Source organism: Apostichopus japonicus, chromosome 12, assembly GCF_037975245.1.
Source record: "Apostichopus japonicus isolate 1M-3 chromosome 12, ASM3797524v1, whole genome shotgun sequence".
NCBI lineage: Eukaryota > Metazoa > Echinodermata > Holothuroidea > Aspidochirotida > Stichopodidae > Apostichopus > Apostichopus japonicus.
In genome coordinates this window covers 27,691,758-27,980,115 of record NC_092572.1, presented here as the reverse complement: position 1 = coordinate 27,980,115, position 288,358 = coordinate 27,691,758, and the positions used below count along the sequence as shown (strand labels likewise).

The 288,358-nt window shown below is 36.5% G+C and overlaps 6 protein-coding genes and 2 long non-coding RNA genes across 20 annotated transcripts; 5 read left to right on the top strand and 3 right to left on the bottom strand.

Annotated features, from left to right (window-relative positions):
- Nucleotides 1-58,756: 58,756 nt before the first annotated feature.
- Nucleotides 58,757-66,996, top strand: LOC139977216 (uncharacterized). Its single transcript, XR_011796476.1, has 3 exons — nucleotides 58,757-58,869; nucleotides 60,074-60,188; nucleotides 61,393-66,996. It is a non-coding gene; the product is annotated as an uncharacterized lncRNA (long non-coding RNA).
- Nucleotides 66,997-78,611: 11,615 nt separating this feature from the next.
- On the top strand, nucleotides 78,612-122,581 carry LOC139977174 (uncharacterized). Of its 10 annotated transcripts, XR_011796451.1 has the most exons (23): nucleotides 78,612-78,658; nucleotides 88,773-89,583; nucleotides 98,693-98,963; nucleotides 99,332-99,631; nucleotides 100,635-102,430; nucleotides 102,759-102,961; nucleotides 103,399-103,475; nucleotides 106,307-106,368; nucleotides 106,559-106,619; nucleotides 107,683-108,006; nucleotides 108,659-108,882; nucleotides 109,773-109,898; nucleotides 110,809-110,952; nucleotides 111,923-112,033; nucleotides 112,548-112,659; nucleotides 113,321-113,442; nucleotides 114,067-114,183; nucleotides 117,021-117,258; nucleotides 117,349-117,476; nucleotides 117,756-117,981; nucleotides 118,324-118,411; nucleotides 119,878-120,042; nucleotides 121,222-122,581. XR_011796451.1 is itself a non-coding variant. In XM_071986405.1 (19 exons), exons 1-18 carry the CDS (start codon nucleotides 78,627-78,629, stop codon nucleotides 117,252-117,254), a joined length of 5,127 nt encoding a protein of 1,708 aa, XP_071842506.1. In that variant the 5' UTR covers nucleotides 78,612-78,626; the 3' UTR covers nucleotides 117,255-117,258; nucleotides 117,637-117,653. The 10 variants fall into 10 exon arrangements, 1 of the variants encoding a protein (XP_071842506.1); XR_011796455.1 differs by lacking the exon at nucleotides 117,349-117,476 and having other exon boundaries at nucleotides 107,689-108,006; XR_011796454.1 differs by lacking the exon at nucleotides 117,349-117,476 and having other exon boundaries at nucleotides 113,324-113,442.
- A 3,331-nt stretch (nucleotides 122,582-125,912) lies between these two features.
- LOC139977220 (uncharacterized) lies at nucleotides 125,913-138,083 on the bottom strand. Its single transcript, XR_011796481.1, has 2 exons — nucleotides 138,017-138,083; nucleotides 125,913-129,936 (listed from the first exon to the last, which is right to left on the bottom strand). It is a non-coding gene; the product is annotated as an uncharacterized lncRNA (long non-coding RNA).
- A 1,107-nt stretch (nucleotides 138,084-139,190) lies between these two features.
- LOC139977193 (uncharacterized) lies at nucleotides 139,191-144,858 on the top strand. Its single transcript, XM_071986437.1, has 4 exons — nucleotides 139,191-139,616; nucleotides 140,018-140,253; nucleotides 140,865-141,049; nucleotides 143,154-144,858. Exons 1-4 carry the CDS (start codon nucleotides 139,253-139,255, stop codon nucleotides 143,926-143,928), a joined length of 1,560 nt encoding a protein of 519 aa, XP_071842538.1. The 5' UTR covers nucleotides 139,191-139,252; the 3' UTR covers nucleotides 143,929-144,858.
- Nucleotides 144,859-146,391: 1,533 nt separating this feature from the next.
- On the bottom strand, nucleotides 146,392-165,207 carry LOC139977187 (uncharacterized). Its single transcript, XM_071986426.1, has 8 exons — nucleotides 163,968-165,207; nucleotides 156,673-156,798; nucleotides 155,739-155,977; nucleotides 155,024-155,105; nucleotides 152,460-152,606; nucleotides 151,213-151,269; nucleotides 149,458-149,523; nucleotides 146,392-148,079 (listed from the first exon to the last, which is right to left on the bottom strand). Exons 1-8 carry the CDS (start codon nucleotides 164,146-164,148, stop codon nucleotides 147,031-147,033), a joined length of 1,947 nt encoding a protein of 648 aa, XP_071842527.1. The 5' UTR covers nucleotides 164,149-165,207; the 3' UTR covers nucleotides 146,392-147,030.
- On the bottom strand, nucleotides 159,076-162,131 carry LOC139977207 (uncharacterized). The gene is made up of 3 exons (XM_071986451.1): nucleotides 162,019-162,131; nucleotides 161,085-161,323; nucleotides 159,076-160,451 (listed from the first exon to the last, which is right to left on the bottom strand). The coding sequence occupies exons 2-3, from the start codon at nucleotides 161,271-161,273 to the stop codon at nucleotides 160,332-160,334; spliced, it is 309 nt and encodes a 102-aa protein (XP_071842552.1). The 5' UTR covers nucleotides 161,274-161,323; nucleotides 162,019-162,131; the 3' UTR covers nucleotides 159,076-160,331.
- Nucleotides 165,208-177,845: 12,638 nt separating the features above from the next.
- LOC139977189 (uncharacterized) lies at nucleotides 177,846-208,827 on the top strand. Of its 2 annotated transcripts, none has more exons than XM_071986430.1 (11): nucleotides 177,846-177,894; nucleotides 188,305-188,461; nucleotides 188,611-188,816; nucleotides 189,396-189,511; nucleotides 192,671-193,151; nucleotides 194,089-194,246; nucleotides 196,000-196,228; nucleotides 197,119-197,543; nucleotides 198,388-198,475; nucleotides 198,878-198,952; nucleotides 200,054-208,827. In XM_071986430.1, the coding sequence occupies exons 3-11, from the start codon at nucleotides 188,804-188,806 to the stop codon at nucleotides 200,338-200,340; spliced, it is 1,872 nt and encodes a 623-aa protein (XP_071842531.1). In that variant the 5' UTR covers nucleotides 177,846-177,894; nucleotides 188,305-188,461; nucleotides 188,611-188,803; the 3' UTR covers nucleotides 200,341-208,827. The 2 variants fall into 2 exon arrangements, with proteins under 2 accessions (XP_071842531.1, XP_071842532.1); XM_071986431.1 differs by having other exon boundaries at nucleotides 188,611-188,825; nucleotides 189,398-189,511.
- A 751-nt stretch (nucleotides 208,828-209,578) lies between these two features.
- LOC139977172 (uncharacterized) lies at nucleotides 209,579-277,487 on the top strand. Of its 3 annotated transcripts, XM_071986400.1 has the most exons (28): nucleotides 209,579-209,993; nucleotides 211,552-211,624; nucleotides 216,240-217,041; nucleotides 226,684-226,954; nucleotides 227,382-227,681; nucleotides 232,056-233,839; nucleotides 234,446-234,648; nucleotides 235,501-235,577; nucleotides 236,299-236,360; nucleotides 238,554-238,614; nucleotides 239,135-239,199; nucleotides 244,053-244,163; nucleotides 245,834-246,092; nucleotides 247,557-247,880; nucleotides 251,459-251,691; nucleotides 252,415-252,552; nucleotides 255,454-255,591; nucleotides 256,651-256,764; nucleotides 259,495-259,644; nucleotides 262,847-262,966; nucleotides 263,520-263,630; nucleotides 265,294-265,552; nucleotides 267,567-267,642; nucleotides 268,171-268,338; nucleotides 268,715-268,866; nucleotides 269,948-270,079; nucleotides 271,442-271,552; nucleotides 272,534-277,487. In XM_071986400.1, the coding sequence occupies exons 2-23, from the start codon at nucleotides 211,593-211,595 to the stop codon at nucleotides 267,587-267,589; spliced, it is 5,637 nt and encodes a 1,878-aa protein (XP_071842501.1). In that variant the 5' UTR covers nucleotides 209,579-209,993; nucleotides 211,552-211,592; the 3' UTR covers nucleotides 267,590-267,642; nucleotides 268,171-268,338; nucleotides 268,715-268,866; nucleotides 269,948-270,079; nucleotides 271,442-271,552; nucleotides 272,534-277,487. The 3 variants fall into 3 exon arrangements, with proteins under 3 accessions (XP_071842501.1, XP_071842504.1, XP_071842502.1); XM_071986401.1 differs by lacking the exons at nucleotides 209,579-209,993; nucleotides 211,552-211,624; nucleotides 216,240-217,041 and adding an exon at nucleotides 222,059-222,399; XM_071986403.1 differs by lacking the exons at nucleotides 209,579-209,993; nucleotides 211,552-211,624; nucleotides 226,684-226,954; nucleotides 227,382-227,681 and having other exon boundaries at nucleotides 216,902-217,041.
- The last annotated feature ends 10,871 nt before the right edge of the window (nucleotides 277,488-288,358 follow it).

Here is a 288,358-nt window from a genome sequence, read left to right as displayed (position 1 = left end):
ACTTTGGGGGGAGGGTGCTTCAGCTTCCGTTATTTTCTTGCTTTTGTTATGAAAACGTACATTCTCCAGCGACCATATGCATAGTGTCTGACAACATTCTCCGTTACCATGGACACGGCCTTGTACACTTGACCTAATATTGTACTTTTTTTTGCCTTGTATATAATAGAGTTCATCGTACGCGGTTGCCCAGGTTTACCGGTGAAGGCGACTGGCAGCTGCGTGATATGACGTTGGATTCTACCAAAGTTGCTGTTAGCGGTAACAACGAAGACACAGGGACATCATTCATAGACCTGTTTGCATTAAATATTCCTGATTCTTCGTCGCCATTTATAACTCGGTTTTATTCTAAAGAATTTAAGAATCCTTCAAGATGGCGGCCTCGTTGTGTTTCATTCTTGGATGATTCTCGTATAGTCACTGTGTGTGGTGATCAGTTGGATGTCTTCAATATCAAGACAGACGACATACCCACACACAGTGATCAGTTACGCGATGGAGAAGCCAATTGTATGACTATCAGAGGGGGAGAGATATTTATTGGTTTGTATGAATCTAACGAGGTGATTGTGTTTGATTTTAGTTTACATAAAATCAAGACAATCACCTTGGAAGGATTAGTAAGAGATTATCCTCTAGATATAACAGTTTATGGAGATAATCTGTTTATATCTACAGTCATTGCTAGAGCCATTAGATACAACATGGAGGGAGTGATGTTACATGAATACAACACACCAGACTCCTCACATGCACCCAGTAGCACTGTAAGCAGTGAGTTTGGTCTGGTGTTTGTATCATGTTGGTCTCTCCCTGTTGGTGCTGTTGTTGTTGTTTTCTCTCTCTCTGAGAATCATACATTGTTTACTTTCCGAGTTATTGATAAGTTTGTGCGTAGAATCAGGATAAACGATGTAAACAGGTTTATGTTTACAACAACAAGAGAAGGAAGACTGAGTGTATACAGCACAGTAAGTACAGTAGGATAGTGTAAACAAGTAAACATAGGAATTTTATTTTACATCTAGAATAATGAAAATAGGCTAGAAAAACTACCAAGTTAGGTATCAGTGACTGCGAACACTTCTGTAGATTACGTTTATTTGTACTGCTTTTGCGAGTCTTGGAAATAATATGAAATTTGGGACTAAAATTTTTATAAGATTGAAGCAGCAAAACCTCTGATAGCAATTACATACATACAGCACAGGGTGAATAAATTCCAAAATCCTCTGAAATTACTTGCATTATAAAAATCTGTGTAGACCTCCAATAGAAACATATTTGGGTTCGGTGCATACGAACATCTCCTAAGAGCACACTTATTGCTATTTTGTGGCAATATGAATAAATTTAGAGAAAAAATGAGAAGAAAATTTTAATAGGATTGAAGCAGCAAAACCTGACATAGCAACACATACATACAGCACAGGGCGAATGAATTCCAAAATCCTCTGAAATTTCTTGCATTATAAAAAACTGTGTAGACCTCCAATAGAAACATATTTGGGTTCGGTGCATACGAACATCTCCTAAGAGCACACTTATTGCTATTTTGTGGCAATATGAATAAATTTAGAGAAAAAATGAGAAGAAAATTTTAATAGGACTGAAGTAGCAAAACCTCTCATAGGAACACATACCAGGTGCGTATCCAGGATTTTCAAACCCGGGGGGCGCGAATTACTATCTAAGCGGAGCGCCACCATCGGTTGGCGCGCAGCGTACAAGAAAATTTCTTATTTTGATACCCCCCAGATCACCGGAAACGGCACTTCTCGGGCTTGAAATGACCAACCAGATGTACACTTTTTGCCTGAGAACCAAGTATTTCCTAATAGTTTTTTTTTTCCATCCATAACCTTTTTGAAGATTGTCAACCCGGCACACATCATGTTCGACCTGATCGCATCTCTTGTGGGTCTTTGCTTTTGTAGGTGATTCTACGTCGCGGCCCACAATACCCGTCAGCCCCACTTTTCAAGGTTTTAAGCCCCATATTTGTTCAGAATTTGAAAATTCAGATTTCTCGTGAATAAACTCACTTGAAAACATACCCATAATGTTGTACAAAATTTCATCTATGGACAACCAATATAGAAGAACTTCCTTCAACCCCTAACAGACCGGTCAAAATTGCACGAGTAGAGGGAAGTGTGATGCAGAATGTTGGTCAGAAATTTTCGAAAATTCAGACACAGTTAATTTATTGGTGTAGAAATATTAAAACCTCTTATAACGGCTATTATAAAACTTGGTTGAAGGAAATGAAAAAATAGCAGATATTTCCGAAACCGAACACTATACACATAGGCGTAGGAGGCGCGGCGGAAGTGGCGGAGCTAGGGGTATTGGTCAGGAGGGGCGAGAATGGTCTGTAGAGGCGCTTTCAACACTATCTAAGCGGAGCGCCACCACTGGTTGGCGCGTAGCGTACAGAAAATTTTTGAGTAAAGATACTCCCTAGATCGCCGGAAATGACTCTTTCCGGGCCTGGCTAATTTGCAGATAAACGAAGAATAAATAGGTGTCATCTCCAAATTACACCAACAAAATGTGACAAATGTCAATAAGTAGATGAGAGCGCAATGAAAAAGTCAATAATCACGAATAAGTAAAAAGTGGTAAAGAGCTGAAAAAGGCGCCAGCAGTCCATTTGAGTCCGTCAGGGGGGGGGGGGGCATGCGCCCCCCTGACCGTATGGACGCTCCGCCACTGCGCGGCGGGGGTGCAGCCCCTAATTCGCCATTACTAATGTAAAAGAGAGTTTTGACATAATTGGACCTCCATGCTTTTTATACATCTACATGAGACATGTCGTTGTTTACATTAGCATCCCGCGGTATACTGCGCAATTTGAACGGACCGCACGGTACATGATGGCATGCGATGTAATAACCGATGCTTGCTTATATGATATCGACATTAACACGTTGAACGCGCGCGAAACGCGCGAAAATTTTTGTTTAATTTTTTCAGGCAAGTCGGACACTTTTGAGACTTTTCATCCTGGAACGCCATTTTCATGCTCACTGATATGATGTGATATCTGCTGTTTGCGTTACAAATTCGAACAGGCGCGTAGCGAGGAATTTGCCAAGGGAGGGGCGAAGCCTGTAGGCAAATTATCTCAGCGGCGCACCCAGGACCATTTGTTAGCGCGAAGCGTACAAGCAAATTTTGGCTGAAAATGCCTCCCAGATCGCTGGAAATGACACTTCCCAGGCCTTGTAAGTTGCATCTAAGCACTTTCTATTTTGAAATTACTTAGCGATATCATTTAAAACAATGCTGAATGGGGGGGGGGGCGGGCGGTCGCCCCCATCCCAAAAATCGTCATGTTCCCCGACGACACGGTCGAGTTCGAGACCAGCCACAGTTGGTTTCATAGCACAATTCTACACACGCGTTATGATAGACCATATATAGTATATATATAGATCATTAGTGAGAGAGGAAAATGGAAACGTCAAAAAATGGAGTTGTCGGTGTAAGGGGTAGGGTGAGTCACACTTTTACGAAATCATTGATCCGTCACTGGCTACCCTTCAGCGCTGTAATGATGTCACTGTTCCTCTTTCTCTTCCCGGTGTCTTCGCGTTTTTCTTTTACTCCCTCCTTTTCTCCTTTTTCTCTCTTTCTTCTTTTTCTTTTCTCTTCCTTCCTCTCCTCCTCTTCTTTTTTCCCCTCTTTTTTCCTTTTTTCTTCTCTTTTTTTTCTCTCCTCTTTTTCTTACCCGGGGGGCGCGCGCCCCCAACGCCCCCCCCCCTGGATACGCACCTGCATACATACAGTACAGGGCGAATAAATTCCAAAATCCTCTGAAATTTCTTGCATTATAAAAAACTGTGTAGACCTCCAATAGAAACATATTTGGGTTCGGTGCATACGAACATCTCCTAAGAGCACACTTATTGCTATTTTGTGGCAATATCAATAAATTTAGAGAAAAAATGAGAAGAAAATTTTAATAGGATTGAAGTAGCAAAACCTCTCATAGCAACACATACATACAGTACAGGGTGAATAAATTCCAAAATCCTCTGAAATTTCTTGCATTATAAAAAAGTGTGTAGACCTCCAATAGAAACATATTTGGGTTCGGTGCATACGAACATCTCCTAAGAGCACACTTATTGCTATTTTAAGGCAATATGAATGAATTAAGAGCAAAAATGAGAAGAAAATTTTAATAGGATTGAAGCAGCAAAACCTCTCATAGCAACACATACATACAGTACAGGGCGAAAAATTGTCGAAATCCTCTGAAATTTCTTGCATTATAAAAAACTGTGTAGACCTCCAATAGAAACATATTTGGGTTCGGTGCATACGAACATCTCCTAAGAGCACACTTATTGCTATTTTGTGGCAATATCAATAAATTTAGAGAAAAAATGCGAAGAAAATTTTAATAGGACTGAAGTAGCAAAGCCTCTCATAGGAACACATACATACAGTACAGGGCGAATAAATTCCAAAATCCTCTGAAATTTTTTGCATTATAAAAAACTGTGTAGACCTCCAATAGAAACATATTTGGGTTCGGTGCATACGAACATCTCCTAAGAGCACACTTATTGCTATTTTGTTATAATATGAATGAATTTAGAGAAAAAATGAGAAGAAAGTTTTAATAAGATTGAAGTAGCAAAGCCTCTCATAGCAACACATACATACAGTACAGGGCAAATAATTTTCAAAATCTGAAATTTCTTGCATTATAAAAAACTGTGTAGACCTCCAATAGAAACATATTTGGGTTTGGTGCATACGAACATCTCCTAAGAGCACACTTATTGCTATTTTAAGGCAATATGAATGAATTTAGAGAAAAAATGAGAAGAAATTTTTAATAGGATTGAAGTAGCAAAACCTCTCATAGCAACACATACATACATACAGTACAGGGCGAATAATATTCAAAATCCTCTGAAAATACTTGCATTATAAAAAACAATGTAGGCCTCCAATAGAAACATATTTAGTTCGGTGCATACCAACATCTCCTAAGAGCACACTTATTGCTGTTTTGTTGCAATATCAATAAATTTAGAGCAAAAATGCGAAGAAAGTGTTAATAGGATTGAAATAGCAAAGCCTCTCATATACATACAGTACAGGGCAAATAATTTTCAAAATCTGAAATTTCTTGCATTATAAAAAACAATGTAGACCTCCAATAGAAACATATTTTGGTTCGGTACATAGGAACATCTCCTTATATCACACTTATTGCTATTTTGTTATAATATGAATGAACTTAGAGAAAAAATGCGAAGAAAGTGTTAATAGGATTGAAGTAGCAAAGCCTCTCATAGCAACACATACATACAGTACAGGGCAAATAATTTTCAAAATCTGAAATTTCTTGCATTATAAAAAACAATGTAGACCTCCAATAGAAACATATTTTGGTTCGGTACATAGGAACATCTCCTTATATCACACTTATTGCTATTTTGTTATAATATGAATGAATTTAGAGAAAAAATGCGAAGAAAGTGTTAATAGGATTGAAGTAGCAAAGCCTCTCATAGCAACACATACATACAGTACCGGGCGAATAAATGCCAAAATCCTCTGAAATTTCTTTCATTATATAAACTGTGTAGACCCTTAATACAGTATTATTACTAGGATTTAAAAAGTCTTGAAAACTCGCTCAGAAAAACTTATTTCCCTGCAGTCCATGAAAACATGCCCTTTAAAATACCCGTACATGAACACACAATACTTAGCTATAATGACTCCTGACAAGATGTTGTGTGCCCAACAGAAGCCCATAGTTATAGGTCAAGAAAGAAAAATCAAATTTATGATGAATTTTGTAGCTAATTAACAGCAACAAATGACTGTCAAGTTCAGGAGCGGGAAATTTTTCAGTAAACTCTAACGGGGAAATCCCTCATCTAGTAATAGTAACAACAAGTAGCACTTTAACCACTTTGGCCCATTTGCAACTTCTGACTTAGACAACAGGTTGCCATGGCAGCAAACACCTTTGTTTAGGCTGCATGTACCTAGGCAACCCCTTGGACTAAAAGTAGGCTACAAAGCAGAGACTATATCACATAGAATATCAGCTTTATCTGGTCTGATGATTATCTGTACCAATTAGGAGTGACTATTAGGGCTGCTAATACTTGCTAACATTCTAACAAAACCTTAATATAGCCGCAGTCCTATCTACTAAAATATATTGCTACAAATCTTTCAACCCAGAAGTTGATGGAAAGTTCAGCAAATCCTGTCACCATGGCAACTAGTAAAAGTGTAGCATTGCATCATGGGATCTAAACATAGCTCGAATAGGCGACACTTATACCAACTGAAAAATAAATGTGAGTGCATTAGAGTGAAGGGTAAAGCTCGACATAATCACAGCAATACATAATAAAACTTATAAATATCCCAATGTTGTTTCTCAATGGACCAATAACCTGAAGCACTTTCAATTCTCTCACATTAATTCAATGTAGGTTAGGACTTAACCATACGCACATTATGGCTGAGGGAATATAAGTGCCATAATCAACCCTGTAAACAGCTATTAAACAATGTTCAGTTAAAATGATACAGAATTTACACACATTACAATTTAGTAATAACTGTACCTGTAGACTCACTATATAGCTGTTACAGTTATTAATTCCTAAATAATAAATTCATTCTTTGTGCATTCTGCCATAACAGGAGATCAATAAACTAATTAATTCAAATTACACTTAATAAGGGCTGCTACTCTGTGTGCACATTGTTATCACAGAACTAACCTGCATAGTGCATACATTCACAGGTAATATACAGAAGGTAGGCACAATTAAACTGACTAGGCTCCTTAGGGGTTTGGGGCAAAGTTAAAAGATGAACTCTTTACCTGTATTGAAATTAATGTAACTAATTTCTTACAGTTTTCTAGCTTGTCTCTACTGCACATGCATGACAGCTTGGAGTGTCTTGGTGAATGGTAGAGTTGCTTGCAAACTCGAGTGTTTTATAGAAATTTAAAGAAAAACAAAGAAGCTTTGAGAGAAATCATTTTCCCCACCCTAGAGACAAGATTTTACTTAAGCCTTGGTCACAAATTCTCCAGGAAGTAGGCAGACTGTCTTCCCATACCTTTAACTTATTCCTCCAGAGATTACACAGAACATGAAATAACTATAAAGACTTAATCAAGAACGAAACAAAGCCTGACCTATGAGTACTGGATTTGGAATTATCATCGCCACAGTCCTAGGGATGTTTGGGATGTTTTCATCCTATGATTCAGGAGAAGTGAATTTTTTAACCTTGCGCCAACTTAATATAATATGAATTGAACATTGGAGATTGCCGGTGACGTCATTGCTTCACTTCGTTGGGGTGGGGGGGGGGAAGGCTGCAGGGACGCTATCATTAGCAAGCTACACTGTAGCCAGGAAAGTTAAAATTGCTGAAGCAAAATAGGGTGTAGATGGAAATTTCCCTGTGATGTACACATTCCTGTGTAGTGAATCAAGGCCAAGCGTAGAGTGAGATCTTTTTCATTCACAGGCATATGCGAAGTCTATACACACTCCTGTGTAGCATATCAAGGCCAAGCCTAGAGTGAGATCTGATCGAGTGTGACCAATGTGATGCACTGACGTCACGTCTTGATGTAGGTCGGTCCTTAGTTTCAAATTTTCTGGCAGGAAGAGCCAATGTTTCAAGCACTCTATCACAGAAACTGCAATTCATCACATGGCAAGGCTTAATAGTGAAATACAAAGACAAAAGATGATATGACAGGAAGGACTGGCCCCCATTTTTTACTAGAAAATTCCTCTAACAAACAAGTCATAACAGAGCTTGTGGTAAAGCCTGCCAGAGACCACAAAGGGAACAGTGTGCTCCTCTTTAAAGCAAACAATGGGGCTAATGATCACAAGCAATGAATGTCTGCTTTATTGCCTGCCTAAATTTTGTTAAAACAAAATCAGTATGATCAGCACCATCACTTATGTTTAGCATTTGAGTTTGATCAGCTGCTGCAATGATCTACTCACATTTAACTGTACAGTTTACATGCAATGTGACCAAGGCTGCAGCATATTCCTTAGTAGCCCTACGGTATACAGTACATGATATCTCAAAATATGAAACATGGATGGATGGAATAATGGATGGATGGATTGTTTACTACTAGTATGTGGATAACTAATATTGAGTAGATGATTTCTCATATTTATAGTGGAGGGTCATTTGAGGTCAGCAGAAGTCACAATGTCAAGCCAATTAAAATATAGTAGCCCAACAAGGAAAATTGAATGGATGTCAAACTTAGCAGGTGGATGTCATGTAGATATGAATCACAGTGTTTTTGGTTCCTTGCTTTAGCAAAAGGAACCTATGTAGTCAGCTTGGCATATGTGTGTGTCTGTAACACTTGCTTGGGTGCACTGTAACTCAACAAGGAAAAGTTGAACTGATATCAAACTTGGTATTTAGATTCGCCATAGTGAGAAGGTGGGCCCTATTGTTTTCGCTGCTTGTAAAGGTCACCAAAGGTCAGTTAGGACCAAAAAGCCAAATAATAAACAAAGCAATAACTCCCATTGACAGGGTGTGACATGTTTGTGTTAGAACTAGTTGTAAATGGGGTAGGGGATCGTTTCAACCATAACAGTCGTGTGATCCAAGGTCATCAAAGGTCAATTAGGGGTCAAAAACTAGTATTTCTGCAATAGCTTGAGAACAAAATGTCTGAGTTACGCTATTGTAATCCATTAGTCATCTTTGTGACAGCTTCAACCTTCTGTTGACCTCTGGTGACCTGTGTTAGTTTCTTTGGTTATTTGAATTCTTGTGGCCATATTCAGATCTCAAATGGTCTTCCGATCAAAATTGTCCATGGGTTGACCTGTGTGCGACCTTCGGGTGTAAAGTTAATCAGAGGTTAAGGTTTTTATATAAAATATATGCTAATTTTTAATAGGAGATACAGGGCAAAGAAAAACAGTTTGTCAATATTTTATAGAGCTCTGTGTTCTATAGACGAAACGGTTCTTAAGTTATGAGGCCCCAAAGGTTGGATTTGATACCTTTTTAGCAATAACATTGTGTGTGTAGATTGGAGTGCATAACAATTATGCGAGAATGTGCACATCAATGAGGGGAACTTTTTAATAAAAACAGTCATGTCATCCAAGGTCGCTTATGGGCAAAAAATCTGCCCACTCATGCCAATTTTTGCAACAACTTCCAATTACGAAATATAAAATAGCAGTTATATTGGGACCAGTTGTGAATGAAGGGGCACATTTTCCAAAATAACCGTTATGTAATCCAAGGTCACCAAAGGTCAATTATGGGTTAAATATGTTTTTTTGGACTAGTTGCGTAAAGGGTAAGCGATCATTTCCAAACATAATGGTCATGTCATCCAAGGTCAACAAGGGTCAAAAACTCAATCTCAAAACTGATCAAAATTGTCTATGGTTGACCCCTGTGTGACCTTCATGCGGTTTTGTTTGGTTTTGAGAGGTGGACCTCTGTTGACCTCACATGACCTTGGAATAGTGCCTCCAGTGACCTGTATTAGTTTTTTTGTTGTTGAATTTTTGAATTTGTGTGGCCATATTTTAAATGTCCATGGGTTGACTCCTGTGCAACCAAAGTTATTAAGTAAAGTTAGGATGATTCTGCAAGTTTATATAAACAAATTTAACAAAAGTCAACTGATTCTCAAAAGGATCAATCATTGATTTGTGATATTTATGGCAATAATATCATGTGTGTACATTCATCCCTGAAATAACAATTTTAGGATAGTGCTTCTAAAGTCCTTATAAGCAAGGAACCATAGTGCCCTTGGGCTCTTGTTTAGTAATAAGATGAATCCTGCTTTCATGAAGGTCAAAGGTCAAAAATGGAAAATTCTTGTAAAAATGATACAGTATGAAAGAGAAACATAGATGGGTCTCACTGTAGTCTAGCACATGAATATCCCTCAATTGATGAGGTGAACTCTTTATCTTTTGATCGTGGTCATAGGTCATTTGAGGTCCGCAGGGACAAAATATGTGAAAGTCTTGTCATTTTAAGCAATGTCTCGGATTCCCAACCAGTTATTTCATCAAACCCTTAATGTAGTTTGCCATTTTGGTGTCTTCTTCAGTTCCTATGCTGAAAGCATCAGGAACCTATATTATCAAGTTTGCTTGTACTGTAGGTGTATTTGTGTGGGTGTATTACTGTGTCTGTATGTGATGCCTAGAAACACAAAAAATTTCAAGACTCCAACCAGTGGGATTGGTCGTATAACAAGCAGCAATGTTTCTTAAACTTTACACATGCAGTTTACAATGCCATCTAGCCAGAGTTTGAAGTGGGAGAGGGAGTCTGATGTCCCCCTGAAAGAGGGGTCTCAGACACAGTATTGTCCACCCCTTGGATAATTTATTTGGGTTATGGGTTAGATGCAAAATGTGTCTATCAATTCCCACATTCTAACTGCATTGTGCAGTATAAGATTTCATGTTTTTGAACAGACTGGTTACAGCCCTGCACATACACCAAAGCAACTTGGAGGACATTCTAGATTAATTTTGTTAGAAAATGACAGACAATGGCTACAGTACAGTCCCCTGTACACACATTAAAGCATGTTTACTGTATATGACATCCAACAGGACCAAAACCTTCATAAATATATAAAACATCACAAATGTGCAGTGTAGACTATGAACACTTAACAATTAAAGCCCTATACATCTCAATACCCCTATGTATTAAGATATATATTGTAATACTTGACAGCAGGATGGTGTTTTGCTTCTTCTGCCACATTGCTTGAGCAATGCTTTTGAAATATTTTCTCTTGGTTCTACATGGAATTGTTTAAAAAAGGTAATAATTTTTTTAGCCTTAAAGCATTTCAGCCACAAATTATGAGGCAATTATGGCTTAATTTGGTGCATTATTCATTCTGTGGTTACATTTCATTTGATACCTAGGTTACATCTAGGTGTTGACCACAGTTTTGCTGTAACCACCTGAACTACTGGTTCCAGAAATGCTTGCAAGCATAGGCAGTAAAGCAATAAACAAAGGATGTTAGGCATCTGAAGGTTAGAGAGCTCTGTGCAAACGTGACCAGTAATACCACTAGTAGCCCGGAAGTGTCTTACAGGTTCCTCCTGACCTGGCAGTAGAGCCTTGATTTGACAATGGAGTTCGAACAGTCTAAACATCTTAGATTGAACTGTATCAAAGATATTGTTTGCTTGAAAGTACTGTATATTATTTGTGGAATCATATCAAGTTTGAAAGGTCTTCTTTCAGTGAGCAGATAGCTAGTGCTCTTTTAACGATATTTTGTTTGTTGGAATTGGCTTTAAAGCACTGTACATAATGAAGGATATACATATTGTTTGTCCTTAAATCATTCTGTAAAGTAGAATAGATCAGTAATTACTTTTGCACATTACACTGTGTACATTGAAATGTCTGCTAACAAATATACCCTAAATAATGCACACCTACAATAACTTTCTTATCTGATTCACTGAGCATCAAAGTATGAGCACATCAGTAGTACTGAGTTTCTGCAGCCTTGCTCTAGAGGTCATCATTATTTAACATAAATAACAATAAGATTTTAGAAACAAAGCGAGCACACACAGGTAACTTTAGATGTGGTTTTGTAGATTTTCTTTCCTTCCTTACAAGAACTGTACTGTACTGTTTGATGTATATCCCATTAAGCTGACCAGAGGTCAATACTTACAGTAGGGCTCTGTTTTTACTTTACTTAGTGTGTGGATCTTCTGTGTGAGTTACTAGAATCTTGAAAACTCTCTTATGTGGAGTTCTAGAGAAGTTCAAGTCTCAGAGGAGCTGTTGGTTACATCTCAAACATTGTCACATCTCAGAAATCTTCTGACCAAGGCTAGTCTTAATTGAAAGTTATTGAAGTGATTAGTTGGCAAAGAATAACTTACTCATTGGATTGATTGTTGTTTCTCTCTTCCATAGGCATCCATCTTCACCTTCAGCCATCTCAAAGAAGAACTGTCTTCAAAGCTAACCCAAACTGACTGTGGGAATTTAGGCCGCTACTTTTCACTACCACCTGATCAAGTGCAGACCATTATTACAAGTCCCTTGTACTCAAAGAACTTTCTGCTTGCCCTTGAAGGGAGAGGATACATACACCCTACAAATGTGAATCGATTAACTGATGCACTCACTGAGCTGAAGATCAACCACACTCACTTATTAACAGAGACGTACATGAAGCTAAGAGGTAGGCCCCTTATCATTAGCTCTCTTTGTAATTTTGTATTTTGATTCACTTCTTGTACTTTCAAAATGCAATTAAGAGAGGACTTGATCTCCATAAAGTATAGCTCTACGATCTTTCATATTTTCCTTGAAGCAAAACCTTTTCATGGTGTTACGTTGGAAGGCGAGAGGTCCCGATAATTTTGAGGTGGGTAATTTTTAACGGGACACAAGCCTGGGTTTGTCTCTGGAAGGAACACAGACAAATTGACGAGCCTAGAGAATTAGAATGAGAACGTAAACTATATTGAACAACGGAGTTTGAACCAACAACAAGTGGAAATTACAAATATATAGTAAATTACTCACAAATTTAACAAGATAGGATACACTGTAAAACACGCTGGTCTCTTCCAACGGCGATATCCCTCAGCGGCCACGATCTTAATGACTCGACGACGATTCTCGGTCCGTTGTACCGCGAAATTCACTGGGCCTCGACAAAGTTTCTCGCGATCCCAGAAACAGCAGTCACCTTCTTTCCGACGATGCACCAAAATAGAAGACGGACTTCCAGCCACAATCGAGTGAAGCACTAATCGAACTTCTCGCCAACTTAATATCACCATCTGGAGTCAGTCCAAATCAGCTTTATAGCCACCAACTCCTGGCGTAACGAACATCCGCAACGGAGACAGAAATTCTTCACCTTCTCCGAAATAATGACTGGAAAACTGTAGTTTCACAGCAAAGTCCTCTTCGAACTTCTGAATGGAAGTGTAGAATCAATCTTGGTATCGATATCTCAATCCCTCAGAAACTACTGGCAGTTGAGCACTGACGATATATAGTAGAATTGATTGATAATATGTGTCGTCGGTTGTAATCATTCAGAAACTGAATCCTTTGCAATCTGGGGCCAGTTTTTTTACGATTCGCCATGTCAAGAATCTTCTGGATCTTTCTCGATACACCTGAGTAACAATTCGACCCAGTTTCTCCGTTCCGGGAAGTCCTTTAATAAATACAATAAGATTGTTTACAACATGACGTCATTCCAGTCATCAGAATATAGGTCACAGGTGCTATGGAATGTTCTAGCCTCCACAAGAATAGTTTATAGGCCGTCCGTGTGGCCGTCCAATGCATATCTCGCGGAACATTCCAGAGAAACCACGAAGATGCGAGCACAGTGTACAACAGGGTTTCAGGTAAACAGACGGGAAACCGAGACCAGCGTGTCACATAAGGAATATACCAGAACAATCAGGTATTGCTCATTACATAAATAACATTCTGACACGGTAACCTGACCTAATTTCTCAAATATTGATTCGTCACGTAGGCCATTTCAAATACTTCCTTTATTACAACATTAGGTTTCTCACTAACAGTGACTAGCGTTAGGCTACAATGGGCCCTCGTAACAATGGATAGTGATAGACTATCACCTGCCACCTACCCCCCCCCCCGAAAGATTCCACTTTATGCAATACACAACACAGGTGGTGATTTATTCTAGATGCTGGAAACCAAGATGTGTACAACAAAACATTGTATGTACAGTATGTACAAGTGGGCAAATATCACTTTGTGCCATGATGTGTATCATGCAATCAGCATGCCTGTACATCTCTGTGGATATTTAACAACACTGGAAACTTCAACTTGATGTTTACCTTAAACATTTCAGATCAAGAGACTGAATACGATAGATTCCTCGCCGGCCTCTCTGCTCATTTGACATTTTCCATAACAGAGAAACTGTGTGATAACTTTGAAGTTACAGATGAGAACAAGAACACAGTTATCTCCAGTCAGAATCCAGGACTTTCCTTCCTCCAGACAATTGATGAGATGGGTATCATTAATAATTCTGATGTCAGCAAATTAAAGTCACCTTTAGAGGAATATCGTCTTCTCCAGGCAGTAGCTAAGATACACGAATACCAGTCCTTGGTACTTTATGACGAAATCAAGGCACAAGATGAAGGTAGTGTAAATTCATGTGTATGTTACAAACTTTACACTCCATTGGTACAAGTTTCATGCCAGTTTTAAGGAACATTCCTGACTTAAGACTTCATAGCTCGAAAGCAGTTAAACACACAAAATGCACTCGTTTATTACAGCAATCATTGTATATAATGATATGAATGAAATATAATAACATCTGCGTTTCCAATTGTTTCAAGTCTGGATGTATGACACTGTTTGTTATGATTGCTGTTTGTATTACAGAGTAATTTTTAAACTGACTAGCATGTTTGAGCAATGACAGTGTCTTAGTTTGTGTTAGGAGTGAGTTTCCTTTATATTTGAAGATTACTCTACTGTAGTTGTTAATAAACGTTACCAAAGATAAGTGTTACGAGATTGCCCAAACTATTGATATCAAAGCACACTTGTTTTCAGTATGGTAAATAGTCTTTATATTCTGTCATAAATTGTGAAACATTTTAACTTTTTTTCAATAGAAATTGAACTGTGCTTTCTGTTTCCTTGTTTTAAAGACAAAGAGAGCTTATTCCTGAAATGCTTACAACAGAAGATGAAGAGTTGGTTTGAAACAATGACTCCTGTCCCCTGGATGAAGTCTTGTCAATGGAAATCTAATGATCTCTTTATTGCCAGCCGCTTAGTCTTAACAAATTCTGGTTCAAAAATATCTAGCAGAGAAGTTGACCGAAAATGTAAGCTGAACTACCTAGATATCTTTACTGATGAAAGACTAAAAGTAGAGACTCGAATCATTCTGGAAGGACAGCCAGGCTCCGGCAAGACAATGCTCTCCTCTCAGTTGGCCTATGACTGGTGTTGTGGGAAGCTTATGGATATCCCCATGGTCATCTATCTGCCCTTGAAAATTGTTGATGACATGACAATTATTCAAGCTATCAAGATGTTTTACATCCGTAAAGGCATTCCCATCACAGAAGAGGATATTGAGTCTATGCTTAACAGTGGTAAGAAGAAAGTCTACCTCATATTGGATGGGTTAGAAGAATACAATGGTGTAACCAAAGATGGAAGTCTCTCAGAGGTCATGAGAGTCATGACAAAGGAGAAACTGTCCAACTGCATTGTTATGATCACAGCTAGGACAGATTATACCAAGCATCTACCTCCAGGTCCAATGTTGAAGATAGGAAGCTTCGGTGAGGATGAAAGGAACGAATACATTAAAAAAGTCTTCTCTGATGATGTCAAAAAGCAAGAAGAAGTAAAGGAATTGATTAATAATGTTCCATTTATTCTTGATCTTTGTAATGTTCCGCTACTCTTTGTGCTGTTAGTACATAACATTGATAGATTAGGAAAGTTATGCGAGGGTCAGCTTGACAGGGTTACTCCTTTCGTGAAGGCCATTGTAGATATTCTGTGTTCTGTGCAGGATGAGGAAGACACCTCGGGACATCTGTCATACCAGCAGCAGGAATCAGTTCGTGAAGAGGATGAGAGCAGATTAGAGAGTGAAGTTTCAATAGAACCCCACATTACGTTGGAGGAACTTGCATTTAATGGCCTCTGTAAAGGAAATCAACAATTGTTTTGGCAGAAAGACTTTGTGGATAGAAGTGTCGCTAATAGCAAAGCATGGATAGATTCTGGGATACTTGTTGTTGAGGAAGGAACTCCATTTAATTCCACTGATAGGAATCTTCAGACTGACTCAGACAGTGGAACTCCCCAGACTGATTCCATCAGTGATGAGTCACTGAACACATCTAATGTTACTTCAGAGATGAAGAGAGGGGTATCCCCTGATCCTGATCTCTCAGCATCTGTCAATCAATCAGAGAGAAAACCAATATTGGAATCGCAAGAGAAGAAATCAAAACCTTTACAGAAAGGAAAAGCTGCAAAGTATGTCTCTTTACAGGTTAAATTCCTTCATAAGTTAATCCAAGAGTGGTTTGCAGCACAGTATTTAGCCCGCCTCTTCTGGGGACACAAATCAACTGAACAACATTACAAGTATCAATTGTTCAGAGAACACCTGGCTAACATAGACCCAGCTGATCTCCATTATGTCTTGCGCTTCACTTGTCACATCTGTCCTCCCAGCTTTCATTTCATTGCCAGTTTTCTAATGAGAGACTTTAAAACAGGAGATGGGGAGATTCCTGATTACATCATGAACTGCATCTGTCTTTGTTTTGCTGAGCATGATGAGTACAAAGGACACAAGTTCAAGGACATTGTCACCGAGATCTGTAGAAGAGAATCCGTCAACTTCAGCTCTGGAGATAGTCGACTGCTGCTGAGGTCAAAGGTTTCTATGGTGACCTTTGCTTCAAAATCAAAGGTACAGTCACTTTTTTTTTAACACTGTCCATTTCTAAAAGTAACTCCACATTCCTTAACATTTTGGTTGCATGAAGATGCTTGATAAACATTTCAGCCCGTCGAAAATTATGCTTGAGTGAATTCCCAGTAATATATACTTTATTATGTTTTATGATCAAGTCAGTGTTGAATTGGTTCTCTAATAGTGAGTACATTTTTTACCCCAGTCCTCTATTGCCATTGTACCTTCCCTTATTCCACAGGGCATTTAAATTTCTGAAATAGACCCTCTGTTATCTGTGAATACTGATGTCAGGTTTAAATGTGTGAAACACTCCGTTCCTTTTTAGGTTCCAATAAAGCGTCTGAAGTTTTCAGATGTGGTTGAAAAAGTTACAGACAAGGCCCTTGTCTTACAGGACGATGTATGGCTTGGTATATTAGAAACTCTTGAGGCTATTGAAATGGATCGATGGGACCAGAAACTAATTGACAAAGATTATGAAGACCTTCTAAAATTCATTTTAAATTGTAAACATGTTAATGCAGCATGGTAAGTAGAAATTTAATATTCTTTCGTTAATTGAAACAATGAAAACAGAACTGAGAATACATACCTACATGGAAATAGAGACAAAAATAGTTGAAGATGAATATAAGAAAATCCAACAGGAAAGAAAAAGTAACTGTTGGTATCTTTCTGTAGGTCACACAAAGTTCATTTGTTACTGTTTTGTTGTTTACATAATGGACCAATGTATGCATTCCTATTTAATCAAGATATAGAAAATATATGCACATTCAATATTACTTTTATGAAATATATACAATGCATGGAGAAAAAAAGGACACAATGCATTGTAAACACTCATTAAAACCTCAACAGTGAAATGAACAACTAAAACACATGGTTCAATATTTTAACCTTTGCTGCTAAGATTTTCTGTATATAAGAACATTGTCTGCACCAGCCATGTATTGATTCTTCACCTTCTTTAACTCTAGTTTACTCTTTCCAAGTCCACCGAAGGATGTGACAGATGACAAGATTCTGAAAGCCTTACAATCCCGAAATATTTCAGGTACAATGTCACTTAGTAATTAATGAATACCACTTTTGTTTGGTTATGTAAATTAAGTCCCATGGTAGCATGTTGTAGGTAAATACTTACCACGCAGTTAAAGGAAGTAATGTGTAGTCGACTTGACATTTAAAACAAGCAAAATTTACATTGGTCTAACATCTTTGTATAAAGCACTTTGTAATGTACTCAAAGTATAGATAAATAACTTGGATCAATTGAGTTTTGATTCCTTGTTAAAGGCAACACGAATCTGCATCATATTGATTGTGTATATATGGGTGAATTTAGAGCTATACTGAGTTTGTGAGAAGCAGTTCTCATTTGAGATAACATGAGTTACTGTAAAGTCTGAATACTTTGTAGAAATGACAAACTTCTCCAAAACTACAGCATCAATGAACTTAAGCATATATGACATGTGGATTCACTTTACATTGATGAGTGCAAGAACCCTTTTGCTTTCTTTGTGGAGGTCAAACGTCTAGAAACCTTGTCACAACAAAAACTCCCAAGTGTAAAGGGTGGCTGAATTTTTGCACTTCTATGTAGATCCAGTAGTAAGTTGGTATTCTGGTTGTTTAATGTACTTGATAGAAAGAAGATCATTAGAAAGATTAGACTGAGGCTATTCTTTGACTATCTTTTATCACTTACACTTAATTTCTGCAAGCATAACAGTATTTCTCACAAATTGTTGAAAAATCAGTTGTTACTTCACAAATTGTTAAACAATCAGTTGTTACTTTTCAATCAGATGTTTACCAAACACGTAGTTATTGCAGATCTAGTCTAGAACAAGATGTAACTGCAATTTCTTGGCAACAAATTGTCACCATTTAGTGAATAGTAAAATCATTAATTTAAGAGAATTGCAGTTCTATGTGCAATAACCGCAACAGTTATATGTGATCTAATATGCTCTTTGCAGTTGAATGGACCATTGGAGCCAATGTAATTCACACTTTAGATGTGCACACTGGAAAATGGCCGGTGAGATAAACATAATCTTTTCTTGTTTTTTCAAATGATAAAGTGTTATTTGTTAAAATGCAAGTTTGTAAGCATTTTTCCATCGTATATTTGCTTTGATTGTTGATATCGAGAAGTTCTGTCAGTTACCAGCAAATCTAACTTGATAATTGTTTCTATTGTATTTATCTGGAATTATTTCTTCATCCAGATGGAGTTTAGACTACACAGTAGGAACTCTAATGAACCAGCAACAACAAAAGCAGTTAAAGGTGTGTCTAGCTTAAACTTATTTATTTTAAACTTTATGATTCACAGTACCAAGGAGATAGTGGAATAACTCTTTGTTAGAAAAGGGATCATGATTGACTTATTGAAATTGAGTTAAGAAGAGTTTTACAAAGTAAACATTTTATAAAATATAATTGAAGATGTAATACTGTAGCAATGATGAATAATGGAATAATGTGAATAACAATGGCAGCACTAGCCTTTGACATAGTTTGTAGTTTAGTAGATAGGCTGAGATATGGCAATCTTCAAAGCCTGCAATCTTTAGGGATATAAACATAGTTCCTGACCTTAGTGTGGAACTATCCAGGATGAAAAATGAATTAGGTCTTAGGTAGCATTTTGACACCCACAGAGCCACATGTAGGGAACACGCTTGAGCTGGTAAAGTAAATCAGAACAGTGATAGTCTATGTGTGGTAACACCATAAACAGTGTACATCATTAGATTCAAGCAAACATGCAATGGCACATGCCAATCTAGTTGGATCGAAGTGGAAAGGGAAAGTGATATTGTCTGACCTTTCTCTGTTATATTTCACACTTCTATCATACTGTGATTTACCTAACATGAGCAGTTGAGATTGTTCATATTGCATAAGCTGGCTATTAACACATGTAGCACTGTATACTGACAGATATGATACCCTCTTTACCAGTTGTTAAACATTGTTTTATGATATCTTTCATGATGCCTGAACATACAATATCTGTGGGTCTCATACAGAACCATACAATAGGTTCACATATGGTAAAGCTATGTCTAACTGTAATACTCAGCAAGTTTATGGACTTGAATTTGCATAATTTATATGAAAGCTTATGCATTAAATAAATAATAAGGTCGATGGCTCAATAAGGAGTTGAACTGACCATGGAGCTATAATGACACACTTTAAAGAACAAATTAACATAGTTTATTGAGGCAACAGTGATACTAGAGTACACTGATTGATGTTAAAACTATATAATTGTCGATAACTGGCATGTTTGTTTTCTCACTAATTGTGGTGCTATTCATGATATTCTCTTTACACTCATCTAAAGATATTGACTTGGACACATCTCTTAGCATACAATCTTTGGTTAACAAGGAAGGAGGGATTCTAGAGATACCAGGGACTGGCGTTAGACTAGAGATTCCTTTTGGTGCTATTGAACAGGAATGCTTGATCCAGATGAGAATCATACCAGTCAGTTTCAGAAGTTTTCAAGAAGAGTCTAAATCATCATTTACCAGTAACTCAACAGTAGTAGTGGAACTTCTTCCTGATAATCTGAAGTTACATCAGTTAGCAAAACTCACCCTGCCTCACTGTCTGCAGTTGAAGAAAACTGGTGAACGTAAAGCCATGGTGTACAGCAGTCACCATGCTAAAGGTACTTTATATATGTAGTGTAGGAACTCTGACTAAGCAGACATGGAAGAGACACCACACCCACAGTATATGTATACTGGATGTATTGTTCATTCCTGGTATGCAGCATCTGGCACACCTACCAAGACTATATTGGTGTCTATGTTGCCTTTAGTGTTATCAACGCACAACAGATACTTGACAGTGTGTTAGGTTTCATACTCTTGATGCATGCAACAGTCTTCACATGAAGAAATATTTGCTTGCAAAATGATTGTACAAATTCCGTTCTTACAGTAAAGATATGCAGTTGATATTTTAATGTTGCTAGCTAATACAGCTGTCATTCCATACATGTTATAAAGTTGACTTTCAGAAATAATAGGAATATAACATTTCATCACAATATTACTCAGTATGTAAAGATGTTAATACAACCATCCTAATGAAACCTAACCATGTCTTCCATAGCATGAATATCTGTCCTCAGCAGCTACTTTTGTGCAATTTTAACTCACTACAAGTACCACTGGGTTGCAAGCAAAAATGATTCTTGGAAGTACTTTATGAACTTCTGCATTATCTGTAAAGTGTGTGCTTGAAAAGAAAGGGAAAATAAGAAATGGCAGTGTCAACTTTTCAGGCTTCTGCTATATTTTGTTTTGATACAGGTTCTAAGCCAATGTGGAGACCAAAACCTAATGTTTTGTATCAGCTGAATGATACAAACTGTGTAATCTGGATTGAAAGCTTTTCCTGGGAGACATGTGAGATTGATGGCACAATTGTTGAATTTAAGCAGATCCAAGTCTATGCTGCTGGTAACCTGAACCCACTTTCTAAAATAATACCCATACATGTTGGCTTCTACCCTAAACTGCCAGGTGAAAGACCGGTGAGTCAAAGTGAATGATTACCATTGTTGCAATACATTGTCAGCTACATCTGTTTGTAATGTAATTGTGTTAATTAGAAGCCACTAACATGAAGTTCAAGTTATTTGCAATGTTATTTATAATAAACACAAACCAACTTACAGTACATACCACACTTATAGTGCAAATATCAATTTGCATGAGTATGATTATGATGCCCAAGTGCAAGTATGAGTACAGGTAACATACATGAGTAGGTACTTTTGAGTAGGGGGGCTGAAGACTGATGACCGGCCTGGGGGAGGGGTCTAAGGGGAGGGGGTGTCCCCCTCCCCTTTGGAAATTTTTGCATTTCCAGGTCGCCTCATATGCAATTTGGTGCAATATAGCACACTTCAATACCCACTCCATTTTGTAAACTTAATTTTGTATTTTCACCTGGCCTTAGATGCAATTTGGTGCTCCGAATGAGATTATTTTTCTCATTTGGAAATGAAAAAGGGGTTTTCTGCCTTGCGAAGCGGGGGGGCGGAATGATACTTCCGCCCCTCCACATTTTTCACTGGGGGGCACCACCCCCAGCCCCCCCGGTTCCTATGCCCTTGAGAAAATGCAATTTAACAAGAAGCGAGTAACACAATGAAACAAACAAGTAATTGGAAAATTAGACAGCATCTTTAGTTAATGACAGCCCCCAGCCCCCCCGGTTCCTACGCCCTTGAGAAAATGCAATTTAACAAGAAGCGAGTAACACAATGAAACAAACAAGTAATTGGAAAATTAGACAGCATCTCTAGTTAATGACACCGAAAAGATTATAAAGACGCAAATAGTAAGCTAGTAGTAGTAGTACTAGTTTATTGCATCTCAAATCGTGGTCCAAAGGCCAAATTACATAAGAGTAACAGTGAAAAAAAAAAAAAAATACAGGAATGTAACAGTAACTCAATAACACTAAAGGTAGAAGAACAAAAGACACTCAAATAAATAATACATAAAGACAATCAAGGAAATTCAGAAGTAATACCACCCCCTCCCCCCTCCTCCCTCCTCCCTTGCTAAAAAGCAAAACAATACAACTAACCATGTAAAAACACACCAAAATCATTCGTTTATAAGTCTTCGCAAATATGGTATTGCACTATTTCCGTACCTGTTAGTCTTAACAATTCCTGGTAGGGTTTTGGGTTTCTTAAGAACATGCCAAGCGTGTTATGGGTAGCAGGGAACAGCTTGGCATATCTATCGGACTTAGTACATCCAATGGCGAAATTGGTACAAAGTTCAACTCGCCTATTTGTCAGCGACTTGAGATCAGTGAGTTCCAAGGCCTTGGTGTACGAGTTGTAGTTGTCACCTATACTGATATAGCACGCTCATGTCTGGATACGGCCCCAGAAGTTCAATTAAGTAATGAGTAGTAGAGGATCGATCGATCGATAGCTACACTACAGTACAGTTGGTATAAATATAGATATATGTTTGGGAAAGAGGGAGTAGATTTGATTAAATGGGTGTGTATGTGTGTGTGCTGGCTGGGGGGGGGAGCTCTTTTGATTACCCGAAAGAGAAACATTTTTAATGGTGAAATTAGCCACAGTATGTGCATGCAAAAACATCTCAATATTAGAGAACTTTCCTCCAGGTAGATAACAAGATTTCACACTTGAGCAGCATTTAAGGGATGTCATAGTGCATATTTTGACAAGATTTTGGATTTCACTTCATATTGTAATGATAATAATAATGATAATGATAACCATAATGATAATGATGATCCATAATGAAGTGTACAATCACTGTATGCAACATATTGTTAGTTGTTTGAAGTAAAATATATGCAGCAAATGTATTCATACAGGATCTGGGTAATAATTGCAGTCATAATCAATATGGAAATAGATATGTGTGTTTGACTAACAAAGCATGAGTACCAAGTTATTAGTACATGTAGTGAGAACAGTGAGGATTAGGAATATGGCAAAATGTACTCATCTATGAACACAAACTCCGGGAATACAAGTCTGTTACATAATGCTAATGTTAGACATCCGGCTTGTTGTCAAACATAATAGTCTGATACAATATAGAATACCTCTGCTCTATTTGCTTACCTATATAGTTAGGCCTCAGGGTATATGGGCAAATCTGTTTTTAACTCATAACATATAAAAACTTGTCAACCAGCATCAATGTCATAATAATATCAAGTAGGGATGACATTTAATAGAGATTGAATCACAAGTACTAGGTCTAAGCCTGTTAATTTCACATGGATGTATTGATGATATCTGTTTGTTTTATCAATACTTTGCTTGTTTTCCATGAAGAATAATTTACAAATTTTGGAAGAAATTACGTTCCTATTCCGGAAAGAGGGAAACTTGCCTTTGAAGATAATATTTAAAAAGGTACAGCCAAAGTCCTGGAATTATACAGAAGAGGAAAAAGTGAAGGTAATGGTCTTCGATTTCTTCCTTTTGAACAATTAACGCAGGTTTAAGATTCATGTGTGCTTCGGAATGCTTGCATATTAAGCACCATTCTGTGAAGATGTCCAAGTTGTTTCCCCTGCCAGGGGCTCCATAATCCTTACAACTAAAGTATAGTGTGTCAAAGGTCATTTGGGGTTAAGGCGGGTCCAAAGATAAAAACCTTCAAATGCTTCAGGATGAAAGTTTATGGAGTGGTCGGTTGATGAGTTGGCACAAAAGTTTTACAAGGGTAAGAGGTCAAAGGATGTTTCAGGGAATAATTAACTGAAAAGTGAAATATTTTTCAAATGAATCTTCTTCATTTGGCGTGAATATCATGAAGCCAAGTTGCAGTAATCAGTAATGTAAGGTCAAAGGTTTTATTGAAGCTCTTAGCAAACAAACGGAAGCATGCTTCAAACCTGAATATCTCCTAGATGCTTGTTCAGATTTTCAGCAACCTTGATTTAAACAGTTCAGTGACAGTGCGCCGAATTTGGAAGGTGGGGGGGGGGCAGACTTTACTGACTGATATTAGGAGGTGTCTCATGGGAGGGGTGTCCTTCCCCCTTTGGAAAGTTTTTGACTTGGAAAACTAGCTAGGCACATAATTTTGTTACCATTTACTACTTTCAAGCTTTTACAATTGTTGAGAAAAATTTTTTTTTTACAGATTATTCATAAGTTCATGAAGAAAAAACATGACTCACTTCGAGACATAGACTTAATTGCTTACATGGAATAAAGAAACAAGAAGGATGAGGCATGTTTGAGTTTCACCCTTGAAGGAGGGGAAGGGGGGGGGGGCATGAGTACAGTATGTGATACTGAATTAACACAGAAACGTAATGTGCGGTGTCCTAATTGAAATTACAGCTGATGTACATAAAGGGTAATTCACTGACTGAGTGATATCCCTGACAGTGATCTTCCCCAGACTATCATCATAGGTGGGGAACCCCCCCCCCCCCATTTGCATGCCACTGTAAGGTGGCACAATATTAAGTACAGCATAATATATCAGGGCCTATTTTGTGCATGTTACAGAAAGAAGACATGAAGTTGGTTACAGTATATAATTTCCCACAGGGTCAAAATTATTCACATTGTACCAAAGCATTTTTGGTAGATAAGTCAAGCCCAGTGGTCAAACTGTTCCCTGGTTTGATGTCTGTTAAATGGAAATTTGTTTCAAGGGATGGTAATTGTCAAAACTATTTCTTAAGAAAGGACTTGATTCAGTCAGTGACTAAGTTGATCTACATTAAGAGTTTATTGTAATGCAGTGGATAGTTTCTGTCAATCACAACAATTGTCTGCACATATTTGGAGTCTTTTGAGGTGGGGTTGGGACTAAGGTCATTTTTCTCAAATTAACCATTTCATCTCCAAAGTAAGTATTTACTTTGATAGTTTGCAGAAAGGCTCCCATAATCTGGAAGGGGACAAACAGTAGTATCTCAAATCAGTTTGTTATATTTTACACAAAGAGAATATGGTGTTTGAAACTTCATAGTTTTTAAAATTTAGTCACTTTGCCAAAGTCAAAAGGGGGATTGTTGGTTGAGGGCAACAGAGGCAAAACTGTCACTTTAGAATAATAAATGCTTGAGTATTGCACATTTCGAAAAAAAGGAAACCTGCCCTTCATCAGATGACTAACAGTTAATTTCACTTTGCTGCAGACAATACCTTATTTATACGTAGCAGCCCCTGTGGTCTGTCGGCGTTCATTTTTCTTCGAGAAGGTTGGAGAAGAAACTTGTTTTTTAGTCTTTGAAGCTGCTCAGGAAGATCCAGTAGAGTTGATTGTCGACTTCAAGGTTTTTGAACAGTTTATATTCATCTTGCCTTTAAGTTTATTATCACTTGACATCATTTATCAGCTGCCTATGTGAATTCGACTTTTTTGTTAAGATGAACTTGTACTTCAATATAAAACTATTGAATATGTTCTACTGTACCTCAGTGCTTGCACATACATTGAAAACAACATATATTTTCATTTATTAAGCCATTAAAGCTCTGATGTATTGTTCTAGTAATTATGCTATGATCTATGCATGCTTGAAATTAGGTCTTTAACTGACACATATTGATATCCTATACTGTACCTACACATAGTGTCCTGGCAATGAGATATTGTACCCTAAAACTGTTGTAGGTTCCTTGCTGGAAGCAAAAAAAACCTATTCTGTCAGGTTGGCATGTGCATGTGTAAGGGCCTGTTTGTATGTGACACCCTAGTTTGGAAACATGTCAAGGTAGGTAACTTCTGCAGTTCTCATATTATTCCCATGTCTTCCCCATAATTAGTGCAAGATCCGTAATGATTTTGAGGGAGGTGAAATGTCATTTGTTGTCAGCAAAGGGCAAATGTGAAAATCTCCAGAACCTGATCATCAAAGGAAGTTTAGTATACATGGTAGGATATCCGTTGTAGTGTAAAGTATTTAGAGAATTTGGAGTAGTCACAGTTCATATAAAGGTCACCAGGGTCAGAACTTGAAATCCTTGTAAACACGATATCTGCTGATAGGAAACTTTAGTAGCTCTCATATTTAACACTTCTCTTTCAAATACTGACTTCAAGAACCCTTCTATTTTGGGTGTAGGTCAAAGGTCATTTGGGGTCAGCTGAAGTGCCAAAGTTCTGTATCTTGAGAACTTTGCGTACAAAAGAGAACAAATATGCATGCTGCATTACCAAATGATAAATCAAATTGCTCCACAATGTGCTATAGGTGAAAGCTCATTTAAGGTTTACAGAAGTCAAACCTACCCTACAAATGTTCTAAAAGTCAAGTCTCAATGAAGATATGAATCCTGATTTGACTTCCCCATATGTAGTAGAATGTCTTTGCTGTTTTAGGTGGAGATCTAATGGTCAACTCAGGTACTTGCAAAATGAACTTCAGCCAGGATTATCTTGCCAACCCCCCTGTGCTGCATATGTAATGTATTTAAAGGCAAGTAACCACTGGGAGGGGTTTCCCTCTGGTTATATTTTTAGGAATTTTGTTCTAGTTATATATTTAATAGATCAGTTGAGGTCCCCATTTGTCAAATTATAAAAATATTTCAGCATGGTAACTCCAAAAGTGAAGCTCGGATAAAATTCATAATTGGAGTTAACAATAATAGTAATGATGATGACCTCTGGTTAACTCAAATGACCTTTCACCTCTATTCAAATGGATATGATTCTAAGGCAATAATTATGGGAAACTTCAGTAATATAGTTTGCATGACTTTTGTACCTGGAATGTGGATCTGCTTTAGTAAGTACACATATCCTTTCAGTTGAACTCCAAATGTAACGTTTGGTTGAGCTTCATACTTGCTATGTAATGTTGCTCGAGTATAGGAATTGAACGATGAAAGGTCTTTTAAGGTCACGAAAGTCAAAGTATGAACATTTTGTGAATTCACGTTTCAATCTTGTCTGCAGTGCTGCACTTAATATCCTCAATTGTGGAAAGTAAGGATTCACTTTTTAGCCCAATTATAGCTACCTGTTTACTAGTCAATATTATCATAATGTGTGTCTAACTCATTTCAACGTATTAAATTGCAGGACGTATCAGCATCCTCCCTCTCAAGCAGTCATGTGCCATCACAGTCAGCAGATGTCCCACGCTCAAAGAAGAGACGCTTTAATGAATCTACAGCTGCAGTGACGGTAAATTTCAGTATATTTGTCATCTCAGCATATCTTCCAAAGTAATGTTATTTTGACTGTAAAACTATATTAATAGCAAACAGAAAAGCAAGCCTGTAAAGGACGGATTACAAGTGACAGTGACAATGTTGGATGTTGGAGTTTAGATCATTTCAGAACATATATCTTATGTTGGAGCTTGAGGAATTGACAACATTGCATAATCTGCACGATGACTTAACAACATTGACATTTCCAGTTTTCCTCATAGAAAATGAAGAAAGTAAAGACATACTTTCCATATTGTTGCATTTCATCGACATGCAATACCAAATTGTATCATCTTTACCAATGTAATTCAGTTTATCATTATTGGTTTAAGTTACTCATATTAAGCTCTTGTCTATACTGAATGATTCATAAATAACTTTTTTAAGAGATAAAAATAAAAAATTAATCCATGTCAAGGCGTGAGTGTTAAAAACTAGTTTGAAGACATTGAACAAGTCTGATTGTATCTTTGTATTTCAGAGTCCTGATTCAATGCCAAGCTTTTCTCAAGAAGTCCCAACTGTTTCCAATGTACAGCATCAGAATACCATGATACCAGAATATCATAGTAACCCTTCAACGGTGCCACAAGGTAAATGTGGAATGTAACAGAGTGTATCACCTTACCATTTAAAAAATTACTTTATTTTAGTGAAAAATAGAAAATGTCATTCATAAAGAATTGAAATATTCCCAGTATGTAGCACTAATATGTTGAATTGAACGGTTACTATATTAAAATCGCCATCTTTTTTCAATGAATATTTACTGTTGATCATTTTGAAGACAGATACAGTACATTTGTACATTGAGAGAAGAGCTGCATTGTCAAATTTCTGTGTGGCATTGAGATTGAACATTCCTTGTGCACAACGATACACTACATATCACATTTTGATTATACTTTTGTTATTGTGCAAATAATTTTTAAAATGTGGTTACTCTGATTAGCTGAGGAATGCATTAAAAGTATAAGAAACTATGTCAAATATAAGAAATGGAGGATTTTTAATGTGCAATTGATCATATCCACTTGACCAACACTTACACTCAAAGACAGTTCGGCTGTTAGTAACTACCACGTGACAAGCAATTGTCTGAAGCATATTCTTTAATAATAGTTTAGCTACCAGTGTTTCCACAACCAGGGAGTTTCCAACCTCACGCCAGGAGATATCTGTGAGGAAAGAACAAACATGGCTAAATATGCAGCATATCTATTTGCTTACATTTAGGAGAAACCAGAGGTGACAATCAACTTGTAGCTGCACCAACTTGGCCTACAGAGCAAATAGCTCAAAGCATGCCAATCCACACACTTCCTATGGAAATAGAGGCAACGGGTGGAAGCAAGGTAATAACTTTTACATATTATTACACTAACATATTAACTTGAAAGACTTCTGAGCATGGTTTACTACTGTTCATAGCTAATGGTAATGAGTCGTATGATTGTTTGTAACTCTTAACTAGATCATGTTCGTGTAGTGTCCATTGTTTGTACACAATCATCAGTGATGTTAGGATGTAGACAAAAGTTCAAACTTCTTAAATGTATTAAGAGGTTTAAGAACAAATGGTAATATAGTATAACACACTGGTTATACAAATAAATATTATGTTTTGTCATTCCCTTCCTTTAGCTCATACTATTATGTCCATTGTTTATTGTTTGTAAAAACGACTATTGATGTGTGGAGGTGGATCAAAAGTTAAAAATTGTTGTTTTTGAAGTTTTGTATAACTTGTATTATTAATTCTGATCGCAGAAAGTACTGGCTACATCTCTCTCAGGGAGTTCTCAAGCATTACAGCCAAGAGATGTGAGACTTTCCCAACAGACAAGAGTTGATGCATCTTCACCAGTTGAAGATGCCACTTTGTGGGTAAAGTGTTAACAGCTAATAGCTTATTTTCCTTTTTGAGAAAAGCTTGGCAGATCCATCATTTAGTATCATGTTGTAGTACACAAGATACTCAGGAGTCTGGATATAAAGGAACTTCGTCATGCTTCAATGGATGTAAATAAACAATATATGGTATACATGATTTGTCATTCTGTAATCAATACATTAAATCCTGTGTCATACAATCTTTAAACTTGGGGACTAATAGAGAACTGGTATGGGTACACAAACTATTCTAGAACAGGGCTGAGTATGAGAACACATAGCTATGCTAGAACAGGGCTGAGTATGAGTACACATAACTATGCTAGAAGAGGGCTGAGTATGAGTACACATAACTATGCTAGAACAAGGCTGGGTATAAGTACACATACCTATGCTAGAACATGGCTGAGTATGAGAACACATAACTATGCTAGAACAGGGCTGAGTATGAGTACACATAACTATGCCATAACAGGGCTGAGTATGAGTACACATTACTATGCTAGAACAGGGCTGAGTATGAGAACACATAACTATGCTAGAACAGGACTGAGTAGGAGTACACATAACTATGCTAGAAGAGGGCTGAGTATGAGTACACATAACTATGCTAGAACAAGGCTGGGTATGAGTACACATACCTATGCTAGAACATGGCTGAGTATGAGAACACATAACTATGCTAGAACAGGGCTGAGTATGAGTACACATTACTATGCTAGAACAGGGCTGAGTATGAGAACACATAACTATGCTAGAACAGGACTGAGTAGGAGTACACATAACTATGCTAGAAGAGGGCTGAGTATGAGTACACATAACTATGCTAGAACAAGGCTGGGTATAAGTACACATACCTATGCTAGAACATGGCTGAGTATGAGAACACATAACTATGCTAGAACAGGGCTGAGTATGAGTACACATAACTATGCCATAACAGGGCTGAGTATGAGTACACATTACTATGCTAGAACAGGGCTGAGTATGAGAACACATAACTATGCTAGAACAGGACTGAGTAGGAGTACACAAACTATGCTAGAACAGGGCTGAGTATTAGAATACATAACTATGATTTCTATCCCTCCCATAAAGGTTCAGGCCCATACACAAACAGTGGGAAGAAATTTTGAATTTGTAATTTTTTGTTACCCCAACCTTCCATTTTGAGCTATTTATGAGGACTTAAGTTAAAGCCTGAGTATGCCTCTGAATGCACCATTTGACAATTGTTATTTTTTTTTTTTTTTGATTCCATGATTCCTTGCCAAAGTCAAAGTCCAAAAGCCTTGTAAACAACTCACAAAGTAGAAGTTGGATGAATCCATATGTAGCACAATGATGCATGTTATTGAGAGAGGACACATTTTGTTTTTTTAGTTCAAATGCCATTTGAGGTCAACAGAGGTTAAAGTCTGAAAACTTGTGTAAGCTCTCTACTCAAAATGGAATGCATAAATATACTTATTGAGTCCAAAACACTTTTTTTTGTTCAAAGTTCAAAGGTCATTTTAGGTAGATAGTAGTAAAAATATTACAGCTGTATATAGCTTGACCAATGACAGAATAGGTGAAAACTTGCAGTTAGATGATTGTTGCCCCATATTATGTGTACTACCTTCACTTATCCAAAACAAATAATTACAGATTTATACCACCCTTTCAGAAGGTTACACATTAATGTTGAGGAAGGGTGGAATTGCAGCATTCAAATGAAATTTTATTGTTAAATGGGTTAGGAATGGGGTCCATTTCATACTTAGGGCTTCACTGATAATTTTACCATAGTGGTCACCATTTCTGAAATCTACTATGAGGTCCCAGTTCTATATGTCAGAGAGACAAAACATTCAGCACTCATAATATCTGACATCCTGGTGACAGACAACGTTAAGTCTTAAATTGCCGAAATGAAATTAGGAGCAACAATATGACAGATCTACTACCTGCTTACAATATGACTCTCATATCATTTTTTAAATTTTTGACCACAATATCTTCGACGAGTGGCATTCCTATATGTCACTAACTGTAACAGGATTTGACCTTTACTCTTTTAAGTGACAGAGATTTTCCACTTATGACACTGCTGTTGTCAAGTTTCAAAAGATAATGACTTTGCATTGTCAGGTTCTTCTAGTGCTTGTTTCTAGGACATATTTTCCCAAGTTGCTCAATCAATCAGGTTATTCCATATAAATCTGTACTCCAGCACCCAAAGTAAGATGTCACAAGTCTTATTGTGCTTATATTGAATATGCTGTATGCCATTTGTATGTGTGACAGATGGGGATGTGCACCAAATTCCACACTACAAAGATATCTATAGGTGTAAACTCCATTAGTGGTCGCTTTGTCTGCAATCATGCAAGACGAAAACATGCGCCCAGAACGAGGAAATTGCAAACATTTTTAAACAAATCACATGAGCATTGTGCGTGGCACACTGCCATTCCTTGTAGTTATGTGCAAGGGCTACATGGTGCCATGTGCAACTAGGTCATGCATTGCGTATATATTGAGAGTGCTACACACGTCAGTTGGGTGGTGACTCACAACTTGTCACCAATTGTTTGTGTCAAAGTGTTTTTGATTTGCTTGTTCTGGGTCTGCACGCATGCAAAGGAGTTTCAAATTTGTACCTTGGAGAAGCGTTATTTATTATTTTCATCACATCTGAGAGACACCTAGCTAGTGACAACTATTGGAGTTTTTCTGATTTATTCTGCAGTGTGGTCATGGATTTTTTCATAGTCAAGTCATTGCCAGTGATTTTCCAAGTCACCATTATCTTAATTGGGGGGGGGGGGGTGGGGGTGGGGGACAGAGGAATCCACAAATTCCTTTGAGTGACTCCACTGTTGGAATTTAGTGTCTTATGAGCCGCTTGTTAAGTCTGCCATTCTGTATCATGCTCTAATGTAAGTGAATATATATATATATACATATATATATATATAAATGAAAATCGTAATGAGTTGGAAAATCAAGAACAGTGAAAAAACTTTCAGCCTCCACCGGGATTCGAACCACGGGCCTCCCGCTCTGTACGCGGACACCCTAACCACTAGGCTATGGACGCTGATTGTATGTCCAGAGGTTCGAAACCGGTAAGGAAGATCGTAATTCCACTGTAGGCGTTTGTCACCTATATCGAACAATACTAGTTCTGTTTTTGGTGACATATTTTGCCCATATATATATATATATATATATATATATATATATATATATATGTATATATATATATATATATATATGGGCAGGGTCAAGGGAAATGTAACAATTGGGTTGAAATTGGAAATGTACAGAACATGGTCAAATGTGGTATGGCTAGATAGGTAAAGAGTTATATTTTACCACTGTGCTTGCAGAACAAAAATATACTAATTTAATAAAAAGTTATAGACATATATAACACATGCCAATTTACACTTGTGTTATGCCAAAAATTATTGAATTTTGGGGATATTTTTAAAACCAATTTTTTCCTAGTACAAAGATGACTTAGAAAGATTACTTACACAGCCTAGTAGTCATGGTCAATATTATGCATATCACAGGAATAATTCCCCTTCAATGTCTATAAATTGTTAATTAGCAGTAATTGCTAATTACCTGATTTGTCCCTCCGTTACCTGTCCCTCCGTTACCAAAAAAATACATTTTTTTTAATTTCTCAGTCATTCAATGCTGGAAAAATTTCATAATTTGTATAAAACACTTTCATAGGGTTAACCACTAAAGAAAAGTTAAACCAAGGAGTTAGCTACTTTTATGCTAAAATGAAGAACAAGTGAAGTAGTGTCCCTCCGTTACTGGTAACAGAGGGACAATTGTTTAATGCAAGATTGTGCACAGATTCCTGCCAATGGGAGTTTACTTGCTAAGTAGTTGTGTTCTTAAAATGGAATTCTCGACTTCCTGTTTATGTGAGGAGAACAACAGCTTGACTAACATTAATAAATTCCTCAGAATGTGAAGTTATGGAAGTCAAGAAAAGCTACATTTGAGTTAGAAAAAAAAACACACCACAAACACTGGCTGGAAGGTACAGAATGGAAGTTTTCATTCATACACTGCTGATTGCCAACCAGTTCAAAACTGTGAGCAATATTTCAGCTGTGAGAATCAAGGACATTTTCTTCCATTTGCAAGAGCTTCCAAAGCCACTTTCCTTCAGCAAGAGCAAACTCAAAATTTGTTGATCAGGATTAAAAATAATAGAAAAGTTTGCAGACATCTTCAAAGCATAGTTGTGATTGGAATATTGTCTTTTATTTTTATGATATTGTTGTTTTGTTTTGAGTTTATAAAAAATCGCAGGAAGTTAATTCATCTATAGTTTCTAATCCACAAATATTACATTCAGGCATACTGAACCTCTGCAGTACACTAGCTACTGTAACTGTATCATGTTATGTCTCAAAATGTTTTTGTATTATTATTGTTGATAGTTGTTAAATTTTATAATACCACTGCATTATTACAGTATGGTGGTATCATTAAAGTTAGAAGTTACCTCAGCATTTCACTTTTAAGCCCAGTATCAATTATTGCACTAAGTGGTTTCTGCAAAGTACTAGTAGTATTTGGAAGACAAAATGTGACTGTCATACTACTGTAATGAAATTTCCTTTCTGCACATGGTCCAGTACAGTACCTGTGAACTGTCTATTGTAAATATGTGATTTACTGACTTGTTTTGAAGTGCACTAGCCACCAGCCCTCCTCCCCCCCCCCTCCCCAACAGTTGCTAATAATGCAGTTAGAGAGTGCTAAATGATGAAGAGTGGTCTGTTTAAACTTGTTCTTTTAATCAATTTCTTACTATTTTTTCTTACATATTTATTAACAACTAAAATTGCTAATGTTTTGGTGAACATAGCTGTTGGATTAATGTTCTTATCCTTGTTTCCCTAAGTAATATAACTTTTAGTCCAACAGCAATAAAAATATTGAATCTAAGCAGCAAAAACAGGCAAAAGGCAACACTAAACAACACTGAACATTTTGTGTCCCTCCGTTACCATCGGAATTGTCCCTCCGTTACTGTACGAAATCAGCTGTAGATTTGACAATTGATGCCTGTTCATCTCATTTTTCCATGGTGTATGTGAAGCAATGTACCAGCCAACACCTGATATAAGTTACATGGTCAGTGCAACCTAAGAACAGTGGATTTGACATCTTCCAAAAAACGTGTGAAAACACGTGTTAATTTGGTGTCCCTCCGTTACCATGATGTTTATCATGCCATATTTTCCCTACAGTAACAGCCACAAGAATTAAGTTTATGGGTATGAAGCAAGTAACTACCTGTCTAGATAACCACAAAAGAAATTGCAACATACTCCCTCAAACTTATGCAAAGAGAGACAAAATGTGTAAGGAAAACAGTCAAATGTCCCTCCGTTACCGCTTGACCCTGCCCATATATATATATATATATATATATATATATATATATATATATATATATATATATATATATATATATATATATATATATATATATATATATATATACTTAATATACAGAAGGTGTCAGCTATCGTATAATTTGTGAAAAATTATTGGAACATGATTGAGGTAACTTTTACTTCACTCTGTAATCAATGCATCAAAAATTATTAAATACTTTAGACAGTGGACCTGATAGAAAACTGATATAGTTTATGTATGTTCAACTCAGATAACACTCAATATACATTAACTCTGATCATATTACAGGATCTCTCAGAGGAAATTAAAAATGAATGGAAAGCTGTAGGTAGAAATCTTGGACTAGATGACTCAAAGCTTTATAACCTTGAGAGAGATTATACCAACCAGGGACACAAGGAAACTGTTTATCAGATGTTGTTGACTTGGAAACAGAGAAATGGAAGTCAAGCCACATTCAGAGTACTGGGAGAGGCTTTAATAGCAGCTGGCCGCAGAGACCTGCAAGAGAAGCTGTATTAGCAAGGTAAGTATATAATTTAATAATATAAATACCTCAAAGGAACTTAGAAATTAATTATATATCTGCTTCATGCATTATCACTTTCTATTAAAGATATCACATATTCAGTAAATTTGATTTCCTCCTGCAAAATTAAATCTTCAAATAAACTGTAGAATCTCACTTTCACAAATTTCCCATGAAATGAGGGGACAGATGGAATCAAATCAAATCAAATCTTATCATACATCTGTTCACTGTAAACTTACAAATCTGCTGCCTATGTAAGACACCTATTATCATCCTGAACAAAAAAATAAGATTCATTGTTGTGACTATCTTGTATTTTTCATGTCTGTGTAGGATATACTTTTTTTTGTTTAACTTTCAGTGCCGAAAAAGCTTCTTTTTATGGGTGTTTATGGGTGTTAAGAATTTTTTGGGCCATCTGCATATAGAACCTATTTGAGCATCAAATTTCATTTTACTAAACTCTTTTTCTTCCTTTTTAGCCACTTTCCAAAATGATAACTGATGATTGTTTAGATCCAGGCAAGTGCTTTGCCAACTGACAGAGGTAGAAATCTTCAGCCAAACTGTTCTGTTTGTCAGAAGATTCTCCAGTTTTCCTCTTTTCTTGGAGGAACGAATGTGACAGTGACTGTCAGTGAGGCAACTTGTAGTGTTCTTTTCAACACATTGACAGATTCTTGTGGAATGGAAAATATGTTATGTAGAAGTAAGTATATTTTAAACATTGTAACTGTACATAATAACTAATATATGAAGCTATATATGAGCTGATCATGGCTCCCTGCAATTGATATGAACATAAAATTATATTTGAATGAACTATATCAAGAAACAAGCAAAACTCAGAATTGTCTTAAAGCAATTAAATTAGTTTATAGTTGCAGATTTTCTTTATTCCTACTTGGATTTTTGTTAATTTCAGCTTTTAAACTAATATTAATAACACACATCAATTTAGAATGTGAGACTTGCATTTATAATCAACTACCATCTTAGCCAATGCTATTAGTGCTGCTTAACGGTTCTAATGTTAACAGAATATCCTTTCATAGTTGACAGTATGACCGAATGGTATGACAGTATGAACATCAGCATCTCGTATGGTATGTTATCTATTCATAGATTTGTCAGATATCCAGAACTATTATATTACACTAATTTACTTAGGTGAATTCCTTGCATGATATAATGAATGTGGTAATGTAACTTTGGTTACATGTAAACAGCTGTCATAATATATGCAGTACTATTTACTGCACTTCATGAAAACATTGTGCAGTAATTGAGTCACTAGTAATATCCGAGACCAAAAATATAAAAAAGAAGTATCATATGAAATGTATTTTTATGTATGTTTTACAGATACTGTTTTTGGCTCCTTGCTGAAATCAAGAACCTTTGTAGTCAGGTCGGCCTGTGTGTGTATGCGTGAGTGTGTATGTGTGTGACACTTAAGTTTGTATGCATGATAACTTCACTAGGGAATGATTGATGAATGCCTTACTTGATGGGTGAGTGGTCCACAGTGCTCATATCATGAATATTAATGAGGTCATAGGATGAAACGGCAAAATCTTCAAATTGTAATAACTTGACAATCATTAGTCTCAGTTTCTTCAAACATGAGTGTGTTATTGGTAGGTTGCCTACAAATGGCAATGTGGGTTCCAATATGATAACTGTATTTTTGAGGAAGTGTGGCTTTAAAATATTACGGTTACAAGTGTGTATGATTAATAACTTCACAAGGCAATTATTGACCATTACAATTTTTAGTGAATAGGTGAACCTAATTGTTTTTTGTGCTCATGACATGACTAATGATGAGTATCGGATGAGGGATTATTTATCAAATTGCAGTTACTTATGTAGAAATCATATGTTTGATCTTCAAAATTGGTTCAGTGATATTTGTAGATGGCAGACACATGCTGATGTGTGCTAATACAATGCATGGTTCATTCATATTTATAAAGAGCCCTGGCTAGCATTATTTTGGTAACAACAATTTGTACACATAACTTCAGGAGATGCTTCATTATTACATACTTGGAGTGTTCCCTGTTAATCAATGAGCAGCAGCAAGGAACCATGGAATGTTTTCATTCTGGTTCTATATATGCACTCAACCAAGTAAATGAAGCCTGCTGTGTTTTTATTTATATTTCTGTAATTCCCAACATGTATATTGACACCCCCCCCCCCACACCTAGTGACTCGTTACTGAGAATGATACAGTAGCTCATTAAGACACTGAACTGGTACCAATCAATTTCTGTACTAAGAAAATAAGACAACATGACAGAAATGCAATACATAGAACTAAAAGGAACTATGAAAGCAATATTTCAAGTTAATATACTCTAGTTGATATACGAATTTTCTGCATCTTTAGATTTATACAACATTCTTGTAGCTCTTTGTATAGCCAGAATTTGACATTTGGAAGGTATTTTTGTGTAAATACAGGCTGCTTACAGCTGAGTTTATGACGATGAAATTGAAATTTAGCTAGAAACTTCCTCTTTTCCCTGTTATACAATATTTAACTCCCTTTTTCTACGAGAAAAAATATTGTTTCTATCTAAAAATGGAGACATTCAGAAAATATATCAGATTTCAAAAGATAAATCTTTAAGAAGATTTTAACAAGGAGAGCTTTTGAAGAATATTTGACATCGCAGTGGTACCGCCACTCGAGGGAAGAATCAAGGGTTCAGCCAGTCAAAGTAGGTTACAATCAGTCAAGTGAATTAATCAGCCATATCTTGATTGAGGGACAAGACATTAAAATGATTTTTTGCAATTAACCAAATATGTAACAGTGGAGCATTTTTTTATTTTCATATAGGTTTTACATTGTTCTTGACCTCAATATCCATTTAAAATGTGGGAATAAGTTTATAATTTCGTTGTCTCTTGGACTTATTTTGCAACCTTTTTTTATTTACTCTGTATTAAGTTAGCAGTCTGGATTTGATTGGTGTTTTGATACCAGTTAGTATATCTGAAATCATTCTCAAGTCAGATAGTCAGAAATAGCAAGTAAACAGTAAAAATAGATTGATTGGGTGTGTAGGAATGTGATCCAGGTTGGCCTTCTGGTAGGTTAAACGTTTGTGGAAAAGTGATATCATTATGGAAATATAGATAAACTGGAATAAGGGTAGGCAAAACAGACAGTAACTTTTGACAGATAAATAACCAAAATTTGGAAAGTAAACAGGAGACCATGGCATTAAAAGCTTGAGCAGATTGGGTACCCAGATCTGGCACCACACTCCCCAGGGAACAGCCTTCCAAACTACAGCCCACCAGGTAACTGCAGTCTTCCACAAAGGGGTTAAACTCAAACACACTCCAGCCACCGAGGGACCCTAAACTAGTGGACCTCCCTCGATTTTATTGAGCATCTTCTTTATATCAGACAGTCTGCAATGACAAAATAAATATATAATTATAAAGTCAAGAATCAGGATATATAAACAGAATTGGTAATCTGTATCTACATGACATATAGGTCATTTGCTGAACTAACATCCTTTTCCAGGGCAGTTCGATAATTAAGTTGGAAATCCATCATTGAAATGATGGTGTCATACTTTCTATTCTTTCTTCAAATTTCAAATGCAATGTTGATATGGTTCAATATAATTGAATTTGGTTGCAATAGCTGTACTACATAACCAACCTCAGATAAAAAGGATCGTTTTCTCTGCAGTGAAGTTATGATGATGGACCAACCGTGATCATTGTTATTATAAATTTGTAGTTTAATCTTACAAATTAAATGTGCTTATATTAATTTATGTTGCACAAAGTAATAGATGTTTAATTCAACATAGAATTGAATAATCATTAAATGAAAACTTACACCAAACTGACAAACTGTGGAATTAATCGATTTGAAATGAATGATTTTTTTTAAAAGCTGGTTTCTTCTTTTTCATAGACAGCTCTTAATTCGATACAATCAGGAGAGCAACATGCCAACTTGAAGGCCAAACCATCCAACAGACCTATAATTTCTAAAGTTTTGTTCCAAGGATGATTGTTAAGGGATTGAGACAATTATGACATCAGAATTGTAAGTCATGGACTCGATGGTCTATCACAGTACTGAAAATTAACTGAGTATCCACAATTGTTGTAACTTTGAGATCAATAGACAAAGTGTGTATATACGGTTCACTTAACGCTATCTTTATACAAGCTATGAAAAAGAAGAAAAATATTGCAGCAAAGGTACAGACTTTGAATCGAAAGGAAAAGACTTCAAGTGGCCACCTTGTCACCAATTCATTTATGCCTGAGAATTAATCCAAGGGGCACAATGTGAACTGACTGGGCTGGGGGCACCAAATTTGATGCAACATCTGTGGCAATAGAGTATTTCTACTTTGAAGGAACCAGCTTCTGCCATTTTGACCAAAGGCTATTGTCAGGAAAACGCATCTACATTAAGCTGCTATCTGAATAGGGGATAAAGCGATGATAGTATGACCACAGTGCAACTCCCCAGGCTCTCATCTGAAGGAATTATCAGGAAGATTGACATCAGACTGGTCTAAAGACCTACTCTACCTGCAAGCTGCAAGTATGAAAAATGTTATCTATGTTGTAGAAACTGGTAGCGATTAAGCTACAATCTGAATAGGGGATAAAGCGATGTTAGTATGACCACAGGGTAACTCCCCAGGCTCTCATCTGAAGGAGATATCATGAAATTTGACATCAGACCAGTCTGAAGACCTACTCTACCTGCAAGCTGCAAGTATTACAAATGTAATGTATGTTATAGAAACTGGTAGAGATCACTGACTTCATTTACATCACCAGAAAATCACCAGCATTTGTAGCAAATATATACTGCCATACTACTGAATGTACAACAAAGTATATGCTACAGTTACAATGACTTAATAGGGGAGAAAAAGTTGGAGGACTTTAATACAGTATAATTACCACAATAGCAATCAGTTCAGCAAAGAATGTAATGAAGGCGCGTTGGTTATACGACAAGAAGACTGGGAATTTGGTTTTTGTCATATACACAATGCGATAAACTAGGAGTTTTATAACACATCATTTGTCCATGATAGAATTGCTCGGTTAAATCGGGTAATAGTTTATTGAAATATGTATTTTATTCAATGTTTCAATTTGCCAGTGTTGCCTCTTAAATACTATCAGAGTTTTCCCATTCCAGTTTATGTAATGTACGTAGCTCACAGTTGTCAGTATCATATAAACAAGTATGTGCAAGTGGTAATTGCAAGTTGGTAATGTGCTGCCCTCCTTTGCATAGTAAGTCTGATGAGAGAAAAGAACATTCAGAGTTCATGTTACCTGTTGTGTACTATATTAATGTTATCGTTGGTAACATGTTGTAAAGTAAAATTCAGTAGAACCATGAATTATCTAACATTTCACAGAATGCACTTCAAAGAACATTGCAAAGACCATTGATGGTTAGAGGATGTGTTCATTATCACTGTGAAACATATTTTAATACCTATGTTGTATAATATGGATTTTCCTTACACAGTTTCAATTTGCAAGCACATTCTAAAGTTAAATTCCATACCCCATATGAGGAACCCTCAGAATGGGTTCCAAACATTGTCTGTTGCTTATTTAGCATCATCAATGAAGCTTGTGTCATAACAATCGTGTCTTTCTTTCCGTCAATATCTGTTCTCATGTTATTTGCTGGAAATCTGTTTGCTCAATCCTAAAGAAGGTTCTCCAAGTTTTTGCACTCGTTAATGGCCTCATTAATCTATAAAAGATAAATGTAGGGTCATTGGTGTCCAAGGGTTTTAGTCTCTTCCAGGTTGACATTTCTGGCAATGGCTGATTGGAAAGGGCCACCAATGTACCATCTCTCCAAAAGCTTGTTCACATTGCTAGCAAACACGTTAGTAGAAGGCGCAAAAAAAGTACATAGTTCGTCGCAGGTAACCTTGAGTATGACGTTATGTAAAAACAAAGTTGATTAAGATACTACATGCCATTGGTTCGCTCAACCAGATCTTTCTTCCCGAGCTCCTTTTAACACCACTCAATGGTTATCACAGTTTTTATCATAATGATATACTCTGCCAATCACAATTGTTGGAAATGTTTTTTCCTGCTGGATTATATGGTCAAGGTTTATTTCAGTGTATGGTAATATTGTATATTTATATGGATGAAGTCTACTTGGATGTGTTACTCAATTGATAACTGTTTGGAGTTTACAACAAAAGCAATATTTAAGATGTAGTCTTCCAGTCACAATAGGTCTCGTATGATGGAGCGTTTGCCTTGTTTCAGTAATGAATGGGAAATGGGGCCAAAGGTCATTTCAGTTCAAAGCAGAGTTGTGTTTTTCTTCTAATGGTATGAATACGAAAGTTACTTACATATTTTGAAAATGGACATAAGTAGGACAATCAGCGATGTGTTAAGTTGGCTTATTCCTTGCTACACATTCAGCAACATTGAATGCTGTATTTCATTGTGTAGTAACTATGAACTATAATAGAAGGTGAAAGTAACTTTGCAAAAGTCAACTTAACTGCATTGCGATATCGCTGATGATATAGTAGAAATCAATGGTTCCTTGATGTCAATAAAACAGCACAATCTGGCGTGGTCTTGTAGGCATGCTATCTCTTGTCATGAACCTTTAGATATCAGATAAAAGATGTGTCTAATTGCCCCATCTAAGTCACTGAACTGCATGTTTGACATTACTGTGTAACGAGGTTTGCTAAGCTTTTCTAAATATTTCCCGAGAGTTTTATCTTGATAACAGCAATGCTACTTTCTGATTAAAATCTTGGCTGTAAGTTATGTAACTTTATAACTTTATATTTGCCCATGTAATCAGGTTAACAAATAAACAAATGGAATAGAGAGAAAAGCCTGTGAAATCATGTACAGTGGTTTGAGAACTACTTGTGGGTAAACCCACCCTAGTAAGAGCTCTCTTGCATATTATGAGGTTATAGGTCATTCAAGGTCAATGTAACTCAAGGCTTGAGTCCATTATGTAGTAAAGCGTGAATTAACTTCGTACATTGTATGTTGATCCACCTTAGTATGTGAAAACTCGTGCATTTTCTGGTAAAACCTCATTTGACACACATAGAAGTGAAAGTGTGAAATATCGTGTACATTGTTACATATTTAGTATATAGATCCACCTTAATGAATAAGAGGACTTTATTGCTTTGTGGATATGAATGGTCATTTTCAGTCGTCAGAGTTCAGTCTGAAAACCCTGCAAAGTTAATAACAACAGACGGTATCACTTGAATGACCATACGTATGACGGTACGTTGTAGATCCACCGTCTTGAGTTGTGTTGTAATTGCTGATCAATGATCATTTCAGTCAGCAGAGTTCAACAAGTGAAAGTCTTTTAATTAATAACTGATATCGTAAGGTATCCATGTCTACCATACGCTATATGTAGCGCCAATTTTAAGTACAATAAATCCCGAAGTGAAGGTGATATGTTGTCTTTAAATCCATCATCAACTCTACAAGATAGTTTCGATGTTTATTCTTAATTGTTTAAACCTCGTATGCATTACAGCCGTAATGGTTCAGTACAAGAACGGTTATCGTTTTTGCTTTTTGTTGGTTTGTTTGTGAGACATTTGATCTGAGAATGAAGATGACATTCTAACAAACGTTGGGATAGCTCCAAAGGTAAAAGTTGGATGAACGTCAATGCTTGAGATGTAATTTCACAAGAGCCTTAAGTGGAAAATACAACCTCCTGCAGATCGTGTTTGAATAAAATATAACTTAAAGAAATACAAACTCGGTTTTACTTTTTTGTTGCGTACTTAAGATTTATTGTATAATACAGTATTTGCCCCTCCCTTACAAACAATACTTAGTCTCATTTTGAGCAACAAGGACGGTGGTGGTGGGGGGTGGGGGGTGTATGTATCATTCAATTATAGAAGTACCAAAGGTGGAAAAGATAGGGGTGTGGTCAATGTTTGACCGTCTTCTTGCTTCAACGTCCGTCATCCCCTCCATAGCTCTCATCACGCCATCCATACTGGTCCCCTCCCTTCCGTATTATCGTCCCCATCAAATACAGGTTATCATGACTAGGTATAAGCTGCGCAACAAAACCCAAAATGGTAATATAATGGAGGCTATCTGAACACATAATGTTTCGTTAAACATATGAGAACGCTGAACTGACCTCACTGGAAAACGTCACACAATTTGATTAACGGGATAATGTACTACAACTTTGAAATATTCATTTGAATACAAACAAAATGGGAACATGAATAGATACATTCCCATTCCTCTTACTTGTATTTTGTTATCTATTGGAATCAAAAGGGCCTACCACGTATCCGTGCAAAGAAACCCACTGAAGTTTTTCATAATTATGCATATCACAAACGCAATTACCATAAACAGTTTATTAACGTATATGATCCGGGGGATAAAGGAATTAAAGGGATTTGTTCATGTTTATGAGAACTACATACTTTAGGGAGTAACCAGTGTGTGACCGTAATGTGGTATCCACGAGGTCACTGGTTTGAAATTCATTCTAGCCCAAATTTGAAAATCATACTCTTTAATTTCTGTTTAAGATTTGATACGGTTACATCTTGTCACATCTATATATCTATTAAGTGGATGTCAATTTAAACTGTCAAATGTAGCATTCAGATTGTCATAAAATTGACGTAGAACAAACTGCACACGTCTAAAATCTGGCAGTATACCATACACGGCCAATGAATCACACAGGAGGCATACACTTCGACGTTTTGAACTAACCTGACGCATCTTAAAAATCTTGCCGCATTTTGTAATAATGTCACGTAGTTTATATAATACAGTTTCTACGACCTTTTGGCTAAAAAGTGACACAGGAAATCTTTAAAACCCAATATTGTGGACTAAATTTTGACGATCCTTACCATGAAGAACACTATTTTCGCAGGCGCCCTACAAGCGATGTAGGGCGCCTGCTCCCTTACTTTGATATGGATTTCAACATTACCGACCCGAATATAACTATCGCACAGCGTAACGTTATACACTTGTGGATTGAAGTTTTCCCCAATAAGATAACATTTAAAAATAAATAATTCCCTTTATACAAGTTTACACATTTTGAATTTGTAACATTAAAATAACTCTATTAATACTTCTTAAGGTATTTGGTTTTCTTAAAAGCAGCTATGTACAGAATGTACAATAATCTATATACAAATAGCAGTTTTAATAAATATACTTCTTTCATTATATGGAAATCTCTCTTGATGCTATTAACCGCGAATCTGTTTTCCTGCCATCAAAACGCGAATCGATGTTGATGATATCAAACAACTCGATCATATGTTGATGATATCAAACTCGATTATATGTTGATGATATCAAACTCCATTCTATGTTGATGCTTTCAAATCCTCATCTGTGTCGATGTTATCAAACTCCAATATATATATTGTTGTTATTGTTCGTGAATCTCATTTTCTATCTAATGCGAGTCCTTGTTCATGCTATCATACGCGGATCTCTGTTGATGCTATCTAACGTAAACCTCTGTTGATGCTATCAAACGTAAACCTCCATTGTATCTTACAAGAACCTATGATGCTATTGAACACTAATATCGTAACACATCGTAACATTAATCTGTACCTATCCTATTGCACCAGGCGAATCTCTATGGTTCGAACAGTAAACGATAAAGCTTTGTTGATTCTATCGTTATTCGTTGATCCAATATTACGCTATTCTTTTTTAATCATATAGAGACGCGAATTTCCATTGATCTTAATGTACACAAATTTATGTTGAACCTTTCGCAATATTTCGTTGAAAACCAACTGTCAACAATGCCAGGTTCCACGGTTTCTGTTATATGAGTTAATGCATGTTGATTTCATTCCTATCTGGCAACGAGTAAACTGCTCAAGTTGCTCACATAGCGTGCCAGTAAATATTTACTGAAAAACAAATTTTAAGATCCGAATTTTCAAACCTAATTTAAATACTTGGCTCGACTGCACTCAATGCTTCATATACACTAGGAAAAGTACAACACTATAGAATATTTTTTTATATTGAAATTGTTTACCAACTATACAATAGTCCATGTACTAAATATTTGGTTAGTACCATTATTTGATAAGAGTCACATAAGTTGATCTGTTCAAAACAAAACGGAAAAGGATCTGTAACAAACACTACTGCTTGCACGGCAGAAGACGTATTAGAAACATACGCATTTGTTTATGTATTCTGATATGAAGTTCTCATTAGACTATTATAATAAATATTATATGCCAACCTAACGCATTACGAGTAGAACCCCTATTGCAAATATTACGTATGACGATTATTGTAAATGTAAGTGGGCCTGACGTTTCGATCCTAGCAGGATCTGCTCCCTCACCCCCCCCCCCTTCCCTGTCACCTGTCTTCTCGTAGCTCTCTTCCAATTCTTCCTCTACATTTTTCTGTCTTTGTCCTTCTCTTTTTAAGAGATACTTTGTCCCTCTACAGTTTATCTCCTATGTATACCTCTCCTCTTCCCCCGGCCTGTTGGTTTCTTTCTTCTCTCCATCCCTAGTCTACTAATCCTCTTACATCTGTCTTTTTGTGTTCACCCTACTCATTAACCTGCCTGTATTATGTGCATGTATTTGCCCATTCTGTTACCGTTACTTGTCATTCAGCCTCTGAAGAAGATCTTGCTAGGATCGAAACGTCAGGCCCACTTACTTGTACGCATTTTCTTACACAGGCTCTTTAGTTGATAAGCAGTTTGATAACAGTTTTGTGTTATTTTACGTTACGAAATTATCAGGTCACACATCCGGATTCTATGAATGCTAAGTTCCTCAATGCCGCCCTTATTTCGTTTCGGAAGACACATTTAATCCTATAGTTTTGATTTTGTTTGGACATTTTGTTTGGACATCTTGCTCGGATATTTGAACTACTGTACAGAATCATCTTCTACTGATTTGTCAGATCACATGGACATTACGATGTTGCCATGAAAGATATTACAGCAAACGAGATTTAAGATTCACCGGACCATATACTCTAGTCTTGTCGTAGAATTTAGAACTGCACTTTTTGTGTTACCTTCCTTGTGATAAGAACATTCAATTGTATCACATGCCCATTTCCATCTGCCTCCTAGGATTCTGGAAATCTGGATAAATTGGACATGCGCATACTCTCCGTGGATAGAGCGGCAGTGTTACTAGACGGGCGTGATTCCCGGCTTATCGTCCGCCTAGTCCGGCTGTTAAGTGTTGCTCTGGAATAGCCTCTTGTGCGTTGTTTGGCTTGTAGGAAAGGACAGAGGGCGGCCTGAAACTCTCGGCGGAACTTAGCTGTTGGAAACAAAATGGTATCAGTAGGGTAGCAGATAGGTATTCCCTGTTCGATATATGCTTCGAATTAATATGTTTTAGATCAAGACCGCATTCATCTGCATTTTCAGGTTAAGGCCGTGAATACCAGATTTTGTACAGCGTAACAACTTAAACGAAGTGCTTCGATTTTCACTGGAATGCGCCCTAATTTCAATTAAAGACATTGTCTAAGATCTTCATGCAATGGATTTTGCATAATCATTTTAGTATGGACTTCAACTGTGTCACCATCTCACCAGATGGGACAATTTTTGATCTATACTGTACTGTCATGTCTCGCTTCAGAGCTCTCGTACTAACAGTATGAGCAGTATGAATATCATGTGTCTATCAGATAAAGGCTATGAACTGTTTGTACAGTCATACGAGGGCTCTGAAGCACGATACGAAAGGACAATTTAGAGAGGTATTATCATTAGGGAACTGTCACAACTGGTTGAATCATTATTCGACAGTTATGTGTATTCAACTATTATGAATATCGAATTATTGCTGCATACCCTCCCATAGCGTATGAATAATGTATACGTTACACGAAAGACTAAATAGTTTAAGTAGGTTTACAATAAACATGTGACGACAAAGGCTAGGACGATACGTTTCTTACGGTGACGTACGTACCAGCCATGGTAGTTCATGAGACGTGACGTCATACCGCGGTGTCACTTCATTCTTGTGTAACTCCATATTATGTGTATTATGTTAACAAGTTATGTCATAAAAGCATGGCTACCACATTTATTATGTAACTAAGCGAACCACGAACTTTCGGGAATTGTTAAATTGCGAAAGGTTACGTTATCATGTTCAATTCCAAAGTTCCCGCCTTTTGAAACCATTGAATAACTGATACTGATCGTTCGTAGCTTTTAGGGTCGTACACATTACAAGTTGGTTCGAAGGGTATATGGAATTAGGAATATGTTCTTCATAAATCAGATTCTTATGTTGCTTTTAGATTGCTATTCACTGCATGATGTGTGTTAGAAACCTATGCATATGAATTTCTTTTGTCGCATTTCACATACAACAGTGTGCGCGTCCCCCGAACACGCAAATCCCGTTCCATGGAAAATTGTGCAGACATGAACTTTGGAGCGCTCGTGTGATGTCGTACATGACTGATATTATTTAATACATGGATTTCCTTGTACATCCAAATGTACACTACTGATTAAAGAGAAGAAATAATTTAACAATTAAAGTTGTACATAGGGACCTGGATGGATTTCCAGGTCATGTCTTTTGTACAGTGTGTCATGTAATAGTACGTCTGGCCCGCTCTTTTAATCTCCAGGTCCCTCGGAGTGCGCGTCGACGGCTTCTTTGAACTACTTGTTCACTTCTCAACTCTCTGAAAGGACTAGTGTTTTCTCACGCCAATTTCTAATGTATTATATTGTTTTTGCTCTCTGCATGTTACAAGGTTCCATTCATGTCAAACTAGGTCAAGTTTACAATGACGCGTGAAGTAATATTACTATCTTAGGACATTTGTATCATGACGTATGCTAAGCAGCTGACGTTTTAGATAATAGCTCCTATTGGTTAGTTTTAGCATTGAGTTCTACACCTTGCACGCACACGTTAATTATTCATTAGTTTACCTTTCCTGCTGACCAATCACACCCTTCCTTGATGACGTAGTGCATATTTATTTGGTTAGCTTTGTGTAGCACTGCGATACCTTACCTGTGGAGAAGCAGGTAGTTGTTCCATTACAACTACATGGTAGAAGCAATGTGAACACGTGCGCAGGCCTAGAACCGTCCGGCTTCTCTGCGCTAGCCGAGGACTTGCATATCTGTCTGCGAAGCATTCACTTCGAAGCACCAGTAATTTCAACGTAATATCACTATCACTCTCAACATCGAAACTCATTTTATTAATTGCAAGTCATTCAAATAAAGAATCATCAGAGGAATCAAGTATTGTCTTCTTCTTTAATTACGGGAACTTCTCTCTCTCTGATCTCAGCTGCCGAGGGCTCATTTTACTAAGTTCTGCTACGCTATAGCGTCTGACTATTTACCCAACGTGGATTCCTGACTGTGCTAGCCGGCCATACAACAAGTGAACAATAGGGTTGAACTTTTGACCGCGTCTTGTTTAATCAAAACTGTCTGGGTTGACATAATATATAGCTGAATGAATACGTCATGGTGTTAACTAGTCAATGATATCATTTTCTTTACATTTCTGACACTCCCACATGAAGACCTAACCTACCCATAGCAATCAAAACGCCCCCAATTGAATACCCGTGCACAGTAGATGTTTGTGTGTGTACGTAGGTGTGCACGCGGTTGATATCAATATCGCGTACGTACATGTATACACACTCAACCGTGCAAGCCCCGCCCATTCAACCAACCAAGATAAAAAATGAGGTAATAGATACAGCTGTGAAACTTCCATTGCAACTCTTCTATTTACGGAAGCTTAAAAGTGCCATCAACATAAGAAAGTTTGCCCCAATAAGTCAACATTTTCCAGTAAATTGTTTAGATAACAAGATAATATCTGTCAATTAAAATTTTTGCAGAAAATTGTTCAATTGCTCAGATGGAATGAAGTGGTCAATTCAACATTTTGCAGAAATTTGTTTAATTGCTCAGTTGAAATGAAATGAACAATGAAACATTTTGCAGAAAGAAAATGTTAAATTGACGAGATCGGATAAGCTGTCAATTAAACATTTTGCAGAAAATAATCAATTGCTCATTTAGAGCAACTGAGCAATCCAGCAATTTTCTGATTTTGGATAAGATATTATCTTGTTATCTAAAAATTTTCTTGAAAATGTTGACTTTCTTATGTTGATGGCACTTTTAAGCTTCCGTATCCATGGAACAAATTGATATGGACGTGCACATATTTCAAAGAGAGGGGGCTGCGAGGACTGGGACGGGGCAAATTTCAAATTCCACCTGACTTAATGAAAGGACTGTAGGCGGATCAATTCCCTACCCCAGCCGCCCCCCCCCTTACAAATAAAAATCAAAGTTTAGACCATAATTGGGACTTTAAGAGGCTTATGGGAGCTTTTACTATCAAACACTTTTGAATGTTGGAAACAACCCCCCCCCCCACCACTGAAAGTCTTCCATCGACTAATGATGGAGATGAGGGAGCCCCCTCCCCTTCCTCTTCTTGTACACGTCGCTGTCATAACTGAAAGTTTGGAACTGAAAATTCTTGAACGGAATAGTGACTATGAAAACAACTATGTATTTTACCTTCCTCCGTATGTGAACTTCTATATTTGATACTTATAATCAATAAATATTAACTCACCATTGAGGAAGTTATAGATGATACGATTGGCGGCGCTATTTACATATATGAGAAAATTGGAGAGTATGAACAGGTACTTCATAATCCGGGTTCGTTTGCCCTCACAGTCATGGTCTTCGTACTCAAGCACAAATCTGCGTCAAGAAGAAGATGCAGAAGAATGTCAAAAAGAGGGAAAACAAGACAGAAGACGCTACACGCACATACACAAACTCCACGTATTATAGTTTAGGTCTACATGATAGACACTGTAGCTGACCTGTTTTCAAAGTGAAATTGCTACCAGTTTTTTCGAGGGAAAATTTTAATCGACGAAGCCTCAACGGAAAGGGAGCAAATTTACATCATGAAAGCAGGAAGGTGTCATCAGGTTTGTATTCTGAGGAACTTTCACGAGTTATTACATCCATTAAGATTAACATTAAAATGTAACGTCTGCGCGAAGTTAGGAAATACTCTCATGGAATCGACCGTTTTGAGTCAAAACCTTTACAAGTATAAATCTACCTCGTTCTGGCAGAATTTGTTCAAGGATATCAGTGACGTCACGTAGTCATGGGGAAATACCATTATAGTCATTGTTCTTTAAGAAGAACAGTTGTTCCTTACAAAGGTGAAGTTATTGTTTACCATCCTATGATCCCAATTCCTCCACCGGGTCAACTGGTCCCACCGCACCCATTCCACTTAAAGGATCAATCTTCCCACAGTTACGCATATCATTCTTAATTGATTGTGGCATCATACAAAAGGACGGTTAGGGCAATAACTTTTCAGGAAAAAATGAAACAAACCTACCGAGTATCAAACTTTGTAATTATTGATCCAACTAAGAAATGAGGCCGCATTGTACCATACATACTAAAGAAGTTCGTTGTTTACTTCGGGTGTGTACTCAGTGAACACATGACACTTAACCTGTTTTATAGTAATAGGAGTGGGGTTTGAGGTTGATTAATCTATATGAATGTGTAATTAGTGCGTGTTGTTGTTGTGTGTTGATTTGAGATTGAGTTCCAGAGTGAGCATATTTATTTCGGTAATGCCTTGTCTTTTGCGCTTTACAAGGGGCATGCAACACGAGATAATTCTCTTTACATCGTGTACTCTCTGCATGTAGTCAGCTGTGGGCGGAAAGCCCGTCGAGTGAAACTTTCGTCAACGGTATGTCAGGAAAGGGGTCCTTAATTAGGCCCGGGATGTGCTTAAGAGTTGGATTACGTTTGGTAGGACAATACATTTTTATAGAGCGTGTTAATAATATCAATTATTCGGTGACACGGTCGACCGTAGTCTTTGTAATCATGTACTGTAGAGTGATAGACGTAGGCAACTTGAATGATAGTTATGTGTGTTAGGCTCTCTTAGTACCGTCTGGTTGTGCGCACTTCTCGAATTCAGTGGCGCTATATAAGTTTGTGTTAGACTGGTAGTGGTAGGATAGCTTAGACTCAACGCTCGGTTACTCATGCCCTGGTATAGGCTAATGTTAGATTGGTAACTGTGTATGTAACTAGTGAAGATGTAGTGGTTTCTTGTTATCATATCTGTATGACTGTCTCCTGTTTGTCAGATGAAGGAGCTATGGATATTCTCGTGGGTGCTTTTGCCTGGATTTTGCGATTTTTGCTTAAATTTCTCCATAATTATTTAATCTTTTTTAGTCTGAACAACGCTGCCAAAAGTTAAAGGAGTTTTATTATTTTGTATTATCTCAACTCATATATATTGTAGTCGTAATTCTTCTTTGAATTTGGCTCCTACTTGTAATGCTGGTGCTGTAGAAAGCGAGCCCAGTACACTTTACCAATAAACAGAGCCGATTATGTCATATTCATCATGGTATACTCTCATGAAGTGTAGTCAGACTTTTTAAAGTTCATTTGGGAAACCCCAAATCAACCGGGTCCATCTATCCCTTTGGGTATTGACGAAAGCAAGTAGCTTAATCAATTCAATATCTCGATTCGTCACAGTTTGAACCACGAACAGATTTCACATTAGTATTAATCACATGTAAAAGGACAATGAAAACCCATCTCTTTACCACTTCAAACTAAGAACACAGACACCGAAAATAACGTGTTTTCTTTACTTTATTTGGAATAGTAACACGTAGGTATTTTTATAATGTCTGGGATTCCCGGGAATGATGCCGAAACGAATGTAATTACCGGTTGTTTCCCACTCCCGGTAGTATTTACACATTGCATTGTGATCATCGCGACTAGTCAATACCGGGATCGGAATACCAGGATTCACTTGCCTACCGGGATCCCGCACAACGCTATCAGTTCAACACTTCTCTCAAAACCTCAAATAAAGTTATAGTAGCTTGTTGGTATAGCCCTCCTTTCATATTAGAAACAACGTAAGAAATAAATCATATTTTGGGACGTTCCATAAACAGGGGGAAAATCCTACACTTTAGCTGTATTCACACCCTTTTGCATCACATACTTGCAGTTAGCATGTTTCGTTATTAGTAAAGACAGAATGTGCACACTGTACATTTGCACTAATGGTTACGTAAAGTATCATATACTTCGTACTACAGAATCTGGTGGCTGCGACCGCGCTTGCTTTCTACCTCACGGACCAATGCACGTATGACAAGCTAGCTGGAGTAAAATGTGTATGCAGAACTAAACTGTGCATGTGGGCATACCGCATGCTCATTTATGTTGCTGCAATATACGTGCCGTATACATGGGCTTACCCTATGTCTCTTGAAATGATCGGAAACGATTACGGAAATCATTTTCTTCTACCAGAGAATTACCGCAACCAAACATGGACTAACAATCATGGACAGTGTCATAAACCATATAAAATGTCTATAACTCTACAGTTCTATCCAAGATGTATCGATCTCCAAAAGTCTAGTCACTAAGAGAAAACTTAAGCCTCAGGCCGATAGACTAGGCTCGCGTAGCCTTATGTTACGGTACTCATAAACAATACCAAATCGACAAATTGTAGTATTACTTACGCGCCATTTTAAAAACAACCCAAAAATCCTGCAGATGACCAATTATGTATGCAAGGTTTAAAAATAAAAATTGTTTTAATGATTTGAGTAAAAAGAAACCTATTGTTTTCTGCATAATTTGTAGGTCATTTGATGTCAGCAGAATTCAAAGTCTGAATATCTCATAAAATCTCTAACGTAAAAAAGGGAAACTTAGATTTACTTCATATTTAGTACGTTGATCAATGCACTTAATTGCAGGGCTTGAAATAACCGACGGCACCGACGGCAAACGTTGCCGTCATGCCTTTTAAGTTTTATCGACTGTGCCCTGTACATTGCGTCATAGCGTCATTACACTATAAAGCAACCCAAAAATCTTGTGGAGATTTTGTTTGATTTTATCCTTCGTAATGCAGTAGCCATTTTTTAAAAACTTTCTCATGAGTTTCGACGGCCACCTGCATCGTTCTTTGCTACCTTTGCAAGGACTTTACTATTCGACGTTCTTTTTACTTCCACAGTAAGTCAACGGGATTTCTCCAATGAGTTAACTGTGTGCGAGGGAAATCACACAGTAAAATCCCATTGACTTTGTCGCGAGAAATTTGACTTGCTTTAGTAGATTTAATATTTCAGCTATAAACTAGGCGGGAATGTTAAAAAGAGAACACTCATATGTTAATAGAAATAGTAACCTCCCGTTAGGAAACGATTTAAGTCGACAAGTAGTTATGTATCATGTAGAGCTGTGGCCGTGTAGCTATTAATCAGTTAACGGATTTGTTTGATGTTCATTAGTTGTCGCTGTGTGAAAGGTCATTGTACTTAACTCAAGAAGTTACAAAGTAGGATTAATATTCGGCAGAACTTTTTTGATAGTGGGGTTGTGAATGAGTGAAACGGTTTGCTTGAGATAATTGTAAAGTCTGATGTCTCTGTGTCTTCAGTTTTTTCCTCACTCCTATTGGGTGCTTGATGGGGACTTGAGTAACCCTCCTGATCGTTTGTTTCTACAAAACTAAACTAACTAATCTCTGAACTGTACTTTACTTTGGTAAATGATGCTATCGTCGACCATATGGTAGCCTGACACCACACTAAGTTAATGGGAAAATCTACTTTACGTAGGGTTTGTTTACAACTTTCAATTAGCTGTAAATCGGCAGTTGTTTGGTAGGTATGTGCAGTGGCGTAGGAAGGTACTTTTGAGTGGGGGGGGGGCTGAAGTCTGATGGCCGCCCTGGGGGAGGGGGCTAAGGTATCTCCCTCCCCTTTGGATTTTTTTTTTGCATTTCCAGGTGGCCTCAGATGCAATTTGGTGCAATATAGCACACTTCAACACCCACTCCATTTTGTAAATAATTTTGCATTTTCACCTGGACTTAGATGCAATTTGGTGCTCCAAATGAGATTGTTTCTCATTTGGAAATGAAAAACGGGTTTTCTGACTTGCGAAGCGGGGGGGGGGGCGGAATGATACTTCCGCCCCACCATATATTTCACTGGGGGGCTGGCGCCCCCAGCCCCCGGTTCCTACGCCCTTGGGTATGTGCTATGTTTTGAAGAGGGCTTGTAGTATTTTACATACACCATTGCTGTGGCGATGGATGGAAGGTTTTAACTTCAAGTACTTTTCACCGGTATATATTTTCGTTTTCGGTGATGAGTGATTTTATCCATACACGAAAATAGACATGATTAAACGAAAGGGCACCTTTATGAAAGAAAACCTGTGTTTTTCTTTTTCAATTGATGGGATCTGGGTATTTCGTCGTATATTCGGTGGCTTGGCATTAATTGCGATAAATAGCCTACAGATCGCAACTTTTTGTGATTAAACATTTAATGCATCGTTACACAGTGGCGGCCCTAGTATCATGTCATACGGCAAATACTTAATTGCATTGCGCTGCCTTTGTTTTACTAAATATCAACCACATGAAGATTAAAAGTTTTCGGAATTTCCGATTCACTATGCCATTAAGCGAACAAAACAAACGGAATTGGTTTGTAAATAAACTTTCGCTATGAAATGAAAAATAACAATTTGTAGTCTGATACTTGTTTATTTTAGTTATTCGAAATGAAATGGCCTGATTAGACACTTTAATGCTCATAAATGCCGTCGGCGCCATTACTCAAATTCATTTTTGCTGTCATGCCCTTCCCATTTGCCGTAATAATAACTGAAAGCCTGGGACGGACAAAATTAATTCTTAATTGCCAAAATAAATTAGGAGAAACAATATGTCAGATCTAATACCTTCCACCACAATGACCTTCTGATCATTGTTTACCCTCCATTACACGCACTGTTAAATATGATAGAAACAGCGCAATTATAATAATTTATGTGTATTATATAACACTTTACAAAGAATATCGCAAAGTACTTTAAATGGGACTATCGTAAACATTTTAAGAAGTACAAATTAAAGATATATACAGAGAAATAAAATGAATGAATTAGTCAAAGTGATATCAGAATAAAAACAAATAAGAAAAGCAACCAAGAAACCAATTAATCTATCAGTAAGTTAATGAAACTAAACTAAATAAGATTAAAACAAATAGAAACAAGATCATTCATTAAAGTACATAATAAAACGATGGGTTCTAAGTTTGGACATAAAGCATTCAAAGGTGGGTAAAAGACGAATTGACTGTGGCTGGGCGTTCCAGAGACATGGTGCACAAATAAGAATTGCCCTATCACCATAAACTGTAGATTTATTCAATGGTAGGTTAGGCCGGGGTTTTCGAGCAAAGAATCCGCCCATTACAACCCCATGTCAACAGTTCCACTCAAGTAGGTTGGCACCTTGTCTTTTAAATTTCAATCAAAGCATAACATTTTGAAAATGATTTGCTGCTTAATTGACAGCCAATGCAGTACTCTCAGTAACAGGGTCATCAGATCATGGTTCCTGGTTTTAGTGACTAAACGAGCATCAGAATTCTGAATGAGTAGGAGTTTCTTCACTGGGAATCCAAACATGTGCAATACCACCAGGTGGTATACTACTCCAATAAAAACCCAATGTACAGCCAAACCCAGCATCCAATGCAGTTTAGTTTAGTAGAAAAAAGTGATCAAGAGGGAACAAGTCCCAATCAAGGACCTTATGGGAGAGAAAAAAAAACTGAAGACACGAACACTCAAACCCGATAACAATGCTTAAAGTGCTTGTCCAAAGCATTCTTTAACCCTTTCATACTACTTGCAGGTACAACTTTCTCAGGCAAACCGTTGCACTCATTCACGACCCTGATATAAACAAAAAATATGCGGAATATTAATCCTTCTTTGCGACTTTTGGAGTTTAAGACAATGACCTCTGGTAAAACTACTATGATCGAACATGAAAAAGTAAGCGAAGGATAAATTGTCAATAAATTGTCAATAAATTGTCATAAGTTGTCAAAACCATACACAATCTTGAACACCCGAATCAAGTCACCACGTAACCTCCTAAGCTCCAGTGTGCCAACGCAGCTCATCAATGTATACATGGCAATTTATCTGATACCTTATTCTGATAAATTTAGAATGGGTTTTGAAACAGGATACTGGTTAGCATCCTGTTCCTGTGCCAATGTCTTTATTGCTTTTTCAATGTTGAATCACTTCCTATCCAGTTTTAATTTGTTGATATACAGACAATTGTTTATTTTGTTGTCTCTGGGATAAGAAATGAAACAATTGGTGCAGTAAATTTATTCCCAGAGCCCACGCTATTCATAATCTTGTCAGCAGTAAATTGCTTCTCTTCACACTATGACACAAGTAAGATATGTGTAAATCTACTGATTTTACCTAGTAAGCCATCTGTTGTGATATGAGTTCCCCTATTAAGATGTTAGTGTTCACAAAGGTGACTTATTCTCGTAGCCTTGTTTGCCTAAAGTCATTTAAGAGACAAATTATGAGGTACTTTTGCCCCATTTTAGTGCATGTCATTTACATTTAAATATCAATCACAGTCATACAGTAACCACCCTTCATTCTTAAATGCTAGTAAAGAGATAAACGGAGGATGTTGTGCATCTGAAGTTTAGAGAGCGGCTGACACAATTGAAGGAACAATTATGTAAAAGTAATGTTACTAGAGCAAAACAGTTTGTTTCCCAGGGACGCAAGTTCCCCCAATTTTTTTGCATCCCAATTGAACACCGATTGCTTTTCTTGAATTACCTAATTTTAATAGTGTAAGTGTAAAGATGCGATCGTATCACTGTCTATACTATATTGAATGTTCTATTGAATGTTTAAGGCATATGGCGAAGTGCCCTAGCTTCGCTGTTTTACAGGGGCAGCCCGCCCTGCCCCTCCTTTCGCCCACCCTGCCCTTTTAACAGATTTTCACCATCCAGCCACTCTTTCAACCACCCTTGTAATTCCTTACTCGCCAACTTGAGAAGCAGCTACATGCTTTTACCTTGCAGCGACAACTAACTCTTCAAAATACCTGTATATACAGTGTGCATATCTCTCTCGCTACATTATACAGTTCACTACTATATGTACAGAGGCCTGTTCGAACTTTGGAGTTTCAATTACTGTACTACACATGTGCAAATCCTCAAAAGCTGACCCTTGGCGATATGTAGTGTTTGCAAACAAAGCCCAGTGAAAATTACAGTAGGGTTACGAAAATCAGTTTTTACACAATGTTGATTAAAAAAGGAACTTCAATGGCTACTTTTCATGATGCATGAAGTACAATAGTTTACACATGAACGTTGCACCAAACAAGTTTGAAGCACGTATTCAAAGGGACAGCGAAAAAGTTTGCAGCAAAGAAACTACTGTGGTATGAACGTACATTTTACATTAGCAACTCACCTTACGGAGAGCACAAACATACTCTGAGATGAAAAAATATTCCTTTTCAGTATCAGAGATGCTAAGCACCCCACAAAATTGATAGATACTCAACTCATAACAATTGCTCATCAAAACAAAGTTTCAAATAGTTTTCAAGTTGGGCACTTCATATGCATGAATGTCTGCAGGCGATGTGTAAGGGACTATTAGCCAATCGCATCACGGGAAGAGCATCATGGACTATTTATAGCATGAACATCTCTGTAATGGAAATGTTTTTAACTCTGTACGTGGTTGATTGTTATGATTGCTTGTTTTCAATTAAATTCGATCATCTGTAGGATTGGAAGAAATTTTGGTTTATTTTAAAGAGAGACAGAAAGATGTTCATTGAAAAATGTTTTTGTTCTATTTTTCATTGGCCTAGTTGTGAGTGTGTGTACTTGGGGTTCGTTTCTCTAATACAAAAGTTTGCGTCTGTCCGGACGCAAGCAATTTATAGATTTTGCTTCCGTAGCTAAAACATTGCGTCCCGCAATTAGAATCCCGCGTCCGTAACAATGCTGATGTAACAGACTGTGCTGATGTGACAGTGATACCACTTAGCCTGCAAGTGACTGAGAGATTTCTTACCTGGCAGCAAAGCCATGGATATATCCACAGAGCTACTGTAGAACAGTTTAGACAACTTCCATTGTACTCTGGAAAAGAAATTTGTTGCTTGAAAGAGACATAGATCGAACAATATAATACAAGTGGCATATCATATGAATTTTTCAAATTTGTCCTGTCAGTGAGTAGTGGTCTTTAAAGAATGACTTTGTTTGTAGGGACTGACTTTAAGGTAAAATAAGATTTTATCTTGCTAATTTTATCCTTGTGTTTTGTAATCGCTTTTGTAACTTTATATTCTGCAGTGGAAAAGTCTGTTAGCAAACAGGCCTTAAATAACTTTGAAATACCTGTCTTAAAAAATGATAAGCATGTAAGTATAAGCACATCATTAGGATTGAGATTCTGCAGCATTGTTGCCCATTTTTAAAATCTTTACCTCTCTTTCATTATACCTGTTTATTCACAGAGCTCACACTTTTGTTCTGATCGTCCTGGCACTTCTCTTTGGTCTCTTTGTCTGTGCAATAGGCTGTGACCAGGTAAGACATATCATGAAAGCAAATCAAGATAATTATCTGGAATGAAAAATATATGAAACCGGTCACAAGATCATCACATATTAAACTCACAGTCCAAGTTGGTTATGAAAGTATGCTGTTCTTGTTCTTTTGGTTATTCTAAAGTTTCTTTAGAAAGAAATAGGAAGGGTGTGCTTTAGTGAAAGTGTGTGGTACTCATGACCATAAACTACCTACATTATATTTAACCTTACCCTCATACTAGCTGATCTGGTTCCATAAGGTGAGTTTTATATTTTTGTGGCTGCTAACAGTTCCTGTTTCCTGTCAGCTATGGGTCTGTCTAGTTGAGGTACATCGTGCCATGCGAACAGGGCAGTGATGGTAACATTTTATGAGGTAGGTCAAATCTTTTATGAGCTAGATTAAAATGTTTCAATTAAATACCTTCACAGCTGTAACATATTGTATCATTTATATGCCAAATCCAATAAAAGCCATGGCATATTCAACACATTTGAGACATGCAGAAACTCTGATTTCACAGTGTCCTTATATTATATCCCTCCCATCCCCCTTCCTTTTATGAGCCTTATCTTAGCACACAAATCAGTACCATATGCCCCTCCCTTCACCTGTTAGTATTATAAACTTGACCAACATGAATGTGTGGGACAGTTACGGTTACTGTAGAATCCTTAATGCGTACAAATTCTCCTATTTCTATATTTTTGATTATTATAAGAAGTAATTTCAGTTTAATGTTGAGTGAGATTAGAGGTAGCACTAATATATGTGACTTAAATCAACATGTTGTCTCCAAGAACGGCTAAGATTCATAAGTGAAGAACTCCACAAATTTGTTTGAGTCACTTCACTTTGGGAACTTACTGACTGGAGTTGTGACTTGGTACAACATATTTCCATTATAGCATATGTATGATAGTGAAAGCAAATATGTAGTGAGCATTGTCCATTAATATCACCACATTAAGAGAAAACCTTGATAATATATGTCACAGTTCAGAGAAAATGACTTTGTCTGCTACAACAATTTGGTAGCAGGTAAAAGAAGACCTTAACCACATTTGCTTTATACGAATCAGGGCAAACATTGTTTATATTTGATTGAAGGTTCAAACTAAGTGTGAGCTTATAACACCAGTTTGGAGAGTCAGTTTTTTCTTCATAATTGATTTATGCTGCTCTTCTTTTTATGCTTCAGATGTCGGCCATTTTTGATGATGAGACAGCAGTAGAGCAGGTGCAGCATAAAGGTGGTATCAAAGAAAAAACAGAGAAAACAACGATGCAACTACTGAGAGAAGTCTTTGGTAAAGGTAAGGCCTGTACCTGGACTTGCTTCAAGTAGTTAAATATGTGAGGATGCAGCAAGATTCTCTAATAATATTAGAAGATCAGTCATATCATATCATTAGGTCTCCAGGGAGAAACTCAAGACGATGTGATGTTTGATCTTAAACTAGTATGAATTACTCTATAAACCTTGTAGTTCTTAAGGTGCAAGTATGTCATTATTTATGAACTTGGAGTGTCAATGAAGTCCTACAATGTCCTTAAAGGGGACACAAACACAACCGTAATCTTTGGCTGATATGAAAGTCATCTTTGGGAAGAACATCTCAAACAGGAAATATCTGGGAGACATCATAGGTTTAAAGTCTTCTCCTTCAATGTCTGAAAGAGGACACAAAACCAACCATCATCTTTGGCTGACATGACAGTCATCCTTGGGAAGAACAACTCAAACAGGAAATATCTGTGAGACATCATAGGTTTAAAGTCTTCTCCTTCAATGTCTGGAAGGGGACACAAACACAATCATCATCTTGGGCTGGTATGAAAATCATCTTTGTAAAAAACAACTCAAACAGAAGATATTTGAGAGATATCCTACTTTATAGGTTGTGTCTGGGAGCTTTCACTTTGTAAATCTGTGATGTCATCATAATGCCACTAGGACCTGAAACCTTTTACTTTCTCTTTGGTTTCTTTTCCGTATTCCAAAGATTGTTAACAGTGTTTCACTGAAACCAGTTGCAACATTAGACCTTTTAAAGAGCTTCAGTATTTAAGAAATATTTTGGCATTTGAAAAACAAATGTACATTACAGACAGTAATCATTTTCAAAATAAAAGCAAACAACTACAATAAATATTTGAAAACGAGAACACTTCTTTCCCATTTTACATAATACATGTTTTGTCAGATGCCTACATATTTGTCCCCTTTCTCTCTCCACACCCCTGCCTTCATTGCATACTATTGTCACAGTAAGTCAATACGTCTAAATTATTGTTGTGTGTGGTTGGATTGGTGGATCAGGAGGAAACGATTTCATGTGAAGATTTTGCAAGTCTTTATGCTTTACTATAATCACAGCCTCTATTAGTCTTAGGGCTGACTACACTTTGGTGTTCAACCGGTTTGTCACCAACCTGTCTGATGCCTTTCTTGCCTTTCTACCCCGAGCTTGAAACTGTCATTCAGTTTATATGTTATGGTATCATGTTTTCTTTCAGGTCCTATTTACTGTTGGTTGTTACCTTGCCGTACCACCAGATACCCTTTACTGACACCACCTGGATATGATGTATGACATCTTATGTGGGTAATTGTTTGAACTTTGACATTTGATAATAGAGGATGACCTCAGGTGTAACAAATGAAGCCAACAGCCAACATGGATCTCTCTGGAGCTGAAAAACGTGGCACTGTTTGAAGCACTTAAAAATGCCGAAAGATGCACCTGTTTCAGCCAGTTTTTGCTTCTTTTTTAGAGGGAAGAGACTGAAGATGACGTCTTTCAAAGTGTAGTAAGATGGTATTTTTGAATGGATTTACTTTGGTTTATTTTGAAGCAGCTGATCATGTGATGATCATTCATGATCTTGTGATTATCTTGTAGTCAAGAGCAAGTTTCACATTTGTATGATGTCTTGCACTTAAAGCAGCTCTTTGCATACTTTTCTGTGATTTTCTCAACCTCATTGGCATAACGACATACATAACTACCTTATCTATTCAAATCTAACTTCAAATGTGGACTATAAGTCAAACAATTTCAAACTAGTGGATTTGGGGAACTGCGTCGATTCATTTTAAATGAGGAATTTGTCGGAGGATATTCCGTAATTACTTGCCAATGAATGCTCTTGGCAGGGGATTAAACTTGGCTAATATCTTAGTTTGCTGTTTTGTGATGAGTTCATGTAAAAAACTTGACGAACATCTCAAAAGGGTGGGAAAACAAAGACAAAATACAAAAATCTGCTTTAAGTGGACAGCAGGTTGCAATACTGTGTAGAGGTTGAGTGTATTTAATGTGGATCGTCAGCAATGTGGATTCGTCTTAATGAATGTTATCTTTAATGTTAATACACATCTTTGAAATCCTAAGCAATCTATTTATGCTGGATTTAACACTGGGTGATTGTCTTGTTAAGGTTTCACTTGGCCGAACAAAAAGTGCTTTAGTAAGAACAAGTTAATGTGTGTAAACAATTAAGTTTGACTTTAATACTTACAAAGCATGTTTCCAGATAACTCTTCTGTAATTAGTACAATCGAAATTGTGTATACTACTATGATTAAACTCACAGTACCGTTATGATCTGAGACAATCAAAGATCGTGCAGATTTTCACGTGAACTGGATTGAACTAGATAGGACCGATGTGTCAGTGCCCTCTGTTGGTTTTGGGTGTAGCTGAAGAGCCATTAACAATTTCTAAGGGGAATTCCTTAGTTATGAGGTGGATGATTTCATGAGGATATTGGGTCAGGAAGCTTTGCTGTCAGGTTATAAATGAGAATTAGTGTTCTTTATTGAGATTTAAGTGAAGTCAAGTGGTTAAATCTAAGCAAGATGCAGACTTGTCACTGGAGGTGACACAAATGAGAGAGAAACCCTCCAGGGCTTATGTATTACAACTTACACATCGGATGGCTTCAATTTAAACATTTTAACTCAAATTTCAGATGGGAAACTTTAGATTGCTCTTGGATGAAAAACCCATCTCACTATGACCCGGAAGGGTATCAATCCCGGAAGCTCCCTAATGCTCAAGCCTTTTTGCTTCAAATGCCACTTCCATTATCCACTCGGCAACAACACAGCACTTAGCCACAGTATACATGTTATGGTAAGGGCAGTTCGAGAATAAGGTTAATAGATTGCCTTACTTGGAGATAGAGATTATAAACTGTCTGTCAGCATTCCCAGAACATTCTATTCAAAATATCATGTTTGGCAAACCTCTGCAATATGAATCACTGTGCATTAAGCTTTGCTACCATGATGTGAAAGCAAGTAACTGTGTAGTAATGCTTGCCTGGAGGCTTTATAGTTTATACAGACAATGTCTATTATATACATATTTTGCACAGCATCTCGAAAACGGGAAAGTAGGCAAATGGAAGACCTCTTTTCTGGGACTTGAAAGTCCTTGAAGTTGAAGTCTCTCTTACCTTACCCCTCAAGCTCCTTGGTAAATTGTGTTTATTTCTGCTGCAGCTGCTTTATTAGCTAAGATAAGGAAGACAGCTTGGATACTTCGTAGATCATGTGATACCCGGAAAATCACCGTTTTTCCGGGTATAAATCAATCGAGGGCTAACCAGGTTGAACTCATAATGTTGCCAATTAAGATCTTTATAATAATTTATTTTTTACAATATTAAAGGGAGAAGCTTACATGAATTAATTAAAATTGGTTTTGTTTGAGGGCTAGAAAACTAACCATCATTAAATCATACACTCTTGACAAGGAAGAAGCACGATATAACAGTTGATCAGAAAGACTCTAGATCTATGTAACCAAGAATTGTCCTCTGCTTAAATAACAATGGAACAGACATTTTCAGAAATGTTATTTACTGTATAAGCCTTTCTCCATTCATTGTCTTTTACATTGTACCTTTTTAATCAGTAAGTTTCTCGTCAAAAAATCCAAGTACGTTGTTAAAGCAAGTTTTTCAACACCTTGAAGTGCAATGTATATTTTTATATGTATCTTTCATTTATAGGGTGGGGTTAGCGGTAGAGTCAAACTCTTTTGTTCTTTAACATATCCTATATGAAATATCTTTTTAGACCTTATGTTGACATTCATTTATGACATTATGGATCAAGGGCGTAGGAACCGGGGGCTGGGGGGGGGGCGCCAGCCCCCCAGTGAAAAATGTGGAGGGGCGGAAGTATCATTCCGCCCCCCTGCTTCGCAAGTCAGAAAACCCCTTTTGCATTTCCAAATGAGAAAAAAATCTCATTTGGAGCACCAAATTGCATCTAAGGCCAGGTGAAAATGCAAAATTATATACAAAATGGAGTGGGTGGGTTGAAGTGTGCTATATTGCACCAAATTGCATCTGAGGCCACCTGGAAATGCAAAAAATTCCAAAGGGGAGGGGGGCACCCCCTCCCCTTTGACCCCTCCCCAAGGCCGGCCATCAGTCTTCAGCCCCCCCCCCACTCAAAAGTACCTTCCTACGCCACTGTTATGGATTTTTTTAATAGGTCTTTATTTCAGAGTTCAGATCGATGCACGGTGACTGTATTGTGTAGTAAAGGATGTTTGTGGAATTGTTGTGTCCAACCAGGGAGTCGTTCCATAACGACTCCCTGGTGCAACTGACTTGAGATCATAGCTGTCATATGGCTGTTTATTTTGGCACGGTACTGTTTGGGAAAGCAGAATGTGAATACATATATTGCTACCTGTTTTTGGTTTGAGTGTGTTGAAATCAAATGTAATACTTCAAGACATTTTACAAACTTTTCATAAATCTTAGTTAAAGATCATCAGCATTGGCCCCAAATATGCAAGAAAGTGAAACAATGGTTACTCATGTACCAACTTCAACAATTATGTTTTCTCATTGAGACATTTGATTTTTGTATTTAATACCACTACTCAATGTCTGGGTATTGGAGATTCAGGAAATAAATGGAAAATTTCAAAAGTTATTACTAGCAAGTTTTAGGATGCTGAAAATTTGAAGAAAAAGGATTTAAGAAACATAATCAACTGCCTTGAATGGAAAGGTTGTAACAGATTTGCAGCGGTTGGTGGTTGGTGGACAGGCAGACAACCTGATTCTCCAACTCTCAAAGTCAATCACTCTCTTCTAAATTACTTATTGTTGCTAACATACGTGTATGTGGTATACCAGAATATTTTCCATGATCTTTTTAGATAAAGGTGAGCAATTTAGATATTTTATTTTGTATGATGTGATTATGCATGTTCGTATGGTTAGTTTAATTTTGAACTACATATATGCTTCATCTACTGTTTCAAGACAGTGGGATAACTTTCTTGTTCTGATACCATTCTATATTGTACACCGATGTGATACTTTAAAACACTTGTACTGACAGAATGAAAAGTTTGTAACCTATATTTGATTCTAATGCTAGTACCACTCTATACTGTCCTAACATATCATGCTTCAATGCGCTCGTACTGACAGTATAGACAGTTCCTAGCCTTTATCTGATTATAATGCTAGTACCACTCTATACTGTCCTACCATATCATGCCTCACCATATCATGCCTCAAAACACTCGTACTGACAGTATGAACAATTCGTCACCTTTTTCTGATAGAGACAGGATATAATCATACTGCTGTAACTGTAAAGCACTTTGAAGGACATTAGCAGGACAAGTATAAATTATGAAAACAATTGTAATTACTTGGTGATTGTTTGTTAAAGGCATGTATGAGTTTGGCATTTGTTCTGTGATAATTTGAAGAACAGGGTGTGGTGGAATAATTTGATGTTTTATGATTTGTTAAGTCTTGAGAGGTGCAAAACACATCTATGCAAGATGGTATATTCACAGAGCTTGCTTTAGTTTATAGGTGTAATGTATTCTTTAGGTACGGAATACAATTATAATATAATCTTGACAAATTTTTGAGTATGATGGGTAATTAGCACAAAGAGGTCAAAGGCATAAACGCACAGTTTATAATTATTTAAACATTATTCTGTGAGTATATAACTCAAAAAGTGTTTCCGCTACTGTATATTATGAGTCCTTGAAGCCCTGCATGAGGGCTGTTGGTATGAAACCCAACAATGAAGCTGGTGTTGTCGTAGCAGTCTCCCAATGATTGTACAGTTTGACAAATAGACAGTCGGGGGTTTGGGGGAAGAGCTTTAATATATGTAAACTGCCAAGAAATACAATTCTAAGTTTCCATTTAGTTGAACCGGCAAACGTGAGGAAACTATGGAAAGTTGCTGATTTTACTGATGGTTTAGAAATCTTTTTACTGCCATGTTGTTTGTGACACAACCCTGCGCAATATTTTTGGTTGTTACTTATCAGAGTTAATATCATGTAACAAACTTGCCAAGTTATGTTTTCTTATCTGAAGTAAAAGTTACTTACAGTATGCATTATCCAATACTTGTAATAGTGATTATTTCATACTAGTAATAAGAAAGTTTAATATGGTGCAACAGATATTTTTGAATTGGTCAGATACAAAAAAGGCAAGATTAACAAAAGACATTTTATCAAACTGATTCCCATTTTAACTCTACAAATACTCTTGCACCAGGACAGAGTATACCAATGTTATATGCAAAGTCTCCTACCAGGTATGTAAGCTACAATGTTTGCTACTGGTATTTGCTACCACTCATTTAAATAAACATTGTTCTTTGAAGGAACGCATAGGTACCAGAAAATGTAATATATGGAAATGTCAGGAGCAACGACATTAGATTTATGTTGCAAAATTATAACTCACTTGTTTTTTCAGATTTTGCACAAAATTTGTCAGGCTGTTACTTAAGTATTCAAACTTAATTTTAATATTTGGTATTTCTGGGTGTTTTAGCACTGACCACGCCTTGAAACCCTGCAGTCAGTGTCGTTTTTAATTCCATGTACAAGTGTATGGATACTTGACCTTAATCTATGATTATTGTTTATGTTAATAGCTCTTGGGTGTGTAGGTCTCGTTTGAGTCATGTTCTCATATTGTCATTACTTTGAATAGTGTTTAGTCCTCAAGACGATTACACAACACTATTGTATGTAATGAAAGAAGATAGATTGAATGGAGGATGGGAGATTAAAGATAAAAGAGAAAGAAAGGGTTTCTCTTTTCATCTTTTGAATAACTCGTCTAAAGTAACGTATTTATGCATTTTTATTAACAAGAGTTTCAAGGAATCCAATAAAAAATTATTCCAACGAAATGTTCGATTGAGCAAAGACAAGCCCTTATTGATTAACATTAACAGAGACGTTTTTAAATTATATTTGATCTTCATTATTTTCGTTGCTCGACATATTTTCCTAATAGAGACGAACTGTTGAAAACTACGTCCTGCCACTTTCAATAACAAATACTTTCCTTAGTAAATCATGCAGGTTCCAATGTATATCTTAGGGTTTTGCATATGTAACTAGATTTTGATTTCGTTCATTAGAAGACATGTAGTTATAGGACATGAGTGCATTTGATATTAATACTGCTATATTGCAACACAATCAAAGACCGCAGCCTGGGTAGAACCCCTAGGGAGTATTTGAGGAACATCGATAAACATGTATCGTCCAAATGTTACATAGCGGTACCTTGATAGGCGTATATACCAGGGCCTTTTGAAAGAAATGTTTAGTGGATGGGCCATTTCCCAAAAGGGACCATGATGGTCCGCTGAGAAAGTACTGTCATGCTGATCATGATACTATCGAAGCAGAGCGTCGCCATCGCTTGGCGCGTAGCGTAGCCCCAAAATTGTTTGCCAAAAATACCTCCTTAATTTCCGGAAATTGCACTTCTCAGATCGTGTAAGTTGCAGGCCTTCTCATGTTTTAATAATTCCCACCCCCCCCCCCCTCCAAGGAAAGAAGGTAAAATATAATTATTATTCAGTAAAATCACTTTGTAGGAGGAAAGAGAGGACCTGACGTTATTCTTTAAGCTTTGCTTTTTTTTCACTGTTTTACACAGGTAATGAGATATGCAGGCACGCTAGGACATTCTGCTGTGAGCCATAGCCGATGCATGCTGAGGGGACGCCATACGGGGGATTTAGGTGTAAATTAATTGTTAAGTTTTGAATTATCATTTTTTGTTTAACATGCCAAAATGGTACCTACTGGAGAGAGAGAGAGGTGGAGAGAGAGAGAGAGATGGGGGGGGGGGCATGAACTGAGTGATTGGACCGTGTAGGGGACTAGGGGCCGCGATTCCCCTAAAACAGGCCCTGGTATATATACGTAAGTTCACAGTGCCTCAATATTCTTAGATAAAACATGGGGTACTGATATAGGGGCTAACAATGAAATGCCAACATAAAATGCAGGATTTAATTACGTTATCTGGCAAGACCCCAGGCCTAACTTTAGGAAGCTGTTGGTTCTATAGTAAAAGTTAGATACAGGCCGCAGTCTTATTGCTAGATTATGGCTTGTCTTCATACAGAAATGCTGACTATAGCCAACAGTTCAATGGCTGAAGTTAGAGCTAGATTTCAGGTCACTTGTCCTAGGCTCCGCAAATTGTGGGACCTGAAAATGTCAACACTGTTTTTCTTGTAAATTTCCGTCTCATTTACGCAACCTTTAGATCCAGCAATATAATTAGGGTTAGGTCACTCAGGGTTATGTGCAAGACAGATACAGGAATCGCCTAGTGCCCTTAAACTAAGTAGGCTAAATCTGGCCTATGGGCTAGCTAGAGGCCCCTTCAATTCTTTCAAAACATTCGTGTTCTAGTTCAGAGCAATGTTTAGTATTCCTAGCTATACATATATAGTAGAATAAAAATGTTGACTAACTGAAGTGTTGTGACCTAGCTTAAGCTTGCTTTGAGTTCGCGCCATCCCCGGGTGTGGGACGGGTCCCAATACACCAACAACATACTTCTCTGAACCCTTCTCCTAATTTAAAATTTTCAGTTATAGGTGTAGATGGCCCTATAATTGGTAGGCAATTGTGGAATGCCACACGTTACAACTATACAGTTACAACGGTCTAGCGTGGTAACGTTAGGCGTTTAGGCCTAACCTGGCTAGCGACAGTCTTATTGAGATGACCCTGGCCTAAAATAGCAAATGAAGCCTGATTATAGGCCTTACTTTTATAACTTTATAGTATAGCCGAGGCTACATAGTCATGATCGATCAAGAAATGACCCTGGCCTTAAATATGCAAATGAAGCCTGGTTATACCCAGGAAAACATTTACCTCAAATATACCGCGGTAACATACCACACTTTGACTACGGTAAAACCGGGGTAAATCTGTTGTACATTACCGCGGTGTTTTGGCCCTATGGACACGGTTAACCGCGGTTTACCGCAGTAAATTATCGATATTTACCATGGTTTTACCTCGCTTTTACCCCAATTTACCACGGTGTTACCACACTTTTACCGCGCTTTTACTACACTTTTACCACGCTTTTACCCTAAATTTACCACAGTTTTACCGTTCTTTTACCCCAAATTTACCACGCTTTTTCCTTAGTTTATCTCACTTTACCATACTTTTACCACAGTTTACCGTTCTTTTACCCCAATTTTACCATGGTTTTACCACAGATTTACCACGCTTTTACCTTAGTTTTGCCTCAGTTTACCATGATTTTACACTAATTGTAGGACAGTTTTACCTCACATTGAGCATGATTTTGTCTTAATTTCAATCAGCATGTACACCATAAATTTGAATTTCACCCATCAGTGTACTGTATCATAATTTGGCTATAAGCCTTTACCCTTATTGTAATGGTTGTATGCCTGTAAGTCCACAGTTGTAGCATGCAACAGTTTTTAATTCAACAAATCCATCGAAGTTTCACACATAAGAAAGCTTTGTTGAATTTCAATTACCCTAGCTGGTATGATTCCTGACTCTCTTTTTTTGACTTAATTGGTAGTCCAGATTGGACTTTTGATCTCCTATTGTCCTTAAAGACTTGGTTTAAAAATGAAGAGCGTACTCTGATGATTGAGATGAACTTTAAAAGTAGTTGGTCACCCTGATACCTAGACTTGTCATGTCATTTAATGGACCTGACAGAGAATACCCAAATCTGAAGTCAATTTTCGTGTGCTACAGTGTTGAGGCACAGAAGCTATGCCTTATGTGTGCTAGTTTATATAGTTCTTTTTTTCTTCATTTTAAAGGCTTTTAGGTTCTCCCTCATGATGAAAAAAGAATTAATTGTTGTCTCCTCTCAAATATATCAGGGATTACATGAATGAATTCTCTATGTATCTATCCAATGCTTGTTTTTTCTTAGGAAAAGAGATGCATACTATAACATATAAGAATAGCAGTTTGTCTCTCTTCTTTATTCAACTCATATCCACAGGTAATTTATATTGCCAACATTAAGATATGAGTAGAACATAAGCTGGCAAAAGGTTTGTCATATCAGTATTGCAAAAATTTGGGACAATATCATGGAAAAATTGCTGTAAAGGTACCATCATGTTTCATAGTGTGACCCATATATGTTCTACTCTGGTAAAATCATGGCACAATTATGGTAAATTTACCATAGTATAATTGCACCGTATAGTTTTACCCTATTTTACTGTGGTTAATCATGGCACAATTGTAGGAATTTCACCTATGTAGTATATGTACCATATAAATTTATCCTACTTTTACTCCAGTACTATCATGGTAAAACTACGGTAAATTTACCATAGTAAATGTACCACACTTTTACCCTACTTTTACCGCGGTATAATACCATGGTAGAACTGTGGTAAATTTACCGTAGTAAATGTACCACACTTTCACCCTACTTTTACCGCGGTAATACCACGGTAAAACTGCGTTAAATTTACCGTAGTCAATGTACCGCACTTTTACCGCGGTAATACCATGGTAAAACTGTGGTAAATTTACCGTAGTAAATGTACCGCACTTTTACCCTACTTATACCGCGGTAATACCATGGTAAAACTGCGGTAAATTTACCGCAGTAAATGTACCGCACTTTTACCATACTTTTACCATGGTAATACCATGGTAAAACCGCGGTAAATGTACTGCGGTTGATTTTACCACAATTTTACCACACATTTACCCTATTTACTACACATTTCCCATAGTTTACCGCGGTAAAATAAGGGCACATTTTTTGCTGGTTATGTCCTACTTTTATAAAGTTTTGAATTGTTCTTGGATGAAAACCTGCCTTATTATGACATCGAACCCTGAACCTCCCGATTGCTAAGCCACATTGCTTCAAATGCCACCGCTTTTATCCACTCGACTCTCTCACAGCACCGGAATGCAGTATAGCCCTAAGTGAAACATATGACAGCACAGCACTTTTGCCATGCGCGCTAGTACATGAAATGTGGATGTATGTGTAAACACGTGCAAAAAGTAGAAACATAGAAACGAAAAAGTCAAGCATAGAAGTGTCCAGGGAGCACAAGTTGAGTCAATGTCATGCGTGGTAGGTAAATGTCCCTTGATGGGTAGATTTTCCCTATGGTTTGTGGTTACCATCTCGTGTATATTTATGAGTGCGTGTGGCTAAACGTAAAATTCTTATGATGTCAATATCTCTGCAACCGTATGTCCGATTCAGTTCATACTTGGTATGGTGATGTCAGTTGATGAAAGGTACATGGTCATATAATCAAGAAATTCATTCTTATCATTTTTCATAAATTGGCGTGTCTAGAGTGTTAGCACAGTGAAAAGTTTGTAAACACAATATATCCAGACTAACAATTTGAATCAGTCATACTGCTTCACTTGGTAGATGCTACATGATGTGCAAATGTTAAATGTGCCATGTTGTTTGTGGTTACCATCTCATGTTTATTAAGAGTGGGTAGGGGTTAACATATAATTCTTAAAATGTCAATATCTCTTCAACAGTATGTCCGATTTAGTTTATACTTGGTATGATGATAAGTATATGCTCTTTGCAAAACATATTTGACCTCGAGGGGAATGGTGAATGCACACCCGACGATGATCACACAGTCACAGTCCCGATGCAAGGGGACTGGGGCTGAGAGCGGATCAGTAGTTTGGTAGTTTGGTTTTCGTGCCTAGGTTTTTCCTGGGCGACTTTTTATTAAAAAGTATTTGACCTCATGAATATTCATGATTTGGTGGGCTTAATGGGAAATATTTAAAAAAAAACAGCTTTAAAAAAACGATAGCTCATCAACCACAGGCTGCAAGCTACAATAAATCTGTCCATTCTCCAATGGTATGGTCTTCTTTTGGTGAACATGATTTGGGCAAATTCAGTTCAGTTAAGTCTTTAAAAGAACATACACTCATCCAGAAATGTTCAAGGAAAGTTGATATGTAGTACTTTTTTAAGCACACTCAACTAGTCCCTTTTCCAGTTTCACCCTCTCAGCTTGAAGCGGTCAATAGGTTATCTCAAATGGTAGCAAGATTGGCTCAAGGGGTCAAAAAGTTACTCAATTGATCTCAGACTGGCAATTTGTGTTGTAATTTATACCAGATAACTTGTACCTTGTCAAAATATATCACAATCTCATGTAAAGCTCCCAGTCAATTAAAAATCAGAAAAGAATTTGCATTAGGGAATAGGCATTAAAATTACATACTGTAAAATCCTTACCAGAGAATTAATGTTTGATGGTCAACATGATAACGATTCCTGACACCTCTCTTTATACGTTGCAGCATTAGGCAATAGATAATCTTTATTTTGGTGTGCATAACTTCATGTATATTAACATGTATAGATTATCACACCATGAATAATATGATTAGGCATCGTAACCATGCCGGAATGGGCGTTTTCTGGTCTTATTCCTTGCCGAAGGCAGAAGAACCTATGCGATGGTGATGGAGTTTGTATGTGTATGTGAAACTTGTAAACGCTCTAACTACAGAAGCATAACTGGGTGCATTTCATATTTGGTATGCAGATTTTCCTGAGGCAAAACTGGTTTGCGATTGTTGTTGGTATTGGTCCGAGGTCATATGAAGTCACTCAATATGTCAAGGAGTGGAAGTTTCAGTAGCTTGCCGTTGGTGAGTAGACGTTCTGTACCGTGTTCTTCATGAATGTCAAAGGTCATTTGAGGTCAACAGAGGGAAATAGGGTGAAAATCTTGTAAACATAAAATCTCAAGGAAGGTAGCCTATGCAGGTCTTATATTCGACACGCGGATTTCCCGTAACTAGTTCAGCGAACCCTATATTTGTGGTGGAGGTCAAAGGTCATATCGGGTTAGCAGAGAGCTAAATGTGAATATATCAAAAGTACAATATCTCCAGAACCATAACAGGGAAGGAGCTCATATATGCATGATATGATAGCCTTGTGTATTGTATAGATTTGATGTAAGGCAGTGTTCATTTAAGATCAGCAGTTGTCAAACTTGAACACTATGATACGATATTTCCAGATAAAAAAATGCAGTAGCTGGTATGTATGGCTATATAGCTTCTCCATAATGTGAACAAGAACCATATTGTTTGTCATGGAGGGTACAGGTCATTTGGGTGATTATAAAGATAGGCCTATTTCATGTTGTTCATAGACGGACTGATGGGCAGGGGTGGAGAGGGAAGGCCGGGAATTTAGTGATGGGACTGGTCCCAAAAATCTGAACCTGGTTCGCGTCTCTGCGGTTCGGTCGGTCCAGCGGGTATGCGTTCATTACGTATTCAATCTAAAACCAAACTCGGCCAATACTATAACATGGGCCTAATATTACTACGTAATATAGGCTATAAGAGTCTCCTATGCGCATGCTCACAAATGCCGCAACCATTACAATAGATGTTCATACCCAGGAAAAAATTTACCTAAAATTTACCGCGGTAACATACCACAATTTTGCCACGGTAAAACCGGGGTAAAACCGCGGTAAATTTGTTGTACATTACCGCGGTATTTCGGCCCTATGGACGCGGTAAACCGCGGTTTACCGCAGTAAATTACCACAAATTTACCATAGTTTTACGTCGCTTTTACCCCAATTTTACCGCAATTTACCACGCTGTTACCATACTTTTACCGCACTTTTACTACACTTTTACCACGCTTTTACCCCAAATTTACCACAGTTTTACCGTTCTTTTACCCCAATTTTACCGCATATTTACCACGCTCTTCCTTAGTTTTACCTCAATTTACCATACTTTTACCATGCTTTTACCACAGTATACCATGGTTTTACCCCAAGGTTACCATGGTTTTACCGTAGATTTACCACAGTTTTACCGTTCTTTTACCCAATTTTACCGTTCTTTTACCCCAATTTTACCGTATATTTACCACGCTTTTTCCTTAGTTTTACCTCAATTTACCATACTTTTACCACGCTTCACCGTTCTTTTACCCCAATTTTACCATGGTTTTACCGTAGATTTACTACGCTTTTACTTTAGTTTTACCTCAGTTTTCCAGAATTTTACACTAATTGTAGGACAGTTTTACCTCACATTCAGCATAATTTTGTCCTAATTTCAATCAGCATGTACACCATAAATTTCTTTGAATTCCACCCATTAGTGTATTGTATCATAATTTAGCTACAGTATATGCCTTTACCCTTATTGTAATGGGTGTATGCCTGACATGTAAGTCCACAGTTGTAGCATGCAACAGTTTTTAATTCATCAAATCCATGGAGGTTTCACACATGAAAACTTTGTTGAATTTCAACAATCCTAGCAGGTATGATTCCTGACTATCTTCTTTAGACTTAACTGGTAGTACAGATTGGACTTTTGATCTCCAGTTGTCCTCAAAAACTTGGTTTAAATGAAGGGAGTACTCTGTAGATAGATACATAGACTTGTCATGTCATTTAATGGACCTGACAGAGAATACCCAAATCTGAGGACACTGATTGGTCAATTTTTGTGTGTTCAGTGTTGAGGCACAGAAGCTATGCCTTATGTGTGCTAGTTTATATAGTTCTTTTTTTTTTCATTTTAAAGGCTTTTAGGTTTTCCCTCATGATGAAAAAAGAATTAAATGTCGTCTCCTCTCAAATTTATCAGGGATTACATGAAGGAATTCTCTATGTATATATCTACTGCTTTTTTTTTAGGAAAATAGATGCATACTATAACATATAAGAATAGCAGTTGGTCTCTCTTCTTAATTCAACTCATATCCACAGGTAATTTATATTGCCAACATTAAGATATGAGTAGAACATAAGCTGGCAAAAGGTTTGTCTTATCAGTATTGCAAAAATATAGGACAAAATCATGCAAAAATTGCTGTAAATGTACCATCATGTTTCATAGTGTGACCCATATATGCTCTACTGTGGTAAAATCATGGTACAATTATGGTAAATTTACCATAGTATAATTGCACTGTATAGTTTTACCCTAATTTTACTGTGGTTAATCATGGCACAATTGTAGGAATTTCACCTATGTAGTTTATGTACCATATAAATTTACCCTACTTAATTACTCCGGTAATATCATGGTAAAGCTATGGTAAATTTACCGTAGTAAATGTACCACACTTTTCCCCTACTTTTACCGCGGTATACTACCATGGTAAAACTGCGGTAAATTTACCGTAGCAAATGTACCACACTTTTACCCTTCTTTTACCGCGGTAATACCATGGTAAAACTGTGGTAAATTTACCGTAGTAAATGTACCGCACTTTTACCGCGGTAATACCGTGGTAAAACTGTAGTAAATTTACCGTAGTAAATGTACCGCACTTTTACCGCGGTAATACCATAGAAAAAACTGTGGTAAATTTACCGCAGTAAATGTACCGCACTTTTTCCCTACTTTTACCGCGGTAATACCATGGTAAAATGCGGTAAATTTACCACAGTAAATGTACCGCACTTTTAACATACTTTTACCGCGGTAATACCATGGTAAAACTGCGGTAAATGTACCGCAGTTTATTTTACCACAATTTTACCACACATTTACCCCATTTACCACACATTTACCATAGTTTACCGAGGTAAAATTAGGGTACATTTTTGGCTGGGTGTGTAGACTTTTCGAGTAGTGACTAGATATATGGGAATTGTGTTCCCATTTAAGGCTGACCCTGTGGGACAAATATACCATATTATGTACCCGTATTAATTCGAATATATACACGAATATTTGATAAGCCCAATCAGATAGTCGATTTATATGGTTGCTTTAAATCACATATATGAACGTATTAATTCGAATATACACACGAAATAAATCAGATGATAATACGTGTATACATTTGAATTAATACGCGTATACATTCGAAATTATACGTGTATATATTCGATTTAATACAACCATATAAATCGACCTTCTGATTGGCTAATCAAGAATCCATGTATATATTCGATTTAATATGGGTACATAATATGGTATATTTGTCCCACAGAGTCAGCAATATGGCAAGCCATTTGGGACAAACACCGCATAATATATCCGAGTATTTATTAAAATACATACGCGTATATATTCGAACATATATGCATATTATTTGCCAATCATATATCCGTGTATTAATTCGAATACAAACACGTATTAATTCGAATACATATGAGGATTAATTGGAATATGTACACACACTAATTCCAGTAAATATGTGTATTCGCGTATATGCACGTATTAAATCATGCTGTTGTCTCTCATGTATTGCCCTGGAGAGGCTACAATGTGATATCACTCTAAACTCGTTTGTGAAAGCTATAGGACATGCCAATTGTCTGAAGTAATTCGCGTATATATTCGAATTAATACGCGTATATTCGTATTAATACGCGGACATATTATACGGTGTTTTTCCCATATAGCTTGCCATAGTCGTGTGGCTACACAATAAATATCATATATCCATTCTAATGTGAAACTGAATATTGAAAGGGGAAAAACAGGGAAGGAAAATCTACACTAGTTGACTTGAATATACATACCATAAATCTGCTGGTTTCCGTGTACGTGTACAAATGAACCTTTGAACCCAACTGTAGAGATCAAAGCACAGTCTCGTACGTGTACAGTGGGCGTTGTTTATCAGTCACGCGTTCAGTATTGATATGTACAGTGCTGTTCAGTGTAATAATCTGCTTTCACATTGCCACTCTCACAACTCATTTCTATTTATCGTATTTCCATAACGTCGTTCTTACTACATTGGGGTAACTTCTTCCTCTTCGGGTTACATCAAGGTACTATTCGTGATTATTTTCAGCTCGGGTGTGTTTTAAGTTGACGAAGAAGGATTCAAAGGATCCTTGGTTCACACGGCAACATCACACTAGTGAATTAGAGTGGCTTTCAATGTAAGTGTTACCCTCTCTGTGTGTATTACATCAGTACACAGTTATCAGTATTATAGGAAAAGCGTATTATATATGTCAATGGCTATGGTTTAGAAGGTAGCGTTATGGGGTACTCCGGTAACGGGTATACTGTGACACATAAGCTTAAAGAGAAAGATAGTCTATATTATTAATTAACTGAGACCATCATCTTAATATAATGTTTCTATCGTTAGATATGGTTATTTCAATGTATACCCTTTACCTATAAACCGTTTGTAATACAGGAAGTGTAGGTTTACAACTTCCTGATCATTCCAAGTAATAAGTGTTTCATCGTGGCAGATGATCTTGACAAGCTTTATATTCCTGATATGTAATGTTAACTAACATTATTAAATTTCATAAATTGTCTACTTATTTATTGTATTGTTTTCGTACGTTGTGCACGGAGAAACACAAACAATATAGAACTGTTGCCAGATACGTTCATCAAATTTTGTGATGAATTGAGATTTCCAGTTATTATTTTAGACAATGAACTTCAGTTCAGCTATGGGAATATTCTTTGACTGAATTGATATTAGTATATCAGGTTTAAGCGTGAAGTTATTATAGCGTTATTACTGTAGCTTACATATCACTCCATAATAAAAGCTTTCACTCTTAGTGAGTGGTCAACCTCAATTCAGATGAAAAACTGTAGACTCCTCTTGACTCTCTTGCAATGTAAGCCTATTGTCAACACGTAAAATACTTAGTTCATTATGGAAATCTTAATGAGAGAACTAACATGTTTGCATCAATATTTTTTACTGTTACACTTTTTTGGTTATGTATATCATAATAGTTATGTATCATACCATTTGAATCTGTATTTGAGGTACATTTACAAAAATGATATTTCTACTAAGTATAATCTAATTTGATTGTACTTAGTTCAACACATTAATTCTTCCAAAGATTCAATCACTTCTGGGACGCACTTATTTTATTCTGTATATTTCTCAACATCAGTGAAACCTTGTATCCAAATTGTGGGTTCCGAAAGTAGCCTTTTCAACATGTCTACATAGAACAACAACGCTGTGCGTATGTTAGACATATATATATATATATATATATATATATATATATATATATATATATGTTGATACTAGATGAGACTAGTGGAACACTAGTAGTTGTGAGGTGAACACTAGTAGCACAACTACTAGTGTTCCACTAGTCTCATCTAGTAGTCTCATCTAGTATCAACATATATTCCGCTCTGTCCAATGGACATAGAGCACACTGCGCCAAGATAGACGCCAACCTACTCTCTCTCTCTCTCTCTATATATATATATATATATATACAGTATACATAGTTTTTAAATCAGTATATGTTGAAGGTGCATGACTGCTTACTGATACGAAAGACAGAAACAATTTGCATTTGTTTTGAATGATTAATATTATTTCGGTTTAGTTGAGCAGGATCGTGCGAAATCAGTCAGAAGATGGACATTAGGAAGCCTCCCATGATCACACCGTAAGTAATACCCTCTTTAGTAACCCGCTTTATGTGACCCTCCTCCCACTTTACCGTCTTAAGTCCCTCATTTCCCGTTCTCTTTAGATTGAAGGTTACACCCATCTCCCACTTCACAATTGCTTCATTCTAATATGTCATAAATATATCACTGTGTTCCTTTCAGCGATGCTACGGTTAATTTCTTCCTCAGTTCTTTTTTTTTTTTGAAGTTGCCGGAGGCATAAGGAATTTGTTTGATGTTGTTGTCGTGTGTGGGTATTTGTGCCGGTGCGTCTGTGTGTATGCAACACTGTTTGTAAACACAATAACTCAAAAAGTATATGATGGCTGAAATTGATGCATTGTATATGGATTTGTCTTTCAGTTAGTAAAAGAACCCAATTGAAATTGGCGGATGCAAATGGACATACGCATGGGCGGCGATCCGTACTTGCGAGTGGGGGGGGGGGGGGTTAGACCTTGTTGACTATCAGAGCCGTATATAGAGAGAGTTTGGCCAACTGGCGATTTGTGACGTCACACGCAAACCATGGGCATCAAAATAGGTCCAGATGTCGTTACCAGTTGCGCGAAACACGAAACACATCACACACAATAGTATATCAGCTTTGCACACTGTGCTCGTTGCGAGCAAACGAAGCGACTCAGAATGTCAGATTTTGACAGGCATACGAGGAACAAAATGGATATCAGGTAATGAATTAGAGTATGCGTTAGTTAATGACATTTACGTTTATCTTCACACCTGAAATGCATAGAAAACTAGCTGAAAACCTGTCATTACACTTGTTTATTTTACGCCTCATACTAGTACTAGTCCTACTTTAGTCGTACAAACGAAAAGCACACATCACAGTCCTGGCTAGGCTAGATTACAGACGCACAACTAGAGCATCAGGCCTACATTAATAGATCCTTCAATTAAATAGAGTAGGCCTACACATAAAATTACAATTTATGCTTCACTGATCTTTTCAGGTTTGCCAAAAGTAGTTGTACCAGAGGTCATTGTCTTAAACTCCAGAAGTTACAAAGTAGGATTAATATTCGGCATAACTTTTTCTCTAAAGTCTAATACAAGGGTTGTGAATGGATGGAATGGTTTGCCTGAGAAGGTTGAATTGCAAGTAGTGTGAATGGGTTTAAGAATGCTTTGGATGAGTACATTAAGCATTGTAATTGGGTATGACATTTGATGTCCTCGGTTTTATTCCTCTCATATAGCCTTAGGGTCCTTAATGGGGACTTGAGTGTCTCTCCTGGTCTTTTTTTCTACTAAACTAAACTATATACTTGAGTGTAGGAGTTAGCAATAGTTGGGAGTCTGTGGGCAAACCTAAGACTGATATTGTGGTGTTAATTTCTCAGGAATGTAGTACTAGGCTATAGTAGGTGCAATAGATTGAATGGATCTGTCGAGAAAAAAAAAACCTGCAACAACTGAATACTGGTGTATGTTGTAGCTTATGTATTTGCCATTAACATATATATACTATACAGTCATGTCCTTAATAAGGTTTCATGGATCACACTGACATAGTGTGCCTACTTGTCAGTGCTGTCAACTGAGCACAGGGCTGATGACATCATTCAGTTTGTTATTATGCAGACAGCAAATGGCCATAATGATAATTATTAATTGTTACTTATTCTTCATACTGCCCTTACTGGCCTAACCTGAACAGTGATATATCAAAATGCAAGAAGTCGTTAAGCTTTTCATTTAAGAATCGTTTCAGCCTGTCCTACAGTATTTCAAACATATGATTGGCAGGTTTCCATGTTACATAGCTTATCAAAATGGAGCTGTTCTGTAAAGCAAGAAAATCACACATATGCATGCATACAAACACACTCATATAACAATTTCTGAATATCTTTTCAGCTGCCCAAAGGTACTGGAATGCAAGCTCTGTTGGGTGAATTAAACAACCCTCATTGTACTCTTTTATTATGGTCGGCTTAGCTGGAACCAGCAATGATGGTGATGTGGATTTGACAGTACCTAGACAAGAATTCAATAGCTGCTTTGTGTTGAAGTGGGTTCAACTTGCTCAAGGCCATGACAGGATGAGACTCGACATCAGGATGAATTATCTGTTGCAGAGCTCTATATACCAGGCAGTTGTTAAAACATCCATTGGGTGACCCTCACAGTCTACCAGGCACTGCATCGCAGAAGCAAAATGAAGTGTGTGTGATACCTTCATCTTATGAGAGTGGAATGGTATCAGTGTGGCCTCTGTCAATTTGGCTTCAAGTCTTTGTTTTCTTGAAAGCTGAGAAGATCTTTCAGTGGTTTCACACTGACCTCTGTGCTTGACAATTCATGTGTATTTGCCAGCTCAGGAGGAAGCCAGATTTTAATTACATTAACCAATGCTGACTTTTTTTGTACATGTGGTACATCTGCAAGGAGGTGAAGGAAGCAGTTGGAGTTGCATGGATGTGGAATCTTGTTGATAGTCTGGCAGTCTTATCCACAGATTATCCCAAAGCTTCTCCACATTGCCACATTCAGAACTTATTACATTGATAAACTTGAAACTTGCAGGAATCTAACCAAGCACCCATCAGGGGAATTTGTTTGTATAGTTATTGAAAGCTGTGACCTTCTGATGTGACAGATTAATGTGAAATATAGGGCAGTAGATTACCTTGTAAATGAACCTTGTCATTTGTTTGATTGTATCTAATGTTTGCAAAATTTAAAGTTGCATGCTACCAATTGAAACATAATTCTTTCTCTGTTAATGGGATATAAATACTTCTCCTTAAAGGGTGTGAAGACTCCCGCAAAAAGAAACGTCTCATGCCCGTTATCTGACCTAGTTTCTAATGTGGTGTAACAGAAGTGTTAGACACCACCATTGATCCCAGAAAATACACACACAGCTTGCTACCATCTGTAAATAGACATTAGTGTACATACAGTCAATACAAACATCACGGTCAATACCCACAACACAGTGCACATAGCAGCGTGGACATCTCAGGTCTAGATAAAAGATAACAAGGTATCAGGTTTCATTACTGTCTGCATTTTGTAGCGACACAAAAAAAACTTCACTTGCAAGCAACGGAAAGTAAACTTTTTCAGAGCGCGGCATGCGGTTTAGGGCGAGTCTTCAATACCTTTAAATATACTGCAACGGTTGCTGTCACTTGATCATTTGCTTGTGTGTGAGCTAAACAGCTTAAATAATATGTAAAAAAATAATACAAACTTTCAAATTGCCAGATATTTACTTGCTCAAAATCATTATCCAATCATGATTTGATGCTATCCTTGAGTCCATTATTCAGATGATGAGGCAGATTCCCTTCAACTCTCCATGATGAAGGTAAAACCTTATATCTTAACCAACTGCCATTGAGTGTCCATTTGAAAGTTTCAAACACACAAGTGCATTGATTAAAACAAAGACTTTATTGCTGTGGTTGCAGGAACTGGATTTCAGTCTAATAGTCACTCACCAGGTTCGTCTTAATCACAGTCTGCTAACTGTGGCTTTTTATGTTAGGAATTTTTCTTCAGAGCACATGTCACCTTTGATTTGTAAAAAAAGTCCTGAAATTCAGGGAGTTGTAATTTACTGTCTAAAGATAATTTTAAAAGATTTTTTTTAACTTCAATCGTCAATGTGGGTGTCAATTAGGGGAATAAGGAGTTACTGATGCAATGAGTTTCTGGCATAAGTGCATTTATAATGTGTTAAAACTTGAAAGGTGTATCATACTGCATCCCCCCCCCCCTCTTAATTTGCACTCCGTTGGAATGCACAGACAGTTTTGCTTTTTAATGAAATACCAGTTAACACTAAATTTTCAAATCAATTCAAGTCTTGCTTTAAAACAGTCAAACGAAACCGTGCATTGCCCAAGCTTAGGCCTATGCAATATTTTGAACATTTCTTTATCAACATGTGGTGACAGGGCTCTTAAGATAATTCAGTGACCAAGACAAGAGTGTAGGGTAGTCTTTGCAATAAGCATAACTAAGGCTAGGCTACCAGTACCAGTACCATAACGAGCCTTGGCCTAGTGGTCTTTGAAATGTAGCCTAGGCCCCTGCTACTTTGATAAGTGATAGTTGACTGCATCCAAATTAAACCAAGGCCTAGGCTATACTTTTGAAGAAGAAAAAATTAGGCTGAATTCATGTTAGCCTAAATAGGCTAGGCCAATGCTGACAATTAACACAAACCAAGATCATTTAACCATTTGGGCACTTGTTTATGGCATACTAAAAGGGTCTATATAATTCGGCCTGTATGTGTACACAACCCACAAGTTGCCAATGAGTATAGACCTAGCCTAACTAGTTTAGGCCTAGGCTACTTTGTTTTCCTTAGGCCTAGTTTAATTGGGCCTTATACTGTGCCATATTATGTAATGTGCTATAACAGTTGTAGTAATAGCAAGAATGGTCCAGGTCTAACTAAGCCCAGGCTTAACTTATGCTTCGGGCTTAACTTAGGATTAGGGCTTTACGTTATGCCTAGCCCACCCTTTTACATTAAACTAAAAGTTATACTTTTTTAGGCTAGGCATAGCCTATGCATACAATAACTAGGAATTAGGATAGCTATATGTGCGACTGAAACTGCCATGCCTATTATTAGGAGTGCTGGCATAATGAAATCGAATTTGTGGATCGTAAAACGAGAGAGAATAGCCATGAATGTAATTACAGAAACCAGTCTGAACGTAAAATTCTCGCATTGCTGGTACATTACTCGTATTACACTAGGGCCTATGGCTATGGGCCTAGGCTACACAGACTTTTTTCATTAGATCTCCATCTTGTTCTTTCTACTTCCAAAAAATTCCTCTTCTTTTATGGTCAGTCGGAAAATCAAACAACAATATCCATGTTCTGACCGATTGCAGTATCCCCAGCACCATTTCTTTCATAATTTCGTACTTTTTTCGTGTACACAAACGATAGTCTATACACTGTGAGTATGCGTGTCGCCTGCTATAAAGTTTTCAAGTGGACCTATTTTACCACCCTGTGTGGGCGTTGTCCCTCTCGACCAATCCAAATCGGTTACATGGTTGGCCAAACTCTCTCTATATACGGCTCTGTTGACTATCTAAGCGTAGCGCCACCATAGGTTGGCGCGAAGCGTACAAGAAAATGTTGGGATTTGCAAACCCTCTAGATGGCCGGAAACGGTACTTCCCGAGGTTTCCAAGCGACATATACCCAACTTTAAAATAGGGATATCATGTCCGAAATATCTCATAATCAGGATCTAAAATACCTTTTTTTTTAATTTCGGGTGTTTTTTCTGGGAAATTTGCCCCTGTCAATCTTGTTTCAGGCGCTACGTTAGAATGTTCGAGAGCTCTTTTATATTATTCGATGAAGAAAATAGCCTCATGCAGGCTTTTATAGGCCTATACACATGCAATACACAATTACACATAGTTAAATTCCGTTTGCTTTTTAGCTAGGGAAAACCTGATGAGTTGAACTTAGGGAATAACGCGACGACCTAGCAAATGTAGGCTAACTTGGCCGGGAATTACGATGGTAGAGTGCTCGCCTGCGGTGACAGTTGGAGGTCCCTGGTTCAAACTTCGGTATCAACATCTGATACCAAAACTTCCCTCCACTCCTTTCTCTATGAAAACTACTATAGGGCCTATATGAATACTATGAGGGTGCATATATGTACTATATCAATACCGTGGGCGCAATAATACCTTTTGTTTTTATAGGGCCAATGAAGCCTACAGTCAACTATTCTTGGATATATCCCCCACCCCCCCCCCCCAGGATCGCCGCCCATGGACATACGAGGTCAACAGATGTCAAAGTCTGAAAACCTTATAAACGAGATAACTCAAGAAGGTCAACGTCAAGCTCGGATGGACTTAATACTTGTTGTGTGTATTTACCTTACTAAGTACAATAATTTGTTGTTTTATATGGAGATTAAAGATCACTTGAGTTCAACACAGGTTACAGTCTGAAAACCTTGTCAACACTCTAAATTAAAGTTTAGATGAAATTCAGACGTCGTATGTGAATCCATCTTAACTAGTTCAAGAAACGTAATATGTACTTATGAGGTCCAAATATTGAAACCTTGTATTAATAATAATAATAATAACAACACATAATTTTTATATTTACATAACTCCAAAATTAAAACTTCATACGTTGTAAGTCACTTTACCTTAGTGGGTACAAAGAAAGCATTTTGTAATGTTGAGGTCAAAGCTCATGTGAGGTCAATAGTAGTCAAAGTCTGATAATGTTGTTGTGACAGTGCCACAAATATTGAAACTTGAATGGGCTGAATGTGTGGTATAGAGATTCATATTAGTAAGTCTACAAGAATCATTATGTATTTATAGTGGAGGTCAAAGATCGTTTAAGGTTAACAGCGATGGAAGTCTGAGAATCATGTAAACACCATAACTCCAGAGGTGCAACTTAAATGAACTTCATAATTTGTAAGTACATTCACCTGGGTCAGTACAAATATATTGCTTTTTATGAGGTCAAAGGTCATTCTATATAAGACGTCAACGTCACTGATACATTCAGGACTCACCCGTGTGTAGAAACAAACAGGTATACTTAGCACACAGACCAATAAATATAGTATTACTCACTGATGAAATTTCAGTATTCATTAATGCGGCCGTAAATCTAATTTGCGCTCTCGTATTTGAGGCTGTGTAATATGAATATTAGAAATAAGGAGGAAAAATGCGAAATTTATATTTTTTGAAATTCAAAGGTAAGTCTTATAGTTTGTGTGTGTGTGTGTGTGTGTTAGGTTGTTCTGTTGAGATACATTTCATAGTTACAAGCAGTGCATTTGCTAATAAATGTAAACAGCCGTTTTCACTCTCTTGTGAGTTATTCATGTGACATTGGCGGCAATAAGCTCGTTTTCAAAGCATCGTTTCCCGACAGCATATAGTCTTGAAGGAAACCTCACGATAGAGAAGAATATCAAACAAGACTTAGATACTGGCAGCTTTGTTTAACTTCACTAGCTAAGACATAGACATGACGGTAAATCACATGTTAATTTAACGTCCCCCGCTGTTTTTTTGCGAGCGATTTATCGGCGTCTGCAGAAAATATCTGAGCGGTCAAACAAACATCGGGATCTCGATAACTGGTTCATTGATTTACATTAAAAGAATCATCATGTTAACTGCTTAATCGTCAAATATATTAGAAAGAGGCCCGGCGCGGCTTAGAGGGCCAAGCCCTCAGACATTGAAGCGTTTTGAAATATTTAAGTGGCGTATAGCAAGGAGCAACAGCCCCCCCACAGCCCCTCCCCCTAAATCGCTTTACTTACCATTTTGGTGGGTGTACGAAGAGACGTAAGAAAGTGATTTTTTTTAAACGTTGTCTTTGGCGGATGGGCGCAAGGTTATTTTATTTTCGTTGGGATCCGCCTTACCAGAATATTTACGCCGCGGTGTTATTTCTTTTCAAGAGGACCATTCCTTGGGATGTGTTTTTAGCCCTGGTGTCCTGGATCTGTGTAGGTTTGGATATTCTTGTTCTCGAATAGCGCTTTGAAACACAAACACATATTACTTTTCAGAACGATTTTGTTTTATATCACTAGAATTTGTTTAAAGCCCTGGTGGGGGGGGGGTGACGAATTCACCGGAAGCTGTTAAAGTGTGAGAAATTCCTTCGCAGAGACTTGGAAGCATATTAATGTATCATTTTACTTTTATTATTGATCTTATTGAATAGATGTCATACGGATAAAAGCTAGGTTTATCTATGAATCATTAGCCAGGTTTATTATTAACGTACCATTAATATACTTTGTCGTATAAATGAGGTATTTGTATGATTTGATTTGATTAGTGAACAATGAAGAGCTGTAGATATTTTAAACGAAAGTATAATTTAGCTTTAGGCATTTCTCATGCCATATACAACCATTAAATGTTTTTGAAATATCCATATTATATTGAACCAGAGGAACTTTTCGCAAGACCCCTTCCATAAATCTATTTTTTGTGGTTCGCATTTCGGGTTTGGAGCTCAGAAAACAGATTAACGCCGTACACGGGCAATATCATAAATTTTGGTAATTCACTACAATACTGCATAATATTTGAAATTCCCTTCTGGATGTGCTTCTTTGTGAAGGATTTAAGCGTAGACAAGGGGTCCTGTTGTTCATGGAAATGCACTTTCTATATGATATATCCTTACAATTTAACCTATCTTTGATAAGAAGATGACGTCCCCTAATGCGAAAAGCACCTTGCGGTCCCTTTGTAGAGTGTAAAACTTGATTTGTTAATGAATTGTGGAAGCCCGCCATCTATTTTTACATTTCCGCTTTATTTACATTGGTATAGCGCCATCGATTTAAAAACTTTCGCCCGTTGTGTATGTTTGCAAAATTGTGCAGAGGTCCTGGATCAGTTCTTTTCTGTTAGGTGTTGTACTTCTGATAGTTGGCCAAGGGACAAGTATCTTCCCACCCGAAATTAATTAATTAAAGGACTCTCTCAACAGAGGAAGAATGATCAATAGGGCGATATTGCTATGCATGCTGCAGACAACTGCAAGCTTTTTGGAGAATTAAGGTCCGTAAAGGTCGGGACCGGTATAGTCAGTATATGCATGCCCCAAATTACAGCACGCTAAAATTGCTATAAGTATTCAAAGTATACTTTCCTTCAGGTTTTTACTCTCAAAATTGTTCTCATACATTTTTAAGTAACACACAAGATGACTGAAAATCCGAGTGAGGAAAACTTCCTTGGTTGCAATTAAAACTAAGAATTTTGACCAAAGGTGACCGGCATATTTGAATATATAACATATTTGGGGTCAACAGCTAGTATATAAATTAATTGTTTTACTTTTTTTACGTTCTTTTCTTAATTTGCACGGGGAGGGGTCAGCCAGTTGAGAATATATGCATAATCACCAGCGGCTATATATGCCTAGTTTCTGAGTAACCTATTTAAGCCCTCGCGCCTCATTGATCCACAATTATTTTTTACTTAATTTTAAACTAAGAAATCACAGCATATTGTTCACCCGTGATACGGGTGCTCAACGAAAGCCCGTTTTACGTGCCAGTCGCTTATTATACTGCATGTCCTATGAGTATGCATTGATACACTCAATCGTGTAAACAGCTATAGTATACTCCATATAGGGAACGGGCGGGTAAGAAAGATATTGTATTATATCATAAATATTTCATCGATCGTTTCCATGTGTTGTTACTTTTCAGCACAATGTACGCCCGTGATCTGGGCGCTCGACGACAGCCCGTCTTACGGGTCAATCGCCTATTATATACTGTCATATGAATTAATACACTCAATCGTGTAAACATGTATCTCCTTATCTTATAGCTCGTGTTTAGAGCGAAAATTCTCTCAACAAACTCGATCCGTTAGTGTAATTGTTTGCTTATTTATTGATAGTTGTTTACAATTTATTCTGAATTGGCGGGGGGGGGGGGGGGCTTCGATCAGGTTCTGTAAATTTTTCCTGTTAATTCTTTTTTACGTTCTTTCTTAATTTGCACGGGGAGAATTTCAGTCTGAGAATATAATACACATAATCACCAGCGGATATGCCAAGTTTCTGAGAAACCTTATTAAGCCCTCGCGTCTCATTGATCCACAATTATTTTATTGTTTGTTTGTTAATTTTAATAATTAATAAATCACAGCATAATGTTCACCCGTGATCCGGGTGCTCGACGAAACCCGTCTTACGGGCCAATCGCTTATACTGTATGTCATATGAATTGATACACTCAATCGTGTAAATAGCTATTTCCATATCCCAGAGCTCGTTTTAGGGCGAAATTCCCCTCAACATGTTCGCAAATATACGATCCGTGAGTTTGTTTAGTTGTTTGTTTATTTCTTTATTTTTGTTTATTATTTAGTATTGACACTTTGGGGGGACGGGAGGGTGCTTCAGCTTCCGTTATTTTCTTGCTTTTGTTATGAAAACGTACGTACATTCTCCAGCGACCATATGCATAGTGTCTCACAACATTCACCGTTACCATGGACACGGCCTTGTAAACTTGACCTAATATTGTACTTTTTTTTGCCTTGTATATAATAGAGTTCATCGTACGCAGTTGCCCAGGTTTACCGGTGAAGGCGACTGGCAGCTGCGTGATATGACGTTGGATTCTACCAAAGTTGCTGTTAGCGGTCACAACGAAGACACATCATTCATAGACCTGTTTGCATTAAACATTCCTGATTCTTCGTCGCCATTTATAACTCGGTTTTATTCTAAAGAATTTAAGAATCATTCAAGATGGCCGCCTCGTCGTTATGTTTCGTTCTTGGATGATTCTCGTATAGTCACTGTGTGTGGTGATCAGTTGGATGTCTTCAATATCAAGACAGACGACATACCCACACACAGTGATCAGTTACGCGATGGAGAAGCCAATTGTATGACTGTCAGAGAGGGAGAGATATGTATTGGTTTGAGGTCTAACGAGGTGATTGTGTTTGATTTTAGTTTACATAAAATCAAGACAATCACCTTGGAAGGATTAGAAGGTGATTATCCTGTAGATATAACAGTTTTTGGAGATAATCTGTTTATATCTACACGCGCGTATAGAGCCTTTAGATACAACATGGAGGGAGTGATGTTACATGAATACAACACACCATACTACTTACTAGCATGCAGTATCACTGTAAGCAGTGAGTTTGGTCTGGTGTTTGTATCATCTTGGTCTCTCCCTGGTGCTGCTATTGTTGCTGCTGTTGTTGTTTACTCTCTCTCTGAGAATCATACATTGTTTACTTTCCGAGTTATTGATGTGTTGTCGTTGAATAGAATCAGGATAAACGATGTAAACAGGTTTATGTTTACAACAACACAAGAAGGAACACTGGGAGTATACAGCACAGTAAGTACAGTAGGATAGTGTAAACAAATAAACATAGGAATTTTATTTTACCTTTAGAATAATGAAAATAGGCTAGAAAAACTACCAAGTTAGGTATCAGTGACTGCGAACACTTCTGTAGATTACGTTTATTTGTACTGCTTTTGCGAGTCTTGGAAATAATATGAAATTTGGGACTAAAATTTTTATAAGATTGAAGCAGCAAAACCTCTGATAGCCTTTACATACATACAGCACAGGGTGAATAAATTCCAAAATCCTCTGAAATTACTTGCATTATAAAAATCTGTGTAGACCTCCAATAGAAACATATTTGGGTTCGGTGCATACGAACATCTCCTAAGAGCACACTTATTGCTATTTTGTGGCAATATGAATACATTTACAGAAAAAATGAGAAGAAAATTTTAATAGGATTGAAGCAGCAAAACCTCTCATAGCAACACATACATACAGTACAGGGTGAATAAATTCCAAAATCCTCTGAAATTTCTTGCATTATATATAAAAAACTGTGTAGACCTCCAATAGAAACATATTTGGGTTCGGTGCATACGAACATCTCCTAAGAGCACACTTATTGCTATTTTAAGGCAATATGAATAAATTTAGAGAAAAAATGAGAAGAAAATTTTAATAGGATTGAAGTAGCAAAACCTCTCATAGCAACACATACATACAGTACAGGACAAATAAATTTCAAAATCCTCTGAAATTTCTTGCATTATAAAAAACTGTGTAGACCTCCAATAGAAACATATTTGGGTTCGGTGCATACGAACATCTCCTAAGAGCACACTTATTGCTATTTTGTGGCAATATGAATAAACTTAGAGAAAAAATGAGAAGAAAATTTTAATAGGATTGAAGTAGCAAAACCTCTCATAGCAACACATACATACAGTACAGGGCTAATAAATTCCAAAATCCTCTGAAATTTCTTGCATTATAAAAAACTGTGTAGACCTCCAATAGAAACATATTTGGGTTCGGTGCATACGAACATCTCCTAAGAGCACACTTATTGCTATTTTGTGGCAATATGAATAAATTTATAGCAAAAATGAGAAGAAAATTTTAATAGGATTGAAGTAGCAAAACCTCTCATAGCAACACATACATACAGCACAGGGCGAATAAATTCCAAAATCCTCTGAAATTTCTTGCATTATAAAAAACTGTGTAGACCTCTAATAGAAACATATTTGGGTTCGGTGCATACGAACATCTCCTAAGAGCACACTTATTGCTATTTTGTGGCAATATGAATAAATTTAGAGAAAAAATGAGAAGAAAATTTTAATAGGACTGAAGAAGCAAAGCCTCTCATAGGAACACATACATACAGTACAGGGCGAATAAATTCCAAAATCCTCTGAAATTTCTTGCATTATAAAAAACTGTGTAGACCTCCAATAGAAACATATTTGGGTTCGGTGCATACGAACATCTCCTAAGAGCACACTTATTGGTATTTTGTGGCAATATCAATAAATTTAGAGAAAAAATGAGAAGAAAATTTTAATAGGATTGAAGCAGCAAAACCTGACATAGCAACACATACATACAGCACAGGGCGAATAAATTCCAAAATCCTCTGAAATTTCTTGCATTATAAAAAACTGTGTAGACCTCCAATAGAAACATATTTGGGTTCGGTGCATACGAACATCTCCTAAGAGCACACTTATTGCTATTTTGTGGCAATATGAATAAATTTAGAGAAAAAATGAGAAGAAAATTTTAATAAGATTGAAGTAGCAAAACCTCTCATAGCAACACATACATACAGTACAGGGCGAATAAATTCCAAAATCCTCTGAAATTTCTTGCATTATAAAAAACTGTGTAGACCTCCAATAGAAACATATTTGGGTTCGGTGCATACGAACATCTCCTAAGAGCACACTTATTGCTATTTTGTGGCAATATGAATAAATTTAGAGAAAAAATGAGAAGAAAATTTTAATAGGACTGAAGAAGCAAAGCCTCTCATAGGAACACATACATACATACAGTACAGGGCGAATAAATTCCAAAATCCTCTGAAATTTCTTGCATTATAAAAAACTGTGTAGGCCTCCAATAGAAACATATTTGGGTTCGGTGCATACGAACATCTCCTAAGAGCACACTTATTGCTATTTTAAGGCAATATGAATGAATTTATAGCAAAAATGAGAAGAAATTTTTAATAGGATTGAAGTAGCAAAACCTCTCATAGCAACACATACATACAGTATGTGGGTGAATAAATTCCAAAATCCTCTGAAATTTCTTGCATTATAAAAAACTGTGTAGACCTCCAATAGAAACATATTTGGGTTTGGTGCATACGAACATCTCCTAAGAGCACACTTATTGCTATTTTAAGGCAATATCAATAAATTTAGAGAAAAAATGAGAAGAAAGTGTTAATAGGATTGAAGTAGCAAAGCCTCTCATAGCAACACATACATACAGTACAGGGCAAATAATTTTCAAAATCTGAAATTTCTTGCATTATAAAAAACTGTGTAGACCTCCAATAGAAACATATTTGGGTTTGGTGCATACGAACATCTCCTAAGAGCACACTTATTGCTATTTTGTGGCAATATGAATGAATTTAGAGAAAAAATGAGAAGAAAGTGTTAATAAGATTGAAGTAGCAAAACCTCTCATAGCAACACATACATACAGTACAGGGCAAATAATTTTCAAAATCTGAAATTTCTTGCATTATAAAAAACAATGTAGACCTCCAATAGAAACATATTTGGGTTCGGTGCATACGAACATCTCCTAAGAGCACACTTATTGCTGTTTTAAGGCAATATGAATGAATTTAGAGAAAAAATGAGAAGAAAGTGTTAATAGGATTGAAGCAGCAAAACCTCTCATAGCAACACATACATACAGTACAGGGCAAATAATTTTCAAAATCTGAAATTTCTTGCATTATAAAAAACAATGTAGACCTCCAATAGAAACATATTTGGGTTCGGTACATAGGAACATCTCCTTATATCACACTTATTGCTATTTTGTTATAATATGAATGAACTTAGAGAAAAAATGAGAAGAAAGTGTTAATAGGATTGAAGTAGCAAAGCCTCTCATAGCAACACATACATACAGTACCGGGCGAATAAATGCCAAAATCCTCTGAAATTTCTTTCATTATATAAACTGTGTAGACCCTTAATACAGTATTATTACTAGGATTTAAAAAGTCTTGAAAACTCGCTCAGAAAAACTTATTTCCCTGCAGTCCATGAAAACATGCCCTTTAAAATACCCGTACATGAACACACAATACTTAGCTATAATGACTCCTGACAAGATGTTGTGTGCCCAACAGAAGCCCATAGTTATAGGTCAAGAAAGAAAAATCAAATTTATGATGAATTTTGTAGCTAATTAACAGCAACAAATGACTGTCAAGTTCAGGAGCGGGAAATTTTTCAGTAAACTCTAACGGGGAAATCCCTCATCTAGTAATAGTAACAACAAGTAGCACTTTAACCACTTTGGCCCATTTGCAACTTCTGACTTAGACAACAGGTTGCCATGGCAGCAAACACCTTTGTTTAGGCTGCATGTACCTAGGCAACCCCTTGGACTAAAAGTAGGCTACAAAGCAGAGACTATATCACATAGAATATCAGCTTTATCTGGTCTGATGATTATCTGTACCAATTAGGAGTGACTATTAGGGCTGCTAATACTTGCTAACATTCTAACTAAACCTTAATATAGCCGCAGTCCTATCTACTAAAATATATTGCTACAAATCTTTCAACCCAGAAGTTGATGGAAAGTTCAGCAAATCCTGTCACCATGGCAACTAGTAAAAGTGTAGCATTGCATCATGGGATCTAAACATAGCTCGAATAGGCGACACTTATACCAACTGAAAAATAAATGTGAGTGCATTAGAGTGACGGGTAAAGCTCGACATAATCACAGCAATACATAATAAAACTTATAAATATCCCAATGTTGTTTCTCAATGGACCAATAACCTGAAGCACTTTCAATTCTCTCACATTAATTCAATGTAGGTTAGGACTTAACCATACGCACATTATGGCTGAGGGAATATAAGTGCCATAATCAACCCTGTAAACAGCTATTAAACAATGTTCAGTTAAAATGATACAGAATTTACACACATTACAATTTAGTAATAACTGTACCTGTAGACTCACTATAGCTGTTACAGGTATTAATTCCTAAATAATAAATTCATTCTTTGTGCATTCTGCCATAACAGGAGATCAATAAACTAATTAATTCAAATTACACTTAATAAGGGCTGCTACTCTGTGTGCACATTGTTATCACAGAACTAACCTGCATAGTGCATACATTCACAGGTAACATACAGAAGGTAGGCACAATTAAACTGACTAGGCTCCTTAGGGATTTGGGGCAAAGTTAAAAGATGAACTCTTTACCTGTATTGAAATTAATGTAACTAATTTCTTACAGTTTTCTAGCTTGTCTCTACTGCACATGCATGACAGCTTGGAGTGTCTTGGTGAATGGTAGAGTTGCTTTCAAACTTGAGTGTTTTATAGAAATTTAAAGAAAAACAAAGAAGCTTTGAGAGAAATCATTTTCCCCACCCTAGAGACAAGATTTTACTTAAGCCTTGGTCACAAATTCTCCAGGAAGTAGGCAGACTGTCTTCCCATACCTTTAACTTATTCCTCCAGAGATTACACAGAACATGAAATAACTATAAAGACTTAATCAAGAACGAAACAAAGCCTGACCTATGAGTACTGGATTTGGAATTATCATCGCCACAGTCCTAGGGATGTTTGGGATGTTTTCATCCTATGATTCAGGAGAAGTGAATTTTTTAACCTTGCGCCAACTTAATATAATATGATTTGAACATTGGAGATCGACGGTGACGTCATTGCTTCACTTCGTTGGGGTGGGGGGGGGGGAGGCTGCAGGGACGCTATCATTAGCAAGCTACACTGTAGCCAGGAAAGTTAAAATTGCTGAAGCAAAATAGGGTGTAGATGGAAATTTCCCTGTGATGTACACATTCCTGTGTAGTGAATCAAGGCCAAGCGTAGAGTGAGATCTTTTTTATTCACAGGCATATGCGAAGTCTATACACACTCCTGTGTAGCATATCAAGGCCAAGCCTAGAGTGAGATCTGATCGAGTGTGACCAATGTGATGCACGGACGTCATGTCTTGATGTAGGTCGGTCCTTAGATTCAAATTTTCTGGCAGGAAGGGCCAACGTTTCAAGCACTCTATCACAGAAACTGCAATTCATCATATGGCAAGGCTTAATAGTGAAATACAAAGACAAAAGATCATATGACAGGAAGGACTGGCCCCCATTTTTTACTAGAAAATTCCTCTAACAAACAAGTCATAACAGAGCTTGTGGTAAAGCCTGCCAGAGACCACAAAGGGAACAGTGTGCTCCTCTTTAAAGCAAACAATGGGGCTAATGATCACAAGCAATGAATGTCTGCTTTATTGCCTGCCTAAATTTTGTTAAAACAAAATCAGTATGATCAGCACCATCACTTATATTTACCATTTGAGTTTGATCAGCTGCTGCAATGATCTACTCACATTTAACTGTACAGTTTACATGCAATGTGACCAAGGCTGCAGCATATTCCTTAGTAGCCCTACGGTATACAGTACATGATATCTCAAAATATGAAACATGGATGGATGGAATAATGGATGGATGGATTGTTTACTACTAGTATGTGGATAACTAATATTGAGTAGATGATTTCTCATATATATAGTGGAGGGTCATTTGAGGTCAGCAGAAGTCACAATGTCAAGCCAATTAAAATATAGTAGCCCAACAAGGAAAATTGAATGGATGTCAAACTTAGCAGGTGGATGTCATGAAGATATGAATCACAGTGTTTTTGGTTCCTTGCTTTAGCAAAAGGAACCTATGTAGTCAGCTTGGCATATGTGTGTGTCTGTAACACTTGCTTGGGTGCACTGTAACTCAACAAGGTAAAGTTGAACTGATATCAAACTTGGTATTTAGATTCGCCATAGTGAGAAGGGGGGCCCTATTGTTTTCGCTGCTTGTAAAGGTCACCAAAGGTCAGTTAGGACCAAAAAGCCAAAATAATAAACAAAGCAATAACTCCCATTGACAGGGTGTGACATGTTTGTTTTAGAACTAGTTGTAAATGGGGCAGGGGATCGTTTCAACCATAACAGTCGTGTGATCCAAGGTCATCAAAGGTCAATTAGGGGTCAAAAACTAGTATTTCTGCAAAAGCTTGAGAACAAAATGTCTGAGTTACGCTATTGTAATCCATTAGTCATCTTTGTGACAGCTTCAACCTTCTGTTGACCTCTGGTGACCTGTGTTAGTTTCTTTGGTTATTTGAATTCTTGTGGCCATATTCAGATCTCAAATGGTCTTCCGATCAAAATTGTCCATGGGTTGACCCGTGTGTGATCTTCGGGTGTAAAGTTAATCAGAGGTTAAGGTTTTTATATAAAATATGCTAATTTTTAATAGGAGATACAGGGCAAAGAAAAACAGTTTGTCAATATTTTATAGAGCTCTGTGTTCTATAGACGAAACGGTTATTAAGTTATTAGGCCCCAAAGGTTGGATTTGATACCTTTTTAGCAATAACATTGTGTGTGTACATTGGAGTGCATAACAATTATGCGAGAATGTGCACATCAATGAGGGGAACTTTTTAATAAAAACAGTCATGTCATCCAAGGTCGCTTATGGGCAAAAAATCTGCCCCACTTGCTCAATTTTTGCAACAACTTCCAATTACGAAATATAAAATAGCTGATATATTGGGACCAGTTGTGAATGAGGTAGGGGCACATTTTCCAAAATAACTGTTATGTAATCCAAGGTCACCAAAGGTCAATTATGGGTTAAATATGTTTTTTTTTTGGACTAGTTGTGTAAAGGGTAAGCGATCGTTTCCAAACATAACGGTCATGTCATCCAAGGTCAACAAGGGTCAAAAACTCAATCTCCAAACTGATCAAAATTGTCTATGGCTGACCCCTGTGTGACCTTCATGCGGTTTTGTTTGGTTTTGAGAGGTGGACCTCTGTTGACCTCACATGACCTTGGAATAGTGCCTCCAGTGACCTGTATTAGTTTTTTGTTGTTGAACTTTTGAATTTGTGTGGCCATATTTTAAATGTCCATGGGTTGACTCCTGTGCAACCAAAGTTATTAAGTAAAGTTAGGATGATTCTGCAAGTTTATATAAACAAATCTAACAAAAGTCAACTGATTCTCAAAAGGACCAATCATTGATTTGTGATATTTATGGCAATGATATTGTGTGTGTACATTAAACCCTGAAATAACAATTTTAGGATAGTGCTTCTAAAGTCCTTATAAGCAAGGAACCATAGTGCCCTTGGGCTCTTGTTAAGTAATAAGATGAATCCTGCTTTAATGAAGGTCAAAAATGGGAAATTCTTGTAAAAATACTCCAGCCAGTTTCTTAAACTTTACACATGCAGTTGACAATGCCATCTAGACAGAGTTTGAAGTGGGAGAGGGAGTCTGATGTCCCCATGAAAGAGGGGTCTCAGACACAGTATTGTCCACCCCTTGGATAATTTCTTTGGGTTAGGGGTTAGATGCAAAATGTGTCTATCAATTCCAGCATTCTAACTGCATTGTGCAGTATAAGATTTCATGTTTTTGAACAGACTGTGGCTACAGCCCTGCACATACACCAAAGCAACTTGGAGGACGTTCTAGATTAGTTTTGTTAGAAAATGACAGACAATGGCTACAGTACGGTCCTCTGTACACACATTAAAGCATGTTAACTGTAGATGACATCCAACAGGACCAAAACCTTCATAAATTTGTAAAACGTCACAAATGTGCAGTGTAGACTATGTACACTTAATAACAATAAAGCCCTAAACATCTCAATACCTCTATGTATTAAAATATATTGTAATACTTGACAGCATCATGGTGTTTTGCTTCTTCTGCCACATTGCTTGAGCAATGCTCTTGACATATTTTCTCTTGGTACTACAGGGAATCGTTTACAGAATGTAATGTTTTGTAGCCTCAAAGCATTTCAGCTTCAAATTATGAGGCAATTATGGCTTAATCTGGTGCATTAATCATCTGTGTTTACATCTCATCTGATAGAAGGTTACATCTAGGTGTCAACCACAGTTTTGCTGTAACCACCTGACCTACTGGTTCCAGAAATGCTTGCAAGCAGTAAAGTAATAAACAAAGGATGTTAGGCATCTGAAGTTTAGAGAGCTCTGTGCAAACGTGACCAGTAATACCACCAGTAGCCGGAAGTGTCTTACAGTTTCCTTCTTACCTGGCAGTAAAGCCTTGATTTGACAATGGAGTTAGAAAAGTCAAACAGCTTAGATTGAACTGTTGCAAAGATATTGTTTGCTTTGAAAGTACTATATATTATACAATTGTGAAATCATATCAAGTTTGAAAGGTCTTCTTTCAGTGAGCAGATAGCTAGTGCTCTTTTAACGATATTTTGTTTGTTGGAATTGGCTTTAAAGCACTGTACATAATGAAGGATATACATATTGTTTGTCCTTAAATCATTCTGTAAAGTAGAATAGATCAGTAATTACTTTTGCACATTACACTCTGTGCAGTGAAATGTCTGTTAACAACTATACCCTAAATAATGTACTTTCTTACTTTCTTATTAGATAGAGGTCATAGGTCAGTTCACCTAAATATCAATAAGTTTTAGAAACAAATGGGAGAACACACAGTTAACTTTAGATGTGGTTCTGTAGATTTTCTTTCCTTCCTTACAATATATGTGATGTACAGTATATCCCATTAAGCCGTTCAGAGGTCAGAGGTCAGTAGCTGCTTTGACTTCATTTAGTATGTTGATCTTCTGTGCGAGAAACCAGAATCTTACTCTCTTATGTGGAGCTCAAGAGAAGTTCAAGTCTCAGATGAGCTGTTGGTTACAGTACATCTCAAACATTGTCACATCTCAGAAATCTTCTGACCAAGGCTAGTCTAAAATGAAAGTTATTGATGTGATTAGTTGACAAAGAATAACTAACTCATTGGATTGATTGTTGTTTCTCTCTTCCATAGGCATCCATCTTCACCTTCAGCCATCTCAAAGAAGAACTTTCTTCAAAGCTTACCCAAACTGACTGTGGGAATTTAGGCCGCTACTTTTCACTACCACCCGATCAAGTGAAGACCATTATTACAAGTCCCTTGTACTCCAAGAACTTTCTGCTTGCCCTTGAAGAGAGAGGATACATACACCCTTCAAATGTGAATCGATTAACTGATGCACTCACTGAGCTGAAGATCAACCATACTCACTTACTAACAGAGACGTACATGAAGCTGAGAGGTAGGCCAATAATCACAAGCTCTCTTGTAATTATGTCTTTTGCTTCACCTTTGGTACTTCCAAAATGCACTTACTTAAAAAGCCATACCCCTGCCCCCAACTTGCCCTATCCCCTTCCCCACCCCTACCCCCAGAAAGATCCCACTTTAAGTATTGATACATAACACAGGTGGTGATTTATTCTAGATGCTGGCAACCAAAATGTGCACACCAAAACATAGTACTTACATATGTACATATGTACAAGTGAGCAAAAGTCACCCTGTGCCATGATGTGGATTATGCATTTATCAGTGTGCCTGTACGTATCTGTGGATATTTAACAAAAACTGGAAACTTAATTTAATGTTTTACCTTAAACATTTCAGATCAAGAAACTGAATACGATAGATTCCTCGCCGGCCTCTCTGCTCATTTGACATTTTCCATAACAGTGAAACTGTGTGATAACTTTGAAGTTACTGATAAGAACAAGAAGACAGTTATCTCCAGTCAGAATCCAGGACTCTCCTTCCTCCTGACAATTGATAAGATGGGTATCATTAATCCTTCTGATGTCAGCAAATTAGAGACTCCTTTAGAGGAATATCGTCTTCTCCAGGCAGTAGCTAAGATACACGAATACCAGTCCTTGGCACTTTCTGACAAAACAAAGGCACAAGATGAAGGTATTGTAAATTCATGTGTATGTTACAAACCTTACACCCCACTGGTACAAGTGTTGTGCCAGTTTTAAGGAACATTCCTGACGTAAGACTTCATAGCTCGAAAGCAGTTAAACACACAAAATGCACTCATTATCTAAAAATCATATGTGTGGATTACAGGATATTTTAGGGATAATGAAGAATGAGATGTCAAAATATGTTTTGAACTGAAGCACATTGATGCAACTCACAGCTTCATAGCATTGTCTGTTGTTGAGAAATATAATAATGTAGGTTTTCACTTTAGTGTGATGAGTGCATTGTTCTACTGTGTAATCTGTGATGTCATACAGTGACTATACCAACAGCTCTTTCTCCTGTAAAATTAAAGTTATGATATTAATCCTTTGAAAATGTTTTAGTAGTGTCCCAGGAAGCTGCAGTTTGCAGTGTACTCAAATGACTTCACAATTAAACACTGCTCCTAATTATGGAGGAGTCCTACTTGATCAGTGACAAATAAATAAGGACAGTATCAATTCTTTCCATTTATGACAGCAATCATTGTGCAATGTTTGTCTCTAAAATAAAATAAAATCTTTAAATTTGGATTTTTCAATAGTGGTACATGTAGTCTTTGAAAATAAATTGCAGATAGAGAACAGTATCTGATGGTATGAATGAAATATAAAAACATCTGCGTTTCCAATTGTTTCAAGTCTGGATGTATGAAACTATTTGTTATTGCTGTTTGTATTACTGAGTAATTTTTAAACTGACTAGCATGTTTGAGCAATGACACATGTCTTAGTTTGTGTTAGGTGTGAGTTACCTTTACATTTGAAGATTATACTACTGTAGATGTTACGAAAGATACAGTGTTACGAGATTGCCCAAACTATTGATATCAAAGCACACTTGTTTTTCAGTATGGTAGATGTTCTTTATATTGTCATAAATTGTGAAAGATTTTAACTTGTTTCAATATAAATTGAACTGTGCTTTCTGTTTCCTTGTTTTAAAGACAACGAGAGCTTATTCCTGAAATGTTTACAACAGAAGATGAAGAGTTGGTTTGAAACAATGACTCCTGTCCCCTGGATGAAGTCTTGTCAATGGAAATCTAATGATCTCTTTATTGCCAGCCGCTTAGTCTTAACAAATTCTGGTTCAAAAATAACTAGCAGAGAAGTTGACCGAAAATGTAAGCTGCACTACCTAGATATCTTTACTGATGAAAGACTAAAAGCAGAGACTCGAATCATTCTGGAAGGACAGCCAGGCTCCGGCAAGACAATGCTCTCCTCTCAGTTGGCCTATGACTGGTGTTGTGGAAAGCTTATGGATATCCCCATGGTCATCTATCTGCCCTTAAAAATTGTTGATGACATGACAATTATTCAAGCTATCAAGATGTTCTACATCCGTAAAGGCATTCCCATTACAGAAGAGGATATTGAGTCTATGCTTAACAGTGGTCAGAAGAAAGTCTACCTCATATTGGATGGGTTAGAAGAATACAATGGTGGAACCAAAGATGGAAGTCCCTCAGAAGTCATGAGAGTAATGACAAAGGAGAAACTGTCCAACTGCATTGTAATAATCACAGCTAGGACAGATTATGCCAAGCATCTACCTCCAGGTCCAATGTTGAAGATAGGAAGCTTCGGTGAGGATGAGAGGGATGAATACATTGAAAAAGTCTACTCTGATGATGTCAAAAAGCAAGAAGAAGTAAAGGAATTGATTGATAATGTTCCATTTATTCTTGATCTTTGTAATGTTCCACTACTCTTTGTGCTGTTAGTACATAACATTGATAGATTAGGAAAGTTACAAGTTGGTCAGCTCGACAGGGTTACTCCGTTCGTGAAGGCCATTGTAGATATTCTGTGTTCTGTGCAGGATGAGGAAGACACCTCGGGACATCTGTCATACCAGCAGCAGGAATCAGTTCGTGAAGAGGATGAGAGCAGATTAGAGAGTGAAGTATCAATAGAACCCCACATTACGTTGGAGGAACTTGCATTTAATGGCCTCTGTAAAGGAAACCAACAATTGTTTTGGCAGAAAGACTTTGTGGATAGAAGTGTCACTAATAGCAAAGCATGGATAGATTCTGGGATACTTGTTGTTGAGGAAGGAACTCCATTTAATTCCCCTGATAGAAATCTTCAGACTGACTCAGGCAGTGGAACTCCCCAGACTGATTCCATCAGTGATGAGTCACTGAACACATCTAATGTTACTTCAGAGGTAAAGAGAGGGGTATCCCCTGATCCTGATCTCTCAGCATCTGTCAGTCAATCAGAGAGAAAACTAATATTGGAATCGCAAGAGAAGAAATCAAAACCTTTGCAGAAAGGAAAAGCTGCAAAATATGTCTCTTTACAGGTTAAATTCCTTCATAAGTTAATCCAAGAGTGGTTTGCAGCAAAGTATTTAGCCCACCTCTTCTGGGGTCACAAATCAACTGAACACCATTACAAGTATCAATTGTTCAGAGAACACCTGGCTAACATAGACCCAGCTGATCTCCATTATGTCTTGCGCTTCACTTGTCACATCTGTCCTCCCAGCTTTCATTTCATTGCCAGTTTTCTAATGAGAGACTTTAAAATAGGAGATGGGGAGATTCCTGATTACATCATGAACTGCATCTGTCTTTGTTTTGCTGAGCATGATGAGTACAAAGGACACAAGTTCAAGGACATTGTCACCGAGATCTGTAGAAGAGAATCCATCAACTTCAGCTCTGGAGATAGTCGACTGCTGCTGAGGTCAAAAGTTTCTATGGTGACCTTTGCTTCAAAATCAAAGGTACAGTCACTTTTTTTTAACACTTTCCATTTCTAAAAGTAACTCCATATTCCTTAACATATTGGTAGCATGAAGATGCTTGATAAACATTTTAGCCCGTCGAAAATTATGCTTGAGTGACTTCCCAGTAATATATACTTTATTATGTTTTATGATCAAGTCAGTGTTGAATTGGTTCTCTTAGTGAGTACATTTTTTACCCCAGTCCTCTATTGCCATTGTACCTTCCCTTATTCCACGGGGCATTTAAATTTCTCAAATAGACCCTCTGTTATCTGTGAATACTGATGTCAGGTTTTAATGTGTGAAACACTCTGTTCATTTTTAGGTTCCAATAAAGCGTCTGAAGTTTTCAGATGTGGTTGAAAAAGTTACAGACAAGGCCCTTGTCTTACAGGACGATGTATGGCTTGGTATATTAGAAACTCTTGAGGCTATTGAAATGGATCGATGGGACCAGAAACTAATCGACAAAGATTATGAAGACCTTCTAAAATTCATTTTAAATTGTAAACATGTTAATGCAGCATGGTAAGTAGAAATTTAATATCTTTCGTTTATTGAAACAATGAAAACAAAACTGAGAATACATACCTACATGGACATAGAGACAAAAATAGTTGAAGATGAATATAAGTAAAGCCAACAGGAAAGAAATAGTAACTGTTGGTATCTTTCTGTAGGTCACACAGAGTTCATTTGTAACTGTTTTGTTGTTTACATAACGGACCAATGTATGCATTCCTATTTCATCAAGATATAGAAAATATATGCACATTCAATATTACTTTTATGAAATATATACAATGCATGGAGAAAAAAGGACACTATGCATTGTAAACACTCATTAAAACCTCAACAGTGAAATGAACAAGTAAAACACATGGTTCAATATTTTAACCTTTGCTGCTAAGAACTTCTGTATATAATAACAGTGTATATTGTTTCTTCACTTTCTTTAACCCTAGTTTACTCTTTCCAAGTCCACCGAAGGATGTGACAGATGACAAGATTCTGAAAGCCTTACAATCCCGAAATATTTCAGGTACAATGTCCCTTACCCAACTCGAATAACTATTAAGTATTCGCTAAGTATTCGCTAAGTATTCGAATAGCTATATAGTTGGTATTTCAAAAATTTAAGCATTCAGACTTTAGAATAACTAATTGAATACTTAAAATAACTATTCCAATAGGTATTCGAATACTTCTTTCCTTCGAATGCTTAGAGAATGCTAAATATAGCTATTCCAATAAGTATTCGAACACCTATTTCATTGAATGCCTATTCGAATACTTATTTCCTTTTGTAAGATGGTCAGCTCTTACATAAAGTTTTGTTTTGTACCATAGTTTTACTTGTTTATTAGGTGCATTGTGCACTGAACAGAGGGGCTATACATTTGTACAGTATATTTGTATGTTGTCTTGTGGATTAAAACCTCTACACTTCTACCTCTTCTAGGTTGCTAGGCAACTATCTTGTTCTTCCTGGAAATTAGCTCTCACAGGAAATGGGGTCTGTGTGTGTATATTTTAGTAACAAAGGGAGTTTTGTGAGGGGTATAACGAGTTAGGCAGTTGGCTATAAGTATCTGAGCAAGGCAGTTGCAAAAGAAGAGAAAGATAGTTTTAATGGCTGGATAGTTTGTTTTAAACCTTAATTTACATAGTTCAAGTTACTGTAGTCCTTATCATTTTATGGAAGTTGTGATATTCAACTGACAGTCTGGGACACTATTTTATTATAAAGGATATTATTTTACAATAAAGTATATTCCGGGACACTATTTCTTATAAAGGACATTATTTTACTACAGAGGATATTGACATTATTTTACTGAAGGATACCCTGCGACACCATTGCTTATAAATTGAAGGATAATACTTTGTTGGGATCGGACATTCATAATACCATTTTTTGTGTTTAACTATTTCTAATGTTGTGGAATATCTGATGTCGTGGAAGATATGATGTCGTAGAATACTTGATGTCACCAGCAGGCCAACTCACCAGAACAGACTTTTAAATTAAGTGTATTTACTTTAACATTTGGGTGTGACCTCACGACTGTAAGTTATTTTATTTAATTCTTTGACTGGGCCCAGATCAGCTGAATATTGTTTGTTATTCATAATTATAATTTCTTTTGATCCAATCCGGTTGAGTTTTCCAGTTTTGATGTATCTGCTCTGTGTTTGGTCTTCCAACCAAACCCAGAGTTCTCTGATCAAGAACAAACATTTTTTTTCAGTTGCTAACACCCTTACACTTTGAACAGCGCAAAAATATTTGAAATATACCGCGGAGGATTTAATAGCTGAAGTGTTTCCAAAATTTCATCGATCATATTCATAAGACCTACTGTTTTAGTATTCTGTGCTTAATACTCCATTTCAAATAGATATTTATTCCTTGTGAATGTTATTCAACTTTTAATAGCAGATTTAATCAAGAAGCTAGGACAACAAGCTGGCCAAATTCCTAACTCTCCTTACTTGGAACTAATTAGCATACAAGTATTCAATAAGTATTCAAGTAAGTATTCAGAAACCTGTTAAGCCTTCATAACATAACTAATTAGCATACAAGTATTCGAATACTAGCGAATAAGTATTCGAATACTAGCGAATAAGTATTCGAATAACTATAAGTATTCGTCAGAGCCGAATTATTTAAATGAGCGAATACTTATATGTAAATGAGCTAAGTATTCAAATAGCTATTCCAAAAGCTACTCGAATACCTAATCGAATAGCTATTCGAAGAGCTATTCGAATACCTATTCGAATACCTAACAGGTATTCGAATACTTAACTCATTTACATAATTCGGCTCTGACGAAGGCTTATAGTTATTCGTATTAGTATTCGAATACTTATTTTGTACTGTGTGTTATATGGTAGATTTTCTGAATACTAAGGAAATCTTTGAATACTTATTGAATACTTATCGAATATATTCGTGTTAGGTAAGGGGTCACTTAGTAATTAATGAATACCACTTTTGTTTGGTTATGTAAATTAAGTCCCATGGTAGCATGTTGTAGGTAAATACTTACCACACAGTCAAAGGAAGTAATGTGTAGTCGACTTGACATTTAAAACAAGTAAAATCTACATTGGTTTTCTAACATCTTTGTTTGAAGCACTTTGTAATGTACTCAAAGTATAGAGAAATAACTTGGATCAATTGAGTTTTTACTCCTTGTCAAAGGCAACACAAATCTGCATCATATTGATGGTGTAAATATGGGTGAATTTAGAGCTATACTGAGTTTGTGAGAAGCAGTTCTCATTTGAGATAACTTGAGTTACTGTAAAGTCTGAATACTTTGTAGAAATAACAAACTTCTCCAAAACTACAGCATCAATGAACTTAAGCATATATGGCATGTGGATTCACTTTACATTGATGAGTGCAAGAACCCTTTTGTTTTCTTTGTGGAGGTCAAAAGTCTAGAAACCTTGTCACAACAAAAACTCCAAGTGTAAAGGGTGGCCGAATTTTTGCACTTCTATGTAGATCCAGTAGTAAGTTGGTTTTCTGGTTGTTTAATGTACTTGATATAAAGAAGATCATGAGAGAGATCAGACTGAGGCTATTCTCTGATTTTCATTTATCACTTACACTTAATTTCTGCAAGCATAACAGTATTTCTCACAAATTGGTAAACAATCAGTTGTTACTTTTCAATCAGTTGTTTACCAAACACATAGTTATTTGCAGATCTAGTCTACAACAAGATGTTACTGCAATTTCTTGGCAACAAAATGTCACCATTTAGCGAATAGTAAAATCATTAATTTAAGAGAATTGCAGTTCTATTTGCAATAACCACAACAGTTATATGTGATCAAATATGCTCTTTGCAGTTGAATGGACCATTGGAGCCAATGTAATTCACACTTTAGATGTGCACACTGGAAAATGGCCGGTGAGATAAACATAATCTTTTCTTGTTTTTGTCAAATGATAAAGTGTTATTTGTTAAAATGCAAATTTGTAAGCATTTTCCATCGTATATTTGTTTTGATTGTTGATTTGGAGAAGTTCTGTCAGTTACCAGCAAATCTAAATTGATAATTGTTTCTATTGTATTTATCTGGAATTATTTCTTCCTCCAGATGGAGTTTAGACTACACAGTAGGAGCTCTAATGAACCATCAGCAACAAAAGCAGTTACAGGTGTGTCTAGCTTAAACTTATTTATTTTAAACTTTTTGATTCACAGTACCAAGGAGATGGTGGAATAACTCTTTTTTAGAAAAGGGATCATGATTGACTTATTGAAATTGAGTTAAGAAGAGTTTTACAAAGTAAACATTTTATAAAATATAATTGAAGATGTAATACTGTAGCAATAATGAATAATTGAATAATGTGAATAACAATGGCAGCACTAGCCTTTGACATAGTTTGTAGTTTAGTAGATAGGCTGAGATATGGCAATCTTCAAAGCCTGCAATCTTTAGGGATATAAACATAGTTCCTGACCTTAGTGTGGAACTATCCAGGATGAAAAATGAATTAGGTCTTAGGTAGCATTTTGACACCCACATAGCCACATGTAGAGAACACGCTTGAGCTGGTAAAGTAAATCAGAACAGTGATAGCCTATGTGTGGTAACACCATAAACAGTGTGCTTCATTAGATTCAAGCAAACGTGCAATGGCACATGCCAATCTAGTTGGATCGAAGTGGAAAGGGAAAGTGACATTGTGTGACCTTTCTCTGTTATATTTCACACTTCTATCACACTCTGAGTTACCTAACATGATCAGTTAAGATTGTTTATATTGCATAAGCTGGCTATTAACACATGTAGCACTGTATACCGACAGATGTGATACCCTTTTCACCATTTGTTCAACATTGTTTAATGAAATCTTTGATGATGCCTGAACATACAATATCTGTGAGTCTCATACAGAACCATACATAAGGTGCACAGATGGTAAAGCTATGTCTAACTGTAATACTCAGCAAGTTTATGGACTTGAATTTGCATAATTTATATGAAAGCTTATGCATTAAATAAATAATAAGGTCAATGGCTCAATAAGGAGTTGAACCATGGAGCTATAATGACACACTTTAGAGAACAAATAAACATAATTTATTGAGGCAACAGTGATGCTAGACTACACCGATTGATGTTAAAACTATATAATTGTCGATTACTGGCATGTTTGTTTTGTAACTAATTTGTGGTGCTATTCATGATATTCTCTTTACACTCATCAATAGATATAGACTTGGACACATCTCTTAGCATACAATCTTTGGTTAACAAGGAAGGAGGGATTCTAGAGATACCAGGGACTGGCGTTAGACTAGAGATTCCTTGTGGTGCTATTGAACAGGAATGCTTGATCCAGATGAGAATCATACCAATCAGTTTTCAAGAAGAGTCTAAATCATCATTTACCAGTAACTCAACAGTAGTAGTGGAACTTCTTCCTGATAATCTGAAGTTACATCAGTTAGCAAAACTCACCCTGCCTCACTGTCTGCAGTTGAAGAAAACTGGTGAACGTAAAGCCATGGTGTACAGCAGTCACCATGCTAAAGGTACTGTATATATGTAGTGTAGGAACTCGTGACTAAGCAGACATGGAAGAGACACCACACCCACAGTATATGTATACTGGATGTATTGTTCATTCCTGGTAAGCAGCATCTGTCACACCTACCAAGACTATATTGGTGTCTATGTTGCCTTTAGTGTTGTCAACACACAATAGATAATCGACAGTGTGTTTAGGTTTCATACTCTTGATGCATGCAGCAGTCTTCACATGAAGAAATATTTGCTTGTTAATGATTGTACAAATTCCTTTCTTACATCAAAGATATGCAGTACATATTTTAATGTTGATAGCTAATACAGTTGTCATCATTCGATACATGTTATAAAGTTGACTTTCAGAAATAATAGGATTATAACATTTTATCACAATAATACTTATTAGGTAAAGATGTTAATGTAACCATCCTAATGAAACCTATCCATGTCTTGCATAGCATGAATTTCTGCCCTCAGCAGATTCTTTTGTGCAATTTTAACTCACTACAAGTACCACTGGGTTGCAAGCAAAATAATTCTTGGAAGTACTTTATGAACTTCTGCATTATCTGTAAAGTTTTTACTTGAAAAGAAAGGAAAATTAAGGAATGACAGTATCAACTTTTTAGGCCACTGCTATATTTTGTTTTGATACAGGTTCTAAGCCAATGTGGAGGCCAAAACCTAATGTTTTGTATCAGCTGAATGACACAAACTGTGTAATCTGGATTAAAAGCTTTTCCTGGGAGACATATGAGATTGATGGCAAAATTGTTGAATTTAAACAGATCCAAGTCTATGCTGCTCATAACCAGAACCCACTTTCTAAAATAATACCCATACATGTTGGCTTCTACCCTAAACTGCCAGGTGAAAGACCGGTGAGTCAAAGTAAATGATTATCATTATTGCAATAAATTATTAGCTACATCTGTTTGTAATGTATTAAGTGTTTATTATTGTAATTAAGCAGTGATACAATAAGCTTCTAACACATGGTTCTAGTTATTTGCGATGTTATTGATGTGGAGGGGGGGGGGGGGGGTTGAGCTCTTTTGATCACCTGAAGAGAAACATCTTTAATGGTGAAATCAGCCACAGTATGTGCAGGCACAAACATCACAATATTAGGGAATTTCCTCCAGGTAGAGAACAAGATTTCACATTTCTTACAAGATTTTGGATTTCACTTCATAATGATCATAATAATGATAATGAAGTTCCATGATCAAGTGCTTACTAACTGTATGCATAATCTTGTGAAGTTGTTTGAAAGTAAAATATATATAAAGCAAATGTATCCATACAGGATCTGGGTAATAATTGCAGTGATAATCAATATGGAAATAGACATGTGTGTTTGACTACAAAAGTATGCGTACCAGTCATTAGTTCGAGAAGTGAGTACATTGAGGATTAGGAGTTTGGCTAAATGTACTAATATACGAACACAAATTCCGGGAATACAGGTCTGTTACATAATGCTAATGTTAAACATCTGGCTTGTTGTCAAACATACATTCATACGAAATGCCTCTGCTCTATTTGCTTACCTATACAGATAGGCCTGAGGGTATATGGGCTAATCTGCTTTCATCTCATAACATAGAAAAACTTGTTAAACAGCATCAATGTCATAATAATATCAAGTAGAGATGACATTTAATAGAGATTGAATCACAAGTACTAGGTCTAAGCATGTTGATTTCACACACATGCATACATATATTATATCTGTTTGTTTTATGAATTCCGTTTGTTTTCCATCAAGAATAATTTGCGAATTTTGGAAGAAATTCCGTTCCTATTCTGTAAAGAGGGAAACTTGCCTTTGAAGATACTATTTAAGGAGGTAAAGCCAATGTCCTGGAAATATACAGGAGGGGAAGAAGTAAAGGTAATGATCTTTGATTTCTTTTATGTTGACCAATTAACAAATGTTATAATTCATGTGTGCATTGGAATGACTGCATTCTTAACCAACCAGTCTGAGTTACTTAAATCATGTATCATGCTACATTTATCATGCTATGCCATTCTTAACTCTGGATTTGGAATTCTGTAACATGTTTTAATATCCAAAGAGAAATATGATGTTGGGGTTCATGAGTTGCATTGTTTTAAGCTCATTTGGCAAGGCCATACAATGGAGCTAATGCCATAGTAAGGTGCATCTATCTGTCTGTCAAAACTTTGAAAGGTTGTTGCTTTCAGGCCATTTGCACAAACCTGATGAATATGTCCAAGTTTTTGCCCATTTCAGGGGCTCCAAAACCTAACACCTAAATAATAGTAGGTCTAAGGTCATTTTGGGTTACGGCAGGTCCGAAGATAAAAACCTTTAAAATGCTCCCCTCCTAGGGTGGTATTCTGATCGTTTAAGTTTGAAGTCTATGGAGTGGTGGGTTGATGAATGGGCACAAAATTGTTACAAGGATGTATGTATGTATGTATGAATGTATGTATATTAGATCCTCCTGCAAGGATAAGAGGATAAGAGGTCAATGGATATTTCAGGAAGTAATTACAGAAAAGTGAAATATTTTTCAAATGAATCTTTTTTGTTTGGCATGGATATCATGACGCCAAGCTGCATTAATCAATAATGTAAGGTCAAAGGTCATGAGAAGCTATTAGCAACCAAAGGAAGCATTCTTCAAACCTGCATATCTCCTAGATGCTTGTTCATACTTTCAGCAACCTTGACTTAATAAGTCATTTTCCCCAGACTAGCTACATCGCTTCATATTTTACATACTCAGATTAAGGCAACCTTCCCTTATCAGATGAATAACAATTATTTTCAGCTGCAGACAATTCCTTATATAAACGTAGCAGTCAACGTAGACTGTCGGTGTTCATTTGTCTTTGAGAAGGTTGGAGAAGAAGATTGCATTTTAGTCTTTGAAGCTACTCAGAAAGTTCCAGTACCTTTGATTGTCCAGTTGAAGGTTTGTAAACATTTATACATTCATCTTGCTGTTAAATTATCACTTGACATCATTTATCAGCTGCTTATGTGAATTCTTTGACTTTTTTTGGTAAAGATGCACATTTACTTACTTATAAAACTATTGAATATGTTCTGCCTCAGTGCATGCATGCACATCAGTGAAGAACAGCAGATATTTGCATTTAGTTAGCCATTATGGCTATTATGTATTGTTCTAACAATTATGCTATGATCTATGCACGCTTGAAGTTAGGTGCTTTAAGTACACATATTGTTATCCCATCCCAACCCATAGTGTTATGGGAATGAGATATTGAACCCAATCAACCATTTTGGTTCCTTGCTGGAAGCAAAGTAAAAGCAAGTAACCACTGGGAGGGGTTTCCCTCTGGTTATATTTTTAAGGAACTCTGTGTGTTGTTATAGATTTAAAGGTCAAGTGAGGTCACCATTTGTCAAAGTATACAAATATTTAAGAATGGTAAATCTGAAAACTTGTATAAGTTTCATAATTTCATGTGGATTCATTCTGGCATCTTTAATTCTTGTTAGCACATTTTCTTTAGAGTTTACAGTGATAATTACTGTTTTATGATGTTGACCTCTGGTGAACTCAAAGGAGTGTTGACCTCTATACAGATTGATAGGATTCAAATTATGGGAAACTTCAGTAATAAAGTTTGCTTGACCTTATGTATCCTTTCAGTTTGGTTAAATTTGGTTGAAAGCTTGGTTGAATTTACTCAAGTACAACAATCAAAGGGTGAAAGGTATTTTGAGGTCAACAGGTGTCAAGGTATGAAAATTTGTGAATTCACCAGTGGTCAAACTTGTAATCTTGTCTGCAGTGTTACATTAAATATTCTCAATTGTGTCAAGTAATGATCACTTATAAGCCCAATTATGGCTACTTGTTTACTATTCAATATTATAATACTTTGTGTCTTACCTCATTTCAACATATTTAGCTGCAGGACATATCAGCAGCATCCCTCTCAGGCAATCCTGCGCCATCACTGTCCGCAGATGTCCCACACCCAAAGAAGAGACGCTTTAATGAATCTACAGCTGCAGTGACGGTAAATTTCAGTATATTTGTCATCTCAGCATATCTTCCAAAGTAATGTTATTTTGACTGTAAAACTATGTTAATAGCAAACAGAAAAGCAAACCTGTAAAGGACAGATTACAAGTGACAGTGACAATGTTGGATGTTGGAGTTTAGATCATTTCAGAACATATATCTTATGTTGGAGCTTGAGGAATTGACAACATTGCATACTCTGCACGATGACTTAACAACCTACCAAATTGCCAATTTGGCTCATAGAATGAAGAAAGTAAAGACACACGTTCCATATTGTTGCTTTCTAGCCAAATGTAATACCAAATTGTACCATCTTTACCAATGTAATTCAGTTTGTAATTATTGCTTTAAGTTACACACTCATATTAAGCTCTTGTCTATACTGAATGATTCATAAATAACTTTTTTAAGAGATAAAAAATATACAATTAAGTCATGTCAAAGCGTGAGTGATAAAAACTTATTTGAAGACATTGAAGAAGTCTGATTGTATCTTTGTATTTCAGAGTACTGATTCAATGCCAAGCTTTTCTCAAGAAGTCCCAACTGTTTCCAATGTACAGTGTCAGAATACCATGATACCAGAATATCATCGTAACCCTTCAACGGTGCCACAAGGTAAATGTGGAATGTATACAGAGTGTATCACCTTACAATTGAAAAAATTACTTTATTTTAGTGAAAAATAGAAAATGACATTCATAAATAATTGAAATATTCACAGTATGTACAGTAGCACTAATATGTTGATTAGAATGGTTACTACATTAAAATCGCCATCTTTAGCCAATGAATATTAACTGTTGATCATTTAGAAGACAGATACAGTACATTTGTACATTAAGAGAAGAGCTGCATTGTCAAATTGATGTGTGACATTGAGATTGAACATTCTTTGTGCACAACGATACTCTACATATCACATTTGATTATACTTTTGTCATTGTGCAAATAATTTTAAAAAATGTGGTTACTGTGAGTAGCTGTGGAATGCGTTAAGAGTATAAGAAACTATGTAAAATATAAGAAATGGAGGAATTTCAATGTGCAATTGATCATATCCACTTGACCAACACTTACACTCAAAGACAGTTCGGCTATTAGAAACTACCATGTGACAACCAATTGTCTGAAGCATATTCTTTAATAAGAGTTCGTACAAGTTTAGCTACCAGTGTTTCCACAACCAGGTAGTTTCCAACCTCAGGCCAGGAGATATCTGTGGAGAAAGAACAAACATGGCTAAATATGCAGTATATCTAATTGCTTACATTTACAGTAGGAGAAACTAGAAGTGACAATCAACTTGTAGCTGCACCAACTTGGCTTACAGAGCAAATAGCTCAAAGCATGCCAATCCACACACTTCCTATGGAAATAGAGGCAACATGTGGAAGCAAGGTAATAACTTTTACATATTACACTAACATATTAACTTGAAAGACTTCTGAGCTTGGTTTACTACTGTTCATAGCTAATAGTAATGAGTCGTATGATTGTTTGTAACTCTTAACTAGATCATGTTCGTGTTGTGTCCATTGTTTGTACACAACTATCATTGATGTTAGGATGTAGAGAAAAGTTCAAAATTGTTTGGTGTTAAGAGGTTTAAGAACAAATTTTGATGTGTGTAGATCAAAAGTTAAAAATTGTTGAAAGACTTCTGAGCATGGTTTACTACTGTTCATAGCTAATAGTAATGAGTCGTATGATTGTTTGTAACTCTTAACTAGATCATGTTCGTGTTTTGTCCATTGTTTGTACACAATCATCATTGATGTTAGGATGTAGACAAAAGTTCAAAATTCTTAAATGTATTAAGAGGTTTAAGAACAAATGGTAATCTAGTATAACACACTGGTTATACAAATAAATATGTTTTGTCATTCCCTTCCTTTAGTTCATACTATTATGTCCATTGTTTATTGTTTGTAAAACGACTATTGATGTGTGGAGGTGGATCAAAAGTTAAAAATTGTTGTTTTTGAAGTTTTGTATAACTTGTATTATTAATTCTGATCGCAGAAAGTACTGGCTACATCTCTCTCGGGGAGTTCTCAAGCATTACAGCCAAGAGATGTGAGACTTTCCCAACAGACAAGAGTTGATGCATCTTCACCAGTTGAAGATGCCACTTTGTGGGTAAAGTGTTAACAGTTAATAAATTATTTTTTCTTTTTGAGAAAAGCTTTGCAGATCCATCATTTAGTATCATGTTGTAGTACACAAGATACTCAGAAGGAGTCTGGATATAAACGAACTTCGTCAAGCTTCAATGGATATAAATAAACAATAGAAATACATGATGTGAAATTTGTCATTTTGTAATCAATACATTAAGTGCTTTGTCATACAATCTTTAAACATGGGGCCTAATAGAGAACTTGTATGGGTACACAAAACTATGCTAGAACAAGGCTGACTATGATCACATAACTATGCTAGAACAGGGCTGAGTATGAGAACACATAACTATGCTAGAACAGGGCTGAGTATGAGAACACATTACTATGCTAGAACAGGACTGAGTATGAGAACACATAACTCTGCTAGAACCGTGCTGATTATGAGAACACATAACTATGCTAGAACAGGACTGAGTATGAGTACACATAACTCTGCTAGAACAGGGCTGAGTATGAGTACAAATAACTATGCTAGAACAGGGCTGAGTATGAGAACACGTAACTATACTAGAACAGGGCTGAGTATGAGAACACGTAACTATGCTAGAACAGGGCTGAGTATGAGTACACATAACTATGCTAGAACAGGGCTGAGTATGAGAACACATAACTATGCTAGAACAGGGCTGAGTATGAGTACACATAACTATGCTAGAACAGGGCTGAGTATGAGAACACATAACTATGCTAGAACAGGGCTGAGTATGAGAACACATAACTATGCTAGAACAGGGCTGAGTATGAGAACACGTAACTATGCTAGAACAGGGCTGAGTATGAGTACACATAACTATGCTAGAACAGGGCTGAGTATGAGAACACATAACTATGCTAGAACAGGGCTGAATATGAGTACACATAACCATGCTAGAACAGGACTGTCACATGCAACCATGCTGCACGGTTTCATGATGGCTTGGTGCTATGCTCTGTTAAAACTCATAATAAACTGCATTCACTATTGAAATCATTTGGTCTAGTAAATGGAACTAACTGTAACTATTAAATCAGTTATAGAACAGCATCAGTATACTATAGAAGATGGCGAGCAGTTTAGTAGAAATAAATCATGATGTAACATATACAAGGAAACCATGGAATTTGAACGTCAAAGTAGGTATGCTGTAAGGGCAAGTATGGACGAACTGTAAATCACTAATTTGTGCTATATGCTCTTAAACGACTGTTTGCCAAGACAACAGAATCCTGTGTCAAGACAATGGTTGAAGCTGTGAAAAGTTGTGCTTAGTACTTAATTTATTGTATGTAATCTCCAAAAGTTGACTTATGAACCAACATTGTGCCGGCTGTATCCTTCTTGTGTACAAGTTGCTAACATGTGTGTCAGCTGTGAACATTTCAAATTGTTGGCAATTTTCAAGGTGCACAGCCAGCATTTAATTGACGCACTCTAATTTGTTAAGCTCTTTCATAAATCATGGCATGGATTCATGAGGGCTTGTTCGTATGCTGTCAAATATCTTTATAGGTTACTGCACTCACTATTGTAACATTTCAGTCTCATTAATCTAACTGCAGCAAGAACATACCTCATTAAAATCAGTTATCATAAAACAGCATCAGTACCAGATGGCAAGCATTTTAGTAGAAATAAATCATGATGTAATATATACAAGCAAACCATGGAACTTGAATGTCAAAGTAGGTATGCCTTAAGGGCCAGTATGGACAAAGCACCAATTTGTGTTATATGTTCTAAAGAAGACTTTTTTCGGACAACAGAATCTTGAATATGTAAATTATTACCCTGAGAATTTCTGTTCTGACTTCTAGATCAATGTTTTCTAGGGGTTGTTTGACAGTTAGACTTTCATCACCAGTCCTCTTCTGTGACTGAGATAGTCCTGCATCAACTAATTTATCAGAACCGCTAGCTGCAGAATCTTTCCCTTCATCCTAACATCAGAAAACAAGAAAAACATCAATAAATATGTTAAACATGGACTCAATCAACTTGCTTGTGCAAAAGTTGCAAACAATGTGTGCCAGCTGTAAACATTGCAAATTGTTGGCAAGAGGCGCACGGTCAGCCTTTAATTGGCGGATACTAATTTGTTAAAGCTCGCTCATAAAACATGGCACAGTTTCTTAAGGGCTTGGTCGTATGCTCTTGAATGTTTTGGGACCAATTAGGCACAACATTTTATCAAGCCCACTTTCTTTGTGAGGGAACAAAATTTTAAAATTGCAAATTGTAATCCTTATGGTCCGTTCCAAATACACGTGATCTAAATGTACTTCAACAGTTGAAAATCGAGAACACACTAACCAACTAGGCCATGGACGCTGCTTGTATGTCCAGAGGTTCGAAACCGGTAAGGAAGGTCGTAAATCCACTGTAGGCATTTGTCACCTGTATCGAACAATACTAGTTCTGTTTTTGGTGACATATTTTGCCTTACTCTAGAGATCAAACATGATGCTAAGCAACTCAAAAATCATTTGTGAATCCTAAAGCCGGATCTCGAAAGAGATACTTTGAACAGACTTTATGTTAATGAAATGGAGGTAAACGACAAAGGCAAATGAATATACATATATATATATATATATATATATGTACACACAATATACAGACGGTGTCAGTTATCATATAATTTGTAAGTGAAAAATAATTGGAACACGTTGGCGGTAACTTTTACTTCACTCTGTAATCAATGCATCAAAAATTATTAAATACTTTAGACAGTGGACCTGATAGAAAACTGATATGCTTTATGTATGTTAAACTCAGATAACACTCAATATACATAAACTCTGATCATATTACAGGATCTCTCGGAGGAAATTCAAAATGAGTGGAAAGCTGTAGGTAGAAAGCTTGGACTAGATGACTCAAAGCTTTATAACCTTGAGAGAGATTATACCAACCAGGGACACAAGGAAACTGTTTATCAGATTTTATTGACTTGGAAAAAGAGAATTGGAAGTCAAGCCACATACAGAGTACTGGGAGAGGCTTTAAAAGCAGCTGGCCGCACAGACCTGCAAGAGAAGCTGTATTAGCAAGGTAAGTATTTCAATTAATAATATAAATACCTCAAAGGAACTTAGAAATTACTTACATAACTGTTTCATACATTATAACTTTCTGTTACAGATACAACATATACAGTAAATTTGATTTCCTTCTGCAAAATTAAACAGCAAATAAACTGTTGAGAAACTCAACTTCACAACTTTCCATTAAATGAAGTGGACAGATGGAATCAAATTTCAGTGTTCCAGGTAATCTTATCATACATCTGTTCACTGTAAACTTACAAAGCTGCCGCCTATGTAAGACACCTATTATCATCCTGAACAACAAAAATAAGACTCATTGTTGTGACTATCTTGTATTTTTCATCTCTATGTAGGATATACTTTTTTTTTGTTTAAATTTCAGTGCCGAAAAGCTTTCTTTATTGGTGTTTATGGGTGTTAAGAAGTTTTTGGGCCATTTGCATATAGAACCTATTTGAACATCAAATTTCATTTTACTAAACTCTTTTTCTTCCTTTTTAGCCACTATCCAAAATGATAACTGATGATTGTTCAGATCCAGGCAAGTGCTTTGCCAACTGACAGAGGTATACATCTCCAGCCAAACTGTTCTGTTTGTCAGAAGGTTCTCCAGTTTTCCTCTTTTCTTGGAGGAACGAATGTGAAAGTGACTTTCAGTGAGGCAACTTGTAGTGTTCTTGACAACACATTGACAGATTCTTGTGGAATGGAAATATGTTATGTAGAAGTAAGTATATTTTAAACATTGTAACTGTAATAACTGAAATCTGAAGCTGTATGTGAGCTGATCATTGCTCCATTCAATTGATATGAACATAAAAATTATATTTGAATGAACTATATTAAGAAACAAGCAAAACTCAGAATTGTCTTAAAGCAATTAAATCAGTTTATAGTTGCAGATTTTTTTTATTCCTACTTGGATTTTTGTTAATTTCAGCTTTTAAACTAATATTAATAACATACATCAATTTAGAATATGAGACTTGCATTTATAATCAACTACCATCTTAGCCAACGCTATGAGTGCTGCTTACCAGTTCTAATATTAACAGATATCATTTCATAGTTGACAGTATGACCGAATCAGAGATCCAAAGAACGATACCGTGATGGAGAACAGATGTCAGTAATACTGTACATCAGCATCTCGTATGGTATGTTATCTATTCATAGACTTGTCAGATATCCAGAACTATTATATTTCCCTAATTTACTTGAGTGAATTCCTTGCATGATATAATGAATGTGGTAATGTAACTTTGGTTACATATGTAAACAGCTGTCATAATATCTGTAGTACTATTTATTGCACTTCATGAAACATTGTGCAGTAATTGAGTCACTAGTAATATCCGAGACCAAAAATCTAAAAAAGAAGTATCATATGAAATGTATGTTTTATGTATGTTTTACAGATACTGTTTTTGGCTCCTTGCTGAAATCAAGAACCTTTGTAGTCAGGTCGGCCTGTGTGTGTTTACATGCGTGAGTGTGTATGTGTGTGACACTTAAGTTTGTATGCATGATAACTTCACTAGGGAATGATTGATGAATGCCTTACTTGATGGGTGAGTGGTCCACAGTGCTCATATCATGAATATTAATGAGGTCATAGGATGAAATGGCAAAATATTCAAATTGTAATAACTTGACAATCATTAGTCACAGTTTCTTCAAACATGAGTATGTTATTGGTAGGTTGCCTACAAATGGCAATGTGGGTTCCAATATGATAACTGTATTTTTGAGGAAGTGTGGCTTTACAATATTACGGTTACAAGTGTGTATGATTAATAACTTCACAAGGCAATTATTGACCATTACAATTTTTAGTGAATAGGTGAACCTAATTGTTTTTTGTGCTCATGACATGACTAATGATGAGTATCGGATGAGGGATTATTTATCAAATTGCAGTTCCTTATGTAGAAATCATATGTTTGATCTTCAAAATTGGTTCAGTGATATTTGTAGATGGCAGACACATGCTGATGTGTGCTAATACAATGCATGGTTCATTCATATTTATAAAGAGCCCTGGCTAGCATTATTTTGGTAACAACAATTTGTACACATAACTTCAGGAGATGCTTCATTATTACATACTTGGAGTGTTCCCTGTTAATCAATGAGCAGCAGCAAGGAACCATGGAATGTTTTCATTCTGGTTCTATATATGCACTCAACCAAGTAAATGAAGCCTGCTGTGTTTTTATTTATATTTCTCTAATTCCCAACATGTATATTGACACCCCCCCCCACACCTAGTGACTCGTTACTGAGAATGATACAGTAGCTCATTAAGACACTGAACTGGTACCAATCAATTTCTGTACTAAGAAAATAAGACAACATGACAGAAATGCAATACATAGAACTAAAAGGAACTATGAAAGCAATATTTCAAGTTAATATACTCTAGTTGATATACGAATTTTCTGCATCTTTAGATTTATACAACATTCTTGTAGCTCTTTGTATAGCCAGAATTTGACATTTGGAAGGTATTTTTGTGTAAATACAGGCTGCTTACAGCTGAGTTTATGACGATGAAATTGAAATTTAGCTAGAATCTTCCTCTTTTTCTTGTTATACAATATTTAACTCCCTTTTTCTACAGAGGAAAAATATCGTTTCTATCTAAAAATGGAGACATTCAGAAAATATATCACATTTCAAAAGATAAATCTCTAAGAAGATTTTAACAAGGAGAGCTTTTGAAGAATATTTTACATCGCAGTGGTACCGCCACTCCAGGGAAGAATCAAGGGTTCAGCCAGTCAAAGTAGGTTACAATCAGTCAAGTGAATTAATCAGCCATATCTTGATTGAGAGACAAGAAATAGAAATGATTTTTCGCAATTAACCAATTATGAAACAGTGGAGCATTTTTTTAATTTTCATATAGGTTTTACATTGTTCGTGACCTCAATATCCATTTAAAATGTGGGAATAAGTTTATAATTTTGTTTCTCTTGGACTTATTTTGCAACCTTTTTTTATTTACTCTGTATTAAGTTAGCAGTCTGGATTTGATTGGTGTTTTGATACCAGTTAGTATATCTGAAATCAATCTCAAGTCAGATAGTCAGAAATAGCAAGTAAACAGTAAAAATTGATTGATTGGGTGTGTAGGAATGTGATCCAGGTTGACCTTCTGGTAGGTTAAACGTTTGTGGAAAAGTGATATCATTATGGAAATATAGATAAACTGGAATAAGGGTAGGCAAAACAGATAGTAACTTTTGTTTGACAGATAAATAAGCACAATCTGGAAAAGTAAACAGGAGACTATGGCGTTAAAAGCTTATGCAGATTGGCTATCCCAGACCTGGCACCACCCTCCACAGGGAACAGCCATCTAAACTAGAGCCCACCTAGTGACTGTCGTCTCTATAGATGGGTATTGAGCATCTTCTCTATATCAGACAGTCTACAATGACAAAATCAGTATATCATTACAAAGTTAAGAATCAGGATATAGAAACAGAATTGGTAATCTACCTGACATTTAGGTCATTTGCTGAAATAACATTCTTTTTCCAGGGCAGTTCGATAAATAAGTTGGAAATCCATCATTGGAATGATGGTTTCATACTTTCTTTTCTTTGTTTCATTATTAATAAAAATAGTGGAAATGGTTTAATATAATTGAAATTGGCTGCAATAACTGTACTCAATAACCAACTTCAGATAAAAAGGATCGTTTTCTCTGCAGTGAAGCTCTGATGATGGACCAACTGTGATCATCCTTATTATAAATGTGTAGTTTAATTTTACAAATTGAATGTGTTATCTTAGCGTATCTTAATAAATGTTGTACAATGTACTAGATGTATAATTCGACATAGAAGTGAATAATCACTAAATGGAAACTTGAACCAAACTGACAAAAGACTGTGAAATTAATCGATTTGAAATGAATGATTTTTGTTATAAACTGTTTTTTTTTTTCCATATACAGCTTTTAATTCGATACAATCAGGAGAGCAACATGTCAACTTGGAGTCCAGTCCATCCAACAGACCTATAATATCTAAAGTTTTGCTCCAAGGATGCTCGTTAAGGGATTAAGAATGTTACACATCAGAATTGTTAGTCATGAACTCTGTGATCTATCACAGTACTGAAAATTAACATAATACCCAAATCTGTTGTAACTTTGAGGTCAATAGATAAAGTGTGTGTGTGAACAATTGACTTAAAGCTATCTCTATACAAGATTTGAAGGGGATCAAAATATTGTAGTAAAGATACAGACTTTGAATCTAAAGGAAAGGACTTCATGTGGCAATCTTGTCACCAATTAATTTATGCCTGAGATTTAATCCAAGGGACACAATGTACAACCTCTGTGGCAATAGAGTACTGCTATTTTGAAGAACCAGCTTCTGATATTTTGACCGAAAGTTATTGTCAGGAAAACCCATCTACATAAAGCTGCTATCTGAATATGGGATACAGGGATGTTGGTATGAACCCAGGGCAACTCCCCAGGCTCTCATCTGAAGGAGTTATCAGGAAGTTTGACATCAGACCGGTCTAAAGACCTACTCTACCTGCAAGTATGACGAATGCAATGTTTGTTGTAGAAACTGGTAGCAACCACTGACTTCATTAACATCACCGGAAAATCACCAGCATTTGTAGCAAATATATACTGCAGTACTACTGAATGTACAACAAAGTATATGTTACAGTTACAATGACTAAATATGGGAGAAGAAGGAGGAGGAGGAGGACTTTAATACAGTATAATTACCACAATAGCAATCAGTTCAGCAAAGGAGATAATGAAGGCATGTTGGTTATAACGACAAGAAGACTGGGAATTTGGTTGTTGTCATATACACAATGCGATCAACTAGGAGTTTTTTAACACATCATTTTTCCATGATAGAATTGCTCGGTTAATATTTTGTTTACATATATTTTTTATTCAATGTGTCAATTTGCCAGTGTGCCTCTTAAATACTATCAGAGAATTTTCCGATTCCATTGTATGTAGTGTTGTACGTAGCCCACGGTTGTCAGTATCATATAAACAAGTATGTGCAAGTGGTAATAGCAAGTTGGTAATGTGCTGTCCTCCTTTACATAGTAAGTCTGATGGGAGAAAAGAACATTCAGAGTTCATGTTTCTGTTGTGTACTATATAAATGTTATGGTTGATAACATGTTGTAAAGGAAAATTCCGTAGAACTATGAATTATCTAACACTTTACAGAATGCATTTCAAAGAACATTGCAAAGACCATTGATGGTTACAGGATGTGTTTATTATCACTGTGAAGCATATATTAATACATATGGTGTATAACATGGATTGTCCTTACACTGTTTTTATTTGCAAGCACATTATACCCAGTAGACCTACTATTAGTCAATAGCTTCCAGTTACATTCCAATCATCCTATCTTTAGCTAGTGGGAACGTTATGGTGTTAAGAAGCAAGTTCTTTGTTCATACATCTTAGGTTTACATTAATAATGATAGCCTAATTATGTTCATGTTGTAATATTCAGTATAACAAGTCTACAATAATATACCTGTATTTGTTTAAACACACACTTTGTGTCACACAGTAATCAACATGCAAGTGGAAGATATTTTACACCTTTGTGGGTTTCATATTCTTCGTTTTGTCGTAATATGTAATCAAGTATAGTGACGGGCAACTGTGTGCGATATCATGCTTGTAAACACGATGAGACTGCATGGCCCCAAACTTTCCTTGTGGATAATCGTTGTTGATGTCAAGCATTTTGTTAAAAGTGGAGGTAAAAGGTCATTTGGACTCAGCAGAGGCGAAATGTGAAAACTTTGTAAATTGTACATACCATACAATAAGAATACAGCCTTGGATGAATGTCATATTTAGTGTTTATTTGCTCTATAATTAATTAGATGAACTTCTATTGTTATCATTGGATGTCAACTTTCACTTGAGGTCAGCAGAGATCAGAAGCTAAAGATCTTAAAAACACGATATCTCAAGAAGGCAATATTGAATGAATCTCATATTTAGAATGTTGATACTCTTTATTCAAGAAGCTTATTTTCAAAAGTCATTTCAGGTCCGCAGAGGCAAAAATATGAAGAACTTGTAAAGAGGTTATATCAAGAATTGAACTTTAGAAGAATTACATATTTTAATACTAAGCTGCTCCATTATGAGAAAGTGAACAATGTTGTACTTATTGGTGGACGAAGGAAATTTGATTTCATGAAACTGAAAAGATTGTAAAAATGATGTCACGAGCGATGAATCTCGGACATATTTCTTATTTGGTTTGTGGAGGCTCTATTTTACATAAATGAACCCAATCATTTTCCTTTTTAGTTATCTTACTTTTGGTCCTACTGCCTAATTGGTATTAATAAATTGATGTATGTTATTGTGATTTAATGATAGAAATAAACGAGATGAAATGTCACTTGGTTTTATCAAACGGCTAGGTTAATGAAAACACTGTAAAAAATATATCTGCTTTTGCAAACAAAAGATTAATCACATAACCCATATAAGAAACCCTCATCATATGTACTAGTATTATTGTCTGTAGCTTAATTAGCATTGTCAATGAAGCTTATGCCGTAACAATCGTGTCTTTATATATTTCTGTGAACATCGGTTCTAATGTCATTTGCTAGCAATCATATTGCAATCCTGAAGAAGGTTTTCCAAGTTGTTGCCTATGTTAGTGGCCTTATTAATCTGTCAAAAATAAATCGAGGGTCATTTGTGGTCGAGGCAGGTCCAAATATGAACTACTTTACAACATCTTGTCCATGGGTCTTAATCTCTTCCAGGTGGATATTTCTGGCAATGGCTGATTGGAATGGGGCATCAATGTACCATTTCTCTGGAGGCTTGTTCACAGTGAGGGGCAAACCAGGTGTATTAAATATTTCAGTTAGTAGAGGGCACCAAACAAAGTACATCAAATTGGTCGCAAGTTACCTTGAGTTTGATGATATGTAAAACAAAGTTGATTAAGATAATACATGCCATTGGTTCAAAGCTCAACCAGATCTTTGTACTCGAACTCCCATTAACAGTACTCAATACGGTCAAGGAATATCACAGTGTTATATCATAATGATTTACTCTGTCAATCACAATGGTTGGAAATGTTTTTACTGCTGTATGATAAGGTTAAGGGTTATTACAGTGTTTGGTAATATTGTGTATTAATATGGTTGAAGTCAATTTCGATGTGTTACTCAATTGATAACTGCTTGAAGTTTACAACAAAAGCAATACTTTAGATATAGTCTTCCAGTAACAATAGGTTTGTTTGATGGAACTTTGCCTTGTTTCAGTAATGAGTGGGAAAGGGGGTCAAAGGTCATTTCAGTTCAAGGCAGAGTTGTGTTTTTCTTCCAATGGTATGAAATATGGGAGTTACTCGCAAGCTTCAATAATTTGGAAGAGGACATAATTAGGACAAGCAGCGATATGTAAACTTGGCTTATTCCTACACACTCAGCAACATTGAATGTTGTATTTCATGGTGTAGTAGGAGGTGAAAGTCACTTTGCAAAGTCAAATTAACTGCATTGCAACATCGCAGATGTTATAGTAGAAATCAATGATTCCAATGAAACAAAGCACAATCTCGCGTTGTCTTGTAGGCATGCTATCTCTTGTCAGGAACCTTTAGATATCAGAAGATAAAAGATGACGCTAATTACACCGTCAAAACCACTTAACTGCATTTTGTGCATATCTGTTTAATGAGGTTTGCTAAGCTTCTGTCAAGATTTGCCGAGAATTTAATCTAGTATAGCAAATGCTACTTTCTGGTAAAAGTCTTGGTTGTAAGTTATGTAACGTTATAACTTTTATTTGCTCATGTAATCAGGTGAACAAAATGAACAAATGGAATGGAGAGATAGGCCTGTAAAATCATGTGCAGTAGTTGAGAACTACTTGTAAGTAAACCCACCCTATGCCTTTTTATGGAGGTTAAGGGTCCTTCAAGGTCAATGTAACTCAAGGTTTGAGTCCACTATATAATAGTAAAGCGTGAATGAACTTCATACATTGTATGTTGTCTGAAATATCGTGAACATTCTTACATATTTAGTATGTAGATCCACTGTAGTGAAATGTATTTTGCGTGTTTTCGTATTGTTGTCTGTTACATAACATTTGGTGTAACTTTGTTTGTCCATACCTCAAATTGTTTAGATTCAGCTGCATAATTATTCGCACATGTTTGAACGAGGTCCTTTCGTGATTGGCTTGTTGAACCCTTGTGATTTGTGTTACGTAATAAGTCCTTTTCAATGTCCTTTGATATATATATATATACATATATTGGGCGCACACGGGAAAAGGACTACTGGCGTTGGTTGCGTCTAGCCAGGATACTTAACTTACCAGAAATCTGAGATTACTTGCGAAATGGTTGGAGAGTATTGCCACGTACAGTAATGTAATGCAGTCGTAATAGTTCGTAATGGTTTCTTGATGTTCTCGATGTTAAAGGGCTAAAGAGGTATTTTGGTGTTCATATATTATAAGTTAAAAGCTTTCTTCGTGTGTGTTTGCTGGTTCATGTTTGTGCAATAGTGAAATTTGTGTAGTTTTATTTGTACCAAGAAACAAACTATAAAAATGTTGTATTTAGTACTGTAAGTTTTCTATTTTTGTATTTCGATAGTTTTACGGAGTCATGGAGTCTATATGTGCGACTGCGGAGTATAATAAATTGCGGTGACTTCTGTACGAAACCGTCTTCATTTTCGTTTTGCCACGACCGTTACATCCACCTTAATAAATAAAAGGACAACAAAAACTATAACTTGAATGACCTTATGTATGACGGTACGTTGTAGATCCACCGTCTCGAGTTGTGTTGTAAATTGCATGTCAAGGGTCATTTCAGTCAGCAGAGCTCAACAAGTGAAAGTCTTTTAATCAATAACTGGAATCGTGAGGTATCCATGTCTACCATACACTTTATGTAGCGCCAATTGTAAATACAATAAATCCCGAAGTGAAGGTGATATGTTGTCTTTAAATCCATCATCAACTCTACAAGATATTTTCGATGTTTATTCCTAATTGTATAAACCTCGTATGCATTACAACCGTAATGGCTTAGTACAAGAACGGTTGTCGTTTTTGCTTTTTGTTGGTTTGTTGGTGAGACATTTGATCTGAGAATGGATATGGCATTCTCACAAACTTTAGGATAGCTCCAAAGGTAAAAGCTGGATGAACGTCAATGCTTGAGATGTAATTTCACAAGAGCCTTATGTGGAAAATCCAACCTCCTGCAGATCGTGTTTGAATAAAATATGACTTATAGAAATACAAACTCGGTTTACTTTTTTGTTGCGTACTAAAGATTTATTGTATAATACAATATTTGCCCCCCTCTTAACGAACAATATGCAATAGACACATAACAATATACTTAGTCTCGTTTGGAGCAGGGAAGGGGTGGGTGGGGGATGGGAAGGGGGTGACTGTATCAACCAATTATAGAAGAAACCAAGGTGGAAAAGATAGGGGTGTGGTCAATGTTTAATCGGGATAATGTACTACAGATTTGAATTATTCATTTTAATACAAACAAATTGGGAATATGAATGGATCCATTCCGATTCCTCTTATTTGTATTTTGTTACCTATTGGAATTACAAGGGCCTACACGTATCCATGTAAACCCACTGAAGTTTTCAATAATTTTGCATATCATAAACGCAATAATCTTAAACAGTTTATTAACGTTTATGATCAGGGGGATAAAGGAATGAAAGGGATTTGTTCATGTTTATGAGAACTACATACTTTAGGGAGGAACCAGTGTATGACCGTAATGTGGTAACCACGAGGTCACTGGTTTGTAACTCATTCTAGCCCAAATTTGAAAATCATACTCTTTAATTTCTGTTTAAGATTTGATACGGTTACATCTTGTCACATCTATATATCTATTAAGTGGATGTCAATTTAAACTGTCAAATGTCGCATTCAGATTGTCATAAAATTTACGTAGAACAAACTGCACACGTCTACAATCTGGCAGTATACCATACACGGCCAATGAATGACACAGGAGGTATAAACTTCGACGTTTTAAACTAACATGACGCATCTTGAAAATATTGCCGCATTTTGTAATAATGTCACGTAGTTTATATGATACAGTTTCTAAGACCTTTTAGCTAAAAAGTGACACAGGAAATCTTTAAAACCCAATAATGTGGACTAAAATTTTGACGATCCTTACCACGAAGAACACTATTTTCGCAGGCGACCTACAAGGGATGTGATTAGACCCCCCCCCCCCAACCCCCTTAATTTGATATGGATTTCCACATTACCGACCCGAATATAACTATCGCACAGCGTAACTTTATACACTTATGGATTGAAGTTTTCCCCAATGAGATAACATTTAAAAATAAATAATTCCCTTTATACAAGTTTACACATTTTGAATTTGTAACATTAAAATAACTCTATTAATACTTCTTAAGGTATTTGGTTTTCTTAACAGCAGCTATGTACACAATATACAATAATCTATATACAAATAACAGTTCTAATAAATATACTTCTTTCATTATATGGAAATCTCTCTTGATGCTATCAATCGCGAATCTGTTTTCCTGCCATCAAAACGCGAGTCGATGTTGATGATAACAAACAACTCGATTATATGTTGATGATATCAAACTCGATTCTATGTTGATGCTTTCAAATCCTCATCTATGTTGATGTAATCAAACTCCAATATATATTGATGTTATTGTTCGTGAATTTCTTTTTCTATCTAATGCGAGTCCTTGTTCGTGCTATCTATACGCGGATCTCTGTTGATGCTATCAAACGTAAACCTCTGTTGATGCTATCAAACGTTAACCTCCATTGTATCTTACAAGAACATATGATGCTACTGAGCACTAATCGCTGTTAATATGAAGCCCGAGCATATCGTAACACATCGTAACACTAATCTGTACCGATCCTATTGCACCAGGTGAATCTCTATTGTTCGTACAGTAAACGCGAAGCTTTGTTGATCCTATCGTTATTCGTTGATCCAATATTACGCTATTCTTTGTTAATCATATAGAGACGCGAATTTCCATTGATCTTAATGTACACAAATTTATGTTGAACCTTTCGCAATATTTCGTTGAAAACCAAGTATCAACAATGTCCAGGTTCCACGGTTTCTGCTATATGATTTAATGCATTTCATCCCTATCTGGCAACGAGTAAGTTGCTTACATAGCGTGTCAGTAAATATTTACTGAAAAACAAATTTTAAGATACGAATTTTCAAACCTAATTTAAACACTTGGCTTGACCGCATTCAACGCTTCATATACACTAGGAGTAGTACAACACTATATATTTTTTTTATATTGAAATTGTTTACCAACTGTACAATAGTCCATGTACTAAATATTTGGTTAGTACCATCATTTGATAGGAGTCACGTAAGTTGATTTTTTCAAAACAAAAACGGAAAAAAGATCTGTAACAAAACGACTGCTTGCAAGCAGAAAACGTACTAGAAACACACGCATTTGTTCATGTTTTCTGACATGAAGTTCTTATTAGACTATTAAAAGAAATATTATATGCCAACCTAACGCATTACGAGTAGAACCCCTATTGCAAATATTACGCGTGACGATTATTGTAAATGTAAGTGGGCCTGACGTTTCGATCCTAGAAGGATCTGCTCCACCCCCCCCCCCCTCCCTCCCTGTCACCCGTCTTCTCGTAGCTCTCTTCCAATATTTCCTCTACATTTGTCTGTCTTTTTCCTTCTCTTTTTAAGAGATACTTTGTCCCTCTACAGTTTATCTCCTATGTATACCTCTCCTCTTCCCCCGGCCTGTTGGTTTCTTTCTTCTCTCCATCCCTAGTCTACTAATCCTCTTACATCTGTCGTTTTGTGTTCACCCTGCTCATTAACCTGCCTGTATTATGTGCATGTATTTGCCCATTCTGTTACCGTTACTTGTCATTCAGCCTCTGAAGAAGATCTTGCTAGGATCGAAACGTCAGGCCCACTTACTTGTACGCATTTTCTTACACAGGTTCTTTAGTTGATAAGCAGTTTGATAATAGTTTTGTATTATTTTACGTTACGAAATTATCAGGTCACACATCCGGATTCCACGAATGCTAAGTTCCGCAATGCCGCCCTTATTTCCTTTCGGAGGACACATTTAATCCTATAGTTTTGATTTTGTTTGGACATTTTGTTTGGACATCTTGCTCGGATATTTGAACTACTGTACAGAATCATCTTCGACTGATTTGTCAGATCACATGGACATTACGATGTTGCCATGAAAGATATTACAGCAAACGAGATTTAAGATTCACCGGACCATATACTCTAGTCTTGTCGTAGAATTTAGAACTGCACTTTTTGTGTTACCTTCCTTGTGATAAGAACATTCAATTGTATCACATGACCATTTTCATCCGCCTCCTAGGATTCTGGAAATCTGGATAAATTGGACATGCGCATACTCTCCGTGGATAGAGCGGCAGTGTTACTAGACGGGCGTGATTCCCGGCTTATCGTCCGCCTAGTCCGGCTGTTAAGTGTTGCTCTGGAATAGCCTCTTGTGCGTTGTTTGGCTTGTAGGAAAGGACAGAGGGCGGCCTGAAACTCTCGGCGGAACTTAGCTGTTGGAAACAAAATGGTATCAGTAGGGTAGCAGATAGGTATTCCCTGTTCGATATACGCTTCGAATTAATATGTTTTAGATCAAGACCGCATTCATCTGCATTTTCAGGTTACGGCCGCGAATACCAGATTTTGTACAGCGTAACAACTTAAACGAAGTGCTTCGAATTTCACTGGAATGCGCCCTAATTCCAATTAAAGACATTGTCTAAGATCTTCATACAATGGATTTTGCATAATCATTTTAGTGTAGACTTCAACTGTGTCATCATTTCACCAGATGGGACATTTTTGATCTACACTGTACTGTCATGTCCCGCTTCAGAGCTCTCGTACTAACAGTATGAGCAGTATGAATATCATGTTTCTACCAGATAAAGGCTATGAACTATTGTACAGTCAAAACGAGTGCTCTGATACGAAAGGACAGTTTAGAGAGGTATTATCATTAGGCAGCTGTCACAACTTGTTCCATTATTATTCGACAGTTATGTGAATTCAACTATTATGAATATCGAATTATTGCTGCATACCCCCCCCCCCCCCCACAGCGTATGACTAATGTATACGTTACACGAAAGACTAAATAGTTTAAGTAGGTTTACAATAAACATGTGACGACAAAGGCTAGGACGATACGTTTCTTACGGTGACGTACGTACCAGCCATGTTAGGTCATGAGACGTGACGTCATACCGCGGCGTCACTTCATTGTTGTGTAACTCCATATTATGTGTATTATGTTAACAAGTTATGTCATAAAAGCATGGCTGCCACATTCATTATGTAACTAAGTGAACCACCAACTTTCGGGAATTGTTAAATTGCGAAAGGTTACGTTACCATGTTCAATTCCAAAGATCCCGCCTTTTGAAACAATTGAATAACTGATACTGATCGTTCGTAGCTTTTAGGGTCGTACACATTGCAAGTTGGTTCGAAGGGTATATGGAATTAGGAATATGTTCTTCATAAATCAGATTCTTATATTGCTTTTAGATTGCTATTCACTACATTATGTGTGTTAGAAACCTATGCATATCAATTTGTTTTGTCGCATTTCACGTACAACAGTGTGCGCTTCCCCCGAACACACAAATCCCGTTCCATGGAAAATTGTACAGACATGAACTTTGGAGCGCTCGTGTGATGTCATACATTACTGATATTATTTAATACATGGATTTCCTTGTACATCCAAATGTACACTACTGATAAAAGAGAAGAAATAATTTAACAATTAAAGTTGTATATAGGGACCTGGAAGGATTTCCAGGTCATGTCTTTTGTACAGTGTGTCATGTAATAGTACGTCTGGCCAGCTCCTTTATTCTCCAGGTCCCTCGGAGTGCGCGTCGACGGCTTCTTTGAACTACCTGTTCACTTCTCAACCCTCTGGAAGGACTAGTGTTTTCTCACGCCAATTTCTATTTTTTATATCGTTTTTGCTCTCTGCATTTTACAGGGTTCCATTCATGTCACACTAGGTCAAGTTTACAATGACGCGTGAAGTAATATTACTATCTTAGGACACTTGTATAATGACGTATGGTAAGCAGCTGACGTTTTAGATAATAGCTCCTATCCCTGGTAGAAATTCCAGTAGAACCCAGTTAAAAAATCAACTAGGTTCTTCTAGGGCCTACTATGTTTAACTGGTTTTTAACTGTGTTTAACTGTGTTTAACTGTGTTTAACTGGGTCTTACTGGGTTCCAACTGGGCTATGCTGTACACGAGCTAGGTTCAACTGGGTTTACACAATGTTCAACTGGGTTTGTTCAGGCCCAACTGAATTTGAACTATGTTTGGACTGATCCAGTTTGGCTTCAACTAGGTTTCAGTGGTTTTTGCACTAGCCCAACTGGGTTTGAACTATGTTGACTGGTGCACTTGCCCTGTTGGGGTTGAACTAGGTTTCACACTGGCCCAACTGGGTTTGGACTATGTTGACTGCTTTTATTTTAGGCGTAATTATCGAGAATATTATAATGTAAGTTCGTAAGCAGTAACCGTATCGTAATATATTGAAAATGCTAAATTAGCCAACTTATGAGGGGTGTAAAATAAATCTTTGTCATATTTAACACAATTATGATTAAACGATTAAACTTTTGCATCGCAATGATTAAAAATATGAAATATTTACTATATAATCAATTTGAAAAAAATATGTTATACTTTGTTCGGCGATTTGAACAATTGGTAGGCAAAATGCCTTCCTAGTGCAAAATAGTATGATCCGACTAAATTTGAACTTTGACATTTGTCTTGTGTTAGCGCTAAATTTATAAATTCCGAATCCGCAAACCACTAACGCCAACAGAAGCTTCGCAGAATCGCATTTGTAACCGATTTTGTCAACAGTTTCAAATTATTACCGCGGCTAAGTTCCCTCCCTTGTGATCTTGCAGTATCTTTATATTATTGACACATACTTGTAACGTTATAATTGATTGTAAACGTGCTCTTTATCATTAATATTTGAATTGAACAGAAACTGTATATATAGTGGCCTAGGACTATAGTATAGGCTAGGCCTAACAAACCGGTTCCCTACTAGGTATACTTCATGGTACATTTACTAACGTTAGACATATCATAACGTTATAGTTGCCTAGCTTATAGGGGCCTAACCTAGTTATACTCAAGTTAACACCTATATTTAGCCGCATGATTTTAGGAAAGCCGGAATATACCTCTAAAAGCCATATTAGCAACTATATCGTATTGTTTAACCATCCTAAATTAAGTATGTTCAATATATATATAATATACTTGCATGGTGGTGTAATATAAGATCATTAATACAGCCACATTCATACCAACCAGACACTTCTGATGTGAGGTACCTATATCGAATGTTCTAATACCTTTGCCATCCCATCGTCCAAAACTTTTTCGTCTTAGATCAGACTTTTACAGCAATCCAAAATAGTTTTAAGTATATTGTTTATTAGCCTACAGAATTTCATATGTGTTTGTGAATATAAGATTTCCTAAGAACTAAAAATTTCGATTTTGAAACCCAGTACTTGAGGATATTAGTGTCACTGAACACCTACAAATCTTTGCTTCGTGCATATTTATAACTGTAATACACACAGTGCTCAAATATCCATACTTGAAGCTCCTATACTCTCCTAAAAGGCGGGTTAATTGTTTAACAAGTCTCATCTCTATGCATTATTATTTAATTAATGTATATTAATTGTCTTTTTAATAATATTCCTCCATTAAATAAGACAATAACATATATCACTAGTGGTTGTCCAGTTTAAATTCTTTTCTTCCGTTAATGTTTCTATTTTTTTGATTTACTACTCTTAAATGTTTTCGATATAACATCGTACACATTATATATGTCCTTATCACTACAGGCTACTCTCTATCATACAATTTCCTTTCTTTCTCCTTCTTGTTTGTTTATTTCTTTCTTTCTTTTCGTTTTCCCTTCTTTTTGTATGTTCATCATATCTGACATCAAGAGAGTTGCCATAGTGATTTTCATATATTCCTAGTCCTTTTCAGATATTCATGTGAGCAGTTACGACGAACGTTCAATTTGTCTAACAATCGAAGCTGAAACAGTCTATATATCATCCCGTGAAATACAATACAAAGAGTGAGGATTTTGATTAATTTTCTTGTCGTGGGTTGCCATTCGATTACTGGTGAATATTTTTCACCTGGCAATTCAAAGTGGAGATTAAAAGTCATGAAGGCAAATTTCAGAATTAGAACAGCAAGATTACTTCTCCTTGATTTTCCGCCATGGATGATTGTTTTATAAGTGTTCGCCTTAAATTTAAAATATTTCTCAATTAAGTTGTTTGTCACCACAGATAATGCGACGTGCTGTGCACTTTTGCCAGCATTTTGTGTTTTCACAGTAGAGTGGTTAATAGAGTAGCATATAGTCTATACGGTATTGTTAACAAAGGTGGAGTAATATAAAGGAATAGTGGTTGTTGGAGTCATTACCAGCAGAACACTTTTCATTGTTTATCAATTGTTACATAAAGTCACAACATTCACCTTTGTATGATGATGTGCAATCATGTTACAGAACCAATAATGTGATGTAGAAGCTGTGCTGATGAAATACACACCTTTGCGTGGTATGAGCTGATGAATGCAGAACATTGCATGGTATGTACCTCCGAGAAATATGTCATAAAATCGGCCTGGATCAAACATTCCTACTCTTCATAACAAAGAGTTAGAAGTCACTCTCCTAAGATGTCCAAGAAACATCTCTCAATCAAAGGAGAGTATGTGACTGTCTGTTGATATGTATACTAGAAAGTTTTGCTCTAAAAAACTTATGACTATTGTCATTCGTCGAGAGTTGACTTACTAGCTATTCTTCATCCTTTAATTAGAGTTTCAATTCCTAAACGTCAAAGTTTTGTCAGCCTATGAAAAAGCAGAAAATGACTCATTAAGTCTTTAGTTTTATCCCAAAAAAACCCCTCAACATGCCATTTCTAAATCACCATGTCTCGATGTCCACATTGAAGTTAAGTTAATATTTATTTATTTTATTTCATTTTGTGGTTATTGTTGTTCAAACAAAACTATAAGATTCTTTCCCAAATATTTCATGTCAAGTTTTCGACATTGACAATGCATGTACAGTATATAGGCCTACACATGAATTGAGTATATCTAATGTAATTTATTATACTTTGTGCGATCGTGATTTAATTAAAACCTACAATTAAATGTTTCGTTTTGTGTTTATTTGCCTGCTGTTAATGTCGTCAGGTAGCATACTGCATATTCTGTCGGTCGATCATCCGTTTTTTACGGTAACAAGTTACGAGTCACCTGATAAATTTGTCAGAATTTCGATAGAGCAGGGCCTTCCGACCGGAGACCTTTCAACTCATCTGATTATATTTCAACTCCCTGGTTTTACATCGTGAGTCTTCCGGATTAAGATTAAGATAATCTCACGGTCTGCGATTTTTATTACCTAATCCACTTCGTTTTGCTGGCAATTGTATAAAAAGCTTCTGCCATCGTGTTCTGCATCGCTAACGTTAGCGCGAGTACCATAGTATTATATAGCCTACATTCCATTGCGCTGGGTGACGTGTAAGACCCCAAAATATTTCTACAGCACAGTACTTTTCACCAGAGATTTCTTAAGTTAGATGTTGCTTTATTCCCCCTGATTTCCCGATTTGCTTTGGGTGGGGATTGTTTAAAATCTCCTTATTTTAGTTAAAAACGAGGTCGAAGGTATGTCCCACAAGTAAGCTCGTCCTAGTTGCCTTACGGTAGATGAATGTTTGGTCTAAGCATGGTACTCGCCATTTTCAATACCAGGACAGTTTCGATTTTGAGCCAGAAGAGAAAGTTTAGAATTATTGTATTTTTGCAGCCTTCCCAATCTACTCTCTGTCTCGGAATCGCTGCAATTCACCAGCGAATTGCTAAACTGTGATGTTGAGCTTCGTCGTTCTTCCTTAATGTTCACAAAATGTGTAGCTTCCCTTACACGCTTTAACCTTCCAAGCATAAAAAGCGATAACGACTGCAACTATCCTGAAAATTCAAGTCAGTACTGCAGGCGCTCTCATAGCCTGACACTTTGCCCAAGAGTGGTTAGCCTATTAGCGGATGTACAATCACTGACTTTATTGTGTTAGGCTACGGTACCAACATCAACCAATAACAATGGTCCAGACTGCAGCATCTTCCACACGTCTAATAAAACTCGCACTGGTTTATGTATTAGCTAAAAGCTACTACCTTTACCGGAATGTGAGACGCGAGACATACGAACAAGACAGCAGCCTAGTTTTCATATCGAGTGACTAATACGTCTCCTAGCATAGTCAAGAAACTTTAAGGATTCATGGCGCTTGCCAAATGCATCGTGGGGAAGGTACTAGTTCAGGAAACAACCCTTATAACTACCCCCTCTCTCTCTCTTACCACACGGGAGCACCAGGTAATGCAAGTGTAATTCTTTTTTAACTGTCGTTCTTCGTCTTCCGTTCTTTCGTTCTTTTTTTCTGCACCACGATTGCTACATTCATGTGTGATAAACCCATAGTTCTTAATTTTCGAAACCCTGAAAAAGTAATCCTTTCTACGTGAATTTATTTGACGTAATGAAAGTCAGTCCGTTTCATACAATCGTGGTTGGACACTGCCTTCCCACCCCCCTCCCATTTAACTCTGGGGATCTTTCGAAATCCCTGAATAGATGGCGCTGTGCAATAACTAATTATGAAACATCCGTGTCTTCGAGGGACCACATTTCTTTCGTCTTTTTTACAAATTATCGTGAATTTTCTTCTATCAAATAGTAACCTATCGAAAGTCCCGTATACTGGTCTCCATACATTAATATTCTAAAAGCATTTCATTGAATTTTCAAATCAAGGATTGTAATTAGTTTTAGCTTCTTCGGCTGACAACAGCTTTGTCTCTAAATTTGTGATTATTGAACGGAAGTTATAGGATCTGCCTTTTTTACTAATACTGCCAGTGAAATATAAAAGTTACTTCGTTATCTCATCTGAACACGAAATGAAACAATCGTGCCTAAGAAATTGATTGTTAGTTATGCTTGAATAGTCGTCATACACAAGTTAGACGTGGGTCTTTACATTCCCAGGTCCATTCAAACGTTTCTGAACATGAGGCGCTAAAAGAGGAACACACTACTAACATTACACCCGTAAAGGGTTTTAAACCAAATATTTATTTTCTATTTCTTTTAGCCTTACCTAGTTACGTGCATCATGTAATTGCATGATAATACTTCTATGCTGGAATTTTATAAGCCAAAAAGTGCGGAGTTTAAGGTACTCACGGAATAAATCATCCTTCTAGTACCCAGCCTGTCCAGGCACTCATGTAGATTTATCTGACCTTACTCATGTGTTTTAGCTCTTAATATGTGACAATCATATACACGTGTACTCGTAAGTATGGATTTGTATTCGGTCATCTATCCGGGACCTTGTACTCATACTCATATTTTTAGTAGGAACCTTGTACCCATATCAGTACTAGCAAACTGGTCATTGGTGATTACAAACACGGACTTGCGTATCTTTCTTACGTGTGTAATAATGCAGTTTAGTATTGTTTGTGATGATTACGATGGATTTTTCTGACTGATTGTCTGTATAGGCATAGGTTTATTTTCAAGCAAACTTCAATATAACATATCTTCAAATGTAACATGACTGCACATGGGTGTGTACAAATCGTTTTCTACAAGAAGCTTGAATATGTTATGCACTTCGGTTGGTTGGGTTCATTACAAACAGTGGCGTGCGTGCACAAGATGGGATGGGAAGCATTGTCTCCCGTCGTCAGTCATTTTTTTAAATGTTTTATTGCGTTCAGTCGAAGAAGAATGAGACAACTCTTCGCCCAGGGGGAGAAGAAGATCGAGCTTCAACCTCACACAGAACTCAAACCAAGTGTTTATTTAAACATAACTGCGTTATTACCTAATAAAAGACCTAATGTAAAGTTTCAATATGCCACAGAATGCACCACGTAACGTATATTTGTTACTTTATCGAGGGAACCACCCCGCCCCCTACAAGAGGTTCGGCTTAAAATATCCCAGGGTCTCACATCCCCCTTATTAATAATTGAAAGGAACCTGGACCCGTCTGGCCCTAAGATTATGCCCCTATACTAATCAGTACAGGATTCAACCCCCCCCCCCCCAAGGATTGAACATAACTTCGGCCCAATTCTTCTATGCGAAAAAGAGTAGCTTACAAACATCTGCTATATGAAAGTGTGGGTGTTATATACCAAAGAGTTAACACCTGTTACATTTATATATGTATGTATGTATTTTAGATCCTCCTGCAAGCAGGAACTCGCGAAGAAACTCGATTGGCTTATCAATGCCGCAAGCTGATCGAAGTCAGTCTCGTAGATTCATATTTAACGCCCATGATTATGAATTTTCAATTTTCAACAACTCTGTAACTGGACAACATACATTAATCTTGGAGTGACTCGAACACGGGACCTTATGATTGAAAGGCACCGGTGTTAACCACCAAGCTACAGAAGAAATCTTTACTTACGGTGTGATGGTGGGCTGGTTCCAAGTGTCCATCTCCTGACACACATCTCAATGTGCACACGTTCCTGCTCCACTGTACCAAAATAATAGTTATGGTTTATATTGTAACGTTGACCAGTTTCTCCTGAAGTCCAGCTGCTTGAACTAATAAAAATCTTTAACACATTAAGACAAAAATCGGAGAAGAGGTTGATGACTGGTTGATCTCTTATTTATTGATTTATTACGTTGATCTTTGATCCACTGGCATATGAATTCACCACAGATTACGGCATTGACAGACTTTGATAAGCAGTTAAAATAAATGGTACAGGAATTGTCTGTACACTTAAGCAGTAACACAGTTACGCACTTATCAAGTTACGCAATTAGGTAGTTACACAGTTACGCAACTACGCACTTACGCATTTACGCACTTACGCAGTTGCGCACTTACGCAGTTACGCACTAACGCAGTTACGCACTTACGCAGTTACACTAACTCGTGGAGGCATACAATACATCTTATTGGGACGTACTTATGGCAAGCCGTTTTACTTTTTATTCGATATTTGATGATATCATCAAATATTTGGTGATATCAGCAAATAATTGTTGATATCATCAAATCATTTGATGATATCATCAAATAATTGCTGATATCAACAATTATTTGCTGATATCACCAAATAATTGTTGATATCAGCAATTCATTTGCTGATATCACCAATTCATTTGCTGATATCACCAATTCATTTGTTGATATCACCAAATAATTGCTGATATCAACAAATAATTGCTGATATCAACAAATATTTGCAGATATCAGCAATTATTTGGTGATATCCCCAAATGACTTGGTGATATCAGCAAATCATTTGATGATATCAGCAAATCATTTGATGATATCAACAATTATTTGCTGATATCAACAAATAATTGTTGATATCACCAATTCATTTGCTGATATCAACAATTTCAACATATCACTAATTCATTTGCTGATATCAACAATTCCAACATATCACTAATTCATTTGCTGATATCAACAAATCAATTGGTGATATCAGTAATTGATTTAATGATATCAGCAAATGAACCGTACATATCACTAATGCAGGCTTTTGTTGATATCACCAATTCATTTGATGATATCAACAAATCATTTGCTGATATCAGTAATTCAACCGTGACGATGATATCAGTAAATCAACCGTGACAGCCCGCCTTACAAGCATGCGCACACGATGTGCAGTACATGCAAATGACAGTGGCGAGACAACAGGGTACCGATAGCGGTACTTTCACCATGGCGATGGCTGTAAATGACGAAGCACAGATCGTTCTTGACAGAATTTCTCGGATTTTGGGCGAAGTAGAGCGGCTCTTAACTGACAATGACAATGCTTCTGAAGCGAAAGAACGTCTTCTCCAAGCAAAGAGAAATTTAGAACGGATTAACGCGAGCATCGATGAGCACAGGTTCAATTCTATAGCAGCTGTGCTAGATCAGCTCCTTTCTATCGCAGACGCACAGGCACAGCCAGACGGAACGTTGCAGCCACCATCGGGGAGCCAGTCTAATGGGCACATTTACCAGCCTGTTCCTGTCGCCGACCATGGTATACTTTTAACATTTTGGTCTTTCATATTGAACTACTTAACCACCCCGGTATTATTTGTCATAGCCTCTCATCTATAGGTTTATAGGCCTGGCCCTTCGGTGCTTGCCCAACGTTTGTCCTCCCTGTAACAAGTGCATGAGTAGTTACCGTACCACTCCCAGTGGCAGTAGTAGTACTGTGTAACTTAGTCCCCTTTCCCCTCCCGTTGTATAATGTACGGTATGTCATTACACTCGCACACAAGTTTGGCACTCTAGATTATCTTTCATAAGTCAAAATGCAACGTTGCATGTGACTGCGGAAGTTAAACATCCTATTTCTGGCTACGTCACTGTTTGATTGTGAATCTGTTTTTGTTTTCTTAGTGACAGTGTATGTTTACTTTTGCTGTTCAACAGGTCGAAGAGGAAGGCCGAGATTGGAAATACCATTTGAGCAGTTGCGTTACCTGTATGAAAAGGGTTATTCTGCAAAGAGAATGGCGCAACAGTTTAAGTGTTCAGTTGCTGCTGTGTACAAGCTCCTTTACCAACATGGGATGAAAATGAGACAACGTTACACAAACATGAGTGAAGAAGACCTAACAGCCATTATTACTAACTTGAGTAAGCAGCACCCAAATAGTGGCACAGAGGTTTGTTCATGTTACAATAATACATTCTTTCCATTCTGAAGAATTGAAGTTGCAAAAGATTCTCAAATAAGTAGGTCAATCATAACAGTTGGTGGGTAACTGTTTGTATATAAGATGGTGGTTTTGTAGGGTAAATGGCTGATATTTCACTGTCAAATTTAGCAGTGCAAATGCTAGTTGGTATCTTCGAAAACACGTGTGTTTTCGTGTTAATAGTGGTACACGGCATATGTTTGCCTGTGTGGGAAAAATATCAACAATATCTACGTACATACTGATCCCAAAGGTTACACAAACTTTCTAGCATGGTCGCTACTAACAATGGTGTACTGTATGGTCTATCAGCACAGACTGATCTTGGCTGGTAGCAGTTTCTATCAAAACTAGGCTGAGATTGGCCAAAGAAACTTCATTACCAGAAAAAAAATAAGAATAGCTTCATCTCATATTCTGTGATAAGAATTTATGGGGCCATTTTCTTCACTTTTCCTATATTTTTTCGGCCCAGTCAATGCAATTATGGGACCTTTTTCTGTCTTTTCCAGGGTGGAATTGCATGCTGCCCCCCGTGGTTTTCTGATGCTGTATATTGTATGCTTTTTTATTTTCAGATGATAAATGGATACCTTAGGAGCCAAGGAATTCTGGTCCCACGGCAAAAAAATCGCTCCATGTTGCGTACAGCTGATCCGGTGGGAACTGCCAGTAGATGGGGAAGGACCGTGGCCAGAGGAACTTACTTTGTTCCAACACCCAACAGTCTTTGGCATATAGATGGCCATATGAAACTCATTAGGTTTGTCTCAATTTTGCTCTATGGACGTGCAGGGAATAATTTATCCAGTATCACATCTCATTTGGCTATACAAACTGGTCAAAATGCTACACAAATGGAACATCTGTAGCATTTTTTTCGCATGCATAACCCCAGGGTTTTTAATGTATTTATGCTTAAGAACTGAAAAAACCTCAGAAATGCTAGGCAAAATTTGAACACTAAATTATTCCCTGTGATGGTTTTAAGTAATCAACAGACTAACACACTGTTTGGTATATAAAAAGCTAGACTTCATACTACACACTGTCAAAATGTCCTCGGGTGACTGCCTCGATGTATTCAATTGGCTTGTTCGCTGTAAAGCCTTGGGATGCACCGGATATCCAGTGCGGCCTGGCTGTCTGGCCACATAGTGAAAAACAAGAAGACAATTCCAAGGTTGGCATATCCACAGTAATCCCAATATATCAATTTTTTCACAATCTATTAATTTCTTTAAAGTTGCTGTCAGTTAGTCCTCGAACCTCCCAGCCAACATTCCCAGCTGGGGCCAAGCCGTGTTTGTCCCAACCGGGGCCCACGTGGGTCCTAGGTGGGCCCCAACTGAGCTAGCACGACCTAGGCCCAGCCGGGCTCCATCTGGGCTATGGTTGGGTTATAGGTGGGCTCCAGCTGCTTTTTGGGTAAACCATATGGGCATGAAAGCAAGTAATATGCATATAGTTAGGTGCCTTTTCTTTCTTTCATTTGGGCGGTTTCTGTTCAGATCCTCCATTAAGGCAGTAGGTGATGACTGATGCTTAAACACACCAATAGATACTGTTTGGACTCAAAGCTATGAGAAAACTTCAATTTGAAATGCTGCACGGATTTAGTCTACACACTGTAGAATACCATATATGACACACATTTATATCTCAAAATTCAAACTTGTCCGTGGGGTAATTAACCGCTACAGGCCTAGCTACAGTATATATGGCCTTGCTTGATAAATAAGTACATCCCAAAACGGTAGGCAGGAAAACATGTGTGAAGTTTTTGTAAGGGTTAAGCCAGATACAAACATGTTAATTTTTTTCTTTTATTTTTTTCAAGGTTGACAAAATTGGGTTTATGAACTGAAGAGTGTTTGTCCAAAGAAGTGCCCAGTAGGGCCCTAGCTGGGTTCCAAATAGTGGGAAACTCCAGCAATAGCCCAGCTGCAGCCCAGCAAAAATTGAACTAAATTTTAGATTGACATTAAGCTGTAATCACATAGCCTATCCTTTAACTTAAAACTCCCAATAACACACAAAATGCCAACAACATGAATTTTCTAAGAAATAAGCATCAATCAAATAAGAGTGTCTGCCCAGTTGGGCCGCGCTTGGGAGCCAGCTGGGCTCCAGAGTAACGGAAAGCCCGACATTAGCCAAAACATGGGTTACTTTACTCTTGATATATTTTTTTCAAGAAATTTACCTCACTGGGAAATTTAGTCATCTTGTGTTCATTTAGAATGTCTGAGAACAATTTGGATAGTAAAGACCTCCAGGAAAGTACTTTTTAAAAACGTCTAGAAATTATAGCATGCTATAATTTGGGGCCAATACAGACTACCTCTAAGCCCAGCTGGGCATGTTGGCTGGGCTATGAATACCGTGAGTCACATTCATCTTACTGAGAACAACAATTCAGAACATTTTGAGGTCACCAGAGGTCAACTCTGAAAACCTAAACACAATATTTGAAGGGAGTAATAATGGATACTTCTCATAGTTGGTGTGAGGTTGCTCACATTGACTACATGACCCCTATTGTTTATTGTGGGTGATTTTCCACAGAAGAATGATGTGTTTTGTACATGCCATAGTGTACTGGTAGATCCAAAAGCTATTCAGGACATTTATATTTTAAGAACTATTTCTGGTGAACGAGCAGATGTCTAGTGTAATGAAGTCATCAAACCTCAATCAATTTTTGCATTCTTGTTCCTTCTGTTTTATTGTACTGTTTTGTGATGCTTTGCCTGTAACACCATTATTACAGAACCAAATGTCTAATAAACCTGAAACTCATGGCATGATCGAAACATAAGTTTTAGTACTGTAAATGATATGAAGATTTGTTTTGTTTCACACAGATGGGGATTTGTGACACATGGTGGCATCGACGGTTATTCACGCATGGTTGTGTACTTAAATTGTTCTACAACTAACCAGGCTGATGTTGTTCAGAGATCGTTTGTGCAAGCTGCAAAAAGGTATGGTCTTCCCTCCCGTGTCAGGTCAGACTATGGCAGTGAAAACATTGATGTTGCCCTTCTCATGAATTTGTTAAGAGGAAGTGGACGGGGAAGCCACATCACTGGACAATCAGTACATAATGAAAGAATCGAGCGTCTGTGGCGAGATGTTCACAAGGATGTCACTTCAACTTTGTATAAAGAATTTTATAAATTAGAAGACAATGACCTCTTACACATTGACAGCCCCACAGAAATGTTTGCACTTAAATTTGTCTATCTGGATGAAATCAATCAGCTCATGGAACAGTTCAGAAATGGGTGGAACAGCCATAAAATTAGAACAGAGCAAAGTAGAACACCTCATCAAATTTGGCTAGATGGTTTTCTACAGAACACAAACTCAACAGCAACAGTAGTAAGGGAGATGTTTCAAGAGGAAGATGACAACCTAGAAGCAAAATTGTGTTCTCTCTTGGAGGCTAATGATGAAGAAGGCAGTGAGCAAACAGTGGGAAGAACTGTATCCATGGATGGTGTTGACAGTCACTCAATAGAAGGTCTTGACAACGATCAGATGCAGCAACTGAGAAATGCAGTGGACAACACCAATGGAGGTAGCAAATTGAAATACAGAAGATGTGTCACCATCCTAAATGAAATGTTGCGATGAGCTGAAAATGTGTTTTGTATTTTTAAATCCTTGCCGAAGGAATCTATGAGATGGTGATGGCGTTGTAGAGCCGACTATAAGACACTGATGGCAAAATTTGCAACTTGAGGAAAATTCCTTAACGTCTATGAATTTTGCATGATTAGCTAACTAATGTTTTATCTTCATCAGTTTTAAAACCTTAAATATTTTTCACAGGTATTTAGGTTAACTGCATTCAACATCATCTTCAGAGAAAGCTAGGCATGTAACACAAAGTCACTGAATATCCCTGACTTATGTTACACATATAAAAACAATGTTAACTTAATGGAAATATCTAGTTTTCCTGAGCTGTTCAAGGTCTTCTGGAAAATTAATCCTTTTTCTAAAATCATTGTTTTCATCAAAGGCTATTTCTCATATTTTTCCAAATGTAAAGCTTATTTTGCCTAACAGATGTTGGTACTGCTGTAATTCACTTTACTTTGTGTGTGCGTGTGTGACGCCTTGGCTTATAAACACTCCATCTCAAGAAGGGAAAGTTGCTTGAACTTCAAACTTGCATTGTAGATAGCCCTTGGTGAGTAGATGATCCCTATTGTTTTTCATGCAGGTCAAAGGTCATTCAAGGTCAAGAGTGAAAACTCTCAAACCTTGTAAACACCAGATCTCAAGAAGTGAAAATTTGTATATATGTAGTCCTTGGTAAGTAGCTGATCGCTATTGTTTTTCATAGAGGTTAAGTTTCCTTGAATCAATTAGATATAAATATAAATAAATATCATCACTTAGGAAGTGAAATATGGTTTGAACTTCAACCTTATACTGTATGTAGAAGCATGCATTAATGAATATTCCAATACCTGTGCACTTCTGGTCAGCAATAATATGGGATGTTGCAAAATCATTTGACTTTTTTTAATTTTTTTAAGGGTCGTGGAAATCTACGGCAGTATGAACTATGAACTACATTCATGTTGAACAAATAAAATGAGGACTAGTGCAAATACATACAACTCATTTAGTTGGCACTTACCATATTCATAACTACTATTTGAGTATTTTAAGGAGAGGCAGGCTAAAAGATGGGAATAATCTATTATGCACATGCCAGAAACATAAGGCGTAGTCAATGCCTTTGATGATGGAAATGTAATGGTGTTAAATTCAGGGATGATCTTGTTGAAACTCTTTAAAATGGCATAAGCAGTCGCCCTTACTCAAGTGTGAAACATCAGCTGATCCTGTCAAATTTCTTGTTTTACCCTTCCTAAACATCCTTTGTGATGTTTTACAACACCAATGGAAAGGTGAACTGAATGTAACTTGTTCAGCCCACAGCCAGTTTAAGTAGTGTTTCTCAAATTCTGACTTATTGGTTTGCTCTCTTCAATCAAATCAAAAAGTTGTCACTAAAATGATTTGCAAACCTGCACGACATATGATGAGAAAGATAAAAAAGTTTGTCTCTATTAAAAACAAAATTTATTATAAAGGCAAGAAAACACCGATAGCACACAAAGTTACCAAAAAAGGATATTACATCACTGCTGATACTTTACATAATATGTGAAATTCATATATTAGAAAGGCAAAGCTAAAAATCATGAGTAAGGCAGAATACATTTGCTGAAATTATGTGCGTAGTTTTGCTTGTTCTTATTTTTGATGGATTAAGGTACTTAATAGTGACTTTCATAAGGCTAATGTGAGCCTGATATGCACCGATCATACTTCAATATTTTGGCAAGTTGGAATATAAACTTTTGGTAAGGGCCTGAAAACAAGATATTTCTGTAATGGTATCATGACAAGGTTTGTCCTAAATGAAATATGAAGTATGTCTTTACATGCAACTGATTGTAAAAAGCAGCTGGAGACACGTCCAAAAGAGATTAAGAGGTACAGGTAACGTTCATAGTTAATCAGTATGCAATGGTACTTAAAGGTATGTGGACTATTCAAAAGTATAACCACAACCCACACATTTTGTAAAATATTAAAGGATCATGTATGTCAGTTAGAGGTATTTCATTGGTAATATCCATTTGGGTCAGCCAATGCAACTTTGATAGAAAATGTCAAGTATCATATTTAAAGTCAAAGTACAAAAAGATTATTAAGTTCAAACTAATACAGATCAATTCACGTTGAATGAAATGAGAGTCTGCGGTATGAACAAAACAACACTATCACTGTGTTGGTGGAATATATTGCTCTGTGATAACAGCTGTCTGTGTCCATCTCGTCTTTATGAAAACAATGTTCTTACTGAAATATAATTAATGCTTATACAAGAATCTTTGTTATAGAGATTACCTTGACTATGAGAGTGATCCTTGCAGTTAAATGGAACAGCACTAAAATAAAAGAGCAATGGTAATTGATAAGAAAGTAAAGAAGATGTATAAGATTTCTCATAACATACGTGCTAATACCTAAAGTGACATTACAAACATAAACTGAAGCTGAAAAGGAGAGGCTTTACTACCAGGTAGATGTTAATGACTTCTTGGGTCATTACATAGCTCATCTACATCAGGTCACCAAGTTTGCAACTTGTCTTTTGTTGAGACCTTTTTTTTTTTTTATAAATTCAGCACATTTGTGAGTTGCTCCTGTCTATTTGAGTTGTAAGCACATTATTCTTAAACGGAAGCTATGTTAAATTGTCCTTAGATCTAAACAGAAAAACGATAAGGAAAGACCAGATACTTATCAATAATTGGGAAGAATAAAACACTGATATATTAATGTGAAATTGATTTAAGAAAAGTTAATCTTGAAATGTCACTTGGAACCCCTCTGCATCTTTGTGAAAATAAAGCATTTAGACTTGACTTATTTGGCACCCTTTAAGCATTTACTTTATAATAAACATGTATCAATAAACAACAGGGCAAGAATTGACGTCTACAAGTGAATCTAAAATTTAAACAAATGGCTACTACAAAATGTCAAAGTATCAAAATAGTGTATGCAAAAATAGTTGCCAGAAATGGATGGAATGTAGGAAACATTAAAAACTTAAGGTGATGGCTAGTGCATGGCAACCCTGAATTAAATGTAATAAAAAATTCAACACGTACATGAACAAAGAAATACGGAAAGGGAGACTGTTTATGGAAGTGTGAATTGGTAGGAATACTTATCTCTTAAATACAAATTCATTTCCCGTTTAAATTCTTGGCTGCTGTTGTATGCTGTGCTGATTTCCAGTGTGTTGGAGCAAGTATGTGCCACTGGCCTGCGCAGCAGTCCTGAGGTGGCAACAAAAGACACTGTTATTCCTCCTTCTGGCAGGTGGATTGATGCAGTTGCAAACAGTAAAAAGTTAAGAAGATCATCAGTGTCATGTGATCGTATATACTCCGTTAAGAAATATAATACACACTCTTCTTGAGGTCTCAAGTCATCAGCGGTACGAAGAGCTTCTACAACTCTTGATGGAGTAGGTCTCTGTGAGTCCATTATGTACGACACGTGTTCCAGAGAAAGATGACGCCAGAACAGACCGAGGTGTGCTTCTGGAATGCCTTCCCTCATCAGAGCGTAGAAACGGCTTGGAGACTTCACCAGCTTCTCTGTTGCAATTGCCAAAAGTTGGTCTCTTATTTCATCTCTTTTTGGCACTTCAAGTAAGCCATTTACACTGAAAAATGTAGTAAGGCGATCCAACAAGGTAGGTGTCAGTGAGGCAAAGTCATTTAAAGCCTTGTAAATTAAAACATTTTCTGCAGGTGAAACAAACATGAGGCAGTCCTTCCAGAGATACTCTGGATTTACACCACTGTCAAACACCATAGCAATAATTCCTGACTGGGAAAGTCGACAGGGTAATGCACCTGTTAATGCAACAGTATGAGTCAAAATCCTGCCAAGCGATCGGAACTTCCACTCCTCTTTGCGAAGGCGGTGAAGTGGCAGGCCAGGTACAGTGATATGTTCACCAGTGAAGAATTCCTTTGTTACGTTGTTCCAGAAAAGGGTGAGAGCCTCCTTTGTAAGGCCACCAAAATCATCTCCAGACTCCCCTTCGAAGCAAACTTTCATCTTTTGTTTACAAATCTCAGGATTAGTGTGAATGTTAAAGAGACAGTCAACCACCTCTTCACGCTTAATTGTGACCTCCACTTCTCCAGACAGACTCATGTTCAACTCTAAGAAAGCTGCAAAGATTACAAAAAACCATAGATAAATTACAATGCAAATCAGTCAATGTAACTCACTGAAAAATGAGCCAGCCCATATTCGACAAGATGTAAACTCAATATAACCTTCAGATTCATGATTTTCTTATCCTGACCTAGTTTTCTGTCAAATCCAATGATCATACGAATGTGACTGGCTGCTGCCAAACCTGTAACTGACTTCTATGCATGTAGTTGACTTTCTGAGCTACTTACATGCTTTTCTTCCATAGTTTTTCCTCATTTGAAAAGTAACATACATACAGTACATTCAAGTATCCTGACTGGATAATATACAAAACACTGCTCATTGCTAAAACCACAGTAAAATGGCAATCTGTCAGACGAGCAGAATCAACATATTTTATGGCATTTATAATGTCACTTAATACAGGCTTCACTGAGGTGGTCTCCATAGTGAAGACATGCACACTGCTATCATGCATGTGACTGTTGAATTGAGATGTGTTACTTTAGGTTTGGGGAAAGTATTTATAAGCATTTTGCTTCTTTTTTCTCCATTTCCATTTAATCTTGAATGTTGTCTCTATATTGTATTGTGCTTTCTGTGAGCTTAAAAATGTTACGCTCAACATTATTGTATTTAATTGATGATGGAAATAAATGATGTCAATGTCAATGAGGTGTGCAACAGACTTTAGGAGTTACACTGCTACACTGTGATTATTGTTAGTATATGTAATGCTATATATACTGTACATAACACCAAAAGTATGGAAGTGGTGAAAGTAAAATGACTCTAATATATTTCAAACTCGGGACCTCCCACTTTCTATGCTTGCTTTGCCAACGGAGCTATGAAGTCAGATGTTAAATCCTCTTTTCATGTTATTTTTAGGCCATCCACAGTTCATCACTTGGTACTGCATCTATTTTGTGAACAGCAGTAGTTCTCTGTTCCATACAGTTCATATGTAAGGTCAATATACTGGGGTACACCGAAGATTCTAGTAGTAGCTGGCCTCAGTAGCAGATCCATCAGAAAAATATCTTTGGAATTGCATACTTTAACTAATCTTGTTGTAAAAGTACATATATGATACACCCAGATCAAATGGCTCAAGTATGTTTATAAAATACATACTTGATTATAGCTTCTTTTTCAATAGACTGAGACAATTTATTGTGAATTGCATTCTAACCTGCCTTGACCTATCATGACCTTTGACACAAGAACAGCAGTCTATTTGTACACAACACATAGAAAAACCTCTCCATAATCTTCTCAAATACCTACATACTTCGGCCTGTACTCAGATACAGATTGTTATGATACCAAATCTTGCCACTGTAATCAAAAGCCAAACTCAGTGAAAAACTTTTAATCTGTCTGTACCTTGCTTTACGTCCTGTTCCATCTCATTTGTTCCACTTTTAGGAGGAGGATCTGTATCAAATGGATCTTAAAATAAAATTTAAAAAATGCTCATTATGTATGGTAAAATCCTAGCAGTAAAGTTCTTTACAGGGATACCACACTTTCGAGATACTGAAATTCAAGACTTTATCAAGACCAGAATGGCCATTTTTAAGACTGAATAAGAAAGCTTTATGTTGGGAAGAAATAAAACTGCAAACTTGATTTAATGCATTTAGACACTGTGGACACTGGACACACATACCAACATGATCTCAAGTACCTTAAGTGTAAGTTTTTAATTTTCAAGACCATATGGCATTTTTTCCAGACCTATATTACACAATTCATGGACTTTCAAGATCGTACAAAAATTCCAGACTTTACCTTTTTTCCCTACTGTGTGGACACCCTGTCAGTGCATGCATTTTGCTCCCAGCTTACTTTGGTGGATATTCATATTATAAAATTTGTTGTACCTCAGCTTTATCTCCAAAAAGAATCACACAAAATGAGGCACTGGAAAATTGATGAAGCTTTTTGGTGTGATAACTGTATGTAGGGTCTGGAAAAATCCAGAACATTACTTGGTTCCAAAGCAAAATGTCAAATTTCATGGTGAAAAGATGTAAAAATCTTCAAAATCACATATTTGAGGCTTTTGAACAACAGCAAAATAAATTACTTTGCTTGAGTATTTTAATGGAAACATGTTCTGAATGGTTGTTTCCAGTGACATCAATGTGGCTGTTCATCCATTCAAATGATTAATCAACAACAACATTTTAATACTTTTCTGTGTGTGATAACTGGGGATAGACTAACTTTGAAATTGCCTTCACTGTCAGTTCTGGTAATTTTAGATGTGAATAATTTTTAACTTGTCTAAATTTTAAGAAACCACAATCAACTTACATTAAAAGTGAAATGAACACCTAACCTACCATACCTTGGACAATCTCTTATTATGTAATACACATTTAAAAAAAAAAACAATGGGGAAAGATGATACATGTATTTATGAAACTACAGTACCACCACCTTCTAAGAATTAATTCTGCCCAGAATCTGTGAAAGATTCGATCGTATTTCATGAAAGATCTAGCCGGACACAGACATGGATATTGTTTACTGTCTGGTCACATAGTCCAGCCGGACCAGATATCCAGTGCATCCCTACCTCCATGAAAAACATCATGAGTCATCTACTCACCTAGAAAGGGCAATATAAATACTAATTTTAAAGTTAAACCTTCTTTGAGGAACAACCAGAATGCAAGAGAGGCATTGGGTTACATTTCAGTAAGGTAATTGTAGGGCAAAATATTTTTGGCAGATTTTTTAACAGTCTGACCTCTGATGACCTGAGATGACCTTTGGCCTTCACAAAGAAATGATGGGGTTCTCCTACTTAATGCAACACAACCACATGCTACATATGAAAAGTATCCATGCTTCTTACTGTATCTTGAGATAATGTGTTCACAAGGTTTTGAAAGTTTGACCACTGGTGACCTTAGATAACCTTAAACTGCCATCAAAGTCAAGGGAGTTTTTCTTATGAAAATGCGGTATCTACATACCAAGTATGAGAACTGTAATAGTATCCTTCTCAATATATTTGTGCATACACATCTGTTCTTTGTTACCATTTATATGTGTACAAATAATGAGGTAGAAGTTGATTATGTGATAATGATGCAGATTTTGAAAATGAGGGATGAATATATTTACCATACATGACATTAAACTGCAAGTCAAAATCTGGTAACTCATCGTCAGCAGCGGCATCTAAGAAATAAGTAGAGACAATTTGATGAACTGGAAACTATTTCTATATAATGCATTCACCAAGCAGTATGTTACTAAGAAATGAAGTGATTTACGAAAGTTGGATTACTAAGTCCAGTATTGATTGAGTCTACATGTACTGCAACTTTGTCTGTTACATAATTTTTCAAGAGAAAAAAAGGCATACTTAAATCAAGAACTCAAACAAACAACACGGTGCTAGACCACATACTTTGTCCAACACTGTTCAAATATATACTATACAGACTTTACATACAATAATTTAGGGTGAACCGACACAAAAAAGTCATTACAAGGTATTTTTTATAAACAGCTTAAACTGTCAATATTTTTTTTATAGATTATACCAACTTAGTTAATGCAGTAGGTCTTTGCTCAATTAGCACTTCAATTCTTTGTTAAATACAGAAAATGACTAACAGTATCCGAAAGAACAGATGATTCCTATTGTTTATAGAGACAGTTCTCAATGACACCTGCTGTATTTATAATATGCGGTTATTTCAATTTTGGGGTTACCCGCAATTCACTGTGCACTGTGTCTTACCAATATATCTGTCATTTAATTTTAAAATAACTGGGACATTCCACATCCTTCATTTACTTGAACGCTTACTTCCAATGACTTTGTAGTGAAGGTGACTAAAATCAGATGTTGTTGCAGAGTAACTGACATCACATAATAACTAATTCTGCCCTATCCACTTATCATATCCACAAAATCAAAAGGATTCTGCTAATTGCACCAGACATCAACACACCAAACAAACTTTCATTAGGATTGTTAAACTTACTTGTTTACCAAATAATAGTAACTGATGTGGCTCTCCCCTCATGGCATAATGACAGTTACATTACAATATATAACCAAAACACTATCAGTGGGTATATGTCAACCACCCAAATTTGCAGTTGTGAAAATATTCAGACTTGATGCTGGGTGATGCCCACAATCCCACATAGGTACAGTATATTAATACCATTTGGGAGAGGGTGGGGTGGGATAGTGTGGTTGACTGCTGTCTAACCCAGGGAAACTTTCAAATAATATATGACAAACATTCATCATTTCCTTGTTCAATTTTAAGATAACTATACTTTAGCAAGTAAAATGTTTACATACTTGTACCTTAGTCCCCCCGTGTCTTCTAAATAAATTTAAGACCTACCTAACACCATCGTTGATGGTCCAGCTGGCTGCGAGGTAGCGGTATCTGTGGCTGTTGAAGTAGGGGTATTTGGTTCTAAAGCTGTGGCAGGTACTGTTGGTGTTGTTACTCTAGCAGGTGATGTTGATGTTGAGGCTGTCATGAGTGCTTTTGATGTCAAGTAGAAAGGGAATGAAGATAAGACATAACTAGTATTTTACAAGCTCAAAGGGTATACAAGTCTCCCAACAGTATTCTGAAACACCAGCTAAATCTAACAAAGCTCCTTGAATTTCCTTTTCAAGTACGGTACTTTTCATGACTTTCAGAACGTTAAACATTCTATATTTAAAGTAGAAAAATAGAGACAGAAAAAAAAATTCCAATTCTTACATCCACTGTAGTTTACATGCTACCAAATAACATACTTTTTGAATTTTTCAAATAGGACATCAGGAAAGGTATAAACAAATTGAGACTAAAATACTGATTTTGCGCCTCCATAAGTTATATGAATTTAAGAATTTGCAAACAATGCAATGACATTGAATAGCACTAGAATAAATGACATAAACAGATAATTAATGTAAAGAATTTTGCAATGGTTTCTACAAAGATTTCCTCTCAGCAAGAGATTGCATTTTGTTCACTGGCGGCAACTCCATGGAGTTGCAGCAAGCAAGCAAAAATCTTAACCATATAAGCAACGATAAATGTTGCTCATAAAACAGGAGTGATAATAAACTGATCCTTCATGAATGTGTTAAAATCGAAAATGAGGTGAATTTTCTGTTGAATTATTGGTAAATCAGAATAATTTTTCTAACAATAAGAATTTCGGGCCCTTTGTCTATTTTAACATGATTAATTCCTGTGTGGGCAATTGGGCCTTTAAGGTTGCTGCATGGGCCCTGTTACAGGAAAAAATGATGTCGTTGGTATTTTTGAATACGGCAATGACTAATGAGGCCAACACCCCTAAAAGACTTATCCTGCTCTCTGTTAACATAATCAAATCATATGTGGGACATGGGCCCTTTATGGCTGTTGCCTGAGTCACGGTACAGATAAAAGTTGTAGATGGGCAATTTTTGGTTTTCTCCAATGGGTAAAGGGTCCAATGCAACTACAAGAATTATCCTTGGGTCTTTGCAAATGGTTAAATAATGTATGGGCCTTTTTGGGGGAAGGGGGGGTTGTCTGGGCCATGGTAGAGGATAAATTTGCAGTCATAGGTTTTTGGGTATACCCAAAAAAAATAGGGTCCAGCACCAATAAAAAATCATCCTGCTCTCTTTTCACATGATTAAATATCATGTGTGGGCCACAGGCCCTTTCTGGCTGCTGTCTGCATGGGTCCTGTTACATCATAAAGTTGTTGTAATTGGTATTTTTGGATACCCCAATGTCCAAGGAGTCCAATGCAACTAAAAGATTTATCCTGCTCATTTTCACATAAATGAATTATGTGTGGGCCGAAGGGCCTTTCTTTGATTGCTGCCTACACAGGCTCGGTACAATATAAAGTTGCTGCAATTAGTATTTTGGGATACCAAATGTCTAATACTGTAGGTGTACCGCAAAAAGAATTATCCTTGTCTCTTTTCTCATGATTGATACCATTTGGTTGCCCCCCCCCCCTTCAGGGCCCGGTACAATGTACAATAACTATCATTGCTACGGTTTCTAAAAATACCCTACTTGAATTTTATCCAGCTCTTTTTGCCTTGCCTCTTTTCACATGACTAAATCAACATTTGGGCCCTGTATTTTAGTTGCAGGCACCTTTAGACTACATACACGCACATGGTGTGGCACGGCAGCAACACATAACCTTCAACCCTGGTCATAAACGGACATAAGCTGTCCATCAAACCCTCTGTCTCGTCACAGGTTGATTTAGACCACATGATCACCATACTGCTTTTCGCAAAATGCTCATTTTTTTAACAAGAAAATGACAAGTTTAAGCGGTATTTTACAACACTTCAGGACATCAAATTGACTCCATTCTTTCGGATGTGTAAACAGAAAACCATTAAAAGCATTTACTAAGAAAATCTTATCTTTTCTTGAATGTGGAATTGTCACTTTTATCTTTAAGGTAAACCAAGGTATTTATCCTGCATGAATTTAGCGATCCAGTAACAAAAATATTGTCACGTGACATGATAGAAAAGAAACATAGCGTACATGTATTAGGTTACAAGGATATACCTACTGTAGGTAAATTGTGGTGACTGCATCTACAGTACCCTTTAACGTTATATCCAGAGTCCAATATTCTTGTCTCCTCATGATGCCCTGCCTAATGCAATATCCCTGATCCTTAAAAGAACCGGAACAATATTGTGCATCATGTTGCAAAGGCAGAGAACCACTTGACGTCTATGGTTGGATCTTATGTGACTCTTTAAAGCAGATCATGACCATTGACTCTTAGGCCATGGTTAGGTTAGTGAACTACGGCGATAGAAGTGTTACATGACTTATATTGGCGACAGTATTGCTAGTCTAGCTTCAGGTCAATTGCAATGGATAGGTGAATCATATAGTTGCAACCAAAAAAGATATCACTTGCTTACCTGATGATCTTCTTTGTCCATCCTGTGTAGTAAAGGTGACAGTTGGAGTTCCAGATTCTTCCAGTCTATTGCTACTTTCAATCTGTAAGAAACAATGTAATAGGTACTGTACAACATTTATAAAAATTACTAAAAACAAATTATGAAAAAATATGAGGTACTGTAAACACAAAGGCTTATGGTGAACGAATTGCAACATTTTAACACAAAAAGGAAAAAAGTAAAATTTGGAAATTGTGATTGCAATGAATGATTTTCTAAATAAATCATTGAGTAATTTTAACAGTGAATTGTATCCATCAATCCTAGAATGTGGTTGATAATTCCCGGATGTTCAATTAAAACTTAAAGTACAGTATGATAACACAGTCTTAGAAAGAGTGCACTTACGGTAGCATACTGTCATTGTATTATTTCATTGTATTGTTTACCTAGAACTCAAAGATATCTTCTACAAACTCATGTATACTGTACCTTAAATTAAGTTATGATATCATCAACTGAAGTATTACCAATTGAAATTTCTGCACTTGCTGGACGCATTCGAACAAAGGCCCTTTTAAGTCTATTGACATATATTAATATTACCAGTTAATTATAGACATACTAGAAATTTAAGGAAAGATTAAGCTAAAATGAAAACACAGAACAACTGATCACACTGAAACTTGCACATGTATATGTTCATTCAATGCCCAATACGTCTTACACTTACCGAAGTAAGTCCAATGTCATTGTTAGGAATGACTACAAGTTTCCCTCTCCCCACTGCCTTCTCGAGTTCCCTTACATTTGCCGGCTCAACTAGATGAATTTTCTTCCCTTTGTCACACCTGCCAAATTTGAAGCCGATAACCCCAAGAGACTTCTCGGGGTATAATTCTGAAATTTTTGTCTTGAGCATCTCGATACTCCAGTTGCGGTTAAATGGTTCAAATGGAGTATCTGGGGTGCCTAGAGTAAAAGACACAACGCACATACAGTAAATGTATCAGTCTATCGTGTTTGCTAATATATTTCTCATATACAGCTGCGGGAAAGGGATACTGTGTCATTAAACAGTGCAAATTTTGCTGAGATAATTATTTCCCATTTTGCCGGCTAAGTGTTTGATACAAGCTAGTGTCTCAAACACACGCACTCATGCTATGATGACTGCTCGTGGTCCCTACAGTATCTGGGTAAGTATGTATCGTGCAGGACTACCACAGGATGGTGGTTACATTAAAGGGACACTGAAGATTTAAACAACTGGTGTAACTGAGAATGCACTAGCCTGCTACGTACATTGGGTAATTAAGAGAAGTGCAGATTATATAGTAATGCTAAGTGAGGCTAATTTGAGCCATGTGCCATGAATAAATAATCAACATGCTTCCGAACTTGCATTTTGACCAGTTCTTTAGTAATACACGGACAAAGTACATCACACCATCATACATTTTTGGACAGTATAACTCTATGTATGATAGTATTTCAACACGATAAGGACTGGCAAAAGATGGATCGATGTACTGTAAGATGTTTAGTAATTCAGTGCCATACATCGATTACAATACTCATTTCACTCAGTAACTATGTCCATCTTTTGATTCTAACTTAATAAAAGTCAAAAGCCTGGTTCATATAAGAAAATAAGATCTTCTCACCAAAGTGTTGCTCCTTCAAAAATCTACATTCCGCAGGTGATGGAAAGTAGTCTGGATTGGACCTTCTCAAAAGAAAAGGAGTCCCCTTCCATTCCACTCGAAATTGTCTACCCCTCTTTGAAGACCCTGAATTATAAAGAAAAGGGAAAAAAATCTTTATGTTTTTGTGTTACTAAAAACTGCCCTATGAATGGAGTCAATGAATGATAGGACAAAGTTTGTCAGCTTCGACAGTGTCTAGGATATGACTTTAAAACCAACATCAGCACCAACCCCCCATTCTTAATGGGTGCAGATTTATGTGGGGGTTCAACCAGCCACAGCCTCTGTATTTTCCAAAAATTTGAAGGCATGTTCACCATGTTTGGTAATTTTATATTCCAGGTTTTGGTTCTTTGTACAGTGCTATTGAGCATGTTTTATTTCATGATAACAGCACTTTAATATATGGTATTTATTTATTATTATATTTAAGTCATTATTTTTGGCAATTATTGCTGCCATTTGCTGATAAATTGTATTGATTATGATTCTAAGGCCGTCAAAATTGCAAACAAAAGCTGCTTATATTCTGCCCCAGTCCCCCCCCCCCTGTCATAGGCGCACCTTTCTCCAATGCTCCCATGTGAGGGATTTGCCTTCATGACTGGTTCCCCTTCCTCCAAACCCTGGATCCGCTACTTTTTAGGTTTATGGTTGGCAGAAGATGCAGTACATCTTTAAATGTACTGATTTTAAATTAACAAAGGGGTCAGTTAAAACATTTATAATAAGAAGAAAAATTGTTCACATTTTCTTTATTTCCAAATATAGTTTGCTTAATTTCTCAAAACATGTTGATTTCTGGGTTCTTCACAAGAAATGGTAATTTCTAGTGCATAAACATACAGTACAAGTTTGAGAAAATGAAAATGATAGAACCATTTTGAATCTAAGCCCCCTTCTGAAGGCAAAATTTCTTAAAGGGGAGGAGCACTTTTCTCCCCTTAAAACGTTTTTTTTAAACCTTGCCTTTTTATTAGCCTACATGTTATTCTCTTATTATATTAACACCTGGTGTTAGGCCGAAGTAGGCTTCAAATGTGTTAGGCCTAACTAAATTATTATGCTAGGCCAAACCAGGCTAGGCCATCAAGCCCCTAGTGTAAGTACTGTAGTCTGTAACATATAGCCTAGCATGGGCCCTGGGTTAAGTACTGTACAAAGCACTGTAGGACTAGCATAGAATAATATTGCCCCAGGCTAGACCTATTGTATTTTTAACAAAATAGAAACACAAAAGGAGTTTCTGTGAGTAATTCCCGCCTTGGCCTTACTTTAGAATCCGTACCATATGAATGGCAAAGCTTACTTCGAATCGGCAAAATAAGATTAGGGGTTAGGAAGTAGGGCTAGCGAGTAGGGTTAGGGGTTAGGAATTAGGGTTAGGAAGTAGGCCATATATTTGTCATGGCCAATCAGTCTGTGGATCCTAAATGTTTTTTATTCGGCAAACAGACATTCAAGAAAAAAAGTCAAGAAATTGGAAACTAAAGTGTTACTGTTAGGGGTCAGGGAGTAGGGTTAGGAAGAAGGGAATAGGGTTAGGGGTTAGGGCCTAACTATAGAATCCGTACCATATGAATGGTAAAGCTTAATTCGAATAGGCAGAATAAGGTTAGGGGTTAGAAAGTAGGGTTAAGGAGTAGGGTAAGTAGGAATTAGAATTTTGCAATGGTTTCTACAAAGATTTCCTCTCAGCAAGAGATTGCATTTTGTTCACTGGCGGCAACTCCATGGAGTTGCAGCAAGCAAGCAAAAATCTTAACCATATAAGCAACGATAAATGTTGCTCATAAAACAGGAGTGATAATAAACTGATCCTTCATGAATGTGTTAAAATCGAAAATGAGGTGAATTTTCTGTTGAATTATTGGTAAATCAGAATAATTTTTCTAACAATAAGAATTTCGGGCCCTTTGTCTATTTTAACATGATTAATTCCTGTGTGGGCAATTGGGCCTTTAAGGTTGCTGCATGGGCCCTGTTACAGGAAAAAATGATGTCGTTGGTATTTTTGAATACGGCAATGACTAATGAGGCCAACACCCCTAAAAGACTTATCCTGCTCTCTGTTAACATAATCAAATCATATGTGGGACATGGGCCCTTTATGGCTGTTGCCTGAGTCACGGTACAGATAAAAGTTGTAGATGGGCAATTTTTGGTTTTCTCCAATGGGTAAAGGGTCCAATGCAACTACAAGAATTATCCTTGGGTCTTTGCAAATGGTTAAATAATGTATGGGCCTTTTTGGGGGAAGGGGGGGTTGTCTGGGCCATGGTAGAGGATAAATTTGCAGTCATAGGTTTTTGGGTATACCCAAAAAAAATAGGGTCCAGCACCAATAAAAAATCATCCTGCTCTCTTTTCACATGATTAAATATCATGTGTGGGCCACAGGCCCTTTCTGGCTGCTGTCTGCATGGGTCCTGTTACATCATAAAGTTGTTGTAATTGGTATTTTTGGATACCCCAATGTCCAAGGAGTCCAATGCAACTAAAAGATTTATCCTGCTCATTTTCACATAAATGAATTATGTGTGGGCCGAAGGGCCTTTCTTTGATTGCTGCCTACACAGGCTCGGTACAATATAAAGTTGCTGCAATTAGTATTTTGGGATACCAAATGTCTAATACTGTAGGTGTACCGCAAAAAGAATTATCCTTGTCTCTTTTCTCATGATTGATACCATTTGGTTGCCCCCCCCCCCTTCAGGGCCCGGTACAATGTACAATAACTATCATTGCTACGGTTTCTAAAAATACCCTACTTGAATTTTATCCAGCTCTTTTTGCCTTGCCTCTTTTCACATGACTAAATCAACATTTGGGCCCTGTATTTTAGTTGCAGGCACCTTTAGACTACATACACGCACATGGTGTGGCACGGCAGCAACACATAACCTTCAACCCTGGTCATAAACGGACATAAGCTGTCCATCAAACCCTCTGTCTCGTCACAGGTTGATTTAGACCACATGATCACCATACTGCTTTTCGCAAAATGCTCATTTTTTTAACAAGAAAATGACAAGTTTAAGCGGTATTTTACAACACTTCAGGACATCAAATTGACTCCATTCTTTCGGATGTGTAAACAGAAAACCATTAAAAGCATTTACTAAGAAAATCTTATCTTTTCTTGAATGTGGAATTGTCACTTTTATCTTTAAGGTAAACCAAGGTATTTATCCTGCATGAATTTAGCGATCCAGTAACAAAAATATTGTCACGTGACATGATAGAAAAGAAACATAGCGTACATGTATTAGGTTACAAGGATATACCTACTGTAGGTAAATTGTGGTGACTGCATCTACAGTACCCTTTAACGTTATATCCAGAGTCCAATATTCTTGTCTCCTCATGATGCCCTGCCTAATGCAATATCCCTGATCCTTAAAAGAACCGGAACAATATTGTGCATCATGTTGCAAAGGCAGAGAACCACTTGACGTCTATGGTTGGATCTTATGTGACTCTTTAAAGCAGATCATGACCATTGACTCTTAGGCCATGGTTAGGTTAGTGAACTACGGCGATAGAAGTGTTACATGACTTATATTGGCGACAGTATTGCTAGTCTAGCTTCAGGTCAATTGCAATGGATAGGTGAATCATATAGTTGCAACCAAAAAAGATATCACTTGCTTACCTGATGATCTTCTTTGTCCATCCTGTGTAGTAAAGGTGACAGTTGGAGTTCCAGATTCTTCCAGTCTATTGCTACTTTCAATCTGTAAGAAACAATGTAATAGGTACTGTACAACATTTATAAAAATTACTAAAAACAAATTATGAAAAAATATGAGGTACTGTAAACACAAAGGCTTATGGTGAACGAATTGCAACATTTTAACACAAAAAGGAAAAAAGTAAAATTTGGAAATTGTGATTGCAATGAATGATTTTCTAAATAAATCATTGAGTAATTTTAACAGTGAATTGTATCCATCAATCCTAGAATGTGGTTGATAATTCCCGGATGTTCAATTAAAACTTAAAGTACAGTATGATAACACAGTCTTAGAAAGAGTGCACTTACGGTAGCATACTGTCATTGTATTATTTCATTGTATTGTTTACCTAGAACTCAAAGATATCTTCTACAAACTCATGTATACTGTACCTTAAATTAAGTTATGATATCATCAACTGAAGTATTACCAATTGAAATTTCTGCACTTGCTGGACGCATTCGAACAAAGGCCCTTTTAAGTCTATTGACATATATTAATATTACCAGTTAATTATAGACATACTAGAAATTTAAGGAAAGATTAAGCTAAAATGAAAACACAGAACAACTGATCACACTGAAACTTGCACATGTATATGTTCATTCAATGCCCAATACGTCTTACACTTACCGAAGTAAGTCCAATGTCATTGTTAGGAATGACTACAAGTTTCCCTCTCCCCACTGCCTTCTCGAGTTCCCTTACATTTGCCGGCTCAACTAGATGAATTTTCTTCCCTTTGTCACACCTGCCAAATTTGAAGCCGATAACCCCAAGAGACTTCTCGGGGTATAATTCTGAAATTTTTGTCTTGAGCATCTCGATACTCCAGTTGCGGTTAAATGGTTCAAATGGAGTATCTGGGGTGCCTAGAGTAAAAGACACAACGCACATACAGTAAATGTATCAGTCTATCGTGTTTGCTAATATATTTCTCATATACAGCTGCGGGAAAGGGATACTGTGTCATTAAACAGTGCAAATTTTGCTGAGATAATTATTTCCCATTTTGCCGGCTAAGTGTTTGATACAAGCTAGTGTCTCAAACACACGCACTCATGCTATGATGACTGCTCGTGGTCCCTACAGTATCTGGGTAAGTATGTATCGTGCAGGACTACCACAGGATGGTGGTTACATTAAAGGGACACTGAAGATTTAAACAACTGGTGTAACTGAGAATGCACTAGCCTGCTACGTACATTGGGTAATTAAGAGAAGTGCAGATTATATAGTAATGCTAAGTGAGGCTAATTTGAGCCATGTGCCATGAATAAATAATCAACATGCTTCCGAACTTGCATTTTGACCAGTTCTTTAGTAATACACGGACAAAGTACATCACACCATCATACATTTTTGGACAGTATAACTCTATGTATGATAGTATTTCAACACGATAAGGACTGGCAAAAGATGGATCGATGTACTGTAAGATGTTTAGTAATTCAGTGCCATACATCGATTACAATACTCATTTCACTCAGTAACTATGTCCATCTTTTGATTCTAACTTAATAAAAGTCAAAAGCCTGGTTCATATAAGAAAATAAGATCTTCTCACCAAAGTGTTGCTCCTTCAAAAATCTACATTCCGCAGGTGATGGAAAGTAGTCTGGATTGGACCTTCTCAAAAGAAAAGGAGTCCCCTTCCATTCCACTCGAAATTGTCTACCCCTCTTTCAAGACCCTGAATTATAAAGAAAAGGGAAAAAAATCTTTATGTTTTTGTGTTACTAAAAACTGCCCTATGAATGGAGTCAATGAATGATAGGACAAAGTTTGTCAGCTTCGACAGTGTCTAGGATATGACTTTAAAACCAACATCAGCACCAACCCCCCATTCTTAATGGGTGCAGATTTATGTGGGGGTTCAACCAGCCACAGCCTCTGTATTTTCCAAAAATTTGAAGGCATGTTCACCATGTTTGGTAATTTTATATTCCAGGTTTTGGTTCTTTGTACAGTGCTATTGAGCATGTTTTATTTCATGATAACAGCACTTTAATATATGGTATTTATTTATTATTATATTTAAGTCATTATTTTTGGCAATTATTGCTGCCATTTGCTGATAAATTGTATTGATTATGATTCTAAGGCCGTCAAAATTGCAAACAAAAGCTGCTTATATTCTGCCCCAGTCCCCCCCCCCCTGTCATAGGCGCACCTTTCTCCAATGCTCCCATGTGAGGGATTTGCCTTCATGACTGGTTCCCCTTCCTCCAAACCCTGGATCCGCTACTTTTTAGGTTTATGGTTGGCAGAAGATGCAGTACATCTTTAAATGTACTGATTTTAAATTAACAAAGGGGTCAGTTAAAACATTTATAATAAGAAGAAAAATTGTTCACATTTTCTTTATTTCCAAATATAGTTTGCTTAATTTCTCAAAACATGTTGATTTCTGGGTTCTTCACAAGAAATGGTAATTTCTAGTGCATAAACATACAGTACAAGTTTGAGAAAATGAAAATGATAGAACCATTTTGAATCTAAGCCCCCTTCTGAAGGCAAAATTTCTTAAAGGGGAGGAGCACTTTTCTCCCCTTAAAACGTTTTTTTTAAACCTTGCCTTTTTATTAGCCTACATGTTATTCTCTTATTATATTAACACCTGGTGTTAGGCCGAAGTAGGCTTCAAATGTGTTAGGCCTAACTAAATTATTATGCTAGGCCAAACCAGGCTAGGCCATCAAGCCCCTAGTGTAAGTACTGTAGTCTGTAACATATAGCCTAGCATGGGCCCTGGGTTAAGTACTGTACAAAGCACTGTAGGACTAGCATAGAATAATATTGCCCCAGGCTAGACCTATTGTATTTTTAACAAAATAGAAACACAAAAGGAGTTTCTGTGAGTAATTCCCGCCTTGGCCTTACTTTAGAATCCGTACCATATGAATGGCAAAGCTTACTTCGAATCGGCAAAATAAGATTAGGGGTTAGGAAGTAGGGCTAGCGAGTAGGGTTAGGGGTTAGGAATTAGGGTTAGGAAGTAGGCCATATATTTGTCATGGCCAATCAGTCTGTGGATCCTAAATGTTTTTTATTCGGCAAACAGACATTCAAGAAAAAAAGTCAAGAAATTGGAAACTAAAGTGTTACTGTTAGGGGTCAGGGAGTAGGGTTAGGAAGAAGGGAATAGGGTTAGGGGTTAGGGCCTAACTATAGAATCCGTACCATATGAATGGTAAAGCTTAATTCGAATAGGCAGAATAAGGTTAGGGGTTAGAAAGTAGGGTTAAGGAGTAGGGTAAGTAGGAATTAGGGTTAGGAAGTAAGTAATATGGTAAGGGGTTAGTGAGTAGGGTAAGGAAGAAGGGAATAGGGTTAGGGGTTACTTAGTAGGGTCGATTGGTACGGATTCTAAATTAGTACCGGGTTAGGAAGTAGGGTCGAATGGTACGGATTCTAAATTAGTACCGCGTTACTAGTATTAGTCCTAGCCTAAGTCTAATGTTAAAACACAAAAAGCAGGGGACCCAATTAGGCTAACGTCAGAGTCAGACTTACGCAAGCTCTCTTCTGTATCGCGACGTCTCCGAAAAGATCGGAAAGTCTGTCGGACAACATCGAAATCGTTATCATTCTCTGCTTCCGAACTAGACCCGGCAATAGCTGGTCTTGCTCTTCCGACTAGGTTATGGACGGTTCGCTGTGAACCGAGATTGGAACTTGGACCGGCTTCTTCCATCTTGCAATTTGTACGATGCAGTGCACATGTCACACATGTATATCTAGGCTATAGCCGATGTAGCTTAAAATGTTTGTACCATGTATACGGCCATTACTTCAGAATTAGCGGGGTTTGTGTGGATGGGTTTTGTTTTTAGCGCTCGTTTCCAATTCCTTTTTGTAGACGTTGGCTCGATACGCTTGAATTACTGATATCAGCAAATCATTTAATGATATCAGCAAATCATTTAATGATATCAGCAATTCGGTACCTCATATCACCAATTAATTAGTGATATGTTGGAATTGTTGATATCAGCAAATGATTTGCTGATATCAACAATTCAATTGCTGATATCACCAATTCATTTGCCGATATCAGCAAATATTTGATGATATCATCAAATATCGAATAAAAAGTAAAACGGCTTGCCATACGTACTCAACAACAAGCTTAAAGACTTAACCAGTTTATATTACTAAATAAAATATCTCTTTTCGAGATCACAACCGAACCAGTACGTGGGTAAATGTATTTACAGATGAAGGATAATACTAGCGTTTGTTGAGCCTCCTAGTGAAGTCGAAATTACAATTATCGAACCCCCTATAGAAAGTGACAACAAATATGATGTCTTAAAAATACACCCTCGTTTCTTGTTACTTAAAATACTTAGCGCAACGATAGTTTTCTTAGAATTCCCTAGGTGTACGAACAATATCCCCTGTCGCCCCAAAGATACCCGATTTTATCTTTCCTAAGACAAACAATTAAACCTAGGAGTCATGCCAAGCACATAATCGTGTGATAGAATAAATATACCAGTTAAGTGGTAGCAACTTACAGAAAATAGGCGTTCTCTCGGTTCTCTCTCTGTCAGAGGCCAATCTCGGAATACCTCGTGAGCGTGGTGAGCTCAAACTAAGAAAACAATCTGCGCTACCACTAACAAGGGGAACATCTCAAAATTCGGGTGCTGATTCAGCAAAGTTTACAAACAAAACAGGGGTACGATTTTCATTGGCTGTCCCCACCTGCAACTCGCAAAAGCTCTACACATGTTTTGAGAGAGGGGCCCATCGACGGGTAGAACTGAGGGTCACATATTTTGGGAGAGAGGCCATCGACGGGTAGAACTGAGGGAAAGCTCAATCCTAAACGAAAATATTACAATAACAATTTACTTAAAGGGATACATTTCCGTTACAATATTAATCATACTTAGAGCATAAACGTAGATGTATACAATATATAAGTAAGCAGCATAGCAACAATAACTCTTTAATTACTTGCAAAATAACATGTAACATATGTACAGCGTTGTTGTTCTATTTTAGACATCATGAATCGCCAGGCGCGTAGCCAGGAATTTGCCAAGGGAGGGGCGAAAATGTAAGCAAACTATCAGAGCCGTAGATACGGCATTGAAAACTATCTAAGCGTAGCGCCACCATGAGCTGGCGCGAAGCGTACAAGAAAAGTTTGGCTGAAAATGCCTCTTAGATCGCTGGAAATGGCACTTCCCAGGCCTTGTAAGTTGCATCTTTGAATTTTCTCTTTTGAAATTACTAGCGATATCATAAAAACATTAACAAAAAATTTAAAAAAATATGCTCAATGGGGGAGGCGGCTGCCCCCTTCGCCCCACCCCCCTTGGCTACGCGCCTGTGAAACGCTACTTGACTTCGGAACGCATAATTTTAATACAAAGTTTCAACGGATGTTGACAAATATACACGCAGTACGATTAAATGAGGGCGTCCAAGAAACAATTGAACCGGGCAGAGACGAATATAGAGATTGAGCCTCTGGAATAGCTTTGGACCAAGTTTGATCATTATCTTTAGCAAAAACATCATTTTTCAATATCTACCTACAATACCTCATTCAAATTGTATCATCAATAACTAGTGTGGTTAAGTCACAACCAAAATAGTGTAACGGTAAGAAACTTGATTCAAATAGCGAACCATGAACACACTTCATCACCGCTCTATAATGATGTAGAGGAAATACGGTTGTCTAACTTTTTCTGAAATAATTAAAGGTAACTTCTCAATAACAACTTCTCTCATTAAAACTGTTAACAATGAACCTACTACTTCACACTTTGACAATACATGTATTGCAAAAGTCTCGAAAAGAGTTTACCGTTTCCCATCTGAATAGATGTTGACCACTAATAACAACGCTCCAAGAACTTCACGCTTAAACCTGATATATGTATGTATGTATGTATGTATGTATGTATGTATGTATGTATGTATGTATGTATGTATGTATGTATGTATGTATGTATGTATGTATGTATGTATGTATGTATGTATGTATGTATGTATGTATGTATGTATGTATGTATGTATGTATGTATGTATGTATGTATGTATGTATGTATGTATGTATGTGTGTGTGTGTGTGTGTGTGTGTGTGTGTGTGTGTGTGTGGGTGTGTGTGTGCGGGTGTGTGTGTGTGTGCGTGTGTGTGTGTGTGTGTGTGTGTGTATGTATGTATGTATGTATGTATGTATGCGTGTATGCGTGTATGTATGTATGTATGTATGTATGTATGTATGTATGTATGTATGTATGTATGTATGTATGTATGTATGTATGTATGTATGTATGTATGTATGTATGTATGTATGTATGTATGTATGTATGTATGTATGTATGTATGTATGTATGTATGTATGTATGTATGTATGTATGTATGTATGTATGTATGTATGTATGTATGTATGTATGTATGTATGTATGTATGTATGTATGTATGCACCATACCTTGAATGTCAGGACATGAAAAAAAAACACACCTATAAGGTCAGGACATTTTGAAAAGTCAGGACAAAATTTGACGTCCCGACTTTTTTAACGGTGGAGGATGTCCAAAGTGGGGTCCTTGTAGCTCCCAAGGCGTTTTCAGCCGTGTCCCGGGATTGAGGGTAATTTTCCAAATATGTGTTTCTGTGTCTTTTTCCCCATATATGTGTGTCTTTCAAAATTTCACTAAATTGATAACAGCGCCCTCATTTTGAAAGCGCCCTCATTTTAACAGCGCCCTCATTTTAATGGCTTATAGCCATTACTTTTGCTCATTATGGTGAAAAATTGAATTTCTAAGAGCAATGACATCACAACTGATGGGTAAAAAGTATTCTTTGACAAGGGAATCAGGAATAGGGGTGGTCGAATTGGTAATGTCATTGTGAATAACTTCATTTCCAAACTTTACTGGTTGGACTTAGTGAAAGGAAAAATTCAATCATGATGACAAGGTATACTAGAATGCAGTGACAGGATCGGCTGGACCACTGTGAGTCCCGGGAGAAACATTTAAGTGCTGTTTGGTCTTTCTTCCAAGTTGAAGCGTAAAAAATATAACCTAGATTTTTTCATGCAGTGATGCTCTGCTCTCTTCGGGAAGTGGTTGATTATTAAATCATTTGTTACGACCAACCAATTGAACTAATACTTAAACCTTTTTCAATTCGTCAGATTTAACGCTTATAGACCCAGAAACCGCATATACTGCATGATATTAAGAGTTTTATCATATGTCATTAAACTGGCTGATTATTCTGAAGCACAATGGTACATGTCCTGTATTTGCATGTGTATAAACACTTTCAGTACATGTCCCGTGTCTGTAGGTGAAATTACCAAAATTGTCTTTGGTTTGCAGGTATGTTTCCTCCTAGTGAGTGTTTCTAGTTTTCCCCTTATGATCTTAAAGTCAAGAAATCAAACAGAATAAGTTCTCTTCTTCATTGGAGGGGTATTGGGTAATGTAATTATAAAAAATGACCAGATCAAGCTGGAACTAGATCGCGATCCGTGTCACCATAAGCGTAAGACGGTTCAGAGTCTGAGCCTTGAACAGTCATCAACCTGAAAACATATATCACATGTAAATAGGTTTGCCTCAAAGACGTTCAACTGGAATACTGTAAAATGAAAATATTCTCTTTGGTCTCGCTCGCAGTTTATTATCATTCATATTGTGACAGACTTCATTACAAATTGCAACAGCTCAAGTTGTTACAAATTGGGACAAGGCATATTCCAATCGCGACAAGAATTGTAACACATTTCGATAGTATCTACTTTTGAAGACAGGCTACTTAATGTTGAAACTGAAAATGCAGCAGGTTGGAGGTACAGCCAACTTTCAACTCTTGAGATATTGTATTTACAAGCTGTTTATGCCTTCACATTCAACTACGCAAGCAGATACCGATTGCGGACCCACAGGGTGCCGAACGGTCCGATCGAGTGCGTTTATTTTGTGCAGAGTTAAAAAAAAATACAGCTAAATTATACTGATTATTGAAAAATAATAGGTCATCATATCGCCATTGAAGAGTGGGTTTTAAAACCTTTACTGAATGTGTTTCAGTACATGTCCCGTGTCTGTAGGTGAAATTACCAAAATTGTCTTTGGTTTGCAGGTATGTTTCCTCCTAGTGAGTGTTTCTAGTTTTCCCCTCATGGTCTTAAAGTCAAGAAATCAAACAGAATAAGTTCTCTTCTTCATTGGAGGTGTATTGGGTACTTTAAATATTTCAAAAAATATTTCCGGAGGGGGGGGTGGGGCTATTTATCACTCAAATGAAAAAAAAATCAATCGTTCACTTCATTTCAACTGAGCATTTGGAATGAAGTGAACAATTAAAGATTTTGCAGAAAAATCTTGAGTTGACGAGACAAGATAAATTGTCGATTAACATTTTGCAGAAAATGTTTCAATTGCTCAGACGGAATGAAGGTAACAATTGAACATATTGCAGAAAAATGTACAATTGACGAGATATGATAAGTTGTCAATTAAACATTTTGCAGAAAATTGTTCAATTGCTCAGTTAAAGCAACTGAGCAATCCAACATTTTTCTGATATTTGATAAGATTTTATCTTGTTATCTAAACAATTTACTGAAAAATGTCACCTTATAGGGCAAAGTTTTTCTTATGTTGATGGCACTTTTATGCTTCCGTAGATTAGCATTGCGCGTTTTACTTGTATACTATAAAATATTAAACGTATATCCTGAACTTACTTGAAGCTAACGAACATGGTCAACCCATCCAATAGTAAAATTAATGCATAAATTATCCAAATTGAAGCTGGCAAACGTTGTACAGTAGTTCTATTAGGCATTATTATTTTTCAAAATCATACGAAGTTTTGTATGGTGGAGTATAAGGATCGCGAGAAACAATTTCTCAATGTGACAAGGAAAACGTGGTAAATATGACTGATTATAGGTCAATTTTGACCGAAAGTTTTAGGTCATTCACAAATTACAAGAATTTATGTAAATTAGAGTGCACCAGTCGGAAACTAAGAATGCGACAGTCGAAAATTTCGACTGTTGAACTAAAATTTTCCACATGTCCCGTGTCTGTAGGTCAAATTAATACCAAAATTGTTTTTGGTTTGCAGGTATGTTTCCTCCTAGTGAGTGTTTCTAGTTTTCCCCTTATGGTCTTAAAGTCAAGAAATCAAACAGAATAAGTTCTCTTCTTCATTGGAGGGGTATTGGGTAATTTAATTATTTCATAAAAAATGACCAGATCAAGCTGGACTAGATCGCGATCCGTGTCACCATAAGCGTAAGACGGTTCAGAGTCAGAGCCTTGAACAGTCATCAACCTGAAAACATATATCACATGTAAATAGGTTTGCCTCAAAGACGTTCAACTGGAATAATGTAAAATGAAAATATTCTCTTTGGTCTATTTCGCAATTCATTATCATTCATATTGTGACAGACTTCATTACAAATTGTAACAGCTCAAGTTGTTACAAATAGGGACAAGTATATTCCAATTGCGACAAGAATTGTAACACATTTCGATAGTATCTACTTTTTGAAGACAGGCTTTTTCATGTTGATACTGAAAATTCAGCAGGTTGGAGGTACAGCCAACTTTCAACTCTTGAGATATTGTATTTACAAGCTGTTAATGTTTTCACATTCAACTACGCAAGCAGAAACCAATTGCGGACCCACAGGGTGCCGAACGGTCCGATCGAGTGCGTATATATTTTGTGCAGAGTTAAAAAAAAAATACAGCTAAATTGTAATGATTATCGAAGATAATATTTAGGTCATCGAATCGCCATTGAAGAGTGGGTTTTAACCTTTATTGAATGTATTTTAGTACATGTCCCGTGTCTGTAGGTGAAATTACCAAAATTGTCTTTGGTTTGCAGGTATGTTTCCTCCTATTTAATGTTTCTAGTTTTCCCCTTATGGTCTTAAAGTCAAGAAATCAAACAGAATAAGTTCTCTTCTTCATTGGAGGGGTATTGGGTAATTTAATTATTTCATAAAAAATGACCAGATCAAGCTGGGACTAGATCGCGATCCGTGTCACCATAAGCGTAAGACGGTTCAGAGTCTGAGCCTTGAACAGTCATCAACCTGAAAACATATATCACATGTTAATAGGTTTGCCTCAAAGACGTTCAACTGGAATACTGTAAAATGAAAATATTCTCTTTGGTTTCGCTCGCAGTTTATTATCATTCATATTGTGACAGACTTCATTAAATATGGCAACAACTCAAGTTGTTACAAATTGGGTTAAGTATATTCCAATTGCGACAAGAATTGTAACACATTTCGATAGTGTCCAATTTTGAAGACAGGCTTCTTCATGTTGATACTGAAAATGCAGCAGGTTGGAGGTACAGCCAACTTTCAACTCTTGAGATATTGTATTTACAAGCTGTCAATGTTTTCACATTCAACTACGCAAGCAGATACCAATTGCGGACACACGGGGTGCCGAGCGGTCCGATCGAGTGTGTATATATTTTGTGCAGAGTTAAAAAAAAATACAGCTAAATTGTAATTATTATCGAAAATAATATTTAGGTCATCGTATCGCCACTGAAGAGTGGATTTTAACCTTTATTGAATGTGTTTTAGTACATGTCCCGTGTCTGTAGGTGAAATTACAAAAATTGTCTTTGGTTTGCAGGTATGTTTCCTCCTAGTGAGTGTTTCTAGTTTTCCCCTTATGGTCTTAAAGTCAAGAAATCAAACAGAATAAGTTCTCTACTTCATTGGAGGTGTATTGGGTACTTTAAATATTTCAAAAAATATTTTCTGGGGGGGGGGGTGGGGGGTTCGGGCTATTTATCACTCAAATGAAAAAAATCAATCATTCACTTCATTTCAACTGAGCATTTGGAATGAAGTGAACAATTAAACATTTTGCAGAAAAATCTTGAGTTGACGAGACAAGATAAATTGTCGATAAACATTTTGCAGAAAATTGTTCAATTGCTCAGTTAAAGCAACTGAGCAATCCAACATTTTTCTGATATTTGATAAGATTTTATCTTGTTATCTAAACAATTTACTGAAAAATGTCACCTTATAGGGCAAAGTTTTTCTTATGTTGATGGCACTTTTATGCTTCCGTAGATTAGCATTGCGCGTTTTACTTGTATACTATAAAATATTAAACGTATATCCTGAACTTACTTGAAGCTAACGAACATAGTCAACCCATCCAATAGTAAAATTAATGCATAAATTATCCAAATTGAAGCTGGCAAACGTTGTACAGTAGTTCTATTAGGCATTATTATTTTTTCAAAATCATACGAAGTTTTGTATGGTGGAGTATAAGGATCGCGAGAAACAATTTCTCAATGTGACAAGGAAAACGTGGTAAATATGACTGATTATAGGTCAATTTTGACCGAAAAGTTTAGGTCATTCACAAATTACAAGAATATATGTAAATTAGAGTGCGACAGTCGGAAAATAAGAGTGCGAAAGACGAAAATTTCGACTGTTGAACTAAAATTTTCCACATGTCCCGTGTCTGTAGGTCAAATTAATACCAAAATTGTCTTTGGTTTGCAGGTATGTTTCCTCCTATTTAGTGTTTCTAGTTTTCCCCTTATGGTCTTAAAGTCAAGAAATCAAACAGAATAAGTTCTCTTCTTCATTGGAGGGGTATTGGGTAATTTAATTATTTCAAAAAATGACCAGTTCAAGCTGGAACTAGATCGCGATCCGTGTCACCATAAGCGTAAGACGGTTCAGAGTCTGAGCCTTGAACAGTCATCAACCTGAAAACATATATCACATGTAAATAGGTTTGCCTCAAAGACGTTCAACTGGAATACTGTTAAATGAAAATATTCTCTTTGGTATCGCTCGTAGTTTATTATAATTCATATTGTGAAAGACTTCATTACAAATGGCAACAACTCAAGTTGTTACAAATTGGGTTAAGTATATTTCAATTGCGACAAGAATTGTAACACATTTCGATGGTATCTAATTTTGAAGACAGGCTTCTTCATGTTGATACTGAAAATTCAGCAGGTTGGAGGTACAGCCAACTTTCAACTCTTGAGATATTGTATTTACAAGCTGTTAATGTTTTCACATTCATCTACGCAAGCAGATACCAATTGCGGACACACGGGGTGCCGAGCGGTCCGATCGAGTGCATATATTTTGTGCAGAGTTTAAAAAAAAAATACAGCTAAATTATACTGATTATCGAAAATAATATTTAGGTCATCGAATCGCCATTGAAGAGTGGATTTTAACCTTTATTGAATGTGTTTTAGTACATGTCCCGTGTCTGTAGGTGAAATTTACCAAAATTGTCTTTGGTTTGCAGGTATGTTTCCTCCTAGTGAGTGTTTCTAGTTTTCCCCTTATGGTCTTAAAGTCAAGAAATCAAACAGAATAAGTTCTCTTCTTCATTGGAGGTGTATTGGGTACTTAAAATATTTCAAAAAATATTTTCGGGGGGGGGGGGGGGGGGTTGGGGCTACTTATCACTCAAATGAAAAAAAATCAATCGTTCACTTCATTTCAACTGAGCATTTGGAATGAAGTGAACAATTAAAGATTTTGCAGAAAAATCTTGAGTTGACGAGACAAGATAAATTGTCGATTAACATTTTACAGAAAATGTTTCAATTGCTCAGACGGAATGAAGGTAACAATTGAACATATTGCAGAAAAATGTACAATTGACGAGATATGATAAGTTGTCAATTAAACATTTTGCAGAAAATTGTTCAATTGCTCAGTTAAAGCAACTGAGCAATCCAACATTTTTCTGATATTTGATAAGATTTTATCTTGTTATCTAAACAATTTACTGATAAATGTCACCTTATGGGGCAAAGTTTTTCTTATTTTGATGGCACTTTTATGCATCCGTAGATTAGCATTGCACGTTTTAATTGTATACTATTAAATATTAAACGTATATCCTGAACTTACTTGAAGCTAACGAACATGGTCAACCCATCCAATAGTAAAATTAATGCATAAACTATCCAAATTGAAGCTGGCAAACATTGTGCAGTAGTTCTATTAGGCATTATTATTATTTTTTTTAAACTCTCTTGGAATAACCATATTTCGTCAGTATGTAACACTGTAGCTAAAAATACTGGTATATTATCTAAACTGAAATATTTCCTCCCACAGCATGTCCTTAGAATGCTTTATCAAACACTAGTTCTGCCACACTTATCCTATTGTACAACTATTTGGTCTGGTACATACAATGTTAACATTGACCGCCTAAATATTCTCCAAAAGAGGGCTATACGTCACATTGCTAATGCCCCACCACTTGAACATACAGTACTAGTGGAATATTCAAGTCCCTAAATTTATTAAAACTCGTTGATATTATAACAGTCAAGGTTGCTGCCTTTGCTTACAAAGCATGGAATGGATTACTGCCAGTCACTTTTAATGACTTTATTTGTAGTAACAGAGTCTTACATAACCATCACACAAGACAAGCCAACAACGCTCATTGCAATTTTTACCATAGTAACATAGTGAAATTCGGTCTTTGTAACAGAGCAATACAAATCTGGAATGATCTATCAAAAAAATTGAAGTTCATAACTTCAAAACCCACATTCACCAGACATTTGAAAAAGGAATTTATTAACTCGTACTAGTAATATTTTATTAGGCCTACTATATTACTGTATAATATTATTACTGTATATTTAATCCTTACGTATATTCTGTATTATCAATATTTGTTCATATTTCTTTTCTCCCAGGGAGTCTCCTACCTTGTTAAGTCTTTTATGACTTTTTAGGAGACTTCCTTTCCCTTTGTACACAATTGGTGATAAATAAATGAATGAATACGAAGTTTTGTATGATGGAGTATAAGGATCTCGAGAAACAATTTCTCAATGTGACAAGGAAAACGTGGTAAATATGACTGGACCGAAAATTTTAGGTCATTCACAAATTACAAGAATATATGTAAATTAGAGTGCGTCAGTCGGAAAATAAGAGTGCGACAGTCGAAAATTTTGACCTTTGCACTAAAATTTTCCAAATATCGTCAGTTTTACCAGGATTGGGGGAGTGTGACCCCACACCGCCCCTCTAGCGACGTCCCTGGTAGTACGGCGTGCACTGTGCATATGTCATGATGCACTCAGTTTAATATACACAGGGTTTGACCATAGGCGTACGGGACCATTTCGGTTTGTGGGGGAGCAGTGTTCCCTGTTAATAATTTTGGGCGATAGTGCAAAAAGCGTGGTAGCCCAGATGAGCTGCGCTTACGAGAAAATATTCGGGCATCATGATGCTAAATAAAGAAAATCATTAGGCTTATAAAGTTATATTAATATTAATGTCACAAAACAAATAACACAGAACGCTCTCCACGGCATTTTCGGGCAAAAATATGAAAAGATTCGGGCAAGCTACTACATATTTATATATTTTTTTCTCCTCTTAGGCTGCCCGAATTTTTCAGGACTTTTGCCCGAATTTCTTGTCCTCTGGAAATTGGGGGGGGCAGTCTGCCCCCCCCCCCCCGCCTCGTACGCCTATGGGCGTGACTTGTTCCTATACACGGCGCGGTGTACCATATGTGTGCAGTTTGCATGTAGGTTATTTGTTTATACTGTATATATATTTGTATATAAAAGTTAAGTTTTATGCCGGCAAACACTTTACCTACCATCTCTTCGCTGTTGGTGAATATCACGTCTTAAACTACGATTTAAGAAACGGCTGGTTCAAACATCTCACTAATTCTTTCGGCGACTTTAATTCATATTCATTTAGCACAATAGCATTTCCTTGGTATAAACTCGTACAGGGATTATACGACGTGTCTACGCGGCGTCTACGCGGCAATTTGTTTGTCAACGAGTTTATACGCGGTTGTACTTTTTAATACGACTTTTTATACGATCATGTGCGCGTACACATATCCAGTAATATACGCGAGCGGGACTGTAGACTACTTTTTTAGGAGTATTTATATAATTTCATTTCATTTATATTATTTATATCATATCATGAAGCTGCATGGTGATCGGCTGAAAATGAATGCCGTTATTAAATAGAATCCGAAACCGGTAAATAAGTTTAATTCGTATGGACATTAAATCAGCAATTATTTCCAGTATGGCCTATACCATAGTCGGATGTGGCTGAATTGTTGTCGGAAGTAAAAATATGCAGAAATATATTCCCGCAATACAATTGGTCAAATATTTGTCAGCAATAAATCGAATATATGTATATATGTCAGCATTAAATTAAATATATGCTGACTATAAATCGACTATATGCTGACATTAAATCAAAAATATGCCAACATAAAATCAATTACAGGCGATGCCCTCTTAAAATTGATTCTATGCCAGCATTATAATTTGAATATATGCCAGCATTTATTTGAATATATGCCAGCATTAATTCGAATTCATGTCTACATGAAATCAAAGTTATGTAGATATAAAAATGTATTTGATTCAGAATTAATGTCAGTATTAAACCGAATTTATGTGAGCATTAAATCGAATATATGTCGGCATAAATTTCCTAATTTTGTCCACTGTGGCCAACCATATACGGTCTCTATGATCTGCTTCAAGTTATTAACAAATCCAGAAATCTCACTGTATCAAGGAACACACTTAATTAACAGCGCATGAATTTAAGTTAAGGGAGGAATGTCCAAATACAACCTTGAGCTGTTGTCAGCCTAGTGTTTATATCAGGGGCAAGCCCGGGACGCTCTAAAGTGTGTTAATTTATTAATAGATCGACATTCAGGTTAACTTGTACAGTACGAACAATGATTACAAAGTTTCAAGCTGGATCTCTCCAAAGGCGGGAAAAAAGCTGAATCTGTTCAAAGTAGTGGTTATTGCCATATACTGAGTCACTAGTCACTGGGTTATGACGTTGACTGTCTGTGATTTCTTCATCATATCTGATTGTATGATCCGTGAGACAACCGCAAAGGCCTCTTTACTGAAAGTTTTCGGACCGGCCGATAACCAAATGAGGCAAAGTCTGGACGTTCGCAATCTGAAGCCAAATTATATTCGTATCTAACCGTTTTTCGATTTAATATTAGATTGTTGATCAAGAGGTAAGTTCCATTTGCCTTTTTACTTTACCCCTTATGTGTAGCTACTCATTAGCTTAAGAAATAAATATATATACATATTATAAGCGTTGGTAAATATATCACCTAGGTCTAGGACGTCTAAGACTAAAAGACCTTTATACCTATGATCGACCGTTTCTTCATCATCATCCTAAAACTTACATAGCCTATTGTATTTAAAGCAACCAATCAATCTGATGTTAGAAAGTCTATAGTAAATTAAAGTATGTTCTCGACCACCACATGTGTTTAAAATGAAGAAATTCTAAATATCAAAATTTCCAAAATATTTCAGAAAAGATATCTTTACACACTGTAATGTATTTGCCAGTGGCCTAACCACATCGGCTGTTACGGATTTCCAAGGTATAATTAGAAGACAACTAATTGTAATTGTTTGTTTCATGTTTTCTTAAGAAGCATTTGAGTATCATTTAAGTCTTTTTTAATCATTTTGGTGCTTTAAATGTGGATTTTAAGGCTTAAGTTTGGCAATGACTAGCCATGGCGTGGCCAAGGGGGTCTTGACTCTTGTTAGCTAAATACTAGTAGTAGTAGTAGTACTAATTACTATGTAGCTTTAAGTTAACTAAGGCTACGTGGGTACAGTTAGGGCATTACACGCCTAATCATGCAGTCTCAAGGTTGATTTAGCAATGTGGTCACAGGGAAAGGCTGTGAATTACATACATGTATGATCTAGATGGAAGGAGGACCTCATGTTAGGGGGATAACTGACTATTGTAATAGAAGACCAGATAGCTGCACACTTATTGAAGAACACTATAGTCTATAAGTCAAATCAGGGCACAGTGGCTGGAATGAATTCATCTGAAATTGCAACAATAGTCAAGTAGCTAGGCTACACTTTATTTCTTGTGACTGCTGTGAGCTGATAACTACCTTGAGCTTGTAAAATTAGATAGGATTGGATCTACAGCAGGTATTCAAAGTTAATGTAGTTCTTGCAATAGACCAGCCTCTTTCCAGTGAGACTTTGCCTCATTAACATAACAATGCATATCACATGAAATCACTCTATGTGTACTTAAATTAGTTTCCTCATTGTTGTATTAAAATTCAAAGACTATAGTAATATAACATTGGGTATATTGTTATATGAATATTTAACATAATGAATCTTGAAAATGGGTTAAGCCTTTTTGTAATATGATTGATATGTTATGCTAAATATGAATTATGCATTGCTTTTCAGTCCTAATTATGAGAAGAAAGAGAGAAAAGCCGGAGGAAGTGGCACGGTCATATGTAAAAACAAAGACAGAGATGGCTTTCTCGTACAGCAAGTTCCCCTTAAAGGTAATGTCCTGCAATTATTTTTTGATATACTATTTATGTACATGACTGATTCAACTTAACTTGCAATTTGCCTCTTTTGCACTGCTATTAATCCCACCTGCCCTAACCGTGATGTGGGCCTTAAGTGTTAATTAATGTGGAAGGTACAGTTCACACGGTTGATGAATTGTTGTGACACATTTCCTGCTCCAATTTGTTAAACAAGGAAAGAGAAGGAGTCTTTAAACAAAGCCTATCTCTGAGATTGGATTAAGTTCTAATTCTAATGCAATTTACTGCAGCTAGAAAATTGACCCTGACACATCCTGAAAAAAAATTAAGAATATTTTTATTAATAATAATTCTAAGAAAAAGCCAAAGGCGTAATTAGAGGATCTTTATGAAAATAGTCAAGCTTATAATCTACATGGTTCATTATCTTGGTAGGGGTGGGGGTGGGTTGGTCACACTATTAACCTGAAATTTGTGAAATTATTGGTGCTTGTACAGGTTCTCTGGAACCTTACCGACTGATAATTATCTATATCCAGAAGTGCTACCAGCTTGCTCCAGTCCTTTTTTTCACAATTTCTTCTTTAGCTGATTCATGATCCTCAAGCACAAAGCTCTAGCATACTATATTTGACACTGATTGCACAAAAGATTTAGAAAAAAACATTAATAAAACCTTTTAATTTAATTATGTCTAAGTCCATTGGTATACCATAGAGTGACCTGAATCCAGGTCAACAAAATGTAATCTGTACTATCTACAACTTAACAAGCAATGGAGCCTCAAGCTATTTCTAGGTTCAGGTAACCATACCCTGCTATGGATTTACCTCCATGTATAAACCAACCCATTTAAAGGGAATTGTTAAGAGGCATACAGTTACCTAAAATTACCTTGATGTTTCAAAACACAGATATTTGATGTTTATAGCTTTAAACAAGGGATCAATTTGTAAGAATTAAGGAAATTAAATACAATTAATTTTAACTGTAAATCATATAACTAAACGAACATGCATGAAGTAGCAAAGAGTGTATTTGAAGGTCCTTTAAATATAATCTCCAACTGGCCTTTACAGACAATAGATACAGTTACATTCAAAAGTAAAAAATCAGGAGCACCATTCAATTAGTCAATTTTCATTCATGCACACTAAGGATACTTGATCCTAAGCTGAGATGATCAGCTATTTACCATATCCCTCTTACACCCTCATCTGCCCTGATCTGAAGTTTCCCTGCATCGTCATGAATTATGGATATGTTCAACCAAATCCATTGCCATTTCAGGGAAGGTAAACCTTTGGAAACTTTGACATTTTTGTTATAAAATGACCCAAACTGATCCTTGAATTTAACTTTCACTAGCCTGGTCAGTAACTTTTTGACCATAAACATAACTGCTTGAATTTGAGATTCAGCATATCAAATTGTCAAAGAAAACTGGAAATTTCCAATGCCATGGTTATTAGTCTGTTGCACAGATGACATAAATAGCAATGGCACAGTTTGCAACTTGGCTTACAGTACAATTATCATGTTGTCAGTATGGGTTAACAAACCATTTCAGGCAATTTAATCTAGTAATATAATTCTAATTGGTCTGGGTTGAAAGCGTGTTACACTCCCTTGAATCCCCTGATTATTTCAGGGTGTGGATAAGAATTTTTTTTTTTTTTTTAGGTTACTTGGTTTAAGTGTCACTAATAGGTGACGTGTATTCACATAAATTGCATACCAGCAGTTACCACATACTAAGTACTATTACATTGCAAACATTGGAAACCTGTTTTAGATATAATGCAATCTTGATTTCATTGACATTGGTTGTTGAAAATTCTTCAATTAAATTTTAATTTGCTGTCATTAACTAAACTTTTTAACAAGGATTAAATAAAGTAACATGTTAAAGCTTGGTGATCATGTGTACAGCAGAGCCACAGCTAAACTGTGCAAGCAACCTCCGAAGCCAAATGTGCTTGTTGCTTATGACATACTAAGTGTCCACTAATATTTGACAGTGAAATACTACAGTTCCTAATACACTTAAGATTGGAATCCATCACCATCCCGAGCCAATGGAATTGAATGAACCACACAATAGTTTCACTACTGCCAATTCTTCACAGATAAAGAAGAATACACATCTTTTATCACTAAATTTTCAATCATCTTACTAGTGTTTCAAATGTAATGTAGCAGAGTGTGATTTACTCTACATATGCCTGCACTCCAAAACCTACAATCTACTTCACCATGTAGCATGTAGACTCCTATGGCGGGCCATCAGTCTCAAATCATGGGAGATCGACTTATACCGATTTAAATCGACATATACCAGTTTCCTTCGACATATACCAGTTTCCTTCGACTTATACCAGTTTCATTCTACATATCATCGATTTAAATCGACATATACCAGTTTCATTCTACATATCATCGATTTAAATCGACATATACCAGTTTCATTCTACATATCATCGATTTATTTTACTTATCATCGATTTAAATCGATGATAAGTAAAATAAATCGATGATATGTCGAAGTAAACTGGTATATGTCGATTTAAATCGATGATATGTAGAATGAAACTGGTATATGTCAATTTAAATCGACATATCATCGATTTATTCTACATATCATCGATTTATTTTACTTATCATCGATTTAAATCGATGATAAGTAAAATAAATCGATGATATGTCGAAGTAAACTGGTATATGTCGATTTAAATCAATGATATGTAGAATGAAACTGGTATATGTCAATTTAAATCGACATATCATCGATTTATTCTACATATCATCGATTTATTTTACTTATCATCGATTTAAATCGATGATAAGTAAAATAAATCGATGATATGTCGAAGTAAACTGGTATATGTCGATTTAAATCGATGATATGTAGAATGAAACTGGTATATGTCGATTTAAATCGACATATCATCGATTTATTCTACATATCATCGATTTATTTTACTTATCATCGATTTAAATCGATGATATGTAAAATAAATCGATGATATGTCCATTTAAATCGACATCTACCAGTTTAAATCGATGATATGTCGAATTAAATCGGTAGAAGCCAATTTCCGTGGACTTATACCAGTTTCTAGCGTCTCAAATCGACATATACCTATTTAAATCGACATATCATCGATTTAGCTCATTAACATATTCCAAATCCCGATTTCGGTGATGATTGACATGTGGAGATACATCACGTGTAGTCACCTGACAAGGCGGGCGAGTAATTTAATAGTTCCAAAATTACGAAGCTAGCAAGGGTGTTCATCATGGTTATATGTCAATGGTAATTATGAACAATTACTTGCAAAAAGATTTCGGTGTAACAATAAGGCTGAAATAACTGATATGTCAATGACGTGCAATTATCTCAATGCAAACTGGGCTTGTCTACTCAAACACATGGCGCTATAGTATAGGAATACACATGCAACTGAATAGGCCCACAGTACGTACACAGATGCAATTACCTACTCCAGTTACACCATAAACAAAGATGATATTGTTCTGCAGTGAGGCCTACTGTAAGGTTACGTTTTAATGTAGCTAAGTATATACCCATGGGGTTTAACAGTTACAGTATTCAAGCTCAAATCATGCATTCCACTGTGCTCGTGTTTATTTTCAATTATTCGCCCGCCTTGTCAGGTGACTACACGTGATGTATCTCCACATGTCAATCATCACCGAAATCGGGATTTGGAATATGTTAATGAGCTAAATCGATGATATGTCGATTTAAATAGGTATATGTCAATTTGAGACGCTAGAAACTGGTATAAGTCCACGGAAATTGACTTCTACCGATTTAATTCGACATATCATCGATTTAAACTGGTAGATGTCGATTTAAATGGACATATCATCGATTTATTTTACATATCATCGATTTAAATCGATGATAAGTAAAATAAATCGATGATATGTAGAATAAATCGATGATATGTCGATTTAAATCGACATATACCAGTTTCATTCTACATATCATCGATTTAAATCGACATATACCAGTTTACTTCGACATATCATCGATTTATTTTACTTATCATCGATTTAAATCGATGATAAGTAAAATAAATCGATGATATGTAGAATAAATCGATGATATGTCGATTTAAATTGACATATACCAGTTTCATTCTACATATCATCGATTTAAATCGACATATACCAGTTTACTTCGACATATCATCGATTTATTTTACTTATCATCGATTTAAATCGATGATAAGTAAAATAAATCGATGATATGTAGAATGAAACTGGTATATGTCGATTTAAATCGATGATATGTAGAATGAAACTGGTATATGTCGATTTAAATCGATGATATGTAGAATGAAACTGGTATAAGTCGAAGGAAACTGGTATATGTCGAAGGAAACTGGTATATGTCGATTTAAATCGGTATAAGTCGATCTCCCATGATTTGAGACTGATGGCCCGCCATAGACTCCAGCCCTTCATACATTCTTAGCTAAATTGCAGTCAAGGCCAAAGTACTCTGAGTATGGAATAACCTGAATGCTATGTCCCAGTACAGTATCTTGGTACAGTATTGAGGTTCAGCTAATGTTATACAACTCTCCTTGAGCACGCTACTGCTTAGTTACATACAGAGAAAAATGTGAATTTTAATACCGACATCCCTTCCCTCTCCCTTTCTCCTCCAATATTATTAATATTGATTAAATGGTGTGTTGTGAAGCACATGTTATGTCACAAACAATTTTAAGTTTGCCTAATTTGGTTGAGAATGGTGGCATTCACTGATTTGCTGATGCCACATGTCCAACCATGCACCCCCATGCTCCTGGACACATTCAGATTTAAACAAGGCAACATTTACAATGAACACTCTGTATGTGCATGGATACAATGTCACATATGTGACCAAACAATGCCGGACAAGTGACTGGTTTAAGCAGTGGCGGCGGAACCGGGGGGGCTTGGGGGGGCTCAGCCCCCCCAATAAAAAAGTTGAGGGGGCAAATGCATGATAAGCCCCCCCAATATTTACCAAGGCTCCGAAACGTGCATCTGCCCATTTTTCAATGCATACTTGTCGATCTGTCCGATGCACACGTATACTATACAGGTGTAATAATTTTAGTAAATGCTGGAGGACCCTCGGCCCGTCCCCTGGCTATAGACCACATTGTCACCCCAACCGCTTCTTCACGCCCCGTGAAAAGTGGAAGCAGTGAGTGTGAGTACCGGTAAGCTCAACACAACTTCGTCTTAGGCCAATGACTTGCCTCATTTCAGCCAGTTCTCCAACATCCCCTTACTCAGTGGCGGAGCGTCCTGACGGACTCAAAATAGACTGCTGGCGCCCTTTTCAGCTTTTCACTACTTTTTAATTATTCGCGATTATTGACTATTTTATTGCGCTCTCATCTATCTATTGACATTTGTCATATTCTGTTGGTGTAATTTTCCGACAAAATGGCGACGACACCTATTTATTCTCCGTTTATCTGCAAATTAGCAAGACCCGGAGGCGAATTTCTTTTTCCTGAACCTTTCGGGCAGTGTACGTGGAGTTTAGCCAATCAGAGCGAGGCTGTGTTGATGACGTACTACTCAGTAAAGATGGAGGCGTGCTTACCAAAGGTTGAAGTGGGGAAATCACATTCGATAAGTCAACATAATTGTTGTACTACAGCAGATAGTATTAAGGTATGTAGGCCTTGCAATAATGACATATACTGAATCATTGTGCACAACTTACGTGACGTTTGCATCGGTTTCTTTGTTGAAAAACGGCGATGTATGATCGCTGTCTGATGTAAAAATTTACAATGTCTTCAGATGGACATGACACTGTACTCAGTACTGTAGTACTGGTACATTATAAAACTTACTGGTTTATATATTTACGAGTGACCCACTTACCTGTCTCCCCACAACCTATGCACCGCATTCTACCGTGTCTAGAATGCCCTGGTAATCTTTTAACACTGTACACCCTCACTGGCCCAAATGGCCTTCCTTCATTTTTCTACCCACAAAGTAGTATGTTACGTACTTACAGTTTACACACATGTACACAGCAATATTTGTACACACATATATAAGATGACCATGCACTAAAACCATGATATAACTTATAATATCGTATTTCAATTCATAATATAATACTTGGACATAACTACTTGGACATGAGAAAAAGTGGGGGGAAAATCCACACATGGGCTCGAACTCGCGGTCTTTCGTTTTCCACCTTATGTTATTGAAGCGACGCATTTACCGGACTGACCATCTTTACTGAGTAGTATGTCATCAACACAGCCTCGCTCTGATTGGCTAAACTCCACGTACACTGCCCGAAAGGTTCAGGAAAAAAAATTCGCGGCCCGGAGAGGGTCATTTCCTGCAATCTAGGGAGTATCTTTACTCAAAAAATATCTGTACGCTCCGCGCCAACCTGTGGTGGCGCTCCCATTAGATAGTGTCGAAAGTGCCCCTACAGACCATTCTTGCCCCCCCGCCCCCGACCAATACCCCTAGCTCCGCCACTGCCCTTACTACACTCAAGAAACGTCTTTGCGAGTACACTTCGAGTAATAGCTACTCTCTTAAAACACCATCGGATATACAAATAACAATGTTTTTACAGACTTTTACGTGCAATCAGAGAAATTGCAGGCTTGAGACCCATATTTTAGGGCTAGGTATTCGAAGCATAAAACACTCGGGAAGTGCCGTTTCCGGCCATCTGGGGGTTTGAAAAAACCCAAAATTTTCTTGTACGCTCCGCGCCAACCGATGGTGGCGCTCCGCTTAGATAGTCTCCACACATTAGCCCCCCCAATAATTTTTCCGTTCCGCCGCGCCTGGGTTTAAGTTAAAGGCAGTCTGTATGACTATATGTCCCAAATTATAGCATGATATAAATATAGGAGTTTTAAAATAAAAATACGTTCCTGGGGTGTTTACTCTCTAAATTGTTCTCTGACATCCTAAGTGAATGTACATGATGGGTGTATGTCTCATTGAGGTAATTAATTCCCTCCAGCCTCCAGGGTGTTAATAAAAATATTTTAAGAATTGTTACCAAAGGTAACCATATTTGAAAATCTGACATATTTGGGGCCAATACAGCATATCATTATATGCAACATGCAACTAGCAGATTTTAAGAGGAGCGGTGAACTTTTTACATGGAATGTGCTTTTTGAAAGATACATATTAGGTTATTAGGTTTCTTCAATCCTGTGAGTTACTTAGATATAATGCAATTGTTTTTATTACAAAATGCCATGATCAGCTTTATTTCAAGTAACACAAGTGACTGACCTTTGTGTGACCTAAGTAAGCATCTTAATGTTCTAATGACAGCTCAAGTATACTATTTCAAAGGGCCTTCAAGAGTGTATGTTAGTACTAACAGCTATCTACGGTTTTCTATCGAAGCTAAATGTAGCTATTAAGTGATGGGTCATTCCATATCAAATCACCAAATTTTGGGGTATGTTGTAGTTTGACATCTGAAAAATTCCCAAACTTTTTGTATGATTGGACCACCATGAAACAAGCATATTCTGAACATTTCAGTTGCATTTCTTTACAATTGGCCGATTTATCACACTTTGAAATTCCGCAATTTGTCGCCACCATGGCATTTTGACATTTTCTTGACTTTTGAGGTCTCATTTCTCAGCAATTAAACATTCTACTACCTTTCTATTACAGAAGCCTATAGAGTCTATCCCATAGAACAGGAAAATAAAAAATTAGGCTACAAAAATATTGTCTTGTTGAGTTAGGTCAACTTAAAAGTGTCAAAATATTCGATTTTTGTACTTTTCACTAAAAAATGTGCCATTTTTAGTGATGAATTGCTCCTAAACCATTGCTTCAGGGTACTTAATTTTTTCAGATGTTATTATTTCTAGTATAAACATTACAAAATAATGATTACAATGCTTTCCTATAATATGTTTGCAAGTTGTGCAACTCTTAAGTTGCTATTTCATGATGCGATTCAGCATGAGGTAGGGGTTTTGATGCTAATTTTTTACCAAAGTAACCATGTTAGAGCTGTCAGGGTTTTATACTTGAATTATTAGTATAAAGTTCTTACACCTCACCTTAACAAATTTCAGGGTTCTAGCTGTTCTCAATATTAATTTATGAAGTTGTTAAGTTGCTCAGATGTACAAAAGAGGTCGTCTTTGACGGCCAATAACTCAAAACGTGTCAAATTCAAAAAAATCTGATAATTTTTTCTCGAAGAGATATTGTACCACCCTGTTTGTACAAAAAATTTCAGGAGGGTGTTTTGCCATATTTTGAAATGAAAAATCCTCAAAGTTTGGGATTTCAACCAGTACATATATATGTATGTACAGTGTGTACAGTACATACACTGTACTGAGTGTATATGTACGGAGTGCCATGAGTGCCAGAAGACTATGTTTAAACCTAACACTAATATACACACTGTACATATACACCCAGTACAGTGTATGTACAGTACACACTGTACATAGATGTATGTACTAGCTGAAATTCATTTAATAGTAAAGTCTTCTAATTTAACCATTTGAATATGTACAGTGTGTATATTATACGTGTCATTATAACAGATTCATTGTTCTTAACTACTTCTACTAACATGCATCATATATATGTCCTATACAAACATTCCTGAGAGTGACCACAGCCCCATGCTTCTTAAGGTAGGTTGGTGGTTACAACAGGACATATTGTGGTTGCTAAAGGGAGGTGTAAAGTAAAATACTGTAGAATGAGTACAACATGTTACATCTCCCCTTTTCAGTTAAAATAAATTTAAGGACTCGGATGAGAAAAAATATACTTTTACCTAACACTGCATAACCATAAAATCAATTTCTAGCAAAGATTTGACAACTGGTTCTAGGTTACCAAATGACTATCGCTTCACTATCAGAAATAATTAAATTCCTTTGGTCACATTTCATAGTCACTGTGCCAACGTGGTTTTGTCTAAATTTGCTCTAATACTTCTTCATAAATCAGTGTTCGTGGTTTGGTCCTCTGAAGAGGTTTGTTCATTGTCAGAATTAACTATATCATTGTCGTCATAACTAAATGTTTCACCAGTTTGAAGTAAATGTTTGCGGTTGCGTCTATACTGTACACCTTCACCTGTCTCTACAATGTATGATTTGGGCTGTTCAGCATTAGATACAATAGTGACTGGTTTCCAACTTTTGTCAGTCTGTATATGTGAACATTATCTCCTGGTTGCAGTTCTGGTAATAGCTTTGTCTGTCTGTCAAAATAGGGTTTTTTTTTGTGTTTGTTTCTTCTCTACTAGTCTTTTGTGTACTGTCTCTGGCTTCAGTATTTTTGGCTTGAGTAAATGTTCAGTTGTTGGAAGTAGGGTCTTTGTCCTTCGTCCAAACAGTCGTTGTACAGGTGGTTCGAGAATATTATCTCTTGGTGTATTCCTGTAGTCTAATAAAGCTAGGTATGGATCTTGTCCACTTTACTTTGCCTTCATTAGCAAAGCCTTTGCAATCTGCATCCCTTTTCTCTGCCATGCCATTTCTCCAAGTTCTCAAAAGGAAGTGGTAAGATATCAATACAGTGCCATGGTCATTGGACTGTTGTACAGGTGGGGTACAACCCTCAGTCCGACAACTTTTCAGTCCGACAAGTTTTCAGTCCGAAAATGAAATACACGTTTTCAGTCCGAAAATAAAATACACGTTTTCAGTCCGAAAATAAAATACACGTTTTCAGTCCGGAAATGAAATACACATTTTCAGTTGAGGAATGAAAGGAGTTTTATTGCCATAATATCACCAATAAACTGTGAAAGCCTGAACCAATAGTAAAGAAATCGATTGAATCTTTCGTATTTGTCTGACATCACCGGCCTCAGCAAAGACTTAGGACCCCTTAACAACTATCAGTTCTACAAACATATGTAATCCGTTCTTTGCTCCTTAATCCGCTTCCTGTATAGTCATGGGTTATTTGGTTCAAATTCCATTAATGCCATTTACACTTACCTAGCGTCATACTTTCATTGTGTTACACTTTGTACTTTTCATTCGACTGCCAAGTGTGTAGACGAAAGTCCCAGGGGGACCGAAGATTCCAATATATTTTCTAAATATAATAAATATCATATATATATAAATATGTATATGTATATATATAAATATGTATATGTATATATATATATATATATACATATATATATACATATACATATTTATATATTTATATATGTATATAAATATAATATATATATATAAATATAAATATATATAAATATATATTTATATATATTTATATATATATATATATTTATTTATATATTTATTTATATTTATATTTACACTTTCAATGAAAACTTGTAAATATTTGCACTTTGCTTTGCAGTTTAGGAAGAGGCGTATTTGCAAGTCAAAAGTTTGAAAAGGGAGACTTTCTGCTCGAGTACTGTGGGAAACTGCTCACAGGGGAAGAAGGAGATACTAGAGCAAAACATTTCTACTGGATTCCGATTTTTCTTCAAATCCAAAGGACAGGAATTCTGGTGAGTAAAACATTCATTGATTCCTGTAAATATATTGGTAGCTTGTTCAATAGCAAAGTGGTGGCAGGTTATACTGCTGCCTTTTTTCTGTTATTTTTTCTGGTAAGAATATTTTATGTTGGCTTAATATGCTTTCGTCGTTTTCACAGTATTGAATGCTTCAGAAGAACCAAGTATTGGACCAACATTTGGGCGCTTGGTGAACCATGGCTAAAAAGATGAATTGAACGTTAAGCTAACTGTAGTTGACATTGAAGGCACTCCTGCATTGTGTTTATTTGCACTTTGTGATATTCAAGAAGGGGAAGAGCTGCTATACAACTATGGAGTCAAACACCTACCATGGCTGCAGCAACAGTCTAAGGTGCGTAGTACTCACTCCTTCAATGTCATATACTGTACCAAGCAAACCTACAGTTTGAGTAGTTTTCTTAAATGAAAACAGTTCAGTCTTGGGCAAAGTTATGGATGGATGTGAAAATTCTTATATACACTTATCTGTTAAAGTTGGATTTATACAAACATGTTCAAGTTGTTATCTAGCTGTAATAAACATATTTAAAGGTAGTTTGTGTTGTTTTAATGTTGCACACATAGAGTATATGTGCACAGCAAAGGTGCATCATCTGTATTTTAACAAACTTCCAAACAAGGAACTAATATGTATCTATAGTCCCTCGAAGTGTGACATGATTATCTTAAATATTGCACTGAATGGCCAAATACCCTAACCATGAAATGTTTATGACAAGGGGGTTCTTCTCTTATTCGTAATTGCTGACATGTTGTATTAATTTTGGGGTTGCAAAAGATTGCTTTCTTTTAGCCTAGTACACAAAATCCTTGCCTTTTTATTGATTGACTGTCCCAATCATGATGCCATGCGGCTCTTGGTCTCAATCATGTCGCTTAATGGTGTTAATTACTTTAATTAAGGTTTCCATCAATGCAGCCAAGAATAGAAAAGAAACAGAGAGTGACAAAGAATCAGGGAATGGAGATGAAACAATGGATGAAAGAGATCATGCAGATAATATTAAACCATTTCAGGTGAGTAACAAATGTTTTTCTACTGGAAATAGCAATCTTCAAAATACTGCTAACATAACATTGTAGTAAAAGCTTCGTAGAGACAATTCATGCAAGGATCTGTAAATAGAAGTGTTAAGACTATCTTACAAGTGTACATACTTCTGCCTGTGTTTGTCTAGCAAACTTTATTTGGATGAAGACATTGTTGAGCATAGATTCCAATGTGTTGAAGTTTATTCATTAGCCTCCTATATTTTCAAGTATACACCTTCAATATGGTCCTTGGTTTGTAGACTGTGGACTTAAATATGACTGATTAATTCAGGATATCTGTGGTAGTTAGAAAACAAAAACCTTTAATGATGGTCTAGTGTTTGAGAGTGGATTCTAACCTCGCTGTTACATTGACTTTGTCAAATCATATCCACCTAAACGTACAGTGTTTACCTAATGACCCTTACTATGGTCCTGTGTTTGAGGGTGGATTCTAACCTGTCTGTTACAGTTACTTTTATATGGCTACTGAATGTACAGTGTATACCTAATGACCCTTACTATGGTCCTGTGTTTGAGGGTGGATTCTAACCTGTCTGTTACAGTTACTTTTATATGGCTACTGAATGTACAGTGTATACCTAATGACCCTTACCATGGTCCTGTGTTTGAGGGTGGATTCTAACCTGTCTGTTACAGTTACTTTTATATGGCTACTGAATGTACAGTGTATACCTAATGACCCTTACCATGGTGACATGGTCCTGTGTTTGAGGGTGGATTCTAACATGTCTGTTACAGTTACTTTTATATGGCTACTGAATGTACAGTGTATACCTAATGACCCTTACCATGGTCCTGTGTTTGAGGGTGGATTCTAACCGTTACAGTTACTTTTATATGGCTACTGAATGTACAGTGTATACCTAATGACCCTTACCATGGTGACATGGTCCTGTGTTTGAGGGTGGATTCTAACCTGTCTGTTACAGTTACTTTTATATGGCTACTGAATGTACAGTGTATACCTAATGACCCTTACCATGGTGACATATGGTCCTGTGTTTGAGGGTGGATTCTAACATGTCTGTTACAGTTACTTTTTCATGACCACCTGAATGTACAGTGTATACCTAATGACCCTTACCATGGTCCTGTGTTTGAGGGTGGATTCTAACCTGTCTGTTACAGTTACTTTTATATGGCTACTGAATGTGTAGTGTATACCTAATGACCCTTACCATGGTGACATGGTCCTGTGTTTGAGGGTGGATTCTAACCTGTCTGTTACAGTTACTTTTATATGGCTACTGAATGTACAGTGTATACCTAATGGCCCTTACTATGGTCCTGTGTTTGAGGGTGGATTCTAACTTGTCTGTTACAGTTACTTTTATATGACTACCTGAATGTACAGTGTGTACCTAATGACCCTTACTATGGTCCTGTGTTTGAGGGTGGATTCTAACCTGTCTGTTACAGTTACTTTTTCATGGCTACTGAATGTACAGTGTGTACCTAATGACTATGGTCCTGTGTTTAAGAGTGGATTCTAACCTGTCTGTTACAGTTACTTTTATATGGCTACTGAATGTACAGTGTATACCTAATGACCCTTACCATGGTCCTGTGTTTGAGGGTGGATTCTAACCGTTACAGTTACTTTTATATGGCTACTGAATGTACAGTGTATACCTAATGACCCTTACCATGGTGACATGGTCCTGTGTTTGAGGGTGGATTCTAACCTGTCTGTTACAGTTACTTTTATATGGCTACTGAATGTACAGTGTATACCTAATGACCCTTACCATGGTGACATATGGTCCTGTGTTTGAGGGTGGATTCTAACATGTCTGTTACAGTTACTTTTTCATGACCACCTGAATGTACAGTGTATACCTAATGACCCTTACCATGGTCCTGTGTTTGAGGGTGGATTCTAACCTGTCTGTTACAGTTACTTTTATATGGCTACTGAATGTGTAGTGTATACCTAATGACCCTTACCATGGTGACATGGTCCTGTGTTTGAGGGTGGATTCTAACCTGTCTGTTACAGTTACTTTTATATGGCTACTGAATGTACAGTGTATACCTAATGGCCCTTACTATGGTCCTGTGTTTGAGGGTGGATTCTAACTTGTCTGTTACAGTTACTTTTATATGACTACCTGAATGTACAGTGTGTACCTAATGACCCTTACTATGGTCCTGTGTTTGAGGGTGGATTCTAACCTGTCTGTTACAGTTACTTTTTCATGGCTACTGAATGTACAGTGTGTACCTAATGACTATGGTCCTGTGTTTAAGAGTGGATTCTAACCTGTCTGTTACAGTTACTTTTATATGGCTACTGAATGTACAGTGTATACCTAATGGCCCTTACTATGGTCCTGTGTTTGAGGGTGGATTCTAACCGTTACAGTTACTTTTATATGGCTACTGAATGTACAGTGTATACCTAATGACCCTTACCATGGTGACATGGTCCTGTGTTTGAGGGTGGATTCTAACATGTCTGTTACAGTTACTTTTTCATGACCACCTGAATGTACAGTGTATACCTAATGACCCTTACCATGGTCCTGTGTTTGAGGGTGGATTCTAACCTGTCTGTTACAGTTACTTTTATATGGCTACTGAATGTGTAGTGTATACCTAATGACCCTTACCATGGTGACATGGTCCTGTGTTTGAGGGTGGATTCTAACCTGTCTGTTACAGTTACTTTTATATGGCTACTGAATGTACAGTGTATACCTAATGACCCTTACCATGGTCCTGTGTTTGAGGGTGGATTCTAACCTGTCTGTTACAGTTACTTTTATATGACCACCTGAATGTACAGTGTATACCTAATGACCCTTACTATGGTGACATGGTCCTGTGTTTGAGGGTGGATTCTAACCTGTCTGTTACAGTTACTTTTTCATGGCTACTGAATGAACAGTGTATACCTAATGACCCTTACTATGGTCCTGTGTTTGAGGGTGGATTCTAACCTGTCTGTTACAGTTACGTTTTAAAATCATGGCCACCTGAGTGTAAAGTGTTTACCTAATTAGCATATACAGGTCTCTTGGAAGAAGTTATGTTAAAATAACTGTTGGATGTTCTTTCTCTCAAGTCAGTGTTTTGTTAGAAATTGATTTAATGCAATTGAATTTTGTTCTTTATTAGAACCAACAGCGATGGGCTCTTCAGTTAGAGCAGCTCCTAAACAAAGACTCTGGAGTTTGTGTCAAGTCAATTGGGCGACTTTCTTTCAGCAGGCAGTACAAAATTGCTGAAGGTAGCAATGGCGCACAAATTTTCATTGGACTGGTAGATGAGCAATGGCCTGTAGCAATCAAAAGACTGCACCAGGGCACCCACTCTATGGAACAAAATGTTAATAAAGTGCTTAATGAGGGCATGCAAGGATCAAAGCATTTGCTAAGAAACACACTTTCAGAAGAAGATGATGACTTTCTCTATTTATCTTCACCCCTTTGTGAATATAACTTAGAGGAAATAATTGAAAACAAGGGGAACCCATTAAGACCTCAGCTCACAGCAAACAAAAGAGCATCTCTAACTTATCAACTTATGCTCGGCATTGCAGAATTGCATCAACTGAACATTCTCCACCGGGACTTGAAACCAAGAAATGTTCTCTTAGGTAAGCAGTCACAGGGCTTGTTTGAGAGTCATTTCAGAATGTTGTATTGAGTATTAGAGATTTCCATTCCATGGTGCTGGTCATTAACTTGTTTGTATCAAATTCAACACAACTTTTGCACAGCATTACAAAAACCAACAGCAGAAGAGCCATGCATGATTGTAATTTTGGTCACAGGTCAATGAGAATTGCCCTCAATTTTAAGCATGCTAAAACTGTTAGTCCCAGTTTGCCTTCAAGTTATCACTCTCAGTATTGATTTATATTTTACAGTCAAATCTTTTGAATGATGTTATTCATTCCAAATTTTTGGTTAATACACATAGTGCTAGAAAATTTGAAATTTTCATTTAAACATTAAGAATGATAACTTTTGTTTACATTGCAATTTGCTATGTGAGTGTCATTCAGGGCTGCCCAACAGCCAACTAGTAAATTGAATATCAAAACAATCTGCTTGCTTGTAAACAGAGATAAAGATAAAGGTGTGATTACAGGATCACACAGGCAAAGAAATAGGCAATTCATATTCTTTCAGTTTGTTTACATCAAATGCATAATGGGAATTATATAAAGGAATACCTCCCAGTGGTTCTTTCTTATTCGCCAAAATAAGCAATATATATTATTTAAAGTCTCAGTGAGGAAAAGTACCACCGAGCAGATGAGGTAGAATTAAATTTGTAAATGTCCATATATCATTTTACCAAGTTAAAGCCACAAACATTGCAGTGGTTTTAAAATCATGTAGAAGAAACTTTTAATTTAATAGCTTTACAGCTTCAATTAAAACAGAAAATCATATATAAAGGTATAATTTTATTTTATTAGTTATGTAAAAGTAACAATAGTCACCTTTCTGTGCAGAAATCAAATTGTCTTTTATGGATTTATTGTCTATACTAATTGCACATTAATTGCTTTTGTTTGTTCATAGATCACAATGAAAAGATACTTCTGGGAGATTTTGGTATTTCTAGACAATTTACCCATGGCACTACCCTTCTTACAAAAGCAATGGGAACTCTCTGCTGGACAAGTCCTGAAAACACCAGCAACAATCGTTGCTGGTACAAGAAGTCATCTGATAACCAGGTGAGACATAACAACTATTTGCTTTGATTAACAGGATTGCTGCTGTATTTGAGCCACTGTCAAGCTACTTAAATATATCTTGGCAGTAAAAAAATTACTCACAAATTGATTTAAACTGTCTGTTTCAGCCAGTGTTTGTTTAACGAGGGAATAGTGAAGTATATACTTTATCCAGTCTATTCTTTATGTCATTATGTTGGTTGCACTTACATACCACTTCCTTGAGATTAGACATGTTAATTACATAATAAGTATATATATTTCATTTTCAAGATATCAATATAAAATGTGATAGCTTTTGCAATGATCCTGCTATTGCTTTCATACAATTACTGTTAGGTCAATAATATATGAACAGTGAAGCCCTGTTTGAAGAGTTGACTATTATATATTTTGTCACAAAAAAATCAATAGAATGGACAAGCTCTTGATTTTGGGACAGTAGGATTTTCCCGTAGAGACAGAAAGTTTTCCTGGTAAAGAAAGATGACGAGAGAAAACAATACAAGTTCTTGTTTTACACTACAGGACTTACAGTACATTTGTACAATGATTATAAGCCACAATTGAAAATTGGAAATGAGACAACTGTGGGTGATTTCACATTGTTTTGCCATGCACTCCATAAGTCATGGGATAACTTCATTTGCCATGACAGTAATACTTTTTGCCATGGAAGGTTTATTTAGCCCTGTTAGCTTATTTGCAAATTAAGAAGGGTCACTGTTCGGTGGACGGTCGCCTCTGGTAATGTGATTGTGGAATCTATTATTCATATGCCTCATTCTTGAATATTGTTAACTCCATGTTATTTTCAAGACTACTTCTGATCAGTGATAAAGCATGGAATTGGGTAAGGAGTATAACGCTTCTCCACTTTACTCCTACTTAGTGTTACATAGATTACAAATAATCAATCTTAATAACTGTTATGAAAACACCTTGTCCAATCTACATAGATCTAACTACTCATCCATGCAACAACCTCTCTTTTCTTCTTAGATTATAAACACCATGTTATCAAATGACTCTTTTATGCTAAAATAAATTATTTGTATAATAAAACACTTCCCAAACAAATTTTCAATTGAAATGTAATTGTGTTGGATTGTATTACCTCGACATGTGCTTGCCTTGCATTCTAATTACTATCTGATACACAGAGAATTTGGCCCAACATCCCAAAATATCATGATTGCACAGACTGTATAATGTACACTTAAAACTTTAACAGGTTTCTGTCCTTCAAAACCAATTGCATAACTATCCATGCGATCATAACTGTCATAACATTTTGTAAAAGTTGAGTGCATGATACCTAAACAACTGGTTTGCAGTGATTTTTTCCCCATAAGCAATGCAAAATATGTTAGTCACTGGATGGTGGAAATCTTTAAAATTGACTTCACTTCTCACTAACCTGTCTCCACACAACTACTGCACCACTATCTATTTAGTTATTTCTGTGAAGACAAATGCCACAAGCATCTCTACTGTACAGGAAACTGGCAGCAATCTGACAACATTATTATACAATATTTTTACTTTTTTATGCCATAAATCATTAAACAGTCAATTTTCAAAATGATTTTCAGCGGTACGTTAGTTATCTATCCACTACTAAGGAGACGGTCTTGAAAAAAAGGAAATCTTCAATCTCACTTTTTGAAATTGATTAACATACAATTTAAACAATACATTTGAAAGTTATGATCAATTTTAATTATTTTGTAAGTATTTTTCCTTCTTTCAGATGTTGGCATGCCTCATGTATTACATTTTGAGTGATGGACATGTCCCATTCGAAATCACAGTGCCTTACACTGATCAGCCAGAAGGTGTGGTGACAAACATGAAAAAGGGTCAATATAGCCTTAAACATCTTGGAACACATGACACTTTTCAGCCACTATTGGAAAACATGCTTAACAGGGATGAAAAACTGAGGCCCACTGTTGAGGATTGCATAGCATTTTATGAGGGTAAGTTATTAGGCTAAAACTTCTATGCCTCAGCATTGACTGAGTAAAACCTTCAACACTGCTTGATTTAGGGTTGGTTAGGTGAAAGCAGATTAAGAAGCAATTCTTAAAAACTGGTATGTTTAAAGTATGAAAGTACGGTATAAATATGAATTCAAAACTGTCAAAGGTACGTATACCTCTCAGAAAGTGCTTTTCAGAGTTTTCATGTATTGTTTGTTTTGAATGTAAATATTGTTTTGGAGCTCACCTACATTTCTTGTTTCACAAGCTTTTAGTTCTTACAGAGCATATAGTAAGGCCACAAAAGTTGTGTCATTAAATAGATTGTTGGATAACCAACCCACAAATATAGCATATATACTTACAAATATGTACCAAGAACACAGTCAAAGACAAGTAACAGTGCAGTAATGCTGGAGCAGTGCCATACAATTAAAACTGCACAATTCCCAATTGTTCTCAGCTTGGGATATTTGTAAATGCTTGTTATTACATTTATATATCAATGAAATGGCGGGGCTTCAATTAATTTGAAAGTCTTTATGAATTTTGCAAGTGACTATGCAGCTGGATTGAAGGATTCTACTGTCTTTGGAATTCATCAGTTGAATACTAATTAAGTTGAATGATCAAGAGGCATATATATATATATATGTATATATATATAAATATATATATTGCAATTCAAGGACGAGTTTGATTAAAAGTTGATTTTACAAAATGTTTGCATATAAGCAGGCATGTATCTGTTTAATTGTTCACTGTTTTGGGGCATCAAATCTGCCAATATATGGCCTGTTTATATGAACCATTGGCCACTTCAGCTATGTCGAAAATCACTCTGATCTTTGTGTTGTTATCATATTCAATTATTTTTTCTTGTTTAGAAAATCATCTCAATCCTGATAGTTGCACCATACAATATTGTGCAGACACCAAAAATCAAAGTGATCCTTTGCCAGACCAGATGGATGCAGAGACTGTCCCTAGTGGATCTGCAGACACCAAAAATCAAAGTGATCCTTTGCCAGACCAGATGGATGCAGAGACTGTCCCTAGTGGATCTGCAGACACCAAAAATCAAAGTGATCCTTTGCCAGACCAGATGGATGCAGAGACTGTCTTTAGTGGATCTGCAGACACCAAAAATCAAAGTGATCCTTTGCCAGACCAAATGGATGCAGAGACTGTCCCTAGTGGATCTGCAGACACAAAAAATCTAAGTGATCCTTTGCCAGACCAGATGGATGCAGAGACTGTCCTAAGTGCATTCTCATTTGTGTCAAGTGGCTTAAAGCATCGGTCCCAGCAGGTGAGTGGTATTCTGTCCATTGACATGTGTGTTAACTTAAGAAACTTTCTGTTATCAAGACCATATGTCAGGACACACTCACACAGCTGATACCTATTTTTATGAAAAGGGAGATAAATATATCCTTCCTATTGCTGTACAGTTTTTTGTTTATGCGTGTGTTGGGGAATATTTTGTCAGAGTTTGGGTTATCAACAGCCATTTTGACAACAACAGGCAGATTTAGGGATCTTTTCAAAACTTGAAGGCAAGTGGAAACAACATACTGTAAACATTTTTGCTCTCCATACCAAACTTAACTTTGCTAATGCAATATGCATATAGGTTAGGCCTATTCATTCATTGCAGGGTGAGTTGTATTATTCGGTGCAGGCTGTCCATTATTGTGCTCTTATCTTTAATCTTAAGGACTTTTTGGTCAAAGACTTGTGATTATCCAGAATACTAATAGCTTTGGTTGAAATTCAGCTCACGCTGTGACAAAGGGTTTTTAATTGGACTCTTATTAGCTGCTCTAACTCATACTTGTCATTATGGTATGAGTTACTGTACCATTGGTGCTCTTGTGAACTCCTTTAAGAGGTTATTTGACATTTATGTGAACATTCTCTTTTGTGCATGCATGGATATGAATATTACTGACTTGTAAAGAAAGTTATTCACTATCTGTTATTTCTAGTGTTAGAATTTACATGATTGTGCTTCAGACTTTGAAAATCGATCAAAAGTAAGATCCTAAATATACTCTTCAATTAAGAGCATAAATGTGGTTTATATTCACAATTATAAGTGACAAATTATACTCACTTCAATTTTTTTTAACCTATCTGATTTTGCTATACAGAATCATATACAGAAGCTGGCAGACCTCCATGGTTGTAGATATACTGCAATGATAGAGAGTACCACAACCCATGTTATTCTCATTGCTGGTGAGTATTGTTGTAACTCTATTTTAATGTCTTCTCATTCTTTTATCAGTTAGTTAACTCGCTTCATGTTATTGGTAACTTCAAAATCTTTTAAGTAATCATTAACCAACAGCACATGTGAATAAAATATCTAAACTCATGGATTTCAGTATTCTTTCATATATCTTCATGTTTGAGTTTAATTGCTGGGTGTGATAAGGAGTTCTTTAATACCCTTAAAAGTGTGCACTTGTTGACATTGTCAAAATTCTGACCTTAGGCTGACCTTCTTGAATGTCATTCATAAACTTTATTAACTAGTGCAGGTTGTGTACATGCATACATTTTATCAAGGACTGATTAGGTCATTTCACAAACAATAAAGGAAGCAAAATCACTTTGTGTTTTAAATCTTTTTTGCAGAAAAGGGGAAATGTCCCAGAACTATGAAGTATATTACAGGCATTGCTGCTGGATTGTGGATAGTGAGCTACTCATGTAAGTTTAAATGAATTTGTCTGTCCATGTGACTATATATGTTTATAATATGTTCTTATCACCTGCACATATGCTTGATCAGCCCTTTTACCTGCAGTGTTGTACAAAGATTCTGTTTCTGATTTAGGACTATGCCCTATATAGTAGGACAAAAGTCATTCAGTATGTAGATAGGCCTGAGTAAGGCAGTGTCAGGGCAGAAAAGGATAAAGAAGTCAAAACTGTAGAACATCAAAGGGTGACGATAGATTAAAGTTCAAGAGTGGCTTTGGCCTTTGGACAAAATGTTAACCAAAATAAGCAACACCCATCAGTTGCTTCAGTGATAGCAGAACTAATATAGAACTATCTTTAAAAAACTTTTTCAGTTACAACTTTTAAATATGGAATTGTTTCCAATTATATGTCTCTCTGCTAAGCACTTATAATCATCCTTGTTTGAAACAGGTCATTTTGTAAATGGAAGTTATATATGGTACAACACAGTCACTTGACATATTGAGAGTGATTAGACAGTTAAATGGAAGTTGCATTGGGCATACAGTTTCAAAACATTTGTGTGTTATTGGAATTTGAAATATACTGACTATATGTGTAGGTTTCACTCCTTTATGCTTGGAGCATGTGTGGTATGGCAGCAGCTAATGATGATATGTTAATGCGGGCAAATTAAGAAACAATTTTGTTCTGTCCACCTGTTTGCATTAGGGGTGCTTCTTTGCATGCCACTCATTTGAATGAGTTTTTGAAATTTTGCTGAGCCATTTTGGTTCCTGAACTTCTTGTATTTTGAACAGGGGAAGTTTAAAGTGATAATGATCATAAATAGACAAATGTCTTTCAGCTCAGCAAATGTGCATATATTGAGAATGATCTCTTGCTATTACTTCATTGAATATATGTTGAAAGCAGTTCTTACTGGTAGATATTAAGCTTCCAATTTTATTTCTTTGCTGACGGTAGTTTTGGAAATTTCTATAATAATTAAGAGGTACAGCACTTGAGATTTTAAGAAGTTCTGAAAATCAGCCATTAAAAATGTAATGTACTGTAGATAATGGTTCTTCATGTTTTGTCTATTCTCATCCCTTTGTAATATAGGGGTACAATCTTCCCTCAAAGCTGGCAGGCTTCTTGCAGAAGCAGACTTCGAAATCATTGGTGACTCTTTAGGTGTCCATTATGGCCCTATGAGGGCAAGGACCAGAAGAGAAGGAAAGCCTCTCTTATCCAAATACTCCATCTCCCTGCTTGGGGAATCAAGTAGCGGTCCTGAAGGTGATTTACATGAGAGTTGTTCATTTCTCATTACAAATTCTGTTTTGGGGGAAACCAATTTACTTTTACTTTTTGTATCATTGGGAAATCCTTTTGTTAGTACATTGTAGGGAAAGAGGGCCAATTGTGAAGTTTAAAATGTCTAAGCATGTGAAATCATGTGGTGATGATACTAGTAACATTTATATTTCTATCACATGTCTTTAGACCACTACAAAGGCGTCTGATGCAAATGACCATAATATATTTCTTACAAAAATATGCATATGGTTTCTGTGGCAAATTGGTTACACTGGATCAGAAACCCTTAAGACAATTACAAAAAGAAAATTCACATGTTTTAAATAGGCAGTTCTGATCCATTAGACCTCATTTGTGGTGACCCTGGTCTATCTTTGGGTCTCTGCTTTTCAAAAGTTATGTTATTGATGTACTTATTTCTGAAAATTTCTCATTGGTTATGTTGAAGATGACACAAATTTATTTTTCACTGACAGTGATCTATGGCAGCAACCATGGTTAACAGAAAATATAATATATATATATATATATATATATATATATATATATATATATATATATATATAATTAAATAAAATTGTCCTGTGCTTGAGATTGGATACAAATATTTCCTGACTTTTTTAATATTCTCCTATTCTATAGTCATTGACTCCCATACATAGAGGATTTATGAATGTAATTTTGTCCTGAGTTTGAGGATGGTTAACTAATGTTATGACCTTTGATTTTTTATTTCTATTTTCCTATTTTATCATGGAAATACCTTTGAACCTAGGCCTACGATTTAGGATAACCTTCAATTTTTCTGATGAAATTTGTTTTGTTAATGTCATTGGCTCCCATAGAGGCCCTCTGACTGTTACATTGTTCTGTTTTTGAGGATAGATTTAAATATTTCCTGACCTTTTCTGATATAATTGTTCTTCTATGTCATCAAGAACATACCAATTAACAAGTGCCTGTGATTTAGGATGGCTTTCAATCATCTTGCTCGGTGAAGTTAACTGTAGTATAATCCTGGACTCTAATATAGGCCCTATGCCAGATAAAATTGTCCTGTGCTTGAGATTGGGTACAAATATTTCCTTTTTTTAATGTTCTCCTATTCTATAGACATTCACTCCCATACATAGAGGATTTATGAATGTAATTTTGTCCTGTGTTTGAGGATGGTTAACTAATTTTATGACCTTCAATTTTTTATTTCAATTTTCCTATTTTATCATCGAAATACCTTTGAACCTAGGCCTATGATTTAGGATAGCCTTCAATTTTTCTGATGAAGTTTGTTTTGTTAAAGTCATTGACTCCCATAGAGGCCCTCTGCCTGTTACATTGTTCTGTTTTTGAGGATAGATTTAAATATTTCCTGACCTTTTCTGTTTTTACTGTTCTTCAATGTCATCAAGAACATACCAATCAACAAGTGCCTGTGATTTAGGACGGCTTTTAGTCATCTTGCATTGTGAAGTTAACTGTAGTATTATCCTAGACCCTAATATAGGCCCTATGCCAGATAAAATTGTCCTGTGCTTGAGATTGGGTACAAATATTTCCTTTTTTTTTAATGTTCTCCTATTCTATAGTCATTGACTCCCATACATAGAGAATTTATTCATGTAATTTTGTCCTGTGTTTGAGGATGGTTAACTAATTTTATGACCTTTGATTTTTTATTTCTATTTTCCTATTTTATCATGTAAATAACTTTGAATAGGGGCCTATGATTTAGGACTTTAATCTTCCTAATGATTGTTTTTTTGTGTTATAGTCATTGACACCCAAACATAGAGGATTTATGCATGTAATATTGTCCTGTGTTTGAAGATGGTTAACTAATTTTATGACCTTTGATTTTTTATTTCTATTTTCCTATTTTATCATGTAAATAACTTTGAATAGGGGCCTATGATTTAGGACTTTAATCTTCCTAATGATTGTTTTTTTGTGTTATAGTCATTGACACCCAAACATAGAGGATTTATGCATGTAATTTTGTCCTGAGTTTGAGGATGGTTAACTAATTTTATGACCTTTGATTTTTTATTTCAATTTTCCTATTTTATCATCGAAATACCTTTGAACCTAGGCCTATGATTTAGGATAGCCTTCAATTTTTCTGATGAAGTTTGTTTTGTTAAAGTCATTGACTCCCATAGAGGCCCTCTGCCTGTTACATTGTTCTGTTTTTGAGGATAGATTTAAATATTTCCTGACCTTTTCTGTTTTTACTGTTCTTCAATGTCATCAAGAACATACCAATCAACAAGTGCCTGTGATTTAGGACGGCGTTTAGTCATCTTGCATTGTGAAGTTAACTGTAGTATTATCCTAGACCCTAATATAGGCCCTATGCCAGATAAAATTGTCCTGTGCTTGAGATTGGGTACAAATATTTCCTTTTTTTTTAATGTTCTCCTATTCTATAGTCATTGACTCCCATACATAGAGAATTTATTCATGTAATTTTGTCCTGTGTTTGAGGATGGTTAACTAATTTTATGACCTTTGATTTTTTATTTCTATTTTCCTATTTTATCATGTAAATAACTTTGAATAGGGGCCTATGATTTAGGACTTTAATCTTCCTAATGATTGTTTTTTTGTGTTATAGTCATTGACACCCAAACATAGAGGATTTATGCATGTAATATTGTCCTGTGTTTGAAGATGGTTAACTAATTTTATGACCTTTGATTTTTTATTTCTATTTTCCTATTTTATCATGTAAATAACTTTGAATAGGGGCCTATGATTTAGGACTTTAATCTTCCTAATGATTGTTTTTTTGTGTTATAGTCATTGACACCCAAACATAGAGGATTTATGCATGTAATTTTGTCCTGAGTTTGAGGATGGTTAACTAATTTTATGACCTTTGATTTTTTATTTCTATTTTCCTATTTTATCATGGAAATACCTTTGAACCTAGGCCTATGATTTAGGATAACCTTCAATTTTTCTGATGAATTTGTTTTGTTAAAGTCATTGACAGCTCCCATAGAGGCCCTCTGCCTGTTACATTGTTCTGTTTTTGAGGATAGATTTAAATATTTCCTGACCTTTTCTGATATAGATGTTCTTCAATGTCATCAAGAACATACCAATTAGTAAGTGCCTGTGATTTAGGATGGCTTTCAGTCATCTTGCACAGTTAAGATAACTGTAGTATAATCCTAGACTCTAATATAGGCCCTATGCCAGATAAAATTGTCCTGTGCTTGAGATTGGATACAAATATTTCCTGACTTTTTGAATATTCTCCTATTCTATAGTCATTGACTCCCATACATAGAGGATTAATGCATGTAATTTTGTCCTGTGTTTGAGAATGGTTTGCTAATTTTATGACTGTTGATTTTTTATTTCTATTTTCCTATTTTATCATGGAAATACCTTTGAACCTAGGCCTATGATTAAGGATAGCCTTCAATTTTTCTGATGAAGTTTGTTTTGTTAAAGTCATTGACTCCCATAGAGGCCCTCTGCCTGTTACATTGTTCTGTTTTTGAGGATAGTTTTAACTAATTCCTAACTTTTTCTGATATTATTGTTCTTCTATCATAGGCGTAGGGGACCATTTAAGTTTGGGGGGGGGGGGCAGAAATTGTTGTGCTCGAAAGTTCCCGTGACACTATCTAAGCGGAGCGCCACCATCGGTTGGCGCATAGCGTACAAGAAAATTTTGGGCGAAAGGTGCCTCTCAGATTGCCGGAAACGGTACTTCTGAGGCCTTGCAAGTTGCATCTAAACATTCTTTATTTTATAACCTCACAGTTTAGAAATTTACACTTCCCTAAAATATCGGTAAATTACAAGTTGAAAAATTGTAACATCATTTTGAAGGGGAAAAATAGGACAGTATATTTCTTAAGCTCCTATTTAGTTACCATATTTATTATTTTAACACAGTACTCAGCTTCCTCCAGAAAAACATACATTGTTCAACGACACGTAGGCGGGATATTGTCCCTGTGTCGGGTAAGACTGCAATTTGTCTCACAGAAAAAATAAAATATAACAAAGAATATGATAAACCTGTACTTTTAGGCTTGTACGCATCCCCCCCTCCCCGCCCCCATCTATGAAAAAAATGTGTCTGATATACACTCATGTCGGGAATGTCCAGGTATACAGTTGACTAGTTAAAAAATTTGATCGTGCAAAAAGCTAGTAGCCCAGATGAGCTGCGCTTGCGGTGGTGTTACACAGAAATATTTGGGCATCATGATGCTAAATAAAGAAAATCATGGCATTGTCGGGCATATATTTGAAAAAGATTCGGGCAAGCTATTGCAATATATATATATATATATAATATATATATATATATATATATATTATATATATATATTTACTTAGACTGTCCGAATTTTTCAGGACTTTTGCCAGAATTTGTCCTCTGTAAATTTGGGGGGGGGGGGCATTCTGCCCCCCCTGCCTTGTATGCCTTTGTCTTCTATGTCATCAAGAACATACCAATTAACAAGTGCCTGTGATCTAGGATGGCTTTCTGTCATCTTGTATCGTGAAGTTTACTGTAGTATTATCCTGGACTCTAATATAGGCCCTATCCCAGATAAATTTCCTTCTATTTTTTAATGTTCTCCTGTTCTATCAGAACATTTGTACCTTTCAACAAAGGCCTGTGATTTTGGCAGCTTTCATACATTTTGGTGAAGTTTTTGTGTTATAGTCATTGACTCCCGTACATAGAGGATTTATGCATGTAACTTTATCCTGTGTTTGGGGATGACTTAAGTAATGTTTTGACATTTGATTTTTTATTTATGTTCTCCTATTTTATCATGAAATCACCAATTAACAAGTGCCTGTGATTTAGGATGGCTTTCAATCATCTTGCATGGTGAAGTTTACTGTAGTATTATCCTGGACTCTTATATAGGCCCTATGTTAGATACAATTGTCCTGTGTTTAGGATGGATCTAAATATTTCCTGACTGTTTTAATGTTCTAGCTATTCTATCAAACACAGTTGTACCTTTCAATAGGGGCCTGTGATTTTGAATAGCTTTCAATCTTCATGATGAAATGTCTTGTGTTAAAGTCATTGACTTTTGTAAAGGCCCTATCGCTATTAACATGTTTCATGGATTTCCATATTTCCTGACATTTTCTCCATTAATGTTCTTCTACCTCTTTCATCAAGAGTACCTTTCAACAAGGGCTTATGGTTAAAGTTGTCATTCAATGATTCTGTTGAAATTACCTGTAAAATCGTCATTGACTCCCATATTGGCTATATGCCTGTTACATTGTCCTGCATTTGAGAATGGATTACCATACTTTTTTTTACAACAACCTAGTTTAACAAGAATTCACTTTTGATTAAAGTATTTTGGGTATGGTTGCTTTCTATCTTCCTGGTGAAGTTTGCAGTAGTACTATCACAGACATTTATATAGGCCATATGCCTGTTACAGTGTCCTTTTTGTTGTTTATATACGTAAGTTATGCCTATTGAAGTTATCTTTAGTTAATGGCCATGGTCTCCTACTATATTAAATATAGTCCAAATGGTTATATGAGCTTAAGTATAGATTCAAATTGTCCTGCTGGAGTTTATAGTTCAGCCATGCATTAAATATTTATATTATACCCAACTTTATCAAGTATGCATGGACATGTGTGTGAGGATGGATATCTGTATTACCTTAATTTTTAGCAATGTCCTCCGACTTTATCAGGGATATACCTTTTAATAGCCCTGGGCTAGAGTATTTGTAATGGCATTACCTTCAGGCAAACAGGAACAATGAACCATATGGCCTCTATTCTTCAAGTATATATTCCATTTAAAATATAAATGGTTTTTATGTGAGGATTTAGCCCATTATGTTGCAAAAGAAGATGTTGTAAGTCCTTATATGTTTGAGAGTAAATCTTACAACATTTTCTTCTGCATGTATGAGAGTTAGCGTCAACTGACATATTGGTAAAACAAAACAAATCAGCCCTCAAAAGAGTAATATAAAGTGATATGAATTCATGTGCTCATGTTGCAGACAAGATGTAGTACTCGCCCCTAATTATTTTCTTACATGGTCTGAGGGTTAACATAAAAAAGCAGTAGAGGCAATTGTGGCGTGGCTATTATTATTATGTCGTTGCGAGAGTGATGACGCACTCTGTACGGACCAGGTGTACTGTGTTCCTGCCAGAATTTAGTAAAAGGTATACAGTGTGTTCCTGCCTACTTTTCTGTATTTAAAGTAGGGGTAGTGAGTGTTCCCTCATGTGTCCACAGGGTAACTTGATGTTCCGAAAGATGTGTTATAGCCCAGGGTAACTTTGTGTTCTCACACGTTTCGCTGCCAACTGCAGAACCAGGAGTTATTTAAACAATGGTAGCATAAGTTATTGTATACTTATTGTCATAACATTTACTTCATAATCCAATTGATTTAATACCATATTTCTTGTTCAAAGAGTTGCTTAATTTATTTTAAGTGGACTCTGATGAAATTCTCGCACATATAGGAATGAGGGAACATTAAGTTAACATACTGTATGAATGTAACACTATGTCAGTCGGATATGTTATAATAGCAAAATTTGTGTACACGCTAATATATCAGAACATTCTAACATTTTCTTAACTCTATTATTCCTCTTGCAGGGTTTTGCTTTATTTTATAAATAAATTAGAAAATCTACCACCGAGCCTTGTTGTCGTCATTTCCTGCCTTACATGACCTGTGTTTGAGTGTGGATTCTTATTACTGTTGAAGTTATTGTATCCTAATGCATAATTGTTAAGCATGAACATCACACCCGGCATAAAAAAAATGATCTAAGCCCTGGCTGCATTATTTAAATCTTGCTTGCATTAAAAAAAAAATTCTGAGAAATACTTTATTTGACTGAACTTATCATGTGTCAGGGTTCTCGCCAGTTTTTTAGTCAAACCGGGTGGGCCCAAGTGCCAACGATTAAATTGTATGTTGTAGGTACCTGGTGTGGTGTCAAGTGACCCGCGTTATTGGAGGGTCCAGGGAAAGAAGCCCCCTGAAATTTAAGCGCATTTTTTTCAGACTAGCCATTTCCTTCATTTATTTACATGTTTTGTAGTATTTTAATAAGTCAAACAGCAAGTTTTGCCCTAACCTGGATAAATGCATGCACATTATTTGAGTTATTTTTGATGTCTTGGGTTTATTGGTACATGCACACTATGTCCTGACATTGCATGTGGTGCCTAATCATGTCCTGTGTTTTGGGGGATTGTGTCATTTTTTTCAGACTAGCCATTTCCTTCATTTATTTACATGTTTTGTAGTATTTTAGTAAGTCAAACAGCAAGTTTTGCCCTAACCTGGATAAATGCATCCACATTATTTGAGTTATTTTTGATGTCTTGGGTTTATTGGTACATGCACTCTATGTCCTGACATTGCATGTGGTGCCTAATCATGTCCTGTGTTTTGGGGGATTGTGTCATTTTTTTCAGACTAGCCATTTCCTTCATTTATTTACATGTTTTGTAGTATTTTAGTAAGTCAAACAGCAAGTTTTGCCCTAACCTGGATAAATGCATCCACATTATTTGAGTTATTTTTGATGTCTTGGGTTTATTGGTACGTTCACTCTATGTCCTGGCATCGCACATGGTGCCTAATCATGTCCTGTGTTTTGGGGGATTGTGTCATTTTTCCATACTAGCCATTTCCTTCATTTATTTACATGTTTTGTAGTATTTTAGTAAGTCAAACAGCAAGTTTTGCCCTAACCTGGGTAAATGCATGCACATTATCTGAGTTATTTTTGATGTCTTGGGTTTATTGGTACGTTCACTCTATGTCCTGGCATTGCACGTGGTGCCTAATCATGTCCTGTGTTTTGGGGGATTGTGTCATTTTTCCATACTAGCCATTTCCTTCATTTATTTACATGTTTTGTATTATTTTAATAAGTCAAACAGTTAGTTTTGCCCTAAACTGGTTAAATGCATGCACATTATCTGAGTTATTTTTGATGTCTTGGGTTTATTGGTACATTCACTCTATGTCCTGGCATTGCACGTGGTGCCTAATCATGTCCTGTGTTTTGGGGGATTGTGCATTTACAAACTAGCCATTTCTTTCATTTCCTTACATCTTTTATAGTATTTTATTTAGCTCAAAGGGTTATTTTGCCCTTAAATGGTAAATAGTATATTTTACAGACATGTCCCCACCCTACACACAAGTTGCCTACAGGTCCCGGGTTATGTGGAGAAAATGGGATGAAAAAGCATGTCCCGACTTTACTCATTGGGTGCGTATGCATGTATGTATGTATGTATGTATGTATGTATGTATGTATGTATGTATGTATGTATGTATGTATGTATGTATGTATGTATGTATGTATGTATGTATGTATGTATGTATGTATGTATGTATGTATGTATGTATGTATGTATGTATGTATGTGTGTGTGTGTGTGTGTGTGTGTGTGTGTATGTATGTATGTATGTATGTATGTATGTATGTATGTATGTATGTATGTATGTATGTATGTATGTATGTATGTATGTATGTATTGTAGATCCTCCTGTAAGCAGAAACTCGCGAAGAAGCCATCATTGGCTTATCAAAGCCGCAAGCTGACCGTTAACCGGTTGCTTTCAATCATAATATAATTTACTAATGTCAATCCAGGACTCTACTTAAAGAATATTCCCATGGCTGAGCTTAAAGGTCGACGGACACCTATGAACAACATTGTCCTAATCACTCTAATAGGCATTCGAAATCATGAAAATAGCTGCAACTTCCTTCAAAATCCATCAAAGATGAAACATTGTACAATTCTTTTGGCTATAACTGGACAACATACATTAATCTTGGAGTGAGTCGAACTCGGGACCTTATGATTGAAAGGCACCGGCGTTAACCACTGAGCTAACACTCCACGTCTTACTTATGTTTTACTAATGTTTTACTTATTAATGGAAGAGAGCAAAAACATGTTTGGCTAGAACGGGGTTCGAATCAATGACCTCTGGGTTACAAACCCAGCGCTCTAACAACTGAGTTAACCAGCCATTAGTTGGTGGCGATCCCTATTTGGAAATTTCTTTGTTGGAGGCGCCAGTCAGAAGCCACAGTACAGTACATGCCGTGTAACCAGGCATCACGCCACAGTTTCATTCGATATACAATCCAAGAAGCGGTAGGAAAGCGATTTCCAGAGGTGTATATATTCGAATTAGTACGCGGATATATTATACGGTGTTTGTCCCATATGGCTTGCCATAGTCGTGTGGCTACACAATGAATATCATATATCCATTCTACTGTGAAACTGAATATTGAAAGGGAAACACAGGAAAGGAAAATCTACACTAGTTGACTTGAAGATACATACCATAAATCTGCTAGTTTCCGTGTACGTGTACAAATGAACCTTTGAACCCAACTGTGGAGCTCAAATTACAGTCTCAGACGTGTGACAGTGGGCGTTGTTTATCAGTCACGCGATCAGTATTGATATGTACAGTGTTGTTCAGTGTAATAATCTGCTTTCATATTGCAACTCTCACGACTCATTTCTATTTATCGTATTTCCATAACGTCGTTCTTACTACATTGGGGTAACTTCCTCCTCTTCGGGTTACATCAAGGTACTATTCGTGATCATTTTCAGCTCGGGTGTGTTTTAAGTTGACGAAGAAGGATTCAAAGGATCCTTGGTTCACACGGCAATATCACGCAAGTGAATTAGAGTGGCTTTCAATGTAAGTGTTACCCTTACTGTGTGTATAACATCAGAACACCCAGTTATTAGTATTATATTTGTCAATGGCTATGGTTTAGAAGGTAGCGTTACTCCGGTAGCGGGTATACCGTGACATGTACATAAGCTTAAAGGCATTGGAGACTCCCCCCAAACCGCGTGCGGCCATCTGAAAAAAAGTTAACTTTCTGTTGCTTGCAAGTGACGTTTTGTTCGTGTCGCTACAAAATGCAGACAGTTCAGTAATGAAACGTGATACCTTGTTATCTTTAGCTGGACCTGAGATGTCCATCGCTGTATCGTTTGTATACTGTGCTGTGGGTATTGACCGCAGCTGTATGTACTGACTGTTCACTAGTGTCTAATTACCGACGGTAGCAAGCTGGGGTTTCTGGAATCGATGGTGGTGTTTAACACTTCTGTTACACCTCATTCGAAACTAGGTCAAATTACTTGCATTAGACGTTTCTTTTTGCGTAAGTCTTGAGAAAGATAGTCTATAGTATTAATTAACTGAGACCACCATCTTAATACACTGCTTCTAACGTTAGATATGGTTATTTCAATGTATATGCCCTTTACCTATAAACCGTTTCTACTACAGGAAGTGTACGTTAACAACGTCCTGATCATTATAAGCAATATGTGTTTCATAATGGCAGATGATCTTGACAAGCTTTATATTCCTGATATATAATGTTAACTAACATTATTAAATTTCATAAAGTATTTACTTATTGTATTGTTTTCGTACATTTTGCATGGAGAAACACAATCAATATAGAACTGTTGCCAGATACGTTCATCAAATTTTGTGATGAATTAAGATTTCCAGTAATTATTTTAGACAATGAACTTCAGTTCAGCTATGGGAATATTCTTTAACTGGAATGATATTAGTATATCAGGTTTAAGCGTGAAGTTCTTGTAGCGTTATTACTATAGCTTACATATCACTCCATAATAAAAGCATTCACTCTTAGTGAGTGGTCAACCTCGATTCAGATGAAAAACGGTAGACTCCTCTTGACGCTCTTGCAATGTAGGCCTATTGTCAACTCGTAAAATACTTACTTCATTATTGGAAATCTCAATGAGAGAACTAACATGTTTGCATCACTATTTCTTACTGTTACACTATTTTGTTTATGTACATCATACTAGTTATTTATTATAGCCTTCCATTTGAATCTGTATTTGAGGTACATTTAAAAAAAAAGGATATTTCTACTAAATATAATCTAATTTGACTGTACTTAGTTGAACACATTAATTCGTCCAAAGATTAAATCACTTCTGGGACGCACTTATTTTATGCTGTATATTTCTCAACATCAATGAAACCCTGTATCCAAATTGTGTGTTCCGAAAGTAGCCTTTTGAACATGTCTTCATAGAACAAACAACGCTGTGAGTATGTTAGACCTATTTATACACATAGTTTTCCAACCCGTATATGTTAAAGGTACAATGCTGCTTACTGAAAGATACAAACATTTTTGCACTTGTATTGTATGATTAATATGCACCTTTAATTTAGTATTATTATTTCGGTTTAGTTGAGCAGGATCGTGAGCAACTTTGAGTAATCTGTCAGAAGATGGACATTACGAAGCATCCCATCATCACACCGTAAGTAATACCCTCTTTAGTAACCCGCTTTATGTGCCCCCCCCCCATTTACCATCTTAAGTCCCTCATTTCCCGTTCTCTTTAGACTGAAGGTTACACCCATCTCCCACTTCACAATTGCTTCATTCTAATATGTCATAAATGTATCCATGTGTTCCTTTCAGCGATGCGACGGTTCATTTCTTCCTCAGTTCTTTTTTCTTTAAGTTGCCGGAGGCATAAGGAATTTATTTGATGTTGTTGTCGTGTGTGGGTATTTGTGCCGGTGCGTCTGTGTGTATGCAACACTGTTTGTAAACACAATAACTCAAAAAGTATATGATGGCTGAAGTTGATGCATTGTATATGGATTTGTCTTTAAGTTAGTAAAAGAACCTAATTGAAATTGGTGGATGCAAATGGACATACGAGGTCAACAGATGTCAAAGTCTGAAAACCTTATAAACGAGATAACTCAAGAAGGTCAACTTCAAGCTCGGATGGACTTAATACTTGGTGTGTGTATCTACCTTACTTAGTACAATAATTTGTTGTTTTATATGGAGATTAAAGATCACTTGAGTTCAACACAGGTTACAGTCTGAAAACCTTGTAAACACTCTAAATTAAAGTTTAGATGAAATTCATACGTCGTATGTGAATCCATCTTTAAGTAGTTCAAGAAACGTATTATGTAGTTATGAGGTCCAAATATTGAAACCTTGTATTAATAATAATAATAATAATAACAACACATAATTTTATTAACATAACTCCAAAATTAAAACTTCATACATTGTAAGTCACTTTACCTTAGTTGGTACAAATAAAGCACTTTGTAATGTTGAGGTCAAAGCTCATGTGAGGTCAATAGTGGTCAACGTTTGATAATTTTATGACAATGCCTCAAATATTGAAACTTGAATGTGTGGTATAGAGATCCATATTAGTGAGTATACAAGAATCATTATTTATTTATAGTGGAGGTCAAAGATCGTTTAAGGTTAACAGTGATGGAAGTCTGAGAATCATGTTAACACCATAACTCCAGAGGTGCAACCTAAATGAACTTCATAATTTGTAAGTAGATTCACCTGGGTCAGTACAAATATATTGCTTTTTATGAGGTCGAAGGTCATTCTAAATAAGACGTCAATGTCACTGATTCATTCAGGACTCGCCCGTGTGTAGAAACAAACAGGTATAGTTAGCGCACAGAGCTATACAGTATAGTATTACTCACTGGTGAAATCTCAGAATTCATTAATGCGGCCGTAAACCTAATTTTAAATTCTTTATCTCTCTTCATAATGAAGCAAGAGGGTTGCGCCCTCGTATTTGAGGCTGTGTAATATGAATATTAGAAATAATGAGGAAAAATGCGGAATTTATATATTTTGAAATTCAAAGGGAAGTCTTATAGTTTTTGTGTGTGTGAGGTTGTTCTGTTGAGATACATTTCATAGTTACAGGCAGTGCATTTGCTAATAAATGTAAACAGCCGTTTTCACTCTCTTGTGAGTTATACATGTGACACTGGCGGCAATAAGCTCGTTTTCAAAGCATCGTTTCCCGACAGCATATAGTCTTAAAGGAAGCCTCACGATAGAGAAGAATATCAAACAGCATTAACAAGTGAAATTCAAAACCAGTCGAAGTTTGAAACTGAAGCTAGAAGGATTATCCCGTATATAAGTACATAAAACCGTTGTATATCCATGTCACTATATACATCAGTGCCTTGACTGCTATGGTGCAGACGGAAATGGTGGTAACTAGAAACATGCAGAAAAAAGTCATCTCTGAGGTAAATAAGTAGCTCCATCTATTGGCGACGGACAAGACTTAGATACTGGCAGCTTTCTTTAACTTCACTAGCTTAGACAGAGAAATGGCTAAGGGGCGTAGCATACGGTACAATTTATCGTTCCCCTCTGTTTTTTGCTAGCGATTCATCGGCGTCTGCAGAAAATATCTAATCGGTCAAAGAAACATCGGGATCTTGATAACCGGTTCATTGATTTACATTAAAAGAATCATCATGTTAACTGCTTAACCGTCAATATATATTCGAAAGAGGCCCGGCGGGGTTTAGAGGGCCAAGCCCTCAGAAATTGAAGCGTTTTGAAATATTTAAGTGGCGTAATAGCAAGGAGCCACCGCCCCCCCCCCAATATTATTTCGCTTTACTTACCATTTTGGTGGGTGTACGAGGAGACGTATTTCATTGTAACTGTACGTAGCTAAGAAAGTGATTTTTTTTGGATTTTTTTACGTTGACGTTGGCGGATGGGTGCAAGGTTATTTTATTTTCGTTGGGATCCGCCTTAAGTACCAAATTATTTACGCCGCGGTGTTATTTCTTCTTAAGAGGATCATTCCTGTTTCATATCACCGGAATTTGTTTAAAGCCCTGGTGGGGGGGGGGGGTGACGAATTCACCGGAAGTTGTTAAAGTGTGAGAAATTCCTTCGCAGAGACTTGCAAGCAAAACAATAAATGTGAGGGAAAGGAATTACTTTTACATTTAGGGTACTATAAGGTAGTGGTTTCATTTAATTGTAATTCCGATTTGATATTCGTGAACACAATCAAGTGCTGAAATACTAACCAAGAGACAAACCGCACCGCTCCAACACCCTTCAAGGGGTGTAAAACCAGCCTGAATTAGGTGTGATTGCCCCACCGCTCCCCTTGATTGGTTGAATGTATGCTCCGTGTGATCCAATCAAAGATTAATGTATCATTTTACTTTTATTATTGATCTTATTGAATAGATGTCATACGGATAAAAGCCAAGTTTATCTATGAATGATTAGCCAAGTTTATAATTTACCATTAACGTACCATTAATGTAGTTTGTCGTATAAATGTGGTATTTGTATGTTTTGATTTGATTAGTGAACAATGAAGAGCTGTAGATTTTTTAAACGAAGTATAAGTTACCTATAGGCATTTCTCATGCCATATACAACCGTTATATGTCTTTGAAATATCCATATTATATTGAACCACATGGACCTTTACGCATGACCCCTTCCACAAATCTTATATGGTTCGCATTTCGGGTTTGGAGCTTAGAGAACAGATTAACGTCGTACATGGGCAATATCATAAATTTTGGTAATTCACTACAATACTCGTAATATTTGAAATTCCCTTCTGAATGTGCTTCTTTGTGAAGGATATAAGCGTAGGAAAGCGGGCCTTTTGGTCATGGAAATGCACTTTCTATATGATATATCCTTACATTTAAGCCTATATTTTATAAGAATGTGACGTCCTCTACTGTGAAAAGCACCTTGCGGCCGCTTTGTAGGGTGTAAAACTTGATTTGATAATGAATTGTGGAAGCCCGCCATCTATTATACATTACCGCTTTATTTACATTTATTAATCCAGCATACTAATTGCTATAGCGCCATCGACTCGAATTTCCCTGTCATTCTTTTTTTTCATTTCTTTAATTATTGACTTACCTTACCTTGGGAGGGGGGTGGGGGACGGGGTAAGTGCATATTTTACAAGGAACAATTAAAGCCCTCACGCCTAACATTTTTATGTTTGTTTAATAATTCCCCTACAAATCACAGCATAACGTTACCGTACCGTTTTTTTCCGTGATCCAGGCGCTCTACAAATTAAAGCCCGTTCCACGTGCCAATTCCATACAAAAAAGTCCTGTATATATAATAATAAAAAAAAAGTCCTGTGGATATGTAACAGGATTCCTTCCAAACGTACAAGAATCCTTCATATGCATGCAGGATTCGATGATGCATGTACAGGAATCCTTCATAAGCATGCAGGATGTTGCCAAATCCTGGCATAAATCCTGGCATAAATCCTGCATAAAATCGGCCCGCAGCTGGATCCTGCAGGATTTTATGCAGGACTTTTTTTTGTATGGGATCGCCTCACACGTAACGTACAGATCTGAGCTCGCATTTAGAGCGAAATTCCTCTCAACATACTCGATCCGTTAATTGATTGTTTATAGTTGTTTGCTCATTTGCTTATCATATAGTTGTCTAGAATTTATTAAAATTGGCCTTCTGTACATTTTTCCTGTTAATTGTTTCTTTTTTTATAATTTGCTCAGGGAGGGGTCAGCCTGAGAATATAATAAACATAATCACCAGCTTCTGAGTAACCTAATTAAGCCCTCGCGTCTCATTGATCCACAATTATTTTATTGTTTGTTTAATTCTTAATTTTAATAATTAATAAATCACAGCATAATGTTCACCCGTGATCCGGGTGCTCGACGAAAGCCCGTCTTACGGGCCAATCGCTTATACTGTATGTCCTATGAATTGATACACTCAATCATGTAAATAAACTAGCTATTTCCATATCCCAGAGCTCGTGTTTAGGGCGAAATTCCTCTCAACATGTTCGCAAAATATACTCGATCCGTTAGTTTGTTTAGTTGTTTGTTTGTTTCTTTATTTTTTGTTTATTATTTAGTATTGGGGGAGGATGCTTCAGCTTCCGTTATTTTCTTGTTTTTCTTATGAAAAGGTACATTTTCCAGCGACTATATGCATAGTGTCTGACAACATTCTCCGTTACCATGGACACGGCCTTGTAAACTTGACCTAATATTGTACTTTTCTTGCCTTGTTTATTAAAGAGTTCATCGTACGCAGTTGCCCAGGTTTACCGGTGAAGTCGGCTGGGAGTTGCAAGATGTGACGGTGGATTCTACCAAAGTTGCTGTTAGCGGTTACAACGAAGTTACAGGGACATCATTCATAGACCTGTTTGCATTTAATATTCCTAATTCTTCGACGCAATTTATAACTCGGTTTTATTCTATAGAATTTAAGAATCCTTCAAGATGGCGGCCTCGTTGTGTTTCATTCTTGGATGATGCTCGTATAGTCACTGTGTGTGGTGATCAGTTGGATGTCTTCAATATCAAGACAGACGACATACCCACACACAGTGATCAGTTACGCAATGGACCAGCCAAGTGTATGACTGTCAGAGAGGGAGAGATATTTATTGGTTTGTCTCCTAACGAGGTGATTGTGTTTGATTTTAGTTTAAATAAAATCAAGACAATCACCTTGGAAGGATTAGTAAGTGATTATCCTTTAGATATAACAGTTTATGGAGATAATCTGTTTATATCTACACTCAGGAATACTAGAGCCATTAGATACAACATGGAGGGAGTGATGTTACATGAATACAACACACCAGACTACCCATCTGCATACAGTATCACTGTAAGCAGTGAGTTTGGTCTGGTGTTTGTATCATGTTGGTCTCTCCCTGTTGATGCTGTTGTTGTTTACTCTCTCTCTGAGAATCATACATTGTTTACTTTCCGAGTTATTAATGAGTCGTTGATTAGAATCAGGATAAACGATGTAAACAGGTTTATGTTTGCAACAACAATAGAAGGAATACTGGATGTATACAGCACAGTAAGTACAGTAGGATAGTGTAAAAAGGTAAACATAGGAATTTTATTTTACATCTAGATAAATGAAAAAGGCTAGTAAAACTACCAAGTTAGGTATCAGTGACTGCGAACATTTCTGTAGATTACATTTATTTGTACTGTTTTTGCAAGTCTTGGAAATAATATGAAATTTGGGACTCAAATCTTTAGTTGAAATTTTGTTGCAAATTTCAAACTGCTGATTGAGAAATACACAGTCAATACTATAGGGAGTTTCATATCAAATATGAATTAGTGCCATTTTTTTCATTTCACAGTACACAATCCAGCTTGTTAATATTAGGTAATCCTACATAATTGAATACGAGCACCTCCTCAGAGCACAATTTTTCCTATTTTGTGGCAATATCAATAAATTTAAAGAAAAAAATGAGAAGGAAATTTTAATAGGATTGAAGTAGCAAAACCTCTCATAGCAATTACATACATACAGCACAGGGCGAATAAATTCCAAAATCCTCTGAAATTATTTGCATTATGAAAATCTGTGTTGACCTCCAATAGAAACATATTTGAGTTTGGTGCATACGAACATCTCCTAAGAGCACACTTATTGCTATTTTGTGGCAATATCAATAAATTTAGAGAAAAAATGAGAAGAAAATTTTAATAGGATTGAAGTAGCAAAACCTCTCATAGCAATTACATACAGCACAGGGCGAATAAATTCCAAAATCCTCAGAAATTTCTTGCATTATAAAAAACTGTGTAGACCTCCAATAGAAACATATTTGGGTTCGGTGCATACGAACATTTCCTAAGAGCACACTTATTGCTATTTTGTGGCAATATGAATGAATTCAGAGCAAAAATGAGGATACAATTTTAATAGGATTGAAGTAGCAAAACTTCTTATAGCAACACATACATACAGTACAGGGTGAATCAATTCCGAAATCCTCAAAAATTACCTGCATTATGAAAAACTTTGTAGACCTCCAATGGAAACATATTTGGGCTTGGTGCCTACAAACATCTCCCAAGAGCACACTTATTGCTATTTTGTGGCAATATCAATAATTTTAGGGAAAATATGAGAAGAAAAATGTTAATAGATGGAAGTAGCACTGTAACACATACATACAGTACAAGGCAAATAATTTTCAAAATCCTCTGCAATTTCTTGCATTATAAAAAGTGTGTAGACCTCTAATAAAACATATTTGGGTTCGGTGCATTAGAACATCTCATAAGAGCACACTTATTGCTATTTTGTGGCAATATCAATCAATTTAGAGAAAAAATGAGAAGAAAGTTTTAATAGGATTGAAAGCTGAAGCAAAACCTCTTATAGCAACACATACAGTACAGTGTAAATAATTCCAAACTCCTTTCAAATTTCTTGAATTACAAAAACTGTAGACCAGTTCTAGACCTCCAGTAGAAACATATTTGGGCTTGGTGCATACAAACATCTCCTAAGGGCACACTTATTGCTATTTTGTGGCAATATGAATAAATTTAGTGAAAAAATGAGAAGAAATTTAATAGGATTGAAGTAGCAAAACCTCTCATAGCAACACATGTATACAGTACAAGGCGAATAAATGGCAAAATCCTCTGAAATTTTCTTTCATAATAAAAACTGTGTAGACCCTTAATACAGTATTGTTACTAGGACTTAAAAAAGTCTTGAAAACTTGCTCAGAAAAACTTATGTCCCTGCAGTCCATGAAAACATGCCCTTTAAAATACCCGTACATGAACACACAATACTTAGCTATAATGACTCCTGACAAGGCATTGGCTTATTAACAGCAACAAATGACTGCCAAGTTCGGGAGCGGGAAATTTTGCAGTAAACTCTAACGGGGAAATCCCTCATCTAGTAATAATAACAACAAGTAGCACTCTAACCACTTCGGCCCATTTGCAACTTTTGACTTAGACAACAGGTTGCCATGGCAACAAACACCTTTGTTTAGGCTGCATGTACCTAAGCGACCTCTTCTACTAAAAGTAGGCTACAAAGCAGAGACTATATCACATAGAATATCAGCTTTATCTGGTCTGATGGAATCTGTACCAATTAGGAGTGACTATTAGGGCTGCTAATACTTGCTAACATTCTAACAAAACCTTAATAGAGCCCCAGTCCTATCTACTTAAATATATTGCTACAAATTTTTCAACCTAGAAGTTGATGGAAAGTTCAGCAAATCCTGTCACCATGGCAACTAGTAAAAGTGTAGCATTGCATCATGGGATCTAAACATAGCTCAAATGGCGACACTTATACCAACTGAAAAATAAATGTGAGTGCATTAGAGGGACGGGTAATGCTCGACATAATCACAGCAATACATAATAAAACTAAGAAATATCCCAATGTGAGTTCTCGTTGGACCAATAACCTGAAGCACTTTCAATTCTCTCACATTAATTCAGTGTAGGTTAGGACTTAACCATACACACATTATGGCTGAGGGAATATAAGTGCCATAATCAACCCTGTAAACAGCTATTAAACAATGTTCAGTTAAAATGATACAGAACTTACACACATTACACTTTAGTAATTACTGTACTTGTAGACTCACTATAGCTGTTACAGGTATTAATTCCTAAATAATAAATACATTCTTTGTGCATTCTGCCATCATAGGAGATCAATATACTAATCAATTCCAAATTACACTTAATACGGGCTGCCACTCTGTGTTCACATTACTATCACAGAACTAACCTGCATAGTTCATACATTCACAGGTAATATACAGAAGGTATGCACAGTGAAACTGACTAGGCTCCTGAGGAATTTGGGGCAAAGTTAAAAGATGAACTCTTTACCTGTATTGAAATTAATGTAACTAATTTCTAACAGTCTTCTAGCATGTCTCTAATGACAGCTTGGAATGTCTTGATGAATGGTAGAGTGGTTTGCAAACTTAAGTGTTTTTGGTTCCTTGCTCTTTGCAAAGCAAGGAACCTATGCATTCAACTTGGCGTGTGTGTGTGTGTGCGTTTGTTTTGCTATCTGACCGAGGACTTGAACGAAAGAATTTCAGGTCCTTGGTTGTGATTTCTAAAGAATCACCACGTCCTCGGAAGAATTCTATTGTGTGGGGTATTGTTAAGGGTAGGGTACGTGGATTTGAACAATGGAAAATACAATGGGGTTCTCGGTCTGAATGTAATACAAACATGTGTATGTGACACTTGGCTTGTGTTCAAGATATCTCAATAAGGAAATGATGTATCATGATCAAATTTGGTGGGTGGATAGCCCATAGTTAGGGAAAGATCCCTATTGTTTTTGGTGCCCGCAAAGGTCAGTTAGATGCCAAAACCAATATATTAAAAACAGCAAGAACTCCCATTGACAGGTTGCGATATGGTTGATATTTTGGGAGTAGTTGTGAATGGGGTAAGGGGTCGTTTCCAAACAAAACGGTCATGGGATCGAAGGTCAACAAAGGTCAATTAGGGGTCAAAAACTAGTATTTTTGCAATAACTTGAGAACAAATGTCCTTCAAGGTTGGGAGTTACGCTATTGTAATCCATTAGTCGACCCGCATGTAGGTGACCTTTGACCTCAGTTTGGCCTCTGGTGACCTTTAAGTGCTTTGGGGATTTTTACAGTTTCGATGCTATTTTCAGATGTCAAAGGAACCTTTTTTATCATAAATGTCAATAGTTTGACCCTGTGTGACCTTTGTGTGTGAAGTTATAATGGGGTCAAAGTTTTCGGTCGGAGTTAGGATGGCTGTACAGACTTGTCGTATTCATTTTTGGAATCAGAAGATCAAACTACATCTGAAACCAAGGTCAAAAGGTCAAAGGTCACATTAGAAAAAAATGTGTTTATTTTGGGAGAAAACGGGCAAAGAAGAAAATGTTTGGTTTTGATGCTAGATTTGGATATCAAAGGTATCTTCGGATCAAAAATGTCAATGAGTTGACACCCGGGTGAGCTTTGTGTGTGAAGTTATACAAGGTCAAAGTTAATTTTCAGACATTTAATGCAATAACTCCCAGTGCCAAGGTGTGACACGGTTGATAGTCTGGGACAAGTTGCAAATGGTATAGGGGTATATTTTCAAAAGGAACGGTCATGTGATCCGAGGTCACCAAAGGTCAATTAATGTTAAAAAACTAGTATATTGGGGGGAGAAAATTGGCAAAGAAAAAATGTTAGAATTTTTATAGTTTTGATGCTATATTCATGTCTCACCGATCAAAAATGTCAATGGGTTGACCCCAGGGGACCTTTGTGTGTGAAGTTATATGAGGTCAAAGTTAATTTCCAGACATTTAATGCAATAACTCCCAGTGCCAAAGTGTGACACGATTGATTTTTTGGGACAAGAAGCAAATGGTATAGGGGAATATTTTCAAACTTAACGGTCATGTGATCCGAGGTCACCAAAGGTCAATTAGCTATTGTAATCCATTAGTCGACCCGCATCTGGGTGATCTTTGACTAGTATTTTTGCAATATTTTGAGAACAAAATGTCCGTCAAGGTTGGGAGTTACGCTATTGTAATCCATTAGTCGATCCGCATCTAGGTGACCTTTGACCTCAGTTTGACCTCCGGTGACCTTTATCAGTTTCTTTGGTTCATTGAAGTTTCGTGGCCATAATCGGATCTCCAAAGTACCTTCCGATCAAAATTGTCCTTGGTTGACCCCTGTGCGACCTTCGTGTGCGAAGTTATCAGAGGTCATTTTTTTTAAATAAGTACAGTTAGGATGGTCGTACAGACTTGTCATGTTGTTTTTTGGAATCGGTGTGTCAAACTACATCTGACCGTGAGGTCAAAAGGTCAAAGGTCAAATTTTGAAAAATATGCTCATTTTAGGAGATGCAGAGCCCAAAAAAAAGTTTGTCAATAGATTGATGTAAGATAGAGCTCTGTGTGCTCTATAGAGGAAACGAACTCCCGCTTCAATCGGACACCCGGTGCTCAAGTTATGAGGGGTCAAAGGTTGGTTTTGATACCTTATTAGCAATAACGTTGTGTGTGTGTACATTGGAACAAATAACAATTTTAGGACAGAGTGCACATCATCAAGGGGAATATTTTTGATAAATACCATCAGGTCATCCAAGGTCATTCAAGGTTGCTTGTGTGCAAAAAACTGCCAATTTATGCTAATTTTTGCAACAACTTCTAGTCACGAAGTCTGACATGGCTGATATATTGGGACAAGTTGTGAATGAAGTAGGGGCACATTTTCCAAAATAACCATGATGTGATCCAAGGTCACCGAAGTTCAATAATAGGTCAATATATGTTTTTTCTGTGCAGTAACTTGTGAAGCTACCATTGGCAGGGGCTGACATGATTGATATGTGTGGACTAGCTGTGAATTGGGTAAAGGATTATTTCTAAACATAACAGTCATGTGATCCAAGGTCAATAAAGGTCAATTAGTGGTCAAAAACTACTATTTTTGCAATCACTTAAGAACCAAATGTCCATCAAGGTTGGGAGTTACGGTATTACAATCCAATAGTCGACCTGCATTTGGGTGACCTTTCACCTCAGGTTGACCTCCAGTGACCTCTATAGTTTCTTTCAAGTCCATTCTTTATATTTTCGTGGGCATATTCCGATCTAAATTGTCCATAAGTTGACTCCTCTGCAATCTTTGTGTGCTAAGTTATTAGAGATCAAGGTTTTGTTTGGTTTTGGTAAAATTCTTAATAAGTACAGTTCGGATGATTTTGTGAGTTCTGTAACATGAGCCAACTCTTGCTCATATCAGACACCTGGTCCTCAACAGGTTCTCAAAAAGACCAACGGTGGATTTGTGATATTTTTGGCAATAGTATTGTCTGTGTAAATCGGACAACATAACAATTTTAGGACAGTGCTTCTCCCTTGTAAATATTCCTTACAAGCAAGGAACCACAGTGCCCTTGTGCTCTTGTTGGACTAGTTGTGAATAGGTTAAGCAATTGTTTCCAAACATAACATGTGATCCAAGGTCAACAAAGGTCAATTATGGGTCAAAAACTCAATCTACAAACTGATCAAAATTGTCTATGGTTGACCCCTGTGCGAACTTCATGCGCAAAGTTATCAGAGGTCAAGGTTTTGTTTGGTTTTGAGAGGTGGACCTCTGTTGACCTCACATGACCATGGAATAGTGCCATCAGTGACCTGTATTAGTTTTTAGTTGAATTTTTGTGGCCATATTTTAAATGTCCACGGGGTGACTCCTGTGCAACCAAAGTTATTAAATACACTTAGGATGATTCTGAAAGGTCTTATAAACAAATCTAACAAAAGTCAACAAATTCTCAAAAGGACCAATCATTGATTTGTGATATTTAAGGCAATAATATCATGTGTGTATATTCAACCCTGAAATAACAATTTTAGGATAGTGCTTCTAAAGTCCTTACAGTATAGGCAAGGAACCATAGTGCCCTTGGGCTCTTGTTTAGTAATAAGATGAATCCTGCTTCCATGAAGGTCAAAGGTCAGAAATGGGAAATTCTTGTAAACATGATACAGTATGAAAGAGAAACATGGATGGGTCTCACTGTAGTCTAGCACACCAAAATCCCTCAATTGATTAGGTGAACTCTTTATCTTTTGATCGTGGTCATAGGTCATTTGAGTTCAGCAGGGACAAAATATGTGAAAGCCTTGTAATTTTAAGCAATGTCTTGATTCGCAAGCAGTTATTTCATCAAACCCTTAATGTAGTTTGCCATTTTGGTGTCTTATTCAGTTCCTATGCTGAAAGCACCAGGAACCTATATTAAATTTCAAGTTTGCTTGTACAGTACTGTAAGTGTATTTGTGTGGGTGTATTTCTGTGTCTGCATGTGATGCCTAAACACACAAAAAAAATCAAGACTCCAGCCAGTTGGATTTGGCGTACAACAAGCAACAATGTTTCTTAAACTTTACATGTGCAGTTTACAATGCCATCTAGCCAGAGTTTGAAGTGGGAGAGGAAGTCTGTTGTCCCCTGAAAGAGGGGTCTCAGACACAGTATTGTCCACCCCTTGGATAATTCATTTGGGTTAGGGGTTAGATGCAAAATGTGTCTATCATTTCCAACATTCTAACTGCATTGTGCAGTATAAAATTTCATGTTTTTGAACAGACTGTGGCTACAGCCCTGCACATACACTAAAGCAAACTTGGAGGACATTCTAGATTAGTTTTGTTAGAAAATGACAGACAATGGCTACAATACAGACCCCTGTACACACATTAATGCATGTTTACTGTAGATGACATCCAACAGGACCAAAAACTTCATAAATTTGTAAAACATCACAAATATTCAGTGTAAACTATGTACACTTAAACAATGAAGCCCTATGCATCACACTACCTATATGTATTAATATATTGTAATACTTGACAGCAGCAAAGTGTTTTGCTTCTTCTGCCACATTGCTTGAGCAATGCTTTTGAAATATTTTCCCTTGGTACTACATGGAATCGTTTACAGAATGTAATAAGTTTTGTAGCCTCAAAGCAATTCATTCACAAATTATGAGGCAATTATGGCTTAATTTGGTGCATCAATCATATGTGGTAACATCTCATCTGATAGAAGGTTACATATAGGTGTGCCACAGTTTTGCTGTTACCACCTGACCTACTGCCGGTTCCAGAAATGCTTGCAAGCATAGGCAGTAAAGCAATAAACAAAGGATGTAAGGCATCTGAAGGTTGGAGAGCTCTGTGCAAACGTGACCAGTAATACCACTAGTAGCCCGGAAGTGTCTGACAGTTTTTTTCTTACCTGGTATTAAAGCCTTGACAATGGAGTTAGAAAAGTGTAAACAGCTTAGATTGAACTGTTGCAAAGATATTGTTTGCTTGAAAGTACTGTATCTTATACAATTGTGAAATCATATCAAGTTTGAAAGGCCTTTTTTCAGTGAGCAGATAGCTAGTGCTCATTTGACGATATTTTGTTTGTTAGAATTGGCTTTAAAGCACTGTAAATTATGAATGATATATATATATTTTGTCCTTAAGTCATTCTGTAAAGTAGTATAGATCAGTCATTACGTTTGCACATTACACTGTGTGCATTGAAATGTCTGTTAACAAATATACCATTAATAATGTTCACCTACTATAATTTTCTTATCTGATTCACTGAGCATGAAAGTATTAGCACATCAGTAGTACTGAGTTTCTGCAGCCTTGCTCTAGAGGTCATAGGTCAGTTCACATAAATATCAATAAGATTTTAGAAACAAATGCGATCACGCACAGTTAACTTTAGATTTTCTTTCCTTCCTTACAATATATTTGATGTGTATCCCATTAAGCCGATTAGAGGTCAATACCTACGGGGTCTGCCCGATATTCATAAGGTCCCCTTCATAAGGGTCATTGTTCATAAGGTTCGTATTCATTACGTGCTCTTTTTTGATAAAAAAGGTTCGTTATTCATAATGGAAATAAAGGTTGGTAATTCATAATAAAGAGGGATCATAATTCATAAGGTCCGGTATTCATAATGGAAACAAAGGTTCGATATTCATAATGGGCAAAACGGTTCGATATCCATAATAGACAAAAAGGTTCGTTATTCATAATAGGAAGAAAGGTCCGATATTCATAATGGAGCGAAGGGTCCGTTATTCATAATGGGAAAAAAGGTTCGTTATTCATAAAAGGAGAAAATGTCCGATATTCATAATCGATCAAAGGCTTCGTAATCCATAATGTGAAAAAGTAGGAGAGAAGTGCGTAATACAAGTGCAAAAGACGTCCTTCATTTTCGCGGACGCCTAAAGTGTTCAACCAGTGGCCTTAACATACTTTTTTATTAGAGGGGGCACAGGGGGGGGCACAACAGTCCTATGGGGGGGGGGTCACCACCAGATGGTGGGCGGATGCATAATTTTGCAGAGAATATGAGCCACACACTATCAAGACCATGCTTCACCCTACCCCCTCCAGCAAAACCTACATTTTCGACATATTAATGACATAAACTTGTACGTTTCCTAAAGGGGGTCCTTCTCCTCATTGCGAATGATACCGAACCTTTTTGGCTAGGTCTATTATGAATAACGGACCTTTCCTCCTATTATGAATAATGAACCTTTTTGTCTATTATGGATTACGAACCCTTTGCTCTATTATGAATATCGAACCCTTCGTCCTATTATGAATAACGAGCCTTTTTCACCATCATGAATATCGAACCCTTTTACCAATTATGAGCAACGAACCTTTTTCACCATTATGAATATCGAACCTTTTTTTTTCATTATGAATAACGAACCCTATGAATAATGAACCTTTTGCTCATTATAAATAGCGAACCTTATGAACAATGAACCTTATGGATAATGACCCTGATGAACAATGAACCTTATGAATATAGAACCTTATGTATATCGAGCTGTCACCATACTTAAAGTACGTAGCTGCTTTGACTTCATTTAGTGTGTGGATCTTCTGTGCGAGTAACCAGAATCTTACTCTCTTATGTGGAGCTCAGCAGAAGTTCAAGTCTCAGACGAACTGTTGGTTTCATCTCAAACATTGTCACATCTCAGAAATCTTCTGACCAAGGCTAGTCTTAAATGAAAGTTATTGATGTGATTAGTTGGCAAAGATTTACTAAATCAATGGATTTATTGTTGTTTCCCTCTTCCATAGGCATCCATCTTCACCTTCAGCCATCTGAAAGAAGAACTGTCTTCAAAGTTAACCCAAACTGACTGTGGGAATTTAGGCCGCTACTTTTCACTACCACCTGATCAAGTGCAGACCATTATTGCAAGTCCCTCGTACTCAAAGAACTTTCTGCTTGCCCTTGAAGAGAGAGGATTCATACTCCCTTCAAATGTGAATCGATTAACTGATGCACTCACTGAGCTGAAAATCAACCATACTCACGTATTAACAGAGACGTACATGAAGCTAAGAGGTAGGCCCCTAATCGTTAGCTCTCTTTGTAATTTTGTATTTTGATTCACCTCTTGTACTTTCAAAATGCAACTAAGAGAGGTCTTGATCTCCATAAAGTATAGCTCAACGATCATTCATATTTTCCTTGATAAAGCAAAACCTCTTTATGGATAGTGATAGACTATCACCTGCCAGCTCACCCTACCACCTCCCCCTCCCCCCACCCCCACCCCCCAGAAAGCTTCCACTTGATGCAATACACAACACAGGTGGTGATTTATTCTATATGCTGGAAACCAAAATGTGTACAACAAAACATCGTGTACAAGTGGGAAAAACTCACCATGTGCCATGATGTGTATCATGCAATCAGCATGCCTGTACATCTCTGTGGATATTTAACAACACTGGAAACTTCAACTTGATGTTTACCTTAAACATTTCAGATCAAGAGACTGAATACGATAGATTCCTCGCCGGCCTCTCTGCTCATTTGACATTTTCCATAACAGAGAAACTGTGTGATAACTTTGAAGTTACTGATAAGAACAAGAACACAGTTATCTCCAGTCAGAATCCAGGACTCTCCTTCCTACTGACAATTGATGAGATGGGTATCATTAATCCGTCTGATGTCAGCAAATTAGAGACTCCTTTAGAGGAATATCGTCTACTCCAGGCAGTAGCTAAGATACACGGATACCAGTCCTTGGTACTTTATGACGAAATCAAGGCGCAAGATGAAGGTATTGTAAATTCATGTGTATGTTACAAAATTTACACTCCACTGGTACAAGTGTCATGCCAGTTATTAGGAACATTCCTGACTTAAGACTTCATAGCTCAAAAACAGTTAAATACACAAAATGCACTCTTTATCTAAACAAATTATGTGTGGATTACAGGATATTTTAGGGATATAATGAAGAGAAAATATAATATATTTAATATATTAGATATAATATTTAGATATAATATATTTTAGGGATATAATGAATATAACTTATGGGTCAATCCATGCCAAATCAACAGTGGCCTCCACGTCGACCCTCTCTGAATCGCCTGAAATTGATATAGTGTCTTGCAATATGTCTCAAAGGATGAAATTGGGCAAAAAAACTTTTGAAAAGTTTTCGGTTGCTAGGATGCGGCCCGCCTAGCAACCAAATCCAGATTGCATTTTAAGAGCCCTAAAATTGGAGGCATCTTTTGTATAAGTATAAAGTATTTTATGTCAGATATTGTAGTTCAAAGTCATTCAATTCAATACTGTGCATATTTCAATGTCATATTAATATTTGCAATGTAGTGTCTGCTTCTGTTATAATTCACTTAATTAAAAGACTTTAAATAATATAAAATGAATGTTTACCCGTACATTCATGTACAGTGTGTACTGTTTATTATTGTGGACAGTGTGTATTTATTTAGTGCTTGGTGTAAAGTTAAACACTGTACTGTTCACACATATATAGTACACACTGTACATGTATGCACTGGTTCACATTCATTTTCTATTCTGATATAGGGTTGGTTAGAGGATGTGGGTGGGTGGGGTGGGTTACATGCATACAGACAATTTGAAGCAGAAGATTACCATACCAAATAATTCAGTATACCTTGAATGCATGTGTTATGCAGTCTCTTTGCAGTAAAAGTCAGTCACATACTGTATGCATAATCTGCATAGTGCACTATGGGAAGGGTGTTGAGGGGAGGTGGGGGGGGGGAGTCAGTTAAAGAGTATTAGACAGAACACCCTTAATAGATACATTCCAATAGTTTCTACTGTTTTTTAACATGGTCTCCTTGAATGATACAGTGTTACCACTGTTTGCCCTCGCAAGCATGTTTCTTTAGAGCTGATGTAACTCTCATATACGCCACTTCAAGCTACTCATCAGAGCATTAATAAATTATCAAAATGATGTTTTAGCTCATTTTTTGCATCATAACTATACATGTCTTACTAGTTTTGTATTGAAAACCAAAAACAAACCTTTAAATTGTGTTCGAATTTGACCTTGAAATGGCCAAAAAAGCCCAAAATGTTGGTAAAATGATATGTTTCAGGGCGCTGTTCACAGGCATCGTTGGGCATATGACCCTGAAAATACAGTTTATTGGTAGTGCTTATGCTAGTGTACCACCCCCTTAATTGTTAAGCACCTGTATGCTAATGCTAAGAAGTTGTCATTTGAATTACTTAAATCGGCTTTTGCAAGCATTTTCATACATATGAAGTGCGTGATTTTCGCAATTTTCGAGTTAATTTGAGTAGATAACATAAAATACACACCTTTTTGACTTGAGTTTTTAAAAAAAGGGTCAATACACTCTTGAAAAATGGTATTTAAAGAAAAATTCAAATTTACCCGCAGGCCCAAATTAGACCCCCAATTAGGGCCAGAAGTGAGATTTCTTAAGTTTGAGGGTGCTGTTCGTAAAAGGTACGACCCGCTTGATATTTTTTTGGCACTTTTCCCGTCCAATTAGGGCCAAAAGTTAGATTTCTTAAGTTTGAGGGTGCTGTTCGTAAAAGGTACGACCCGCTTGATAGTTTTTTGGCACTTTTCCCGTACAACTACTGCTGGACAAGGATCCTAATTAAAACTCAAACATGCCTTTGCTTGTGAATATAGAGCACACTCAAAGTAGGGCCAGAAAAAGGCCCTTATCTCAATTCCTGCCATTTTAATTACTTGTTTCGAAAAATTGAGACCGTGAATTTTCCTCAAAATTAGCTTAATTCGAAGACTGGTCACATGTCTTCCACAATATCTGCAAAATCAGACATAAAATTGGACAGGAGGATTTGTATCCTCCTGTCCAAAAACCCGCATTTACTCAACAAGAGATCTGAATTCATCTCCAAGTGTCGCCACAATAGGCTCAAACCAATGAACCGTGTACGTAAGAAATAGGGTTCGTGTTCCCCATAGAATATATCCGCGCAGCGAGTATTTGTTCAGTTGTCTGACGATCGCCACCCTAAGGGCGTGAAACTCCGAGTAACAGCTGTACTTACAAAGGCATTTACTTATATGTTTAGGCTCTGCTTTTATAGCATAGAGCACTCTTCTTGCAGTCCTGATTCTTCCTTGTTTTACATATATATATATATATATATATATATATATATATATATAATGTTCATATCTTATATAATACTGTATATCTTATATAATATATTTATATAAGGGATATAATAAATATATATGGAAAATATGAATATATATGAATATTTTAGGGATAGAATGAAGACTGAGATGTCAAAATATGTTTTGAACTGAAGCACATTGATGGAACTCACTGTGTCATAGCATTGTATGTTGTTGAGAAATATAATAATGCAGGTTTTCACTTAAGTGTGATGAGTGCATTTTTTGGTTCCTTGCTTTAGCAAAAGGAACCTTTGTAGTCAGGTTGGCGTGTGTGTGTGTGTGTCTGCGTGTGCATCTGTGACACTTGCTTGGGTACGCTCTATCTCAATAAGGGAATGTTGGATTGAGACCAAACTTAGACTGTAGATCCGCCATATTGAGAAGATGTGCTCTATTGTTTTTGGTGCCCACAAAAGTCACCAAAGGTCAGATATGGTCCAAAAACCGAAAATATTAAAACTGCAATAACTCCCAATGCCAATGTGTGACAAGATTGATATGTTGGGACAAGTTGTGAACTGGTTAGGGGATCATTTTGCAACTTAACATGCATGTGATCCAAGGTCACTCAAGGTCAATTAATGATAAAAAACTAGTATTTTTGCGATTACTTGAGAACGAAATGTCCGTTAGTGTTGGGAGTTGCTTCATTGTAATCCAATTGTCGACCCTCATCTGGGTGACCCTTGACCTCAATTTGACCTCTGGTGACCTTTACGTGTTTTGGGGATTTTTACAGTTTCGATGCTATTTTCAGATGTCAAAGGTACCTTCTGATCATGAATGTCAATATGTTGACCCAGTGTGACCTTCATGTGCGAAGTTATATGGGGTCAAAGTTTTCGGTCGGAGTTAGGGTGGCTGTGCAGACTTGTGCTAGATTTGGATATCAAAGGTACCTTCCGATCAAAAATGTCAATGGGTTGACACCTGGGTGAGCTTTGTGTGTGAGTTATACGAGGTCAAAGTTAATTTTCAGACATTTAGTGCAATAACTCCCAGTGCCAAGGTGTGACACGGTTGATATTTTGGGACAAGTTGCAAATGGTATAGGGGAATATTTTCAAACTTAACGGTCATGTGATCCGAGGTCACCAAAGGTCAATTAATGTTAAAAAACTAGTATTTTGGGGGGAGAAAATGGGCAAAGAAAAAATGTTTGAATTTTTACAGTTTTGATGCTCTAGTTAGGTCTCACCGATCAAAAACGTCAATTGGTTGACCCTCGGGTGACCTTTGTGTGTGAAGTTATGTATACAAGTTCAAAGTTAATTTTTAGATATAATGCAATTAACTCCCAATGCCAAGGTGTGACATGATTGATATTTTGAGACAAGTTGTGAATGGGGTAGTGGAACATTTTCAAACCTAACGGTCATGTGATTTGAGGTCACCAATATTATCATATCTGTTGACCCGCTTGTAGGTGACCTTATATTTCTTACATTTTCGACGCCATATTTAGATCTCAAAAGTGCCTTCCAATCAAAAATCCGATCACAATTTGTGATCACAAAAGTTTTGGCTATAGTGTTGGTTACTTTATGGGTACATGTAGGACTACAATTAGTTGGACTATTTGAGCCCAATCTTGCTTGATAATATTATGTGTATTGTCATATACCCCTATGCAAGGAACCACAGTGCCCTTGGGCTCTTGTTTATTATTGCTGTTTGTATTACTGAGTAATTTTTAAACTGACTAGCATGTTTGAGCAATGACAGCGTCTTAGTTTGTGTTAGAAGTGAGTTTCCTTTACATTTGAAGATCATACTACTGTAGTTGTTAATAAATGTTACCAAAGATACGGTGTTACGAGATTGCCCAAACTATTGATATCAAAGCACACTCGTTTTTCAGTATGGTAGATATTCTTTATATTGTCATAAATTGTGAAACATTTTAACTGTTTTCAATATAAATTGAACTGTGCTTTATATTTCCTTGTTTTAAAGACAAAGAGAGCTTATTCCTGAATTGCTTACAACAGAAGATGAAGAGTTGGTTTGAAACAATGACTCCTGTCCCCTGGATGAAGTCTTGTCAATGGAAATCTAATGATCTCTTTATTGCCAGCCGCTTAGTCTTAACAAATTCTGGTTCAAAAATATCTAGCAGAGAAGTTGACCGAAAATGTAAGCTGCACTACCTAGATATCTTTACTGATGAAAGACTAAAAGCAGAGACTCGAATCATTCTGGAAGGACAGCCAGGCTCCGGCAAGACAATGCTCTCTTCTCAGTTGGCCTATGACTGGTGTTGTGGAAAGCTAATGGATATCCCCATGGTCATCTATCTGCCCTTGAAAATTGTTGATAACATGACAATTATTCAAGCTATCAAGATGTTCTACATCCGTAAAGGCATTCCCATTACAGAAGAGGATATTGAGTCTATGCTTAACAGTGGTAAGAAGAAAGTCTACCTCATATTGGATGGGTTAGAGGAATACAATGGTGTAGCCAAAGATGGCAGTTCCTCAGAAGTCATGAGAGTAATGACAAAGGAGAAACTGTCCAACTGCATTGTTATGATCACAGCTAGGACAGATTATACCAAGCATCTACCTCCGGGTCCAATGTTGAAGATAGGAAGCTTTGGTGAGGATGAGAGGAATGAATACATTGAAAAGGTCTACTCTGATAATCAAAAAAGGCAAGAAGAAGTAAAGGAATTGATTGATAATGTTCCATTTATTCTTGATCTTTGTAATGTTCCACTACTCTTTGTGTTGTTAGTACATAACATTGATAGATTAGGAGAGTTACAAGAGGGTCAGCTTGACAGGGTTACTCCTTTTGTGAAGGCCATTGTAGACATTCTGTGTCCTGTGCAGGATGAGGAAGACACCTCGGGTCATCTGTCACATCAGCAGCAGGAATCAGGTCGTGAAGAGGATGAGAGCAGATCAGAGAGTGAAGTATCAATAGAACCCCACATTACATTGGAGGAACTTGCCTTTAACGGCCTCTGTAAAGGAAACCAACAATTATTTTGGCAGAAAAATTTTGTGGATAGATGTGTCAGTTATAGCAAAACATGGATAGATGCTGGGTTACTTGTTGTTGAGGAAGGAACTCCATTTAATTCCCCTAGTAGAGATCTTCAGACTGACTCAGGCAGTGGAAGTCCCCAGACAGATTCCATCAGTGATGAGCCTAATGTTACTACAGAGATAAAGAAAGGGCTATCCCTTGAACCTGATCTTTTGGCATCTGTCATTCAATCAGAGAGTAATCCAATACTGGAATCAACAGAGGAAAAATCAGAACCTTTACTGAATAGAAAAACTCCGAAATATATCTCGTTACAGGTCAAATTCCTTCATAAGTTAATCCAAGAGTGGTTTGCAGCAAAGTATTTAGCCCGCCTGTTCTGTGGTCACAAATCAACTGAACATCATTACAAGTATCAATTGTTCAGAAAACACCTGGCTAACATAGACCCAGCTGATCTTCATTATATCTTGCGCTTCACTTGTCACATCTGTCCTCCCAGCTTTCATTTCATTGTCAGTTTTCTAATGAGAGACTTTAAAACAGGAGATTGTGAGATTCCTGATTACATCATCAACTGCATCTGCCTCTGTTTTGCTGAGTATGATGGTTACAAAGGACACAAGGTCAAAGACATTCTCAAAGAGGTCTGTAGAAGAGAATCCGTCACCTTCAGCTCTGAAGATAGTCGACTGCTGCTGAGGTCAAAGGTTTCTATGCTCACCTTTGCTTCAAGATCACAGGTAAAGTGTGAATACAACTTTCTTAGCTCAAATACACAGCAAACGTCTGCTTATATCCGATATCTGTGATACATAATCTGTAGTGTGCATTAAGACAACATTCAATATTCCAGTGTCAAGTACAGCATCAATCTGTAGGATGCAAAATTCAAACTTAAGGAAATCTAGTATGTTGAGATATAAGATCGACCTAATGTACTCATTCTGGTTATATTAGACTAAGATATGAATTGATTTACAGGTATTATACAGTGGCAGATCATTCTGGGATGTGTGAATCATTTCAATACAACATTATCATATGCTGAACCATCTATTTAATTTACAAGATCAGTGTATCGTAAAGTACACATTTCATCAATGGTATAAAAGAAAGGTTGGCTATTAATCAATCCTTAGTGTTGCTTTAGGATATTGTGATGGATGGGACAACTTATAGCTGATTTTGTGCACTACATGACACATATTACAATTTTCATATCTTCAATAGCACACAAAATTAATCGTAATGTCTCTCTTCAGGTTTCTAGGTTTTTGTTTTCCACTTGTTATTGTTGAGTACTGATTCAGGTTGACATACTACAATATCTGTGAATTATTCTCCAGATTCCAATCAAATGTCTGAAGCTTTCAGATGTTGTAGAAAAAATTACAGAGAAAGCCCTGATCCTAAAGGATGATGTCTCGCTGGGAGTTTTGAATACCCTGAGGGCTATTGAAGTGAATCGGTGGGACCAGAAGCTGATTGAACAAGATTATGAAGATCTCATGAAATTCATTATCAACAATGAAAAGGTTGAAGTAGCACGGTGAGGACTAATTAAAAGTTGGCACACAAAACTACAAATTTCGCTCTATGTGATATCGAAAATAAGGATATATTGGAATGTGTGATTTATAGAGCTAATGGAAGAACATTCAGCAGAAATATCTCCAAGCATTTGATATCTATCAACAATGGGGAACCATGCAAATAGTTTGGCTTTCTCACTGCATCATAACTATTTCTGACATTCTGCTACATCGAGATTACCTAGTCATAATTTACTTCACTCCTAGCTTACCTGTCTCCCCACAGGCTTAGCTCATTCTCATTAGACCATGTCTAGGGTGAACTGGTAACGTTATTAGCACTCTTCCACCCATAATGCTTAGAAGTGTTATCGTGGACAAAGCATCATTTGTCTTTTTGATCTGCATATTATTAAGTTTAAGTATCATTATATCAGTATTCTTTGTCTTAAAATTTCGTTCTCAACTGCTCTCACTATGATGAGAGCTTATTAAAAATTTTGGTTCATCAGTTCCAAAACCTTGTAACAAGCCTACTTAATAGTTATAGTATCTGTAAAATGTACACTAGGTTAATAGGTGCCCCCTACTTAACATGAGATCAAATGTCATTTGAGACCAGCAATATGAAAATATTGTGTAAATAGGTGATTCCAAGAGTTGGTCTAAATTCTCCTTTTACAAAATACAATACTTATCATAATATATAATTGTAGAAAACTAAGCATTTTCCTGAAAATTAAGGGCCTATGCCCTCTATGTAATTCTTTCTATGTTAATTTATCTAACGATTGTATTTATTTCTTTTTCTTAATAAAAATCTGCAAAGTGGGAGATATTTTATCGTACATTTTACTTTTTTTTCTTAGCTTACTATTACCAAGTCCACCGGTAGCTGTGAAAGATGATAAAGATCTGAATAACTTACAATCCCGAAACGTTTCAGGTAACATAAATTCTATTACCTGAATAACAAGAGCTTGGTAATTAGATGTAACAGATATTCCTCTGTATGTGATACAATAACTTAGCCTCATATTTTGTTAAAGCTGTTTCATTCTAGTCCTGCTTCTGCATAGTGGTATGAGATGTAGCTCTGTCCAGGATGTTGAAAAAATGTAACTTTGGCTTTTAGCCCGCGTACTAATTGTATCAACAGTTAAGCGAGATAGATTATGATAATAGCTTGGACAAGCTGAAATTAGGAAACTTCATTACATAAGAAACTAGACATATTAACAGTGATAACAATCATCACAAGGAAATAAGCACACTTAATGAAGACAGCAATTCAAGGTGTTACATTTGTTTTAGTGTGTGTGTGTGGAGCTGTAAAGTATATTGAACATCATCAGCTGAGTAAAATAAATTACTACAGTGAAAGGGATTATGATCAGTAATGGTTAACTACATTAGTGCTCTATTTGTTAAGGAGGGAGGAAATGTTTTAGATTATATTAGTGCAAAACGTTTTGGTATTCACTAAGTTGATCGTGATACAATTTATATGATAAGAATTAGTGCCAATATAACCTGTAACTTTAAAATGTTTTTTTTAATCCTCAAAACAAGAGAAATGTGTCAATGTATACAAAAATGTTTTCAATAAAATATTCCATGTGAGGGTGGCTGAGGGTCTTATTTTTATATAATTATTCTCATTTCAGTTGAATGGATCATTGGAGAACACTTAATTCACACATTAAATGTGACAACTGGAGAATGGATGGTGAGATGCATTATCCTTTTTTTTTAATTATTGTCATTCATTTCAAATTGTGTTCTGATATTCCTTTGCTTAATCAGCAAAACTCCTCTTTAAGTTTGAGTCAAGGCAAAAGGAACATATGACGTGGTGATAGCGTGTATGTATGTCTCGGCCTAAGAAGTGGTAACATGGGAAAATAAATTTGTGTCACTAGTAGTCAACCAATGGTGGACAATAGTCATCCGTTGTCCAGACAAGGGGTCGGAATAAAGGGTGTCCTCGGATGTAGCTAATTTATTAGAAAACAAGTTTGTTAACTTAACACAAACTTCACGGTCCACAAACTTCAAACTCTGTATGTTGATAACCGTTACAAAGCTCTTGGCTGCTTTAGTTTATTTGCAATGTCAAATTTCATTTGAGTTTACCTGTGGACAAACTATGGAAACATTGTAAACAAACTACTGGACATCAATAGCATTGATAAATGTCATAGTTGGGTGTAAGGTGCTCCATAAAGCAGCTTTAGTAGAGGTCAAGTTAGGTCAAGTTAGGTCAACAGGAGGCAAATTCTGACAATGTAAACAAGCAGACTAAATTACTCTGGCCTGACGAATCACATAGTTGGTATGTGGGTGCCCCTCAGTAAGTTCTTGGTTGCTTTAGTTATTTGGAAATTTCAATTGGGGTCAGTAGATGTCAAATCTCAAATTATTGTCATTTTGATAACTCCAGAAGTCAAAGGTTAGCTTTGACTAACTTTACACTTGGTATGTGGCTCAACCATATTGAATACTCAAATGTCATTCATGGTGAGAATATTAGCTCCAAAGGTAAAACTAGGATGAACTTCACACTTGGTATTTGGAGCCAGCCTATTAAGTATAAAACTGTCTGTGCACAGTAGTCAGTAAATGTACTGATACACTGTAAATGTGGCAAGGAATATATAGGCCTCTTGGCTTTCTGGTTTATTCCTTAACAAAGTGCAAACAAGTATATGTGATTCATGTGTGTTTGTGCGTGTGTATGAGATATGCCTGCTAAAACATTATTAACCATCTTGGAATTTTAAGTATTGCATCAAGATTTCCTTGGGAAAGCTGTTGGCTGTTTTCATTATTGTGGTGGTCAGAGTTCATCTGAATCCTAGATTTTAGTATGTTTTAGTGGAGATCAAATGTCACTGAAGAATGTAAAATTTCAAACCAATGATGAATATCATGCTTGGTTTGTAGATGTTCGTAGTGAATTCTTGTTTGTCATAGAAGTAGGTAAAAAAATATTTAAGGTCACTATGGGCCAATGTAATAACAGTGTCAGTGAATCTCATACTTGGTACAGTAGGTAGGTACCCCTTCATGAATACTATCCTTGTAGTAGTTTTGGCAGGGTTCATATGTCATATTAATGTCAGCAATAGTCAAAATTTGAAACCTGTGTACAAATTTTACTCATGAAATTCACCATTGATGAGTGCCATACTTAGTATGTTCATACTCCTTCATAGTGACTTCTTGGTTGCCACTCATTTTGCGATGAGGCACAATATTCTACATTGGTCTCAAATAATTTGGAACACTGTATAGAGTAGTCAGAAGATGAAATATGTATCAGAGAATTGATGCTCTTGTATTGGGGGACTTTCACAACCTATGTCTTGTCACACATGATATATTTGCTGTCTGAAGTATTTTACCTAATCACTTGCGATATATGATAGAAGTATTTTTTAAAGGAAAGTTGTAAACTATCAAAATATTTCACAATGAATAATATAATGCCATGAGCTTCCTTCCTTGGTAACAGTTCTGAAAGGGCTAATGATGGATCTAATTTATTCTAAAGCTCAACAAGAATATATCCCTTATTATATAAAACATTCATCTGACTTTTTTAGCCAACATCAGAAAGCTGTTTGGTCTGGATTTGGGTCATTTTGTTGTATATTGTAAGATCCTTGGTGATATGTAATTATACAAATATGTTGATGTCATGGCAAATGGAGCTTGAATTTTGTGATCTTCTAATTCTCATTAAATTTTATTGAGTTGACCTACATCAGCAAACTCGTTAAATGAAAAAAAATATATATAACAATGCATCGCAAATTTTCTGGGATTTCTGGTTCAACATGTAGTTTCAATCAGGTTTGTATGATTTTCCACAATATTTATTTTTGTCTTTTCTTGTCTGAATGAAATTTTCATTTAGATGAACTTTATATTACCAGGGAGAATGTCAGCAACATCACCATCACTGAAACCAATCTCTGGTGAGTTTTCTGTTATTAATAGGAACAATCATTTAAAACTTAAAATGTGTAATTAACAAGGTTTTTAACAGTCGCTGTAACTCTAGAACAATTGCTGAAGTACATGCAATAATCTGTAACCACAATTGAAGCAGGCATACATAGTCCTGGTTGGAATTCTGCTGATAAATGAGGGTTCTTCATCCTCAGTTTTGATGACGTTCTTTGCCCTAATGGTCCTACAAGCCCTGTCCTTTCATTAATTTGTACTAACTTCACAATAATATAACGGTGTCCTTATTGACCAGCCTTGGAACAAATTGTGGAGGCTGGCCTTAAAGTATACTTACTAAAGGTTCAGTCAACTTTTGAAAACGTAAGGACAAAACTAGTCTTTGAGACTTTTTTGTCGTTGGACTGGCTTATGATGTTTTATATATTGCATGAAAGACTGGTACAATTGATGATATATTGTCTTCCATAACGGTTTTGGTGGTTTATTCATATAAATGTTTATATCACTTTTCTCCATCAACAAAAGACGAAACAAATAAAGCAGTGGAACAACAAGAAGACAAAAGCAGCGATGTTCCAAGCAAAGGAAATGTAAGTTAAGAATCATGGCTCACTTTTGAAATGTTCTACAATGTAGTAAGACCTGTTGGGAATTTATGGATTGTCCAGATCATACATACATATCAAAAGTATCTTCTTAAGTACCATCACACATAAGAAGTGGACCATGTAGATTTAATTTATCTTATAATTTCTAAAATAATAAGTACATCAAACTTAGAGCATCTGAAGGATCTTCAAACGCAGACAAAAAGGAAAAGGGAGGAAAACAGATCAAACAGACATTTTCACATACTCACAGATTTATCAAGCTGTTTGGGACACTGGACAATGAATGGTGTACAATTAGTACAATAGGCAGTGATAATAAAATGACGTAGGAGGTGAAAGGATTACTGAAGATGAAAATGGATGCAGCATATCAACTATGCAGTGAACTACAATAAAGAAAAACGTTAGGAATTTAAATAAATAAAAGTCAAATAAGTAATTATGAGTCTATAAGGTGGCGAGAAAAGGGATTAGGCTGAAAAATGACTGCTATGTTGCCTTATGATAACTGAAACCAATGAGATACTTTTGTGTGACAAGATTGCTAATGGTATGTTCAGCTTAATTATATTAGTAATTGTACACAGCATATTAGCTTAATCTTTGACAGTGCAGTAGATTGCACATTGGTGAAATCAAATGAAAGTTGGAAAGACATTCCACTGTGCCATCATGAATCCAGTTCCATTTTGTTTGAAGCACATATGTACTTGTTACAACTATTATGTATGTGTATTGCAATTGCAGCAAACTTTGTTCTACTGAGAGGCACACCCTTTTGAAATTTGACACTCATTCGTCTTATATATTATAGGATTGACCACAGGTCTATGTGCATGGTATTTCATAAATCTGGAATAACTGTTATTGTACTATTCAACTGTTTATTATTGACTATGTATTTGAGGCCTTCAATGATTATGGAGACTAACTTAAGTTCAAGATGATGAGTTCATTGTATTTATACTATGAATAGACAAATATTTGAAGATATACATGTTGTTTGTTTCATAATATCATGACCTTGCATAAATCTTTTATATTAATAATATGTCGTGCTGATATTATACTGATAAGTTGAATGATTTAGTGAATGGAATTTTCCTTAATGTCTATATACAGTGCATGCAGAGGCTGCATCAGAAATTCCAAAGTAGAGGGACAAGTGGGGTGTGGGAGGCAACAAAGGTTGGAGAGAATTTTGAAGTGTAAAAGAGGACCTGTGTAAAGTGCACATCACAGGAAAATTTAAGGGGCTTGAGAACATATCCTAACCTCTACTGCAGCTACATCAATGAACTAAATTTTATTTTATTATAACTTCTATTTTGCACTAAGTTAAATATTGTGGAAAAGATTTGGGGCATATAAGAGGTCATACATTCATCATTTTTACTGAGGAATGTTGATTGATCTAGAGGCCAACTTGGCTTTTTGCATAGTGACTGCAGTGACTAGCTGAGTTACGTTTTTAACAGCAACTTAAAAGCACAAAATATATGTGAGAGAGATAAGTCAATTTCTATGGAATGTATTTTAAAGCCCTGATGGGGGGGGGGGGGCAGTGGGAGAAACACCCAGAAGTGGTTGGAAAGCGGGATTTAAGCTTTATTATGGGTGTTTCAAGACCAGACGCTGAAAAGCTTTCAGACCTTTTTTTGTTGCTATTTTAACTTAAGAACAGAAATACATTCCAGACATTGCAATTCCATTGGAATATATTTCAAGGCCCTGTGGGGTCCAGGGGGCAAAGACCCTGCCTAATATTACACAAAGAATAAAAATTGGGTAGAAGAGAAATTCATTTTTGTTTATAGCTGACTTTGAGGTCAAATGGGGTGGGGGCAATTATCATAAGTGGGGTGAAGTATCATAAGAAGGGGGGGGGGAGAAACAATGCCCCCCTTGTTGTCGATACTGAGTGCATGAAGATAATTTTGAATCTATTAAGCAGTCGACAAAAAAATATCTTTAACAGTAGTGATATTTAAGGACGCGAATAAAATAATCTCACCTAACTAATGATAAACCTTCTTTCTCCTGTAAGCTTGAAAAGTATGAAATGCTAGTAATCATGATAAAAGCGTGTGGGAACTTGCATATAAGATATACGTGAATGCAACCGTACGTCCCATTAATAACTTGGTATGGTGATGTAAGTGCAGAGTATGTACCTGTTCTCTTCAACAACACTTTTCACCTTGCTAATATTCATGGTGGTTGAGGCTTAATGGGAAATTGTCAAAAGCAGCTTGTAAACATGATATCTCAACAACCACAAGTAGAATCAATATGATTCATGGAAGATAGATGATCCCTAGGGAATAAATACACCCTATTGTTCTTGGTTCTCATCTCATGAATATATAAGAGTGTGTGGGGCTAAACGTAACATTTAGTTCACACTGGTATGGTGATATTGCTGCATAATAGGCACATTTTTTATGACGTAACCAACTCTAAGTCATTTATATTCATCAAATTGCTTGAAATGGCTTTCAAATACAAGACATGAACCAAATGTTCCTTGGTTTCCTTCTTGGCATATTTGGTGTCACACTTCATTCATACAATCAACCGTGTTGTTTGTGTGTGCATATAATGAAAATCAACCAGTGAACATCAAATTCTTTATCAGATACCTCTGGAATAGTATGTCTAATTTGCATTATACATGTACTTGGATAATTCAATGTAAGTATATAGATTTATGATATCATAAACCTCACTAATATTCATGCATAAATATGTTTTTATACTATGTCACTGTATAGGCTTTGTCGACATGATAACTGATTCCTGGTACCTTCCTTTATTTGTTGCCACACAAGTCAATAGATCTTCATTATGGTGTGTACAAGTTCATGAATATTTACATCTATGGCTTACCACACTATGAATACGTGATACAGTTAGTGATACAAAAATAATATACACATCATATATCAGAATAATGATGTCTGAAAAATATTTAACATTTTACTGAAACTCATGTTCACTGAAACTCAGGAACTTTTATTCACACATATGCCGTTACTAGACACATAAGCCTAGTCTTTGTAAGCTATATTTCAGTTGCGGACCATTACACTCTGCAGGTGAAATAGAAATAAGTGCAAGCACTATCAAGATGATTGTGGTCTCATTATTTATAACAAACAGTGGGTAATTCAGGCGCGTATCCAGGGGGGCGTTGGGGCACGCGCCCCCGGGTAAGAAAAAGAAGAGAGGAAAAAAAGAGAAGAAAAAAGGAAAAAAGAGGGGAAAAAAGAGGAGGAGAGGAAGGAAGGGAAAAGAAAAGAAAAGAAGAAAGAGAAAAAGGAGAAAAGGAGGGAGTAAACGAAAAAGCCAAGACACCGGGAAGAGAAAGAGGAACAGTGACATCATTACAGCACTGATCCCTATTATATACACAGGGTAGCCAGTGACGGATCAAGGATTTCGGAAGGGGCATGTGCCTCACCCTACCCCATTTACACAGACAACTCCATTTTTGTCGTTTCCATTTTTCCTCTCTCATCACTCATGATCTATATATATACTATATATGGTCTTTCATAACGCGCGTGTGTGTATACGCCTTAAACAATTGTAGAATTGTGCTATGAATCCAACTGTGGCTGGTCTCGAACTCGACCGTGTCGTCGGGGAACATGACGCATATTTTTTTATGGTATCGCTAGTAATTTCAAAATAGAAAGTGCTTAGATGCAACTTACAAGGCCTGGGAATTCTCATTTCCAGCGATCTGGGAGGCATTTTCGGCCAAAATTTGCTTGTACGCTACGTGCCAACTTATGGTGGCGCTACGCTTAGAAAATTTGCCTACAGGCTTCGCCCATCCCTCAGTGGCAAATTCCTCGCTGCGCGCCTGTTCGAATTTGTAAAGCAAACAGCAGATATCACATCATATCAGTGAGCATGAAAATGGCGTTCCAGGATGGAAAGCCTCAAAACTGTCCACTTGCCCGAAAAAAATAACCAAAAATGTTCCTCATGTGAAATTCAATAGCATATAAGCAAGCATCGGTTATTACATCTCATGCCATCGTGTACCGTACGGTCCGTGTAAGTTGCGCAGTATACCGCAGGATGCTAATGTAAACAATGAAATGTCTTATGTAGATGGAGAAAAGCATGAAGGTCCAATTATGTCAAACCTTTTTTTTTACACTAGTAATGGCGAATTAGGGGCTGCAACCCCCCTGCCTCCAACGCCTATGTGCATAGTGTTCGGTTTGGGAACTATATGCTATTTTTTTCCTTCAACCAAGTTTTATAATAGCCGTTATAAGAGTTTTAATATTTGTACACCAATAAATTAACTGTGTCTGAATTTTCGAAATTTCTGACCAACATTCTTCATCACACTTCCCTCTACTCGTGCAATTTTGACCGGTCTATTAGGGGTTGAAGGAGGTTTTCCTATATTCTGAACGAATAATGGGCTTAAAACCTTGAAAAGTGGGGCTGACGGATATTGTGGGCCGCAACGTAGAATCACCTACAAAAGCAATGATCCACAGAACATGCGATGAGTTCGAACATGATTTGTGACTGGTGACAATCTGCAAAAAGGTTATGGATGGAAAAAACTATTGGGAAATACTTGGTTCTCAGGCAAAAAGTGTACATCTGGTTGGTCATTTTCAAGCTTGAGAAGTGCCATTTCCGGTGATCTGGGTGTTATCAAAACAAGAAATTTTCTTGTACGATGCACGCCAACCGATGGTGGCGCTCCGCTTAGATAGTAATTCGCGCCCCCCGGGTAGGAAAATCCTGGATACGCCCCTGTAATTCTCAACTATCTCCTTTCCATTTCTTTCTCACAGAATCCTTCTTTGCCATCTCATCAAGCAATTAGAGGAGAAGCTGAAGGGAAGCCAGCAGCAGCTGAAGCAATGACTAAAGATAGCGAAGAAGTAACAAATGAAACTTTGCAGGTAAGTATTATTGAGTGAGAACTCCAAGTGTGATTCATGACTTTTGACCAATATCTCTCTAAATCTGTGATTTCTGACTGGTACAGACTGGTTCCTAAATTGACAGAGTCGTGACTGATTTTTCACTACGTGATAACAGACCGACATTTAGACATTACTGTGTTGTTCCCAATTTAACAATGAAAACATCCCGCACATTATCAAAAAGTATACATGTCTAGTTGCCCTATATGCCTCCTTTTGATTTAAGAAGTAATATCATGCATATTAATTAGTAGGTGAGGCATACTGTAAACATATTACATTGCCACGTACATGTTTGTTATCTTTCATATTTGGCATGTTTGTATCGTTAGTAAGTGTTTATGTGTTTGTGTTTAATATTAAATTGTTAGAATGAAATCAATTATGCAAATGATAGACGGGATTTTATGTTACTTTTTATCTCAATACTTGAAATATTGTGATGCTTAGCTGGCAATATATTTTTGTGCTTCTGCTACCAGATTGGAAAACTCTGTGGAAAGTTTATCAGTAGATAGTACATGAAGTTGTTTGAAAAAGCTATTCATTTTTGTAGCCAAAAATCATTTCAGATACCAATTTTGAGGTATTTTGCCATATTTTGATGTCTGAAACACTCACATAAGGTTACACCAAAATGTCAACCACAGTCTTGCAGTACCTACGTTACATGGTTGCTGATCTTAGCATAGTATTGAAGGTGTAAAGAAGGCCGTTGTGCATCTGACGTATTATCAATTACCACATGCAGTGCTGCAGGAGCCACTGACATACTTAACTGAACAATAAAGTAACAGACTGTGCTAATGTGACAGTGGTATTGGTAGCTTGTAAGTGACTGATATATTCTGTACCTGGCATTAAAGGCTTCATTTTACCATGGAACTGCAACGGCCTAGACAGCTTGGGTTGTACTCTTGAAAAGAAGAATGTTGCTTTAGTTTGTTGTCCCACAAAACATATAACACAATAATGGAATCATAGCATGTTTCACAGTTATGCGAGGAACTTAGTTCGGTTTGTTGGGATAAGCTTTAATTATATAATGACTTCCCAAGTTTGTCCCCACCTGAATCTGGGATATTTGTAATTAATTTTGCAACATATGCTATGTGTGGAAAACGTTTGTCAATCAAGATGCATTAAATAACTTCCACCTGAAATACCTGTCTTAACTGAAATCTAACTCTAAAACAATATAAACTACAAACACATCGGTAGTATTGAGACTCTGCTAGAACTTCTGCATCCTTACAGATTCCTGTGTCAACCCTTCTTCTGAGTTTCCAATCTTTTTCCAGTAAACACCTGCGTGACAAATATGCGGCAACTCTGTCTATTCTGTGTCTATTTGTGTCAAAGTCACACTTTTCGCACAAAATTGCTGCTGTGTCCATGGATAATGATAGCTTTAGTCAAGCATATTAATGAATGGGTGGGGCAGAATTATACCATTACATTAGCCCCTTAAACTGTCAAGTACACAACTCACCTTATTTAAAAGTATTTGATATGAGCATTTGCCTCATTAGTGTTCTAGTTTTTGACCGTCTACTGAGGTTCTTATATGGATTAGCTCAATTTCAATTGGCATAGTGAAATAGCATCAGAACGATGAAACATTTTTGATTTCTGGTTATTTCAAGGACTTGTCAGGAAATTTGTTCAAAGAATGGCGAGATGTGGGAAGAAATGTGAAGCTTGCTGAGACAGAGCTTGAAAACATAGAGGCAGATAACAGAAGAAAGGGACAAAAAGAAGTTGTGTACCACATGTTGCTACTATGGAAACGGAAACGTGGGATGAAAGCAACAAACAAAACACTGAGAGACGCTCTAATAGCAACTAATCGAAAGGACCTGTCCGATTATCTTCTTAACAGGGAACAATGTGGTACAACTTCAGGTAAGTCAAAGACAACAAAACATGAGATCAGTAAGAGAGATTATGTTTTTCATGGTTTGTATTTACACTATACATATGTAAATTCCATATCCAAATACAATATGAAAAGGATATTAACATTTATAGAAATAGCAATTAACATTCCTTATAAAAACTTACCTATGCTGCAAAAAACTTATGTAAGTCTAGAAACAATTTTCCATGGAAGTATAAGAAGTAAAGCAATCGTCAGATTGTCATTTAGCAAGCAGCTGTAAAGAACATTAGGTTGTAAAGGAGCCTTATGATTACTTCTTATAACACGATGTTACAACTGTATGAAAACATATCAAATCCATATGCAGGTTATTCCCCTTGAAAGGAGCATTATTATGATTCAGCCTACAACCTGTGTTATGTCATGCATACCTTTAATTTTCTGACTATGTTATATAACGTTGATATGTTTGAAACAAAATGAATATCAATTTAGTTCTCCTTATACATATACATGACTTCCAATAACAATGCATTGAAAGAGGTGTGAGATTAACATGTTAATTGCAACAACAATCATGTTAACATTTATATGCAAATGAGATATTTGCCAGTATTCTGAGATATCCATTTGGTCTCACTATTTTTATACAGTTATGTGTCCATCTTTGAAGGGTGTCTCACAAGCTCCTACTCATAATATGTTACTATCAATAGGGACATCACTACAGTAAAAATGAAACCTATCAAGAATTTGCCGTAAATGTTGGTCAGCTTATAGATTTTCAAACCGTTTGGTGGTACAAGGATATGAAGAGTACATGTGAAATGTTAATCATACTAAACCTTTAATGATATGACAGTATAGTGAATGAACTCATCATGTCCTAGAATCCTAAAGTTAATATAAAAACATTGATACACAGCTAACTGCCTATTTTTGAGATATGTTGGGAATATGAACTTTGGTATCATGATCTAAGTAGAGGTCTATACGAGATGAGAATGTTTTTAGCTGTATCAGTATATTGAGAAACACAGAGACAGGAACTGTATTTCAGTATATGATGCAGGGTGATATCTGAAAATACAATATCTGAAGTCCTGCTCATAGATAATGTGAATCTCTCCTGTACATGATGACTGAAAACCCTAAAGTTAAACACACATGTTTATGACCTTTGCGTTTTGAAGTTATGCTTTCAATATGGGATATGGAGCAGCTCACAGGAAACATATTGTTTCTAAGCAAGGTCAAATAGTACTGACCTTGAGCAATGGACCATGGAGCAAAGGACATGGAGCTAGGAACAGCAAACAGAATTAAGATCACAGTGTTCTTTGACTCCAATGCGGGGATTGTACTATAGGAGAGCACTGGCAGATGTATTAGCTATATACTAAGCATTGATTGAGTTGAGGACTTTTAAGTCCTAATCTGCCAGTTGTTTACATAACATATTTCTCTCTTTGCATTATAATCAAAAGATTCTTATGCGAAAACGCCTCTTAGTGTACAAGCAGTGGTTGACAAAGAAGGTAGAATTCTAGAGATACCAGGGACTGATGTTAGACTAGATATTCCTCCTGGTGCTATTGACGGGAAATGCTTGATCCAGATGAAAATCATTTCAAACTATATCCAAGAAGAGTCTAAATCATCATTTGCCAGTAACTCAACAGTGGTAGTGGAACTGCTTCCAGATAACATAAAGTTGCATCATCGTGCAAAGCTCACCCTGCCTCACTGTCTCAAGTTAAAGAACCCTGTTGAATGCAAAGCACTGGTATTCAGCAGTCACCATGCTCAAGGTACATCTTACCTTATGTTTGGGATAACTTAAAATGAAAAAAGTAACAACCCACATGTGAAATTTGTATCGGTTACTGGTATGTAGCAATTGCCACAAATGTGTGTTTGGTGCTCACCTGTCATTGATTGAAAATATTTGGCTATGTTACTTTTCAAAGTCTTATTTGTATATAAGTCTTCATAGCATGTATTCTTTGGTACGTAGATCACAACAAATTTACTTGCTGTAACGTCACTTTTTTAGCCATTGTGTACGGAGTCATCTTAACTCAGTCACTCACCGGAGCCCACCGCCAGGAATTGCCGATGGGGTCAAGAAAACTGGGGCAGGACTCATTTCTGGCTTATGTAGCGCCCCCTTCTTCTATGTTGGATGGGTCGATTTTACTTTTTAAAACATGAACTATTGTGGCACACCTAAATTAATATCATACTGAATGTCTTAAACTTGAACACTGTATCAATGCTGACTCCTTTCAGAACTAATCAGGCTACAACACTTATCACACCATAAATGTTCATACCTACCAGCATTGTTACCAATGCAGGATTCTGCCTCCGGAACGCAATGCTTTTGCCAGAGACACAAAATCATGAAATTACACCCTTTTTTTAGAGTTAAACAAAAACAAGCACACACTCACAACTAGGCCTATAAGAAACATAAAAAGAATACATATTTTAATGAACAGCTTTCTTTTCTCAAAAATACACAATTTGTTCTCTAGAGAACCAAAATTTCTTCCAATGCTACAAATGATTGAATTTGTTTGTAAAAAAAATAATAACAATAAACTGCGGTACAGGGATAACAACATTTCCATTACAGAGATTGTCATGCTAAACATAGTCAAGGATGCTTTTCCATTATCCTGTGATTGATTGGCTTATTAGTCACTTACCCATTGTCTGCAGACATTCTTGCATATGTAGTGCTCAATGAACACATTGTATGCAACTACTTGGAACATTACTCTTCATTGTATAGAGAGATAGCGAAGTCTGTGGTATAGGCTATCATATGTGTACACCCAAATATCACAAAGTTTGGCCTGGTTGTCACATGCAGTACTACGTTTCAACAACAAGCGCTCATGGTACGAAGATGCACTTGTTTCAGAGACTATCGCGGTAATAATTTAATCATTGTTTTGACCAGAAAATGGTATGAATTGAGACAATCTATGAATTTTGTGGAAAGCTACATCTCTGATACTGAAAAGGATTTGTTTGTTCTCTCGGCATTGAGAGTTGCTAATATAAAATGTGCTTTCATACCACAGTAGCTTGTTTGTTGTTTTCGCGGTCCCTTAGACCACATGCCTCAGTCAATTTTTTGGGCCAAATGTTCTGGTGTAAGCTACTGTACTTCGTGCATTGTCAAAAGTAGCCATTGAAGTTTGATTATTTTTAATCGACTTTGCGTAAAATGTTTGTGGAGCTGGTTGTTTTCTAATACTGCAAAGTGCTCAAGACAAGCGTACCGTCAGGTTTTGAGGATTTGCCCATGTGTAGTTGAAACTCTGTAGTTTGAACAGGCCTATACATGCAGTAGTAAAGAACTGTGTGGAATTAAGAGAGCGATGCACACTTTTGATACAGGGACATTTGAAGAATTTGTTGTTGGGATCGCTACAAGGTCAAACAAGGAGGCATGCACTTCGGAGTTGGCGAGTAGGGAAGTACAAAGGCGAATGAAAGAGTGGCTGAGCATTGAAAATTGTTTCAAATGGCAGAGTGGGCCCCCCTGTATAAACAGCAATTCTTGTACATTTGGCCAACTGTCAAGTGTATTGTGTAGAACATTCACACAGTAAAGGCTGTGAATCAATAGCATATATATAACTACACTAGTAAAGTAGGTCATATAATTAATACACAATTGGTGTTCGATCGAAAGGCAAGCTCTTATTACAGGACGCAAACTTTTTGGAGGACTTGAGTTCCTGAGTAATAGGCTTTTTCTGCAGTAACATTACTGACCTTCATAGCAAATAAGAAAATTGCAGTGATTTCAATCTTACTAGTTGGCAGTGTTAAGACTTAGTTATGATAACGTTACAGTGTGTTATATGCATAGAACTTGAAGTAGGTAGAATGACGTCATGCGACATATACTGAAGCCACCCATCCTGCTGGTGGCGCTTTGCTTGTACAGTACCGGCTCGTAATGCAAACACTACGTCTTTGACATAACCAGCGTGATAAATTTGACATAAATCAGTCGAAATTGTGATATCGTGTGCCGCATTTGGGTGCCAAAAACGTCAAAAATGTGTCAGTGGACTCAGTTTCACAGGTAATTTTAAGGAAGCGATAGTAGAAGCAATTACATAGGAATGAACTTACTATAGTGTCGTCTGCTTAGCTACTGTATTGTTATTAACTTTACCCTGGATACGGTTTAGCCTAGGCCTTAGACCGGCTACGGCTATCCTTTCCGATGCGAAATGACTAAAACCTAATGAAAACATTATCACCACCTCATTTTACTTAAAACTGTATCCCTTAAGATATACCCACATGTAAAAATAACATGAGATGACGGTTATGATTTCCTGGGTTATCAATAACAATTCAATTAGGAAAATAGGCATATTCTCAACACCGTAAATTTTGCAAAAGAGCATAAGCAGTATAGATTTAGCCAGTAATAAAAGTAATCTGAGTTTTGAGGTAGGCTAGAACCTAATCAGTCTAGCCAGTTATGTTCTGGTATCTTCTTATGAACCATTTGCCTACATTTACTCAACTATGATTTAAGACCTAATTATATTCACTTACCATGATCGGACAAAGCCTCGAGGCAAAACGACACACCTAAGCTAATACTCTTGCTAGCATCTTATTCTTTGACGACTGTCTTAATGTAAATATGAATCAAACTTTTAGCACTCTCACTTCATAAGGTGGGATCTGTTAGTCTACATAAACTACTACCAACTTTGCAACGTTAACATTAAAATGAGAAGTGCTTGCACAGAATAATATGGAAGTGTTACACAAAAGTAGGTGTGTGTGGGAAGGGGATTGAAGGAGAAAGGGTTGCTTTTTTATGGCATTTTCCAGGAGTAACTATGACACTATATGAGTGGAGTACTCAAATAATACAAGCAAGAAATGTTTTGCCAGGTACCTCTCAGATAACGGAAATTACACTTTGCAGACATTAAAAGTTGCACAACTACACTCCACTTATACTCTAGGCATTAGAGACGTCGAATTATTTTTCAAAGTTGTTACTTAAGACAAGAGTGTATTTCTTACCACTCTGGTCGCCATAACGAGTCTCAGTTGTGAAAAGTTCTCATACTCTTTCGAAAATGTGGGTAAAATCAAATTCAGTTTCAAAGGCGAATGCACAATGTTTGTATGAAGTCGTACAAATGATATGGCTTTTTGTTGCACGACGCAAAGCGCCTTCACTATGTAAAGGCTTCACGGCCTAAACACACGGCGATGCACTGTGATAGCATTCCTCCTAGTTCAACTTCTATGGTGATATGACATCTTGAAAAGAAACAGAAGAAAATGATAGTACCAACTTTCTGATTCAGCAATTGTTTTACTTTTGTAGGGACTCAGCCGAAGTGGAGACCAAAACAAAATGCTTTGTATCAAATGAATGAAACAAACTGTGTAATCTGGGTTGAAAGCTTTTCATGGGAGACATGTCAGATTGATGATAGAGATGTTGAATTTAAGAAGATCCAGGTCTATGCTGCTTGTAGCCAGCTACCTGTAGATCCGCATGCCAACTTGTTACATATGGAACTTGGATACTATATTGACTTACCAGGTAAAAAAGAGGTGAGTTACATGAAATAATTGTCATCATCAAGATAAACTTTGAGCTCATCATTTTGTTAACTAACAATGTATGGTGTAGGGATAGTAAGGACATCGATGTTCTTTTAAAGAACATGGTGATGATGATCTCACTGTTTTTGCTCAGTGGTTTAGTTGTAGTCTTCAACTATGTGATTTCATAAATGTTTTGACCAGATGCTAACAGCAATAGAAAGAACTGTAATTGTAAAAGTCAGAAGTCAAACTGCTTGAAGATAGCAAAAATTTCCCTGAGATTTTGATAAGTAACCGTCGTCTGCAATAAACATGCACACATATTTAGTAAATGGCCATGCTAGTATTTCGAACTAAGGGGGATTGTTGACCATGTCCTATTTTATATTTGTCTATGGTTATTGATTGAATTGCATGTTTGATAGATACATCTGAGAGGTTGGCATGCTAATGTGATAGAGATTGTTAATAAATTCCTAATTCTTACATGTTACAATTTTCCCCAAGATCTTGGAAATAGTCCCTGGTCCAAGTAAAACTCATCCTTGACTAGCAATGATACACAAACAATGATAAACATTTATCCAGCTCATTGTGTAGGAATGTAATGAAAAAGAAATAGATCCCATTAGCACCATATCTAGACATTCAGATTGTAATGTAATTTCACATGCATATCCTGCTTGTCTATATGAGTTTTTCAGTACTTTGTTTGATTTTTCCTTCAAGATAATTGAGAAGAATGATATGAAAATCTTGCAAGAAAAACCATTCCCCTTTTTTAAAGAGGGACAATATCCTTTGAAGATATTACTTGAAAAGATACGGCCAGAGTCTTGGAAATGCACTGAAGACACAAACCCAAAGGTAAATAGGTTCTTGTCGGACATTATAAGAATCATATGTAGTGGTAGCATTAGTTAACACTATAAGCATGTTCGTAAGTATTAATAAATATGAAGAGATCGTTGGAACATTTGTAAGAAAGATGTTTTAGCACCTTAACCTGTGCTTTATTTTATCGTTCGGTGATATTGTACGGTATTGTAAGTGAACATTTCAGTCATTCATCCAGAACATGTGCATACAAATTCATCTGGCACGTTCGCATGCTTGTTGGCACTTCGATTTCACGTTATTTGTCCTACTTTGATTCAGTAATTGTTTAATATTAAGACCTATGTAACTACACCCTCGACTAGAATGTAGGAGAGCCCCGTTGAACTTGCTGATATAGGAACATGTATGTTAATTATGGTAGCATCGGTCACTTGTTTACCTGTATCTAAATGTTCTAACATAAATCAAAATATCAAAATTGGTTGTCATTTTAATGTATAATGAGGTTATGGGTTAAACGTAAACATCTTTACATTGCAATAATTCTGCAATGTTATTTAAAGTTAGATTGCAACCAAACTTGGCATACAGTTGTTGGTTAATAACTGGTACATGTAGACCTAATTTTTTGGGGACAATCTGGACCCAAACATATTCCTGCCCCATTTATGGGCTGAGTGGGCCCACATTTTGTTTCCACCGCAAATGCATTTGGGAAAAATTCTTTGGGCCCAATTTTGTGGGCCCAGTATTTTTGGGTCCACCATATTTACATTGCATTAACTTCGCAACCACAGGACTGATTGTAGCCAAACTTGGTATACAGTAGTTGGTTAATAGTGGGTATACGTAGGCCCAAATCTGTTGGAGCTATCTGGGCCCAAACAACTGTGTGCCTATTCTTGCAACGGGTGGGCTCAATTTATTTCCACCTCAAATGCATATATAAAATTTGGGCCAACATGTTTTGGGGTACAATTTTTGGGGGCAGGATATTTTGAAGTCACTTTGTTTGGCCCTAATATTTGGGACCATTTAAGTGCACAATTTTGTTTTTTGGGAGGGACCAACATTGCAATAACTCCTCAACCCTAAATCACATTATATCCAAACTTGAAATACAGTTATTGGTTAATAGCTGGTACATGTGGGTATAAATATTATGATATGGCTGATGACATACAACACTTTCATATTCCACTGAGCAAGGAACCATAGTGTGTGTTAGGCTCTTGTTCTATATTTAATTTAACCATAGTTGTTGGTCTTGAGGAAGAGAAGCATACATAAAGTGCATTTACACGACACGAATTTCCTCACGATTTGTTGTGCACGATAGCCGTGCGCGACAAAATCGTGGCGTGTGAATAGACTTTTCGTAGAAACTGAATCGTGAGCAACTTGAAGCGCAAAGTTGAGCATATTACAAGAAGCCCTGAATCGAAATCGGTTGTCTTGAGTCGTGCACGATTGATCACGTACAGAGAAATTGTTCCAATTGATCAACTTTTAGTTTACACGACACCATTGTCGTATGCGATAAATATGTGCATTTGATGTTATATGGTTGTGGCAGGGAATTCTTGGGGGTACAGGTGCCAGAAGCAAAGGCATCTTTTATCCATATCAAAATATTGCAATTTGCCAGCTCACTAAAATACAAAATACTGTAGAGAGAAAGGAAATAATTCATCTCCAAGTTTATATGTCCTAATGAGAAATTGTAACTGATATTGCATAATAGCATTAAGTCATATGATCTTTTTAACCCAATCAGCATCCAAGATTTCACTTTCTGCTACAGGTGATAGATACTTCAGAAAATCTGGCAGACGGATAACAAGTGTACGCCAGCAAACCAATAGGCATAGGGGTTCCTTACATTTTTTGAGAACATTTATTCAAGGGTTACTTTAGAGACAATGTTTATTCACAAGGTTTCACACTGCAAATGCATGGCGACCTCAAATAAGATTTGACCTAACAAAAAGGGTTCTTATACTTAATAAGGTGGATCCAAATATGAAATAATTTTAGACCACCTTGTAATTTTAAAATGATTGCCTTCGAAGAGGTCACATACATAGCCTCATGAACATAAGGATTAACATAAAGAAGAAAGAAATGAAAGCGTTTCAAAGCAATATAACTGGGATCATCATTCGCATTTTTTCCCTGTCAAAATGTCACAATTAAAAGAATTTTACCCACACTGACTATTACAGTATATAATTTACAGTTATATACAACTTGACCGTAAACAAAATTACATTCCCAGATAACTGAAAACAGTCCACACACAAACTGTGAAACGAACATTCAAAATAATGACTTTGAAATAATTGCAACCATACAATGAATCACTTGAACAGTGACCATCCACGCGCAATTCTCTTTTTTAAGTTTGTGAGAATGATCAAGCATAAAACTTAAAACCTAATTTTGTTATCTTGGTCACAAGTAATCTTAATAGAAGTTAAGAATATTCCTGACTCTCTTCAGCTCATCGTCTTTAGTCGCACATTTATTCACGTCCTTGAGTCGCTAAATTCAGCCATTTTGTAGTCACTGGTCGCTGAACCATCCGGTGGAATTCGTGACAGAAGTTGAACAGTGCTCAACTTTGCTCGACAACTTAAAATCTTAAAATGTCGCGCGACAAATGTTAAGAGAGATTCCATTCACACGCTGCGATCAAGTCTTACGCGGAATTAAAGAAATCATGGACGATTTTGTCGTGGACGAATTCCTTACGACAAGAGTAGCCGTTTACACTTACCGACAAAATTGTAGACGATTTTGTCTTGTCGTGTAAACGCGCCTTTAAAGTTTGTTTTAGAGCTTTGTCAGTCTTGGTATTGCATGTAATATACCCTAAAATATGAAACATGCACTTGGTAGAAACATATCAATTTTCCTTTGTCGCAGGAAATTTCATTCAGGAAAATAGCGATGCCTATAGAAGATTCGTGCCCGTTTTCCTTTGATAAAGTTAGAGAAGAAGATTGTACGTTTTACTTCAAAGCTACTCAGGAGGAAACAATAGAATTGCGAGTCCCATACAAGGTTTGTAAATAGTTATGTAACCTTCATTTGTCCTTATCCATTTCAGCATGCTGCTTATTTGACCATTGGTATAACTTACGTAACTCTTGTCACCTCGAGGATAATTTGCATGAAACTTTTTTGTCATTCTTATGTAATTTAACCAATACATCAATGTTTTCATGCAATGAAAGTTTGCACTTTTGATAACATAGAGCTGTTTTAGGCTGCATTTGCCCAAAATAAATAAATGTCTCAAATTATACATTACCAAAAGTAATATTACTCACATCATACCACAACCACACTTGACTCCAACACTAAGTTACAGTAGAGCCGTCAGCCTAGACTTTAGCCCACTGTTAGTAATTTTCAAGAGATGTAATGATCATTCCTAATCTATCCTGTTTGGCCGTGGCAGTTAACCTTTTATATTTCCAGTATGTCTCTCTGTTTAAATGTAATGACTGTCCTTTAATCTTTACATACATTCTTGCTTTTGTCCCTGGATGTTTAATTGTGGGCTAACATTGAAATAAAATGTTGCAAATATGCTTTGTGTGTTTAAAGTAGTCTGGACTGTTTCTCCAACTGCTAGATTGTGGGGGCATCTGTTTTTATCAGAGGTGCCATTTTAATAGGTTTTCAGCAGAATGACCCCTACAACTTTTTAATAGTTACTATTAATTCTAAGCGGACCAGGCATTTTACACAAGTGAATTTTGTAAAGTGCTTTTCATCCTAGATGTCAATATTTTGTAAATATACCCCTAACAATTGTGTGTGACTCAATACAACACACTTGATTGCAGTAAGTGTTGGTAGCATCCCACTCAGGCAGTTCTGTACAGTTAGTGAATGTCCAACCCTCGAAGAACAGACACAAAGAATCTACACCTGCAGACACAGATACCTCTATGATGGTAACATTCAGTCTATTTATTATTTAAAAGTATATTTCATAAAATAATGTTTGGTATGAGATGCCTTAAAAACAAATAATATATCAGACTCTCATACACTTTCTTCGAAAACTTTAGTAATCTTATCATAAACAACTTAACTCATATCTCATTGCAGAGACTGGTAGCACCCCACTCAGACAGTTCTTCACTATCACTGACAAGGGATGTCCAACGTTCACAGCAGACAATATGTTATGAATCTTCACAAATAACAGACGCCGCTTTGAGGGTAAAGTTGGAGCAGTAAAACATTTTTTTCTATTGCAGCTACTGTAGTTTGTAACATGCATACATGAATGTGTATCAGGGCAATCAGTTTGTGTGGCTTTTTTCTCATAAAATACTGAAAATACATTATACTCAGTTACAGGAGTTGTCATTACAACGGGGCCCTAAATGGAGACATGATAAATCTTTGAAGTTATTCTCAGTAAGCATACAATCCTTATAATTCGTTACAGATTTGGTCAGAAAAAATTCCAACAAATTGGAAAGTTGTAGGTCGCAATCTTGGAATAGAGGAGTCAAAGTTTAACAATCATGTTAGAGATTTTACCAACGAGGGACACAAGGAAATTGTTTATAAGATGTTGTTGAGAAGGAAGTATTTTCATGATTGATATTGAAAATGTAATTTGCAATTTGCCTCTAAGAAGGAAGCGTGGTCCATTCGTTGAAGGCGGTAGGCTATCAGTTAACAAATCTGTTAAATTAACAATAAATTACTGAATGCAAATATGAAAGAGAAACTCTGTGTTGAAATTGACATAAATTTACAGTCGTGCCATAGTTTTTATTATTGTCATTAAGATGTGGTTAAATAAAATCTTGATGGTGAGATAAAAGGAATGAAACCAGCAGAAACAATAATGGTTGAATTACAGGAGGGGTTAATTTAGTGAACAAACTGCCAGAAAAAAACACTCTGCTATTTATTGTTAACTTAGCAATGAGAGGAATTGTATGAAAAGCATGTATAATGTACTGGTAACTTTGTATTCAGAGTGAGAACTGAGCGGAACCTAAAAATTGAAACAATTAGATGAAGTTTTGTAATTTTCAAAGATGGAATAAAAAGGTCAAAAAGGTCTTACACAGTTATGATGATCAGAAAAAGACATAAAAATATATGAAAATGTTGAGTTTCATATTGTAAACTTGAAACTGTGTCCTACTTGTTCCTTGCCAGTGACCAGATCGAATCTATGTGATGGAATTGGGTCTTTGTTATGCTGTCATATGATATATTCTCCTAGTTGCTGAAAATGTCAATTTTTTGTCACCTGTGACTTGAATCAGACTCGACTCACATTTTTCTTGACCTGTTGATGTGACTTGACAACAGATGAACAGTGACTTGATATAACTTGACTTGCTTGTACAATGACTTGTGACTTGATTTGAATTGAATGGAATTTTTAATGGAAATTATTAGAGTAGACACTACAAATTTGTTATAAAATTGGAAGCAAATACTCTGCCCATTTGATAAAAGAGTAGTCACTTTCTTTGTTCTTACACAAACATTGTACTTACAAAAGGAAGACACATGTAATGTATTGCAGAAGTGGCTAAAAATTGAGCATTTTAAACTGTTTTCTTGGCATATCCTAACTTGCTGGATTCTGGTGTAGACTATGAATTTAGTATGGTATTTTTCTTCAGAAAACTCGGCATTGACACCCGCATATCATCTGGGAAACCTTTACTACACCAAAGTTATTTTGAGAACGAATATTTTGCAGCTGATGATATTGCATCATTAATATTTTAATATAACAATGTTCCATATGTCTTAAGCAGGACATGTTTTCATTATTCATCGTCTGTTATCTCTAATGAGCTATTTTATGTACTGTAAGCATTCATATCAATGAGTTTATTTTGAGGGGGTGGGATTGAGTAGGGTGGGGCATGAAGTATGTAAACTGTTTAAGTATCCTACTAATACGAGGAGTGAGAAATATAGTTGCTGAGTTTATTCAATACTGGGTTGATTGCTATAAGTGTTGATATAAAAATGTTGGTACATAGGCAGGGGTCAATCACATATGCCTCTGGGGGCGGGGTCTTAAAAATAAATTCAACTCTCCCTCCCCAACCATAGCACACTGGCAGTAACAATATTACAAGAAATCCCTATGGTCATATACATGTGACCTACATGTACAGTCCAACCTGAACAGTTGAAAATTTCAAAACAGCAAAATAGATACAATGTTGTGCTTTTTACCAAACATTTCTCCTCCACGTATACCGCCTCACTATGACAATACAACTAACAACCCAGCCCCTGTACACTAATTAGTAGCTTTATTCAGTGAAGATATTGTGGATATTGTATTGTCATGTTACAGGATATATATATATATATATATATATACAAATATATATGTATATACATATATATATATATATATATATATATATATATATATATATATATATATATATATATGTATATATATATATATATATATATATATATATATATATATATATATATATATATATACTAGCATCACTTCACAAAAGTAACCTGTGGGCCCTTAACTATCGATATATTGTAATGCTTATACCTAAGTATGACTATATAAGTTGCTTTTATATTTGACTTGTAACTTGAATTGAACTGAGGAACATTGAATTTTGACTTAATTTGACTTGTAATAAAATCAAATGACTTGTGATAGACTTGACCTACTGAAATAACATTTACATATGAATTGACTAAAGAAACATTAATTAGTGACTTGATTTGACTTGCAATTATGTCAATGACCTGTGATAGACTTGACCTAATGAAATAAACTTTATCTGTGACTTGACTTTAGAAGCATTGACTGGTGTATTTATGTGACCAAAGTATGACTTTTTTGCAACACTGGATCAAAAAAATTAAAGTTCAAAGTCTATGTTTAACATATTTATTAATATTTTTCTTGTTTTCTGATGTTAGGATGGAGAGGAAGATTCTGCAGCTAGCAGTTCTGATAAATTAGAAGCTGCAGGACTATCTCAGTCACAGAAGAGGTCTGGTGATGAGAGTCTAACTGTCAAACAACCCCTAGAAAACATTGATTCAGAAGTCAGAACAGAATGTCTCAGGGTAATAATTTACATAAGATTCTGTTGTCTTCGCAAACAGTCTTTCAGAGTATATTACACAAATTGGTGCTTTACAGTTTGTGCATGCTGGCCCTTAACCGTTACTCAAAATCCATATATTGCCCAATGATGGCAATTTGTATAGGGGCCCATATCTGTGCCATATATGGAATTTATATCTGGCCATAACAAGAATTGGGCAGATATAACTTGATATAAGATAAAGGCCATATCTGCCTCAGGTAAAACTTTATATGGGTCACTTTTTATCTGGACCAGATATGGCTCATATATGCCACATTGCCCTTGGCAAATCCATTACTGTCCCATATTATGATAATTCCAGATTGAACCAGTTAAAAAAATGGCTACATCTGTGCCAGAACTTCATCTGGCGATGCAAAGAAATATAATTTGAAACCAAATAAAGGCAATATATGGCGCAGATAAAGCAACTCTTTATTTACTGCTTAATTATCTGGCCATTAATTACATTTCTTGTTTGATCCATCAGCAGGTATTTTGTTTTTTTTTGTTTCACCTTACCCACTGTATGTCCAAGCCTTTACAAATAAAAAAAACTAATACTAAATTCAAACGGTTATTAAGGCAATTTGACCGTCAGAACAAAAATACATGGTTAAGAGAATAAAATATTCTGGCATGATAAAATGTTCCACGAATAAAATGGCACTTGAAAGCCTGCTTCATGACAAAATGCCCATCACTCTGCCGTCTCTAGGCTGTCTTCGGTGTCTCTGCAAGGTCTGCTAGTTCTTTCATCGACACAAGTCTCAAAATAATGACGAAGACATATAAAGTTGGGATTACTTTATTTCCAGCACATTCCAAACCCAATTGTATACATAACTTTTTGTGACACACAGTTTTATTTGTGACTCACAATGCTTCCAACTTGAAAGAGATTTCAAAATCATTTCAAATTGTGTCTGAAAAAACCATCTCCAGACAATTAGACCAAAAAAGCAAGGCTTAATTGGAGGTAAAGATCAACTTATCTTGGACTTAAGAATCTGCAGTATTGGACTCAAACATATCACTCAAAAAGCTCCTTTCTGTTACCTAATCCGACTGATATGGTCATAAAATGACCGCTGCTCAAAAATTAGCCTACACGCTCTGACAGCTATTTTACTTGTACGTGAGTCTTTGTGTATACACTGTATTGTAAAAGTATACTTAAAAATAATACTTTTGAGTTCTTTATTCTTCTGTGGCCCTGTAGAGGTTGATACTAAATTGCATTGTGCTATTCCTCTATTTAATATATTTGTTTTAGTAAATAAGTTCCAGGAGGGCGATATATGTTCCATTCAGTATCGAAGTTCAGTCCCAAAATATGTTGTTTCCATCCGTTCATATATTTAAAAAAAAAATTCTTCTATACTTCTGATTGTTCAGTTCACTATAGAATCCTTTGCCAATGTCCTGACATCAATAAGTTATTTTCTACGAATCTCCATCACCTTTCCTCAATGTACCAATCCTTTCTATTAAATTTCCTTCTGCTCTCTACTCATACCATGTGTACTGTGTATCTCACTCCCAGAGTAACAATACACATATGTCCTTTGTTCAAAGCAGGCTTCACACTTAATTACCCTCTGAGTCATCCTTTTTCCATCTAAGATCCTGTGGTTGCCTAGCAACCCAGATAGATCAAGTAGCCAATTTATACCCCCTTTGACTTAGTGTGCACTGTAAGTGCTTTACCATTGAAATATGTACAGTACCACAATATGGGGCAATGTAAATTTCTATGAGAATACACTATGTAAGAGCACAGAGTCTTACATGTATGTCCAGTTATATCTGGCTTTATATGGCCATATCAAACTTGATATATCTGGATTACAATTATATCAAGATATGTCTGGCTTTATATAGCCATATCAAACTTTATTTGGATATCTGGCTTACAATTATATCAAGATATATCTGGCTTTATATGGCCAGATAAAATTTTATCTGCATATCTGGATCAACTCCATATCCAGTTATATCTGGCTGTATATGGCCATATCAAACTTGAAATGGATATCTGGATTACAATTATATCAAGATATATCTGGCTTTATATGGCCATATCAAACTTGATATGGATATCTGGCTTACAATTATATCAAGATATATCTGGCTTTATATGGCCATATCAAACTTGATATGGATATCTGGCTTACAATTGTATCAAGATATATCTGGCTTTATATGGCCATATCAAACTTTATCTATCCAGATATAGCCAGATATCAAACCAGATATGGAATTTGAGTAAGGGAAGGCATACGTATGTAAAGGTTCAAGCTCTGTGGTTCCCTGTATATATAACATCATGATTTATCTCTTCTAAAAATGCTTGCCATCTAGTACTGGTACTATTTTATGATACCTGAGTTTAATGAGGTATGTTCTTGCTGCAGTTAGTTTCATTAATGATACTGAATTATTTCAATTGTAGGGGGAGGGGTGGATTTATATTGCTTACGCGGGGCGCATTGTACATACGATAGAATAAACTAGTTTTAAGAATATTATGAATCAAAATTATTTATTGAGGCCCTTAACACGGCATGAATCTTACGTCACATATACCTGCTTTTATGCATCACCCAACAATGGAAAAGAAAGGTCCAGAACAAGTTACCCGTGAAACTTAATCCTTATTCAAAACAAAATGTCATTTAAGTTGGTCACTACGGAAGTCCATTGTCCATGCGCATCATGTAATTGACAGCCCCTCTCATTAAATTTGAGTCTAGCTGAGAGCTGATCACTTACGTGTAATTAAGCTGAAGAAGTGAACAATAGCCTTGCAAGCGCACGCCGTCATAACGGCGATACGATTTGGCAATGGTCCCTTATTAAATTTATTTCCCCAAGATTTATGTTGATCAAATAGTTCCAATATATTTAATAGATATTAACATGTTCATATGGGTCCTTTATTCCCTCGGAGACTAAATTCGTTGGAAATGCACATTGCACATAAATGACCATCATTTATATCCCCCCCCCCCCTCACCATGGAGTCCCATGAACATTTTGTACATTAACTCCTGTGGTATACAATCTTTAAACATGGCGCCTAATAGAGAACTGTCATAAGTTGTATATGTTTAACTAATATTCAGTGCTGCATAGACTATCATAATGTGTGTTCATTTCAACATATTTAATTGCAGGACGTGGAAGCATCATCCCCCTCAGACAGTTCTGAGCCATCGAAGTCAGTCAATGTGCCGCACTCAGAGAAGAGATGTATTGATGAATCTACAGCTGAAGTCAAAGATGTTCCTTTGATGGTAGAGCTCATTCTATTTGTCAATTAAGACTATTTACCAATATGTTGATAAGAACAGGGCTGCGTATATGAGTACACCTACCTATGCTAGATCAGGGATGTGTATGAGTACACAAACCTATGCTAGAACAGGGCTGATTATGAAAACTCATAACTATGCTAGGACAGGGCTGATTATGAGTATACATAACTATGTTAGAACAGGGCTGAGTATGAGAACACATATCTATTCTAGAACAGGGCTGAGTATGAGTTCACATTACTGTGCTAAAATATGAGTGTGAGTATGAACTCACTACAAGTCTGGTCCAAAGTAGTTAGGTTGAATTTGATATGACAGAGATATTACAATAATGACATGTAGGAATTCAAGTGGTTATTTACATGGAAATACAAAATTATGCTGGAAAATTCCTTTACATATAATGACTACATACTCAGTGACATGATATACAAAAATAATGTTCCATCAACCAGCTAAACATTTGCCCTAAATATGAATCATATGAGCTTTCTGGTTCTCAACTATCTCCTTTTCCATTTCTTTCTCACAGAATCCTTATATGCCATCTCATCAAGCAACTAGAGGAGAAGCTGAAGGAAACCCAGCAGGAGCTGAAGCAATGACAAAAGATAGCGAAGAAGTAACAAATGAAACTTTGCAGGTAAGTATTAGTGAGTGAAAACTTCCAAGTATGATTCATGACTTTTGACCAATATCTCTCTAAATGATTTCTGACTGATACATACTGGTTCCTAAATTGAAAGAGTCGTGACTGATAACTTGCTTTCTTCACTACGTGATTTGAGGCCGACATTTAGACATTACCGAAAGTTATAATTACTAAATTCGGTTTGCTTGTTATTCCCAATTTAACATTAAAAAACATCCCACACATTATCAAAAGTATACATAAATAATTGCCTTATATGCTTCCTATTGTTTTAAGAAGTAATATCATGCAAATTAAATAGTAGGTGAGGCATATTGTAAAAATATTACCATGGCAACATTGTTATTATTCATATTTGGCATGTTTGTATTGTTAACAAGTGTGTATGTGTTTGTATTAAATATTAAATTGTTGAAATGAAATCAGTTATGCAAATGGTAGATGGGATTTGATGCTACTTTTTATCTCAGTACTTGACATATTGTGACGCTTACTGGCAACATGCATCTTTGCTTCTGCTGCCAGATTGGAAAACTCTTCTGAAATTTTATCAGTAGGTAGTACATGAAATTGTTTGAAAAGCTATTTATTTTTGTAGCCAAAAATAATTTCAGAGACCAATTTTGAGGTATTTTGCCTTATTTGCCTGAAACACTCACATAAGGTTACACCAAAATGTCAACCACAGTATTACATGGTTGCTGATCTCAGCATAGTATTGAAGGTGTAAAGAAGGACGTTGTGCATCTATCGTATTATCAATTACCATGTGCAGTGCTGCAGGAGCCACTGACATACTTAACTGAACAATAATGTAACAGACTGTGCTAATGTGACAGTGGTATTGGTAGCTTGTAAGTATCTGATATATTCCGTACCTGGCATTAAAGGCTTCATTTTACCATGGAACTGCAACGGTCTAGACAGCTTGGATTGTACTCTTGAAAACAAGAATGTTGCTTGAGTTTGTTGTCCCACAAAACATATAACACAATAGTGGAATCATAGCATGTTTCACAGTTATGCGAGGAACTTTGTTCGGTTTGTTGGGATTGACTTTAATGTTGCAATGGCGTTATCTACATGAATCTGTGATATTTGTAATCGGTTATGCAACGTATGCTCTGTGTGGAAAATGTCTGTCAACCAAAATGAATTAAATAATTTCCACCTGAAATACCTTGACAATACCTGTCTTTACAGATATACTAAAAAACGTCAAAGTATCAACTACAAGCACATTGGTAGTATAGAGATTCTGCAGCATTTTCTGCATTCTTACAGTTTGCTGTGTTAACCCTTAATCTGAGTTTTTCACCTTTTTTCCATTAAACACCTGTGTGCATTTTTTTGGGCAAATCTGTGTCTATTTGTGTCAAAGTCACATTTTTCGCACATAATTGCTGCTGTTTCCATGGATAATGAAAGCTTTTGTCAAGCAAATTTATGAATTGGTGGGGCAAAATGAAACGATAACACTAGCCCTCTAACTGTCTAGTACACACCTAAATTTCATTAAAAGTATATGATATGAGCATTTGCCTCATTACTGTTTTAGTTTTTGACCGTCCACTGAGTTAATAATATGGACTACCTCAGTCTATTGGAATCCTGAGATAGCATCAGAATGATGAAACATTTTGGTTATTTCAAGGACTTGTCAGAAAACCTTTCCAAAGAATGGCGGCATGTGGGAAGAAAACTGAAGCTTACAGAGACAGATCTTCGCAACATAGAGGCAGATAACAAAATTAATGGGCAAAAGGAAGTGGTTTACCAGATGTTGCTACTATGGAAACGGAAACGTGGGATGAAAGCAACAAACAAAACACTGAGAGACGCTCTAAAAGCAGCTGGACTAATGGACCTGCACGATAATTTTCTTATATGGGGAAAATTTGGAACAACTTCAGGTAAGTCAAAGACAACAAAACATGATTTCATTAAAGGAGATTATGTATTTCTTGCTTTGTACTTACACTAAACAGATTTTACATTCCATTGCCAAATACAATATGAAAGGGATATTAGCCTGTAGAAAGAAAAATTAACATTATTTATGGAAAACCTACTTATTCTACAATAGAGTTAATGTAAGTCTAGAAGCAATTTTGCATGGAAGTATGAGCAGCAAAGCAATCTGAAGATTGACATTTAGCAAGCAGCTGTAAAGAACATTAAGCTGTAAACGTTTACTCCTTAAAGCGCTATGTTAAAACTGTGCGAAGAAATCATACAAAATCCATATGCAAGTTATCCTCCTTGAAAGGAGCATTTCTATGATAAAGCCTACAACATGTTTTATGTCATGAATACCGTTAAAAAAATTGTCAGAGAAACGATTTTGTAATCGTTTAGGATGGATATTTCAAATATACTTGGAACTGTGGAGAACGTGACGTCATCTTTGCAAATGCAGATTGCGATAACCCACGGTCCATACAGTTCCTACAGTAATCATAACAAAAAACACGTTTGAATAGAGTTTAATTTCTTTCTTTAATTTCCTGTAAAATTTCTTTTAAATTACATATGTTTTAAAGAAAATCGTTGAGCCGTCATATTTGTAGTGCATCAATGGTTTCGTAATTTTTGTGTAACACGAGGTAAGTTTTAACAACAGACTCTTCGTTGTTTATATTGCGCTGTCCAGCTCCAATTCGGAGCATGTTCGCGTTTACACTAATCGGACAGTTCTGTGAAGCTTAAGCTTCTCGGTACTACATTCTGCTCTGACATCGATTCCGCCAAATTTCATCTTTCGATATTCCAAATACTTTTCAAGCTTCCTTTTACTGTAAAGTTGATCTGTGAATCTTGTTTCAGCAATTTCAGGAACGGTTTATGAACTGTGATTTGAGTGTGAGAGTGTATTATGATCAACGCTTTATGTACGTACCAACTGGTCATGGTAGGCTGTATATGTACGTTCGCGATGTGTACGTAATATATAGGCAATCACCTGTGCGTGTACAAGCGAGAGTGTATTTGCTGCGGAAATGTGAGTGCTAACTTCAAGTCGCTCGTTTTGTCTATTTGACTGCACTACGTCATTCACCTAATTGATGCCCTCGAACAAACGGTGATTTTGGTGAGAAACTGGTGAATTTGAAAGCCTTTTACAAGAAGAAAACGTCGAATGGGGACAATTTACACATGGTTAGAAAGAGAAAAATTAGACTTATGAGGACAATGTATCCTAATCTTCCACTGACTATGTTACAGAACGTAGATATTTTTGTAACAGAAGAAATATCAATTTAGTTCTCCAAATTCATGACTTCTATCAACAATGCATTGAAAGAGGTTTAAGATTGTTCTGTGAATTGTAACAATAATCATGTAAACATCTATATGCAAATGTGATATTCCGCAGTATTCTGATATATTCATTTGGTCTCACTATTTGTATAGTGGTGTGTCCATCGTTGAGGAGAGTCTCATAACCTACTACTTATAAATAGCAACTATCAGTCTATAGAGACATCCCTACACAGTAGAAAGAAAATCTACTAAGAATTTGCTGTATGTGTTTGTCTTATTATATAATAATAATAATATAATAATAATATTATATAACTTATAATATGGCAAACCATGTTTGGTACAATCATGATTTGAAGAGTATATGTGAAATGTTAATCATAGTAAACTTTAATGATTTGACAGTATAGAGAATGAAGTCATCATGTCCATTCAAATGAAGATGCAATTTTTTAGGTCAAATTATACATCGAAAGATGAACTTAGTCGCTGCCTTATCATAGTACAATGAAAATTCAGCAGACATTTCAAATGCATCAAATTTGAAAGAGCAATCTCAAATTGTAAACATTAGTCATGAATTTGAAATGCAAGCAAGAAAGATAATGGCAAAATTCTTACCTAAGCTGAACGCTCTAAAGTTTACAATTTCTTTTTCCATAGTTGGAGGCACTGCCATAGAGTGATGAGCAGAGCCAAACAAAATTCAGTGACTTTGTAGAAGTACTTTTAATGCCAGGTAAGTGAGATCATTTAATATATTAAACAATATTTGTCCATCATGCAGACTCTTTCACTCTCATGATCTCAGCAATTATAATAGACTATGTATTGTACTTTTAACATTAAAATTCTGTATCTTTTTAGTATTAATTTTGTCATAAACTGCATAATGAATTACAATCTAGTATAGTGTGTACAGCCATTTGCCGAATGTTGGAAAACAGGCTTCTCTCAAAAGTTTCACAAGTTTCCTTTCAATTGTCATTGATTATTAGATAATAGGTTACTATTATAATAACAGTTATCCATACTGCAGTTTCCTTAAATAAAATAACACTAATACGATTCTTTGTGTTGTGGGAGGATTTAAACTTTGATTTCCACTTTCCAATGACCAGGCAATCGGTTTACATTTCTGTATGATCTAATTTAAAAACACTTTTCTGAATCTTTCAATCTACTTCAGAGGTCATTCTATCAGTAAATACAGGTAACAACCCTGCTCATTTATATTCGTGCTATTGCCATATCTTGCATCTTGCAGATGACTGTGGAGGATATGTCTGATATCCAGTCAGACTATTCTGTTCGTCGGAAGGAAGTGATTCTACAAATGCGTACTACATGAAGCAAGAATGTGGCAATTGGTCAACTTGTGGAATTCTCCACAAAAATCAAGGAGTCTGTTAGAACTTGTGTTGGGAAATGTTAGGTATGTTAATCATTTCAACTCTCATAATCTATATTTGGGCTGTGAGCTAAGAGTTCTTGAATTTCCTTAAAATGAATGAAATATTATTGAACTAATTATTCTGTGATATAGAAAGAAACATCTGTCAAGTTACTGATTTATAAAAAATTGAAAACAATGCAAATAATTTACTTTATTAACTATGAAGAAAGCAATGCAAATATTAAATAATGGCTTTTAATTCCGAACATTTGCAGAAAAATGTCTTTAAATATGCATTTCAGCTTTATTAATAATATTCATAACATATGCTGCATCGATTTAAAGTGAAAAATCATCATTTGTATTTACATATCATAGTAGCTGACTCCATCTACGTACATTGTCTCTTCCTTAGATCTACAGCTCATATGAACATAACACTGGCTTTGTCATAGTTTATAGAGTCAGTATAACTGGATATGAGAAAAGAGAAGCAACAGTACCATGATGAAAATAAGAAGTCAGTGATACTTCAAAACATGTGCCTGTACATCAGCATATCATATGGTATGTGATAAATCCATAAAATTAAGAAATGTCATTTGTCACATATTACAGTAGTTCTCTTGGTGAACTCTGTGTATGGTACTAGTGGAGAAGTGTAAGTTAAGAAGTTTCTAACATTATCAGTGACTGCTTGTAAGTTGCTACGTAATCGGCCGCTTATGGAGTTACTTTTGACATTGTATATTGCAGCATCTAGTGTGTATTAGTCAATCTCAAAATCATGAAATTAGTACAAATATAACAGCCAAGATTCACACTTGATACTCTGTCAGTAGGCTATATAAGTAGACCCCAGTTACAGAATGTCAGTAACTTGTGACATTTGAATGGCAGCATGTAGTGTGTATTAGTCAATCTCAAAATCATGAAATTAGTACAAATATAACAAACTTGATCAAGATTCACACTTGATAGTCTGTCAGTAGGCTATATCAGTAGACCCCATTTACAGAATGTCAGTAACTTGTGACATTTGAATGGCAGCATCTAGCGTGTATTAGTCAATCTCAAATTCATGAAATTAGTACAAATATAACATTCAAGATTCACACTTGATAGTCTGTCAGTAAGCTATATAAGTAGACCCCAGTTACAGAATGTCAGTAACTTGTGACATTTGAATGGCAGCATCTAGCGTGTATTAGTCAATCTCAAATTCATGAAATTAGTACAAATAGAACAGTCAAGATTCACACTTGATAGTCTGTCAGTAGGCTATATAAGTAGACCCAGTTACAGAATGTCAGTAACTTGTGACATTTGAATGGCAGCATGTAGTGTGTATTAGTCAATCTCAAAATCATGAAATTAGTACAAATATAACAGTCAAGATTCACACTTGATAGTCTGTCAGTAGGCTATATTAGTAGACCCCAGTTACAGAATGTCAGTAACTTGTGTCATTTGAATGGCAGCATTTAGTGTGTATTAGTCAATCTCAAATTCATGAAATTAGAACCAATATAAGAGTAAAGATTAACAATTGATGCGTCAGTAGGCTTTTTAAGTAGACCACAGTTACATGATAATAGTTATTTTAACATTCCTGCTATACTCAGCATGTTCTTTATTTTCTTTGTAGATATTCTTGGTATGCTCTTCTACCATCATCATCTGTATGATGGTTGTTAACATCTGCCCTAGACTGTGTATGTGTTCACATTACAGTCATATCCCAGCAGGACAGGAAAGAAGATATCCATTCAGTTATCTGGTACGTAATATATACATTTTGTTACTCTGCTTATATGGGAACTAATGTTTAATTAAATTATACAACAATTCAAGTCAAGAGGTTTACTGTTTTTTGAGATATGTTGAATAGTGTGATGGTAAATATTTTTACTTGGCCAGGAGCGTACTTATTGCAATTTCTTCACTTGGGTATGCCTTTCCAGAAGATACCAAGTGTGCTCTCATAAGAAAATATTATAAATTGAGTGACAATCATTCTGATCACTAGATGGAGTTTAGTGATGCTTTGAGTGTCTTCACTGAAAGTCTTTCTTCAAAGTAGTCATGTATAGATTTGGTTGAACATCCTCAGTTTCAGTGATGGTATTATGTATTCCGTGCCATTATAACATGTCTATACATGTAATGTATAGGGAGATGAGATATCGTACTTAACCCATGAGAAATAAGAGGAAGTGTGGAGGAGATAAGATCTGCAACTCCAGGATTTGCCATCTTGTTTTACTTACAATAGTGGCATGCATGACGAATGTAAAAGATGTAAATTACACAACTTTTTAAAAAATAAACCTGTATACGCTACATCAAATGGGTAGAATGAAGACTGTGACTCTGTAGTGAAGCTAATATGATGAACCTACTGAACCAATGTGTTCCATTGAATGTGCTTAAATATATTTACATAAGCTTTGCTCAATGTACAGCATTAAAAAAAGGTATAAATGCGTGCATGATTGTGTGTAGGAATCATTGGATTGTAAATATTACAACTAAAAAACTTTATTGTGGATGAATTCATAATTGGTAAGTAGATCTTGTGAACATCAAAACAGATTCCACTGAGGGACACAAGGAGACTGTTTATCAGATGCTACAGACAAGGAAACAGGGACATGGGAGTAAATCAACATACAGGGTATTAGGAGGCGCTCTAAATGCAGCTGGCTGTAGAGACCTGCAGGAGGAAGTGCTTAAGCAAGGTTTATATTAGATGTAATAATTTAAATACCCCAAAGGAATTAGCTACCATATAACATATATCCTCAGTGGATGTGAAGTGACATGAGATTAATAATAATCTACCTTACATTCATTGACAGGCACAATGAATATTCATAGCGAGTAATTGCCAGCAATTACTGTATCAGTTAATGCTGGTTAAAAGGAATATTAAAAACAAAAACTACTTTCTGCTACAGCTACTGACTTAACCCCTTTAAACGATCTGTGTATAATGTGCCATTTTTTCTCATTAACATTCATAACATAATTATGATATACTTTCATTGTAATGAGCTACCATCATAGTTACAGCTATGATTATGCATTCTGTTTTCTTGTCCTTATGTTTACATCATTTACATCATTGATCATTCCATAGCTCTCGAGCAAGTATGACCAAATCAGAGATCCAAAATAGAACGATACCGTGATGGAGAACAGATGTCAGTAATACTTTGAGTTGTATTCCTGTTCATCAGCATATCGTATGGTATGTTATATATTCATAGTTTTGTCAGTCTCAAGTCAGTCAGAAATACCAAGTCAAAAGTCAAGATTGATTGATCGTGTGTGTAGTGATGTGATTTAGTTTGGGCTGTACGAAGGTAGGGAAAACATTTGTGGGAAAACCGATATCATTGTGGAAATATATTTAAGATTGAATAAGGGTAGGGAAAACGAACAGTAACTTTTGACAGATAAAGAACCAAATTTGGAAAATAAACAAGAGACCATGGCATTGAAAGCTTGGGCAGATTGGGTACCCCAGATCTGGCACCAAACTCCCCAGGGAACAGCCTTCCAAACTAGAGCCCACCAGGTGTCTGCTGTCTTCCACAGAGGGGTTAAACTTGAAAACACTCCAGCCACCGAGGACCCTAAACTAGTGGACTTCCCTGGCTTTTATTGAGCATCTTCTCTATATCAGAAAGTCTACAATGACAAAATAAATATATAATTATGAATTCAAGAATCAGGATATAGAAACAGAATTGGTAATCTGTATCTACCTGACATATAGGTCATATCCTGAACTAAAATCTTTTTCCAGGATAGTTTGATAAATAAGTTGGAAATCCATCATTGGAATGATGGCGTCATACTTTCTATTCTTTCTTCAAATTTCAAATATAATGTTGATATAGTTCAATATAATTGAGTTTGGTTGCAATAGCTGTACTACATAACCAACCTGAGATAAAAAAGGATCGTTTTCTTTGCAGCGAAGCTCTGATGATGGACCAACCGTCATCATTGTTATTATAAATTTGTAGTTTAATCTTACAAATTAAATGTGTTTATCTTAGCCTATCTTAATAAATGTTGTACAATGTACTAGATGTATAATTCAAGATAGAATTGAATAATAACTAAATGAAAACTCAAACCAAACTGACAACAAACTTAAAAATTAATCAATTTGAAATGAATGAGTTTTGTTATAAACTGGTTTCTTCTTTTCCATATATAGCTTGAATTCGATACAATCAGGAGAGCAACATGTCAACTTGAAGGCCAAACCATCCAACAGACCTATAATTTCTAAAGTTTTGCTCCAAGGATGCTCTTTTAGGGATTGAGACAGTTATGACATCAGAATTGTAAGTCATGGACTCGGTGATCTATCACAGTCCTGAAAATTAACTTAATACCCAAAGTTGTTGTAATGTTAAGGTCACTTAGAGAAAGTGTGTATATACTGTTCGCTTAAAGCTATCTTTATACATGCTATGAAGAAGAAGCAAAATATTGTAGCAAAGGTACAGACTTTGAATCTAAAGGAAAGGACTTCAAGTGGCCATTTTGTCACCAATTAATTTATGCCTGAGAATTAATTCAAGGGGCACAATGTGAACTGACTGGGCTGGGGGTACCAAATTTAATACAACATCTGTGGCAATAGAGTACTTCTTCTTTGAAGGAACCAGCTTCTGCTATGTTGACCAAAAGTTATTGTCAGGAAAACGCATCTACATAAAGCTGCTATCTGAATAGGGGATAAAGCGACGTTAGTATAACCACAGGGCAACTACCCAGGCTCTCATCTGAAGGAGATATCAGGAAGTTTGACATCAGACCGGTCTAAAGACCTACTCTAACTGCAGGTATGACAAATGTAAGTTATGTAATGTATGTTGTAGAAACTGGTAGAGATCACTGACTTCATTAACATCACCGGAAAATCACCAGCATTTGTAGCAAATATATACTGCAGTACTACTGAATGTACAAAAAAGTATATGTTACAGTTACAATGACTAAATAGGGGAGAAGAAGGACTATGACTTTAATACAGTATAATTACCACAATAGCAATCAGTTCAGCAAAGGAGATAATGAAGGCATGTTGGTAACACGACAAGAACACTGGGAATTTGGTTGTTGTCATATACACAATGCGATCAACTAGGAGTTTAATAACACATCATTTGTCCATAATAGAATTTCTCTGTTAAATCGGGTAATATATTTTTTATATATATTTTTAATTCAATGTGTCAATTTGCCAGTGTTGCCTCTTAAATACTATCAGAGAGTTTTCCATTCCAATTTATGTAACGTACGTAGCTCACGGTTGTCAGTATCATATAAACAAGTAAGTGCAAGTGGTAATTGCAAGATGGTAATGTATTCCTTTACAGAGTAAGTCTGATGAGAGAAAAGAACATTCAGAGTTCATGTTATCTATTGTGTACTATATTAATGTAATGGTTGATAACATGTTGTAAAGTAAAATTCAGTAGAACTATGAATTATCTAACATTTCACAGAATGCACTTCAAAGAACATTGCAAAGACCATTGATGGTTACAGGGTGTGTTTATTATCACTGTGAAGCATATATTAATACATATGGTGTATAACATGGATTGTCCTTACACTGTTTTTATTTGCAAGCACATTCTACCCAGTAGACCTACTATTTGTCAATAGCTTCCAGTTACAATCCAATAATCCCATCTTTAGCTATTGGGAATGTTATGGTGTAAAGAAGCGAGTTCTTTGTTCCTACATCTTAGGTTTACATTAATAATGATAGCCTAATTATGTTCATATTGTAATATTCAGTATAACATGTCTACAATAGTATACCTGTTCGATTTAAACACACACATTGTGTCACACTGTAACCGAATTGCAAATGGAAGATATTTTACACCTTCGTGGGTTTCATATTCTTCGTTTTGTTGTAATTTGTAAATTGTAGTGACGGGCAACTGTGTGTGCTACCTTGCTTGTAAACACGATTAGACTGGATGGCCTCAAAATTTTCTTGTTGATAATCTTTGTTGATGTCAAGCATTTTGTTTCTGGTGGAGGTGACAGGTCATATGGAGTCAGTAAACTTTGTAAATTGTAAATACCATACATTAAGATACAACTTTGGATGAATGTCATATTTAGTGTTTATTCGCTCTATGATTAATTAGATGAACCTCTATTGTTATCATTGGATGTCAACTTTCACTTGAGGTCAGCAGAGATCAGAAGCTAAACATCTTGAAAACACGATATCTCAAGAAGGCAATATTGAATGAATCTCATATTTAGAATGTTGATACTCTTTATTCAAGAAACCTATTTTTCAAAGGTCATTTCAGGTCAGCAGAGGCAAATATATGAAGAACTTGTAAAGAGGATATATCAAGAATTTAACTTAAGAAGAATTTCATATTTTAATACTTAGCTGCTCCATTATGAGAACTATGTTGTCCTTATTGGTGGACGAAGGTAATTTGATTTCATGAAACTGAAATGAATGTATACATGATGTCACAAGCGATGAATCTCGGACATATTTCTTATTTGGTTTGTGGAGGCTCTATTTTACATAAATGAACCCTATCATTTTCCTTTTTTAGTTATCTTACTTTTAGTCCCACTGCCTCATTGCTATTAATAAAATAATGTATGTTATGTGACTTAATGATAGATATAAACGAGATGAAATGTCACTTGATTTTATCACACGGCTAGGTTTGATGAAAACACTGTAAAACTTATATCTGCTTTAGCAAACATAAGATTAATCCCGTAACCCATATGAGGAACCCTCATCATAGGTACCAACATTATTGTCTGTAGCTTAATTAGCATTGTTGATGAAGCTTGTGCCATAACAATCATGTCTTTATATCTTTCTGTCAACATCAGTGCTAATGTTATTTGCAAACAATCATATTGATCAATCCTGACGAAGGTTCTCCAAGTTTCTTTCTTTGTAAGTGGCCTTATTAATCTGTCAAAAATAAATCGAGGTTCATTTGTGGTCGAGACAGGTCCAAATATGAACTGCTTTATAACATCTCGTCCAAGGGTCTTAATTTCTTCCAGGTGGACATTTCTGGCCATGGCTGATTGGAAAGGGGCACCAATGTACCATTTATGCCGAGCTTGTTCACATTGATGGGCAAACCAAGTGAATTAAATATTTCAGTTAGTAGAGGGCACCAAATAAAGTACATCAAATTGGTCGCAAGTAACCTTGAGTTTGATGATATGTAAAACAACGTTGATTAAGATAATACATGCCATTGGTTCCGCTCTCAACCAGATCTTTGTACTCGAACTCCCATTAACAGTACTCAATACGGTCAAGGAATATCACAGTGTTACATCATAATGATTTACTCTGCCAATCACAATGGTTGGAAATGGTTTTACTGCTGGGTGATAAGGTCAAGGGTTATAACAGTGTTTGGTAATATTGTGTATTAATATGGTTGAAGTCTATTTGGATATGTGACTCAATTGATAACTGCTTGGAGTTTACAACAAAAGCAATACTTTAGATATAGTCTTCCAGTCACAATAGGTTTTGTTTGATGGAACGTTTGCCTTGTTTCAGTAATGAGTGGGAAATGGGGTCAAAGGTTGTTTCAGTTCAAGGCAGAGTTGTGTTTTTCTTCCAATGTTATGAACATGGACGTTACTCGCAATCTCAATAATTTGGAAGAGGACAAAAGTAGGACAAGCAGCGATATATAAACGTGACTTATTCCTTGCTAAGCACTCAGCAACATTGAATGTTGTATTTCATGCTGTAGTAACTATGAACCATAATAGAAGGTGAAAGTCACTTTACAAAAGTCAAATTAACTGCTTTGCAACATCGCCGATGTTATAGTAGAAATCAATGGTTCCATTAAAAATAAAAAAGCATAATCTCTTGTAGGCAAGCTATCTCTTGTCAGAAACCTTTAGATTTTAAATAAAAGATGACGCTAATTGCACGACCGAAACCACTGAACTGCATTGTTTGCGTATCTGTTTAATGAGGTTTGCTAAGTTTTTCTAAAGATTTTTCCGAGAATTTAATATTGAATATAGCAAATGCTACTTTCTGGTTAAAGTCTTGGGTGTATGTTATGTAACTTTATAACTTTATATGTGTTCATGTACTCAGGTTAACAAAATAAACAAATGGATTAGAGAGAAAAGCCTGTGAAATCATGTACAATGGTTTGAAAACTACTTGTAAGTAAACCCACCCTAGTAAGAGCTCTCTTGCATTTTATGAGGTTATAGGTCCTTCAAGGTCATTGTAACTCAAGGCGTGAGTCTATTATATAGTAAAGCGTGAATGAACTTCGTACATTGTATGTTGATCCACCTTAGTATGTGAAAACTCTTTCATTTTCTGGTAAAACTTCATTTGACGCACATAGAAGTGAAAGTGTGAAAGATCGTGTACATTGTTACATATTTAGTACATAGATCCACCTTAATGAATAAGAGGACTTTATTGCTTTGTGGATATGAATGGTCTTTTTCAGTCGTCATAGTTCAGTCTCAAAACCCTGCAAACTTAATAACAACAGACAGTGTCACTTGAATGACCATACGTATGACGTTACGTTGTAGATCCACCGTCTTGAGTTGCGTTGTAATTGCAGGTCAAGGGGCATTTCAGTCAGCAGAGGTCAACAAGTGAAAGTCTTTTAATTAATAACTGATATCGTAAGGTATCCATGTCTACCATACGCTATATGTAGCGCCAATTTTAAGTACAATAAATCCCGAAGTGAAGGTGATATGTTGTCTTTAAATCCATCATCAACTCTACAAGATATTTTCGATGTTCATTTTTATTTGCATAAACCTCGTATGCATTACAACCGTAATGGTTCAGTACAAGAACGGTTATCGTTTATGCTTTTTGTTGGTTTGTTGGAGAGATATTTGATCTGAGAATGGAGATGAAATTCCCTCAAACTTTAGGATAGCTCCAAAGGTAAAAGTTGGATGAACGTCAATGCTTGAGATGTAATTTCACAAGAACCTTAAGTGGAAAATCCAACCTCCTGCAGATCGTGTTTGAATAAAATATGACTTAAAGAAATACAAACTCGGTTTTACTTTTTTGTTGCGTACTAAAGATTTATTGTATAATACAGTATTTGCCCCCCCCCCCTTACAAACAATATGCAATAGACATATAACAATAATTAGTCACATTTTGAGCAACAAGGACGGTGGTGGGGGTGGGGTGGGGTGTATCAATCAATTATAGGAGAACCAAAGGTGGAAAAGATAGGGGTGTGGTCAATGTTTGACCGCCTTCTTTCTTCAACGTCCGCCATCCCTTCCGTAGCTCGCATCATGCCATCCATACTGGTCCCGTCCCTTCCGTATAATCGTCCCCTTCGAATACAGGTTATCGTGACTAGGTATAAGCAGGGAGTTGTTATGGTAAGCTGCCCAACAAAACCCAAAAAGGGTAATATAATAAAGGTGCTGTATACAGTTAATACAAACAAAATGGGAACATAAATAGATCTATTCCCATTCCTCTTACTTGTATTTTGTTACCCATTGGAATCAAAAGGGCCTACACGTATATCCGTGTAAAGAAACCCACTGAAGTTTTTCATAATTATACATATCATAAACGCAATTATTATAAACAATTTATTAATGTATATGATCCGGGGGATAAAGGAATTAAAGGGATTTGTTCATGTTTATAAGAACTACATACTTTAGGGAGTAAACAGTGTGTGACCGTAATGTGGTAACCACAAGGTCACTGGTTTGAAACTCATTCTACCCCAAATTTGAAAATCATTCTCTTTAATTTCTGTTTAAGATTTGATACGGTTATATCTTGTCATATCTATATATCTATTAAGTGGATGTCAATTTAAACTGTCAAATGTCGCATTCAGATTTTCATAAAATTGACGTAGAACAAACTGCACACGTCTACAATCTGGCAGTATACCATACACGGCCAATGAATGACACAGGAGGTATAAACTTCGACGTTTTGAACTAACCTGACGCATCTTGAAAATATTGCCGCATTTTGTAATAATGTCACGTAGTTTATATGATACAGTTTCTACGACCTTTTAGCTAAAAAGTGACACAGGAAATCTTTAAAACCCAATACTGTGGCCTAAAAGTTTGACGATCCTTACCATGACGAAAACTATTTTCGCAGGCGCCCTATAAGGGCTGTGATTAGCCCCACCCCCCCTCCCCCAATCCCTTAATTTGATATGGATTTCCACATTAGCGACCCGAATATAACTATCGCACAGCGGAACTTTATACACTTGTGGATTGAAGTTTTCCCCAATGAGATAACTTTTAAAAATAAATAATTCCCTTTATACAAGTTTACACATTTTGAATTTGTAACAATTAAATAACTCTATTAATACTTCTTAAGGTATTTGGTTTTCTTAACAGCAACTATGTACAGAATGTACAATAATCTATATACAAATAGCAGTTTTAATAAATATACTTCTTTCATAATATGGAAATCTCTCTTGATGCTATTAACCGCGAATCTGTTTTCCTGCCATCAAAACGCGAATCGATGTTGATGATATCAAACAACTCGATTATATGTTGATGATATCAAACTCGATTCTATGTTCATGCTTTCAAATCCTCATATATGTTGATGTTATCAAACTCCAATATATATTGTTGTTATTGTTCGTGAATCTCATTTTCTATCTAATGCGAGTCCTTGTTCATGCTATCATACGCGGATCTCTGTTGATGCTATCAAACGTAAACCTCTGTTGATGCTATCAAACGTAAACCTCCATTGTATCTTACAAGAACCTATGATGCTATTGAACAATAATATCGTAACACATCGTAACATTAATCTGTACCTATCCTATTGCACCAGGCGAATCTCTATGGTTCGAACAGTAAACGATAAAGCTTTGTTGATTCTATCGTTATTCGTTGATCCAATATTACGCTATTCTTTGTTAATCATATAGAGACGCGAATTTCCATTGATCTTAATGTACACAAATTTATGTTGAACCTTTCGCAATATTTCGTTGAAAACCAACTGTCAACAATGCCAGGTTCCACGGTTTCTGTTATATGAGTTAATGCATGTTGATTTCATTCCTATCTGGCAACGAGTAAACTGCTCAAGTTGCTCACATAGCGTGCCAGTAAATATTTACTGAAAAACAAATTTTAAGATCCGAATTTTCAAACCTAATTTAAATACTTGGCTCGACTGCACTCAATGCTTCATATACACTAGGAAAAGTACAACACTATAGAATATTTTTTTTTTATATTGAAATTGTTTACCAACTATACAATAGTCCATGTACTAAATATTTGGTTAGTACCATTATTTGATAAGAGTCACATAAGTTGATCTGTTCAAAACAAAACGGAAAAGGATCTGTAACAAACACTACTGCTTGCACGGCAGAAGACGTATTAGAGACATACGCATTTGTTTATGTATTGTGATATGAAGTTCTCATTAGACTATTAAAATAAATATTATATGCCAACCTAACGCATTACGAGTAGAACCCCTATTGCAAATATTACGCGTGAAGATTTTTGTAAATGTAAGTGGGCCTGACGTTTTGATCCTAGCAGGATCTCAGCTCCACCCCCCCCCCTTCCCTGTCACCCGTCTTCTCGTAGCTCTCTTCCAATTTTTCCTCTACATTTTTTCTGTCCCTGTCCTTCTCTTTTTAAGAGATACTTTCTCCCTCTACAGTTGATCTCCTATATATAACTCTCCTCTTCCCCCGACCTGTTGGTTTCTTTCTTCTCTCCATCCCTTGTCTACTAATCCTCTTACATCTGTCTTTTTTTGTGTTCACTCTGCTCATTAACCTGCCTGTATAATGTGCGTGTATTTGCCCATTCTGTTACCGTTACTTGTCATTCAGCCTCTGAAGAAGAACTTGCTAGGATCGAAACGTCAGGCCCACTTACTTGTACGCATTTTCTTACACAGGCTCTTTAGTTGATAAGCAGTTTGATAACAGTTTTGTATTATTTTACGTTACGAAATTATCAGGTCACACATCCGGATTCTATGAATGCTAAGTTCCGCAATGCCGCCCTTACTTCCTTTCGGAGGACACATTTCATCCTATAGTTTTGATTCTGTTTGGACATTTTGTTTGGACATCTTGCTCGGATATTTGAACTACCGTACAGAATCATCTTCGACTGATTTGTCAGATCACATGGACATTACGATGTTGCCATGAAAGATATTACAGCAAACGAGATTTAAGATTCACCGGACCATATACTCTAGTCTTGTCGTAGAATTTAGAACTGCACTTTTTGTGTTACCTTCCTTGTGATAAGAACATTCACTTGTATCACATGACCATTTTCATCCGCCTCCTAGGATTCTGGAAATCTGGATAAATTGGACATGCGCATACTCTCCGTGGATAGAGACGGGCGTGATTCCCGGCTTATCGTCCGCCTAGTCCGGCTGTTAAGTGTTGCTCTGGAACAGCCTCTTGTGCGTTGTTTGGCTTGTAGGAAAGGACAGAGGGCGGCCTGAAACTCTCGGCGGAACTTAGCTGTTGGAAACAAAATGGTATCAGTAGGGTAGCAGATAGATATTCCCTGTTCGATATATGCTTCGAATTAATATGTTTTAGATCAAGACCGCATTCATCTGCATTTTCAGGTTAAGGCCGTGAATACCAGATTTTGTACAGCGTAACAACTTAAACGAAGTGCTTCGATTTTCACTGGAATGCGCCCTAATTCCAATTAAAGACATTGTCTAAGATCTTCATACAATGGATTTTGCATAGTCATTTTAGTGTAGACTTCAACTGTGTCATCATTTCACCAGATGGGACATTTTTGATCTATACTGTACTGTCATGTCCCGCTTCAGAGCTCTCGTACTAACAGTATGAGCAGTATGAATATCATGTTTCTACCAGATAAAGGCTATGAACTATTGTACAGTCAAAACGAGTGCTCTGATACGAAAGGACAGTTTAGAGAGGTATTATCAGTAGGGAACTGTCACAACTGGTTGAATCATTATTCGACAGTTATGTGTATTCAACTATTATGAATATAGAATTATTGCTGCATACCCCTCACATAGCGTATACGTTACATGAAAGACTAAATTGTTTAAGTATATTTACAGGTTTACAATACACATGTGACGACGAAGGCTAGGACGCTACGTTTCTTACGGTGACGTAATGTACCAGCCATGGTGAGTCATGAGACATGACGTCTTACCGCGGCGTCACTTCATTCTAATGTAACTGAATAATATGGAGTTGCAGTAACTCCATATTATTTGTATTCTGTTAACAAGTAATGTCATAAAAGCATGGCTGCTACATTCATTATGTAACTAAGCGAACCACGATCTTTCAGGAATTGTTAAATTTGTGAAAGGTTACGTAATAATGTTCAACTCCAAAGTTCCCGCCTTTCTTAAAACAATTGAATAACTGATACTGATCGTTCGTAGCTTCGGATCGTACACATTGCAACTTGGTTGGTAGAGTATGTGGAATTAGGAAACATGTTTTTTTATAAATCAGATTCTTATGTTGCTTTTAGATCGCTATTCACTGCATTATGTGTGTTAGAAATTAATAATTTGCTTTGTCGCATTTCACATACAACAGTATGCGCGTCCCCCGAACACGTAAATCCCGTTCAATGGAAAACTGTACAGACATGAACTTTGGAGCGCTCGTGTGATGTCGTATATTGCTGATATTATCTAATACATGGATTTTCTTGTACATCCAAATGTACAATACTGATTGGTGAGAAGAAATAATTTAACAATGAAAGTTGAACATAGGGACCTGGATGGATTTCCAGGTCATGTGTTTTGTACAGTGTGTCATGTACTGGTATGTCTGGCCTGCTCCTTAAATCTCCAGATCCCTCGGAGTGCGCGTCGACGGCTTCTTTGAGCTACTTGTTTACTTCCCAACTCTCTGGAAGGACTAGTGTTTTCTCACGCCAATTTCTTATGTAATATATTGTTTTTGCTATCTGCATGTTACAAGGTTACATTCATGTCAAACTAGGTCAAGTTTACAATGACGCGCGAAGTAATATTACTATCTTAGGACACTTGTATCATGACGTATGCCAAGCAGCTGACATTTTAGATTATAGCTCCTATTGGTTAGTTTTAGCAGTGAGGTCTACACCTTGCACGCACACGTTAATTCTTCATTAGTTTACCTTTCCTGCTGACCAATCACACCCTTCCTCGATGACGTAGTGCATATTTATTTGGTTAGCTTGTGTAGCACTGCCATACCTTAAAGCAGCATTTTGCGTTTGGTCGCCGTTTCTACTTTTTTGACATGTCCATCGAGTTTTTTACATATATCAATCACAAAACAGCAAACTAAAATATCAGCCAATTTTTCCCCTGCCAACATCGTTAATTGGCGAGTAATTTAGGATAATTGCAGAGAATGAGAAAAGTATCCACGACAAAATTCCACATTTAAAATTAATCGCATACAGTACCCCAAACCCACTAGTTTGAATTCAACCAATCAGAGATGCAGGTTTAGTTATGAGCCGTTGCTAAAAATAGATTCAAGACTTTGCGTTGGTACAACCAGGGAGTTGTTATGGAACTCCTTGGTACAACTGCCATATAGACTGTACATAAATCAAGCTTGGTGTTTCATTACGTACGGTATTGGTTAATGACGTTCGTAGTGTTTAAATATTCATATTATGGGCGAGGTTAATTGGGATCCCAACGGAAAATATCTTGGAGAAAAACAAAGTTGAAAGTTGCAAATTTTTCGACTTTATGCCACCATTTGAAGTAAGATTTAAATAGATAAGCTAGTTATGTATGTCGTTATGGCATAGTGGAGTCAGTGAGGTTGGGAGATATCATAGAAAAGGACGCAAAATGCTGCTGTAACTGTGGAGAAGCAGGTAGTTGTTCCATAACAACTACATGGGAGAAGCAATGTGAACATGTGCGCAGGCCTAGAACCGTCCGGCTTCTGGTAGCATACGCCCATTAAAAGCCCCATTGACTTACACACTAAATCACAAAAGTAATGTGGTCTCTAAGTCTAGATAGAAGTTTTCACTAGCTAAACGCTACCCATCACCGGATAGCTGAAAAGCCTTTCATGGCACCATCAATTTTCCGTACCATGACCGTGAAGATTTTTTGCTATCCGAGCCGGAAGTTCTCGTCACTTGTAAACAAACCTCTTCACTCAGTGGTAAACAAATTTCCTACGCTGCTCCTGGGAGGCCTAAAGGGGTCTAAAATTGCCTCAATTGGGGCCAATTTTTTTCACCACATGTACTTCCATTCATGCTCTTCAACATGCAAGCCACAAAAACTAGATTATGATTGATAACAGGTCACAAAAGATGTTCTCCCGCTGCTTTTTGGCACTTTTCCTGAAGGGGAACAATCGAGCTGATTGATATAGACTCTAATAGGAGTATGCCACCTTCTCTGCGCTAGCCGAGGACTTGCATATCTGTCTGCGAAGCGATCACTTCGAAGCACCAGTAATTTGAACGTAATATCTCTATCACTCTCATCATCGAAACTCATTTTATTAATTGCAAGTCATTCAAATAAAGAATCATCAGAGGAATAAAGACAAGTATTGTCTTCTTCTTTAATTACGGGAACTTCTCTATCTCTCTCTGATCTCAGCTGCCGAGGGCTCATTTTACTAAGTGCTGCTACGCTATAGCGTTTGACTATTTACCGAACGTGGATTCCTGACTGTGCTAGCCGCCACACAACAAGTGAACAATAGGATTGAACTTTTGACCGCGTGTTGTTTAATCAAAACTGTCTTGAATGACATAATACATGGCTGAATGAATACGTCATACTGTAAACTAGCCAATGATATCATTTTCTTTACATTTCTGACACTCCCACATAACGACCTAACCCACTTTTAAAACCATAGCAATAAAAACGCCCCAATTGAATACCCGTGCACAGTACATGTTTGTGTGTGTACGTAGGTGTGCACGCGGTTGATATCAATATCGCGTTCTTACATGTATACACACTCAACCGTACAAGCCCCGCCCATTCAACCAACCAAGATATAGAATGAGGCAATAGATACAGCTGTGAAACTTCCATTGCGACTCTTCCATTTACGGAAGCTTAAAAGTGCCATCAACACAAGAAAAGTTTGCCCCAATAAGTGAACATATTTTAGTAAATTGTTTAGATAACAAGATAATATCTGTCAATTAAACATAACATTTTGCATAAAATTGTTCAATTGCTCAGATGGAATGAAGTGGTCAATTCAACATTTTGCAGAAATTTGTTCAGTTGCAATGAAGTGAACAATTAAACATTTTTCAGAAATGATGTTAAATTGACGAGATCTGATAAGTTGTCAATTAAACATTTTGCAGAAAATGTTACATTGCTCAGTTAGAGCAACTAAGCAATCCAACATTTTTCTGATTTTTGATAAGATATTATCTTGTTATCTAAAAATTTACTTGAAAATGTTGACTTGTTGACGGCACTTTTAAGCTTCCGTATCCATGTAAACAAATTGATATGGACGTGCACATCTTTCAAATAGAGGGGGCTGCGAGGACTGGGACGGGGCAAATTTCAAATTCCACCTGACTTAAAGAAAGGACTGTAGGCGGATCGATTCCCTACCCCAGCCGCCCCCCCCCCCACAAATAAAAATCAAAGTTTAGACCATAATTGGGACTTTAAGAGGCTTATGGGAGCTTTTACTCTCAAACACTTTTGAATGTTGGAAACACCCCCCCCCCCACCACTGAAAGTTTTCCATCGACTAATGATGGAGATGAGGGAGCCCCTCCCCTTCCTCTTCTTGTACAAGTCGCTGTCATAACTGCGTACATTTTAACAATAACTCGAACGAATTCTGAAAGTTTGGAACTGAAAATTCTTGAACGGAATAGTGACTTTGAAAACAACTATGTATTTTACCTTCCTCCGTATGTGAACTTCTATATTTGATACTTATAACCAATAAATATTAACTATCCATTGAGGAAGTTATAGATGATAGGATTGGCGGCGCTATTTACATATGTGAGAAAATGGGAGAGTGTGAACAGGTACTTCATAATCCGGGTACGTTTGACCTTACAGTCATGCATGGTCTTCGTACTCAAGCAAAAATCTGCGTGAAGAAGAAGATGCAGAAGAATGTTAAAAAGAGGGGAAAACAAGACAGAAGACGCTAAACGCACAAACACAAACTCTATTATAGTATAGGTCTACATGATAGACATTGTAGCTGACCTGTTTTAAAAGTGAAATTGCTACCAGTTTTTCGAGGGTAAATTTTAATCGACGAAGCCTCAACGGAAAGGGAGCAAATTTACATAATGAAAGCAGGAAGGTGTCATCAGGTTTGTATTCTGAGGAACTTTCACGAGTTATTACATCCATTAAGATGAACATTAAAATGTAACGCCTGAGCGAAGTTAGGAAATACTCTCATGGAATCGACCGTTTTGAGTCAAAACCTTTACAAGTATAAATCTACCTCGTTCTGGCTGAATTTGTTCAAGGATATCAGTGACGTCACGTAGTCATGGGGAAATACCATTATAATCATTCTTCATTAAAAAGAACATTTGTTCCTTAGCAAGGTGAAGTTATTGTTTACCATCCTATGGTCCCAATTCCTCCACCGGGTCAACTGGTCCCACCGCACTCCTTCCACTTCAAGGATCAATCTTCCCACAGTTACGCATATTATTCTTAATTGATTGTGGAATCATATAAAAGGACGGTTCGTGCAATAACTTTTCAGGAAAAAATGAAACAAACTTACCGAGTATCAAACTTTGTAATTATTGATCCAGATAAGAAATTAGGACGCATTGTACTATGCATACCTAAGAAGTTTGTTGTTTACTTCGGGTGTGTACTCAGTGAACACATGACACTTAACCAGTTTTAAAGTAATAGGAGTGGGGTTTGAGGTTGATTAATCTATAGGAATGTGTAATTAGTGCGTGTTGTTGTTGTGTGTTGATTTGAGATTGAGTTCCAGAGTGAGCATATTTATTTCGGTAATGCCTTGTCTTTTGCGCTTTATAAAGGGCATGCAACACGAGATCATTCTCTTTACATCGTGTACTCTCTGCATGTAGTCAGCTGTGGGCGGAAAGCCCGTCGAGTGAAACTTTCGTCAACGTTAAGTCAGGAAAGGGGTCCTTACTTAGACCCGGGATGTGCTTAAGAGTTGGATTACGTTTGGTAGGACAATACATTTTTATAGAGCGTGTTAATAATGTCAATTATTCGGTGACACGGTCGACCGTAGTCTTTGTAATCATGTACTGTAGAGTGATAGACGTAGGCAACTTGAATGATAGTTATGTGTGTTAGGCTCTCTTAGTACCGTCTGGTTGTGCGCACTTCTCGAATTCAGTGGCGCTATATAAGTTTGTGTTAGACTGGTAGTGGTAGGATAGCTTAGACTCAACGCTCGGTTACTCATGCCCTGGTATAGGCTAATGTTAGATTGGTAACTGTGTATGTAACTAGTGAAGATGTAGTGGTTTCTTGTTATCATATCTGTATGACTGTCTCCTGTTTGTCAGATGAAGGAGCTATGGATATTCTCGTGGGTGCTTTTGCCTGGATTTTGCGATTTTTGCTTAAATTTCTCCATAATTATTTAATCTTTATTACTCTGAACAACGCAGCTAAAAGTTAAAGGAGTTCTGGTGTATTATTTCAACTCATATATTTTGTAGTCGTAATTCTTCCTTGAATTTGGCTCCTACTTGCAATGCTGGTGCTGTAGAAAGCGAGCCCAGTACACTTTACCAATAAAAAGAGCCGATTATGTCATATTCATCATGGTATTCTCTCATGAAGTGTAGTCAGACTTTTTAAAGTTCATTTGGGAAACCCCAAATCAACCGGGTCCATCTATCACTTTGGGTATTGACGAAAACAAGTAGTTTAATCAATTCAATATCTCGATTCGTCACAGTTTGAACCACGAATAGATTTCACATTAGTATTAATCACATGTAAAAGGACAATGAAAACCCATCTCTTTACCACTTCAAACTAAGAACACAGACACCCAAAATAACGTGTTTTCTTTACTGTATTTATAATAGTAACACGTAGGTATTTTTATTATGTCTGGGAAACCCGGGAATGATAACGAAACGAATGTAATTACCGGTTGTTTTCCCACTCCCGGTAGTATTTACACATTGCACTGTGATCGCGACTAGTCAATACCGGGATCGGGATACCAGGATTCACTTGCCTACCGGGACCCCGCACAACGCTTTCAGTTCAACACTTCTCACAAAACCTCAAATAAAGTTATAGTAGCTTGTTGTTATAGCCATCCTATCATATTAGAAACAACGTAAGAAATCAATCATATTTTGGAACGTTCCATAATGAGGGGGAAAACTCTACACTTTAGATGTATTCACACCCTTTCGCATCACATACTTGCAGTTAGCATGTTTCGTTATTAGTAAAGACAGAATGTGCACACTGTACATTTACACTAATGGTTACGTAAAGTATCATATACTTCATACTACAGAATCTGGTGGCTGCGAACGCGTTTGCTTTCTACCTCACGGACCAATACACGTATGACAAGCTAGCTGGAGTACAATGTGTATGCAGAACTTAACTGTGCATGTGGGCATACCGCACGCTCATTTATGTTGCTGCAACATACCTGCCGTATTCATGGGCTTACCCTATGTCTCTTGAAATGATCGGAAACGATTACGGAAATCGTTTTCTTCTACCAGAGAATTACCGCAACCCAACATGGACTAACAAGCATGAACAGTGTCATACACCATATAAAATGTCTATAACTCTACAGTTCTATCCAAGATGTATCGATCTCCATAAGACTAGTCACTAAGAGAAAACATAAGCCTCAGGCCGATAGACTAGGGTTACGTAGCCTTATGTTGCGGTACTCATAAACAAGGCCAAATCAATATATTGTAGTATTCATTA

Coding starts and splice junctions, on each gene's coding strand:
- LOC139977172 (XM_071986400.1), top strand. CDS start 211,593: ATGGACATTACGAAGCATCCCATCATCACACC. Junction 217,042..226,683: donor TACTGGATGTATACAGCACA/GTAAGTACAGTA, acceptor CCTCTTCCATAG/GCATCCATCTTCACCTTCAG. Junction 235,578..236,298: donor ACAATCCCGAAACGTTTCAG/GTAACATAAATT, acceptor TTCTCATTTCAG/TTGAATGGATCATTGGAGAA.
- LOC139977207 (XM_071986451.1), bottom strand. CDS start 161,273: ATGCTCAAGACAAAAATTTCAGAATTATACCCCGAGAAGTCTCTTGGG. Junction 160,452..161,084: donor ATGACATTGGACTTACTTCG/GTAAGTGTAAGA, acceptor TGTTTCTTACAG/ATTGAAAGTAGCAATAGACT.
- LOC139977174 (XM_071986405.1), top strand. CDS start 78,627: ATGGACATTAGGAAGCCTCCCATGATCACACC. Junction 112,660..113,320: donor CCCTTCAACGGTGCCACAAG/GTAAATGTGGAA, acceptor TTACATTTACAG/TAGGAGAAACTAGAAGTGAC. Junction 114,184..117,020: donor TTGAAGATGCCACTTTGTGG/GTAAAGTGTTAA, acceptor ATCATATTACAG/GATCTCTCGGAGGAAATTCA.
- LOC139977189 (XM_071986430.1), top strand. Junction 193,152..194,088: donor ACCAAGAAATGTTCTCTTAG/GTAAGCAGTCAC, acceptor GTTTGTTCATAG/ATCACAATGAAAAGATACTT. Junction 198,476..198,877: donor CCATGTTATTCTCATTGCTG/GTGAGTATTGTT, acceptor TCTTTTTTGCAG/AAAAGGGGAAATGTCCCAGA.
- LOC139977187 (XM_071986426.1), bottom strand. CDS start 164,148: ATGGAAGAAGCCGGTCCAAGTTCCAATCTCGGTTCACAGCGAACCGTC. Junction 155,978..156,672: donor TTTGAAGGAGCAACACTTTG/GTGAGAAGATCT, acceptor CTTTTACTCTAG/GCACCCCAGATACTCCATTT. Junction 155,106..155,738: donor ATGACATTGGACTTACTTCG/GTAAGTGTAAGA, acceptor TGTTTCTTACAG/ATTGAAAGTAGCAATAGACT.
- LOC139977193 (XM_071986437.1), top strand. CDS start 139,253: ATGCAAATGACAGTGGCGAGACAACAGGGTACCGATAGCGGTACTTTC. Junction 139,617..140,017: donor TGTTCCTGTCGCCGACCATG/GTATACTTTTAA, acceptor GCTGTTCAACAG/GTCGAAGAGGAAGGCCGAGA. Junction 140,254..140,864: donor ACCCAAATAGTGGCACAGAG/GTTTGTTCATGT, acceptor TTTTATTTTCAG/ATGATAAATGGATACCTTAG.